The sequence below is a fragment of the Carassius auratus genome, chromosome 38, assembly GCF_003368295.1.
Source record: "Carassius auratus strain Wakin chromosome 38, ASM336829v1, whole genome shotgun sequence".
In the NCBI taxonomy this organism is placed as follows: domain Eukaryota; kingdom Metazoa; phylum Chordata; class Actinopteri; order Cypriniformes; family Cyprinidae; genus Carassius; species Carassius auratus.
The window spans coordinates 17,212,751-17,487,499 of NC_039280.1; the positions used below are offsets into that span (position 1 = coordinate 17,212,751).

A 274,749-nucleotide genomic window follows, 5' to 3' on the forward strand; every position below is an offset into this window, starting at 1 on the left:
TCACATCTAACTTTATATTAATAGCTGATCGACAATATAGTTACTATATATAAAACCTGATTTGCTTATGTATATATAACGTCACATTAGTGTACTGTATGTATGCAAATAAAGATATATATATATATACATTTGTGCAATAAATCCGTTTACGAACACCACCATTAGTTTCGGGGAACCTACAAAAGGCTTAATTATAAATAAACTAATTCACATTCAATTTAAAATATTAAGTTGGGTTAAATATCAAAAATTGTGAATATACTCTATATTACAATTCAATTCAGCATAGCGATCTGAATAAAAACATATCTGGAAAGTAAAACATTTAACTCCTGTAAAGGGTGTTTTACCTTGCGTAAAGTATTTTCCTGCCTGTATCATCCACTTCAACCGGTTTGCGTCTTAGCTCAACGTTGCTGAGATATACAAGCTGTGCTGTGGGGAGACTCGACTGAATCAAGAGCCTACTTGTGATCGGTTTATAAATACTTTTCATATTGTCATCCTGCTTTCACTAGCTGAAACTAATCTCCTCTATCTTTTGTTCCTTTCTTCCTTTCCTTGTTTCCCTCCCCCTTTTTTCTGTTCGTTTGTCTCTCTAACCCACTCAGCCACCACTGGCAACTAACCCCTGACCTTCTGACCTCTCCATCCAATGACGACCTGCCCATTACCTGCCTGCAGATCACACCTCTGCCCTAAAATGAATGAATGAATGACAAAAAGAGTATCTAAGAGCTCACAGGCAATGGATAAACAGCTTCCCTAAGCCTCACTCGTTGGACGCGGGCGGCAGATGCCCAGACATTCCTGCCGCTGTAGATCTGCACTCTTTGTAAGCAATAAGCAATAAAGATTTGCCCTGCACCCTCTAAATCAAAGCCAGACCTCCCAAGTTGCTGTGCGAAGGCCTCCAGCTCAACGGCGACACTGTTGAGGAAACCGACTGCCCTTCATCGCACCCCATCCTGTCACTAGAGGAAACCTGATGTTACGGTAATGAGTCTGAATGTAAAGCATGACGGTGTGGATGATGCACCTCTACCAGGTGAACTACGACCGCGGCTCGTCACGTGTCACGACGGGCCATTGGAGAAGCATTTCAGCTGAAAACACATTAAAAAGAAGAGTATTTCCCTTCTGGAACAATCCGACACTTTTCGGTGAACAAGCCTCTCTGGGGATGTATAAGCCATGCTTGCCTATCTGCTGTACAAATGTATGAAATTTGTAGATAAATGTCAAAAGAGTGATGAAAGAAAACATGTACAGGAGCAACATTTTTATTATCCTCCAGAGAACGTATATTTTTACAACTCGCTATTTTATGTTGAATATTGTGAAGAAAACTGAAAGAACAAAAAAAACAAACACAATACCGAACCCTTTATGAAGTAAAAACAATCCAGTTTTCTGTAATTGGATGTAGACGTGGATGACCAAAACAAACCCTTTCGTAGAACCGATGGGGTTGAGAGGGAAATATCGTTCAAGTGCCTTTGCCTTTTCATAGTTCTCACGTTCAATATGAATGTCATCATGAGTGGCGAATGAGCAGACCAGGACTACATTTCCCAAAAGCATCATAAGTCTGCGTAGATCTGCACAGGCTTACAGTGGATTTGGGAAATGTAGTCCAGGTCAGTACACACAGCTTCCCCTTTCAGGAACCACATAAGTGACGTATCACCAGCCTAAATCTGCCTTCCAACGCTCCATCCCAGTATTACACAGCCATCAAATCAAGGCTTTTCACACCACATGATCACTGTCAAACCGACACAGAGAGTCAAGGTCTATTTTTTGCCTTCAGTCTTGAGTCATCCTTCAGAATTGTGGGTATTTTGCTCATAGTACTTCAATTAATTTGCACTTTATGTTTATGTTGATGTTTAGCACATTGTAAAATCAGAATGGTGTTCCTGATGGTATATAGGATATGCAGTATTCAATGCTAAAAAAATCTGTATGTTTGTCTTGTTTTGCAGTAAAAAATATATAAATATCTTATATAATGTATGTACACACGCACACACAAATAAGAAGTTTGTGTATGATAAGGAGTTTTCGGAGAATATACACTTCAACTCAAACACAAGTTGGTCAAAAGTTTAAGATTGTCTTAATGTCTTTGAAAGAAATCTCTTCTGCTCACCAAGAAAAAAAATACAATAAAATAGTAATTTTACGAATTGGCCTGTCCATTCGGTTCTAATAGTTAAAGATGAACAATATGGGCTTGTTGTCCTCAACGGAGTTTGTCTGTTTTAATATATTTTAAAATGCAATATATGTCAATGTTGAAAACGTTGCGCTGCTTAATATTGTAAACGCTACCAATTCAAATGTTTTGGGCAAGATTTCTATTTCAAATAAATGCTGTTCTTTTTAAATTTCTATTCATCGCAGAATCTTAAAAAATATTTCCACATGAGTATGAAGCAGGACAGCTGTTTTCAACACTTGATAACAATGATAAATGTTTTCTTGAGCAGCAAATCAGCATATTAGGATGATTTCTGAAGGATCACGTGACCCTGAAAATTCAGCTTTGCGTCACAGAAATAAGTTACATTTTAAAATATATTTAAATTAAATTAACAGATATTTAAAAATGCTCATTTTTAAATCCTATTTATTATATAATGATATAATTATCTGGTTTTGAGAAAAACATATATATATCTTGAATTACGTTTATGTTTCTTGTTTTAAGCATGAAACACATAATAAAACATAATATAATTATATAAATAAAAAAATGCCAGTGGGATGAAATCAACACACTTTTAATCGAGATATTATCTGGCAAGACATTTATAACACATGATTTTACTTCTCAATTGAAATGTTTTTCAATTCCTGATTAAAAGTGGTGTTTGTGGATATGAATCAGAATGTAGGCGCTGATGGTGAATAAGCTGTGTGTACTGCCTGCGCTGGCCTGCACCGTATCATTGTAATATGCGTCCCCCTCCAAACTCTTTCTTTACTATGCAACAGAATGGCCTCTGACGTCTTGAGGGGAGTCTCTGTGACATCAAACATGTCTTCCTGTTGTGTCTGCGTTTGCTCTCGTTTCTACTTATGATTCTACAGTGCCATCAAAGTATAATATCAAAGAAGGTATATCAAGGCGTGATGTGTTTGAAAACGCTTTGGAATACGAAATGTGAATCATCTTAATATTAAAAGCAGATTATGATTAGTAAGAATACAGACATTTAAATAATAAATAAAAAAAAACTTAAATATGAGAGGTGAGTACAGTAACTGATAAAGCATGATGTCTCACACTCAATAGAAATTAAAAATATATTAGTCGGATTTGTCCTGGTTTTGCGATTGAGTTTTTAAGTTTAAAGGTGAAGTGTGTAATATCTGACACCAAAAAAGATCAGCGAAAGAGCATGTCTTCTAGACCATTTCCCCACCTGCCATTGGTCAGTCCAACAAGTCCCGCCTCCTGATTCGCACCATTGGTTAAAACAAATGACAACATATCGACCCGTGTTTTGAGAGAAGTCAGTAGTCATCTCTGTACATTAAACTGGGATTAAAAAGATTTGAACAAAAAAAATGAATTACACACTTCAGCTTTAAGAATCAAGTTTGATTGTGTGAATGTCCTTTATCATGTGGATATGTGTGTGTATGACATGCCGTCTTTCACCCCCAAATGTGTGTGTTCCCTGCCCAAGTATTGCCTATGAAAAGACATGTCTGTTTTAACAGCCATTGTTACAAGTTTATAATGTATTTTTCTATCTTATTTTATATGTATGTAATAAACAATATTAAAAGCCTTGTCTTTGTATTCTGAATAGATGAAAAGAGGTCTTTCCTGTCAGTTTCGTAAGAATAATTGCGAGTTTTGCTCATTAGAAGCCAATGGCACATCAGGGTGTTTTATCATAAGAAAGTAATATTGCATATCATTAAACAGCAGCGATTTATCATCGTAGTTATTTGCTGATGTTACTAAACAAGGTTCTTGGTGAAGTTTCTGTGGCTGGAGATTCGTGTGCTGTGCATCTGTGCCAAGAAAGCACTTTCACAATTGGTGGAGCTCTATTTCATATTGGCCTTAATAAGTCATGTGCTAGCTGCCTTTGTCATTAGCTTCAGAGCTACATAATGCAGGGGATATTTAATGCTCTTCCCTAATAGACGATCAATCAGTGAAGTGTACTCAGAAGAAGAGATGTTTCTCTTTGCTCATGACCTTGACCAGGAAAATCAATACAACATCAATAGCACCACAACAGAATACACTACCACATTATTGGGTTATACCATGGTCAGTATTGCCAAATGAGCACTTTTACTGATTAAATGAGCTGGAACTGCAACATATAGCTATAGAAATCACATTATGCTAATGCCTTTTAGTGCTTTTAATTCCATTTGTAAACTGTAATTAGATGAAATGCATAAAAAAGCAAGTCATTATAACAAAGTCCTCCACTGATGTGACCGACCAATCAGAATTTAGTGTTCCAGTAAGTGGAAGAATTGTTTGTTGTGATTATTGCTGAAAATAAATATAATAATTTTATGATTAGTGGTGTCTTTTATCATATTGTTGTGGTAAACATTTTCTAATAAGGCCGTAAAGGCTGTCATTGTCAGGTATTGGTAAGGGAGGAACTCAGGTGCAGACAGGGATTCTCAAACAAAGGGTTTATTACAAAAAGGGGAAACAAAAACCCACGAGGGGGAAAACACGGAGCAAGGTAAAGACTAAATAACTAAAACAGGACTGGACTAACAAGATAAACAAGGACTCTAAATACTAACTATAAACAAACACTCACGGTAATACAAACACTTCTTTAAGGAACAATCACAGAGTGGAACAATCACAATCACAGGTACAAATCTCAATGACAATGAACCGACGCAAGACAGAGCACACTAGGAGATCTAAATAGGGGTACTACTCAAGACACGACAGGTGTTACAGATAGGACAATCACGACACGACTAGGATAACAAGGGGGCGGGGCAAGGGAACGAGACAACACAAGCATATGGCCCAAAGACAAGGCCATGCGCTTGTACACAAAACATGGGTCTGTCATGATCCTGCCTCAAGACTAGGAAAAATCAAGGACACGAGGGCAGAATCATGACAGTCATGTTGTACCGAGCAGGGTTTTTAAATGAAAGCCCCATCAAATCTAATGATCTCCTGGTTAAAATTCCTAAAGGCAGCTGTATATGTTTATGCAAAAAAAAAAAAAAAAACATTTATACCGTGTGAGAATTACATAATAAGTCTATATTGTCATAGTGCTAAAGCAAAATGGTAAAATATAATCTGGAAAAGAATCTATCTATCTATCTATCTATCTATCTATCTATCTATCTATCTATCTATCTATCTATCTATCTATCTATCTATCTATCTATCTGTCTTTCTATCTATCTATCTATCTATCTATCTATCTATCTATCTGTCTGTCCATCTATTTTTTTACCTTTATTTATATAGCGCTTTAAACAAAATACATTGCGTCAAAGCAACTGAACAACATTCATTAGGAAAACAGTGTCTCAATAATGCAAAATGATAGTTAAAGGCAGTTCATCATTGAATTCAGTGATGTCATCTCTGTTCAGTTAAATAGTGTCTGTGCATTTATTTGCAATCAAGTCAACGATAACGCTGTAGATGAAGTGACCCCAACTAAGCAAGCCAGAGGCGACAGCGCCAAGTAACCGAAACTCCATCAGTGACAGATTGGAGAGAAAAACCTTGGGAGAAACCAGACTCAGTTGGGGGGCCAGTTCTCCTCTGACCAGACGAAACCAGTAGTTCAATTCCAGGCTGCAGCAAAGTCAGATTGTGCAGAAGAATCATCTGTTTCCTGTGGTCTTGTCCTGGTGGTCCTCTGAGACAAGGTCTTTACAGGGGATCTGTATCTGGGGCTTTAGTTGTCCTGGTCTCCGCTGTCTTTCAGGGCAGTAGATGTCCTTTCTAGGTGATGATCCACCATCATGTCTGGATATGTACTGGATCCGGGTGACTGCAGTGACCCTCTGATCTAGATACAGACTGGATCTGGTGGCTACGGTGACCTCGGAATAAGAGAGAAACAGACTAATATTAGCATAGATGCCATTCTTCTAATGATGTAGCAAGTACATCGGGTGTTATGGGAAGTGTTCCCGGTTCCGGTTTAACTAATCAATGCAGCCTAAAAATCATTTAACGGATTTGGATATTAAAAGCATATTAGTATGTTATATGTAAGCCAGGTTAAAGAGATGGGTCTTTAATCTAGATTTAAACTGCAAGAGTGTGTCTGCCTCCCGAACAATGTTAGGTAGGTTATTCCAGAGTTTAGGCGCCAAATAGGAAAAGGATCTGCCGCCCGCAGTTGATTTTGATATTCTAGGTATTATCAAATTGCCTGAGTTTTGAGAACGTAGCAGACGTAGAGGATTATAATGTAAAAGGAGCTCATTCAAATACTGATGTGCTAAACCATTCAGGGCTTTATAAGTAATAAGCAATATTTTAAAATCAATACGATGTTTGATAGGGAGCCAGTGCAGTGTTGACAGGACTGTGCTAATATGGTCATACTTCCTGGATCTAGTAAGAACTATTGCTGCTGCATTTTGGACTAGCTGTAGTTTGTTTACTAAGCGTGCAGAACAACCACCCAATAAAGCTTTATAATAATCTAACCTTGAGGTCATAAATGCATGAATTAACATTTCTGCATTTGACATTGAGAGCATAGGCCGTAATTTAGATATTTTTTGAGATGGAAAAATGCAGTTTTACAAATGCTAGTAACGTGGCTTTCTAAGGAAAGATTGCTATCAAATAGCACACTTAGGTTCCTAACTGATTACAAAGAATTGAGAGAGCAACCATCAAGTCTTAGACAATGTTCTAGATTATTACAAGCATAGTTTTTAGGTCCTTTAATTAACACCTGAGTTTTTTTCAGAATTTAGCAGTAAGAAATTACTCGTCATCCAGTTTTTTATATCGACTATGCATTCCATTAGCTTTTCAAATTGGTGTGTTTCACCAGGCCACGAAGAAATATAGAGCTGAGTATCATCAGCATAACAATGAAAGCTAACACCATGTTTCCTGATGATATCTCCCAAGGGTAACATATAAAGCGTGAAGAGTAGCGGCCCTAGTACTGAGCCTTGAGGTACTCCATACTGCACTTGTGATCGATATGATACATCTTCATTCACTGCTACGAACTGATGGCGGTCATATAAGTACGATTTAAATCATACTAGTGCACTTCCATTACAGTTTTTCTCAGTCGCTTTGGTACATTTCTCGAATCAAACTCACAATTTGCAAAACATAAAGTGCATTTCTCAAAACAACTCGTACAAATAGCAAATCACCATGAATTACCTGCAAAAGCCAGTCTCCTGCTCAAAATCCTTAGTTCATCTCTCAAAAATAAATATCTGTGTCAATGAACATATCAGTGCCATCAGAATGACAAGTCCTTGTGTCATAGTTTACGGATAAGACAGTCAAATTGCTTAGTCATGTTGTCAATATAACAGTTTACTCTGGACGGATGATCTGATGTAAACTACTGTATTGAACAATATGCCATATGCTTATGTATGCCATATATCCATTTCAAACGTACATATTTACACATTACTGTATGTGGGATATTGATTGAAAGAGACTGGATAGAATTCCCAGTTACACTTTTACAAAGTCTGACCAAAAAAAAAACCTTTACAATGTCATTGTGATATAGAAAAGGAAAAACAAATATGGACACAAATATGAAAATAAGTCCATTTTCAGAATGTGTAACTCTTGTGTTGTCCTCTGTCTATACAGTATAAGCTTTTCAACTGAAGATTCATGAGATGAACCTTTGAGCTATTTCAGAGAAAGGGTTTATCATTGGTTTATCATCTACATTCTCTTCATAAGTCAAGATTCACTTGGACAATTCATGCCAAATGTACAAAAAGTCTAATAATAATGTGTAAAAATAAATATAAAAAGTGTGCTAGGCAGTTTTTGACAACTAGATTAACCATTTTGCATTTAATGACTTATACGATGAACTAAAGACTATATGTTTTGAGTGGTAAGACTGTTGCACAGAAAACTATGCAATACGTTTTGAGCAACATGACATGAGCAACTGATAATGTAGGAAACTGCCGATAAACATGCATAATCAATTGCATGAATGTACAAAAGCAATCGCAACTTGTTCAAAAGAATGAGAAACTGGTTTTATGATGTGTATAAATGACTAGATGATGTGGAGGTTGTACAAGTAGTTTTGAGAATTTCATTTCTGTTTTGAAAAATGCACCAAAGTGACTGAGAAAAACTGTAATGCCAACAAAGTGTTCAAGTCTATGCAAAAGAATTTTGTGGTCAATTGTGTCAAACGTAGCACTAAGATCCAATAAAACGAATAGAGAGATACACCCACGATCAGATGATAAGAGCAGGTCATATGTAACTCTAAGGAGAGCAGTCTCAGTACTATGATACGGTCTAAATCCTGACTGAAAATCCTCACATATGCCATTTTTCTCTAAGAAGGAATATAATTGTGAGGATACCACCTTTTCTAGTATCTTGGACAGAGAAGGAAGATTTGAGTTTGGTCTATAAATAACTATTTCTTTGGGGTCAAGTTGTGTTTTTTTCTGAGAGGCTTAATAACAGCCAGTTTGAAGGTTTGGGGACATATCCTAATGACAATGAGGAATTAATAATAGTCAGAAGATGATCTATGACTTCTGGAAGCACCTCTTTTAGGGGCTTAGATGGTATAGGGTCTAACATACATGTTGTTGGTTTAGATGATTCTTCCTCTCCTATAGTAGAGAATGAGTGGAACTGTTCCTCAGGGGGTCTACAGTGCACTGTCTGATGTGATCCTGTAGCTGACGGCTGAATGGTTGCAATTTTATCCCCTAATAGTATTGATTTTAAAAGTAAAGTAGTTCATAAAGTCATTACTGCTGTGGTGTTGGGAAATGTCAACACTTGTTGGGGCTTTATTTTTCGTTAATTTAGCCACTGTATTGAATAAATACCTGGAGTTATGTTTGTTTTCTTCTAAAAGAGAAGAAAAGTAATCGGATCTAGCAGTTTTTAATGCTTTTCTATAGGATATGTTACTTTCCCGCCAAGCAATACGAAATACCTCTAGTTTTGTTTTCCTGTGACAGATCTGTCTATCTTTCTGTCTGTGTCTCTATCTATCTATCTGTCTGTCTGTCTGTCTGTCTGTCTGTCTGTCTATCTATCTTTCTATCTATCTATCTATCTATCTATATGTGTAATATATATCATTCTGAAGAGTTACAGTTTTTCTCAGTCGCTTTGGTACATTTCTCGAATCAAACTCACAATTTGCAAAACAGTAAGTGCATTTCTCAAAACAATTTGTACAAATAGCAAAACACCATGGATAACCTGCAAAAAGCCACTCTCTTACTCAAAATCCTTAGTTCATCTCTCAAAAGTAAATATCCGTGTCAATGAACATGTCAGTGCCATCGAATGACAAGTCCTTGTGTCATAGTTTATGGATAAGACAGTCAAATTGTTTAGTCATGTTGTCAATATAACAGTGTACTCTGGAGGGATGTTCTGATGTAAACTATGGCAACATTTTGGATGAAAGTTATGGGATTGAACAGTATGCCATATGCTTATGTATGCCATACATCCATTTCAAAAGTACAAATTTGCACATTACTGTATGTGAGATATTGATTGAAAGAGACTGGATAGAATTCCCAGTTACACCTTTACTAGTGGTCTTACCCAAGGAATAAAAAAATAAAATAAAAAACTTTACAATGCCATTGTGATATAGAAAAGGAAAAAGAAATATGGGCACAAAGATGGAAATAAGTCAATTTTCAGAATTTGTAACTCTTGTGTTGTCCTCTGTCTTTACAGTATAAGCTTTTCAACTGAAGATTCATGAGATGAACCTTTGAGCTATTTCAGAGAAATGGTTTATCATTGGTTTATCATCTACATTCTCTTCATTAGTAAATATTCACTTGCACAATTCATGCCAAATTGACAAAAAGTCTAATAATAATTTGTAAAAAATAAAAATAAAAAGTGTGCTTGGCAGTTTGTGACAACTAGATTAACCATTTTGCATTTAATGACTTATACGATGAACTAAAGACGATGTTTTGAGGGGTAAGACTATTGCACAGAAAACTGAATAATACATTTTGAGCAACATGACATGAGCAACTGATAATGTAGGAAACCGCAGATAAATGTGCATAATCAATTGCATGAATGTACAAAAGCAATCGCAACTTGATCCAAAGAATGAGAAACTGGTTTTATGATGTGTATAAATGACTAGATGATGTGAGAATTGAACAGGTAGTTTTGAGAATTTCAATTCTGATCTGAGAAATGTACCAAAGTGATGAAAACACTCCTCATCTTGATGGTTTCATATTTCAGAAGAGAAAGCTGCACATTTGGTTAATGTAAAAACTTTGACATTACAAAAAAATCATTTAAATTTTAACTTAAATCTGAAATAAAATAAAATATAAATATTAGATTTAAAAAATCTTCTCTTCCTTTTTTGGAAGCCGCTTTGGATAAAAGTAAATAAAAATGTAAACCACTTTGCAACTAACTGAAATAAAAAGTCACAAAAATCACTTAAACTAAAATTAAAATTAAAATTTCAGGAGAAAAAAAATAATAAAGGAAATTCAAAGGAGTAATAAGTGCTAAAATAATACATAATATTAAAATAACACTGGTTTAAAGCACTCCTCTTCCTAGCAACTCCCATTAACCATGGTAAAATCACAGTAACACACGGTCTAGTGACTTTATCTGGATCTCTCTTTCATAACTCTTAAAGCAGACTTCAGAAATCAGCTCCTCAAAAACACTGCTGCACAACAACACACAAAGTTTCCTTTTCATTATAAATTTCTGTCTTTACTTAAAACACGTAAGGTTACTAGTAAACACTCGCCCTCTCGCTCCTCTCCTTCCCTCTTCATTCTCTTCCTCCCCATCTTCTCACAGCAATCCAGGCCCGTGTCTATCAAGGACTCAAATTGCCTGGGCCTCTGCGGCCCTCTGCTCTGAGCTGATAAGACACGCCAGGGGCCCCGCCGGCTGTTTGCTCGTAGAAATCGCATCTTGAGTCGCCGTCGGGTTTTGAACCATGAAAGTGTTTGTTTGTGCGAGGAGAGAAAGAGGCTCTGCTCGCGGATCTCATGATTGGGCTGCGGGACACTCCAGCTTTCCCCACTTTTTTCTGTGCTCTTTTTCCCTCTCTCTGGTTTCTCTCTCAGCTTGAAGGCAGAGGGGGTGTCAATTATCATGTGGTTGAAGGAAAGGAAATTCAGCGAAGACGGCACTGCATCCCACAGAGCTGAGATGGGAGGATGAGGAGTAGAATGAGCTACTTCATCTGGTAATTAAACCAGCCACGCTGCACTGAAGGAAGCTGGTGGAGGAGGCCGATTTTTCATCTCCACGCCGCGGTGTGCAACATAAACCCACCAACTTGTAATTAAAACAGTGCTTACTCTCATTATTAGTTTACAAAAGAAGCTGATCTAATTTTAAGACCATAAAAACAGTTGTTTGTGAGACATGATAAAACTTTCCTCAACTTTTTTAAATAACAGCAATTCCATTATGATGCATATTTACCAGAGATAATCACTTCAGATAAAAAAAAGGCCATCAAATATTAAAGAAAACATTTGGGAAATAAGGTCGCTCCTCATCTTGATGGTCCTTTTTCATAGTTCAGAAGAGATTTCCATACTGTTATACTTTAATGTTCACCAAGGTATTTATTAATTTAAAAAATACAGTAAAAGCTATTAATTATTGTATTTTAATATCTTTTAAAATGTAATTTATTCCTGTGTAAAAATCTGTTTGAAAATCATCCCCTCCTATCCTCCCTTTACCATCCACTAAATAAAAAACTAAACTAAACTAAAATAAAATAAAATAAAAAATTGGCCCAGATTTACAATTACGATGTGAACGTATTATGTGCACTACTTGCTATTACATTTTTATGTTTTAATAATATATATTACAGTCATATTAATAACTCTAAATTACGTATGTGGGTTAAAATCATTACTTTTTCCAAATATGTACTGCTGTCTATATGTAATTATCACATTGTTCAGAATTATATTTAGTACAAAAGCAAACAGCAAGCTATCATTTTGCAGTTGCTTTTATTCGTAGCAATCTATAGTATAATAACAGTGAGAGTCCCACTGGAGCAACCGGAGGTTAAGTACATACATAATTTCAATGATTATTAACACTGGTTTTCATTGACAAAACAAGTCTAAACAATACGCATTGTATATCTGTATATCCATGACTTCTAGTGGTGGGCCGTGAATTGTAGGATTAATATTCTAACTTACAACTTTCATTTTACTTTTAGTGATTTTAGTTTTAGTCTTAGTAGTTTTCTTTTTCTTTTAGCACTTCAACACAAACTTAGTTTATTCCAGTTGGTTTCCAAAAATACCTGAAAAAAGTGTACAAAAACAAATTATAAACATTATAGCAATAGAATAAAAATGCAGACACAATGTATACATTTTTTTAAAATCTGCATAAGACAACAAGCATAATTACAATGCTTAAATGTTGACTACACAAGACTGCAAATTATACACTGAATTCAAGTGAATTAGAGCGAGAGATGGAGAGAGTAAGAAAGAGCGGATCCCTTTGCTTCCTGCATTAGCATGTGAGGGTGCTATCACATTCCCACTGAATCGGCAAAGCTCATTCCCTACACTTAGGTCCCAGGTCGCCCCCCTAATGTGGAGTGTAACACAACGCAGTGAGCTCAGGAGAAGGTGATGCGGTTGGTGGGGGGTAATGAGGCACTAATTGTGCCAGTGGTAGCTGAAAGAGCGTTGTGATAGGCCAGAGGAGGGAAAGCTGAGCTGTCCTGGGTGAGAGAAAGAGCCCTGAGGGGGTGTTTAACAGGAGCAGGAAGGATCGTCTTAGCTGAGCCAAGAGCACCGCCGACCTTCAGCTTTCTGGTGACAGCAAGACGTGCTTCACTGCAGGTCAGGTCCTGCTGACTCCAGCCGGTCGAAATACTACTCACAAGAAACGTATCCAAAGTGAGGATGCAGAGGGACAGCAGCAGTGAAGAGTCTCCTTGTGTATGCCATCGCATTATATATCAGAATGAGAGTGGCATTTACATTAAAGAAACACAACAAGACACTTCAAGCACAACATCTGGCAGAAAGATTTAAATAACTACAGATGTCAGGCGTTACTGGATAATGTTCATATTATTCATGTGATCCTCTACACCTGTAATTACTGTTCTAGGACGACTGTATGCACTTGCAAAAAAATAATAAAATAATAAAAAAAAATCAATAAAACACAAGCTGATTAAAGGTAATTTAAAAAATATTAAATGTTTGTAAATCTGTGTATATCCAATTTTAAAACTGTGTCACCACTACAATCCCATAGGAAAAAGAAGTAGATTTCAGCATGTTTTTATGATGTTTTCAGGCACTTAATTGCATTTTAATTACACTGAATTGCAATTGCTCTTTGCAATTAAATGAAAATGTATTAGAATTTCAATTTATACTTAATGAAATTAGCTGAACTTTAGAGTGCTTTAGTTTTACTTAAGAAGTCTTATATGTCATTTCATACTTTTATTGTCCTTGAAATACGATTAATATGTGAGGACACACACTTATCATCACCTTAAATATACTTTAATATCATTTCTCTTCAAATGTAAATATTCAATAGGCTATTTTTATTTACACATTGGATATGATGAAGTTTGTACAAGTAAAACATTAACTTGTAATAACAAAGACACACTTCAGTTAAAAGTACAATTGAGTGCTTTACATGTGCTTTAGTAGCCAACACAACAAAACCTATTTAAAACAACAAAAGATGATTAAAAAAGTGATTTTATTAATAATGTTATCTGAAAGTACATGTAAATAAATATATATGAAGTATATAAATGCACATTCAATGTTATTAAGTGCACATCAAGATAAATGACAAGAACATTACAGCCGAAATACTGCATAAGATTTAACTTAAGTGATTATGCAGTTATAAAATGTGCAAATCAATTTTGTTAGCCTGTATGCAACATACCAAAGATACCAAAAACAAACACTTCTACAAAATAACCAAGAGTCTATGTGAATGCAAGTGATTTGATAAATCTATGCAAAAAAAAAAAAAAAAATGATGGGTTCAAAAGCATACCAAAATTCTCTCAAGTATAAGCTTCACATTTCTGCTTTTAAAACCTCAAAAATAATTGTCCCCATTCATTTCAAGAAGTGTTTTTTGTTCATAAAGCACAAATTGAAGTGTATTTGTCAGCATTTTGACACAAATGCTGTCTTCTGAGATTAACTTGCACTGAACCCAGAAAGTCACAAAAAAACCTCCAACCACCCGAGTTCATTCATACTTTTTTCTTTCTTTCTTTCTTTCTTTTTCTTTCTTTCTTTCTTTAAAAAAACAATCAGTTAAATTCCCAGTCGATGAAAATCAAGCTCCATTCCACATTTTTCCCTCAATGAATATCTTAAGTTGTTTCACTTGTATTTATGCCCAATTAGCCTTCTGAAAAAAGAAATAAAAAAACAAATGTTTTAAAACTGACAATAAGCCCTCGTTTTTTGGTTATATTTTACAAAAATTAATAATAATAATAACTATATAGTTTCGGTAATATTCTCTATTGCCCTCAGAGGCGCATCTCATTGTTTTCATGATGTTCCTGTAATGGATATTTTGTATAATGAGCAGAGTTATCATCAAACATTGGTGGTGTACAGGAAAGTTTCACCGCAGTCTATTTGTTGGCATTTCTTGTTTCAGTTAGTGGTCCTGAGGCGAGTTTTGTGCATTATAAACATCACCAAATGAACAGCAGCTCCACGCTATTGTAAGAGTGGAGTAATTAGCTTCTGCTTATCTTCTTATTCTGCCCTTTGGCACTAGTTGAATTTCACCCCCATTAAACCGCAGCCTTATCAGCTGCTGCATAATACCCATTTCTGACGAGTTTTGAAACATCGGTGTAATGTTTCTGCACCCTCCCCAATCGACAAGACCCCATGATGTGGAGAGGCCAGAAGGAGAGATTAGAGAAGAGAAGAAAATAAAATAAATAAATAAAAATCAACAAATAAAAGAAGCTTTCGTTTTCCATAAAGGCGTGATGAATCCACAGACGATTGTTATTGAATGGCACGCCGTAGATTTCATTCTAGATGTGATAATAATTCTCTGAGAGCTGTTCACACTCGCTTTTGGTTTTCAGAAGATAACATAGAGGCTTTCTGATTCGCATGTAATCGGGAATCGTCGAGTCGGAGCACGTCCTCATTCAGATCCGATTTATGCAAACAGCTCCCACTACAAACCACTTCCACTGAATGCTGCAGAGACACGGCTGAATCCCTCCGTGGGTGCAGGATTGCAGCAGGGACCTCAAATGAAGACATTTATTCCCTCGCTCGTTTCCCGGGAATGTTTCCGAGTGTGTTTGTTTCATATGCTAATTCTGCCTGTGAGAACACAGTGGACGAGTCGGCTCCTAAATGCTTATTTTCACCATTTAGCGTTTAGGCAGAAAAGCCCCATGGTGACACGGAGAGTTAGCCTGAAGTGACCCAGGCAGGTAGCCAAACGAGCGAGAGAAGAGTCTTTACAAAGCATCGTGAGAACTTCTCAGAGCTCACAATAGTTTTTACCTCCTCAAAGACTTGAGCACGTTTCCTCTCATTGGAGACCAGTTTGTTCCAAAGAAAGAGATTTTAGCTAAACTGCTTCACTACAGTCCCTGCTAATGGCCGAATCTCACCAAAACATGTCTGGGTCACATTTCACCAAAATCCTTAAGATTGTATTTTGCATAAATACAATCATTATAAAGCATTATGACATTATTTTCATGACTATTAGGCACCGCCCCACATGCACTTTTGACTTATCAAAGCTACATACAATAACTGCATTTTGCATTACTTTTTTTATATATATTTTTTTCTTTCCTAAATGTCATCAACAGTTATACTTTGCACAGTTCATCTACAGCGATATCATTGACTTGATTGCAAATAAATGCACAGACACTATTTAAACTGAACAGAGATGACGTCACTGAATTCAAACTTTAACTATCATTTTGCATTATTGACACACTGTTTTACAAATGAATGTTGTTCAGTGCTTTGACGCAATGTATTTTGTTTAAAGCACTATATAAATAAATAAAGGTGACTATCAATAACATTATTAAAAAAAAAATTGATAACTATATAAGCCTTAAAAAGATGAACATAACCTAAATAAATAAAGAGGTACAACATAAAAGTGAATGTTTGTGTTTATTTGTATTACAACAGAAGAACCTGTTGTTAATAATAGCCTAGATAGAAGATGGACAAACATAAAAAGGTTATGAATTTTTAATCAATATCTGCATGCATGTAAAAATGTTCTGTTCTCAAAAGTCAAGTGTTTTTAGGTTTAGCATCCTTCTTGAATGGTATTGTGGGACTCCGTATGATGTATGGCTTGTCTTTTCACCAAGTCACCTTGAAAAGCGTACGCTACGTGAATCTAGATTGTATTAAAAACACTCTGTACTTTCGCTACTTGTCAAAGTCAGCTTTATTGTCATTTTTCACATTGTTGAGTGAAGAAGGAAAATAAACCTGATGTACAAAAAGAAAAAAAGATGTAATCTGCTTCTGACAATTTTTGGGGGTTGTTTTTCATGTTTATTTGAAGAAACATCTTTGAAACTGTAAAGGTGAAGGAGATTCATATACACATTGAAAGACTTATTTTAAGATTACAACAACAAACACCATGTTTATCCTGTCTGTCTGTCTGTGTCAGCCTTTTACCATAGTTTTTATAACAATTCATTTAAAACCATCTCATCACATATTATTCTAGAACATACTGTTAATGTTTTGAACAATGCTATCTAACGGCCAATTCATACGAATTTGTACAATTTGGTTTAGGGGTGGGGTTAGGTGTAAGTCATTCGTAAAAATTCATACGAATTGTGTAACTCATAAAATACTTACGATTTGGCAAAAATCGTATTAATTTGTACGAGTGTGGTCGTACGAAATCGTACGAATAAGCCACCTCGTAAAACATTGTATGAATTGCCGTGAGATTGGGTTGTTTTGAATTATTTATTTTTATATTTTCAGATTTTGTTTTAATTTATTATGTGATTTTGTAATTATTCATTCTTATTCGTTATTGTTTTTATAATTTCTGTTTAGATTAAATATTTGTTTTGTTTTGTTTGTTTGCTTGTTTTGCTTGTTAATTTAATTTGCTAAGATTTTTGTTTTTATTTTGTTTTGTTTGTTTGCTTGTTTGTTTGTTTTTTTATTTTTGTTTTGTTTGGTTTTCTGTTTGTTTTGTTTTCATTGTTTTGTTTTGTTTTAGTCCTTCTTGAGCTTTATTTCCAATACTTAAAACAGTTTTTATTGTTGTTGTTTTTTTGTTGTTGTTGTTTTGTTTTGTTTTTGTTACCAGTAACACAGTGTTTTATATTTCACCAATATAAATTATAAAAGAGTAAAGATTGTCTATAAAATATGTCAGAAAGCATCAGTTTAATTTAAGTAACTTTTTAAGTCAGTGCTTAGCAAAGGGTTAATTCTCATTACTGTAATCTGTCTGGATGGTTTACTTTTGTTTTGTTTTGTTTTGTTACATTTTCTTTTTGCAAAACACACTTATTTTCTTTAGATTTTGAACTGAAATACCCTACAGATTTCACTGAGATCCATAGTATAGACATAAAACTAGTATAAATAAAGAAATGACTCATGAATGACGACTTCTCTACTCTTTTTCACTTTGACTTCATTCAGCTGATGCATTTTAAAGTTGAGTCAATGCGGTCTGGGGATCCTGGACGCAGGACACTGTGAGATCCCAAAACTCAATTGAACGCTCAGACTCTTTGTGTGGGGAACGGCTGGAGCATGAAGAATTGCAGATTTGTTTGAGGTGTTGTAATACTTGCGGGTCTCTCTCTCTCTCTCTCTTCCTCTGTGCTGTCACTCCCTCTCACACTGACTGATTTCAAAGAGGAACACCTCCTCCCCTCCCATTCGCTGTTCTGTTTCCACGTTTCCATAGCAGCCGAGCTTCGTACTGTTTTCGCCCCTTTTTAGTCCAGCACGGGGAGGCATCTCATAATGGGGGTCTAAAGGGAACAGGAAGGGAACACTAGCGGATAAGGGGGAGGCTGCGGGTCGAAGCTGTGAAAAAGCAACAAAAACAGTTCGAAATGCATTGATAATGACATCACCAGCATTTCCCACAGTGGCCAGTGTCTTAATGGGAGCTGGAGCTTCCATTCATCGGCCCGGGGTTGGCTTTCCAAGAGCCCGGGGAGGCCAGAGCTCCCTTCATCTCAATGGGCTTTTTGTTGTTGGGGAACAGAGGAGCTGTTTCTAGGCTTGCAGAAAAGCTCAGCTAATTCACTTTAGGGTTACCAGGAAGCCTGAGCCCCGAAGGTTGGCAACAATGGCAAACTTGATTGCCTCACTTCGATGGCCCAAGAACTCCCCGTTGGAGCAGCAGAATTCAAATGGGAACTTGTTTTCTCTTTTCTGTATGTTTCTTTCTCTCGCCGCCCCGCCTCCGTGTCCACACGCATTTATTTCTTCATCTCTTCATCTCTTCATCTGATGGGATCCCATGGCTGCCTGGCCGACCCTGGGACATATTTCAGAGAGGGACAGAGAGGAGACGCTCTCATTGTGCACAGGTTCTGGTGTTAGAGCGCCACCAATAGGTTTTTGAGTGCAAGGTCTGAGAAAAATGCAGTCGTGTTTACACCTACACTGTACAATATATATATATATATATATATATATTATTGAGTATGTTATACAAGATGTTTTTTAGTCTTCCTACTTCAAAATTTCATGTTTAATTTAATGTGTTGCTTGCCGTTTCTTGTCAATTAATCTAATTGTGTTACATGTGTAAAAAAAAAAAAACATATTAAAAATAAAAAAAGTTATATTATTAACATTAACTGCATGTTTTTTGCAAGTAATAGTAATGTATTTTTTTTTGCCAGTAATAATAAAAATACAGTATTAGAAATATATTCATTATTATTATCAACAATCATAATTATATAAATATATATTTATTTATTTAAAAATGAGAGCTACTGCAATTTTACATCAGTACAGGGTTGCCATATGGCAACACTCAATTTTTTTCAATCAATGCAGAATATTATTGAAAATGAATCTGTAAACCACCTCTCACTAATCAAAGAAATATAACTTATGTTTTTTTTTTATTTTATTGTAGTTATATTAGCATACTCTTAATTGAAATGCTAAAAACACAATCAAATTGGGATTATTTTAAATCTTTAAATTTGGACTTTGACAAAGTTGTGGTCAAAAAAGTTGAGAAGCTCTGCTCTACATGTAACGTTTACAGCAGCTTAACTTAAAGTTAAAAGAAAAACAACAACATCTAAGTGAGCAAAGCACAAAACATCAAATGTATTCAAGGTGTGTTTAAAAGTGTTTAGTACAGGGGTGTTATTCAAACCTGTTTCTGCAGAGCCAGTGTCCTGCAGAGTTTAGCTAACACCAAGTTTCTGAACGAGTCTGAAGAGCTGGATGAGCTGCTTCAGGAGTGTTTCATTATGGATGGAGCTAGACTCTGCTGGACACTGGCTCTCCCGGAGCAGGTTTGGACAGCCTGGTTTACCACAGTTTGAGCAATTATATGTTTCTTCTTGTGTGGACGGCATATGGCATAACTTTGTTGGTCTTTGGAAATGTAGGTCTTTGACAATGTTTACCATGAAACAGTCACACATGGACACTTACATGTTTCTGCCACCTCATCAAGAGCTCGTTCACTGACCTGAGCTGAGGCCGCTGACAGGGGCAATATCCTATTGGAGAAAGATGCTTTGTCCTGATAGTGTCTCAGTACACAATATACGATATGCTGTTATTGCTGAATCTATTTTAATAACACATTCAATCTAATAACTCTTTGGTCTTTCTCTTTAGACATTTCATGTGGAAGTCAGACGTGTGTAGTCACAAAGTTCAATTTCAAGTTATTGGGGATAAAAAAAACATATTGTAAGTATTTTGACTTTTTTGTTCATAAAACTCAGTTTTGTGGAATTGATCAAAATTAATCTTTTGATCAGTTCGGTTCAAAGAATAATTTTGCGAACCTGATCACGAAGCTATGGAAAGCCGTTTTTAACGTTTAATCTATAAGCCGTTCTAGTATCTAGTATTTTCATGCCACTAGTACTTATTTTTTTATATACTAGTATCTTTTCCATTAAGTACTAGTACTTATTCATTAGCTATAGTGCTTATTCTTTAGGTATTAGTACTTTTTTTAAAGATACTTGTACATATTCATTAGATATTATAGTCCTCGTTCATTAGTGCCTATTAAATAGTCACTAGTACTTATTTATTAGATACTGTAACTTTTTAGACACTAGTACTTATTCAGTAGATACTAGTACTTGTAATTGATTAAATACTAGTACTTATTTCAATGGTGACTATTAAATATTCTGTTGTTACAAGTACCAAATGTAACATTTTTGCCATTGACTTCTATGAATATCTGTCATTGAGATCAGCTATTCAGTTTTGACTAGTATGTATTCCATTTGTGATTGTTTTTATGTACTAGTAGTTATTCATTAGGTAATAGTACTTATTTTTAGATACTAGTACTATATATTAGATACTCTTACCAATTATTATTAGATACTAGTTCTTATTATGATAAACTAATACTTATTAATTAGGTACTCAAACCTATTAAATAGATACTTGTACTTATTTGTTATATACTAGTAATTATTGATTAGCTACTAGTATTGATTCATAGATACTGCTCACAAAACCACAAAACACACACACACTGCATGCTAAAGCAAAAACGTATTGAAAACTATTTTAACTCTTCTAAAACTAAAAGTACTGTACATGCATATGCACATATTTATGCAGTATGACTGATGAATTTGGCACAGTTAGCTGACAGAATGTGAATCTGATTTAATGAGAAGCTGCTGTGTTACAATATAAAGCACTTTAGAAATAAAGTTGACTTTCTGACTTGGCTTGTATGCATGTTCAGAACGATTTTGTAATTGATTTAGCCATATCACAGAAATGCTACGTGCTAACTCTAGAATCACAGGCCTGTTTTACAATCTCTTTAATGACCATGGTAATTTTAGTTAGTTGAAGTTATTGTGGTGGGCAGCAGGATAAACAACAGCATTTGATATATCTCCGTTTCCAAAAATAAACTAACCTAACGTTACACCTTACACTTTACATTATCAAGTACCGTGGTTTATGGTGTTTTATATTTATCATGGCTACCATGCTACTGTATATCTCTGTACTACCATCTGATCCAATCACCATTGTTCTGTCACAGTTCGTTTTGAGGAGTATTCAACAAATTCTCCCTTCATTATCTAGTTGTAGCTTATAAATAGCATATATATATCTTTGTTTTTTGCTTTTGTTTGCTGCCAAAGATCAGTAATTAGCTAGATATCACAGAATCAACATTGGCCAATGAGAAATAAAATGCTACAGATTATAATTTATTTTTGATTCCTTATAAGTAAAAAAAAAATTGCATGCAAAATTCTGATAAAATATTAAGTTTAAAAACATATATAATAATTGGGTTATTATTTTTATTTTTTTGAGCAGTTTTGTGTTGTACTGTGGGAACCTGTTTTCATACAGTCTTGTGGTAGGAACACAATACAAAGCCTTACGATGTTTGCTGATGTGTTTGCGTTACCGCTCCATAAGTTGTCTTTTGCTGACATCTTCTGGCCGATGACAAAACTGCAGGCGAGAGGTATTTTCAGCAAGGACTTCTTTTACAGGTAGGGCCTGGAGTCAGTTAATATAATATGCAATTAAATTATTATTAGTTATCTATCTCTCAGTAAATGAAAAGTGTGAATTGATTATCTTTCAAAACTGGACTGGTCTCTTATATCTGGGCTTTTTCATTTAAACGGCTGTGATAGAAATGACTGAACCGTACTAATACTATAAAGCTTAAGCAAATAGACTCAGACCACTGATTCATGAACCAATTGTTTATTACAAAAATGCAAGACAGAACTCTTAAACTGTTATCTAATGGCAAACACAATACAAAAACATACATCTTTTTATAAGATGTAGGTCTGCTGCATTGAGAGATGAGATAGCTACAGCAATCGAAAAAGAAAAATGGAGAGCGATAAACCTTATATTATTTGAAAGGATTCAAAACAATGGCAATTAAAGATCCATAAGGCCGTGGGATATGACTTATGCTTTAAGAACAATGGCAATATTTAAAAACAAATAGGAACTCAAAAAATTACAGAGTACAAAGAGCTTTTTTCTTTTTTAATAACATCATTCTGGGTGTTACAGTGTGTCCTGTGCTTCATACGAGCATCTCAACACCCCCCAACATCTCATCTTCAAACATCATTAATAGGTTAGTAATTGCAATTCAATTTCCATTCAGATAGCAAATAGTGAGCAGAGGTCCACACGCGTATGACCATCGAACATGAGGCTGAATAAACACCTCTGATGAGCAGGTCTTCCGTGCTGCATTGAAGAGCACTGGTCTCACACAAAGGCGCTGAGGGCACTCATTAGTTTGAGGTTTTGACCGGGAGATCAAAAAATCGCGTTCCAATTTCCTAAATATGTAGTGCTTCTGTCTATAAATACAATAGTGCAATGTTTGTTCAAATTTGAAATCCCTTGGCTATTCCTTAACTTATGCAGATACAGAAAAATAAATCAGATAGAACTTCTTTTTGCAACTGCAACTTTTTACACATATACAGCAGAAGTAAAAAGCACACATTTTGCAGGTTTATTCTTTTCTCATATTCATTCAAGTTCACACACACACACAAATTTATATGAACAATATTTTAAGTGCAGCTATACATGTCCATGTCCAATAAGCATCTTCTTTTTTTATTATTATTTTTTATATATATATATATATATATATATATATATAAATACCCTCCATGGACACAATGGATTTCATAACATCAAAATGGAAATAAGTACCAAAGACAACATGTTGAGGAAACTAGTCGAATCCAGAACAATCAAAACACTTGTTAGTCCGGAGTACAGCTCCTCCATTTGCACATTTCCAGCGGTTTACACTGGAACTGTATACACTTTTTTTTTATATATCCCATAAAACCAAACAGCAAACAGTCTCCAGACTTCAGGTGAGAAATGCCTTCAACTAGTTGGTCTAAGAAATAACGTCACTAAATATAATTACATGAGAAATAACTGATTCAAACCGCACACTCAATGGAACAACGTTCAAGTAAATTGTATTTAAATGTACTTCTTGCACACAAAACTCAAGTACTAACAAACTTGAATGTTATATTAACTTTCCCCGTCACCCCTTCTACTCCAAAAAGTACTTTATTACTTTATTTTAAAAATGTAAATAAATAACACCTGCATTGCCAATGCCATCCGCTTTCCTCCTTTTAAATTAAACAATTTGGCTTGCAAATAAACCGAATTAACAAAACAAAACGGAATGTCAACCAAAAAAAAACAAAAACACTTTTTACATCAACAAAGGAGGCTACTGTATCCCCAAAAGGTGGCTGAAAAGGGTTATAATAATTACAATAATATTCAATCGGAACCACATGGCCAGTGATGCCACACCCAAAATACAATTTCGCAAAATAAGAATGAGGGGTAAACAAAAACAAACCAAAAAAATAATAAAAGCCTCGACAGAGTCTCGGTCTTTCTCACTCGGACTCATATTCCAGCGAGGCCACCTCATCGATGACCAGTTCCTCTTCGCACATAACGTCTTCCTGTTTCACAGACAGGCTCATCGCCGCGTGGACCTTCTTATGGCGCGAGAAGCTGGAGGAGTGGACGAAAGTTTTCCCGCACTGTGGGCACTTGTAGAGTTTTCCCGTAGCGTGTGTTTGCTGGTGCTGCTTGAGGTTGGAGAGCCGCATGAAGGTTTTCTTGCAGACGTTGCAGGCGTAGCACTTGATGCTGGCGTGTGTGTGCTCGTGCCGCGTGAGGCTGGCCGTGTGGCTGAAGCGTTTGCTGCAAATCCGGCAGGGGTACGGCCGCTCCTCGTTGGGCAGCCACAACCTCTTCTTGCCCCCTTTACCGTGCTTGTTCTTCTTGCACAGGGTGTAGTAGTTGGGCTTGTCGCGGGAGCAGAGCTTCAAGCGGATCTTGAGGTCCGAGGACTCTTCGAGGGAGTCTTTGTCGTGTGTGTACGAGTTGAGCAGCTGTCTCACGTGCGCCACCTGGTGCTTGGAGAGTCCCGCCGAGTGGCTGAAGACCCTGTCGCATTGCGCGCACTGGTACTGCTTCTCGGCCGTCCTTTTACTCGTGCCGTGGCCGGATGGGAACCTGTGCTGGGTTACGAAGGGAGCTGGGGTTGGAGTCGGGTATAACGCTCTGACGTTCTTATCCAGGCCTTTTTTATGGATCAACCGATGCCGCGACAGACTCGAGCTGTGATTGAACGATTTTCCGCATGTGTTGCACGTGTGCAGTCTCTTGGTTTTGTGGCATTTCTTGTGTATCGCCAGAAGCCGCTTGCCGTTGCACCGCACCCCGCAGAGATTGCACTGGAGAGACTTCTTGCTGTCGCATGACTTGCCGAAACCTTTAGAGGACGAGAGGGACGATCCGTCCGAGTGTACGTGCAGATGCCGAGCGAGACTGGAGGAGTGGCTGTAGCTCTTGCCACAGAAGCGGCAGTTATACGCTCGAGCAGGAGACACTTCCTTCTCCCAGCAGATATCCGAAACGTCCACTTCTTCGCACAGTTGGCTATTCCCCGCTTCTGTGTTGTCGTTGAAGTCTGACTCGCTGCCCACCTCCTCCTCATGCGTCGCAATCCAATCTGGATCTGCATCATCACATTCTGGGTACACCGCTTCGTAAGGGACAATGAAAGTCTCGTCCGGTTCCACTTTGACCATCTGATCGGAGGGGAAGCAGGCAGCCTCATCCAAATCCTTTTTTACACAGGTTAAAGTGAATTTCGAGCCCACCTCGGCCCACTTGACCACATATTCGATGGGCTGGGTGTCAAGTTCCACCGTGATGAAGTCTGCTCCTAAAGCGTCCTGCTCGGAGCAGGTCAGCTCTGTTTCTGTCTCTTCCATCAGGGCTGATCTTCACGGCCCTTCTGGTGTTTTCTCACTGGGGAGCTGCGACTATTCCAGGCTTGATTTACACCTCAGCAAATCCTAGTAGGAAACAAACAAAAAAATATTGAGTTTGATTAAGGTTTTTTTTTTAAGGTTATTGTATGATAATTAGTCTAGTTGACAAAGTCTATCCAATCCTAGTGTCAATTCGAACAAGACCTTTTTCTATTAATAAAAGTAGTTGTATTAATCTCAGGCCATTGAAAAAAAAAAGCTTTGCTGGAGACTCATGATCTATGATGCAAGATAGTTTACTTCCTCTTGCATGGATTTCTTCTTTTTTTCTTTTTTAGGTTTTTAGGCTTATATGGCTCATCTGCACCATCAAACAACCATCAAGCAGACTTTCCCACGATTTACATTTATGAGATCCAAACAAGAACGTTCTGCAGAATCAGTCTTGCAATCAGAGAAGGTCCTACACTGACATTTCTGCCATTTAGATAAAGCATATTCTGAAGAATCACTCTGACATTTAAAAGCGTTTAAAGGAATCATTCTGACATTTAAAGAACGTTCTGAAGAATAATTCCGACATTCGGAGGCCGTTCAGAAGAATCGCTCTGTATAGAGAACGTCCTGTAGAATCGTTCTGCAGTTCGTCCGAAATCTGTCAGTATGTCGAAGTGTGACGTGAAAGCGGACGCGCGCGCACGGTATTTCCTCATCAGCGGGACTCCGCGAAGTCTCGCAGATCTCGCAGTTTCGCGTGTTTACATTAGGCTCGTTTATTTATAAACTCGCCTTCTCTGATCAATCGCGGCAAAAGAAATCCAAAGCAATCTACTTGATACCTCGACAATAAAGATACAAAAGCCAAACAAAAGCGTCACAACGGTAAACAGGAAACACAACTGTGCAGGCACGGTGCATTATGGGAAAGGATTAAATGGGGCTGCAAACGATTGTGACCAACTGTATATTGCCCTTTACAAAACGTTTAGTTTATCGCGTGGTCAATATATCCACGTCAAGAACGTTTTAAGGTCTCAATACTAAATGTAGAATCACTCTGAGCTTGTAATGGCACGCGCTCGCTAGAGCCTCACTGTAACTTACACACATTATAATGTCCAGGATTCAATATATCCGCCATAAACCTACAAATATATTGAACACGATGATGAACGATCTGAGCGAATCTCCTGCAGCGAGGCCCAGATACACACAAACTGAAACTGAACACGATGCGTAGAGTCTGTACTTTCTGTACCAGCGCCAGCTTCTGCTGAAATAACGCGCACTTGCTCGAAAAGTATAGCTGCTGACCATTTAAATGCATCTATGACAGAAGACAGACAATCCGCGAGATCATTCACTCAATACAATCCCTTATAACGGATAATACGCGGATACACAACAACAATAAAATGCACTTGTGAAAGAGCGTTAACATGATTCTGATCTCCTGAGAGAGTGACTGCATGATCTCAGATGGATTTAAATTCCTCAATACAAGACCCCCTGTGATGTCCCCGTCCCCTCACTGCACGTCATCTGCTCATTAACCAAACGCGTGCACTGATTCATCAGTATGCACGCTTCCATGTCGGTTCAAATGATATTGAATGTAATTACCGAGCATTTAATGTGCTGTCTGGTCGTAAATCGGCTGTGTTCTGCCGCACCTCTGTCAGATCATCATCACCATCATCGATGTCACCTCGGATGTGTTTCTCACGCACAGCCTCGGCGCGTCACCGCTGACGTGGGTACCATATGGATGGACTTCCGCATTCCATTATTATTACGCCTTTTTACACTACAGACAATAATATCTGTATAAACAGAATCAACACTGTTCATAACAATAACTAAACATGAGTTTAAGAAAATGTGACACTCAAAATAATGATAAAGTACTGTAATTTGCGTTTCAGCGCTGATTAATATATTTCCCTTGTCCAATAATAAAAAAACAGATTAACGCACGTTTTCCCTTTTTAGATAAAAAGCTCTTTTAACCACGACTAGTTGAATTTATATTGATATATGTATTTTGATTAGATGTATATCGTTTTAAGAGATGCAAAAAGAGCAACAGTATGTTGGCCATATGAAATCACACATTTAAAAATAATAATAATATAAGAAGTAATAGTAATACATGGTAGACTAAATAAAAAAGAGGGCCTGGAGTTTATGTATATTCTTCTACCTGAGTAATTAATAATTCTCATTTTTGCATTTGATCATCTTCCTTGTAAAATGAAAACAATTCCAACGCTACATTTATACAAAGCGGAATCAAACGCGTTTTCATTAATAACTAATTAAAAGTAGTCTATTAGTAATCTATGTTAAATTCAATTTAAAGGTTTCAGTATATGTTCCATATCCCCCTTTAAATTACACAGTTATATATATATATATATATATATATATATATATATATATATATATATATATATATATATATATACACACATTTCATCCTTTATTTTATACGAAACCTTTTCATTATGGTTATTAATAAACAATTTATCAGCTGCTCTGCATCTGCAAATCTCCGAATGAATTCGCTTTAGTTTAACTTTCCCTGTATGTTTATCTGGCCAGAAATAGTTACTGTCGCAACTGTCGTGTATCTGTTTCAGGAAAACTTTACATTTAGTATATTCACAGTTTGTCCACATCACCACACGGGTTATTTTTTTTCTCAGATTATATTAAAGTATAAATGCTAAGCCTGTGGGGTTTGAGTGATGAGAGCTGTTCGTGATGGGTTGTTAAATGAACGTCGACCGACAGCTTACTTTACGGCAAACAAAAGGAACTCCGGGTTCAACATTCGCCACGCAGCGACACGCGAGGGAAAATACTGAATAATTAAACCATCTGATTGTGGTTTTGAAAAAGAAATAGACTAATTATCAGGCAGCCAGAGTCCTTATTTGACCTTATTACCACTGAGCTGCTAAATTAAAGCTCATCAAGGAACAGATTACAGGTGTTTATCCGGGGTTTGTCGGCTAACACTTGTGCGCAAAGCTATTCCTATGAATTAGACATACCTTTTAAAGTTTAACTGAGTAAAAAGGTGCACGAACTTCGAGACATGGATAAGGAGTCATCAGGCTCATCTAACCCAGACTCAAGAAGAGCAGGAGGCCTCGGGCTGTTTGGATCATCAGCTGGCCCTCAGTACTCAAAGACTGAGCTGGCTGGAGTGCCACGTGAGTCCACACTGCTGTCTCAATCTACACATGATTTAGTCCACGATACTGTCTCAATCTACACATGATTCAGTCCACGCTACTGTCTTAATCTACACATGATTCAGTCCACGCTACTGTCTCAATCTACACATGATTCAGTCCACGCTACTGTTTTAATCTACACATGATTCAGTCCACGCTACTGTTTCAATCTACACGTGATTCAGTCCACGCTACTGTCTTAATCTACACATGGTTCAGTCCACGCTACTGTCTCAATCTACACGTGATTCAGTCCTTTCTACTGTCTTAATCTTAATCTACACATGATTCAGTCCACGCAACCGTCTTAATCTACTCATGATTCAGTTCTCTCTACTGTCTCAATCTACACATGATTCAGTCCACGCTACTGTCTCAATCTACACGTGATTCAGTCCACGCTACTGTCTCAATTTACACATGATTCAGTCCACGCTACTGTCTCAATCTACACATGATTCAGTCCACGCTACTGTCTCAATCTACACATGATTCAGTCCACGCTACTGTCTCAATCTACACATGATTCAGTCCACGCTACTGTCTTAATCTACACATGATTCAGTCCACGCTACTGTCTCAATCTACACGTGATTCAGTCCACGCTACTGTCTCAATCTACACGTGATTCAGTCCACGCTACTGTCTCAATCTACACGTGATTCAGTCCACGCTACTGTCTTAATCTACACGTGATTCAGTCCACGCTACTGTCTCAATCTACACGTGATTCCGTCCACGCTACTGTCTTAATCTAGACCTGATTCAGTCCACGCTACTGTCTTAATCTACACATGATTCAGTCGCTTACTAAAGCTGTTTTTCTGAACAGTGACAGGCATGAGTCCCCTCTCTCCGTACCTTAATGTGGACCCCAGGTATCTCATACAGGTGAGATCTGAGGTCTGTGGTTTTAGATGAGCTTTGTTTGTAATATATGAGATTTAATGGATGTCTGTCGTGATCATGTGCTCACAGGACACAGATGAGTTCATTTTACCCACTGGAGCAAACAAAACGAGAGGACGCTTTGAACTGGCCTTCTTTACTATTGGTGGATGCTGTATCACAGGTATCCTCTCTCTTCTTCCTCACACATGCGTCATAGAGTCTCAGTGTTTGCTTTTCACATTTTCTAAAATATTACAACTGCACAGGTGCGGTATCTGGGGCTGTAAATGGACTTAGAATGGGCTTGTCTGAAACCAGAAACATGGCTTGGTCCAAACCTCGCAATGTACAGTGAGTACTGTAACTGTAGTTCTTAAAGTTTACTATTATAAACTATCTGTTTATGGACTGGCACATAAATGCTTTATCATGCTTTAGTCAATAATATTTATTTGTGTCATGTTTCATAATTATGATGATAAAGTCACAATTTCAACCTTTTATGGTTATGACTTATTGTCTCCTAATGTTGACTTTTTAAGATATTATAATAATATGAGAAAATGTAATTTTTTTAAATCATTTTAACAAGGAGAAAACCTCACTAAACAGGAAATGCCCACCATTACAGGATTGCCCTGAAAGTATGAGATAAAATGTCGAATTTCTGAGATGAAGTCGTTACAACGTAAAAAGTACAATTTAGTTACTTTTAATTCCTCACAAGTTCAGCTTTTTGTCATAAATTGATTTCTTAATTTTTTTTCTTATCTTATAATATTTTTTTTTTTTTTACTTTTTCTTAGTTTAGTATCTCAAAACCCCAACATCTGTCATTCTGCCTGTAATAATTATGATTTACTAAAGCATTTTTTTTTCATCTCTTCTGGAAATGGGCTTCTTTTCCACTAGAGATCTCTTTAATGATGTTTCGTTTTCCAATGCACTGTTGGATTGTATGACTTCTTGCACACTTGCTTGCGCTCATTAGCAGCAGAGGGCAGTGTTCACCACAGTGTGTACCATAGCTTTCACAGGAACAGAAACAGCAGAAGTGAAGTGAAACCCATACAATAATGTTATTCCGTGATGTCAGTGGAGCATGAGTCGTGAATAGGCAGATAAACCAAAACTGAGCGTTACTGGGACTCATGTTTCCTTTGGTAACTTTGTGGTGATGCACCACATTCCACCAAAACCAGAGTCAAGTGCATTTTTCTTTTGAATTTAAATTGAGATGCGGACAGTTGAGTGGTTTCATACTGGTTGTGACGTCACAATTGGAGAAAAAGATATTGTTTCAATTAATGCCAAATGCCACATTTGAAACCTCAAACCCTTAATCTGCCAGTACACTGTATATATATATATATATGTGAAATGGAAAGAATCTGAAAACAAAAAATTATAAGAAGTCAGTCCTGTTGGGGAAAAGATGTACGTACCCTTTTAAATCCAGACATGGCCAGATTGTTAATAAAGTGTTGTATAGGCCAAAAATCAATATTGTAGTACAAACCCGATTCCAAAAAATTTTTGGACACTATACAAAATGTGAATAAAAACGGAATGCAATGATGTGGAAGTTTAAAATTTCAATATTTTATTCAGAATACAACATATCATATCAAATGTTTAAACTGAGGACATGTATAATTTTAAGGTGAAAATAAGGTGATTTTAAATTTCATGTCATCAACACATCTCAAAAAAGTTGGGACAAGGCCATGTTTACCACTGTGTGGCATCCCCTCTTCTTTTTTTAAGTTTTAAGGGGAAGTCATGGCCTAATGGTTAGAGCGTCGGACTCCCAATCGAAGGGTTGTGAGTTTGAGTCTCGGGACACTTTTTTTTGGAATGTATAGCTCTCATGAAATCCAAAATAAGCCAATATTTGGCAGGACATTTTAAAATGTCTCCCTTTCAACATTTGATATGTTATCTATATTCTATTGTGAATAAAATATAAGTTTATGAGATTTGTAAATTATTCCATTCCTTTTTTACTCACAATTTGTACTGTGTCCCAACTTTTTTTGGAATCGGGTTTGACCTAACATATCTAAAACAATTGTCTGGACTGTTTTTATTGTCACGAGACCATGATTGAATGGGCCGACTGATTCAAGCTGATAGAAGAGGAATGCAGCAAAGCGTTTGTGAAGCCAAAACACGCACAACCTTGAGGTGGATGGGCTACAACAGCAGAAGACCCCACCGGGTACCACTCATCTCCACTACAAATAGGAAAAAGAGGCTACAATTTGCACAAGCTCACTAGAATTGGACAATTGAAGACTGGAAAAATGTTGCCTGGTCTGATGAGTCTGGATTTCTGTTGAGACATTCAGATGGAGTCAGAATTTGGCATAAACAGAATGAGAACATGTATCCATCATGCCTTGTTACCACTGTGCAGGCTGCTGGTGGTGGTGTAATGTTTGGGGGGATGTTTTTTTGGCACACTTTAGGCCCTTATTACCAATTGGGCATCAGCCTACCTGAGCATTGTTTCTGACCACGTCCATCCCTTTATGATCACCATGTACCCATCCTCCGATGGCTACTTCCAGCAGGATAATGCACCATGTCACAAACCTCAAATCATTTCAAATTGGTTTCTTGAACATGACAATGAGTTCACTGTACTAAAATGGCCCCCACAGTCACCAGATCTCAACCCAATAGAGCATCTTTGGGATGTGGTGGAACGGGAGCTTCGTGCCCTGGATGTGCATCCCACAAATCTCCATCAACTGCAAGATGCTATCCGATCAATATGGGTCATAACATTTCTAAAGAATGCTTTCAGCACCTTGTTGAATCAATGCCACGTAGAATTAAGGCAGTTCTGAAGGCGAAACGGGGTCAAACACAGTATTAGTATGGTGTTCCTAATTATCCTTTAGGTGAGTGAGTGTGTGAATGTGTGTGTTTGTGTATATATATATATATATATAGAGAGAGAGAGAGAACATATAATTTATTTTATTCTTTTATCAAAAGTGAAGCTGATATTGCAATATATTGTGTGTGTGTGTGTGTGCGCGCACAATTTCTTTTTACAGTTTAAATATAGTGTGGCCACTAAGCATAATATTCTTCAGTTTAAAAAACAAACAAACCTCAAGCTGATTTCAAAACTTGTGATTAGGACACAAATTTGATCCTGATGTTACAACACTTGGTTCCTCTTCTGACAATGCTTGTGTTTTTGCAGCCGTTACAGACCTGAAGAAATGATTTGGGCAACAACATTCAAGATTGTTTGATTTCTTTAATATTACACAATTTTTAGTTATCAATAAAGATTGTTGTGACAGCTGTTTTGAATCAATAGGCCAAATACATCTGTGTGTACACACCTGTGTGTCCCAAAGCATCCTGTGGTCAAGGCTGTTCACATGCACTTCTTTACGAGTTCTACAAGTACAGTGGGTCAAAGTCTGCCGCTCTACTGCTGTTTCGACAACCGTGCCGATTTATACGATGTTTGGGTGATAAAGTGTTATGATCACCCTGTCAAAAAAATGCATTTCCTTAAAGAGTGGCACAGGTCAAGGAAGTTGATATTGAACGAGTCCGCTTGAAAGTCCAGGTGCTGATTCATGTGTAATGAAGCAGAAATATGCATGTTTATCGGTTTAAAGAAAGAATTTATGGAGCCGTTTTAATTGTGTTGTTCTCAATTTCTGTATTTCATAGCTTGATGATATAGCTTTGATTATATCAAACTCTTAATCTCTTTTTCGTTCCCATTCAGGATCCTGAATATGGTGACCCGCCAAGGTGCCACATGGGCAAATACATTGGGTTCATTAGGTGAGGGGCCCAAACTCAGACTCCTTCCCCCGTCAAAATGAATCTCATCCACCTTAGTAGTCATTTGAAACCGGAGGGTATTTTTATTTTGTTGGATCTTCATTATTTTTCATCTAGAAGTCATATGATAATGATTGATTTCTAACGGTATGTGTTCAGCTCTGCTGTACAGTGCGTTTGGGGTGATCATCGAGAAAGCCAGAGGGGCAGAGGACGACCTCAACACCATCGCTGCAGGAACCCTGACTGGCGTCCTCTACAAATCTCCAGGTAGATCATATGTTTATCACATTTGGTCAGCAGACTTGAGGGGAAGATCCAGCAATGTTATGTACTTCCTTTTCTGTAGAAGACTTGTTAGAGGAGAAAAGGGGAATTGTTCAAACTGATGATGACAAAAAAAAAAGCCAAAACATTGACGTTGCAAAATGATTCAGCACATTGCCTACTCTGCTGAAAAGTCTTTGGCAGGGTTAAGTGTCAGATAAGAGTTTTGCCATCAATGCAGTTTGTGTTCGGTGATCACAAGATCAAACTTCAGTCGCCTCACGTTGCATAGTCATGTGTCACACAGGCTAGCGGATATACAAACATCTTTACAAGCTCACAGGAAATGTGCATTGATCATAATAGTGCTGTAAAAACAATTACAGCATTTACTGCCATTTTTCTGTTGTTTTGTTCTGCACATTTGGCCAGTTTCTGTTTAATATTAACAGAAAACAGATATGTAGCAGCATGTGTGCAAGGAAGAGTCTGGTTCCAGGGTTTAGAGAGACCATGCATTATTATTAATATTTAGATTCTCATTCCCGTGGACTCTGTGCGATGGGTGGGCTCTCATCGCCTCACATTCACTCGTTCATATCAAGCCTGAACTCATGGTGGGTGTGGAGTCCTCTCACTTCTCAAAGCTCTATCTCTCTTCTCCATGTTCGGCTCCTCTCTATCTGGTTTACGCCTCTGACATCTGTGAGACTGTCACTGACCAGATCTGATGGGTTCTGAACCAGAAACATTATGAGAATTACGCCTTGTGTCTTGTGAATATAAACAACAGCTTGTACTAGATCGCTTGAGGAAGGTTCTGTTTCTGGCATTGATGCTTCCATGAAGAACCTCGAACATCCATGGAACTTTCATTGCAAAAAAGGTTCTTTAGAGGGAAATACTTTTCTTTTAGGTTTTTAAAATGTTCTTCAGACTAAGAAAAAAAGGTTATTTTAGGAACTGATTACTAAAAGGTTCTACAAAAAAATCTTATTTGGATCCTTTCTTTTTAAGAGTTTAGTACTGTAAGGTTTGGATTCTCATAGTTGAGACTTTCATTGATCTTACACAATTTGGTGAGAGTGGTGAGTGCAACTTAAGGAAGAGAAGTTCATCTAGAGAAATTTAAAGGAACTGCCGATTCTTGTTTTCACTTGTTTTCCTAAAGTTCTGTTGTTTTGTTGTTGAAGGAGGTTTGCGGGGCGCAGCGCGGGGCGGGTTGGTTGGGCTGACGCTTTCTGGACTCTATGCTCTCTACAGTAACTGGCACCATCTGAAGGGAAGCTCTTCTACCCGCTACTAAAGCTTCTGTCAAGACACTCAACTAATGAATCCACACATTTTCTAAATACCAAACATGACTGTTCATATCTTTAACACAAAACCACACATTCGAGGCTTCAAATGAATGACAATCTCCTAAAAACATATCGTTTGATATTTAATATGAGCTATGTTTGAAACTATATAAAAGTTTAACATGACTATGTGATAACGCCCATTAATGTAACTGATAGATTATCAGATATGTATATATAATCTATAACTGCTTTAGTACTAAAGTCGTTGCTTGTTTTCAGTGTATGTAATACATTCAGCAGGCATGCAAAACTGCAGTCTGTAATTGAGTTTAAAATGTGTTTGAACGAAACAAAACATTATGAGTGTTTACTCAAATTCATTGCTTTATCACTTGGTAATTATGAACGAATGAAATGATGCTTGGGCACATTGCCAGCACTGTTAAAGGACACTAGAAATGTTTATCAGTTCCGTTAAAAGGTCAATAAATCTGTGCTATAAAAATGTTTCTTTCTACATTTGTGTGTTCTGCTGAGATGTTGAAATGAGGTTTATATGACCTCGAATGATTCCGTGGCATTTTATTTTTTCTGTTTAGATTCCTCTTTCTGTGAGAATAAATTGGCATTTTGTGTGTTAGGGAACAGAAACTTGAAATCAGTGCCTTTATGTACTTTTATTTATTCAGTTGACAAGGTTCAAAGCATTAGAGAGATCACTGTAAGCGATATTTTTGCGATTAATCCACATGTGTACGCGTGCAGTCCAACACTGGCAGTGCACACATTTCTGCACAGTTTATCTTTATGTACCAACATTGGTCCAATGCTAAGTGAAGGATTGGTACATGAGATGACGTTATGATGAAATTGAATTTTCAGTTACATTTTTCAACCAGTTTCACCATTTGCTCTATCTTTGTTAACAGCAGAGGCATAAGCAGTACCAGTGGTTACTATAAGAGCAATTCAATTGAAAAAGAACTATTGTGATTCTATGCTAAACATTTACCAACACTCTTGAGCCTAACACAAAGACCACACAACGAACATCCGCTGCTGTAGCCCATGACACAGCAGAGATGGTGAACTTTGGTGGATTGATTTCACACATACAGGAGATGGACTGACAGCAAGCATTGCTACACATTCGGTATCAGGCATGAGTTATCAGATTTCATGAGCTTCCAATGACACAAGTAATGCTCTAATTAGCTGGTGTTTTATATGCCACTAAAGTTTATAATATAATCACTGAAATAATAAAGTAAAATAAACGGCAAATTCCATACTAGAGTAAAATTCTATATATACACTCAGAATTGATGATGGAGGAAATCATTCTCTGCTTTAGAGCATGTTTTCCTCCATATCTGCGGGACTGAGTTTTGGAAGATTAATTAAAAAAAGCTGTAACTGTGCGTGATTAAAAGTAATATAGATTTATGGTTTTATTTCAGTTCATCCCAACCCTCACCCACTCCCACTATGCCTCCATAAGGAAAAAAAGAAAATTGTATTTGTTTTGTATGCAGCAATCTGGTCACATTACTGAAAATTAACTGCGTTAAGCCCAAAAAAAAAAGGGGGCAATAAGACAGTAATTCACATGACATGGATTCAAGTGATGGTGTTCCAAATGCCTTGCCTCCTGGACGGGACCTTTACTCCAAATCACCCTTTCAATCAAGAAGATTACTGCGAGAATGAATCTCTAAAGAGCACTGAAGAAACAAATATTGTGCAACAATCAGCGATATAATAACGCTAGAGTCAAATCTCCAAGAGCCAATGGATGTTGCATTTATATCTGTAAGAAAAGAGAAAATTGTTTTACTTCCTCTGAGGCGAAAAACGTGACTATTAAAAAAAAAAAAAAAAAAAAAGTTTATATATATATATAATTATTTTTTTTGTTTCTCACCTGTGTAACTGCTTGATGGAGCCACTTCTCTTTGTCCCCACTGAGCTTCATACAGGAAAACAGGTCACAAACTGTGGGTAGGCCTAGTCTTTCCTGGACAAACCAGAGGAAAACGTGTTATGAAGTGTATGCATATAATGTATGTGAATATGAATAATGTGTATATGTTCCTTAAAGGGACAGTTCAATCAAAAACAAAAATCCTGTCATCAATTCATGTCGTTCTATACCCCCTAATACCTTCATTTATTATTGAAATACAAAAGAAGATGATATTTTTAATGAAACTTGAGGTTTCTGTTCCTTCATTGAAAGCTCAAGAAACCAAAACAACTATCTTAAAGACTTTGTAAAAGTAATCCAATCATGAGTTTGTGTTTACCATATTTGATGTGCCCTATATGTGTTCTGATCAATGTTTATACATGAATAAAGTCTGTTTATCATCTAAATAGATTGTGTCTCTTTGGAATCTTTATGAACGTTTTGGCGCCAAAGTTTGATGGAGGGACAGAAATCTCTCAATTGTTTTTATTTGCATTTAGAAAGTCATATTGGTTTGGGCAATTGATGACAATTTTTGGTTAAACTATGCCATTAATGTGTTAATGTTGTGCTGGGCCTCACCTGTGCACTGGCCCGTTTGCGTAGAAGCCATTTGTCCTCTTCGATATCTTTGCTGTCTTGCTCCTTAGTGTTCTCGCTCTTTGGCGTCTCAGTGGTTGTGCTTATGTGCTTCATCGCTGGCAAAAGCCAGTTCTGCAAAGGCTCCTGGGTGGAGCTCTCAGAGTCTGAGGTTTTGAGGTACGGGGTCACCCAGGCAGAGAGGGACGACAGGGCAGGGGACTTGGGACTGTTGCTCGGGTGCAGCCATGCCTCTAGGATGGCTTGGACCTTCTGCTGCTGCTCCTGCTGCTGGCTGGAGGCTTTGTTTGGGGCGTTCTTATTGACAGGAACGCCATTCTTATCTCGACCCTCTTTCTTGAGGAGCCAGGCACTGAGGGCCTCTTTTCCACAGTTGTCGTCACAGACACATTGAGCGTAGCTGGCACAGGTCTCGTTGGCTTTGCAGGTGGTCTCAATAGGGATGGTCTTGTGAAGCCACATCTCGATGGCTTCTGGACTGGTGACTGGAGTGCTGGCAGCGGATGAGGGTGGAGTCTTTAGGCACTTGAGCTTTCCGAGGTTTTCGATTTCCACGGCAGTGCTGCGTGTGGCACAGCAAGAGCTGCAGTCGGACTTGGTTAGCCAATCGCTGGAGGAGAAGCTCTCGTAAAAGGGGTTGATGATCAGCTTGAAGCGGTCAGCATCTGACACCGGGCTGGTTTTATCTTGCTTGACCGGGCTTGGGCTGAACAGCCACTTGCTGAGTTCTTCTTCCTCAACAGCGTCATCCCATTTTTCCGGCTGGTCTTCCGCCTCATCAAGATTTAGGTCACTTTCCTCGATCATCTCAATCGAAAAGGTCGAGCTTCCGCTGCAGGTTCGCTCACGAACTGGCACTTTCTCTTTCAGAAGCCACGACTCCAGGTCTTGAAGCTGACCCCAAGCTTTTTGGAAGTCAAAGGCAGGTAACTCTCGCTCTTCCTATAAAGTGAAAATAAAAACCATAACTCAGTGTGCCATTTTCTAAAGACATGCATTTAAGAGAAGTAGCACTTTAGCAACAGTCAAGTGAATAATTCAACGGTTTTTAATAATAGGGTCATACATCTGCTCTTATAGCAGAATATAATCACATGATGAAAAATAAAATAAGTTTACCTGAGATTCCTTGGAAACAAGTAGCCAGTCCTGAGGGTTTGTGCTGAGGTGGTGTCCTACAGGAGCGCTGCTTACTGAACGGTTTCCCAGAAGCCACTCCGCCAGAGGCGTGTCCCATTCAGGATCGAGTTTCTATTTAAACAAGATGGGTATTTTACTTTGATTGCAAATTAACGAGCAGGAAGCCACACAAGCCATGTGTAACCTCAAAAACAAACCTGTTTCTTGCAAGAAACTGGACAGTCCTGGAGAAGCCATGGTCTCTCAGAAGAGTTTGAGGTCTCCATGTGCTGCAGCAGAGAGCAGTTATGAATTCATGTGCTTTGTGTAAGGATGCACAGGTCTATTTATTGCAATGGTATGAGCACAATACACTGTACTCTTCCCAGCTACACTGTCAAAAGTCAACTAGTCAATTTCAATTAGTCTACATCAGGCACAACAGCACTGAACAAAAGTGCAGAAAGGTCAGGATCAATTTGAACTGTTGTCAGAAGTAGTGTAATTGATGCCGCACATCAGAAATAGAACAGCATTGTTTCAGATCCAGTTTAGATAGTATTGCTGATTATACTGGGCTCTGTTTGTGTCGTACCACTGATGTCAGGTGTAGACAGTGTCAGTGTATTCAAAGAATTCAAATTTTCTAACTGTTTTAAAATTTTCATCTAATGTAAACAGTTTTGAAAACATGCTTTGATTATTTTTTTCTGTATTATAATTATAATTTTATACTACTTGATCTTGATGGAGGTTTTGGTGTAGTCAAAAGTGAATTTAAGCCATTTCAAATTCAATATATTGAGGTATGTATTGATGAAAGGATGAAAATATTGCGATTTACTGGAGTTTAAGTCCTTGCCATAGTAAAACAAAAATAAAAAAATAAAAATGCCAATTCCACAAACCTGGGTAGAAATGGTCCCAAAGGATGTGATAGCCTGGCGCAAGCTGCGTGCATCGGCTTGGAAACTCATCTCTGGGCTTTCGTCAGGAGTCAGATTGAGAGAAGAAAACCTGGGATGACAAAAGACGAGTTTTAAATCCATTATTATCCAATACACTTTCAGCATCTACACAGATATTTTTGTGGTTGAAACTTATTGTAGATTGTTTGGAGATTCACAGGGACATGTAAACAGTCATTTAACACACTGGAGCAGATGCACCAAACAAAACCATTCTAGAAAAGTCCATCAGGCTCTTACTTTTCCAGGCAGCTGGTGAGCTGAGTGGCCAGATTGTTACTGCTGGAATACTCCAGCTGATGAATGAGGATGTCAAAGCTGCCTTTGAGCTGTAAGAAACCACGAGATAACAATCATTTTAGCTTTACAGTAACTCAAGCAGAACAGTTTCAATATTCAGAGTCAATATTTAGATCACATTTCTCAGAATTAGTAAAAGTATCTGAACGGACCATTTTATTTTAGTCTTGACTGTAAGCAACGATACCAGTAAAGCTCAATTTTCCTGACTGTGTGGACAAATGATGCCAGGTACTTCTTCAAACCGAAAATGTCAAAATGCTCACCAAATGCAGCTGCTGTAGCTGCTGGTGTAAAGTTTCTCCTTTGAGCTGCTCCACCAGATCGATCTGCTCCAGCAGCCAGACTTCACGAGAGCGAAGGATCTCCAGATGTCTACTGATACAGCTGTGCAGCTGAGACTTCACCTGAGAGCAAGCAAAGGACATACGTGTGAGTCCAGACGCATCTGCCTTCGATATGAAAGAGCTCCGATGCCGAGCAGCTTTTAAAACTCCTGCTGAGGTGAATAAGACGCCCCTCCTCCTAAAACCGCTGAAGGACAGCCTGTAATGATCTGAGCTCTACAATAATAGGGTCCTCATTCTTTTAAAACAGAGAAACATTATTATACTCTGATCCTGTTTCGAGAGAATATGGGCAAAGCCAATGAGGTTTCTCAATAAAGCTTAAGTGAATGAGTGTAAATCCTTTATCCTCGCCTACAAACTATTTTCGTGACCATTTCTCAATGGTTAATACATCTGAGCTTGTTTAGCTGTGGTCTAGTAAGCCCTACTCCTTTTAGACGACCTGCATCTAAATAGTAATTATTACCTGTGCTTGTGAGCTGGGACAAATTATGTCATATCCATGGATGTTTTCTTATGTTTAGAACACAAACAAGAAAATGACATTTCATTGTGCACTAAATGAGCTTAAGCACATTACGAAGCATGTCAGTGTTCACACCCACTAGAAAAGATAAATTATGTTTATAACAAAGTCACACTAAACCGTTAATAACACAAGCATGATTTAAGAGTTAAGTATAGAAATAAAAGATTAAAAATAGGCCAGTACTTCATATCTTTGCCTTATGCCACAGAGAACATGCAGGGGCTGTATCTCACCTCTCTGGAGTTGCTCCTGAGCTGAACTTCGGCTCTGATGACCCCAGCGATGGCCTCCTCCAGCTGGGACCGGGCCTGAACGCACTGCCTGAGGGCAGCCTTCTCTCTCTGCCCCACGGACGACATGCTGCACAGACAAAAGTCAATCACTTCAATCTCTATTCTCAAGCATTGTTCTCCCGGACAGGAGCAAGATTGGAAAAGTTACCAACCAAACAGTTTTGGGATACCACTGATGTTCCAAATAATAACAACAACAACAAATATCATAACATGATTTTAAGGTTTAAGAAATAAGGTTTGTAATGACATGAGGGTATGTAAATTATTATTACTACATTTAGAAATTGTTTATGGTGGCAATATTTGTGACAGTTTCTAGCAACAAAATAAAAGAATTATAGTCTGAGAAACTGTGATAATTGGTCACATAGTTAATAACCTGCCAGCCAATTATCATTATGGAATTTTAGTAAATAGTGTGAAAACATTTCTTTAAATGTAATGTCCATTATTAAGTTTTAATTTCTATAATTAAATTCTGTTTTATAAAGCACCAATCAAAAGTTCAGATACACTTGACTGATTTTTTTTTCACACAGTCTTAAACATCTTTTGATCCAAAGGATCATGCATAACTACTGAAATATTTTTGCAGACAAATATAAATTTTGAATTAATTTCTTTAAATAAATAGCATTCTGATTCAACATTTTTTGTTGTTGTTGTTGTTTTTTTACTTAGGCATGGAAAGAAAAATGTTCTGCTTCCAGCATTTATGTGAACTCGACACAGTTCAAAATATAGTATAAAACATAACATGCATTCATTCAAACATTGTTTTTCCATTACTTTAGTGACAGTTACTATAAACTGGCATTGAAAATACTCATTAGAAATGAGTTTGACAGTGCAAAGTTTTACTGGTAGTAGAAAACCCGTATCTGTCTACTTTCCTGTGAACTCAAAGCCTCTCTGACTCAGTGTGTCAGTAATGATATGTGCCTGCCAAACCGAGAGCTACACGTGAGCTATCACACAACATACAGCTGACAGCGTCTTAAGGGCAACATTCCTAGAATCATGGAAAAAACCTGCAAAACAAAAATAACAATGTCTGGAGAAAAAAAAAAACCCAAAGTGTAACGTTACAGACCTGAGAACAGGAAGAGCTGTTTAGTGCAGCTCTCAAGCTGCATCTTACATCGGACAGTTATTATTTTAATCTTAAAAAACCTAATAACCACCAAAGGTGCGACAATATAAAAATGTTATGTGATGACAGAATTCGGACACATCTTAGAGGAGCACAAAGCCAGCCACATCTGCAGTGGACAGAACAAAAGCCCAGTCTCTCCACAGATCTAGAGCTTTCCATCCTGACCGCATGCATGGATTTCAATTACAACAACTTAAACTAACAATACACTCTTACAAATATCAAATCTCTCTGAGATTTAATAAAATGCAATATAATGCACAATAACTATGGCACTACCAAAATACAATGGTAGCATTAGATAGCAATATCAGAATACTGTAATAACATGGTAATTAAGAAAAAAATATGGTACTACCATAATGCATGTCAAAAAGAGCAGTACTTTTAATTTAGTGCACGTAATAGCCACGCATAACGTTACTACTATTTACTAAGAATGCACTGTTTGTAATCATACAACAATATAGATCCAAAAAGCCATTTCGAAATTCGGTTCCCACCTCGTCTTGTCAAGCATTGGCTATTTAACAGTCGTCGATGTAATGCAAGTGTGCCGCTTAGATCGATTGTTGTGTGTTAGATGAAAGTCTGATTGTTCTCACGGTTTTTATCCCCCTCGTCCTATAGTGACGTCACTGCAGTCGTCAGCAGTAGGCCCGGCCTCGATCTGCCTCCACTCTAGCAGACCGATTCTGCACGTACACGGGGGCCCACTCACGGGGGCGCGCGACTGACGACATGATCATGACACAACGCACTTGATGACTTTCAGAAGCGCACCCAAAACACCCCAATCTTAAATACACTGCACCCCCTGCTTGATGGCATCTTCTGCTTTACAAGGAATCAAAAAGATGAACTGAAACTTCAGTTAAATGCTTAGGTTTCTTTAAATAGTCTTAAAAATAACTGCAAAAATGCTGGTTTCAGACCTAAAAAATTAACTTATTTCAAAAGTTCACAAATTTACAAAGGCATAAGCCCCATTAGTATCAGAGTTATGTATGTAAAAATATCAAAACTAACATTAAAAGGAACATTTAATCACTGTATCTTATTTTATGGGCTTATTTAATGTTATTTCTCTAGACATAATGAATGTTATAGAGAAAATAATAACTAGTATAAACCTTACAGCATGAATGTCAGATAAACACTCCAGCAATGATGTGCATGTCAACAAATAAAAACTTATTTGAGAATGAAGCAATGTTTAGATGTTGATGCAAGTCTTCAAACTACCTCTTTGTGTTTTTATAACTTGATGACATGGTTTTTATGATTAACGTACTGTTATCTGCAATCCACTGACATCATTGAACTTGAACTACTTGCAATGACAGCAATCTAAATAATACTTGACTGATAATGTTATGCAATTTTAGAAGACATGCAAAGCAAACACTATTAAGATACGTAAAAAAAAATCGCATAAAAAGTTACGTAAAACAAAGACTAAATATCTAAAGCGGACACTGAAAAGATATCCTACAGATCGCCCGTCTGTAGCCCCCTTTATGTGTCACATCGCCGAGGACACACTGAACTGATATCAACTCATAATTTAAAAACTTGTCATTAAAACGATTCTCAGATTAAGTATACATATGTCAAGACCGTGACAATACAGAAGAAGGCGTGTTTTTTTGAAAATATAGTGAGCTCGTGCACTCTTAGCATTCCTGTCAGACATGCCAGATTAGCATTCCGACGCCGCATTAGCTAAAAGTGAAATTAATTATCTAAACAAATGTGTCATTGTAGAGACTCGATGTATACATACCTTGACTAGCTGGTAACCTTGTATGGAAACGAAGGTGATGTTAGTATGATAGGCTTCTGCGAGAAAGCAGTGCCGCGACCCCTCACGCGCTACGCTACCAGCGAGGTATTCGGCAAATCACGCGAGACCATGATCTGATCTCGCGATACTATCACGGGCTCAGATATAGTGCTTCCATCTTTGCTTCCATCTAGTGGCCTGTAAAAACCACGTATTTAGTAAGATTTTCAAAAAAATTAATCTAAATACAAAGATTTCAGAAATTTGAATATAGCTTTGCAAACATGGGGTACCTGTCTGGAGCAAGAAGAGTTTAATATGCATGTGTGGATGAACGTAATTTTGTTAATCAGTTGTTAATTAAAAAATATGCAATCTTCTACCCACTCCATTTTATTTTATTAATGACAGAAAGATAAGCAAATAAGAAATAATTGATTTCACAATATTAAATAAAATGACGGGAAGGGGGAAATAATATCACAAAATACCACGCATGAGCACACGTCACACGACTTTTATTATGACATAATAGTGCTCGACGTTGTCACTTTAAAACAACACAGTTTTGTAGGTAATTAATATATGTGGTTAATATGAAAATACTGGAAGAAAATAGGACTTGTATTCCAAGTCTGGCCGAACGTGGAAGTTTTGTTTTGCGCTTTTATTTGCGTTTAGCGGAAGTAGCGTCAGACATTTCCTCGTCATTACGTCAAAATTTTACCCCAGTGCTTTACAGCTGGAAAAACAATCCGCATAAACCTTTGTATTGCTAAACAACGATGAGCACCAGAATCAAATTATAGACAGTAGCATCTGTAAATTCTTTTAGCGAATCTCTCTGATTGTATTCTTGTACCTGTTAACGTTAAACAATGTCCGCGTCACAAGGAAGCACAAACACGAACACGGAACCGTGGGGCAGTTTTGATGACAACATCATCATCCAGGTAATTATCATTACTGTAACAGAAACATTTCTTTACTGTTAATAACGCTTAGTGAGCTTTTCTCAGCCTGACTTCGAATGCATGACATTGGCGTAGTTGTTATACTATGTATCTATACTTTAGTGAAAAGTAATATATTTAAAATAAATAGTATAGTATAGTTCAAATATATTAACATATTTACTGACAGATAGCTTGAGACTTACTGATTTATAATTAAACATCACTACATTACTTGTGCACAATGCACTTTTCTTAATATTAAGTCTAAAATATGTTGAAATGCAAAATATTTAACGTGTTCCTGAAGTATACTTGCAAAATGTTTACTTTAGCGCACTAAAATGTACTAAGTATATTTTTAATTGTACTTCTGCACATTTAAGTACAAAAGTAGTTTTAGACTTTTAAGTATATAAGGGTTCCGGTAGTAAATGCACAATTGCAGGACATTTTATTAAGTACATACATGTAAAATGTATCTGTGGTATACTCGGCATGAAATAAATGTATTTGAACTACATTTTAAATATATTTATTTTTCACTGGGGTATGTTTATGCAGAATTTGCATAGTACTCTAGGTATGGTGAAATATAATAAGTTGTGGTAAACAACATTATTTAGTTCAGAATTCAACATATATCATAGTTTTTAGTAAACATATATTTGCACAAAATTAAAATGTCATGCATGCTACTAATAACATTCTCTACCATATTTCAAATGTGCAACTAGCTTCATATAAAAAAAAAAAAAAAAAAAAACTAATAATAAAGACATTTTAACACAGTGTTTGTTCTTCACGTGACTGACCACAGGGCAGCGGCTCGGCGGTGATCGACATGGAGAACATGGACGACACGTCTGGCTCCAGCTTTGAGGATATGGGCGAGATCCATCAGCGTTTGAAGGAGGAGGAGGAGGTGACGGCCGAGGCAGCAGCGACGGAGGAGGACAACGGAGAGGACGGAGAGTTCCTGGGGATGAAGGGCTTGAAGGGACAGCTGGGGAGACAGGTGGCCGATGAGGTGAGCTAGAAACTTTGTTTGACACATGATTCACACAAACATGTCTGACTGTCCTTTGAGTAGTTCTGTTTATCTTTGTGTAGATGAGAGTACTAATAGATCTTGTATCCACACAGGTATGGCAGGCAGGAAAAAGACAGGCCTCAAAAGCATTTAACCTCTACGCCAACATTGACATTCTCCGGCCGTACTTTGACGTGGAGCCGAATCAAGTCAGAAACAGGTCAGATGCACGTCAGGCTTTCTAACAGCGGTTTCTCAGTGTCTGCTGACTCAGTTAAGAACTGCTTGATCCACAGGTTGGTCGAATCCTTGATCCCAGTCCGGATGATCAACTTTCCACAGGTAAGACACGTCATCATTTGAGCTGTAAGCAATAAGCAAGAGAAGCGAGTTTAATAGTATTGGTAAGAGCAGGGGTCTGGCGTCTTTGAGCGAGAGAGATGAATACTATTATTCTTCTAAAAGACCACTGTATTGTATTTGAAACACATTTCTAAGGCCTCTAAATGATCCACTTAATCAAAACTTTGCTGAAGAACTTATTTTCGTGTTGTGGTACACGTCTTATTGCTGTAAAATTGTTACTGATTTTTCAAATAAGCGTAGACATAACTTTTACATTATTAGTATTATTATTTCAAGTTGAACACCTACTGGACTGAAGCAACTTTTTACTTGATTATCCATAGATCATTTGATCACTTTTTAATCACTGTATCATCATTATATCACGTTGTATTATGTTTCGATCCCCACATTTTAAAACTAAAGGGCTTTGGTCATAAAACTAAGCATTTACATAGTTTTATCATCTTATTAATTATTAAGAGAGTTAGTGTGTAAACAAATTCATTTATTTATTTTGCATTGCAAGCGTTATAGGGTTAATCAGATTTAATCGGTTAACTTGTATTTTGTCTCACAGCACGTTTTAGTTTTAAGCTTTTTGAAAAGCCAAAAATGGGACACAACTGTGTTCCTCGACCCACTGGACGGTGCAGATTTATAACAATATATTTTCCCTCATCTTTTAAACCCAGAAAGTTGCTGGCGAGCTGTACGGACCAATGATGCTGGTGTTCACGATGGTGGCTATTCTGCTCCATGGCATGAAGACATCAGGAACTGTTATTGTAAGCGTGTTTGTCTGCGTCAGTGAGAAGTGTCATCCAAAGCTGTGATGATGATTGACTCTTATTGTTTGTTTGTTGAAACAGAGAGAGGGCACACTGATGGGAACTGCCATAGGAACCTGCTTCGGATACTGGCTGGGAGTGTCCTCCTTCATTTATTTCCTTGCTTACCTGTGCAACGCTCAGATTACCATGCTGCAGATGTTGTCTTTGCTAGTACGTACCTCGCATTACTCCTGAAGAGAGTCGATGACATGCTCACTTCATGCTAGGGCTGGTTAGTTTACGCTGTGTCTCAAATCATCTTTGTTTTCAGGGTTACGGTCTCTTTGGCCACTGCATGGTCCTTTTCATCACTTACAATGTCCACTTCCACTCGCTCTTCTACATTCTCTGGCTGGTGATCGGAGGACTGTCTACTCTACGCATGGTAAAGGAAGAATGAACGAGGGCTAAGATCATGCATGTATGTGCAGTCACTATATCCAGCTTTCTCCCAGGTGGCTGTGCTGATCTCCCGAACGGTTGGTCAGACTCCTCGCCTCATCTTGTGTGGGACCCTGGCTGCTCTTCACATGCTCTTTCTGCTCTACCTGCACTTTGCGTACCATAAGATGGTGGAAGGTAAGACAAGAGACCGAGAGCTGGGTGATACAGCAAAACAAAATTGACCTTTTAATTCCATGAAGAACAAAATCGCTATTCAAATTGAGTAAATATAAATCACAAAAAAATCCATGCTTTTTAACTGTTAAATGAAGACAAGGACACATATATTATGTTTGTGCATTATTATTCACGCATATGCACTAAAATAACAATACATAGAAATAAACGACTATATTTGCATACACATATTTTCATGCAAAACATTTGAACACGTGCATGCAGAGACATGCGTGAGTATTTTTTGAAAGTAAGTCTTATCATGAGTTAATTAGTTGGAAATTTTATGTCCAAATAAAATTGCATTAATAATTGCAGTATTAATACTTTATATCTGCAGCACACTCTTTGTAATATATAGTAAATATGAAATATATCATTCTCGTGGAATTCAGTCCAGAATAATAACTTAAGGAGAGTAACAACAGGATTGTTCAAATACTTCAGTGGAGCACTGCTTACTGAAGGTCTATACATGATTAAAACAAATTAATACAATTAATAAGTTAATAAAGTGTTCCATCCATTTAGAGCAACAGTGTACTGAAAGAGATTGTCTTCAAGACATTATTGTGATTGAAATTCCCTCTTAAATCTAATTTTAGAGACGGTATGTGTTATTGGTCCTGTTTATTTTTAGCCCGTCAGAATGAGGCCAGCTGGAAATCTCTCATTTGTCTGACTGTAATTCTTCTCTGTGGTTGAGCAGATTGACCACAGTCTTATGTCTTCATTACTCTACATATATTTGTCGCCTTCTATGTAAATAAAAATAAAGCAATCCTGTCCACTGATAAGAGCACAAAAATAACCACTGTGTTTACAACATTTGTCACAATTGCAATAGTATTAGTACCAAGTTCCCCTCAAAAACTGTGAAACGCCTAAAAGTCAATGAGGGACGATGTTATCGGGCTACTGTACTTCCAGTCAGGATTGTGCTGTGTGTTTACTGTGTGCAGGTATCCTGGACACCTTGGAAGGACCCAACATCCCACCCATCCAGAGAGTGGCCAGAGATGTGCCTGTTGTTGCAAATGCTGTTGTTAACGCCACCATCAAGTCAATATCTGCAGTTTTACAGTCTCAGTGATTATGTATTTGTCTGGGACTGGTCACACAGTCCAGTGAGGCTGGTGTATACATATGTAGGGTCAGGGCCAAACAAAATCATGGGGCAGTCTCTGTTGAGCTCAGTTTGTATCTCATCTGTTGTTCCTGAAGCTGTCGTACAGAACTAAAAGGATGTTCTTCGGTCTAGACAGCTTCACTTAATTTTGGCTCATGTTATTATGAGACACACACTATCCTATTCACTCTACACTTGTCTTACTCATTTTTTGCTAAGGGTTACAGTCTATATGATCTGCTAATATTAGAATGGTTCGTTCAGAATATGTATGGATCCCTTAAGGATGCTGATACTAATAATTATTCTTCCAAAACCCTGTTGACATTAAATGCAGCTGGATGTTTGCGCTCTGTGAGAGTGCACTGATTTGCCTCATAAACGGTCTCCGTTACTGAGTGACATCACACAACACTTCTGTTTTTTATCTAGTTGCATTTTTTATTTGCATTTTTTTGATATTTCCACAGTTGCGAAGGAAGTCTTTTATCGAGAGTCGATAGAGAAATCTTGATGGGAAGGCAAAGTGCATTAAAATACAGAAATGCAATGATGTCTTATTTGAAGATGAGAAAGATTGTTATGTTGCATGCAATATTTTTTTTTTTTCCTTATCCATATTTAACCAGCCATTGTGGTGCAGTCTGATTCATGCTATTTAAAGCTATGGTTGGGATTGAGGGTTTCCTGCTATCTCATTATGTTGTCTTCTACATGTGAGCTTCTTATTTAAAGGGTTCTTGTAAAGAGAAAATAAAGAAACACTGTTGTCCTAATTTGTGTTGTTTAAAACTTGAAATATACTCCAATTAAAGCGATTAAACAATGCCTACAGTATTTTGTATTGATCGTGCACATATCAGTAGCTGATGCTCTGAACAGTAACATGTTGCTAAACCTAAACATGGTCAATACTCCAAATGATTTAATGCAACTTACTGAAAGCTGCTCTGAGATGAACTTACTGGAAATAGTTTCCTAGAAGTCAGTGAACTGTAGGAATATTCATGGTTCACATACACGCTCCGTCGAAACATTGATTAGCTGGTTCAGGTGTGTTTGATTAGGGTCTGAGCTAAACTGTGGCCTTCCAGGAATTGGGTTTGAGACCAGTGCTTTACAGGCAAGAGTATGAAAAAGAGCTCAAAATGCTTTGTTGATGCCAGAGCTGTGAAATGCGGATGGTAGGGTCATAATTTGGCCTGAACAACATGAAATCATGGATCCAGTCTGCCTTGTATCAATGGTTCAGGCTGCTGGTGGTGTAATGGTGTGGGGGTACTTTCTTGGCACACTTGGGGCTCTTTAGTACCAACTGAGCGAACTCCACAGCCTTCCTGAGTACAGTTGCTAACCACGTCTTTCCTTTTAACGGCTACTTCCAGCAGGGTAATGTCACAAAGCTCAACATTTCTCAAGCTGGTTTCTTGAACATGGCAATGAGTTGACTATAGAAAGGGCTTTCAGTCACTAGATCTCAGTTCAATAGAGCACCTTTGTAATAAATAAATACAATAACATAAACTCTTTAAATAAATGCTTTCAAAGAATAAAAGAGTGCTTTCAAACAGTCCCAGAAGAGAAACCTTTGAAGTGAAATGGCAAAGGCCTATCATTGTGCTCCCCGAAATAAAAGTGTCTCAAATTTGCATCTAAAAGGTTGCTAAGTAGGTTAAACTACTAAACTACTTTAAGTGCTCTGTAGAGCCTGTCTAAAATTACCTACAACACAACCCTACATTACATTTGACTAGAGCCCGTGGCAGAAATAATATTAAGAAAATGGAGGTGGATGATGAAGTAGATGGACAGACAGATAGATTTATTTTCTTGGATTATTGGAAAGATTCATGTCAGTCTTAAAACATAAAGGAATACTGCTGCAGCAAAATATTTTAGTGACAATAAGACGGCATTGGTGTGCAGGATGAAAAATGTGTAGGGCCTAGAAGAGCAGCAGATCTGAAGAATACAAATTTTGCACAATGATAAACCATTTAATATGCAATTTGAGTTTTTGATTTAGTTTTTCAGTCCATTTTTAAAACTTTACATTTACTCGGAACATGCAACTCACCTGTTGCATTTAAATGTTTGGACGCAGCAGACTTTCTTTTTGTTGTTCGATGGCGCTCTGGTTGACTGCACTGATCAGGGTAAGTTAAGGTGAGTCCATACACCGGGCTGCATTAGGAATTAATTGTGTGTGTTTCATTCAGGGCTCACGTTTCCCTGCTCACACAGATGGGGCCATGCAACCAGACACGCTCTGGGTACAACTGGTTATACCATCCACCCTCACATCCTCCGACTGTTGCTGAGAGAAGAAACAAGTGACATTCATGTGGATCCATTCAATATATTATTCACAAGACCCACTTGTGCCACAGAGCTGCGCCTGGATGACTATTATTTGTGCATGTTGCCTATATATACAACGACTAACAACAAAGTTTTGATATATGTTTCTAGTAGATGTTGGGTAACAAGTGAATACATTAACACTGACACACATTCAAACTAGAATCAGTTAGATAAGGTATATTATAAAATCAATTGTAGCTATCTTATTTGATACACAGATTTATAAGGCTTCTAAATTATCTGACTTTTATAAAGTATGATTGATTGCAACTTGATTATACATCATTTCTGGAACAATCATGCTAGGAGTATCAAATATGACACGTCAGGCTTTTTAGAAACATTGTATACAATCATAATCGTGTTGCATTGCATTATGTTTTGCAAGATATAGAGTGACAACTGATATTTATATGCATTTTAAGTCTGCTATTATTCTGAAATATTGATTTACATTACATGCAATCAGAATTTGATATTACAACTGCATCAAATTGCATATTTTTGTCCAGTTTGGGCCTCTGAATAAACCTTTTTTTTGTTTTGTTTTTCTCCTCGAGTATGTGCTCCATGTTCTCCTATGTCATATATAATATGAGTCATAAAAGCATGAAATATCAAATATTCAAACAAATGCACATATATGCAAAATAATCTCTCTTTCTTTAAGTGCATTTTTTTTTTTTTTGATTTTATCTAAAGGGTTCAATAAGTTGAATTAAAATTAAAAATAAATTGATCTGCCGATTTTCAAGTGTCAGATATTACAGGATTAAATTGTCAGAACAAAATACATTTTTCAAAAATGTCAGGTCGGGGGAATTGTCACGTTTTATATGATTTTATAAAAAAATTACAGGTAATTTATTTTTTGTGTAGTAAGTTCATTTGCTCCAAATAAGTGTTATAAGTTATTTTGTGTTGTTTCAAAGTACATTGTTGCAAAACATAGTCATTTTCCAACTGTGAAAATCTAGGGTACCCACAACAGTTAAATTAGGCTAACTGTAAATATTGAGAAAAACTGGATATGTACAGAAATTAACTTTGTGAAAATGAACCTATGCTGACAAACATCAATAGGGTGAAGTGTGTGACAACTTGCCCCGGTGTTCTACTGCATGCAATAGATACAACCTACTTCCAAGACCCTAGTAATCATCCAAACAGCCTACAGTCGTTGCCCTGCGCCCATTTCTCTGCTTGTGGCCAATCCCAGCATCAGCTGTCTGGCGGATTACCTCAAGCCTGGAGTCGCCTCAAACCCGTTTCGCTGGTGAGATGGGAACAGTTTACCGTGAGCGACGTTATATATAGTCACCGACAGCACCAGCATCATCATCATCATCATTATCTTGGGTTGTCGGGAGGCAAACGCAACAAAACGCTGAAGTAGACAGCACCAGCAGCGACACCACACCTTCCCTCCGCGATATCCCGAGGTCGCCTGCCGCACCGGATTAGACGCCGCGGATCCGACCTCCAGGATCCATAATGCCCGTTAATCGAGCCTGACACCGCCGAGATGCTGCCGGGCTCTATTCAGATCACGGGAGAGGCGCTGTCCGGCGCGGAGATCAAAGACATATGCGACAGTCTGAAGGAGAACAGCGTGCGGCTGCTGTCGGTGCGCGGCTGCCAGCTGTCGGACCGGGACTTCGGCCGCGTGTGTCGCGGTGTGGCGGAGTCGGTCTCCCTCGCGCAGCTCAACCTCAACCTCGGCGTGGTGTCCACCATCGGCCGGACCAAGCAGCTGGCGGATGCTCTGAAGGCCAACAGATCCCTCCAGACGCTCTTGTGAGTGCCTCTTTAGTCACTATTATTATCATCATCGCGCATATTTATAGCGATAGGCTGTTATTGAGGAGAAGTTTCCTGTCAGACAGACTTAAACCGAAGAACGGAATCGAAACATTTCGACAACACAACATCACTGGTGGGCTTTTTTGAATTTGACACATGCAACCCCCAAAAACACATCCAGTAACCCTTAGAGGCTACTAATGCTGAAACGTCAAAATCTGCATTGTGTATATTATTGGCTCTAATGATACATTGATTGCGATGTTCCTCATTTGTGCGTCCGCTAAATGAGTTAATATAATATGTACATTGTACAACAAAATATGTAGGCTAGTATAGCTACAATGTAACCCCAGCAATGCGCTAAAATAATTTCTATAAAATAAATAACTAATTTTTTTTCAGATTTAGTTCATAATTTATCCGTTTTTTTTATTATAATTATAATAATTTATATATATATATATGTCGTGTTTATAAATGTAAAGTCAGAACTTCCACTGACACACTGTTAGAATGTTCGCTCAGTTCCAAGGGATTTCGATTACGTCACTGTAATATTAGAGGCTGGTAGTGTTTCTCAGATCGTTTGCATACTGAATTGTGATTGGTCTTTTTACAAACTCAGTTTTGTGTGTGTCAAATGTATTATGTATATGCATTTGCTATGTTGGAAAGTGATATAACCTTCAGTCATTTTGGGTTTATATATATATATATATATATATAATGTATTATATATAATGTATATGCCAACAGATCCCCCTTTTTTTTTTTTTTTTTGCAATGCAGAACCGACAGTTGAAACACTTCTACTGTCTTGAAAGCATTGCCATTTTTCTCCAGGGAATGCAAATGTAGCACATGAAATAATGTCTGTCTCTGTCCGCTTTCCCCGTGCCTTTACAGTCTCCACGGGAGTCCACTTTTAGATGCAGGACTGGTCAACCTGAATGGAGCCCTGTCCACTCACCCCTCGCTGGTGTCCTTGGATTTGGGGGACTGCATGCTGGGAGATGAGGCAGTGCGTCTCATCTGTGGCATGCTTCCTCCAGATGGAGCCAAATCGGGTAAAAGATCACAGCTTCACCAGGAAACAGTGTTTACTAAAGACAGTTTCCAAACAAAAAAAACCTTTGAGATACATGAAGCTTAAATAAGCGGTTAGTCACATTAAACATCATATTAAGAGTTTTTAGTGATGATGATAATAATGCATGAGCCAGATGGTGTATTCCTAATGAAAATTAATGGATATAATTGCTCATTTTTGTCGTCATAGCACAAAATGAAATATTATTCAAAGAAAGGTGTTATGGCCCCCAACATGAAGCAAGAAGCAAGTTTTTACTTTCACAAAATGTATTAAATGATTTTTGATATTCTACATAATATAATGTCACAGATCACTATTTTACAATGCTGCAAAATTAAATTAACCTAAAAACTTTTTTGAATGCTATTTGGACTGTAAAACATTGATGAAGACTGTGTGTAAGGATTTCATTTATTTTGAGAATGGTTTTTCAGTGTGTAATTTGGGAATATTTGTACAATTCTATGAATAATGTATATCCAAATGAAAAATAGTGCAGTAGGAGTTTTAAATCCAGCAGCAGGCTTGGCTCTGTGGTGAATTAACAATGCTCTTTTATGCGATCGATAATACTGCACAGGGCTTAAAGAGCTTACGCTGAGTGCTAACCCAGCCGTCAGCACACAGGGCTGGGCTCGACTGGCCATCGCCGTGGCTCATAGCTCACAGTTACGAGTCCTCAACCTCGACTACAACCCCTTAGGTGAGCGATTTCTGCAGTTTTGAGGTATGCATGCATGCTGGACATGATATATAGATATCGTTAACACTTTTAATCAGTATTAATAAGCTCAAGAGTTTGCTTTAAATGTTTAAGTGAATTGCGTGTCATGGTTTGACACAAATCTATTTAACAATTAATTCAAGGAGGCAAGTCTTTGCCTGAAGTATAGTGGTCGATGAAGATGTTATATATTGAGACATTTATTTGCTGACTGTTGCTCCCCGGTGAATGAAACTGCCACCCAAGCATGCAAATGTTACTGGCGGAGAAATGCAGGGTTTGCACTTTGAAAAGCACTTGGTTTGCACCTTGCACTCGAGTCTCTGTCTCAGCTTTTCCCGATGCGTGTGGTCTCCAGGGGATCACATCGCTGGGATGCTGGCTGTCGCTGTTGCATCCAGTCGAACTCTTGAAGTCCTGGACCTGGAGGGAACCGGCCTCACCAATCAGTCAGCACAGGTATATTCCAGACTCAGAACCACAGCATGAAACATGCTGACTTTTGAATATTTCTATTCAAATTAATTATAATATATATGTATTTTTTAAGCCTAACAATTGTCTGTTTCACACACACACACACACACACACACACACACACACACACACACAAATATACACAGTATACATATTATGTAAACAAAAACATTTATTTTGAATTAGGGCTGCTCCGATCACGATCGGCCAATCGTTATGCGCATCTCGTCAGTAAAGCCGGTTCTCTAATTCCATCAGGTGCGTGATTTCACATCGAGCAGCTGTTACTACACAGAGCCGTTGTTAACTGAGAAGATGCGCAAATAAACGCTGAAAATGAACGTGGATTTGCGCATCTTCTCAGTTAACAACGGCTCTGTGTAGTAACAGTTGCTCTATGTGAAATCATGCACCTGATGGAATTAACCGCTGATTAGAGAACCGGCTTTACTGACGAGATGCGCATAACGATCGGCCGATCGTGATCGGAGCAGCCCTATTTTGAATGCGAACATTGGATGCGATTCATCATTTTACAGCACACTTATATATATATATGCAGGCTGATAAAGGAATAATTCACCAAAACATGAAAAAAAAAAAAAAAAATTCATAATTTAATCTCCATCTTCCAGCTTTGGTGTTTGGTGTCAGTGAGTTTTTTGTTCTTGTAAGTAATTTTTTTGGTGTCAGTTTTGTTAAAGGAAATAATATTTCAGCAACTACTGTTGGATGCATTAAATTGTTCAAAAGCAACAGTAAAGCCATTTTATAATGTTACAAAAGATTTCTGTTTCAAATAAATGCACTTTGTATTCATCAAAAAAATATATATTTTACAGTTTCCACAAAAATATTGAGGAGCCACAACTGTTTTCAGTGTTGATAATAACAGGACATGTTTTTGAGCTGTAGATATATATATATATATATATATATATATATATATATATATATATATATATATATATATATATATATATATATATATATATATATATATATAGATATATATATAGATAGATATAGATATAGATATAGATATTAGAATGATTTCTGAAGACTCTGACACTGAAGACTGGAGGAATGATGCTGAAAATTGCAGAAATAAATTACATTTTAAAATACATTCTCATAGAAAACAATCATTTTAAATTGTAATGAAATCTTTACTGTATTCAGAGCATCAGTGTCTGAGAAACATTACAAATCTTACAGGCCCCAAACTTTCAAACAGTAACGTAAATCTATAAAGAATATCATGAGGAATGTTGTCATTCTTCAAAATAACACAGAAGAAATCAATTATGAGAATTTCATTTTTAGGTTAATTGTTCTCTTAAGGAAGAAAAGAGTTTGATCTCTGGTTGCACTCCAAAACTAGATATCAATGCCTTTAATATTAGCCATTCGATATTAATTAACTCATATTAATGCCTATTTGAATCAATTTTTTTATTTTCCCACCCAATTTCTCTACCAATACTCCTGCATTTCTAAAATAACCCATAACGTTCACCTTCATTTCTGAAAAAGGTAAACACTATTCATATCAGTGATGAATTACGTGTAAGTGCTCTCTGCAGTGGCTTCATTCAGTTGGCCCTTGCTTTCTCCTGTGGAACACAAAATGAGATGTTAAATCTGTGTTTCAAGAAACAAGGTCTAGACAACATGACATCACTAAACAGATGAAGTACTCCTTTAAAAGCTCAGTTTTCAATGAGACTGTTTTTCATAACTCTCCACTAGATGGCAAAGCTGTGCAAGGACTTTCTTCATGCTCTCAGTGTTCATACTTATAGTTGGCATGACTCTGCTTGGTGTCTGGATGGTAAAATATGCACTGGTTGCAATCTAAGAAGGGTCATCCAAATATTAGTGCCAACTTTTCCTAGTAAAAAAGGGATATATTTAAGATATTTACTGACATAGCAAGACTTCTCGTCTCTCTGTGATCAGGTCTTCCTAGACATGGTGGAGAACTACCCCACCAGCCTGCGTGTGCTGGTCCTGGCTGAGAACGACATCAGTCCTGAGCTGCAGCAGCAGATCTCCGATCTCCTCTCTGAAGGTGAGGAGGAGGAGGATAAGGACGGAGAGGCGCGCGGACGCTCGGGGCCCCCCAGGGAGAAACCGGCCTGGGTTCCCCACAGCAGTAAGGGCTGACCAGCCTCACTCTCTCTCTCTCTCTCTCTCAGCCTGTTCTCTTTGCTTCAAGACCGTTTCATTTAGATCTCTCTTCCGCTTTCTCTTTCCCTCTTTGTGTGTGGATGACTTTCCTGGAGTAACTGCTTCTAAGAGGCTGGGGCAAAAGGGAAGTACAGAAACTGACATTACTCGTGCATTATTTAGGAGAGATCATTTCTACTTATGAAATAGAAATATGAATTTCTTATAAGGGCCAAGTTGTGAGTTCTGTGTCCTGTATATGCTGAAGTCATTAGACTTAGAGGTTATTATTAGCGAGGTTCAATCTGAAAGGAATAGTTCGGCTCAAAATGATCATTCTCACGTCGCTCCAAACCGACCTGACTTGATTTTTCGGTTTTTGACTTGAGTTTTAGGAAGCAAATCCTGACCATATCTTTTCCATATGATGAAAGTGAAAGGGGACTTGTTGGAGGTAATAAAAAAATCACCTTAAAAGTTTAGTTTCACTAAAACCAATGACATCAATAGTCTCAATGGCCCATTTTTACAGAAAGACTGTTAGACTCACTGATTTTGTGAAAAATAGCCTACATTTTTTAAATACGTTAATGATTTTTGGTACATTCTACAGAAGTCAAAAGGATTACTTTTTCTTTAATTAATTTTTTTTTGTCATTTTGGAGCCTGAGAGACCCAGTCCCCTCTCATTTTCATTACTGTACCTCCCCTGTTCAAAGGTTTGTGGGTTAACAAAAACACAAACAGTAACAGATTTTAAGACTGTTAAATACATTCAGTTCTAACTGAACATTTATTCATCAAGGAATCATGAAAAAAGGCTTGCACAAAAACTATTAAGCAGCACAACTGTTCTTAACATTGAAAATAATGAGCAGCAAAACAGCATATTAAAATGATTTCTGAAAATGCTGAAAATTCAGCTTTGATGACGGGAATTAAGTATATAGTAAAATATATAAAAATAACAAACTGTTATTTTAAATTATAATGGCATTCCACAATATAAAGTAAAAGCAGCCTTGGTGAGCAGTAAAGTGTACATGAAGAAGAGCGGCCAGGATATTCCCCAAAAATACAGCGGGTAAAAGAGAGTCAGAGCCGGTTTGAGGGTGAATAAAAGATGAGAGAATGAGAACTATCCCTAGACAGAAGAATCTGTAGCCGTTCAGAACCGGAGAAGCCGAATTCCTGTCCTCTTCACACATTGTCTCTGACCCTTCCAGACTCTTCCAGCTCCCAGATGGTCCTGATGACATCAGGACTGGGTGAGAGCTTTTTGGCAGAGACAGAGATGTGATACTGGAGCTGCCCGTGTTGTGTGCTTGCGCTGTAGGACTGCTGCGAGACCACCAGCTAGTGCGCAACCCCTCACGCCGCATGACCTGTAGCACTTAGCCCAAGACAGTTCAAACCTTAAACACCAAGTGACTTATAATACGCAATAGTGAACTATTTATTTTACAGATGTACAGTCTATTTATAAATCTACTGTATTTAACCAATAACAGTATACTCTGTTAGACGAGCTGTAAAGGGTTAATGGTATGGCCTGATGCCTGAATAAATCAGTTTACAACTTTTTAAATGCTTTTGCTCTGCTTTTTTATTTTTTACTTGTGTCTGCAAACAGGGAATAACTGCTAAGATAAACCAGCCAAGTGTGTGTGTGTGTATATGTGTGTCAAACAAAAATGTATTCTTACACCTTTAACATTTCTCACATTATAACAGTTTAATGAAATATGACAAGAAAGGTCTGTAATGAATTAGGTTGAATAGCTACACATAGTGGTCAGTTACCAAGCCAAGCTTCGTTTTGTTCAGTCTGTGGTGTAAAAAGGTCACATTAGCAAATTTAAGAAACACACTTCAAGCAGAACATGGTCAGGTCAAAGTGTCTGAGTAATTTTTGATCCCACATTTTTACTGGTAATCCACTGTATGAAGAATTTGTGGGTATAAAATGTCACAGTTTATTTTATTTTTCCATCCTGACTTACATGAATGAACTACAGTGTCCTGCACTCACTAGTAAAAATGATATCTGGTGTCTGAATAATTGGTTTAAAGGTGCTGTAGGGAACTTTTGTAAAATATATTTTTTTACATATTTATTAAACCTGTCATTATGTCCTGACAGTAGAATATGAGATAGATAATCTGTGAAAAAATCAAGCTCCTCTGGCTCCTCCCAGTGGTCCTATTGCCATTTGCAGTTACAGACCGCTCCCGGTAAGAAACAACCAATCAGAGCTGCCGTCCGTAACTTTGTTTGTGTTCAAAATGTAGAAAAATGCATATAATAAGCGAGTACACCATGAATCCATTTTCCAAACCGTGTTTTTGGCTTGTCCTGAATCACTAGGGTGCACCTATAATAAGTGTTTATATTCGGACTATTTTAGATTGCTTCGGGGATACCGCGGCGTAGTAACCCAGTACCTTTGTGATTCTTCATTGACATAAACAGAGAGAAGTAGTTCCGGCTACGATGTTCTTCCGCAAGACGCTAGCAGTTCTGTTTATTAACCGCTAGAGCGTCAAAAGTTCCCTACCGCAGCTTTAATGTATATAAGAGCAGTGTCTGTTCAATTACACAGGCTTCAGTGTGGTGTCTGATGTCTGTTCGTCACTGTGTCTGTTCACAGTCTCCTTCATATGGATTCGGTCAGTTGTGCAGTGTAAATATGATCCTCCTACTGTGAACACATCGGAGCATTAAAAGTGCCGTCGCGCAGTGAAAACAGGCAGACTTTCCCATTCAAGTCACATGGGCATCATGTTTTAATGCTTCTGTACTGTTACAGCAGCTCCTGTGCAAAGCTGATCATGCTGTTTATAACATTTAGAACAACTGCGATCAACATTCAAGTCTTCCCAGACCTCTGTGCTTCATGCATTTATAACCTGCTCTTTTCAGTGATGTGGTTGAAAGCTTGCTGTTTTTGGAGAGCAGTTTTTCTTGAAATCATGAAATCAGCTGTAGAGACTCCGTTTGTTTTTTAAGCACTTGATAATTAGGGTATAAAAAGCATTTGTGCAGAATGGATAATTCAATCCCCCATAGAGTGTGGTTCACAAGCTTTGTGCAGCATCCAGCCAAAACCTATTTACAGAAATGATAGAACCCTCTTTTATGATGAGGAGAACGGCCAGAGAATATCATGTTGCAACACTACATAGCATACATTACTGTATATGCATTACATTATATAAAGTTAATTATGTACATACAGCACATTTAACGACAGGTTATTCATCATCTCTATGTATTTGCTCTAAAATAGCTTTTAAAAATCCCCAATTGAACAACTTAAATCAACTAATCAAGGCTTGCAGAATTAGACAGATATTTTGTTCATTTTGCCAGGCTTATGTTTATTAAGAATGATATGGTGTGAAGACTGTTTGTCTGAATACTGACATGAACACTCGTTTATGTGATATAACTTAACCTGTTAATTTCTGAGCCTGCACATTTATTTTGCTGCACATTTTATTTTTTTAGGTATTATATCTACTGCTCCCTTCCATGACTTTGAAGAAGCAGCTCTCTATTTCCGGTCAGGGATCGAGTTAGGAAATGGACACCAACACCAACCTAATGTCTATCTCCTCTCTCATTCAGCAGCTGCCAGGAAAGGCAAATAAAAGGAAGGAGATCATTGTCTATAATTAATGAAAGCCTCCAATCAATCTACCAAGCTGCTAAAGAACTGAGACAAATGGAAGGCCAATTTTCCAGTGGGTAATGCTGTAATGAATCCTCTTCACTGACAGGAGAATGCTAAAGGATTCAGCGTGATGAAATGCTCATTAGTCTGATCTGGAAGGGACTGAAATGAGATCGCAGTCAGGGCACGGGGTGCACAAAAATGCTGACCGAGTCTGCAATCATCTTGAGAGTCTTCCTGCAGGTTATACGTTCATATCTTTAGTTAGTCACTGAATCAACATGGCTGTCGAAAGTGCTCAAACATTCAGGAATCAAACACATCACTTTGTGCATTTCGAAGACGTGACGACTGATCCTGCTATTGCGTCTACGTCGCCTAAACAAAGCAGCAAGAAACTGGCAATATTAATATCTAAAATGTATGTTTTTCAAAATTAATTTATTATTTTACTGTTGAGTAAAATAATGATACAAAAAAACTGAATTACATACATGAAATACATAACATGAAATAATAAGCCTAATTAAGAAGAGTAATTTCAAAGCAAAGGCATGAAATAACATTTGACAAGGTACAAAGTTTGTAAATGCAGAAAAAATTAGATTTAGTGCGCGTTAAAAGAACACTTCACTTTTTTTTTAACGTTTTTTAAAGATTTTGAAGTTGGAGAAAATGAGATGGGAGTTTTTAGACCTACCCTAACTGTCTTGAAAAGTAAAAACACGTTTATTCAGGTAGACAAGACAAGCATTTGGTTAAAAGTATTTAATTTGTAATTAGTTTTTTTAGAATGTAACCGATCGTTTCGCTAGATAAGACCCTTCTTCCTCAGCTGGGATCGTTTACAGACCTTCGAAGCGGAGTTTAAACTGCATTTTGGAAGTTCAAACTCGGGGCACCATAGAAGTCCATTATATGGAGGGAAATCCTGAATGATTAGCTCAAAAACACAATTTCTTTACAAATGAAGAAAGAAAGAAAAGAACATCTTTGATGTAATATCATCTGTAAATTTTGCTCTGGAAGTGAACCCTCCTTTAAAAACACCAGTGCCCTTAAAGCAACTTTTTACGAAAATAGGCTCATTTTCCAACTCCCACAGAGTGAAATACTTGAGTTTTACCATTTTTGAATCCATCCAGCTAATCAGTGGGTCTGGCAGTGGCACATTTAGCTTAGCTTAGCATGGATCATTGAATCTGATTAGACCGTTAGCATCTTGCTCAAAAATGACCAAAGAGTTATATTTTTCCAATTTAAAACTTGACTCTTCTGTAGTTACAGACGCAACTATTTTCATAGTGAGCCCAAATCATAATAATCAAACTAAACATAATTGCAGTAACAGTATAGTGAACAACTAGAAACACTAAATTGTTCCAATGTTCTTTAGATAACAAATTAGATTTTAGTTCGAATTAGACCACTGAAATAGGAGGCGTTCCCCGTTTCCATTTCAGAAACCTGGTCACCTTATTTTCATTCGTTTAGTAATATTATCTGTACAAAAATAATCCTTAAGGCTGGTTAATACTGCAAACTGGCATTTGATGTCATATTAGTTCAAGCCAGTGGTTCTCAAACTTTTTCTGCCGGACCCCCTTTTGTAGAGAATAATCTTTTGATCCGGACCCTGAACAGGTTCTGTTGCCAGTGTAACATGCAAAGAGGGCAAAAGCCTGTATACATGTAAGAATGAAAAGATAATGATAAATAACACTCCTGCACAAACCAGTCTTGAGGTGTTAATTTATGCAATGATCCTGGAAACTGCCAGACAAAACAGCAATTAGGCCTAGTTCTCGTCAGCTCTGCTGATATGCTTTACTGACCCTAATTAGTTCCTGTTATTGTTTTGACAATTACAACCAAGGACTGTTGGCACACTGTTGCTAGGTGCTTGTATCCACCCAGTGACGAGCACCGGACCCTTATGGCCAGCAGTGGGCACTCCTGCATCGTCACTGCTGCTGCACTGCTACAATGACGTCATGTGAGAGAATGAACACACACACCAGTGAATCACAGAAGTGCACGGAGGGGACACTGCAAGTGTAGTTCAAAACAACGGTTTAAAATAGTTTTATTTCTTTTAAAATATACATCAGTTTACAAATTGTGAAAATAAAATCAGTCCAGTCATAAAAAGGTTTTTTGTTTTTTTTAAGGGTAAAAAGCTGTGCATGAAACATCTACACAAACATAAAAGCTTTTCCTGATAAAAGTAAAAGTCAAAATAAATTTCTTTTGAACTGTGGTGAAAATTACACTGCACAGGGAGGGGATCAAAACGACGGTACGTCAAGGAAAAAAGCACCATGTTGCTACAGTTGCACATGAGACAAGGAATGCACCAGAAATCTGTCTGAGGAATTATGGACAAATTCAGAAGACAAACTGTAAAATTGTACACATCTGAAACGGGATTGTGCGAGCCAACATCAACATGAAACTGGTTTTTGCACCCTTAGAAAATCCCCTCATAATCACTGAAATCCCACCACAATGTTAAAGCATCAAGACAATAATATCTTGAGACTCACAGAATTGAAACTCCAATCATTTAAAACTTAAACTTCATAAACGGGTTTAATAAATGAAGTAAACAAAATACAACTATTAAAGAATTGCAAGGACTCTACAAAACATGAAGCCCAACCAATTTTACTTCCAAGGCAGTTTCAAGTGAAACAGGATGTTCAACAACAAAATTAAGGGCAGAACTTGATTTTGTTAATCAGAAATCGATTGGGTCGAGAATAATAATTTCATAGTAAAATGAATCCTGAATCTGAGTTTGTTGAATTAATGCTTAAACTAGGGCTTAACAATGGCTCTCAGTTAACATTAAAAAAAAGGAGTCATTGTTAAGGGGGAGCGAGCGAATTACACTTTGATGAAAGATTACCATGATAGCAAAACCAGGAATATGTATTAAAGTAAGCAGGGTCAATTTTCACTTGAATACAAGGGCATTAGTCAATAACAAAAGCTAATTTCAGACTTAATTTGACTTGACATTTTGTTGATGGCTACATGAAAGTTGGCCTACTGATGAATAAAAACATTCATAGATCAAAGGAAAAAGGAGCGCAGACTAAGCACCGTCTTGAAGGTTAAAGAGAAGATAACATGAATTGAATATGTTTTTCCATCACAGAGACGTCAGCTTTGGCCAGAAGGTGGATTGGAGTGTTGCTTGGAGGATAACCTTGACATTTTTTTTCATTTCTTAGATTTCTCAGCAAAGCTTTTGAATGACTTGCACACAGCACACCGGAGGGTCACCTTGGATTAAAGAATATGTGCACGTCTCTTATGCGTGCAATTACATTTGAGTTATTAAAGTGGAGAAAGTCCTATATGCACTCGGTGTATTTCACATTCTGACCATTGTCGTGTCTTCTTTGTATTTATTTGCATGTCCTGGTGTAACATCTGACGAGACTGAAATATTTAAGAGATTCATTCGTCATGCAAGACTCTGACAGGCTTTACTCTGTCTCTTTAAAGCATCACAGAACTATTTTAGAACATAATAAAATATTAATCATTCAGCATGGTGGGTAGTTACGCTTCAATTAATCATGGGCTATTAATGGTACTCCCATATATTGCAAGTCTGATAACTACATACGAAGACCAAAGTGTAAGACAAAGAGTAAGTGTGGACTCGGGAGCCCTTCACTGAGGAACATATAGCTGAATTATTCAGGGCAAGGAGTGCTGTGGCAGACTAGCTATGTGGTGAATATATACAGCAAACGTTTTACAAAGACTGATGTCCTTCCAGGAATACTGTTTAAAGTGTAATACATGCTGCTGTACCTTCTGATTTACTGATACGTTCATAAATAAAAGACAAATCCTAAAAATCGTACGTATACAGCATACTTTTATGCATGAGGAATACTTCTGCGTGTCACCTGTAGGGTATGTCTCAAATCAGTAAGTGTGGAGGGTATGCTATGTCTAGTTTCTACACACATTTTTTTTTTTTTTTTTTTAAGTACAATACTGCATGAAATCATTGACCCTGTATGGGACATCTGGAGAACGACTGGTCAACTTACTGCAAATAAAAAGCACAAAGCAAGCACTTAAAAAGGCAACACAGAGTTTAATTGTCTCTATATTTATCAAAACAAAAGAATGAGGATGCTTGTAGTCATTGCATCTGAAACGTATTGTTTGAGAAAAAATTATGAATGTTAAAATGCTATTTGAACAAGGATTGAAATGAAACGATTCGGACACTCAAAGAAAATAAAAAATAAAAACTTGTAGAAGACAGATCGATCATCCATAATCATGAGAAATCAGATTTACACACAAAATACACACAGAAAAATACACCCAATGATGGGATGCACAGTCCCCTTAAAATACATTAAGCATTCGCTTCGGCTAAAGAATAATGAGGAACCAATGAAAACGGATGCTACATAAAGATGATTACATTCATTAAGATCAAAGCATGGCTTTTCTTGAAATCAGGGATTAAAAAGAACAAACAAACAAAAATCATCTAAATAATGCATTCTGGTCATGTTTCTGGTTTAAATTTCAGCTTTTTACATCATCGTTTTTTCATTTAGAAGTCCGCAATGTCATCATAACAGAGAGAAAGCTTTGCTAGGTTTTGGTGTTTTTACACAGTACTAAATGCATAGTTTTAAAATATTAATATGCCCTCTGAAAGGCAATTTGTGCCATCAGCAGCAAAGGGTCAGATTAATATATCTCTGAATTGGAGGACATGAAATACCAATGACACATTGTAACGTTTTAGCCTTACTTGTAGAGTTTGTTTTTTTACTCTTAAATACTGACCTTTGAAAAAAAAAGAAAAGAAACAGACTAAATATTTAAAATGTGTTAAAGGGATTGCATACCTTCTCATTTCATGACAGGATTTAGTGACCTATGCATTTATACACACTTCTGCAAGTGCTTAACTGCTTTGAGGGAAGTAATGGGACACTTCAGACCAGCATAAGACAAATAAATACACAAACTCTACATATTTACTTAAAATCATAATTGGTTTTAAATAACATTAGTCAAACGAAATAGATGAGAATGAAAATCAGGAAGTATACTTGATCATTAAAACACATACTGAATACATCAAATTCAAATGATCAAAGTACAAAAGCTGTCTTTAGATTGGGTGTTGAAATACAGTGGTAGATCAATGAAGAGAGGTAACCGAAAATCGGAGGTGAAGGATCATCTCAGTTTATGATGACTAAAAGCAGGCTAAAGGAACAAGACGTTATTTTAAAGGGTGATGGAGAGCCCCCTCTGTCAGAGCAAGGGTTAGGCACTGAAAATTGACAAGAGAGTCCCCATAGATTACATTTAATCTGCTTCAGCCAGCAGAACGCCTGACACAGTGGTATCTGTGAAGCTGTGGCCATTTGGTGCCATCCCAATCTCCCGTAACAAAGGACTTGCACTGGGATACTAGGTAGATATCATTATCTGGGTAGAAAACTCTCACTCGAGGACAAAAGCAAATGTCAAAACACCCATTATGTGAGATGATCCATGTCCGTACAGTGCCACAGGGATCATTCCCAATCCTGCTCAATCTTGAACTCTTTCTCTTACAAAAGAGTAACTGTATAGCTATGTCCTTCTGTTGCCCACTTAATCATGTCTCATCAAACAGAATCAAGTCTCGGACCTGGAATGTCTTCTATGACATTCTTGTACGATCCCTGAAGCACCGGCCACGCAAAGCCAGACTGGCTGAAGTACTTCACCGCGGATGCCATCAATACCACTGGTTCCACAGATAAAAGAGCTCCAAGCCTCAGAGAGAGGACAGAAGAGTTACAACGATGCCTCTGCAACAGCAGCATGATCAGGGATAAGTACAGCAGTGTTGATCCAATCCCTTCCACTTGTCGTATGCTGCAATGCCTAGAGATTGCTAGTAAGACGAAGAGCACTCAAGGTCAAAAAAAGAAGAGAAGAATAAGCCTGGAAGCCTCAGTCCAGCAAGTTTCCATGCTCTTGAGCTCGTGTAAGGCTGTCTTTGCGGAGCAAGTGATGAACCCCCATTCTCTTGGGGCTCTTCAGGGGTCGTGAGGAGCCAGTCTGAGGGGGCTTATCTGCAAAATCCTCAAGGCCAGCTAGGGCTCTTGAACCGATGACAGGAAAGTCCTGGGGTAGGATATCTCGCTCCTCAGATGAACTTCCTGCAGAGCCAGCATCTTCAGCAAACTCTTCACACTTAGCAGAGGCTGGACTGCTCTCAATTGTGACCATGGTGTCACCACTAGCACCATCATTGTCAACTGGATCAAGGGCCATCAGTAGGTGTTCACCCTCTTCCTGGGAAAAGTCGCCACCGTATTGAGTCTTTTTTGCCCGGAGGTCTGCCATGCTGCTGGTGTCTGTATCCAAACTGGACTCTCTACTTGCCGTCCAGCTCTGGGCCGAGGATCCCTCCTCGCCATCAGAGTAAGCACCTCTCAGAGCCCCTACTCTTGATTTTCCATTGTGACGACTTTGGAGATCTTTTACCGTCTCACTGCTGAAGGAAGTGCGGTTGACAAGAGAGCCTTCGGTGGATGGTGCCATTCTTTCTACAAACATGCGCTGCCAGTTGGCCATGAGGTCCTCCTCTGAGCTACCAGAGCTTGCAAAGGCGCTCGGAGGCTGAGGGGGGCTGCTAAAGGGACTTGAATGACTTGAGAGGGTGTCCATGGCATCCATCTGTGGAGGTGTGCGCTGGTGAGAAGCATGCCCTCCACCAGAAGATGAGGAGGTCCCAGACCGCCAACCCCCATCAGACACAGCAGGGCTATTGGGCACGGTCCGCTGGCGCTCGGCTGTCTCCTCTTCGTTCTGAACAAGACTAAGAGAAATGGCCTGACGAGTAGCATAGGTGCAATTGGGCAGTGGACTGTTCTTGGGAATCTTGACTTTGTCATCGGAGGAGAACTCGATTACTTTGCGACCAGGGTACAGCGGGTTTGGTGGTGGAGGTGCTGGGTAAGGATTCAACTTCTCAAAAGAAGGGGCTGCCCCATCTTCTCCTGTTTGACCATCCAGGCTGCCCTGGCTCCGACACATGCCGTTTACATGCTGCTGATCAGAACCAGCTCCCACAGGAGGCCTGGCATGTACAGGACCCCCATTTTCACGCCCTCCACTCTCGTCTTGGGGTCCTGTCATGTCCACGTGTACAAACACATCTTCAGCCACGGGCCGACCAGCACTGCTGCTAGACTGGGCTGAGTTGAGCACCAGGGGCTCTGGCTTCTCAAGAACACGAGCGATCACTGAAGTGGGCACTACGTCTGCAGGAGTCAGGCTTAGAGTGTCAGGGTCCTGGGCTTGAGCTCCCTGACAGCCCTGAGTCTTGTTAGGCAAGCTACTCTTCATGTGCTTGTTCACCATGTCCTGTAGCTCATATGGCAACTGCAAAACATTATAGAAAAAATTAACACCAGTGATGGGAATAACGGCGTTATAAATAACGGCGTTACTAACGGCATTACTTTTTCCAGTAACGAGTAATCTAATTGATTACTCTTCTCATCTTAATAACGCCGTTACCGTTACTGCCAAAAAATGCGATGCGTTAACTGATGATGAAGCTTTTTTTTTTTTTTTTTCATCAGACCAACTAGATCTCTGAGCGAGAGGCAAATACTTTTTTTTACTGTTCTTCCTTGGTTAGTGGGCAGAGCACGAGACAAGCGCATAAATGCTGACGATTGGCTGAGGTAGAGTAACATTTCATTGTAAGCCAATCAGAGGTAGAGTTGGGCGGGTTTTCGAAAGCACGCATAGTAGTGATGGGAATTCGGCTCTTTTGACTCAGCTCACTGAAAAGAGCCGGCTCTTTGGCTCACAAACGGCTCTTTAAATGACTTTGACTATAATATTTCAATTTTTATTACATAATTATTTAATTTCTATAGGCTAAATTTGAAAAAAATTGAGTTGGCTCTTCAGATATGCGAGCCAGCTCCCGAAGTTCAACTAAAAAAGCCGGCTCTTAGAGTCGGCTCATTCGCGAATCGCGAACGACTCATCAAAAGCTCATTCGCGAACGAGTCGATCCATCATCACTAACGCTCATTCGCGAACGACCCATCATCGGACAGGACAGGACACACAACGAACAACACAAGCCAGTCAGTCAACGAGAGACAGGTATGGCGACGAGCCCAAATAATCCAAAAGTAGCCTTCTCTAAATAGAAGTATATACATTACTTTTTCCTTCAAGAAATTAAAGAAACAATAAAAGGAAATATCAAAAGTTCCCAAAAATCTATCGTGTTATTTGCATTGATCCACTATATAAACATAATATCTACATACATGCCATTTGATTGGAGGCTAGTCTCACTTTGTCCCACAGCAACTTTTTTTTTTAGATGTGTGTACAATGTTTCATGTTTCTGTTAATAATGTATTGTATTAAGTGTCCATTTCATTATAATATTCAGATTTATCATAAATAATTGAACATGCACATGTATTTTAAGTTCCTTTAAAGAGGGGTAGAGGTGGGGTCACGTTTGAGCATTTAAAATTTAATTTTACTTGAAAGTAACGCAATAGTTACTTTCTTAAGTAACTAGTTACTTTAAAAATTTGTAACTGAGTTACTAATTTAGTTACTTTTTGGAAGAAGTAACTAGTAACTGTAACTAATTACTTTTTAAAAGTAACTTGCCCAACACTGATTAACACACAAACAAATGCGACAAACTTTTACTTTTCCCACAGTAGAGCTCATTTTAGAAATTGGTTTTCGAAGTTTAAATGACAAGTTATCCATCAACCTGAAAAAAATCGGAGGAAATTCAGTTTCTAGGGTAAGTCTTTTTAAGGACCGGCCTTGCATGCGTAATTCTTGCATGGAACACAAAACTGGGAAAAACACTAATGTTTACACAGTCTTTCTTGTGCAGCAAGATTAGGGGGAATCAACCTCCAAAAAGAACAAGACTGTACTTTATAAAATAGTCTATACAATTTTCTTCTGTGTTTCAAGCTAAATAAGCAATCTCAATCTTTTTCTTTTACCTTTCCTTGTTCTTGCCCATTTTGTGGATGGATCCTTTCTTAAAAGTCATCTTAAAAGATGCAATTTCACTAACATGCACAGGGATATGAATAGGATGTTTGATGAAGCCTATCTACCATACAGTCCCAATGAAGGGTTATCTCAGTCATGATCATGAAAAGCAGAAAACAGGGTCTTTTCATTTAACACCATCCAATATCTGGCCAGCCTAGAAGAATAAAGAGTAAGCAGCTCACCTCAAATTAGATTATTACTGAAGAGGGGTGAGACAGACAGAGAGAGAGAGAGAGACTAAAAGAAAAAAGGCAGGTGATGAGGCCTTTATTTCATTCTGTAGTGTGGCACGATTTAACAAAGCCAGGCCAAGTCATTGATTTGTGGAAAAAAGGCAGGAAAAATCAGTGATCACACACAGTCCTGCTCAGCTTTATGTTGTAACGATCCTTTGGGGCAGCAATTACCCACAAAGCCCTTACTTCCTCTGAGCATGGGGCATGGGAGAATTGATCTGTCCAGACCACACTTCCAAGCATGACCCCTTCATGGCCTTCTAGCTCAGAAATCTACATGACGCTGCCTAAATTAATTGTCCCAGAGGGCATTAGTATCCCATGAGCACTGCAGCATCACATGCTAGTGTGGGAAGTCAGATGTTACACACAAATGCTACAATAGTCCAATCACTACAATGCGCAAAATAATACTTCTTTCTCCCACAAGACAATGAGGACAGCTCCGATATCTTTACAGACTATTCAACGACTATCTGATGCATAAATGCACTAGCACATAAACAATACTATACATCTTGTTCACCTGTTTTGTGCTTTCACTGTTATATCCAATTTCATTCTTACTTGCCCCTGATCATTACATAAAATAAATGGAATTGCGGCTGGTTTTGATGCAAACTTTTAGCTTATACATACAGCCAAAAACATAAGCATTCAAAGTAGACTTCATGTGTACACAACCACCTGACAAATGCCCACTAAAAAAGTTAAATCTTTGTCCAGTGTAAGCTATTTCCATCTGGATGCTACGACTGAAAAAATGTCTTAAATCTTGACTTGCAAATCTCTCTTAACCAACTCGCACAAGGTCTCTGCTAGTTTTCTCTTCTATTTCTTTTTTAGATTGTGAAACAAAGACCTGGGTTAGTGTTTTGCAACCTAGTGGGCCAAATAATCAAAGTGTGCATGTGTGACCGCTGTTAAAAAATTGGGTTGCACATTGTACAATGCTGATGATGAAATTTACATCACATATGTAAGTTAGCATATATCTTTGCACACACATGAAAACTGAAGTATACTTTAGGTTTCAATCTGATACACGGCTCTTGGCCAGAACAATCTTCAGTATGGACTGAACTTTACACTGTAAGTCAAAAGTCTGGCTACAAGCTCAGTCTCTTAAATGGCACCAAACACATACAAAAAAATTGCAATAGCACTTGCATAACCATTTAGTGGTCCCATCATCATCTTTACGTAGTGGCATGCTAGTTGTCATCTTTCTAGGCTACCCTTACAAAGACAAGTTACAATTCTACTCATTTTTGCAGTGACCTACACTTAACCGTCAAATACTGCATGCCAATTACGGTCCATAATTTCCATCTTTAGCTAAATATAGAGAATTGGCTCTACATGAGAGCCACTATAACAACTCTCAGATTTCCAGCATTGGACTGAAGCATTATGGCTCTCAAGTTCTCAAAGCACTTCTAAAGCTGTGATAGAATTCACAAATGGCCTGTTTGATGCATATGCACTTCCAGTGCAGATCGGTTTGACATTCATTTGGAGAATGATGCCTCACAAGTGGATGCTTTACAACAGTGGCTTTATGTTAGCAGTAAGAGGATGAAAACAGATAATGGCATTGGCTGGGTCAAGCCTTAAAATAACCCAAGAAACAGTCTGTGTTCCCTGCTTACACAGTAATGAATTACAGAGTTCACAAGAGCAGGGCATGAGGATAATCTGGACAGTGAATCAAATATCTTCTAAAAATAAGGTTCCAGTGAACTCACTCCATCACTATAGTTCTCCTAGAGAGATCATAATTCTAGAGATTAGTCACGGCTGTCAACTCAATAAATTAAAAAAGGATGAAGTAAGATCCTTTGCGAATTAATTGCTGCCAAGGAGGAAGATCCTGCACCCACACTCTCTCACTCAGCCAATATGGCAAGTAGATATAATGCCATCTTTCTCTGCATAACCTACAAGTTTGGACAAACGTAACTGAATTTTTCACGATCTTCAAAACATGGGTTCCTGCTAAAATATTTGAATTGGTTTAGAAATTGTGCCTATAAATTAATGTCTTTACAAAACTAAAATTGTTATATAGCAATGTTAATTTTAAAAGCTTGAATTGGATCAGTAAAGGAAAAGCAGGCAACAAGTGTCACAACTTCAGCATCCTTGGGCATGGCTGAGAGAATGATCATTTCAATTTAATACCAATCTCTACACAAAAATAACTTAATATAAAAAAGGTGCTTCGAATGAATGCATTTAAAACAAGACAAGCGGTTCAAATAGAAAATATGCTAAAAGTGTTGCCCTCGCTTTGGCCAGGACTAAATGCAGTCTGCAGAATAAAACAACAAGGGCAGACAGAGTGATAGATGGGTTTAATGTAGAGTGCAGGCCACAGGTGATAATGTCCTGATGTGTTCAATACCCATATGTCCATGGGGTCAAGCTGTCTCATCATACGTCTCTGTACTTGTAAACACAGAGCTGTCCATCAGCCTGAAATCTGTCCTATTTTCCCCCACGGACAGACACAAAGGCCAAACAGACGGATGTGTCTGGAGTTTGGCACCTTGTCAATACTCTGCCTTTTCTCTTCCGGCGAGACCGTCCGTAACCAAAGAGCAGCCATGTCTCGCAGCACAACTGTCCTAACAGACACTCTCAATGCTAAACACTGCCATAAAGCACATCCTGCGGACATGGCGGATTATTATTATTATTTTTTATATATATAAATCCTCGCCGTCTCTCTATTCTCTTGGTCTCTTTCTCTTCATCTCTCTCTCTCTGACTATTCCTCTCTGATCCCAGTCCATAAAATCAGAGGTCCATGTCCATAACAATAAAGTCTCTGGGCAATCGTGCACTCTCTCTCTCTCTCAGCACCGTCCACGGGTGTCACTGCGAATCGCAAAACACATTCAGACTCCAACAAGTCCTGTGCTGCAGGGATAGTTCAGACAAAAATGAAAATTATGATATTATTTACTCACCCTTATGTCATTCCAAACTGGATTTATTTTCTGAAGAATGTGCAAGCTGTTCTTTTACATACAATGAAAGTGTATGGCAAGCTTCACTGCCAAGCTTTTATCAAATATGCATATTTAAACTTAAGGAGATCATGACTTTGGGTTTGGTCTGTTCTAGCTATAGAAAGGCTTCAGAAGACTTGAAATATAGGGTACAGAATAGATGGACAGCAAGACAACAACATTTATCAGCCTTTGCTATATAGAAAAGTGATGCTCACACTTTGTGCTTAACAACATAAAAGTCAGAGGGGATCGAAACAAACATGAGGGTGAGTAAATAACAGAATTTGAAGTTTAAAACTGAGAAACGGTTACTACTACTTACATCAGCAAACTTATGATTCCTGAAATGCGATTTGTTGCACTTCAACAGCTGCACAGCCAAATTGCAATCCTGCCGATACCGTTCCTGCACGAGGAAAGAAAAAATGGATATAAGAACAAGTGTCAGGGAAACAGATATGAGAACACATCAAATAAAGAAGAGAGTCATCAACATCAACTTTTTCGGAATGACACTTTACTTAAATCGAACTGAAATTGGCATTTATGAAAGAACAAAAGCAAATACACACACAGTATGAGTCAAAGGTTTGGACACATGTATGTTTCACAGTCTGCTGAGTTAAAGGCTTGAAATTTGAAATAAGTTTTATAAATTAATATAAACTGTGCTTACGAATGATTTTTTTTTAATGTGAACTCATAACTTATTTTAGTTTCCAATTTTTGTCAGCATAAAAAAATGGTGTGCATAAAAAAAGGTGTGCATAATATTTAAACAGGTTATCTTTTACAGGTAAAATTGCATAAAAAGCCGCAACACAAGTATACATTTTCTACATGTATTTACGCTTGGATTTGAAAGAAAACAGCGCAGCCTTGTGTCGCGGCTGACACAGAAGAGCATAAGCTGCCTGCGTTCAGCTCATAATCTCCAAAATGGCACTACGGTGATGTGGAGAGACACAAAGCAGACAAATTGTTGAATAAAGTCATTATTTTTGTTTTCTTTGCATACAAAAAGTATTCTTGTTACTTCATAACTTTACGGTTGAACCACTGATGGCAGATGGACTATTCTGATGGTACTTTTCATACTTTTCTGGACCTTGACAGTGTAATTTACTTGGCAGTGAATGGTTTTCATCCAAATTATCTTAAATTGTATTCCAAAGACGAACAAATATTTTACGGGTTTGAAACTACATGGGCTAAGTGATTAATGACAACATTTTCATTTTGGAGTTGGAGTATCCCTTTAAATGTCCCTGAGAAATATTAAAAACTAATGCAATACGTAAATTGCAAGTGAATTATATATAAAATCCCTAGTGGGCTCTGGACCCCTGGTTGAGAACTACTGCTCTAATACAGTACAGACCGAAAGTTTGGACACACCTTCTCTTTCAAAGAGTTTTCTTTATTTTCATGACTATGTAAATTGTAGAGTCACACTGAAGGCATCAAGGGTTATTTGAGCAAGAAGGAGAGTGATGGGGAGCTGCTCCAGATGACCTGGCCTCCACAGTCACCGGACCTGAACCCAATCCAGATGGTTTAGGGGTGAGCTGGACCGCAGACAGAAGGCAAAAGGGCCAACAAGTGCTAAGCATCTCTCGGGGAACTCCTTCAAGCCTGTTGAAGACCATTTCAGGTGACTACCTCTTGAAGCTCATCAAGAGAAAGCCAAGAGTGTGCAAAGCAGTAATCAAAGCAAAAGATGGCTACTTTGAAGAACCTAGAATATGACATATTTTCAGTTGTTTCACACTTTTTTGTTATTTATATAATTCCATATATAATTCCATATGTATTAATTCATAGTTTTGATGTGACTCTTTCAGTGTCACACCTTCAGTGTGAATCTACAATTTTCATAGTCATGAAAATAAAGAAAACTCTTTGAATGAGAAGGTGTGTCCAAACTTTTGGTCTGTACTGTATGTAGAAAAATACAAAGTATTAACAATCTTAAAGTTCGAGTAGTTCTGTGTCCAAACCTTTGACTGACACTTTATAAGTAAAACAAGAAAATGGCACCCAGGGGAGCAGTCTTCAGGATTCATAACTAAAAAGCCCATAAAGGGAAAAAAAATGATCCTAACATCAACCTCCGAGGAAGGAGCTATGATTGATGTGTCTAAGGAGATGAAGCGCTCTGTTTAAACACTGTGAACAGACGGCTATCAGTTTCTCCAGTGCTATAATTAGTTCCCCGTGGCACTGTTTCATACATGTGATGTAATAAAGGCACATTTTCAGAACAATCTGCATTCTGGTGCTTTGCTATTCCTTGTGGGGTTACTGTTAGTGTTATCTGTCGGTTAATTTAGTCTCGTGTGCAAAAAGAAATTTGAAGAGAAGAATAGTGTTTATATAATTTGAATCAAATCTCTCGATATAAATGAAGGGCTTCCTCATGAAACCAGATCATTTAAAAACAGGCCTTTTTTTTATCTAAAAATGCTAGCCTTCTGGGAAGTGCGTGTAGTGTATGTGCAGTTGATTCATCTTTAAATCTTAAAATGAGAACGAAACGAGTTAGGAGACGTTCCCGTGTTCCCAGTAAATCTCCAAAAGCCAGACATCATTTCTGGAATCTGACAGTAGACTTCTGTGAAATCTCAGCACTGATCCTCTTCATGCAACTTTCAATTTTCAGCTCCAGTAGTTATCAATCCCAGTAACACTGCAGCTCTGACAACCCGAGTCCAAAAACAACGTGCCTCAAACACAAACACACACAAAGCTCTGATATCGCACGTACATTCAGTTCCTCCAGCTTGTCGATAGTGTTTTTGGCATCCACGAGTTTATTCGTGAGCTCCACTATCTCTTGATCCATGGTTTTCTTGTCTCTTTCCACTTTACGTAGCTGTAAGGAGAAAAAGGACATTCATTTAAACTGTAACGTAAAAGGTCCCAGATGTGGTTCAACCTCTCTCTCTTAATACACAGAACACCAGTAGCCATTTTATGATTTAAGGGGGGAAAAACACACGAAAACATGTTTTCATTCAGTCCTAATTTCATTGCTGACATTGCACCAGCTGCAAAGAAAAAGTAATTCAAAGAGCCTGGAAATGTGGCTGAGGCACAGTCCATGGGGAAAACAAATAAAGGAGGTAAGGAAACATATTGACTGAATCTCATTGAAAATAAGCATCACTTTCTCTTGATGTGTCTCATTCTCTGTATCTCAACCATTTCTGTCCAATTAGCGCTGTCTTTGATAAACCAACTTTACTTACCCTTTTGTGTTTTCAAACTTGCATTTTTCATTCAACAATAGCACAAACTGATCATATCTGTTAAGCACCAGAAAGAAACAAGAAGTCCATATACACTAACACTCAAGCGTTTGGGGCTGGTAAAGAGTTTCATTGTGTATTGTTACAATATTAAATTACTTTTTTGAATCTACTTTAAAATGTAATTTATTCCTGTAATGCAAAAGAAAAATGCTTATACAGCAACATCATATTCCTTCAGAGGACCTGAAACAATGCACACATAATATACAATATTTTTATGCTACTTAAGTTTTTTTTGTTATCAGCCATGGTCAGTATAAGCTGTTGTTGAAGGGTCTCCGAAAAATTGTCCTTTGTGTTTCATGCAAAGAATAAAAGCATCAGACAGCCAGTGATTGGGGGCTGTCTGACTTAAGATGAGACTACAGACAATTACCACTCCAGCTGTGTCTATACGCATAAAATGTCTTCTGACTTCAGTGTTTTTCTAATTCAGGAGTGAAAGTGCTGTCTGAAGACACGCCACTCATACTGTGATGGCAAAGTCCGAAATATCTTTGTACTAAAATGTTTGAACAAAAGCTCTTGAAAGATCTTAAAAGAGAACATACTTAACAGAAGCGCTGCTACTTAAGACACACTTCAGCCCTGCCGGCTCTTGGTTTAAGTGGAGACAGAGATACAAAGAGAGACATTGAGAAAAACTAGACCGAAACTGTGATGCTTAATCTGGAGCTTGGCATGTCAATAACAAAGCAATTATCTTTATAGTCACTGTTTGACTGAAGTGGACAATGTGGACCAATAAAAGAGTGTTAAGGAGGGGGCAGCCTTTCAACACAATGCAGAGTCCACGTTATAACAGCAATGCAACAGCCAGTATAATGCACAGCACATCTGACGGAAACAGGGATAGAAAGGAGGGAGCCAAAGTGTTTTTATCACTTTAACAGCTGCATTCACATCATCCAAAGTTGTAGTCAAGTGGTCAAAATGCCAACAGTGCCTGCGCTTTAGTGCTACTCTAAAAGGTTTCATAATTGACTAAGAACACATAATTTATTTAGGAAGTATATGTCCGTAAAATATAATGTGTCTGATTAACTGCAAAAGATGCAAGATTACCATTTGTAGCTATTGAAATATTGTTATACTGAATATTGTTAACTGACAAGAACAAAGGTTTCCACTGACAGATGATTTGTGTGAGCAAAACAGAGCCAAGTAAATATTAGGTCTCCAGAAGTAAAAGTCTCATTTATTTTTTTCATAAAGAAAAACAAGAAATCGGCAGTAAATGTTTAAAGAAATTCCTAAAATGAAAAATATAAAAAATCATGTGTAATTACACAGTTCCGCATGAAGTACTACACTACCCATAATCCTAAAGAGAAATCAACCAATCGTGGCTAAGCAATACATTCACTGTACACTCCCATAAAGATCGAACAATCAAACCTCTCTACACTCTCAAGTATTTTGTAATAAACGTTGTTTTTATATATTGTTTTAAACAATGTTTAAACTGTTTCTAAACTTGATCAGTAGTTTTATAATTCATCATTGCTGAAACTGAAGGTCAACCTATCAAAATAAAAACTTCAATTTAAAGAAACTGTGAAAGAAATGCAGTATTTTTCTATTGAACAGCAGAATGCACTTCTTGATGTAATAATATATAATAATAATATTAATAATAATAATAATAATATAAATAATGATAATATTTAAAAGTAAATCAAAATGTTCTTCTTTTTTTAGTTTGAACAGCAATAGCCTTTTGTTTGGCAAAAAAGAAAAAAGAAAAAAAGAGAATGGTTAAATTTAAATTTGATTACATTTTAAAAGATTAAATTGTTAATGTTTTATGGCTTCATTTGATTATCACCATTTTTTAATAATACATTTTGCATTGAATTGTGAATCCTGAAGAATGTAAACAGACAACGAAACATTTATTAAAAAATAAAACAGTTTTCAGGGCTCTTTTGTAAAAATAATATTAATAATAATAACAACAACATACATTTTTTTTAAATAAATGAATTTCATTGATCAGAAACTTCTGATTACTGAAATTGAAACCATTAATTCAGAGCCCAGACAAATTAACATAAAACATTGAATTTGGGAGAAACTAAAACAGATTTCATAGAGCCGGATGGTTTGGGTTGGTAAATGGAAGTGGGTGGTCTGACTGTTGAGCTTTGCCTTGAATGGTTGATCTCTCTTCAAGATTAGGAGTAGTGTAGTGCATGGCCACTGTTACTGAACACTTCACTAATGGACTTAGAAAAGTAATTTTATATCTCACTTTCACACAGAATGGCCCAACAAATAATTTTTCTATCCTAAAATGGACTTAAATACTGTAAAATATCATTTGTAATTCATTCATACTCATTAATATTTTATTTTCTTACAGTGTTTGCTGTGCATTTTAACCACTGTGTTAAACATTTGGACTGCATTCTATGGTGTGACATCTATCCCAGAATCCACCTGTCCACATGCACAGACACGGGCATGACCACAGCTATATCCAGCCATCTACTGCAAGAAGAGAGGAGAGGAGACAGGAAGGAGATGCAATGATTCATGGGAATGATATCCACAATGATACTTATTGGGAGAGCAGAGACAGACAGAAGGAAATGGATAAATAGAAAATGAGAACGCAACTGCGTAGACCCAAGTTTGACTGATGGCAGCCTGATGATGACGAAGATGATGATGAAGAAAATGGTGAAATACCCAAAGTCACAAGGCAGCATGAGGGGAGAGGAAAGGGAGAAGAAAGGAAGAGAAATATATAATTTTGTGCTTATTCTTATATTTCCATTATCCTGTATGCCTGCAAGAAATAAATGAGAGAAAGACAAGTAGAGACAAGAAAGAAAAAGGACAGAAAGATAGAAACTAGTCATGAGAAAGACACAAAATATTTACAGACTTCTGGATCACCACATTATCATAAGTAAGAAATCATTAGAGCCTGACTGATTTATATCTTTTGCCGATATTATCAGCCGATATGACCCTGTCGCCGATAAATCGGTATCTGCAGATATGCCGCCGATAGGACTTTTTTTTTTATTATTATTTTTTTTTACAGAAAATATAAGGCAGACTAAATGCTTGGTGTAATTAAGTTTATCCAGCAGAATGCGCTCCATTGTTTGCTATGGTGACTCAGTCAGTGTAGTGTAGAGATGCGCAGATGAGCTCAAACTTCACCTGAGTCCACTGCTTCAAATTATCCATCCGCATCCTTATTTGATCGTCATATTACAATGATTCTAATTCTTAGTTTTGCATGATGATATGATGAATAGATGGTTAAATTTAACAGCAGATTCAGTGACGTTAGAGCTGATCTGTGCATCACTGCACATGTCTGCAGCGCATTGCAAGCTCCACGGTCACCGGAGCTTATTGTGGCCCACAACTCATGCTTATCATTATCGATCACATCACATTTCCTAACTGGGTGTTTACACCGGATGCGAGTGGCACGACAAAATACAATATATATCTCTTATAATCAGTAGTTGTGTTTCCACTGTCGGGTCAAAATCGGCCGTGCTAGTGCATGCCAGGGCCAGTCACGTTTCCACTGTCACTTTCAGTGCTTGATAGTGCCTTGTCGGTGCTTCCTAGGGGGGCCAGCGGCCAGGGTTTTTTTTTTGGACAGATGAAAACCTTGGGCCAAAGTAGGTCAGCTGGGGCTAGAGGAGTGGTTATGAAAAAAGGTGGAGTCTCTCCACGTCTGGAGATCGTCAGCTCTTCATTTCATAAAGCTAACAGCTATAACACCAGAATTAAACCCTTTTTAAAATAAGTTCAGCTCAAAACTCACTTTCAGTCAGCAGCGAATGTTTGAAATAACTTGATCCGATGTAGATTTTAATCACCATACAAGGCAGAATTATCTATAAGCGATGCAAAAGACTTTGAACACTAGGCATTAACATTACAATAATAAACATGGCAAATGCAACAACTTGAAGAAATCAGACGTCAGCTTCTTATTCTCTGTCACAATCATATATTTATTTAGTAACATTTTATCTGTCATAAGTCTCATCTCGAGAGTTTAGCTCCGCGTAGCCTATGTCATAAAAATATAATAATAGAAATATAGAAATAATAATTCTTTCTAAATGTGATGTTTACAGACTACTGTGACTACAAATAAACAAAAACTTTGGCATTTTGGATTTAAATATTTAACAAAGCATGCAAACAAACGGACGCTTTTATCATGTTCATTTTGTGATTGCGGTAGTTCCAGTGACTTATTTCTTATTAGTTTTCTGATAACTTCTTTTTGTTGGTGAAATGATGGAGTTGCATGACATTGTTCCTGAGAGGCGTGTAAAGGGCGGGTTTTAGTGAAGCGCAGCGGAGCTTCTGACCCGACGATGGAAACGCTGTACTATTTTGGCCTCCGTATATTCTACTGTATTCTATATACAGTACTATTCAAAAGGGGAAGTGTGTCCAAACTTTTGCCTTTACTGTACAATAATATAGAGTACACAAAGAATATCGGCCGATATATCGATATCTTTTTTTATTCCCTAATATCGATATCTGCCCCCAAAAAACCCATATTGGTCGGGCTCTAGAAATGATTATCCTGTAAAACTTATCAACTACAATTAAACCTACTAAAAACAGTGTTTGGTAAGTGTATTTGAGCTGAAATAAAGCTAAACAGAAACATTTATCAAGACAAACTTTGATGTTGGCTTGAGAAAGACTGACCAGTAGTTGAGAATAGATATTTTATAGTTTTGATTTTGAAGAGAGAAAGAAAGATGAATTCTGCACTCAATTAAAAAAAAATTAAACTCTTCTCTCTATACTTTCTATTTGCTAAACCAGTACTTTGAGTGAGCTCATGTCCCGAAAGCACATACGATAAGACATGATGGGTCCTTCACGAGGTGGAACAGGTCGGCCGGGATAATCCCCATGTCCACGACGAGAGATTATGAAGCAGAATGCCACCTGTTTCACCTGTGATTGGCAAAGCTTTAAGCAGGTCATGGATATGAGATCTCACCATGCAGAACTAAGACACTGCTGGGATTTAATTGAAAATGAACATAAATCATCAAGAGCTAATGCTATCCTTATACACGCATGGAGTCTTCAGACGTGATTAAGGGTGAGCGGCTTGTTCTCAAGTTTTCCAGTCATGCTAAATTACTCTAGAGATAATTTTATAGACCACCTAAGAGTGATAAAAGATTCCTAAAATAACTTATTATAGATGCATGTTTGATTAAATTTTCATTTGATCAAAACCGGAAAAAGGCAGAGTCGGGGGAAAATTTAGATTCATATTGGCTTTAATAAAACATGGAATACTTTAACAATTTATTACAACTACCAACAGCAGTTTCCAAAGATATTTTAATAAATGCATCACACTGAACACAGGATGCCCAGTTTCTGTGATGCACAATCACATTCAAATAATCTTTAAATTGCATTCATCCCAATTGAATAACACTGTCGAGGGACGAATGCAGTCTATGACAGTTATTATGATGTATTAGAACATCCAGTGGGATTTGTTTTATACTCCGTGAAGAAAAAGAGGCTTAGGGACAAATTTGTACATTCAATCTTTAGCTTCTGATGTTGTTCAATTTTATTATTTATTTATTTTTTGGCTCTCAATTGTTCTCAGACAATTACTTTGGCTTTGTTTGAGCACTAAAGCACAGAAAATGTTCATCCAAACAAAGCTTTTATATATATAAAAAAACATGCTGAGTTCTGTCTTCTACCAAATCGCCTGACTGATCCACAACTGAGACAACTATGACCACAATCAGAGTGGTCATTCAGGTCCCTCTGCATTTCTTCTTTTCTTTTTTTTTCCCCTTCTTTTTTGGAAGCAAAAAATCATCAATGGCAATCAATCATTTTAAAAGGGAGCGAAATCTGCTTTGATTTCTTGTGACCGAATTTTAAACAGTACTGAAATGGTAAATGAATGACAGCATGACAACACTGAAGTATCATGGGTCTTTTCCGGTAGAAATGTTTTATAATTAAAAAATAAATACATTTAACATTAATGCTTGAAAGTCTTTGATGCACTTAAAGGGACAGTTCATCCAAAAATGTACATTCTCATCATTGTTTCACTCTCAGGTCATTCTAAACCTGCATGACTTTCTTTTCCGTGCAATGTAAAAGGTGAATTTTTTGATGAAAATTTGATGGTCACTCGGGATGTCAATCTCCGAAATCCCAAAAGAGTGGTACAAATGCCTCTTTTGAAGCTATTCGATAGCTTTTTCAGTCCTTTTCGGAGCTTGCCAGTTCTTACTCAAATTATACCTCAAGTCTAACATATTGAAAAGATAAATACATTATTCAAAGTTAGTGGTTGACAGATATATCACCAAGGCTGATGTTATCAGCCAATATTTAGTAAAAATATTTGGCATATTTGGTAAAAGCTGGGATGTTTATTTTCACAGCACCAATTAAAGATTACAAGGGCACGTGAATAAAGGAAAAAAATAATGTGCATGTATACATTTTTTGGAACTGCAATATTCTATAGAAAAAATTAGAACTGTCCATTTTGATTTTAATGTTACTTTAAATTGTGTTATGTCATCTATATCAGCTGACCTATTCATAATTTACCTTCGTCGTCCACAGCAGTCAGATTTGGAACGATAAGAGGGTTAAGTAAACAATGATTTCTAGTTCAATTTTTGGTGAACTAACCCTTTGAGAAAAAAGCAGAACTGGAAAAACATGGATTCCGTCTGATGTCTGTAAAGTGCATTATTTGTTAAACCACTCGTCCATACATTTTCTTGTAAAAGTTCTCAGTAGAGTAGTGTGTCACCAACAACTGGCAACAGCTGAAATTTTTAAGAAAATCATGATAACAGGACTGTGCTCGCACAGTTTTATGCAGATGCAGTGAGATGAGAGCAGTGGAAAGTGACTGTGATCATCTATGGCATGATTATTTGCCCATCACAGCTCATCTATGAAGGCAGGGTCCAAGATGAACATCCAGAAAGAGTTGAAGGTGAGTCAGATTTGGCTTTACACTTGGCAAGTAAACAAAACTCACAGCTGGTTTGTGGCAGAACTGCAACTACTTAAAACACAATGCAAGAATAATGGCGTTTTTATCTCAAGTGCGAATCAAAGCAACACAATCACTGTTGCTTGTCTTCCAACACCAATTTTCCCAGTGGAAAATCTACTTCCAGCATGCATGAATGGCATGAGGAACACTGTTACTTGTTTGTTAGTCCCTGGAGAATGAAGCAAAGCAAAAGGTTCCTCAATTAGAGTTCATAATACTTGTGACGAACTGACAGAGTGGCGTCGTTAGGGCACATGGAACAATTAAACGGCAATTAAAGACATCAGTGTTTAAGATAAAGGACTTTAGAAAGGGAAAGTGAAGTGGAGTGTAAAGGTTACCAGGGCGTGAAGTTTCTCCTCCAGGTCTTGATTAGCTCTCTGAGACGCTGTGTAGCTGTTCTGCAGTCTGCGGGGGGGAAACAAAGCAAATGTATGTCACTGTCAGAGTATAAAGCTACATCCAGATGTTATACGATATGTGCTGGTGCAGTGTGGCACTAAGTTGGGCATATGGCATCAAACAACGCAGGAAACAACAGGATTTCGCTGCTGTGCTGAGAAATACTACTGCATCCTGTCAGCTCTCTGAAGCGCACTAGAGCTCGCCACAGCTGAAGGCAGAGGTACGGCAGCTGAAGAAATATTCACTAGTTATTGCAATAAAAAGACCTTATATTTCAAGTTGTAAGAGAATGTGTCTGATGTTAAAGTCATCATTCAAATCCTCAAGCGGTCACAACGCCAACGCAGATTACAGAATAAGCCAGAAGAGGAAAAGGAGAGGCACTTAAAGACATTTTCATCACAAAAAGCCATTAAGCTTATCCTAAGTCTTTTGAACAAAAAAACTGGCAGATTTTGTTTTGCAAGAAAAATGTCGCAAATAAAAAAACAAGGCATTCATCATCAATGTTGAAAATAGTTTTGCTGCCTAAAATGTTTCTGGAAATGGTGATAATTTGTATTTTTTTCAAATGCAAGATATGTCTTATTGCGAATAATTCATCCACGTAAGTTTAATTTTTTACATTTTGTTTGGACATACATATTTCTTTTTCTTTTATTTTTTTTATAATCTGTAACACTTATACGTCTTAATGAGGAAGAAAAGATCTGTTGCTACTAGGGCTGGCCCCTAATAGCTGACTAACCATTAGTCAACCAGAAGAGGCTTAGTTGGCCAAAATTCATTAGTCGCTTAAATCGCAGAAAAAAAAAAATCGGTTAAACTTTGATAATAAGCAGCAAATAAGGAATTTATTGAGGGGAAAAAGTCATATTTAATAGTGAATAAGTGTTCCCTTTTCTAAAGTCACTAGTTCCTGGGTAAAGTTCCAGCAGTGGAAACACTGCTTTATATGCTACTTTTGTCATTTTGCAGATTGATAGATCCAACGTTTCTCATTGTATGTTTAACAGCAGCCAGGATATCCTCCATAAACTTTCCTTTTGTGCTTCGGGGAAAAGGGAACAATTCCTTTAATACTTTAGACAGTAATTATTTAATATTAATAATTTACACCGCACGTTTTCAGAGGTTAAGGAGGTTTCAAGACCAAACATCTAAGAAATAAGGCCTGCTGATGCTGATACCTTTTGATTTTATATATTCATTGAATCAACCCTGAATTCACAAAATTAGATTTAGCACAAGGCGCCAAGGCTTCCGTTTATAAAACCTTTAGAAGGAAACATTGATTCAAACACACAGTTTTGCTTACAAAGACCACCTGGCCTACATGCTACATTATCTCCAACTTCTCCTTTTCCGGTTTACAGCCCAAACCTCAATCTCAATCACTCTTTCCCTCTCGCAGATCAATACTGTTCAGCTGCCTGGCAGATCACAAGGGACTTCCACTGTCTGGCTTCATAACAATTAGAATTTAATCAATTAATTTTAGCAAGCGAAGGTGATTTGCGCAGTCATAAACTCTAGCAGCAGTTCATATCGGCAGACGGCTGGTGCTGATGGAATGCAATAATTACTGTTGCTTGATGACCGCTCTGAATCACAGAGGAGGGGAAGGTCCAACTGAACAGCCTCAGAAGTGAAATAAACTCCATAAAAAAGCACCACATAAACAGGTAATTAAGTAAACAAACATCTATAACAATACCTCTCATTCAAGGGTTCCCAGAGCCCAGAGCACCTGGTGCAAATCACCACAGTGCATGTGACAATGTTATGGCGTTAGATCAGAGATGGCATTCAAACGCCTACGCTGCAGAATCACTAACCAATTACAATCCAATTAGGCTATTAACTGCGGAGAGCTGGCATGCAGGTTTAGGATGCGGCAGGCGGGGAAATGGAGCAGCAAATGTGAGCACTGCACTTTTTTGATGGAAGGAATGCTGGGTAATTCAATCTCTCTGCCATCTGAAAGCATATAAACCGGAGATGCATCCTGATTGGAGATAAAGTGGCATGATTGCAGCCAAATTACACACCGACTCAATCACAAAGTGCTGCACTCAGACCATCAGGGGCATATCAGCCCGATATGAGTCCGCGATTAAATCATCAGAATCTGCACTTGGATCTGCTGATCTAAAGCTGAACTTATAACATTGTTTCAGAAAAAAGTGTGAAGTAACGTTTACAGTGACAAGTAATTTTTTATCCAACTTGAAAGCCAAAATCCTGCATGAAAGCGACAATCACTGCCTAGCTATCTGAGGTTTAATATACAGCACACATATGTAATGGAATTTAGGACCAATGAGATGTCATTAGGGGCGGAGCCACTCAGCGTATTGTGACAAAATGTACATCTCTCTGCATTGCATACAGCACTAAACAGCCGGTAGATGCAACATAACAGAGCAAGTGAACCAGTGTTTATCCGTACATATGGGAAGCCAAATGTGCTGAAAGTGGGACGAAACAGTGCGTTGTTACAGAACTTGCACCATGCCGACCTCTCATCGGCGTGGATCGATTGACCGAACTGCTTGACCACGCTCCAGAACGAATCTCATGCTACGAACGACGTGAACTAATCTCACAAGCGAGGCGATGATCAGTTAACAAATTCTTAATGTACGCACACAAATACAGTTAAAAAGATAAGCACTATGATGACAGAAGTCTGGAGTGACGCCCGTATTTAGGTACATTTTGAGGTGCAGTACTTTGAAAAATCGAATTAACCCACAGCATCCTCAGCAGCTCAGATGTTAGGAGAAAATGAAGACTCTTGTCAGTCTTACATCCAAACAGATCCTCAGGACTGGTTGTGAGACATTGGTAACTTTACAGCTGCTCAAGTGCGTTGTCCTAGTCAGTGAGATTTTGCTACCTCCCATTAAAACAGTGGATAGTACAATTCAACAACGAAAAATGCTACTGTAAAGTTATGGTTTATGAACATCTACCCTTACAGCAATGCAAATACAGTATTGTGTTATTTTCGCGGTTGTGGCTAAAAGGAATACAGCTACAGCAAACAACAATAAATATTTTTTTCTACCTATTAGATTATGCTTTTATTAAAGTCTACACCTACCCCAACCCTAAACCTACCCTTACAGTAATGCAGATTCATTAAATGTTGTTCAGCATAAGAAAAAGGATGCAATATTGATGTGCGCATGTGCAGTAAACCCTGGTAGGAAAATCTGAAGGTCAGGATAAAATGTCAGGACACCGACCCAATGCAATGTGACGTCACACTGCATGAGAATCAAAACAGCAGGCTTAGTGAGACTGACTTGGTTTAATGGGAATTTAAAAATGAGGAAGGGAAGGATTTTGATCATTGTAGGGTTGTGGTGTTCACACACTGCCAACACACATTTATGTCCAAACACCATGTAAAAGTGGATTTTGCAAAATAGGTGCCCTTTTGCAAAGGGTTTAATTTTGCCCTTTAAACAGGCAAAAATGCCTGTTTATACCAATAAGAATGTCTGATTAAACGTGATAAACATTTTAATTCGGATGAACACACATTTGAATGCTATTAATGCAGTTTTAATTAATTATTTTACATATGCATATAGGTTTTTTATTTTATTTATTTTACAGAGAGGCGTTCTAACTTTTTTTCCCAATCATAAAATGAAAAAAACTTGACCAATTAGAAAAGCTCTTTTGATTACATATTTGGAGCTGTTGCAGTCTTGGTGCCACTCATGAACAGACCTGGCTCTCTCAATGGATTGCATTTTTTGCTGTTTTAATCATCTTAGTGAATTAAAATGAAATAAAGTGAAAGGCTGTTTGAAAACATGTAAATGTTGTTTGTCTTTCTTTCTTCTCCACGACAAACTGGTGCCAGAAATGGAAAGTTGCACATTGCATTTGTGTGGGGTCAGTGCTCTTATCACACACATAGTTGAATTTGATTCGACTAATATTTGTGTGCACAATATGCACACACATATTAGTCGAATCAAATCCAGAGTATTTGTCTTTTTCACACTTGTCTGAACATTCAAAATTGCATTCATATATTGGACCTAATTTTTGTTCCATAAAGATTAAATGTTCCTGGTCTTATTGTGCATTATCAGTGCACAATATTCCTTAGGAAAAAGTTTGCTTACACAATCTTTCATCAAAATGTATGCCTATTATTGACATGCAGTGGCCTTCGCCTTTGTTCACAGAAAAAACAACCTGCCTGCATGTCAGAGGCAAGTTACACATAGGAACTGGCCATTACCGTGCCACTAAACCCTTACATAAATAGCACAGCTCATGCTCATTAAAATCAGCCACAATCTCACGCTGCTGTTCTCCTCCCTTACCTGTAATGAAAGTAACACATTACAGTCACTTAAGGCTCTCAAATGCAGTTCTTAATTAGCCTAAAAAAAATCCTTTTGTCAAACAATAGAGCTGCTTGATTGCCTGTTAAACATTTTTTATTTATTTCCTGAAGACTAGGCTGTCAGGCACTTTTTTTTTTTTAACGGCACAACAGAACTACATTTGTCGAGTCAATTGAATAAACATTGAAGTAGTAATTCAAACTAAAATCTTGACTGACCATTTAAATTATATTAAATTAATCAAATATGATTAGTGGTTAGATTCAGGCGTAAAAAGAGTTGTACATTCAGAACTGGTTCCATTTCTATAAAATTCGGTACGAGTTGCATTAATGATTCTGCAGATGTTTGCTGATGGACCACCGTACTAAAATACTGTTTCCTGTGCCGCCACTGAAAGTCATTATGTTTAATGCGAGTTGTGAACTTGCAGTCTGAATTGAGTGTGATGAGAGAGAAAAAGTACTAAAAGAATCGTTAAGGGAATCGTTAAGTGGAACTGGAACCATAAACCGAGAACTGCTTTGCCCTTCGAAATCTCGCACCACAACACATGTATTAAATACTGAAGAGAAGAAGGTCTTCCAGATGTTTTCTATGTGGTTATTATCTAGGCAAGTCTGCAGTCCTCTCGTCTTCCTCTGGACTGTGTCAGCCGGACCAGCATGCTTTGCACTGTCGATCCCGCTGTGCTTTGTAGAGCGATTAAAGTGAAGGCTGCCAGCTTCATATAACTACAAAGAGCTCATTAGTTTGGCTGCTTTGATCATAATCATTAAAAATGGATTGCAGGGGTATGTCTCATCTCCCTCCCTCATCTACGCCTGCAACGTCAGTAAGAAAGATGCTGTATCCACCTCTTTCCTCAACACGCAAGACTTATGCTGGAAGACTCTTGTCACTTTGCAGTCAGAGGTTTGTGGACAAATGTTAGGGCTCCATGATTTCCACAATGCAGAAAATGCAAATGGAATTATCGAATCCATGTTACAAAAACGGAATTTACAGTAAAACACGGAATGTCATGGAATTTGTCAAAGTTTGGATTAGGGCTGGGACAACGCGTCGAGGTCATCGATAACGTTGACGCAAAAAATACGTCGACACAAAATAAGCGCATCGATTCGTCGACCTGTTTTTATTTCTCTAAAAAACGTTTGCAAAATGTTTACCTTATGTGCGCTGAATATACGCGATGGCCGGATCAACATTCTGTCCAACGTTATATAACCAATTCAGGGGTTTTTCTGCATTGATCTTTTTTTTGGCGGCTGTCAAAGCCTTATTTGATCGCTGTGCCTGACAGGGCGCGTACGAGAGAGAGCCCCGGCTGCGCGCGCACTCACAGTCTTCAAACAACACGAGCGCTTCTTGCTCTTTCTCTCCCTCGTGCATATTAACCAAAATCATTAGAAACGATAGAAAAAGTGCGGAACGCCAAAGTTTCACGTGGAGCATTCAAAGATTTTTTTTTCTCCATGACCGGCTGCTGGCTCCAACTGTTTTTTTTTTTTTGGAAAAGCACTCTCTGTATTAGCTTAAAGCCCTCAAGTTTACATTGGTTACTGTATTCTTTCAATTGCTCTAAACAAGTATTTTGGGTGACCTTTTTATTGAATGCTAGACATCAAGTTGTTGTTATTTTCATCTGAAAGAAGAACTTTTTTTTCAGTAAGCTAGGCCCTATGTGTTCAGTAAGCTTTTTTCAGTAAGCTATGTGTTTTCAAGGCTTCAAGGTTTTATTGAATGCTATCTCTATACAAGTGCAAAGTAATGCATTCTTAGTCAGTCTTTTTTATTGTAATTTTAAGAGCAATAAACATATATTGCAATGTTAAGGAATTCACGTTTTTTTTTTTTCATTCAGATATGTAAATCAACATGTATAAATTGTTAGTAGTCAATTAATGGGGAGATAATCGAATCGGTCTGGAAAAATTAATCGTTAGATTAATCGATGCATCGAAAAAATAATCGCTAGATTAATCATTTAAAAAATAATCGTTTATCCCAGCCCTAGTTTGGATACAATAAAAACAATAAAAACCCCTGATATTTAATTATTGTCCAGGTTTTTTAGGTCTTTGGGACTTTATTATTTTTGTGCTGCTTCATTATTTTTTTTAAAGTATTTTAAGGATTCCTATAAAGTTCAAAAGAACTGTCTTTGCAAAAGACAATTTTTTGTAACACTATAAGTCTTTAATTTCCCTTTTGATCAATTCATTGCATCCATAATGAATAAAAGTAGCTTACCTTCTGAATTTGTCTCTCATTTTCTCCAGGTCGTCTCTGGTTCGACCCAGCTCTGCTTGCATGTAATGTCGACTGGTTTCGAACTCCGTCTCCATCGCCTCCATCTTATGAGTGGTCTGGGAGAGCCGGCGGCGGAGGTCTTCATTTTGCTGCTGCAGGATCCTTCAAAACAAGTGAGAGCAATGAAAGATTTTAAAAATGCATTGCTGACATGAGAAACAGTTTAACAAATTGAGTTCACACCACTGCAGAGGTAAAAGGCAACAATCTACAGCATTCTCATGTATTTTGTTTAATTTAATGAATTTGATTTAATTTTCATTCTACTACACTAGCATAAAAGACCCTTTAATATGAAACCTGAAGACATGCCATGCCTGGGAAAGCAATTGTGCATATATTGTTGGTGTGCATCTGTGCAAGCTCACATTTCCTCTCAACACATATAGTATTCTGTTAATAGATCTCTTTGACATGTTTGGTATCATTTTACAGCTCATATTCTAAACCGAAATGTAATGAAGAAATAGTTCTGATACAGCTGTTCCTTTTCATATGCATCAAAGAAAAGACGGTTATGGTGTAAAATTGTTTTCTGTTGGAAAACATGTTATATATTAACAGCAACTTTAATGGAGTAAGATTCATGTATATGAGCCAGATAAATAATAAAGGGTTTTTATTCAAACCATCAGCTGTAAGTTTTCTAGTCAAACATTAAATATAACCTACAATGCTTTTTATATATATATATTTTTTACATTCTTTAATTTTAAAATAATTTTGGCTTTAAATTACCTTATTCTAAAATAATGTACCATCCAAAGTTTGGGGTCAGCAAAATGTTTTTCAAATATTAATACAATATAAACATTTATATCAAGTAATTTAACATACGGCATATATGTTTTTACATTTTGCTGTATCTAAAACATACCGAACCGTACCGTGACATCAGTGTATCGTATCGAACCATGAATTTTGTGAACCGTTACACCCCTAATATATATATATATATATATATATATATATATATATATATATATAATAGGAAGTTAATAACATTTTTACATGTTAATGAACCTATTAGGAATGCACCAATACAAATGTATCCTAAATGCCAGTACTGGAGTTGATACGATGCCTGATTTTATAAGGTATTCTATTATAGATGCTATTATTTCAGTACAAATAGATTTTTGCACATTTTATATATGCACCTATGATGTATTCATATTATTTCGTAAATAACAATGTGGCTACATGCATATGGAAAATTCCTCACATTAAGCCATCAAAAAAAAATACTATATTAGAAAAAGAGGAGGATGCGTTATATATTTTATATACATTTTAAAAATATAATTAAAATAATGCAAAATACAATTTCATGGCCCATACAACATATTTATGTCTGATAAATGTTCTCCACTCTCAGACCAAAAGTTAACTGGGACTACTGTATACATTCTGTAATTTCGTAATCTTTACAATCATACCAATAAAGCACTGTGGACTAAGAAAAAACAACAATGCAAAACTAAGAAGCTGGCTGGTAAACAAAACACCCTATAGACTCTATGATAGGACTGGAGGTGCACCTTCACAGCCTACATCCAAGACATCGGGAGAAGGTGTCAAACACATAATGATGCCTCAGCCTGCACCCCGGCCAAGACTCCTGAAAGCTGCCAATTACTCCAAAGAAAACCACATCCACAATACTTTACAGCAACCTAAATGTAATGAAATAGGACTAGGGAGGCTGAAGCACGGTTTCCAAACCTGATGCGCAAACAGTTACATGTGTGCAAAACACTGAACGATTCTGAGCCCCATGATTAAAAGGCTCTCTGCAGTACAACATTAGGCTAAATGTTGTGCCTACTGAGAGCGAGTTAAGTGTTAGTCATGCAGATGTGTGAATGTGTGATCAGGAGCAGCGTGTCTCTGTGTGTGTGTGTGTGTGTGTGTGAGGAGAGCAGCTGGCTCTGTGGTGAGCTGAATGGGCAGCTGCAGTGACGCTGAACACATCTGCTTGGTACCAGCAGCAGTCACAAAATCTTATCCCTATACACACACAAACTCCACGTTTATGCTTTTCATTGAGTGTGGTTATCGGGGAGAAACTGTGTGTGTCTTTTTTTGAATTTCTTAGTTTTAAACATTACTTGAAGATATTTATGTCAAGCATTAATCTTTTGGATAAAAAGATTTGAATGGCAAAGGAAGACTATACAGTGCTGACTGTCTTGTTTCCCCTCACAGGATCAATAATTGACTAATTTAGAGTAATATTTAAACTAATCTGTACAATTGGAGACTCACATTTTCTGAGCTGATATTATTCTACTGGTGTTATCAAATGATTCATCACAATTAATCACATACAAAATAAAAGTTTTTGTTTGCGTAATATGTGTGTGTTCTGTGTATATTTATTTTGTAGGTATAAATATGAACATATACGGCATATATTTTAAATACGTATACATTTAAATTCATATAATTTATATTATACTTTAATATATTTAATATATAAGCATAACATTTTTCTGAAATATACATGCATGTGTGTGTATTTATATATAAATAATAAATATAAACAGCACACATACATATATTGTGTAAACAAAAACTTTAATCGTTTGACAGAACTAAATTCTACATATTGTCCCATTATGTTATCAGTCATCAATAAACTTACATTATACATACTTTTTAATGATATACAGTATAATAAACATAAAAGGAGGCAGAGCCTATGTCAAAATTCAATGTAGAACTACATACAAAATTTAAAGAGTTCATTCAAACAGTTTTCTGCAGTCTGTAAAAATTTGATTTCATTTAAGCTTACTGACATTGTGTCATTAGACTAGATTCACATTTGACTTAAAAGTATGAGTGTAGATTTACAGTAAACTACAGTCATAAAAACTGTGGGCCAAATACAGTTCTGTCAACTGGAATCCATGCTATCTGGAATTTTGCCACACATATTTCACATCGGATTCAGGTTTATTAAATAAACTTTGAACATGTGAATATGGCATGTTGACTGATATAAAGCTGCTTAGTTTGGAAGTGACCTCTGAGAAAGTGGTACTTCGTTACACTACTTGACCTTCTTAATCTCCTAAATGTGTCCTTAATTTGGCTAATATAATAAGTTCAATTAATTTCTTTCAGTCAGTCCCATGTATCCATTTCAGTGAACTAATTTAAATCTCTGATTCATTTGTGTCATCACTATGTCCCAGTATGTCATTTTAAAGGGTTCATCCGATACCCATTTTCCACAAGTTTAATGAAAAGTCTATAATTTCCCAATGGATGTGTAAAACAACACCCTTTTAAACTGTCAAAAACAGCTCTGTTCACAGCAAGCCATTTTGGTGCATTTCCCTTTAAATGCTAATGAGCTCTGCTCCCCCCGCCACCTTTTCTGTTGGTCGGCACGTGTTTCTCTGCGAGTGCAATTCTCTAGCTAGCACATTATTAGGAAAGGTGATTTTCAAAATTCGTTGAAAAAAAAAGAAAGAAAAAATACTTCTTCTGGAGGTGAGCATACTTCTTCTGGAAGTGAAGCTGCATCACGAATATTTTGCGCAAACATAGACGCATTTAGACAGAATGCATTCTCTTCAAAAACAAAAGCTAATCCACTGCATCTTCAGCAGCTCATTATTACATACAAAAAGAGAACACCTTAATCACTTAGGAGACATTTTTGTATACATCTGCTCTGGCAGTGAACCAATGGAGAACTGATAACAGCTCACTCAGGGCCGGTCTAAGGGTGTACTCACAATAGACATTTTGAACCATTCCCGAGCGCATTTAACCTCCAAAGCCTGGTTCGTTTTGACTAGTGTGATTACTCTGTATCATGTCCGTATCCGTAATGAAAGAAAGAAAAGTGACGTGACATGACAAGTATGGAGACCCATAACCAGAATTCGTGCTCTGGATTTAATCCATCCAAAGTGCACACACACAACAGTGAACACGCACACCGTGAACACACACACCCGGAGCAGTAGGCAGCCATTTATGCTGCGGTGCCCGGGGAGCAGTTGGAGGTTCGGTGCCTTGCTCAAGAGCACCCCCATCGAGGTATTGAGGGTGGAGAGAGAACTGGAGCGCTGTACAATTCCTGCCGGCCCAAGACTCAAACTCGCAACCTTTGGATTACAAGTCTAAATCTCTAACCATTAAGCCATGACTTCCCCAGAGGTGGGCCAGAGCGCTGTTCAGTTTAGTAAACCTTTCAACATTGGATAATCACGCTGGGGCTCAGTTCAATGCATCCGTGCCTAGTGTGAGTACATCCTAAAGGTAAAACTCCAGTGTCGATCAACAATCGTGGGAGGGGCCTTGGCTTGTGTGACATTACACAGCCAAGAATTTGAGAACAGCTTGATTTTGGAAAAGGGGATTGGATTTATCAAGATTTTAAAACAAAAACCCTGAGTGTTTTTATTTTTTATTGTTTATCATTATAGGTTGGTTGTATACACACACTTATTTCCCATATCTGAGTTACGAGACTTTCATATTTAAATAGCAATACTAATAACCGTATTTGCTTGTTCTCTCTCTCTGCATTATGCATGTTACCTGCCAAAACTTTTTGTAATTGAATTTCTGACGTCTACACGAAAGCTGTCAATCAATGTGAGGGGCGGGACTATACTATGGGGTGTTTGTATTGGGAGATGACGTCACTCACAGATGACCGTGCCGAAAGCTTCGATCATTGGAGTTCATCAGTAAAGGCTCTAAGTGGCATGCCTTATTATAATTTTTTTCTTTCGTTTTCTCATTATCACTACTTAATTTTCTCGTGGTCTTGACATAACAAAAGTAGTTCTTTGAACAATGAACAAGCTTGACAGACATTCTAAAACGCTGATCCTGGCTTGAGAGCGTATAACTCTGTATGCAATATAAAGCGAAAATGCAAACGGTAATGCAAGATTTGCAATAACATTTGGATTATGTCACAATTTATATCACCACATATGGAAAACACAAAAATACAACTATGCAATATAAACATGCCTTGATTAAAGGGTTGGTTGATTGCAATATCACTTTTCTAGCTTAAGTTAGTGTCTAATGTTGTTTGAACATAAGCAATATCTGCAAAGTTACGAAGCATTGAAAGTTCAATGCAAACTGACATTTAGTCTCTTAAAATTATGGCAGTTTAATGCCTACAAAAATGTCTCATAGAGACTACAACAAGTTAATTCCCAGGTTTGTGACGTCACAAACCTAGAAATGTACATAAACCCCCAGGAACATGCAACAAATGGAGCGAGGCCATGTTACCTTGAATTTTTAGAGAAGAGGAGGAGTTAAAGCCATGCCGTCAAAACTAGGGGTGCACAAAAATATATATTCATACATGAATCATGATTCTGTCTTCTAATGATTCTAATCGATTCACAAGTTCTAAATCAATGTTCTAAAGCAGCGGTTTTTAATCCTGTTTCTCGTGTCCCCTGCTTTGCACACTGTGTTCCAATTATACAATTTATGTGTATAGACATACAGATATTTGTTCACATGGCTATGAGAAGCATTAAACATGGATGTGCATGCAGTTGCCGTTCTGTATTAAAGAAGCTAACAGAAGTGGTAACATTAACAAATAACAGCGTATCTAAAGATATGAGACAACAACAACAATAAAATAACATACCATTAAGAGCCAGGCTTGCATAGTGATCCTCTTCACTAATATTCTCTGTGTCTAATTTGGGCTCAAATTGATAAGCAATATTGACGGCATCACTGCTTACAATATAAGTGGAGCACATGCCGCTGAGGTGAGAGGCGGGACGTTTCTTGACAGCACTAGGCAGTTTAGCGAATCACAACAACAGGGCTAGCTAACCAATGTGAGCCCATTGCATAATTCTGAGGGAGGGGCTTTGTAAAACCAGGAACTCATCAGAATGTTCAAAGGGGAAGGGACAGAGAGGTCTAGAATAAAAGGTAAATTAAAAAAAAATAAAAAATAATGCGTTTTTTAAAAAAACGAAGCATTACCACATGTTAGACTGCACCCCATAAACACAATCAAGCCTAGAAAAAAAACAATCAACCACCACTTTAATATTTTATTCAGATTTTGTATGTCATGTTTTACTTTGACATTAACCTACTAGATGTATTATGTCCTTATATAAAAATATCTAAGACATGAAATAATGTCAAATGGATGAAAGAAATACTGAACTATTCATGCTAGCTCTTGTTTAAAGTAATCTGCCAGCATCTTCTATCAAGTTAATTTGCTTAATTGCACAAAGAAAAAACAAAACTTGATAGCAGTAATTTTTTGGAAACATTGGGTCAATAAACTACGTAGCTAATCACAACTTCAAGTCTTACAATTAAACCTGTTCTTCTAACAATTCTATCAAGAGCTTAAAACAAAATGAAGAATCTTATCAGGACCAGTGAAAGCCTGAGCAGCAGGGCGTTTATAATTCCTGATGCCTAAAAGCACAAGAGTAATTAAACTATGGTTTAAGAATGAGAGTTTAGACAAGCTAGAACATTCAGGGCAGTTTGCCAAAGTCTGCACTAATATATATATATATTAGTACAGTACGGACAAAAAGTTTGGAAACATTACTATTTTTAATGTTTTTGAAAGAAGTTTCTTCTGCTCATCAAACCTGCATTTATTTGATCAAAAATACAGAAAAAAAGTGTAATATTGTGATATATTATTACAATTTAAAATAATTGTTTTTACATTTATTATACTTTAAATTATCATTTATTTCTGTGATTCAAAGCTGAATTTTTAGGATCATTATCACATGATCCTTTAGAAAACATTATAATATGATGATTCCTTATCAAAGTTGGAAACAGTTCTGCTGCTTAATATTTTTTCAGAACATGTGATACTTTTTAACATGTGATTACTACTCTTACCGATACTGCTTAACGGTCCAGTACTTTAACGGTATTCTTATCGGTACTTTGTGTTGTATGTGTGTGTTTTTTTTTAAGAACAATTTGAGAACAGAATTAACATTTCTTAATTTTTTATGTAAAATTAATAATGGGCTTGTTTTGGACGAGAGGTGTTAGGAGGAGTTGGTTGGTTCATTGTAGCTGCAGCTTAAAAAAATATAATATATATATATATATATATATATATATATATATATATATATATATATATATATATATATATATATATATATAATAAAAAGGTTGCAAAATGTGGCAATTGGCTATTTTGTAAACTAACTTGAGGTGCTGTGCATTTAAATTAGCCAAATAAATGTTTACATTTACATACTGATTTTTACTTATTTGGAATTTTAAAAACAAGTAGAAAATATGTTGATTTCATTTTCATTTTTCCCAAAAGAAATCAACAGAATTTCTACGTAAGGTTAGCAAACCAGGGAGATTTTACATTTATTTTAAATGACGTGAACAAAGTTGATTCAACATGATTTTAGCATACATACCTGACGTAGATGGGGCAACAACCAGAGACGAGCTAGCTAGGCAGTCGATACACATAATGCACTTTTGAAAGATGCTTTGACAGATTGCTTGTGTTTCCTCCCTTACATGTAAATATTGTTTTGCACTTATGACAACGAGGGTTGTCAGCATTAACTCCAGTGATGTATAACCACACTTTGGAACGATTTGCTCTCTCCGCCATCGTCACTCTTTGTAAGGAGTTTTCGTACTGTTATACGTGTACCACGCTCGTTCTTGTTGTGTGAGTGTGTGTGACTGACAGACAGCCTCCGCGGCGCGCATGCGAGTTCTTGCAGATCTCACAGACAAACATCTTAATAATATTGCAAATTTGAAATGTTTGGTAAGATAAAATGTGCACGATAACATTAAGCAAATCTCTTCACCATCGTCACTCTTTATTATTAAGCAGGAGTTAATGCAGTTAGTGTACAGTTAATGCATGTGCGTGCGCTCGTTGTGGTGTGTGTGTGTGACTGACAGACAGCCTCCGTGGCGTGCATGAGAGTTCATGTGGATCTCACAGACAAACGTCTTAATATGGTCGCACATTAGAAATGTTTGGCGAGAATAAATGTGCACGACAACATTATTAAGCAAAAATACATAGTACATTATTTTTTTTCCTCCTGTACCGAAAGCAGAACCGATACCGTCAGATCTTACTGATACTACGGTCTTCCGTAATTTAGCCCCGGGGCCAGTTTAATACCGGGTTTCGGTACTCATCCCTACATGTGACACTCAAGGCTGGAGTAAAGATGCTGAATATTCAGCTTTATATCACAGGAATAAATTATGTTTTTAAAGTATATTCACATAGAAAACTATTTTTTTAAGTCGTAATAATATTTCACAATATTACTGTTTTTCTGTATTTTTGATCAAATAAATGCAGGCCTGATGAGCAAAAACATTAAAAATAGTAATGTTTTCAAACTTTTGGTCTGTACTGTATATATATCACAAAATATTCACAAAAAATAATCAAGTTCAGTTGGTGGAGGACGGTAACTCGGGAAGAACTGCTTAATAAATTATGCCATTACGGTTTTCTTGTTACATAAAAAGTACTCTCCTAGCTTTGTAAAATTACGTTTGGATGTTACACGGATTATTCTACCAATCTCCTTGCTACATTTCTGGATGCTGATCGTGGTAATATCCTTCCTGTCGATCACAAGTCAAAAAGCCCTCAGATTCCATCAAAAATATCTTAATTTGTGTTATGAAGATGTACCAAAGTCTTACGGTTTGGAACGGCATAATTAATGACAGGATTTTCATTTTTGGGTGAAGTATCCATTTAATTTCTTAATTTCCTGTGTTTCATTTGGGTTACTACAAGATATTATTCTTTAATGTTGAGTCTTTCATTTTCATGCGAAAAGAAATAAAGGCATTTGTAATGCAAATAGTGACAGCGGATGAAATGGTTAAATGTATCTGAAGTGAAAAGAGGAAACACAACAAGTGGTGGCAAAAAAAGATGCCCCCTGTTGCAAGTCTCTGTCACTGTGTCATCAGACAGGGAGTGATAACAGACAAGACTACTGGGAATCAAATTCCACACAGCAGCTCAAGTGCTGCATAACACATGAATGACGGATTGTAACATCCAACAGCTCAAAGACATCAAATCTTTCATTTACAGGCTCCTGAGATTCCTAAGAATATGCAACACCTTTCCCTTTTCTGTGCTTTTCCAGTTTCTTTCACAGTTCAGAGTGAAGGAAGCACAGAAAGCGGCACTCAAAACACTCTCATACACCTGCCAATGTAACACAGCTGAAAGCAACAGCAAAGAAGTGAAACAGGTACATCAATGATTCATGCTATAGACCTAGAAGGGGGCAGGGGTTTTAAGCTATAAATACACCAATGTAACTCTTTTTAGTGGCAAATTGCCTGTTCGCAGTCACATGTTTAGAGCACAAATGGAGCAAAAGAACAAAGCACTGTAAAAAGCAAAGAAAAAGTGCCACAGACTCCCCAAAGCACTTCTGAAGCATATAAAAAAACTGAATTATCCAGCCTACTATAACTGGCTTCATTTATTCATCTGCCATAAAGAATGCTAAATGAAATGTGTGAGGCACGCTCACGCACACATTGTGGGTTTTTGTGTGCAAACCCTAACATCGGTTTAGAAAATCCCCCACTTCATTTAACTTGAGAATCATCACATGCCGTTTTCAGTGAGAAAAAGGTTTCCGCAATTGTCTGTCACACGTTCCTGAATGTGTATAAGTTGCTTTCAGGCAATGTAGAAAAGCAGCTTTATCTCTTAAGGTTAGATTCGCAACCTCGAGCCAAGAAGTTAGTGGGGAAAAGAGCAAACAGTTAAACAGATTGTGAAAAGGGAAATTAGTAAGGATGTGCAATATATTGTAAGTATAGACCTAGACAGATCACTTCAAGGCTAATATTTTCAGTATAATGAAAATACTGCATAAGGTCTTCAACCAATAGTATTAACTCGGCATACATTGATTCATTGAAATTGAATCTTTTTTCATCAAAGAATAGAAAAATTTCTCCAAAGAGAAATGGATAGTCAGAACACACCGAGTGTTCTGTATCAAATAGTCTTGGATCCCATGACACAGTTGCAACAGCTCAATCTACATAAACTGTCTCTTAGTGAAGAAGCCAAATTGAATTATGTAAATATGAAAACAGAATGAAACTGGAGAGTGTTTATATGGAGTGTTCACATACAAATCACATACAAATCCAGGTATCTATCTATCTATCTGATCAACGATCACATAAATATAAATGCATTTATATCAGTGCATCCCTAGAAATTATACATGCACATGGAAAATACAACCATTTCAAGGACCAGGAAAAGCCTTTTCAATCACATGCAGACTGGGCTTAACGCTAGTTAGATTTGGACTGGAAGTGCCTCTTGTTTTACATCCCCAAGGTGGCAAATACTTTATCACTGAATCAGGAAAATTATGCCTCACTGTTCTATGCAAGCTAAAAAGCTGACAGAAATATTTTGACCAGTTCTAAAATCTAGTGAGCTACATCCATAGGAAGCAACATCCAATGTGAATCCTTTTCCAAAAGGAAGAATTTATTTTTATTGGCCAAATATCACGCGTATATATCCATTGTGAAAAGCCCAGTGTAAAAACATATAGAAGGTCTCTGGTCTCTCAGAGCGGTTAAATTCAATTAAATTAAATTCAAGTTCATTTGTATTGCACTTTTCATGAAATAAATTGATGCAAAGCTGCAGAAAATTAAGTTTCTACAGAGTCAGAGTTGCTTTATCATAATTTCAGCTCTATCCAGCTTATACACAGTCAAACGAAACGGCGTTTCTCCAGGACCATGGTGCTACACAAGACAAAATTAACTACAAAACTCACATTGTACTGTTCAAAACACTACACATAATTAAATTATTTTAAATAATCTAATATAATACTAATACTGGAAATAAGAAAGTAAAAGTTAAACAAAAAGTACAGACTACATAAATAAGTGCACTATTGAGGCAGATTTTATGCAAATGTACAGACGTGCAAAGTATGCAGTTGGGTTTCAAGTGTTTTTAATTCAGGTATTTATAGTAGGGGTATGTTGAGCAGAGAGTGATTGGTATGTGATTTCCTAAAGTCAACAACCATCTCTTTAGTTTTGTCCACACTGAGGGACAGGTTGTTGCCTTAACACCAATCCGCTATCCAATGCACCTCCTCTCTGTAAGCTGATTCGTCATCTTTGCTTATAAGACCCACCACGGTCGTGTCATCAGCAAACTTGTCAGCAAAGTGAACAGAATTGGACTAAGCACACAGCCTTGGGGAGCTCCAGTGCTCAGTTTGGTGGTGCTGGAGAAGCTGTTTCCGATCTGGACTGAGGTCTCTCTGACAGGAAGTCCAGGATCCAGTTACAGAGGGAGTGGTTCAGTCAGGGTCTGAGGAATGACTGTACTGAATGCTGAGCTGAAGTCTATGAACAGCATTCTGACATATGTGTCTTTTTTATCCAGATGAGTGAGGGCTAGATGTAGAGAGATTGTGATGGCATCATCTGTTGAGTGTTTTGTGCTGTACGCAAACTGTAGTGGGTCCAGTGTGGGAGATAGCAAGTTCTTGATGTGCTTCATGAGAAGCCTCTCAAAGCACTTCATGATGATGGGAGTTAGTGCAACGGGTCGGTAGTCATTGAGGCTGGACACTCTGGACTTCTTCGGCACAGGGACGATGGGGGTAGCCTTGAGACACACCAAGACGATGGTGCTGTGCATGGTTCTGTTAAAGATGTCAATGAAGACATAAGCACTTTGCTCAGAGTGTTGTCTGGGCCCGCAGCTTTTCCTGGGTTAACTCTGCTCAGAGTCTTCCTCACATCATCTCTGGAGAAACACAGTATCCAATCATCAGAAGGGGGGATGAACTTCCTCGTAATTGTGTCATTCTGTGCCTCGAAACGTGCATAGAAGTGATTTAATGCACCTGGGAGGGAGGCATCACTGTTACAGGCAGGGGGTGATGGCCTGTAGTTGGTGATGGTTTGGATGCCTTGCCACATACGCAGAGTGTCGCTGCTGTCCCTGAACTGGTTGTGGATTCACTGGGAGTGTTGCGTGTTGTGCTTCTCTTATTGCCCGAGAAAGTTTGGCCCTTGCTTCTCTTAGTGATGCCTCATCGCACATCCTGAAGGCAGAGTCACAGAACTTAAGCAGTGCAGACACATGCGCAGTCATCCATGCCTTCTGGTTGGTGTGTGTAGTGATTGTCTTGGAGTCTGTAACATCAACGCATTTACTGATGTAGCTGGTCATCGATGCCGTATATTCCTCCAAGTTGATGGAGTTTCAAGTTGTTGCACCCTCTCTGAATATGCACCATTCAGTCTGCTCAAAGCAGTCCTGGACAGCAGAAATGGCTCCTGCCTGCCAGGTTCTAATCTGCCTCAGAAACGGCCTGTCGCGTCTGACGAGCGGTCTGTACGCTGGAATCAGCATAACAGAGATGTAGTCTGATTAGCCGAGGTGGGGGCGGGGCTCCGCATGGTACACACCAGGAATGTTTGTGTAAACAAGATCCAGCATGTTTGTCCCTCTCGTTGCAAAGTCCACATAGTGATGGAATTTAGGGAGAGCTGTTTTGAGCTTTATGTGATTGAAATCTCCTGCGACAATAAACAGTCTGTCAGGGTGTGTTTTGTAGTTCACCGATAGCCCCATACAATTCACAGAGTGCATTGTTAGCTTTAGCACTAGCACTAGGAAGAATGTACACTCCGACTACAAACACTGTGGTGAATTCCTGTGGTAAATAAAAAGGTCTCTATTTAACAGCCACAAACTCCACTAGTGATGAGCATTATCTAAAGACCAGTACAGAGCTTGTGCACCATTTTGTGTTGATGTAAACACACAAGCTACTGCCGCGAGCCTTACCACACAGATCTTTGTCTCGGTCGGTACGAAACACAGCGAGCCCGTCTAGACGGCTTCCGGAATTCTGTTACTGAGCCTTGTCTCTGTGAAATCAAAAGAAGCAACAGTGTCTGAACTCCCTCTGTGTAGCTAGTTGAAGCTGAATGTAGTCAAATTTATTGTCCAGGGAGCGAACATTGGAGAGCATGAGAGAGACGGCCGGCTAGGGTTTGTTTTTAGCCTAGCAAGGACTCCCGCTCTCTCAGTTTTAGGATTATTTTTGTACAATATATTTAGTAGTAGCTTGTCAAATAGATGCAGAAATTTACAGTAAAATTCAGTTAATGACGAAATCAAACAGACGATTAACACTAATAAAACGCATATGTTATATAGTTGATTGTCATCAGCAAAACAATGGAAACTAATAATGTATTTTCTAATAATATTATCAAGGGGTAACATGTATATTGAAAATAGAACCTAGGACAGATCCTTGTGACACTCCATACTTAACTGGTGATTAAGTAAACAAATCCACAGTCAAAGAGTACATTATATCAGACTCACAGTGCTTTTTGTTTTGTGATTTACACAAAGCTTCAACAATTCATTCCAGATTTCCACCCTGAGGGAGTTGGAAACGCATGATGGAGAAACCCATCTTCAGACTACATCCACCGTCCAGCTCTCTCCACCCATCAAACAGACAACTAGGCCAATCAATACCACCGCCTGCCCGACCGCGTCCTGCACTTCCGCCTGGCGTCACATGAGCGGTGAGAGATGGTGAAGGGAACAACGAGTCAGACTCAGCTCTGTTAGGCTCCTGTCAATCCTACACTAGAGTAATCTGGGATGGATTGCAATGGTTTAACTGAACTTTGTTTATATTTTTTTTATTACTGTGCCTTAACTGTTAGACAGTTCACAGTTGTGAACATTTTAATACACATGACTGCATCAGGTTAAAAATGTCTTGTGCTGTCTGCTTTCTGCTTTACTCTGCCCATCCAATATAGGTCAGCTGAAGGGATAGTTAACCTTCAGCTGCTGGTCCCCATTGACCTCCACAGTATGAAAAAAAAAACACCAAGCAATTCAATGGGGACCAACTGAAGGTGAACTATCCTTTCAAACATTAAACCAAATTTAACAAGACTTTCATCCAATTAGTTAAAAATGTATTTTGTTTTGAGCCAAAAGCCTTGAAGTTGAAGTTGCAACTGGGGCGACCCAAGTGTGTGATACTTGTGATACTTTTTTATCCCTTCTCACTCTCTAATATATTTTTTCTACTCACCCATCCAGCAATGCCAATAATGACAGAAAAAAAGGTAGCCAGCTATTCGTTTTTTTGACCAAATTGTGTTTAGTATTCTCACAAGCACCACCTTTGTATTGATGTTGAAGAGTGGCAACTTGAAGAACAGCTTAAAAAATGAGAATAACTTTTAAGCTACACCAGATCTAAAGTGCTGACTTTAAAGCATTGGTTTCAATCGAGAAAAGCAGCAACAAATGGAACACAGGCCAGGAAAAGAACATAAAAGCTAATGCAGTACATGAAAAGAATGGAGCAGAGGTATTGGGATGCCTTGGGTTGAAAGCAGAACCTCATCACTAGGTATGTGCACCTGCTGGTTGGTGTTGGAGCCTAAAAGCCTTAGAATCCTTGTAAGCCTGGAAAGGCGGCGAGATGTCTCTGATCAAAGTGAATTTGACCTAGTACCCCTGTAAGCACCTGAGGTGTAGTGGGTAAATGAGAGGATGTGTGGAGTCATTAAAAGGTGGGCACTTTTTTCTAATCACAAGACTTCACGCCCAGCTTCTCACTGATCATAAGCCTGAGACTCACCCTATCCTACTGGAGTTTCTGGGTTAATCAGCTAGTGATGTCATACATGCATCTCCTCTCCTAATTGGCTCTTGGCCAACCATGCTATACAGCAGCAAGAGCCAATGAATAAACAGCTTTAGGGTCAGATTAGATGGCTAATGCCTCCTAACACTTTAACACTTCAGTGCATGTCATAAATAATACAAGGCTTCTAGAACAAATGAGTACTGAAAAATAATGACACACTGCCAATCCATGTCAGCAACATTTGTGAAGACTAAAAATTTAAACATAACAATGATGGGAATAAAATCAGCTTACTTGATCCTGTCGGCATCTGATAAGGAGTCCTGTAAGAAAGAACATGTATTAAGTATGTGTAAACTGAATATCATCTTAAACATAAATATTGAGTATTAGAGGAATCAGAGTTGCATATTCCAATAAATATTTCACATATCCGTAATACCCATAACTGCTGTATAATTTTTTTCTTTTATACCAAGAGGGCAAACATAACATTTCTTCAAGACTTGAATCTGAGCTGATCTTAAGTGTGGCTGAAAATGTATTTCTAAATGTCAGAGCAACCTAAAACAGTGTTCTAACCAGTTATAAAGCAGTTTCATATTATTGCAAACATTGGAAATAGTTGTTCTGATGGATAGTCTTTTGTGACTTCTAAATGTTACGTAGACATTCAATCAATAAACTATTATGGCATGCATCAATGAAATATTTCAGATTTATAAATGACCTTTTTTTGTGTGGGTTAATTAATTTAATAATTACAATAAAACAGCAAGGGACACAGTGGAAACATTATACTCTGTGTTTCTGCAAAACAGGTCAATATGCACATGCTTAGTGAAGCTATGAAATGGTCTGACAGCCTGTTTTTTAATGCCACCTAAATAGCCGCCATATCCCACAGAGCAGAAAATGGCTACAGTTTTTTTTTTTTTTTTTTTTTTTTTACAGAGAAAACTGTAAACAACTGTTTGTTTAAACATTATGTATTTGCTTGTTGATGGATAAAAATCTGTTATCCAAATAAAACCAGATGAAGGTCATGACACAGTTACAGAAGTGACAACTGGTTATCAGTAAACTTCAGTAAAAACTCATGTTTAGAGCAAAATATCCTCAGCAAACATTGGAACAGTGTGATGAGGATAACATGGCATGGCGTTGACATAATATAGGAAAAGTTTACCCCAAAATTCCTGATCATAGTGTACTATTTAATAATTCCAAACCTACAAGACTTTCCACTGTGGATTACAAAATAAGATATTCTGAAGACTCTTCTGAACTGCTCTTCCATACGATTAAACACAGTGACTAGAGACTGCCAAGCTTCAAAATGGGCAAAAAAACAACATAAAATCAATCTATACCATTTATCCACTATTTCATGTGCTTTGAAACCATACTCTTACTCATTCTCCATAGTTCTCAAATCTCATTTGCTTCAGAACTTGCTATTCAAACTTTCCACACTGAAATGTCACATGAGGTATGACATGATGGCAAATGTCATTCATTCTTATGCATATCCCAGCAAGAACTTTTTATTCAATGGCAAATAACATTTGAGAAATACATAAATTACTGTATGACTTCAAAACATTTAAAATCCAGTGCACAGGTCATATGGACTACTAGATCTTGACAGCCCATAGTCATTGTCCACTTTTGTTGTATCGAACTAGCAGTGTCAACATTCTTCAAAATGCATCTGAGAATTAAGTCTGTGGATAAACATAAGGATGAGAAAATATACGTTTTAAATAAGTAAACTATTCCTACAATATTTAGTTAATCTCTGAAAGAATATTGCAAGAGTATTCAGGCACAATTGTTTTCAAGGCATGAAATTTGGTATAGTTTCTTCAATGCAAGAGTGGATTGTATATGAGGAAGGGGTAAAGTATAAAAAATGTTGTCAATGACATACCTTGATCTGTGATAATATAGAAAAGGGAGTCACTTGTGATAAAGGTGTTTTCTCACCCTCCACTCGAATGATGGGAATCTCAGCTTTTGGCAGCACTGATTTATATGTATTGTCCTTTTGCACAGCTTTACTTTCTATATGGGGTAACTGGTGGGGATGAGGCTGGTGTTGAACCCCCCGTAGAGTGCTATTATCGCTTTCGGATCCATCACTGCCCCCCACCTGGCTATAAATTGGGACTTCAGTTTTGGGACGGGTCCCTTCACGATGAGGATCTACGTGTTGCTTTTCTGACGCTCCCTCTGGACTGTCCTCTGAGATGTGCCACGTCTTGGGTCTTGCCTCCCTTGATTTCCTGTTAGCTCTGCTTTGCTGGGTGGCCCACTCGTTCCAAAGTCTGCTCCTCTCTTGCTTTTTGTCATGACGGTCCTTGGATCCATATTGTTGGGGATTGTTGCGCTGCTTGATTTGGCACCCTTTTGAAAACACTTCTGGCTCTGGAGGGTTTCCACGCAGCATCTTTAGACTAGCCGGACTTAGGACCCGGTAGGTGATTTCGTCCAGAAATTGGGAAAATTTAATCTTTTCTTCAAGAAGCTGTATCTTCCACTCTGGTGGCAAAGAGCTAGGAGATGTAGACGATGTGGAAGTAGCACGTCCCATGGGAGAGGCTCGTACGCCCTTCTCCCTATCCAAGGACATACTTTTGGGCTTCCTGGTGTGTCCACGACTTCCTCGACGTCTTGCCTGGGCTAGCATCTCTGCCGACTTAGACTTGCGCACACTGTCAGAGGAGTAGACTCCCAACTGAGGAGACTGCTTAAGGATGCCCTTGGGTGGATGGGCATGGTGCTGAGAAGGTGCTGCATGGGGTGGATGCTTCTCTCCTTTGGGTGCAAGTATCTCTGCTTTCTCTTTGAAGGCCAAGAAGCGCTCCACACTCCTGGTGGAGTGTGATGGGGAACTGCCTGGGATGCAATGTTGGGAGCTTTCTGAGGAAGCAAGATCTTCATCAGCAGAGAGCGCCAGTAGATCATCGCTATGACTTATAAAGCGGTTAATTCTTTGATGTCGGTGATGCTTGGGAGGAATTCTCACGCCAAAAGAACCCTGACTGAAGATCCGTGGTGGGGGGAGGACATTGAGCTCCAAGCTAGACAGGCTCGAGACATCAAGCTCGCTGTCGGACGCTGGTCTCTCAGGTAATTGTGGGTAAGTGCCTGTAAACCGGGTGTGCTGCAAAATAGGTGCATGATTTCGGGGAAAAATTACCTGGCAGGAGTCAGGCTGGGCTGACAGCGCAAGGCTGGCGGATGGCAAGGCACTCCCGCTAACATCCTCTCGAAATACTGGCACAGTATGGCGCGTCTCGCGGTGCTGCGGAGGTGCCTTTCGGTACGGTTTCCGGGCAGGAGCAGCACTCGTCATTCTGGGAGATCCGTGTGCTTCCATACACCATCCGTTAGTCCTGCCGAAAGAGAAGCATGATAATCCAATGTAGCAGTCGCTTTCAACCCTATCCTGTGCAAAAGGGCAGTCTCTTTCCTCTGTTTCTCTCTCCCTGTGCCATCCTGCCTCTTCCTCCCTAAACAGCACGACAAAAAAGCTGTTTGAATCAATAACAATTGATGAGAGCTACACCACTGGGCGGTTAAAAATGCAACAACCAATAAAAAACAGCTGTGTCTGTAATAGACAGCTGGGGCTAATAGAGCGACAATGAGTGGCAAAAAAAGCCTCCTTAACCTCCAAACATCTGCCTATGCTTCTACTGTGATGTGCGGTGCTACTTAGGAAAGATGAGAATGAGTGAGGAAAGGCAAAGAGAGATATGTGGTTTGACAGACATAAAATATAGAGACATGAGATAGGAAAAAGTGGAATCGCTCTAAAGCAGGTGATTGATTACATGCTGGAGTGGGTTTCCAACAGACAAACTGTTAAACCACTGCCTGCATGAATCTTATTGATCAGAGGAAGCTATGTTTGGAATGGGAAAAGTGGGTGTGCTGTTGGGATCCAATCACTTAGAGACCCACAGTATTTTCGTTGTCAATCGAAATATACTCAAAGGTTCAATTCAAACAGTTTTCTCTGTGAATAAATTGGTTGAACAAACGGTTAAATCCCATTCAACAGCCTGTTTAAGCATCTACTTACTAGGTTAACAAAAATCCTTTCCCTATTGATAAAACATTCATATATTTGACCATTTGATATAATCTTGACATGTGATTTAAGGTAGTATTCACTAAACTTTTTGGCAAAGTAAGTTTGAGTAGGTGAAACGTTTTAGATCATTCCTTTTTGCTTTATCGCTGCAGCCAGCATTACGACAATGGGCTCCCTGTGGTCAGAACGCTTTCGATAACGTTTATAACATGCAATAGCAGGCCATGGTTAGCACTCAGATTCTCTCCACTTCTTCCTGGGTCACACCTTTCCCTGCAGGAGAGCAGCTTTCTGCAATGCTGTGGCTATTTTTATAGCTCCAAACTGGTAAAATGGGAAAAATGAAGGGAGAATAGGCTGGTGTGTCACAGTGTGGTGCCAATAAGAAATCAATGGTGCTCCCTGCTCATGCTGCTAATGTGCTGCAGGGCACAGGCTGGGACACACATACATGTACGCACACGTGAGGGGGTCACTGCAAAAATGTGCCACTTATTGACAGGCTGATTTCCCTCTTGACGTCATCCACTACCCACAGTGCACAAACACACCAGGCCTACGCCATGATACACAGCAAGCAGAAATAAACGTGTTTGTAAAAGATGACTCAAAAGCATGTACATTTAAGCAGCAACACTAGAATTAGAATTCCAAATTGTTAAACATACATTAAATAAGACATCACTTAAATAGGGTTAAATAGACTAAAATAGTGTATTAATTTATCTAGCGAAATAACGAAATAAAATGGGTGACTTCCCTGACGTAAATGTAATGCTATGCAACATTGTTTACAGCGATCTGTCATACCACATCAAAAAACTGTGTTGGGGTAATGCATTAATAATTAAATATTTTAAATAACACAAAAATCCTTTATGTATTTAATCCCATTTTTATTAATGTCTTTGCTATTTACCTTTGATGATCCACTTCAACCATACTAACAAGTAGGGCTGTCACTTTTAGTTCGAAAATCGATTGCACAATCGAACGGACCAACCAAAAAAAGTTTCGAAAATGAAAATAGGGAATACATTTTAACCACATATGAACACTATTAATTTTAAAAGAATTAAACAATAAAAATATAGATGTAACAAAACTCACAGACAAGCAGAAAAAGAAAATAAAGAATTCCGAAATGTGCAGAAGGCTATGCGTTGCCAAAGCTAGACAGAAAACAACCAGCAATTTTACGCGCCTATAAAACTGGGCTAAAGCGACCTCTTATGCTGTGTTCACACCAAACGCGAATAGAGCGTCTGGCGCGTATGATTTCAATATAAAATCAATGTAAAGACGCGTTCACGCGCGTCTGGAGGTCTTGCGGCGCGAATGAGCCATTTAGCGCGGCGCGGTATACTCGAATTCGCCTCATTCGCGCATCTAGTTACAGGAGATTCTGAGTTATGAAAAGGAGCCACCATTGCAAGCTGACAGCGAAAGGATTTGTGGTGGAAAATTGGCAGTAATACCCCCACCTTGCGCAACTGTACCTGAGTGTCCCTGGGACATCAGTGCGGTCAGAGCGTGTCTTCTCAACAGCTGGACATATAGTGAATAAAAAATGCTCTGCACCCCGAAAATGTTGATCGACATGTTTTCCTGTCTAATCATTTCTTTGAAGCCTGCAGTGATGTTTTTCTTTTATGGCAGCCATCCCCCCTCTGCACATTTTTAACAAGCAAAAATGACTTCAGATAAACATAACCTTTGTTTCCATTGCTAAAAGTACTTAACTCTCTTCTCCTGCATCATATTCCTCATATGATCCATAGTTTGAGATGCAGCCTCTACTGTAAAGACATGAAATTAAATTTCCTTTTGGCTGAGGCTTATTTATTATTTATATGGGAGCCATGCTATATACACTGTCTAGTTAAGCTTTATTCATGCATCAACTGAAACAGCACAGACAAAAAAAAAGAAGATTTTGTGATCTAAATATTGATTAGTTAAATGACGGTACATAAACATGCAGTGGTTAAAATAGCCCTGTGTTACTACGGTACAAATATGCATACCATTATACCCCTAATAACTACCTAACTGCCTATGAATATTCTGCCATTGAAAGTGACCTTACAAACTTTACAGAATATCAACAATTCAGCGAGAAAAAGACTTCGTTCCAAGAGAAGACTGTGTAACTGTGTTTTGGGAGAATTCATCAGCTTGTCCTTTTTAAAACAGAAGAAGGTTTTCTTGCACCTTCTAAATTTTACAACGTCTAGGGCAAAAGGCCTAAAGCTTTCATTGCTAGTCACGCTAGGGTTGAAAAGCAAAGGAGCCTAAAAGTGTAAATTTCTGAGATGCAAACAGCTTACTACAGCTCAGAAGATTTAGCAAGAATTGCTTCTTGATATTTAAACCAACCTTCATCATCATCATGCGAAAGCTGTTGATGACAGGCCAACACTTACTGTGAAAGACTGACAAGAACTAGACTGCAACCATCACATGTGATGCTTACACAAGTACACAACCGCGGATCAATGAAAAACACTGTTCTAACATGCTATGGCTTCAAATCTGTGCTGAATTTCTCGTACTCAAGCGGTTTCTTGTGCTTTAGAAGGTGTCTGCTGTTGTCTAAGAGTGATTCCTGCTCTTTCAGAATCTAATTAATGCTGAAATTCTGACACTTTTACAAACTGCATGTTCTAAAAGCATTCCAGCTAAGCCTTATATTTGTCATTCAGGACTAATGATTGTGGGTGAGGGTTACAGCTCTATGAGAACAGAAGGGATGAAATTACAGTACATACTGACCTTCACACCATCACATGCCTACACAGATGCTGCATAGCTTCATTTCAGAGGAATCTCACTTTGTACATGCAGATTGTACACCAAATTTAACTGCTTTAATTAAACCTTACTGTGCTCCACAGATAAATTAGGCCTCCAAGTTTGATGTACTCCAACATAGGGCTGTCACTTTTAGTTCGAAATTCGATTGCACAATCGATCGGACCAACCAAAACAAGTTTCAAAAATGAAAATAGGGAATCGATTTCAAACAAATATATACACTATTAATTTTAAAAGAATTAAACAATTACAAAATATAGATTTAACAAAACTCACAAACAAGCAGAAAAAGAAAATAAAGAATTCCGAAAGTGCAGTATGCCTTGCGAAAGCTATTTGGTGCCTTTTGACACCTTTTTTTTAGACATGGAAAATCGATTTTACAATCGATTCAATGAACACTTACAGTATTGTTCAAAATAATAGCAGTACAATGTGACTAACAAGAATAATCAAGGTTTTTCGTATATTTTTTTATTGCTACGTGGCAAACAAGTTACCAGTAGGTTCAGTAGATTCTCAGAAAACAAATGAGACCCAGCATTCATGATATGCACGCTCTTAAGGCTGTGCAATTGGGCAATTAGTTGAATTAGTTGAAAGGGATGTGTTCAAAAAAATAGCAGTGTGGCATTCAATCACTGAGGTCATCAATTTTGTGAAGAAACAGGTGTGAATCAGGTGGCCCCTATTTAAGGATGAAGCCAACACTTGTTGAACATGCATTTGAAAGCTGAGGAAAATGGGTCGTTCAAGACATTTTTCAGAAGAACAGCGTACTTTGATTAAAAAGTTGATTAGAGAGGGGAAAACCTATAAAGAGGTGCAAAAAATGATAGGTTGTTCAGCTAAAATGATCTCCAATGCCTTAAAATGGAGAGCATAACCAGAGAGACGTGGAAGAAAACGGAAGACAACCATCAAAATGGATAGAAGAATAACCAGAATGGCAAAGGCTCAGCCAATGATCACCTCCAGGATGATCAAAGACAGTCTGGAGTTACCTGTAAGTACTGTGACAGTTAGAAGACGTCTGTGTGAAGCTAATCTATTTTCAAGAATCCCCCGCAAAGTCCCTCTGTTAAAAAAAAAGGCATGTGCAGAAGAGGTTACAATTTGCCAAAGAACACATCAACTGGCCTAAAGAGAAATGGAGGAACATTTTGTGGACTGATGAGAGTAAAATTGTTCTTTTTGGGTCCAAGGGCCACAGGCAGTTTGTGAGACGACCCCCAAACTCTGAATTCAAGCCACAGTACACAGTGAAGACAGTGAAGCATGGAGGTGCAAGCATCATGATATGGGCATGTTTCTCCTACTATGGTGTTGGGCCTATTTATCGCATACCAGGGATCATGGATCAGTTTGCATATGTTAAAATACTTGAAGAGGTCATGTTGCCCTATGCTGAAGAGGACATGCCCTTGAAATGGTTGTTTCAACAAGACAATGACCCAAAACACACTAGTAAACGGGCAAAGTCTTGGTTCCAAACTAACAAAATTAATGTTATGGAGTGGCCAGCCCAATCTCCAGACCTTAATCCAATTGAGAACTTGTGGGGTGATATCAAAAATGCTGTTTCTGAAGCAAAACCAAGAAATGTGAATGAATTGTGGAATGTTGTTAAAGAATCATGTAGTGGAAAAACAGCTGAGAGGTGCCACAAGTTGGTTGACTCCATGCCACACAGATGTCAAGCAGTTTTAAAAAAATGTGGTCATACAACTAAATATTAGTTTACTGATTCACAGGATTGCTAAATCCCAGAAAAAAAAATGTTTTTACAAAATAGTTTTGAGTTTGTACAGTCAAAGGTAGACACTGCTATTTTTTTGAACACACCCCTTTCAACTAATTGCCCAATTGCACAGCCTTAAGAGCGTGCATATCATGAATGCTGGGTCTTGTTTGTTTTCTGACAATCTACTGAACCTACTGGTAACTTGTTTGCCACGTAGCAATAAAAAATATACTAAAAACCTTGATTATTCTGGTTAGTCACATTGTACTGCTATTATTTTGAACAATACTGTATGTCTTAAAAATCAGAAATTATTTTTTCACAAAAGTGACAGCCCAACTCCAACAGCAATATAAATTCTGATATGATTTATAAAAAAAATTATAATAACAAGATAGACTAAACAGCAGTCAGAAGAGACAGCTATGCCAAATTTTCTGTCACTCCCATAGATACTGTTTTAGAAACACCCTCCCATTAAACGTTAACTACTTTTTAGTAATCTGATTCAAAAAGTGATATAAGTACAGGGTTGTGAACGTGCATGCATATATATATATGTTATTCCATTGTAAGGACAATTCATTCAATACATTAAAACTGCTACTTTATGACCATCTCTGAACTTTCTTCCTGTATCTCTTGATTGACAGATGTTTTGTCTGTCTTGTTTTCTGATTTGTTATTTAGTTTTTTAGATTTGCATTTGTAATTAGTTATTTTGTTTTCAGAATTGTGATTTGTTTGGCACTTCTCGGCCAACCACAGAATTGGAAGTATTAAAGGGATATTTCACCCAAAAATGAACCCTTTGTCATCATTAGCTCACCCTCAAGTGGTTCCAAACCTGTATGAGTTTCTGTCTTCTGCTGGGCACAAAAGATGATATTTTGAAGAAAGTATGTAACCAAACAGTTTCTGGTCTATACTGACTTTCACAGTATTTATTTATTTATTTTATTTAATTATTGGCTGTCTGTTACCAACATCATTCAAAACCTCTCAAGAGTTCTTACATGATAGCAATTGAATTTTTTGGGTGAACTAACCCTTTAAAAGACAGAATACCTGTAACATCACTAATAGAACTGGGCAGTATAATGAATAACAATAATATGTGTTTGGCAATGAGGTAAAATTAGCCTCCATTTTAAATCAATTTCAAAATGGATTGTAATGGATACCAAAAAGCAGAAAATGTTGCCTTTGTTGTTTTTAAGCATGAATGATAATGTCTAAATATGTTGGATATTTCCCAGAAACTGTAAACGTTTCTGTACTCAGTAAGACAACAGGACATTCAGTGACGCCCCATTCCTGGCACCCCACGCACTTCCTCTCACTGCTTCAGACAGAGATCATTCTCAATTCCCTTCTGACCTGCATATCTGATGATACAAGTCTAGAAAAACAGCCTGGGTAAATCTAGCTTTTGTAGTCAGGACAAGCAGAATGTGTCACCCTGTGCTTGTTGTCTGGTTGCTTTTAATTTTGTTGCAAGAAGACTAACACATCAACAATCTAAAACTAGTACAGGATACATTAAAAATTAAACATGAACTATAGTATCTTAACAGCACTACTGAAAAATCAAAACCAAAGGTTTCATTTAATAAGCTGTGCACTAAGACCACGCATATGTATTTAAAGAAATGTAATAAGACCATAATGTAAAATAGTACATTTCTGACTGGGACTTTAAACAAAGTAACAGGCAGCAAGATGTGAAAGACCGTCAGACAGAGGTCATGAGAAAAAGGGAAAACATCAGCTTTGCTAAGAAAAAAACGCTTCCTTTCTAGAACAGCCAAATCTCTTTGATCATGCCTGCTCTGAAGATCACTGTGAGAACATCATGAGACACAACTGTGTATAACAAGAGAGCTCTGTAGAGACATGCCATTTTCCAATTAGAGCTATTTCTGGAGGCCGACTGTCAGCTTTGCAAGACAAGGACGCACAAACACAACAAATTATTTAGATAGCGTGTTTTCATACCTGAAACTGGAGTTGGTTTCAGTGGTGTCCTCATTCACAGGTCCTCAGGCCCTGAGCGCTCTGAAAAACACATTTGCTTGGGTTACTGAAATGTGATTTGTCAGAGTGTTGCAACACGATCTATGAAGTGAAAGAGGTTTAAAATAAATATCAGCAGCAAAACCTTCCAGGACAAGAAGTGAATCTAATCCAGGTCATCTGGTAAGAAAATCCTGACATGCATGTCAATAATAGAGCAAAAATTATTTATACCCTAGGGGGTTATACAGAAAAAAAATGCAATATGCAAGGAATAACTGACAACTGACTGTTGAAATATTAATGCAAAATGCAAATGAGTAGAATGGCTGTTACAAATATTCAGTGTACTAGTACTGGGTGACATCTCCGAAGAATTATATTTTTAAGAATTTTATCAATAGCTAATACTGATCGCTCTAAAATGATTAAATTATATATTTAGTCAGGTGAACTATATTTCAACCAAACAGACCATCCAGCCAATTAGACTAAAAACATTTCCTGCAAAAAGTAAAATATATTTTTTTTTAAAAATAGTTTTCCATTTTTTCATTCAAAAACAATGAAGAATGGCATTTCATTTGTTACACTAATTAAATGATATATCATATTATTTACTTATTAAAATTCACTTTGTAAAATATATTGATTTAGACATCAAAAGTGGACGAGGACTTCACACTTGAATTTTTGTGACAAGAAAATTAATTAGTGATTAAATCACAGTTTTACATTGTTTCATTGAAACACAAATGAACAGAAATGAATCTCTAATGACATCATTTGGTACCAAGGTTTATATCGGAAACACTATTTAAAAGATTTGCATGCTCATAATCCTGAAACATAATGAAGATTCCAACACAAGAGGGAAAAATAACACATCGGGATGGTATAATGAAAAAAATCCCATTAGCATCTAGTTTATGAATTCACAAACTTTGTCTGTAAACTCCAAGTGAACTCCTGTTTTTATGTCTACTGTGAGACACACATCACAAGTTACATTAATATTAATAATATCAGTCACCACATTCACACACGGCCTTCTCGGAAATCACCTTCATTCAGTCACAACTCAAAGCAATTGTTCTTCCTTTGCCTAATTAACACAGAGGCTGCTCATTACCGTCGTATCCGACAGGCCTCCTCCCTCACAGTTACCACAGCAGAATAATGAACTCCTGCACTGCAGACACACACTGTGACATTACACTCATTACAGTCAATGACTGTATGGAGTGTCAGAGCACTGAAAAAGGGATGTTTTGGTTATATATTACAGAAGGTAAAGCTCACTGTAGTTTGAATGATATCTGGTACGTGTTCAGGGTAAAAAGCAGCAAGATAAGATTAGATAAAAGGACACTGCACCATAGTACAGAATAAAAATGAAAAAAGTTTTAAATGTTATCAAATGTTACAGTGAATGAAAGCACAATGTGATTTATGCAATGTGCACTTAACTTTGCTTAGGGTGTGTAAAAGAAAAATGGTCAAACAACACTGGGCTCTCTATTTGCCCAACACTGAGGAAACTTCTCACTAAGGTAAACATGAATTCACAAGTGACCCGATTCAGTTTCGTAACTAATGACTATTTCTACTGTGGAAAACAATGTAATTTTGGAGGAATATATTGAATGTGTTCACTTGAGGAGAAGGCTGTCAATAAATAATAAATTTGTTCTTTCGCACAGACTTTTTTATTTTATGTATGTATTTTAATGCTTTCAAATGATTTATCGCGATTAATCACATCCAAAATAAAAGTGTTTGTGTACATAATATCGGAGTGTGAAATGTGTTTATTTATTATGTATATATAAATAAACATCCATGTATATTATGTACATTATGTTATGTTTATATTTTCATTATATTTATATAATATAAAAAATAATAATATAAATGTATATACATATAAATATTTTTAAATATATACTTTATTTGTGTGTGTGTGTGTTTGTGTGTGTGTGTATACATGCATAAAAAATAAACAGTACACATTATTTTGGATGCGATTAATCACAATTAATCGTTTGACAGCACTAAAGTATTTATTGGTTTAGGAGTAGACTTTACTAGAAAATACTATTTCATTCTGCATTTGTTGTGTTACTGGTTTTCTTTGTAACAATTTGTAAAATTTACCAGAAATTTCCAAATGAAAGAAAATTCTATACACTAAATGTATTACCGTGTATGCAAGACCAAAACTGGTTTAAAATAAAGTAACATATAAATAAAGGAAAGTTAACATTATGAGGGTTGGACCATTTACCCCTGGCTTGACTAATCTTGAAATGTGCAATTCAGCTGAATATGATTAGTTTAATATCATTTTTGCAGTTTTGGTCTTCCATATTTGCAGCTTGCTTCACTGCATATTTATTATAGAGAGCAACATTTACGTTATAGGAAAGCTTATCTACTGATCCCGTCTTGAATCTTTACAATCTCAAGGTTTAACCCTCTGAGGTCTTTTTGGGGCCTGGAGAAGTTTTGTCATGTCCTGACATTTGTGCTTTTTTCAGTTGCTTATAAACATCTAAATGGCTAAAGTCTAATCTCACTGTAATCAGCACAAACTGGGCTATAATAATAATAATCATAATAATATGTGAGCAACATGTATGTACATGATTGTGTTTTTGAAAAAACAAATTTATGCGTGGTTAGTGAAAAACGAAAAATTTTAAATCACTTGAATAAGGCCATAAAACATACAGAACAATGGTTCCCGGGACTTTTGAGAACTGTAGCTTGGAATTTTTCTTTCTAAATGATGTGAAAATTATCTTGTTTACGCACAGAAAACAATATATTGATTTAAATTTTTATAAGACACTTTTGTTTGTAAAAGTCATATGCGAGTAGGTGTCAACTATCATGAATATCATTGTGATTTACACCTGAGAAGACAAAGGCCTGCATAATGAGCCGCATAATGAGCCTTTCAGTCAGGTTTGTGACTGAGAGGGAAGAGTTACAAGAAAGAATGTGAAGACAAAATAAATCTATATAATTTTATGTTTGTAGTTTATTTAGAATATATTTAATTATCCCACACAATAATGTAATATTCACTTGCAAGTGCAGTAAAAAAGGAACAATCGAAGCTGACTTTCAAACTGAATTTTTAGCATCATTGCTCCAGTCACAGTCACTGATTTTCTACAACAAAAAAACATTTATTGTTATTATTATTATTATTAATGTGGAAAAGAGCTGAGAATATTTTTTCAGGTTTTTTTATATAAATTGAAAGAACAGCATTGTTTGTTACATTTATATTATTTACATCAAGCTTTTTAATATATATATTTTTTATTGAAACTTCATAATGTTTGACTTGATTATACATTTAGTCAGTAATTATAGTTTGGAAAAAGTATAACTAGTAAAATGCTTACACGTTATGTGAAAACTAGTACAAGTATTTAAATAAATAAAAAGAGACTTTCTCATGTTTATGATCTCTGCTGAATAAAGTGCTTAATTCTTTTTTCCTGAGGAAATCCAAATCTCAAAACCACAGCGCATCTTTTTGGAGTGAATTATGTCTTAATCCTCTTACCGCAAAGCAAACAGTGAACTAAAAAGAACTTGAAGAACAGTCTCACTGCATTGTCTTCTGTTGTGTATACGTATTCAAGCCGCGGACTTCAGTGAAACATTAGAATCTGAATAGAGCGATCTGCGCGGGGGCGTGGTCACATTATGAAGGGAGACATGAAAAACAGACATTGCGTTGTTTTCATATGGATTGCTTTATCACAGAATATTTGTTTTCGGCAGCACTTGTTTAGTTTAAAAGTAGACGTGAAGCTTTCTATAGATATCTCTCTCATGTTACAGTTCATTTTAATGACGTGTTTGTAAATGAAGATCAGCACAGACAAAGGCTGCAGACAGCACCCCTTGTTTGTTATCTATTTTATAAATGCACAAAAGAATTTTTGTTATAATGTCTGTATACAAATAAAAGTAAACCCTTAACAGATTTGATTGATGTATTGCTCTTATCTGTACGATCAAAACTGAAAGTGTTATTTAAGTTCTTTTCAGGGTTATCAGGAGAAAATGCCTCATCATGCGTATACGCGTGAATCGACTCCAGAGGGTTAAATAGTCACATCTGTTCCTAAAATTAGCAATTTATGGCTTTGTAACATAAATTTCTGCTTTTGGCACTTTCACTCAGTATGTGAGCTCACGACCTTGGCACAGTGCCATGCCCTACTCATAAAACACTGTTGCAATGGCAAAACATTCTCAATGTAATTACATTTTCATCAAGGAGACTGTAAATTACCCCTGGAGATGTTTTTAACTGTCAGTTAGAGTTTTTTTCTGGTAAAAACATTTGCTCTCCCTGACCTGAAAGCATGCATTATTAAAATGCTGTTATAGATGTCTTTTTTTCTGCAGTATTCAGAGGCGTCTGCTGTGGATGAGAAAGCTTTGCCACAAGATACGGCAGAGAATAACAAACTAGAGGCCCATGGCAGTTAGCCATCCATGACAGTCAGCTGCTGCTCTGATACTGAGACCCATTCACCTCCACTTCCCTCAAACACCACGCTTCATCTTCTCCTACTAAGAGACTGAAAAAAGCCACAACCACTGAACAAAAACAGCTTGTGTGTCATCATGGCTATGACCATTACTTGTTTTTATTAATAAATGATCCTGGTCTGATTGTGTAAGTTCACTGTATTCTACAGAATACATTTGTTTTCATAACCTCTCATTAAAAATTTAATAACTTTCCCTTTTTCTGCTCACGTAACCTAGGCTGTGGAGGCAGGGAGGTAAAATATTAAAGGGGTCATATGATGTTGCTAAAAATAACTATATTTGTTGTAAATGGGTTAAAACCCATTATAAATTAGGCATTTGTTGAATTCAGTAGGGACATACAGGTGCATCTCAAAAAAGATTTTATATCATAAAAAAGGTATTTATTTTTTGTAATTAATTTTTCTTTTTAAGCAAACGTTCTTACATTTTAGATTCATTGCACACACACTGAAATATTTCAATAGTTATTATTTCTTTTTTTTTAAATTCGGATAGTTACGATTTACAGCTTTAGAAATAAAAAATGCAGTATCTCAGAAAATGTGAATATTCAATTTTGAGCTTGATTAGTTTGATTAATTTTGCATATAAATACTGGGTACTTCTTGGGCTAGTTTAGAAAATGCAACCACAATTATGGGAAACACTACTTTGAGTTGACAGTAGTCCAGAAGACAATCATCAACACCCTTTACAAAGAGGGTAAGCCACAGAAGGGCATTACTGAAAGGGTTGGCTGTTCACAGAGTGCTGTATCAAAATATATTCATAGAAAGTTGACTGGAGGGAAAAAGTGTGGTAGGAAAAGGTGCACAAGCAACAGGGATAACTACAGCCATGGAAAGATTGTCAGGAAAAGCCGATTCATGAACTTGAGAGAGCTTCACAAGGAGTGGACCGAAGCTGGAGTCAGCGCATCAAGAGTCACCACACGTCCTCAGGAAAAGGGCTACAGCTGTCACATTCCTAGAACCAAGCCACTACTGAACCAGAAAAAAACATCAGAAGAATTTCTCAAGGGGTAAGGAGGAAAAGTACTGAAGTCAGTGATGATTTGGGGTGCTGTTACGCCTGCTAGTGTTGGTCCATTGTGTTTTATCAAATCCAAAGTCAATGCAGCCATCTCCTAGGATATTTTGGGGCACTTCCATCTGCTGACAAGCTTTATGGAGATGCTGATTTCATTTTGCAGCAGAACTTTAGCACCTGCCCAGAGTGCCAAAACCACTTTCAAATGGTTTGATGACGATATTACTGTGGATGATTGGACAGCCAGAACCTCACAGAGAATCTATAGGGTATTGTGAAGAGGAAGATAGTAACATCTGACAAACAATACAAAGGAGCTGAAGGTCGCTAACAAAAAGCAACCTGGGCTTCAATAATGCCTCAGCAGTGCAACAGGCTGATCGCACTTATGTATTATGTACGATATATAAACCCACTTACAGACTGTGAGTCAGAACAGCTGGCATTGTAGTATTCTCTCCCAGGATCAGGAAACAGTCCTCCATTAAATGTTCTGCACACATCTGAATATGTGGGTCAAACTGTTAGAAGGCCAAACAAAGTATTTTTGCTTTCATAAACGAACTAGCGTGCATCAGCTAAAGACGGTCTACACTTGACATGGCAAAATGACTGTTGTAAATAATTTGAAATGTGTGTCAACACGTCATAAATAGAATGCGGCAGCAGTTTAGTGTCAGGGATTTGTGGTATCATGCCGCCCCACATCCAGTGTAGAAAGCATCACTGATTATACTGAGTTCTATTGACTGATCTATATATAATAAATTTCTATTATAGATCAGTGGTTCTATAGTATTTTGTCGCATCGCACCATGTTAGGAAGTGTTAGGAATCATTAGTTGTTTTCCCGTATAAGGATTCATGCTTTGGGTGCAAATCAGTGTATTGGAAGGTTTTCTGAAGGATCATGTGTCACTGAAGTCTGGAGTTATGATGCTAAAAATTCAGCTTTAACACTGGAATAAATTATATTAATATATATTCAAATATAATTTTTCAGAAAAACAGTGTAATAGGCCTAATCTTAGCGATCCTTAACTTTTAAACAACAACAACAATTTCTGCACGAATGCAAATCAGAATGAACAGTATCAGGTTTTGACAACAGAATATTTGTACATCAGACCAGCCAAACAGACAGCACAAGCTTGCCAATCCTTGTTGGCAGGATAACCCTCAACACATGAGTCAAGGATTCAGCAATGTCCTCACTATCACTGTGCAGACAGCAGATCAAATGATTCAGGGATCGTTTATCAGACCAGCAGATCTGATGATTCACTTTGGTTTGCAAGACCTGTATTCTTTCTTTGCAAACATGTGTTCAACGACTGCGGCAATCCTCAGTACTAAATGACACCGAGTGATTTGTAGAAGGGAAAAATGGCAATTTGCCTTGCATCCCAAATTTTAAGGATGCAGCTATACAGTATTAAACAGGAAAATTGTGTGCTGTCCTCCTCTGGCTAGACAAAACCAGCAGTTTAATTCTAGGCTGCAACAAAGTATGATTGTGCAGAGGACTCACCTCACCTAAAGCATTACAATTATTTCACCCAAGCTGGACAAAGACTTGAGATTGGTTTTATGAAATCTGCCTTTTTAGGGACTGCCGATCAATCATCCCAAAGTGATTATCGTCCGATTGTGATTGATAGCCGATCGATAGTAAAATTGTACCAATCTACTGTAAATTTTAACTTTATAAACCCATGTGATATTTCCATGTTACATTTTAGGTTAGTGTCATCTATTTAGAATTTTTTTTTTTTTTATAATAATAATAATAACAATTGCAAAAAAAAAAAAACCTTTATACAGTTAATATATTTTTTTTGTTTCTGTTATTCTTGCCTACTGTATTGATCAATACTGAAAAACCAAAGCACCAGGATATTATGTCATCCCAATAACAGCAGTCTGTCATTTAAAAAAAAAAAAAAAAAAATTCACAGCCTTTACATATTTAACGTGCGAAAGCGGATTCAAAATCTGGCACCTTCTGCCCACTTTCCAGATGACTGGTGCAAACGATGCAGGTGTTCAATATTCAGAATGACCCATCTCCTAATGTCTGCACAGTCTTATCTTTCACAGCATGGATCATTTTTCTTGGAATGTGGATTGCAGACAACAGATGTTGTTCTTTGGACTGGGCTTCTTGGCTTGGTGCCTCCTGTTGCGTGAGAAGCAAAGATGATGAATCAATCAGGTCTAGGCCAGCAAAATATTCTAACATGATCTCCTCTACCTGTTCATTCAATACACCAGCCTCATTAAATCTCTCAAGCGAGCGATCTCGGCGTCAGCGCGGAAAGTGAGGCCATCCTTAAAAATATTTTGGTTTGCAGTAACAGTATTTTTTTTTTTAAATAAGGGTCGGTAGGTCGGACCATATTTTTTTTTTCAAGTTTCAATGTAATGTTTTGTGATGGTGATGACGTCGGTATGAATTTAAACAAATTAGCATATTGTGATGTCACTGACTGGGTCTTCAACCCCCACCTTCTGGCTCATCATTGCAAACCTCATTTTGATGCAGGCTATATAGACCAAACATTTTTTTAAATGTTTGTCAAAAACATGTTTATTGCACGAATTTCAGATGAGAAGAAAAAAATGACGTACTGTTATACTGTTTTACTTGCATCCACCGCTACGTATCAATGCACCTACGAATGAGAGACAGTTTACTTTGCTTTCTTGGGTTGTCACTTTTGTGAAAAAAATCCTGTTTGATTTGAGTGACAAGTGTTCACTGAATCGATTGTAAAATTGATTTTGCATGTCTAAAGTTTTATACGGCAAATAACACCAAATACAGGTAAATCCACGGACAACAGGCAGGACGAATGTACAGACCTATTGGCGTGAAGTTACGTGCACAATGACAAATAGGAGCGCAACATTTTTGAAAAACAATAAGCAGAGTGGACTGCCACAATGCAAAACTTTTACTGCAGGCTTCAACATGGCTGTGTTTACGATAAGAAATGCCAACAACAACAACAACAAAAAAATCGCATAGACGATTTTCTTGGCCTGTCAAAAAAATATTTTTTCGAATATTCGTTGAATTTAAAATAAAAATCCACATTCGAATGCGCATTCAAATTTTAGGTGTGCATTAAGGAAGCTGCCTTATGAGCCCCGGTACGTCTTCCATTCCATCTCGCCACGCGCACAGCTTGTCTACACAACTTTCAAAGGCGGACGAGCTTGACACGCAGTATCTGCTTTCTCATCTTTCACCTCGTGTACGCGCACCGTCCGAGGTGTTTCAGTGGCGCACGAGATGCGATGACGATGTATGTGGCATTGCATTATAAGGTTATGTTAGCCTATCCAGTTGAAGCCACTTAAAAAAAAAAAAAAAATGTGGAGAAGATCTTGTTTATATCAAAACGGAAACCAAGACGTTCACACAGAACGCATATTTCGCGCATTTTCTAGAGGGACACCGTTGGACTCGTGTCTCGCACAAGAGAGCCGTATGTTTAGAAAGACATGTAAAATGAATGTATTAATTTAATTTTCTAGTTTTTGTTCCTCATCCCACTGCATCTCATGTTTTTAAATGAAAAAATGTATCCTGTGTGACTGGTTTTTCGCCCTTTTTATTTATTTAACAATGCATGCATACATGATGCTGTTTTGTTTATAGTTCTTTAAGCAACTTAATTGATATTAATTGGTTCATAAACATTATTTTAAATATTTCACAGTCATGTATTCTAATGCTTTGAATAAACATGCAGTAATATTTTGCTCAGTGCGCTGTTTTGAGGCCTCAGAGGAGAAGCAAAGAGCTTTTCTTCAACCTAACTGAAATTATGCATTTTAATCATATTTATGTAAAGAATTTGAATTTCGTTTTTCAGCTATTTTGACAGCCTCAGGCGATTCAAGCCCTAAACTGTATGAGACTGAATAACGGCAGAATTCACATTTCTGTTGTAAAAAGAGAAACATTGTCCAGAAGTATTATTTTCTGTTATGCAGGTGTGTCCGAAGCTGCAGTTGCTGTGTGACGCCTGTTCAAAAAAAAAAAAAAAAAAAAACCTGGACGAAGGTAGAAGGTAGTTAAAATCAATTTCCTATTTTCGTTTTCGAAACTTGTGTTGGTTGATTCGTGCTAGATTCGTTCAATAGATCGACACGGTCACGGTTTTAGACTAGACGGGAGAAGGGATGGGAAAAGATCTGGGCACAGTTTTTCCAGAACTTCGTGCCAAGTTAAAGCGGTGTCGAGCTGTTTTAATGCATTTTTTTAGATGTATTATGGTGCCCGAACCCGTATGACTTTGAACAGTGGCCGCGAACATTTAGTTTACTGCAGCCACAGCCATCATTACCAAGCGCGAACCGTTGACCCTGACAGTGAATGAGAGTATGAGACAAAGCGAACGCACAGGCCACGGTGTGACATCCGTGTAAACATAGATGACATCACAGGGTTTTTTTTTTTTTATTAAAGAAGATAGCCTTCGTTTGTATTTAGGCCTAGGCAATTTATATATTTACAATACTTACTTAAATATAATTAATAGTATTTTATTGCTTTGTATTAGTTGTTTGAAGAGTTTAAAAAAATGTGGTCGGTCTAAACGCAAATTTACAATCGGCAAGTCGGTCGGACTAAAAGCAAAAAAAAATAATAATAATTGAGTCTGTCCTAAATTGACAGGGTCGGTCGGGTTATGGCAAACAAGAATATTTTTAAGGATGGCCTCAGGAACTAACTGATCTCTGCTTCATTATAGTTTGCACAGATTTTTTCGGCGCGACCGTTGATCTTCCTTCAAAACAGCCGGTACACTTCACTTCGACACGCATTAGATATGGCTTTTGGTCACACAGCGCACGTCCCGGGTTGAACCTGGCAATGTTTCTAGGTCCCCGACCCAGGTTCAATACCAGAATCAATCCCAGGACGTGGTTGCTTTCACACAGAAGGCGACCCGGCAATGTTCCGGCAATATGCCAGGTCCGACGTGCAGTGTGAAAGGGGCTTAACAAATGTCTATAAACACTTGAGGCAACTGTACTGGGTAGTGATGGGAATAATTCAGCCTCTAACACTTCTGGAATCGGATTCCAAACCTGCTTCAATGTATAAAATGGCTCGTTGTTCAATTCTGGGTGTAGATTAATAGAAGCCACACAAATATGTCTGCTCTGATGTGTCAACAGAAAAAAAAGTATGCAAACATGGTATCAGAGGAGGCAATGGTACTTTAGTTCAGAAGATGTTGAGTCTTGTTTTCTTGGCCGTGCACAAATGTTCAGTTGTATCCAACAATTTAGTGAGTCACAGTACAATGAATCATTTTTCTCCCCCGACCCCGGTATGGGCCCAATTTTGTTACAGGCGACAGTCCCAAATGGGTCATCAAATTCTAGGAAGACTTATAAAATCTACCAACCAGGGGTGTCAAACTATCAGCCTGCTTTTCATATGGCCTCTCAAATGTTAAGAGTTTATCCTTAAACCTAGTCCATAAAAACATGTTGACTTTATGCATTATCATTTAGTCTTTAATGCAATCTTGCAGTTTTGTTCTTACAAAGCAGCCAAATGTGTGTAAAATTACCAGCTTAGAGAAAAAACAAAACAAATGTAAGAGCACCAAACAGAAAAGGACTCCAGCTGAACAGTCCATGAATGGAAGTAGAAGAGTGTCACTAATGATATGGAGAGACATAAACTGGGGAAATTATACTATTCATAATTTGTATCATATTCAGTAGTTAGTATTTCATGTCATCTTCTGTTGCTATAAATATGGCGGTTTATTTGTGCTGTCTTTTGTCTGAAACTGAGCTGCAATTGAACACTGTGGGCCCTATTTAAACGATCTGAAACGCAAGTGTCAAAGCGCGAAGCGCAAGTAAGTTTGTGGGCGGGTCTCGGCGCTGTTGCTATTTTCCCGGCGGGATAAATGGCTCTTGCGCCCGGCGCAAATCTAAAATGGGTGGGTCTGAAGTAGCTTCATTATTCATAGGTGTGGTTTGGGCGTAACGTGAAATAAACCAATCAGAGCGTCGTCCAACATTCCCTTTAAAAGCAGGTGCGCAAGTTCCATTATGGATTGCTATTATTATGGCGTATTTACCAGGCGCACGCCCGGAGCGGTTCACAGCCGAGGAGACTGATGTTCTTGTAAAAGCAATGAAAGACAGAGAAATTGTGTTGTATGGGGATGGGAGAAACCCACCCAAAATAGCGTCGGTTAAACAGGCGTGGGAGGAAATAGCCACAACTGTTTCATCGATTTTTTTTCCTGGTTCTTGACGGACAAACCAATTTGTCAGATGTCCTTATATACATATATGTCTTGCCACTATTGGGCAAACAGGTCTGATCATTAATTACTACAATTAGCCTGAATAATTTGTAAGCATTAAGATTTATGCCTATTTTTTCACATCTTCGTGGCACACCACAATGATTTCCGTCATCTCATGTGTTAATATTTTTTTAGTGTAACAATTTATGAATCTTAATAAAAATCTGTGTAGATTATATGAGCAAAGTGTATGCGCGTTGTGCACGCTATATACATTAAGGTCAAGCATGCGCCCTTAAAATAGCATAATGAACAGCGCGCAACGCGCCACTGACTTTAGACTAGGTTTTTTCTGGTCAGTGGCGCAATTGCTTAATGGAACAGCAAAATAGCACCAGGGATTGTTTGCGCCGGAACACGCCTCTTTTTTTGCGCTGATCCGCCCAGGGAGCGCAAGTTCATTCACTAGTTTAGCGACGTGCTTCTGTGGAGGGAAAAGCGCGCTTTGCGCGGGTGCAAAATAGGAATGACACATGCGTCGGTGTACAAAGTCAATTGCGCTGGGTGCAAGATAGGGCCCTCTGACTTTGAGCTATTAATAAACAATTTAGTTCAAATATTCCCCGAATCAGCAATGCTATTGCTTTTAATCTATTTAAGAGCATATATGAACCTGCAAGCTGTGCTTACTGCAGAATATTTTAAGTGATAAAAACATTTTCTAAACTAAAGCACATTTTAATTAGCAATGCACAAGAAAATGTCTTCAACTTTGTTTTCTACTAAATAATGAAAATAAACATTTACATACTGTACAATTTAAGGTAAATTTGAGGAAATGACATGCTATAATAGTAAAATATTGGTTATGTCGCCCTGGAATTAGTCCATTTGTGTTTATAGTAGTGCTGTCAAACAATTGATCATGATTAATCACATCCAAAATAAAGGGTTTTGTTTACACAATGTGTGTATATTGTGTATTTTTATTATGTATAAATACACACGCATGCATGCAAACATTTAAGAAAAGTATGTTGTTTATGTATTTACACAAAATAACATAACTGTATAAATGTATCTACATGTAAATATTTCCAAAATATATATTTTTGTGTGTGTGTGTGTGTGTGTGTGTGTGTATTATGCATAATAAATAAAAAACAGTCCACATATGTTATGTAAACAAAAACTTTTATCTTGGATGCAATTAATCATGACAAATCGTTTGACAGCACTAGCTTACATGTAATTCATATCCTTTGATTCTTAAAAGTGGAATTTTAAAAGACATTCCATTCTGAATGACGCACAACTCGATGTAATATCCACATGTTTGGGAGACTGAACTCGCTAGACAATTAACATGGACATATAAGAGGCAACGTAGAAGTGATCCACTTAGTAACCTCGAAGTTCGTATACTGACCCTGAGAAAGGCGGAGGAGTGATTCGGTTTACCTGTCGATGTCATTCAGAAACTAAAGCATTGTGTGACAGACAAAACAAAAAAAACATCTTGAAGGCTTGAAGATAAGCACTTCATTATCAGCGTTACTAAGTAACGCGTTACAGTAACGTAACTACTTTTTCGGGTGAAAAGTAGTGTAACACGCTACTACTGAAAATTTGGTAACAAAACGTAGTTCATTTTTCAATTCGGCGCAACGATACTTTTCCCATGGTTAGATTTGACAGCGACACTGCCATTTGCGCGCTTGCGCAATAGTTACAAGCTCCACACGGTATGTGACAGAGGCTGGTAGCAGTCTGCAAAGCAATCATGGCAAGTGAGAAGCAGCTGACGCTAACTTTTGAGGGATGGAGGTATTCCCACTACTTCAAACTCGTTAAAAAACTAAGGTGAGGAATGTGAGTGTAAGGTGTACACTGTGTCCTGGTGAGAAACTTTTGTTCACTGCCGTTAACTCAACTGCCAACCTCACCAAGCATTTGAAAGGAAAACATGCTAACATGAAGCTTGTCGCTCAAGATCCCCGGTGGGGAAATGATGGTATGTCGAGTCCAACGGCAAATAAGCAGCTGAAACTTCATTTTCACCACCAGGAGGTAACTAAACAAGAGTTGGACAAACTAGTCGCTTCGTTCATCGTCGATGAAATGTTGCCCATCAATACTGTTGAATCTCCCACTTTCAGAAAGATACTTAGCAAAATACCTACAACAGGAGACAGGCGCCCATGGTCAGATCGTAGAACTTTCACGGGCTATCTGGATGAATGTTATCTAAAAATGGAGATTGAATTAAAGAGAGTTTGCAGTATGTTTCAACCACTGCGGATATATAGAGTAGCCTTAACCGAAGCTTTCTGGGAATCACTGTGCACTGGATCAATCCGCGCAACTTGAATCGCGAGAAAGCTGGCATCGCATGCAAAAGCATAAAGGGCAGGCATACATATGATGTCATAGGCTTTGAAATGGAACAGATTCACTCAGCGTTTGGCCTTTCACATAGGATCACCGCCACCGTTACAGACAACGGGTCGGATTTGGTTAAAGCTTTTAAGATGTATGCACCACCTGAGCCTGACGAAGAGGAGGATGAAGAGCAAGATGAGCAAGGTGTAGTTTTCACAGATGTGGAAGAGTTGCTTGGAACCACAGAAGGACAGTTTTCTCTTCCCCCGCATTTTAGGTGTGCTTCGCATACGCTCAATTTGATCTCGTGCAATGACATCGACAAATGGAACATCTATTCCTAAAGGAATACTGCAGTGTTTTGAAACCGATGGCAGTAGCACTGGATATCTTGCAAGGCGAAGAGAACTGCTACTATGGTAGTCTTCTACCAACCCTGGAAACCCTGATGTCAAGGACGTTCGCACTCCAAAATGGACTTTCAAGGATGACAGCTGACCTACCGGGTGTAATTGTACAGGTAAGCCAATTCTTAATAGCCTATCTGAAAGTTAGCTACAGGCCTACCTGTTGTATCCTATTCATTAAAGATTTAGTTTCATATTTATGTGTAAATAAAATAAATAAATGTATTTCATGTATGTTGATTATATGAAAAGTGTAAAGCATGAGTAAGATCATAATTTTGCGCAATATATCGGGAGACAAATGGAGTGGGCAGACATGATTTTGACCACTTTATTAAGTTTGTTTTTGTAGAAAGCCTTTCTTTAAAATGAATTTCATTTTGTATTAATTGTATCTTAATTTTAATCTATGTTTTATCAACCAATTACCTGAATATAATAAATAAGAAAGTAAATATAGCATGCAATATAATCATCATGTGGATATCAAGTTCGGTGGATAGGGGGAGCGGAGCGGAGAGAAGCGGTGCGTGCATTAACATAGCCTTTTTAATTCTGAGGCTAGTCATGCTATAAGTTGTGCTTGATTTTATTTTGGCTAAAATGTCTTTGCCTCTAAACATTATTGTGCCATTTTATTTTATTTACACAAGCCATCGACATCAAGACATTTTTAAGTTATTATTTTTTCTGTTGGATTTAGATGAGGCATGTTTTATTTTGAGAAATAAGATCACTTTTGAGGTTACCATGTTGTTCCTAAGGAGCTTATTGATACAATTTTTTTTTATAATAAAGAGCACGAAAGAAATACCTGTTATGTCCTCCATAGTATAACTTTATGTAGGCCTACACATTAAGGAACAGATATTGGGTTCTGCCCAAAGTCAAGCAACATAAAAGTAACGTAAAAGTAACGAGTAACATAAAAAGTTACTTTCCAAAGGGGGTAACTAACTAAAGTAACGGATTACTTTTTTAAAAAGTAACGAGTAACGAGCGAACACTAATTTTTAAAAGTAACTTCCCCAACACTGTTCATTATTAACAAGCATCTGAGCTGGACAGCGTTCAGTTCTACTGGCCCATGCTCACTTTTGTGCAGGGCTGGAGTGAATAATTTAACACACAGCAAAGGTTCATATATCTCTGTTTCTGCAAATAAAAAAAAAGCCATTTATTTTGCAGGAACTATGAATATAATAACTCTGCTCTTTATAGCAGGTCTCTATAGCACTTGTCAAGTCAGATTAGCTCAAGCTTTAAACTCACTCACACTCTTTACAGAGAGTAATACAAACGATCAGTGCTGTCAAACGATTAATCGCATCCAAAACAAAAGTTTTTGTTTACTCAACATATGTGTGTGTACTGTGTATATTTTTGATATAAAAAGGCACACATATACAGTATATATTTTGAAAACTTTTTTATATATTGATATAATTTACATTAAAAATATTAACATTACAGATTTTTCTTAAATATATACATGCATGTTTGTATACATAAAACAGTAGACGCAAATATATTATGTGAACAAAAACTGTTATTTTGAATGCGAATTAATCCATTGACAGCACTAAAAATTATAAATAAATAAAAAACAGAAAAGTCTGCCTTTTGACAGATCACGTTTAAAACCTGACCATATGTCAGCTAAGGATCATAAATAAAAAAGAAAAAGAAGTAAAAAAAAAAAAAAGGAATTGGCTGTGGATGAACTCCTATCTTAATTCATATCTTTCTGCGATGTATTATCAGTTATGTCTAAAGCGACTGTAAACATTTAATTGTTTTAATGGCCACACATTAAGGTCCAATTCTTACTATTTACTAACCATTAACTATGACTTTTGCATCAATAAACTCCTAATTTGTTGCTTATTAATGGTTAATATGGTAGTTGTTTAGTTTAGGTATTGGGTAAGATTATGAAATATTTAACATTTGGAATAACGACACCCCTAGGTTTCAATAGAATCCAAAGGAAACCAGCCAACCACTAAAAACTGTTGAAGGCAAATTAGTAAAGAACACCCTTATTACAGTCAGAGCAAATGGCCAATTCATAATGCAAAAGATCCAGTTGTAAAACACTACCAACTAGATTATATAAATCAATAACAGACAAGAACATAAAGCTGACCACTTATCAGTAAGAGCTGGAGATAAAGTACAAATGATTTATTTCCAGCAAATGATTTGACTTAATTTACACCTGTTCGGCAAGATCTGACACAGAAAACATAGCCACAGTGAGCATCACAAGAGACACAGAAAGTTACAGAACAGCGTCAAAATACCGCAAGGCATCGCCCCTCACCTCAAGTGTGCATGTTGCATTCTCCAGAGTCATCGCCCCAAGTGGGTCCCTCCGGTCACCAAGGAAACTCAATCTAGCTCACGTCTCACTCCTCCTCCCCCGTTCAGCATGTGAACCTCAGGGCTATCAATGACCTGAAACAAAAGCAGGTGGATGGAAAAACCTGAGCGTCACTGGCACCGGAGCAGCTCACTGCCAATCATTCAGGCCCAGGATTAAGTGTCAGCGAAGACGCGGCGGGGCCCATGGGACAGCTGGAGCAAGTCTCAAATGAACGTCTGCCTGACTGATCTGCATTAACACTTACTGATTCGCTCACTATAACGCCAATTCCTCGCACTCCCCGCGGCCCGGGGCAGAGACACAGGCATAAAGCAGTTAGATGCTAATTAAGGTGTGATCCATCAGGAGAAAGTGGCTTGATTAATGGATGTGAGGGACAGCTCTGCGGAAAGCTGGATATTCCCCTGACACTGCACACCAAACAAACTGCCTGGCACATGACGAGACTCAGTGATGCTTGGAGGGAAAAACAGCAAGAACAAGCAGAGAGCGAAAGCTCAAATGTACGTGATGGTGACTCAAGACCAATTTGAAAGTGTTTCTTTGCCAGCCAGTTCTTGTCTAAGCAGATCTATCTCGAAGATTAACCTGCAGAGTTTGAGACAGGACGAGTTCCCTATCAAGATTGAATAAAAAAAGTGAGATAAATAAATATCATTACTTTCTCACACTCATGCTTTTCCAAACTTTTATCTTATTTGTTTTTCCAAAGAACACAAAAAAGCTATAAAAAGGAAAAAAGCTTTCATTTTTGAGTTAAGTATACCTTAGTTCAGCCCAAAAATAAAAAAAAGGCAACAGTTACTCAGCCATATGTAGTTCCAAATCTACAAGTATTATTTATGGTAAAGGGAAGCTCAAAAGCGCTTGCTTGATGCACCAATGAGGTTTGTTTTAACACATCAAGCAAATATGGCTCAGCTTCTGTTTAGCATACAGTAACTAATGTGCCCAATGTATGTGTATTTATCAAAGATTATATGTGAATGAAAGCCTAAATTAAATACCTTCATCACATTAAAGGGGTCATATGATGCGATTTAAATTTTTTCTTTCTCTTTGGAGTGTTACAAGCTCTTGGTGCATAAAGAAGATCTCTGAAGTTGCAAAGACTGAAGTCCCAAATCCAAAGAGATATTCTTTATCAAAGTTGAGAGTCAACCACGCATACCGAAAACAAAATAATGTTATTTTAAGCAACATTATATGACCCCTTTAAATGAAGTTCATCCAAAATGTAAAATTATCCTGTAATTTACTCACCCTCAAACCATCCTAGATGCCATATATGCCATTCTTCATATGGCATTCATTAAAGGACTAGAGTCGTATGGATTACTTTTATGATGAATGGATGGACTTTTTGGAACTTCAAAAACTCAAGCATCCTTCACTGCCATTACAAAGCTGGGAAGAGCCAGGATATTATTAAATATAACAGATTATTTTCGTCTGAATGAAGAAAGGCATATACATCTAGGTTGTCTTGAGGGTGAGTTATGGGATAATTTATTTTTTTTTTTTTCCATTTTTCATTAGGGTTGGGAACTGAAAACCGGTTCTTATTCAGAACCAAATAACAGAAACGCCGCCCTGCCTCCCCCCCTTTTTAATTACGAAGCACATTGTTTCCAATGCACTCTACAGATGTGTTGCATCTTTAACTGCTAAACACATTGTTTTCCACGACTGTATGTACTCGAGCCTTTGATAACTGTGTAAGCCGTTTTGTCTGACTGTACATGTACCGGCAGCGCACACCACCTGCCTCCACTAAATTACATTATATTTGTCCAATATTGTTATTAATATACATACTGACTTCAGCTTGGACCAGTAAATGAATAGACTGCTATTGTTATGCAAGTATGAGGGTTAGATTATTTAGTGTACAGGTGGAAAAATGTGGAAACCACTCATTGCATCACACCATCTCCTGACTGCATTATTATTTGTAAATTAGAGGCTTTATTGAGTGCTTGTATACATGGTTAAGTATAACAATTTATATTTCATTAATTTAGGGAAATGAACAAGTGTCTTAGCCCTCAAGGGACTATTTAGCCAACCACCTGATTCCTGCTTGAAAACCAAAATGTTTTTGATAGTGTAAAAAACATCAACTTTGAAGCATATGCCGATTGATGGACTAGCATTAGTCAACATTACTTACTACCTTCCAGCAACACTATATTCAATTAAGGTTAAATGGTAAAAAACAAAACAAAAAAAACATTAGTTAATTTAACTGGAACCAGAATCGGAACTGGAAAATGTACACTAACTATATCCAACCCTACTTATGAAGATCCGTATACTGTAATATATGTTGAATTTCAGGGTTCAGAAGACTTTAACTGCCTAATTCATTTGCCAAGAAGCTGCACTGGAAACACAAGGTACTAGAATTGGTGAATGAGCTGAAATCGAACTCTAGTCTCCTGCATGAGCACCAAAGCTTTACACACTGCTACAGCTCAATTGACATTAACAAGTTTTAACAGGTTAAAAGTTTTAAATATGCATGAAATTACAATAATAAACAGTGAATGTAATTTAATCCACTTATTCTACTTAGAGCGGAGAAGCCGGCTGGCCACATCATACAAAATACTGCAAGTGCAATAAAAACCCAATTAAATCAATTACATGACTGTTTTAGTAAAGCTAGACGGCTGTTCTGTATTCCCTGATTGTTCCATCAGAAAACAAGATAAGGAGAAACAATAAGCAGACGTTGAAGCAAGTGAAAGTCTCAAAAGACAACAGCTGGTTTCCCAGGCTCATCAGTATGTTGATGTGAATGAAGACACACAATGCTTCTAGAGGTGCAACGCTCTAATGTATGAAACAAATATGACTTTGCACTGGCCAAAGAAATCTCATCACTCTACGCTGGGCAAAAGCAGATGGATTGCAACTGGAGTTCTGGTGCCACTACGGATGATCAGATGAAGTGCGACTGCACCCCGGGAGAAGCGTGTCATGTAACAGACTACATAGACACTATGTTTAAACAGCGTTACCGAGAACAAATGATCAAACTGATGCATGCGGTCATAGAGAATCCAAATCATGATTGTACCGGGGATACCAAGTGTATAAAAAATCTTAAGAATGAAATGAATGTTGTAAGAAGCCTGAAAAATAACCCATGGCCTGATTTAACTAGTATGTTTATTACCAGTAAAGAATCAGTCTGTGTAACGACTAGAAAAATTCTGGATGTGATGTCTGAATGTGACGATGAGATGGACATTAACGAGGTTCTCTGTCTGTGTATATGTGTAACAGATTTATGTACATTGTTGGTTTCAAAAAATTATGGTTCCATGACATGTGAAATTGTTCAAGCTTACGTCAACTACATACTAGAACAAAACATGCTGGCCTGTAGAGATTTTCTTTTCTGGCTAGACCACCTGTAATGTCATTATTACTTGTTTGTTAGTAATGCCAATTTGACCATTTTCTTCACTATTTCAATGTATGAATGTATATTCAAAAATCTATTGTTGAAATAAAAAGTTGAATCACATTTTAATCTTTTGTGGTTTATAAAACAATGGGTCTGAGCTCATGAAAAATGTGTTAATGTTATATTTAAAAGAAGCAGTCTCGGTTCAGAGTGTTAGATGGATATTTCAAGAAAAAATATTTGTAAAGATCCTCTATATTCACACACACATTACCCAAAACTGGGTTAAATACTTAATTTAATCGAGCAAATTTAAAGAATTCTGACGTATATAAACACGGTTAAGCAGAGAACACAAAGAGCTCGCTAACATTACACCAGTTCTGTTTGCAAAAAAAAAAAAAAAAGAAAGACTGACACACACAAAACTCTTTACAATCATACAGGACAATACAATACGATTGTGATGTTAAAAATGAAACCGTGGTTCAGAACAACACGCACAAATCATGGAATGATAAAAAGAAAACATTTTAATTCTGCCACAACTAAGGCTCAAGCTCATTTTTGTTTGGTCTGGTTTCAGAGTTGGACTACTACAGTGAAAAACTTTTTGTACAGTACATATCTTCACAATGGAGTAATGTGGTGTTAAACATTTGGAGCAGTAACAAACACTATTCAACATAAACTAGAACCCAAAACTGTAATGTAACTGTGAGCTAGTTTCACATCATGTAGATTATCTTGGTAATGAAATATCGGCCCACTTGCATTTTCTGGCTAACAACTGAAATGTGGACTAAACCCGTTTTTCAGGCGTCAAGGTTTGGTGAAACATACGTTATAAAATTTAAAAGATGATAAACTATATCAGATGTTCTTAAAAATGTAAACGTCGGACACGACAACTTTGTAAACACGTAATAACTAATATTTTAAGATAGATAAATGTTTAGATATTTTGTGAAAACAAAGATATACTACAACATTTCAGGGGCCCATGCTGTCGAAGACCATAATTTCACACTGTGTTGTTTTAAAAGTAAAAGTAGATCAATTATAAAGACATGACAACACTCAGTTCCAGTCGTGTGTGTTTCCCGAATCAAACCTGTTAGTCTGATGAATACCTAAAACATCTAAAACATGTGTTGGTGCAGACCATCTACAATGGACTAAAACATGCCCCTTTCAATGAATTCTTTCTACATGTGATCTCTGGTTTATTTAGTGTGATGTTTAGAGAAACAGAGAAAGGAAATAGTTCCTGTGGCATCCATGACTTTTAATGTCTAACTTTAAGTGTAATAGACGGGTTTGTATTAAGTGTAACAGTCAGAACAGAAAATGGCAGGACTCATTTTCAAGTTGATTGAAAATTTTGTGTCTTTGTGACACTGGTAGACCAGAAAAAGCTCTAAAGTGCATCACAATCTCAGTTTAAACACTCTCTTGACAATCATTTAATCATCTTTTACTACATTTTGTTCATGTTTTTGCCTGTTTACCAAACTCTGAGAATAGTCTTTATCTAAAAAACAATGAAAAAGATACACGGCTGGTGGGCCGGATCGACATTAAAGGTTTTCACAATAGTTTAGAAGAGAGGATTTCATAATTTCAAATTAGGTATTTGTTATTCTGATACATATTTCTGTTGTGGAAACATATTTCCTGTATAAAAGAATATGTCTATAACCTATTCAAGGGGGTTTAGTGCAATCATATGGATCTTAAACATAATCACATTACAACAAGGTCACATAGTCCCTCTAGTAAATCCACCAAAAGTGGAGAAAACAGAAAATTCTTAGCACACAGTAGATGCTAATGCTTCTGACATAAAGGGAGTACACATAGGCCTACTCTTTAATTTCCAGTAGAAATGTTGAAACTAACGAGTACGACAAATAAAAATGTGAACATCATCATCAGCTATATGAACAAGAGCTCTAGATGTAGGGGCGATATTTTTATGCTGTAGTTATGCTGTAAGAACAGGCACTGTATGTTTGACCACAGTCAGAGAAAACTCTTCATCAGAAAACGGCAAAACAACATGTAAACAGATCAGTCGACTATCTCTGGTAAAAATAAATAAATAAAATAAAATAATATATATTTACAAGTCACACATTGACAATTTTTGTCTTATGTGCTCATTACAGCTAAAATCCTGTTTTGCCAAATGCCGTACACACTTTTGCATTTTTTAATTCAGTGATTTTTTTAGTCAGTTTTGCTCCGTATGCAAAAGTTATGTTTGAATTTTTCTATAACCATTACAAAAGTGAGAACATCATAGTTCTCAAATGTGTCTGTATTACAACAAAAGCCCATCTAACAAATCTGGCAGAAGTGGAGAAACAGATGTTTAGCACATACACACATTGTAGATGCTTACGTACACCAGAGATGTTGCTTCATTTGAGTCAAAGAAGATGGCCATAGGAACGGATAACATTCTTTAATGTTGTTGTGTTTTGTCAAAATAATAAAAAAGTTTGGTCAAATATTCAATACTTTTTCTTACATGAATATGATGTGCACACCCTGCTCTCTTTCCCACGCGAGAGACAGCATGAACTTACAGGAGTCTTCAAACAAAAACGGCCAAACAAACAAAATGTGAATGGTTTCATCTGCTATCTGAACAAGATGACTTAATCTAGTGGATTAATAAAAATACCATTTACAAATCAGCATAATTTTTTTTAACAATTGTATTCTGAATTTTATATGCATTGTAAACATTTGCTTTCTTGCTATACTCTCTTTCTTAGTGATTTGGTCACGTGAATACACAAAAGGTTATGGATAAAATTTATCTCTACACAGGAGTGTGGAAACTTTAACATGCTCAAACTTAAACGAGTGGGCATCTTTCAGTGGAACCGTTTCATTTGTTTAGGTTGTAATAGTTTTAAGTGTAAAACAGCTAGACTTAATTTTTTGTTGTGTCGATGCTTCATGTGATCACACTTTTTGGACAGACACAAAGTTGCACTAAAAGAAATATCTCGGAGAGAAAAACTGTAACTAAATTTCTTAATTTTCATTTATTCCTATTATGATGACACCCACAAAGATCACCTAAAAACATACAGTCCAACAAACAAATTGTGAACGGCCGTCCAAAATCTTGATATGGCTAAATCTTGAGGTGTAAGAAAAATGTAATTTACAAAACATTGTGATTCTTAGATGTGAAACACCCTTGACATAATCTGCTGGCATGCAAAAATAGTCATAAATGTTTTAGCACAGCTATCTACACAAATAGTATGAGAACTGTATATCGTGTCACTTGCATAGAAAATTCATTACCAGTTTATCAGAGTCAAAAGGAAATGATGATAATAGTTGAAACATCCTTAGCTTGTACATTTCTTTCATTTTGAAAATCACAGCTGCTGGTGCTAAATTTTTTTTTGTAAACCATTTAACATTACATGATGCGTACAAAATAGTCAAATAGTCAAAGTGTATGTTTTTTGTTCTAGGTAAGAACATTTACACCACGTGTTATAGGCCGGGTAAATAATTAGAAAATAGTATTTCTGTCGAATGAGAAAAGTTCAGTCATGCATTTAAGATGTAGAAATGATGTTTTTGCCAAACACATCCAAAGAGTTTTCTACTCGTGCGAAAAAAGCACTTGTGTGCATAAATGATCTAAAGAAACAATGCTGGTCATCAGGTTATTTAAACATTTTTTAAGACAATAGACAGTCTGCCTTGCTTTAGTGACACACAATGTGTAATCTTTTAAACATGTTTAAAATGGTAGGTGTAATTATTATACTGAGTTTAAGCTAAATGTATATTTGTTCATTTACAGTACACATACTACAGGTTAGATTATTAAATTAAAACATTTCTTACATAACACAAAGTAAAAACAACAAATACGAATTTGCTCATAAATAAAATTTAGTTTACTCAGTTTTACTGTGTGTGTGTGTTTGTGTGGTTCAGGTATACCCCATGTTATGGGGAACAATGATGGCAATATCCAAAATCCTTGGGGATTGTTTTTGTCCCCGTGAGGAAACATGTTTATAAATCATTCAGAATGAAGTGTTTTTGAAAATCTTAAAATTAACGAAATTTTCTGTAAGGGGTAGGTTTAAGTGTAAGGTTGGTGTATGGTGATGCAAAATACAATTTGTACAGTCTAAAAAAGCATTACGTCTACGGGATGTCTCATAGAACATGGAAAACCAATGTGTGTGTGTGTGTGTGTGTGTGTGTGTGTGTGTGTGTGTGTGTGTGTGTGTGTGTTTAGAGTTGGTTTTAAAATTAGCGTGAGATTTCAACTCCTTTTACACATCACATATTATGGATAGTATTTTCTTAACATTAAGGAATGCCCGTTTGATTTTATTAATTCCAGATAACATTCAATTATTTATCTCTTCTGCGGCTTGGTTAGTTGATGATTTAGATAATTGTCTCTCTCACTCTTTGAAATTCTCACCTGGAAAGAAACCAGACATCATCCTCCTTTTCAAATGTGTTTGTAGACGGGGAGCATGTGGCCTGTTGGTGCCTAGCTATCAACACCATAAAGATTAAACAAACATTGATCCTTCCAAGACGTCAAAACCCTCACTTTTGCACCGCCATTTTTTTTCCCCCAGGAAGAACCCAAACACCTCCCCACTGTCTTTAGGTGTGAACAACAAGCCAGAAAGGAACTTCACAGAACCCCCCACAGCTCTGGTTACAGATACAACCATCATAAGAAATCCCCCACTGCTCTGGTAACAGATACAACCATCATATATCCAGTAATAAACACAACACAAGTCAAGAGTGTTGATCTCTTCGATCTTTTGATTTACACACCTCTGCCATGTCAATCAAGGGTCACAGGACCCAGTGGCATGGCAACCGCTTTGACTGACAGGCCTTATAGTCATAAATCAATCCAACTGACCATGCACACTTCTGACTACCTGTCAATCTACACGGACTGTACGGCCATAAATCAGGCCATAAATCAGGGTAATAAATCATCAAGACTTGAGATAAAGTGTATGATAGGACTACTCACACACACAGCCAATTCTGAGAGAAATAAAAACACACAGGCATTATTTAAATGCAAAACCGAAAAGCCATAATTCATAAGCACATATTGAAGCGTGGATGTCGTACCGAATGCTTCGATATTACCGTATTTTCCGGACTATAAGTTGCAATTTTTTTCATAGTTTGGCTGGTCCTGTGACTCATAGTCAGGTACGACTTATTTCTCAAAATTAATTTGACATGAACCAAGAGAAATGAACCAATAGAAAATATTACCGTCTACAGCCGCGAGAGGGCGCTCTGTGCTGCTCAGTGCTCATGTAGCCTACACTGAAAACATAGAGCGCCCTCCTGCGGCTATAGATGGTAATGTTTTCTCTTGGTTCTTGGTTCTAAATAAATGCGAATTTTAGTCCAGTGCGACTTATATATGTTTTTTTTCCTCATGACGTATTTTTGGACTGATGCGACTTATACTCAGGTGTAGAGCTGTAGTCAAGTCCGGCTTTGTCGAGTCCAAGTCAAGTCCAAGTCCAGGACTAGTCGAGACCGAGTCAAGACCGAGTCCAAAGAAGTTCGAGTCCAAGTCAAGTCCAAGTCCAAAAGTTTCGAGTCCAAGTCCAAGACCGAGTCCAAATGAAAGAAAAAAGGGTCCTCTTCAAGACCACATACTTAACTACTGATAATGTTTGTGATGCGAGAGACAGCATATCTCCTACTCTAAGAAAATCATTTTACATTATTATTTGTAATGATCAAAAAGCATGTGCAAAGTAACAACTCTGTAGGACAGGGGTCTCCAAACTACATCCTGGATGGCCAATGTCCTGAAAAGTTTAGCTCCAACTGGCCTTAAAACACCTGGAAGATTAGTGTGTCTAGTAAGAGCTTGATTAGGTTCAAGTGTGTATAATTAGGGTTAAAGCTAACAGGGGCGTTAAACAAGATCCTGGGCCCTATGCATAGGCAGTCCTGATGGGCCCCCATGGCCCCCACCCATGAAAATATCCAGGTAAAAAATATATATTTCAGATTCATACTTTTCAAGGGCCCTCTCTTCCTTTGGGGCCTTGCTAATGAGTACTGGTTTTACCCCCAGTCCGACCCTGGGAGCTAAACTTGGATAAACAAATAAAGTTTGGAACTGTAAGGTCAAATAATTTTTATGTACTTTATTTTTTGTTGACATTATATCTGTGGCCAAAAATGTATATGACTATGCCTAATTGGCACAGTGCACAGACACACGCAAAGCTCGGGATATGACAAATGCGCGCAGCAAGGCTAGAATGGATACGTTTGGCTCTACTGGACATGCGCACATAAATACAGCGAACTTTTTTGTCATACTGTGCTTGTGCTTGCATAGACTAGTCGAGCTCTGTCGGAAACAATCGACTACTCCAGCATGCATTAACCATAATGCATGTTTTTGCAAGTGTTTGCAAGTACGACGTGAATTTTAGAATTACAATATTGCGTGGAGCTGTTACTATATGACCTTATCTATGTTGCATGTAAAAAAAAAATATGTAATGTAATAATTAGGGTTGTGCCTGAAGCCGAATACCTTATTCGGGATGGCAAGGATAATGGCTTAAAAAACGAATAACGTTCAAGGAATAATTCTGCCTGAATACTCGGCTAAAGCTGACAGAGTCTGGTGTTTGCTAGATAACAGGTGAGCCAGGGAATCAGCGCCAGAAGTGAATGAATGTAAACTTTGAGTGAAAAGATCGCAAATCAAACACTGCATTGTTGTCGCCTCTCTGTGCATCTCTCAGAAATCAGAGCGTTGCAAGAGTAATTTTACCTATAATAATACATCATAGCTACACGTTATATTATTTGTATATACAGTATTGTTCAAAATAATAGCAGTACAATGTGAATAACCAGAATAATCAAGGTTTTTCGTATATTTTTTTATTGCTACGTGGCAAACAAGTTACCAGTAGGTTCAGTAGATTCTCAGAAAACAAATGAGACCCAGCATTCATGATATGCACGCTCTTAAGGCTGTGCAATTGGGCAATTAGTTGAATTAGTTGAAAGGGGTGTGTTCAAAAAAATAGCAGTGTGGCATTCAATCACTGAGGTCATCAATTTTGTGAAGAAACAGGTGTGAATCAGGTGGCCCCTATTTAAGGATGAAGCCAACACTTGTTGAACATGCATTTGAAAGCTGAGGAAAATGGGTCGTTCAAGACATTGTTCAGAAGAACAGCGTACTTTGATTAAAAAGTTGATTAGAGAGGGGAAAACCTATAAAGAGGTTCAAAAAATGATAGGCTGTTCAGCTAAAATGATCTCCAATGCCTTAAAATGGAGAGCAAAACCAGAGAGACGTGGAAGAAAACGGAAGACAACCATCAAAATGGATAGAAGAATAACCAGAATGGCAAAGGCTCAGCCAATGATCACCTCCAGGATGATCAAAGACAGTCTGGAGTTACCTGTAAGTACTGTGACAGTTAGAAGACGTCTGTGTGAAGCTAATCTATTTTCAAGAATCCCCCGCAAAGTCCCTCTGTTAAAAAAAGGCATGTGCAGAAGAGGTTACAATTTGCCAAAGAACACATCAACTGGCCTAAAGAGAAATGGAGGAACATTTTGTGGACTGATGAGAGTAAAATTGTTATTTTTGGGTCCAAGGGCCACAGGCAGTTTGTGAGACGACCCCCAAACTCTGAATTCAAGCCACAGTACACAGTGAAGACAGTGAAGCATGGAGGTGCAAGCATCATGATATGGGCATGTTTCTCCTACTATGGTGTTGGGCCTATTTATCGCATACCAGGGATCATGGATCAGTTTGCATATGTTAAAATACTTGAAGAGGTCATGTTGCCCTATGCTGAAGAGGACATGCCCTTGAAATGGTTGTTTCAACAAGACAATGACCCAAAACACACTAGTAAACGGGCAAAGTCTTGGTTCCAAACCAACAAAATTAATGTTATGGAGTGGCCAGCCCAATCTCCAGACCTTAATCCAATTGAGAACTTGTGGGGTGATATCAAAAATGCTGTTTCTGAAGCAAAACCAAGAAATGTGAATGAATTGTGGAATGTTGTTAAAGAATCATGGAGTGGAATAACAGCTGAGAGGTGCCACAAGTTGGTTGACTCCATGCCACACAGATGTCAAGCAGTTTTAAAAAACTGTGGTCATACAACTAAATATTAGTTTAGTGATTCACAGGATTGCTAAATCCCAGAAAAAAAAAATGTTTGTACAAAATAGTTTTGAGTTTGTACAGTCAAAGGTAGACACTGCTATTTTTTTGAACACACCCCTTTCAACTAATTGCCCAATTGCACAGCCTTAAGAGCGTGCATATCATGAATGCTGGGTCTTGTTTGTTTTCTGACAATCTACTGAACCTACTGGTAACTTGTTTGCCACGTAGCAATAAAAAATATACTAAAAACCTTGATTATTCTGGTTAGTCACATTGTACTGCTATTATTTTGAACAATACTGTATTTAAAAGGCAAATATTGAAAGCTTAGGCTACCATGATACGAATGAATGGAATAAGCACAGCGTGCTCACTAATCAAACAGCTGCATTGCGCGTCTCAGTCTCTCAAAAACCAAATCAGTTCTCTCTCAAGAGTAGGCTAATAATCAGCTTAGATACGGATACATTGTCTACTTGTCCTACATGTTTGCATATTTACCTTTTGCTGGTTTGCGCGGAACACACACATCTGTTTAGTGAAGTTCATTAACATTAAGACTCGCTTAAAGTGTTCTGCGTAATGAGAATGTGTGCATTGAATGGATTCAGTCGTGTTCAAATGATCACTAAACGTTTGTCATGACATCTCTCTGCTTGCATGATAAATATTATTTTATAAATTAATAATTATTTCAGTTTAACACGACATACTTGTTCAGTGATAACTACGAAAAAATATATAAAAAGTCATAACAGTCTTAACAAGTAACTGTACGATGTTGTATCCGAATGCAGATAGGAAAAATTTTGTGATTGTTACAGATACAAATACTGGCTGTTACATGAAAATGTAAATATGTAATGTCATATATAAAGTTTACATATGTAATTGTTGCATAAGGCTATACATTAATACGCGTTTATTGATTAAAAAAAAAGGCTATCTAGGTGTAGACGTAAATAAAACACAATCTAACAGGTAGAAAATTAAATTAGAAACATCTAAACTTTTCAGGTCGCAGTAAGTGCACCGCTGGTCATGCACATCCTTTCCCGGAACAATACTGAAAGCTAAGGCAAGATGGAGAAACAGATGATCATAGTTGTACAAGGATAGCCATTTTTTAAATGAATCTATTAGCAGAGCTACTGAAAGGGATGTTTAGTGCTGGAATTCCATTTATTCTTTGCTGAAACTTCTGCGTCATCATGGAGAGCGGGTCATGGTTGCCCAGCAACAGCAGACGCCACTGGAGCGCAAGCGCAAGCTACAGAGTGCTTTGGAAATAAGGAGAGCGGCGCGCCTAGCGTTTTCCACACGTTTTCAGTCGCGACATCATGCAAATGTGGTTTTGTTTTGAAGGAGAAATGTTTTATTTTTATTTTTTTTGCTGGACTCGGTCGAGACCAACTAGAAGACTTGGCGAGTCCAATGGGCAAGTCCGAGACAAGTCCGAGTGCAAATTCAACGAGTCCGAGACAAGTCCGAGACGACAGAAAAATGTCTTGAGTCCGGACTCGAGTCCAAGACCGGACTAGAGTACTACAGCCCTACTCAGGTGCGACTTATAGTCCGAAAAATACGGTATATTGAGATTTGTAACATTCCTAGTAACAACTATTAATAATATGATTTATGAACACTTACTGGACCAAAGCAACTTAGGTTTACTTGATCATCCGTACTTAATCTTTTAGGGAAAAAAAATATATATTTTTTTTAAATGTGTCAATTATGGTCATCAGGCTTTTGAGGAATGATTATTTGTTCATCTCTCAGTTGTTATTGTGTTTGTATTGCATTATATGTTTTGCCCCACAATATACTAGAAAGATTGGATCATGAAACTAAGCATTTTAATATCATCTAACTATAAACTATTATTTGGATATATAGAGTGAAAACTCATATGTATATGGATTTTATCCAAGTGGTCTGCTATACGTTTATAAAGAGCTCATATAACTACAACCTATATGAATTTCACCTTAATTTTAAGCCAAACAAATATCAGCGTCTGCACTAAATTTTTGGGCCTCTGAATAAAATTAGTTTATTTTTTTTCCTTCTCTATATCATACTACTGCATATTAGCCATGAATATTAAATAATAATAATAATAATATTAAAAAGAAAACACAAACAAATTAAAGATGCAATAAATTGTTTCATTTAAAAAATTATAATAATAAATCTGACATTTATTTAATAATTCAGGCTTTGCAGGGTTAAAAAAAAACACCATCTAAAATTTGTACCAGAAATTTTACACTGTTTTACCCTGTTTACTTGGTACTACAGAATTAGCAAGACTTCTTGGAAAGCACTGCTGTTGAACTGTGTTTTTGTGTAAATGGCCAAAGTCACAAAGCGAAACCTAACTAAAACAGAAACCATTACTGATATTTTCAAACACATATCTAGTGTTTGCCATGTTGAAATTAAAAATCTAGTCCAAAAGGCACAAACATATATTGGTGCAATCTATCAAGAAGTGATAACCATGGAAACTGTTACCACAGTCACAGGTGTGTTTAATTATTTCTGATTAATTTTGTTTGTGGAGGAAATTAAAGTTAAATGAAGCTTTAAAGCAGTTTGCAGTTCACAAAGGTATTTTGAGAAGCGTGCCATGCATTTACTTTCCAATGCAATTATTTTCTTTGTGTTGTTCATCTGATTGAGCTCCAGTCTCATAATTGCACAAGATGACAATAGTTTAATTGTTTTATGAATGATTTGGAGCAGCAAAACAACTCAAATAACACATTTCTTGCTATTGCACGTGCAAGTTTTCGCATTCCAAGTCAAAACTGTCAATCCCAGCGAGTGTCAAATGGATTCCTTTCATGATATATTCTCACTTCCTATTTACTTGTTTAGAATGCCAGGAAAATCAGAAATTGCAGAAAATATTATCGTAATTAAAAAAAAATCTAAATTCTAAACTTCTAAAATTGTTTATACATTATTATGGGCTTTGTTTTTAGGTGGTATGCATGGATGAATTAAATCAAAAATCAGTAATCAATATGCAAAGATATGTTTCATCTACATACAAAAACATTACCTGCATCAATGCCCCAATCTTTTTCAAGCACTTCCAATGATAGCAAAGCAGCTCTAAGCTATATATTATTTTTTTTACTAGTCTCTAAAACCTTCTGATACCAAACCAAAAACCGGACAGTATGTAGCTACTGTGTTGCTTCTAGTTAGGTCATGGTGCAAGACGCTTTAAATGAAAGCATCTGCTAAATGACTCCATCTGACTTTTATCTATTCACTACATAGAGATTTAAACATCAGTGAGGAGCAGTGACAATTATGGCTGACTATATTAAAGTCGAACGAAAATGCATTCAGAGAGCAGCTTCTCACCTTTATTTAAATCATGTGTCATCCAGTACCAGTGGAGCACAGAACTCTCACACATTAGCAGCACTTGACCTTGGCATTATCATTTATTCTAATAATAAATCAAACCCTGAATAAGGAAAGTCTGCATAATTCACGATTTTCCTTTTAAAGGTCAATGAAAGTCTGACAACCAAACCCTTTGTCATCACCAACTTAATTTCAGAGATGTTTTTCTCCACTCTCTCTTTATTGAGCTAGGCTATATGCATGCAAATGTAAGTGAATAGTCTGACGTTTGACTGAACAAAACACTGAGGCTTGTTTGTTGGGTTTTAGGGGTGCTCATTTTAACTGATTAATGCGTATAAGTTGATTTTATTATTTCATTCAGAAATAGGCCTAATGCTGAAGCTTAATGTTTACAAACATTATAATAAACAATGTAAACATAGCTAGGCTATTTTAGTCCCATTCACTCAACAAATACTTTCAATAAAAAGGTACAATTTGTAAGATATTTGCAGTAAGATATCCAAAAACCTAGGCTAGTATTAAATATTTTGAAGGCGGTAACAAAAGGTAACTAACATCATTGACAGGTGACTGCACTGCCCCATGTCACAGTTTAGAATGGGAATTTTCTCATGATTTACAAGTAGTTGAAAACAAGATATTGTTAGTAATCAGCTGGACAAAATATATAACACTAGCCTAGTGGTTTTTGGATATTTTACTGCAAATATACAGGCCTATTTATTAATTTAACCATTCATTTAAGACCATGTGAATCCCTCATGTTCTGTTGTTTGCTGCTTTTTGCACATGCAAAATTAATCCCCGGAAAACAAATGTTAGTAATTTTAATGGGTCACAGACACTTATCCTTTCTAATTTAATTAAATTCTAATTTAAAATAATCTTGCTGGTTAACAATTAATAAGCTGATTTTTAATAACAGAAATGAACATCTCTATTGGATATCTCTTTTTTTTTTTTGTAAATATTCTTCATTTACGGATGAAGAATATAACTGTGCCATGTCTGCTTTGCACTGGGGAAAAAGCAATGACTCAAATGCATTAAACAACACAAATTTATTCGCTGTTAGCCATGGTGGATTGATTTGATCCATGATTGAAATTAAGGGCTGCTTAAGAATAAGCGTGCACATCAAATTATCTCGACTCACTGAACCTGGATCAAGTTAGTGAGATTGCATGAACTTAAATTGTTGTTTATGAAACTGCTTTAGCCCTGATTTTTTTGTTAGGTGATTTTATTTAAATTTTTGGACTTCTAATCCCTGCTTTTCTTAGCGTATTTTATGAAACAGCCCCCAGGTGTATCAATTATCTTAATATAAAAAGCTACAAAAAAACATTTCAGCAACATTACATGGCCAAACCCCATATTAGAGTGCAATGGGAAGTTAATGGTGGTTTAAAGTGAGTTTTGAGTAAAAGCGCAGTATAAATGTAATAAATTGTCTTATTGAGCATGAATCTGTGTTTACGGTTGTGTAGTGTGGACTGAGATTTTTGCTGAAACACAGTGGTAAAGCCAATATGGACAAGGATCGTTTTCATTTTAAAATGTGGTTTTAAGATGAAAAGGCACTAGCGTAAACATAGCTGTGTCTCTATGAAAGTGTGTCTGTGTGTGGCGGCTCTAAGGTCCGAGTCAGCTAATGAAACTAAAGGGGTCTAATTAAATGAGTTACACATTCTATTAATTTTGATCTTGCTCTTCACACTCACCTGAACAATACAAAAGCACATTAACAAAGCTCTCATCCCCTCTGCCAAGTGCTCTCACAACGCTTTAGCAGAGCAAGAACACTTCACCAAAACAATACATTCAATGACACATGTCCCCATACCAACCCAAAAGCACAAATGACATGAAAAAAGAAGAAAAAAAACAATGTTTAGAGGAAAAAAAAGCTAACAACTGTTTAGGAAAAAATAGAGAAGAAATTAGGGAAAATTATATTATACAACATTGAACAGGCTCAACAATAAAAGGCCAGTTCACGTCATCATTTACTCAACTTATTTTTTTTCCTAAATTTGTATGGGATTCCTTCTTCTGCTGAACACAAAAGAAGTTTCATTCATACTGCAAGTCAGAGGCCACCATCGACAATCATTGTCAACGAATATCATTATTGATTAGTCGCGTCTGCTCACTGTGCACAGAAAACTTCCAGCAGTCACATCAAATTATACCACTGAATAATGCCTTTCTAGGGATGAAATTCATCTAATATTGGAAGAAGCAGAGTGAAAAGTGTTCTGCTTTGGGAAAAGTGTGTGACCCAAGATGCCCAAAACATGTGAATGCTTCATTTTAAACTTTAAGCTAATCAGAGGTGTAAAATACTTGAGTAATTTTAGTTGATTACTGTACTTGAATATTATTTTGGGGGATTTGTACTTAACTACAATTTAAACTGACTACTTGTACTTTTAATTGATTAAATTTCTGGGGAAAAAAAACAGTACTTTTTACTCCTTACAATTTTATTTCACCTTGAATAGTACATTCGATTTTTAGTTTATCTTATGCACATTAAATACGGTAAACAGAAGCTCAAATGTGTGTGTTTACTTCAATTATGACTTTCATCAGGTAAATGTCTGGCTTCGAAATTTAACCATCAAATATGAGGAAGCATATTGAGGTAGCAAAGTTGTGTGCATTGGTATTTGTATTTTTCTAACATATGCCTATCGTTTCACTTAAGAAGACATTGATTCATTAAAGGTACAATTTGTAAGAACTAGAAAGAGATGCAGATCTCGCTTGTTTTACTCGACAGGTGAGTTGTTTTGATTTGTATCTTTACAGAAAACCTATGCTATTGTAATGATCAACAAGATTAGTATTATGGGGCATACACGGCAATCGCGGTGCATCGCATCTCTAGACCCACGCGAGAATGCGTCTGATCCGTAATCTGATCGGGTCTTTGCATTGACTTTGTATGTAATCTACTTGTGCAAATCGTTGGAACTTGCATTAAATCCATGATTTATCTTTCCGTCTGTTTGATGGTCATCAGTGGTTGGGTAGAAGACAACAAATCCCATCATTCCACGCTCCTTCTTAGCGTCATCAAACCACGCGATTTTTATTGTTTGGGTATTGCACGATGGCTTTCTTCTTTTGGTGGGAGGTTTTGGTGCCACAGCAGTTTTGTTTCCAGGCACAATGTTAAAGAACGCGACACACACGCCAACCAGAAATCCTGTATAATTCAATCAATCCGATGACGACTTCGACACTTCTGAAATGTTTCCACTTTTGTGTCCTATATGCATCAGTCATTTAGCCAACGGTCCATGGGCGTGATGTCTGAGGCTAATACTAACATTATAATGACATGGATACGTAGAAATGCTGTCCCTTTAAGACGGAAGCCATGCAATACTGACACATGTTCAGTTTTCACCGACCTGTTCACGTTCAGTTAATACATGACTGACTGTATTTATGTGATACTATAAGGTCTACACCAGTCTACACCTAATAAAACACACCTGCCTTTAATTTTTAAGTGAGCCTGAAGACCTTAATTAGTTGCTTCAGGTGTGTTTGATTAGGGTTGGAGCCAAACTTTGCAGGACAGTCGATCGCCAGGAGCAGTGTTGGGCACCCCAGGTCTAAACGATAGACATGTGGACTGCTGTGTGTGTATTTGAGTGCTGAGAACTGATCACGTGCTATAAATGAAAACTGAAGTGGAGCGTGCATGAGTGAGAGCACTTCTAACGTCATGATTCCGCCTATCCCACCTTTACTAACTGTAAGCTAATCGACAAAGAATTGTGACTCCCGGGAAAAACGGGTTGTCTGGTCACAACATCCCTACCATTTCAGGTGCTAAGAGCATGTCGCTAGTTCACGTTTTGGTAGTCTATCCATCCACTGTGGCTGCCATACTAAGACAAGATATGGAGATTTACTTGTAAATATTCATATGCATTTGCCCTAACTGATTTTAAAATATAATTTTGGCAGCTCCTGAAATGGGTTGTATTGCCAGTATCTAAGCGGTTGAAGAATACGTTACAGCGCTCATTCAAACTTTTTTATACTGTTTACTATAACGGATTATAAATTTTTGGTTTTGGCTATTTAGTGTTTTTTATGCCATTTAAAAAAAGAAAACTACAGTACACCAATTAAAACTCCAGTACACGTCTGTATAGGGCTGGGCAATATGAGCAAAAATTCACATCTCTGTATTTTTTGGGCTGAATTGCTGTCTATATTCCTATATGAATTCCTATATATCTTGGTATTTAGCCTATATATCTTGGTATTTTGTATTTGGATTAAACAAAGTGAATGTAAGCATGTAGGCATTTATTATGGGCAAAAAAGGGTTAAAAATCACATTACATTGTAACATTGCAATCTAAAAACAAAACAAAAAATTAAAGCAGAGGTTAAAGTTACTAAACTTAAAATGAAAATAACAAAAATCACAGACTAATTGAGTAAAAATGCTATTTTGATTAACCCATTACACTTTAGAGTTAGTGCTATCATACAAATACACAAGTATGTTTAAAATTCTACATGTGTCACATTTATTATCCAACTACAAATATTTCAGCAAAATGTATACTTTAGTCAGAGTTATTGCGCTTCTATTTTATTGAGCTCTGTCTGTTTGGCGCACATGCGCAAGGTGGCGCTCGTTCTTAATGAAGTCTGTGGAGATTAGTGGCTAATTGCTAAAGCAGAGACTCATGCACTTCTGACAGCAAAAGGGAAATATTTCCTTTTTTTTTTACATTTACAGATGGAGAATATACCTTTGCAATGAAAGTTTTGCATTAAGGAAAACAGCACATCTCAAACACATTAAATGTTTTTCTTTTTTGGGTGAACTATCCCTTTAAAACCACCTTCCTAATATCATGAAGGCCCCCTTCGTGCTGCCAAAACAGCTCTGATGCATTGAGGCATGAACACCACAAGATCACTGAACATGCCCTGTGGTTTCTGGCACAAAACATTAGCAACAGATCCATTAGGTCCTTTATGGGTCAAATGTGTTTGTCTAGCACATCCCATAGATGCTCAATCATTTACATTACATTTACATTTATTCATTTAGCTGACGCTTTTATCCAAAGCGACTTACAATTGCTATATACGTCAGAGGTCGCACACCTCTGGAGCAACTAGGGGTTAAGTGTCTTGTTCAGGGACACACTGGTGTCTCACAGTGGATTCGAACCCGGGTTTCTCACACCAAAGGCATGTGTCTTATCCACTGCGCAAACACCACCAACAATCAGATCGATATCTGGGGAATTTGGAGTCCAAGGCAAAACTTTGAACTCTTTGTCATGTTCCTCAAACCCAATGTGGCCACAGCTATCAAGGAAAACCACTGCCATGAAGGGGTGTAGGTGGGCTTCAACAATCTGAAGATTAGGTAGGGTGAACATATTAAAGTTACATCCAAGTGAATGACAGGACCCAAGGATTCCAAGCAGAACATAGCACAGCCTCCACCAGCTGGCCTGCTTCCCATAGTGCATCTCATCCTAAAGTAAACGACACCCATTCACCTGGCCATATACCTGATCTAAAAGAAAATTTCATCAGACATGGCAAACTTCTCCCATTGGTCCATGGTCCAGTTGACAATCACGTGCCCATCATAGGTGTGTTTGTAGGCAATGTAATTCTCTTCGCCATGGGGTCTCAAAGTCTATAAAAGCACCAGACCTCCATCACAATCCTGTCTTTAACCATTCATCTGCTTTCACAGACTCCTATCAAAGGCTGTTTGCAGTGCACCTCTGACAATTCTCTCCTATTTGACCCAGCAGGGCTCATGAGTGGGCTGTGCAATTACACAGCAGGGAAAGACATCATAAATAGCTGAAAGACATAGAGCCAATAAGAAAAGGGTGGGGGAGATCCTATTTTCATTTCAGTCAGCTCCAGACCAAATTGCTGTTGCATGCATTGTCTTTATCCTTGCCTCAGGAAACAAAGCACAGTCTGGGAACCACCGGCAACAGTGAGATGGATTCAGATCCAGTGACTGGAAAAACACACTGGTGAGGAGAGAGAAGAAACCAGCAAGGGAAAGTGAAATATACCAAATCAGTGAGCTGATACAGGCTTGTCTCTTAAAGACATAAGAAAAACTGTGCCCGTTTGTGTGTGACGCCTTCAAACTGATGTTTGAGGCACTAACACTGACTCCACGAGCCTCAAGTGACATTTCAAGTCAAGTGTTGAGACTTCATAAACGCTGAAACTAAAACACTGTTCAGTTCATCAAATCCTGCTCTTTAACTCACACTGACATTCCATATCTAAAAGTGAGCTTTTCGTTATCCAGATTTCTTTTTTATTCTAAGGGGAGCGGAGAAAACGGTGGTAGAAGATAGAGAAGAGAAAAAAAAAGAAAAGGAATGGGATGGAGAAATGCTCCGGGCCCCTGTTAAACTCACACCTGCATGTAGACCACAACTCTAGTCTTCCTGTAGCTCAAGTGGTAGAGCATTGCGTTAGCAAGCAAGCAACCCCAATGTTGGGGGTTCGATTCCCCGGGAACACATGATAGGTAAAAATTGGTAGCCTGAATGCACTGTAAGTCGCTTTGGACAAAAGAGTCTACTAAATGCATACATTTTATTTAATTTTTATTTAACTCAAGAACAAGTCGTCAGTTGCAGCCGGACAACTTAAAAGTATTTAAAATCATTAAATCACTACTACACTTTACTAATCTATTAATAATTATTATAATAATCATCCACTCAATAATTCATATTTTTATTGAAGAACATCTAGAACATCCTGAAACTTCTGGAACCACAAAATATGGCACAGTTCATTAATCAATACTAACAGTTTCTGTTAATAAAACCAAGCAGCTTATTTGAAAATAACAGCTTTGTTAAAGGCTAATTAGAGCAGAAATACTGAAAAAGAATTTGCTTACATGTGGACTTTAAATGTTGAGTCAAAAGGTTGAAAACAACTGCTTTAAATCCATATTTACATTTTTTATGGCAATACTTTACAATAGTTTTATTCATTAATATTAGTTAATGCCTAATGTACCATGAACTAATCATGAACAACACCACTTACAGCATTTATTAATCTTAGTCAATGTTAATTTCTGCATATACAGTATTGTTCAAAATAATAGCAGTACAATGTGACTAACCAGAATAATCAAGGTTTTTAGTATATTTTTTATTGCTACGTGGTAAACAAGTTACCAGTAGGTTCAGTAGATTGTCAGAAAACAAACAAGACCCAGCATTCATGATATGCATGCTCTTAAGGCTGTGCAATTGGGCAATTAGTTGAAAGGGGTGTGTTCAAAAAAATAGCAGTGTCTACCTTTGACTGTACAAACTCAAAACTATTTTGTACAAACATTTTTTTTTTTTGGGATTTAGCAATCCTGTGAATCACTAAACTAATATTTAGTTGTATGACCACAGTTTTTTAAAACTGCTTGACATCTGTGTGGCATGGAGTCAACCAACTTGTGGCACCTCTCAGCTGTTATTCCACTCCATTATTCTTTAACAACATTCCACAATTCATTCACATTTCTTGGTTTTGCTTCAGAAACAGCATTTTTGATATCACCCCACAAGTTCTCAAATGGATTAAGGTCTGGAGATTGGGCTGGCCACTCCATAACATTAATTTTGTTGGTTTGGAACCAAGACTTTGCCCGTTTACTAGTGTGTTTTGGGTCATTGTCTTGTTGAAACAACCATTTCAAGGGCATGTCCTCTTCAGCATAGGGCAACATGACCTCTTCAAGTATTTTAACATATGCAAACTGATCCATGATCCCTGGTATGCGATAAATAGGCCCAACACCATAGTAGGAGAAACATGCCCATATCATGATGCTTGCACCTCCATGCTTCACTGTCTTCACTGTGTACTGTGGCTTGAATTCAGAGTTTGGGGGTCGTCTAAACAAACTGCCTGTGGCCCTTGGACCCAAAAAGAACAATTTTACTCTCATCAGTCCACAAAATGTTCCTCCATTTCTCTTTAGGCCAGTTGATGTGTTCTTTGGCAAATTGTAACCTCTTCTGCACATGCCTTTTTTTTAACAGAGGGACTTTGCGGGGGATTCTTGAAAATAGATTAGCTTCACACAGACGTCTTCTAACTGTCACAGTTAGGGATGTCAACGATTAATCGATGATCGATTAATTGTCGATAAGAGATGCAATCGATTAAGGCTATCGATGGTCGGTTAACCGATTCAATGTTGGGCTGCGTGCGGCTTATGCGCACTCAACACGTGCGAGCGGCTGTGAGTGACGGTGACGATATATAAAAGCATCATCATTCATTCACAATGTACAAATTAAGCTTTTAATGTGATTTAAACTTTAAAGTACATTAAAATAGAAACAACATAAAAGTTCTTCAACATTAAATGCAATAGAAATGTAGTTACTAATCATTTCATCAGATAACTGTTTTATATCGTGCGCTTTGCAGGGCTGCGGGACACAGTGACAGGACAGGTAGTCTATTCATTCCTACAACTTGTTCGTTCATTCCTACGAATTATTAATGTGGCAATTGTCCATGTTTCATTAATTTTGTTCCCTAAATAACCCATGATTTAAGTGAAATAAGGGAACAAATTAATAAATCGAACGAATTCTTAATTCATGAAATTTTTAATTTCCCTTCCCATGTTTACCACAGTAAGAGATGCGAAAACAGTTATTAAAAGCGAAAGATAATAAAATAAACCTGGGAAATTAGAGGGTTAGACTATGAAGATTTAGGAAAAGAAACAATGCCTAAATATACTGAATTTGTGGAAATTCGTGACCAACCGGCAAACCAGAACAAAGCCGCGTAAATGAAGACTATGGGGTCCAAAAGCATGGTCGCGATCTAACATTTTCCAGTTAACCTATTAATCCTCTAATAAACAAAGCTTTTATACCACACTTGTCATAATCAGATCTTATCATTTCTAAATAAATAATTGCTGGATTCAAAACAGCGATTAATAGGCGCTGTGACCGACACATTCCTGGAGCATTCACTGCTGTCACTAAACGGTGACGCCGAGCATCGTTCACAAGTTTCTGCATGGACCTGACTAGGGCACAGGTTCTAAGCCCTGGGACAAAATGGGATGCTTTAAGGAAAATTTATAGCCTACTAAGTAATAGGCCCAACATAAAAATAACAATTTGTTTTCATGTTTTTTTTTTTTTTTTAAATAGGCTATGCGAAATATATCCGACTTAAATAGGCTAATTAAGATTAACGGATTTAAAACAGAAGTGTGGGCGCTCCATAAGTTCACAAAAAAAAAAAAAAAAAAAAAAGGATGACAACGCATTCTGTTTGTTTGCTTTATTTTACAAGAGCACAAATCTTCTGTTTTTATTGTGAGTGTGCACAAATGAAAGTAAACACTTTTGCGGAAAATATATATATATTTTTAATGTCTCAGCTGTTTCGATCGCACCGGAGCCTGCTGCACACGTATATTCTAGCGATTCAAACTTATATCGCAGTCTGTTCATTATCAAAATAAAATGTCAACTAAACATTAAAAGGTTACACTGGTCAGTTTAAATAGACCGTAGTATACCGGTCCACTCTGCTGTTATGCCAAGGACGTTTTTGCTCATATGAAGAGGATCATCTTTTCCGTCTATATGCGAATGCGTGTTAAGTACAAGCCTAGTTTACATTATAAATAATAGTTTAACATTCAAATACATTGCGAATATGGAAACATTTCGATTTGTGCCTAATGAGACATGAGCAATAACCTCCAAATAAGACATTTTCTAGGACAGAATCCAGCAGGATCAAAATAATGTGAGCAACTGTGTTTTGGTGCAGCAGCGCCGATGTAGTTCACTTAATGTGCAGCGCAGTCACACGCGCTCCACATTTCGGATAATTTTATACAATAATGTCAGTTGAAAACATTGCAATTGTGCTTTAAAATACAACAACGAGCACCACAAAACCATTTAAAGAGGTGCGTTCAGCGTTCTCCGTGCGGGATTGGAAACTGTCAACAAAGTAAAATGACCCCAAAAGTATGGCGCGCTCTCTTCATTTTATCAAATGATCATAATCGCATCTATTCATTTTATAATCCTGCTAGTAGCATTTTATTCAGACTAAAACCTCTTTAATTCAAGTGAGAAAGCGTTTTGTGTGTGTGTGTGGCTTTTGCACATCCTGTCATACTGCTCACTGCGTGCCTGCAATAGACGCATTTTGCAGTATTATGGTTAACGATTAATCGATTAATTGATCGTTAATTTAAACGACGATCGATCATGGAAATAATCGAAATTTGACATCCCTAGTCACAGTACTTACAGGTAATTCCAGACTGTCTTTGATCATCCTGGAGGTGATCATTGGCTGAGCCTTTGCCATTCTGGTTATTCTTCTATCCATTTTGATGGTTGTCTTCCGTTTTCTTCCACGTCTCTCTGGTTTTGCTCTCCATTTTAAGGCATTGGAGATCATTTTAGCTGAACAGCCTATCATTTTTTGCACCTCTTTATAGGTTTTCTTTATAGGTTTTCCTTTTTAATCAAAGTACGCTGTTCTTCTGAACAATGTCTTGAACGACCCATTTTCCTCAGCTTTCAAATGCATGTTCAACAAGTGTTGGCTTCATCCTTAAATAGGGGCCACCTGATTCACACCTGTTTCTTCACAAAATTGATGACCTCAGTGATTGAATGCCACACTGCTATTTTTTTGAACACACCCCTTTCAACTAATTCAACTAATTGCCCAATTGCACAGCCTTAAGAGCGTGCATATCATGAATGCTGGGTCTCATTTGTTATCTGAGAATCTACTGAACCTACTGGTAACTTGTTTGCCACGTAGCAATAAAAAAATATACGAAAAACCTTGATTATTCTGGTTAGTCACATTGTACTGCTATTATTTTGAACAATACTGTATTAATTTTAAAAAAATTAACATTTCATGCTGTATAAATTAACAATATTGTATTATGGATGAATATTAACATTAACAATGAATAAAAGGATTTTTAGAACCTAGATTAATTGATTAGTCATTCTTAGTTCGTATGTTAATGAATTCCCCATTGAAAAAAAGTTACCACTTTTCATGTTAGGGCTTGCTTGACAAGTCATTTTTAATTGCTGACTAATCAGCAGGTCAATGTAAATGATTCAGGGTAAGTCAATTAATGCAGACTCAACAAACAGACTAGCTGTCCTTGAATGAATCAATGTAAAACAAAAAAGGAAATGTGGCATCTGTTCTGTTTGAAAAGAACTGTATGAGTAATCCATCATGAAGTCAACTCACTCTGCAGTTACCACAGAAACAATATGGAGCTCTTAAATGTCAGAACTTTGCCTAATTGACATAACCCGCCTGAAATTATATGAGTGACTTTCAGCTCTGCTGAATGTTGAAGCTGATTTGGAATTAAAATATGTGGATGTCAGAGACATTTGTCTATACAACAACAGCTGACATTCTACATCCCAGCTATGCCTGGTTAACCTGTCTGCATGTGACCACAACCATTTTTCCATTTGATCATTGCATCATTGTATAGTGTTGTCAAAAGTAACGACCGTGATACCAGTCGGTATTGAAATTTTAAATACGTCCATTTCCTAATAAACTAATAAAAAACAAACAGAAAAAACACACTTAAATCAGCTGATAATTGATATTGCACCAAGATATCTTGTATCTCTAGGCAATCCAATTTCTAATGTCAAAGGAATAAAGAGTAATATAATACCAAGTGTGAACAGCAGGAAACATGGAATAAGATAACCCAGGATTAAGTTAACTCCAATTTAAAAATGGCCATGTATAAAAAATTTAGCATGTTTAAAGTCTATAAATCTGTGGTTCATAGTCTGTTTTAGCCAGAAAGAGTGTGCTATGCCGCATACGTTTTGTCCAGGGCAATTACAGGGAGTACAGAGCATTGGGAACGTGTGCCGAGATCCAGCCGGGAAAAATGCATGAGAGGATACCAACCATACTGCCTTGCAAGAGTAGAACAGTGAAGTTGATACATCTGCGTGAAGCGTAGAGACAAGCCAAGACCGACGACAGACGGAGACTCCCATGCAAGTGAAAAGTCACATCTCTCTTATATTAGCTTGCCTAACTTACAAACCTCAGCGCATTCCCTCTTCATCTGCCTCTCTGCACCACTGGGCTCTTCCGAGGAGAAACGATGAGGCACAAACTTTCAGATTCCAGAAGCTATTCAACAGATGTTCCCACAGTCTGCATCTCAAAGACAGAGGCAACACAGGACGAGCCACACACGGTATTAGCCTACTCGTTTAATTAGAAAGAGCTCTCGCTGAGCTCCAAGCAAGACATGGGCATATTGAGAATTATGACTACACTGAAGAAAAAAAAAAATAAGTAGAAAATCAAGAGCATGAAGGAAAGGAAGGGATGTGAAAATGTGGAAAAAACAGAAAGCAAATAAACTGTTTTCTGAGTTTACGCACCGGCAAGCAGGAACAAGACAGCTGCAGTATATGGTTTGTTGAGAGAGTTTAAGGAAAAGTCGACCATGAGACCACAGAAGCTAGAGCCACTGAGGTATGTGAAGCAAAGAGACAAGCTCCACTGAAGGGTCAGCTCTAGCTCATCAATTCTGCTCACTATCAGATTTTTCCACAATTTTTTAACCATTGACTAATTTATTTAAACACCCAAATAATAAATGTAGGGCTGTAGCTATCGAGTATTTTAGTACCGTATTTTCCGGACTATAAGTAGCACTTTTTTTCATAGTTTGGCTGGTCCTGTGACTTATAGTCAGGTGCGACTTATTTATCAAAATTAATTTGACATGAACTAGAGAAATGAAATGAACTAAGAGAAATGAACCAAGAGAAAACATTACCGTAGGCTCTTGTAGCCTACCACTGAGCAGCATAGAGCGCCCTCTCGCGGCTGTAGACGGTAATGTTTTATCTTGGTACTTGACTCTAAATAAATGCGACTTATAGTCCAGTGCGACTTATATATGTTTTTTTTCCTCATCAAGACGTATTTTTGGACTGATGCGACTTATACCCAGGTGTGACTTATAGTCCGATTCCATCAGTTAATCGAGTAATTGGATAAAATGTGTTTTTGCTTAATTAAAGTGCAATATTAATTATGCAAGAGAAAATAAGACTCCTAGGTCTCTTAAAATGAACAACTAAGTTTCCTTTTTTAGAAAAAAAAATATATTTTTAAATGCATAGAATGCAATGCATTGATCAAAAATAAACATTAAATTATTACCCATTGTTTCTCTGTCAGATGAATTAAGTGCATTTAAGTGCCATTCAGTTGGGGTTGTAAATAAAGCATTTTCTGAGATGCACATTAAACATTAAACACATAAAACATTAATTTAATTTATCTTTTAATTATTGAAAATTAACTTAACTTTTTGGTAAACAAAGGGGATTTACTATAAAAATAGAACATGTAAGAAATGTTGTTTGATTAAACCTTAAAAAAAAGGTTGATTTTTTTTTTTTGTAGTAGTTAGTACAAAAGTTTTACTCAAATCAAATGGTCAAATGCTCATGAAGTGACTGACAGAGCAGTTCTGGAGATGTTGTTCATGTGTTCACATCCTTATTTAGTGAGTCAGCAGATGCTGAAATCACCACAAGCGTCACGCGCTTCAGTGTGTGTGATAAAGGAAGTCGCGCTTCTGCTCCATTCATTAACAGGGACACGCAGAACATGAAGGATTCATATTTAAATAGACTGTTCCGGCTTAATATTTACAGATATTAGTCCATATCGTGATTTGATGTAAGTGCAATGACCTATTTTTGATTAATTCATAAAAAATTTGGCAAATTCCGTGCCATTCCGCGTTAAACTGTAAATTCCGTTTTTATGACTGGACTCCGCGATTCCCTCCACGTTTTCTGCATCGTGGAAATCATAGGGCCCTAGTTGTGGTATGCCAGCTCTATCTTGCAATGGAAACACGTTTTTTTCGCAATTCATTGCGAAAGAACCTGACGTGAGATTTAAAATTAATTAAAAGAGGCTTTGAGGCAGAGGAATTTGCCTCGATCATTTTTTGTAATCGAGTTACTCGAGGAATCATTTCAGCCCTAAATAAATGGGAACATTAAAAACATGAAGGTGAATATTCACAGGTCAGTCTATTATTTTTGTACATTAACAGGTACAATGTTAAAATGCATTCTTCGCAAATAACATTTCATGTCATCATCTTTATTTTTTAGGTGAAAAACTGTGTAATTAGTTACACAACTATACATTGTGCATTAAAGTGATAGTCCACCCCAAAATATTTTTAATTTTTTTTCATAAATCACTTACCCTTATGTCGTTCCAAACCCGTAATAGCTTTTATCATCTTTGGAGCACACATTAAGATATTTTTGGATGAACATCGGTAGGCTTGTGATTGTCCCATTAACTGCCAAGTAAAATACTCCAATTTTCCAATACTCCAATACTCCAAATATCCAAAAAAGTATGAAAAGCATCGTCAAAATAGTCCATCTGCCATCGGTGGTTTAACCGTAACGTTATGAAGCAACGATAATACTTTTTGTACACGAAGAAAACAAAAATAACTTTATTAAACAATTTGTCTCCTCTGTGTCTCTCTGCATCACCATAGTGTCTTTATGGAGAACATCCGCTGAACACAAGTAGCTTATGCTCTTCTGTGTCAGCTGTGCTGCACAGATGCTTTGTTTTCATTCAAAGCAAAGCGTAAATACACATAGAAAATGTAATCCTTGTGTCCTGGCTGTGTTCTTTCCTTGTGTTCTCCTAAATGGCACTACGGTGACGTGGAGACACACAGAGGAGACGAATTGTTGAATAAAGTCATTATTTTTGTTTTCTTTGTGTACAAAAAGTGTTCTCGTCACTTCATAACGTTACAGTTGAACCACCGATGGACTATTCTGATGATGTCTTTCATACTTTTCTGGACCTTGACAGTGTATTTTACTGGGCAGTGAATAGGACCGTCACAAGCATCCCGGTTTTCTTATAAAATATTATCATTTGGTTTCTGAAGATGAACAAAGTTTTTACGGGTTTGGAACGACATGGGGGTAATGACAAAATTTTCATTTTGGGGTGGAGTATCCCTTTAAATGTCCATCTGGTCTGAACATAGTCTAGCATCAAAGACGGTTGCTTGGAACTTTTTTGTCTTTGCAGAAGCTTTGCATTTAAAGAGCTAATAAAAAAAACTTAAACTCAAATTAATGTTTTGTGGAAAAATATTAATTACTCATATGGCAAGTAGCCAAATAATTAGTTTAATATTGTATATTCAGCCAGTTGTTATTGCAGAATAAACCCTTTCAGGGTGATGCAAGGCAGCAATGTGCATTCCTACAATACCATAAACACCAGTTTTTACAACAAACTTACTTATTTTTTTATTTTCTTTTTTACAAAGTAAAAGATTAAGATGATTATTCATGAAATGAATGAAAATCCCAGCAATCCTCTGCGGTTTTCAGACAGTTCTCCTCTCTGCTTAAAATTGTTTTGGCAAATAAGGTGTTGCAATATGTGACAGGTAATCAGTAAGCAATTAGTGTTCAAACTAAATTAATCCAAAATGTTTATTTGCAAACATGATTAAAAATTATTTTTATTAGGCTCATTAAACGATGAGCTGTTATCCCACAAAAGCAGTTTATAGCATTTTGAAACCTCTCCTACATGACATCCATTCAAAAAAGTCTCATTAATGAGCATAAAACAAAGCACACAAATATTAGGGAATAGTCTATTTTAATTACATATTCAATCTTGGATTGATTGAGCACGTCAAATTGAATTCTGGGATAGATTTCTCCACCAATTACAGTTTCAATGCTGAGAATTTGGTTACCTGAGAAGTAAGCTTCCTTACTGAATGGACAATACGTCTGCATTTCCCAGAAGGTTTATTGATTTATATACACGTCTATTTATACAAAGCCTCTAAGAACGTGTGATCGCTACAGAGGATATGCTTCATGGATGATGGAAAGTGCTTTGCGATGAAAAACGTTTCATGACAGACATTGATCTCTCTGCTAGATTAGAGTGGTTGAACTCGGTTGGCCTTTATTATGAACTTCCTGACTGTGGGAGTAGTCAGAGCTAAAGGCAAGGCCGGAGGCATCGCTAGTCGCCTCCATTTCCCCTCCTGCAAATGCCTTAGGTTCCAGCAGTGACAAATGAATGCCTATTCATTGATATCCAAAACATTTTCTCATGGAAGGTAGCCGGTAAAGTGTGTAATTTATGTGCCACTCACAGAAACAAGCGGAAATGCAATCTGTTTGTTTAAGGGAACCAATTGTCCTGGATGTAATAACATTAGCAAACCACATTAAGCATTAACGCTAAAGATTACTATAAAAAGTCGATTATGAAAATGCAGTTTTCACACGCCAGCTTCCGAAAATCTATTCAAACATACTTTCTCTTTCTACACTATTGTACATGATGTTTTTTCATCAATCATTGCCAGTACTGTGATTCTTCATGATGGAAAACTGCAGAGGAAGAGGGACAATGGCAAATCTGGACAGTCTCAGTCCATGTCATATCAGAGCTGAATGCCAAAAAGTCCAAGAAGAGCTGCATGCATGAATGCTGATGGAGCTTGGGGGCAAGTGTGAGTGGTTTCCGGTGTGTGACTCAAGCTTCTTCTGAAGTGAGAGGGAAATTCAGTCTTAAAGCAACTCTCTCACACTCTGAGAGGCTCAGTGGGCTTCTGTGCTAAGGCATGTAAATACAAATCCCATGCCAGGAACTGCAGTCCTGACTATACTGAGCCTCTTTCATCAGTACTACAATATCGCCAGCTGAACCCACAAATCATGGGGGAAATTTAGCATCGATTCATATAGGAATCACCTCTGAAAAATACCTGAGAGACTACAGAGAATATTGGAAATGGACACTTCTAATCCAGAATGGCGCTCTTTCATATATTGCTTTTAGATGGTTTCGTTTATTTCCATACCTGCAGGTCGAAGTCAGCATATAACCCTCTTCAATATTTAGTCTCGAATTCAATGGGATTTCAAATGCTCAAAGCATAGAGAAAATGGAAGGAAAACACACTTATATATTTTATTGATGCAGATGCAGACTCCATGTGAGAAATCCAGTTTTAAGAGGGAGGAAGGTTTCATCCTCTTCTATGCGCACAGGACTTGCACAAAACTGTGAGCTCCTGCAAAGTTTTTGAACTAAAAGTTTTATTGAAACCTTTATCTGACAACACTGGGCAAACCGAAAACTTGCTAAAAAGCGTTTCACTCAGCACCGGAAAGAAACCAACAAAACACATAAACAAGAACAGTTCTGCTATTGAGAATAGCAGCCAGTGCGGCTAACCTCAAATGGTGAGATGTAATGGACAAGCTGATGGTCTGCTGTTTAGAATATAAATGAAGACTATGCAAACAGAGCTGCTATATGCTGAGGAAGTTTCCTACAAATGGTTGAATAGAGGACATTCATTCCAAAAGGCCAGAAGCAAATCAAGTAAATGTGAGAACGTACAAGTCTGCGTCTGTCTCACCACCAAAATGCCATACTAAAGAGAAACCAGAGTTCAAGTCTCTAGGTCTTGCTTGGATCCATCCATTAATGATCAATCAGCTGATAACTAGCGAATAAAAAAACAGAGTACAGTATGAAAATGCAAGCTCATTTTGAAATTTGATAAATATTACATACTGGATAACGTGTATGATGATGATATCTTGTAAAGCGGTGGGGGGGACAATGGCTGATATTATTTTATTTTATTTAATATTTAAGGAAATTTTTTATCATTTGAAAATGGATAAAAAAAATAAAAGTGTAAAACAAGATGTTGATTAGTCATTCAATGATTTCTTTAAATTATATAAACGCATATTTGCTGAATGCTGACAGCAAACAAAAAAAGTATTATAATGTTTGCCTTTCTATTACTAACAATATAAAAGCAATCATTAAAATACTTTTTTGTTTACATTTTAATTCCTTAGTTTAACAGTTCTATTTGATTATTAGTCAGACTTCTATCTGTATTCAACAGAACTATTAAACAGTTCAAGTTTTTATTTTTATTGTAGTGTTTGCTTCGCGATGAGAGCAATAAGACATAATTCACCCCAAAAAGATGTGAAGTGGATTTCCTCAGGATTTGAGATTTGGATTTCCTCAGAAAAAAAGAATGAAGCACTTTATTCAGCAGAGATCATAAACATGAGTAAGTCTCTTTTTATTTATTTATATACTTGTACTAGTTTTCACATAACGGGCCCTATCATACACCTGGTGCAATGCGACGCAAGGCGCAGCAGAAGTGTGTTTTGCTAGTTTCAGTCCGGCGCCGTTGCATTTGCGCACATTTTTTCACCCATGGGCGTGCTGGTCTAAAAAATAGGTGTGTGCTGGCGCCATGCTATTTTAAGGAGCTGAACAGTGACTGAAAGGCTCATTATGCAGCTCATTATGCAGCTCATTATGCAGCTCATTATGCAGGCCAGTGCAGTGCAGATACAGATATTCTAACAATCTATCGATAAAAACATCTTGTGTCCTCTGTTTCTGTTTGAGTCCGCTCGCTACTAGAAACTACATTTCTCAGTAGCTTGGTCGTAGCTTCGCTACTTTCTGAATCAAATAGCTTTTCAGTAGCAAAGCTCTTTTTTTTTACCAAGTAGTGTGGTAGCTTCCACACAAGCTACATTTTCGCAAGCATTTCTGAAGCTCAAACTCAAATCGGGAAATACAACTGCTAAGATCGCTGATCCTGGATCAGTAGTGACGCGACGGCGCTACTTCATCTTGTTCGTGTTTACGATGGATAGCAACCAACCATCTTTATGATGCATTACCGCCACCTTCTGCTCCGGATGGTACCAGTCCTTGGCCAGTTACGCAAAAAATTATGATGAAATGATGGCATAGGATGAGGTCGGAGAACAGTTAATCCCGAAAAGTGAGTCGCCGTGGCCGTACCTTGACAAGTACATGACACTGACCGAGATAACAGAGAGAAAATATGTTTTCAGATGCTGCTTGTAAAAATGATCAGGGTCCCCCTTACGAAAGGAAAATATATTTACCAATATATTTCTTAAACTATATTGTGATATATTGTAGTATATTATTTTCCTTTTTATTTCTAATATTTTATATATTTGAATACATTTAATAATATATTGATGACACATATATAATATATTGCAAAATATACAAATGATTGCCGCTTTCAATATATTGCAATATATTGGAAAAAATAAATATATATACGAATATATGCCTAATATATTACATTATATTTTCCAATATACTGCAATATATTTTTGTTTCATAAGGGCCAGCCTGGCCATTTTTTTGTACTGTTTGGAGGTCTTGCATTTTGTTCTGTAAAGTCCTACAGTATATTAAGCAAGCCCATGCAACAGGTGCATACAATTCCTTGTGCGCACATTGTTAATTACATGTATTTTGATTGTTTTTGTTGCCAAATTGATAAGGAACACAAAAAACTATTAAACTAAACAATTGCACCTGCCTATCTGTTTGACTGACAGTTTTAAGCACTGAGATAGCATTGACTTGTAATAAAACGCGTTCAACATAGGGCTGGGCGATATGGAGCAAAAAATATATCTCGATATATTTTGCTGTATCTCGATATACGATATATATCTCAATATCTTTACAACCCCCCAAAAACTACTGCTAAAACAAATATGCCAAATATTACGTTTAGGGGCCCTATTTTTTTCTTCACAATATGTTTTATTGTTACCTAATTGTGTTTTTGCATGTGTAATTATTTAAATGCATAAAAACAACTTAATTAGTTCAAATAAATTCTTAAAATAGCCTTATGTGAAATGTTTTTTCCCTTCAGAAATTCTGTGTATTTACATTTATCTGGTTATAAAATGAAGGCATAAAACATTCATTTTATTTATCTTTTAATTATTTAAAATTAAGCAAACTTTATTATTTGGTTAACTAGGGGGATTTACTATTAAAAATAAAACATGGAAGAAATGTTGTGTGATTATTCCTTAAAAAATTATGTTCGTTTCATTTTAATAGTAGTAGTAACTGCTGAACAATAGTAATAGATTTCTGGCAAATACTTTTATTTTGACGGGTTTTCCTTTACAGTTCTGTGTATCTGATACTACAGTCTACAATGTGATATATGACGCTAGTTTTACTCAAATCATAATGTCAAATGCTCATAAAGTGCAGATCTTGAGATGTTCTTCATTTGTTTACGTCCTCATTTAGTGAGAGGAAAGACGCTAAAATCACGCGCTCTTCCCTGTGTGTAAGATGAAGACGTGCTTCTGCGCCATTCATTAACACAGACACACAGAACGTGCAGGATTCATATTCATATAGACTTTTCCGGCTTAATATTTGCAGATATTAGTCCATATCGCGTTTTGATGCAAGCGCAATGACCTACTTTTGATTAATTCATTCAAAATTTGACAATTTCCGTGACATACCACATTAAACTGTAAATTCCATTTTTATGACTGGAATCCGCGATTCCGTACGCGTTTTCTGCATCGCAGAAATCATAGGGCCCTACAGTAGACATCCGCCTGCTGTTCACGCGATGCCTTAAAACCGAAGTATCTCCATATAATGGAGCCAGTTGTCCTTTTTTGAGACTTTTTTTTTTTAGTTCTGTACACGCGAGGGGAGGGGGCACAAAATCAAGGAGGTGAATGGGCGGGGGCGAGCACAGCACAGAGAAGGCAAACAAGCAAAGTTGCGGAATCAGAATGAAATATAAACAATATATCGATATATACGATATGTCAAAATCCATATCGTGTTTAAAAAATATCTCGATATATTTTAAATATCGAGATATCGCCCACCCCTAGTTCAACATAAACATTTAATTTTAAAAGTAGCTTAGATGTAGCAAGCTACTGTTGATGTAGCTTAGCTTGCTACATTTCCTAGGGGGGTAACTTCAGTGTAGTTAAGCTTAATTTACTGTAGAGTAACTGTAGCTTAGCTCACTACATTTTCCAAGTAGCTTGCCCAACACTGCCGGTTCCATAGGTTACAATTAAATATACAAAATTGTTCAACAGTATCTAATATTGGCCGACATGGTACCAGTGTAATATGCATCCATACAATACCTTAAAGCACAAATACAAATACGCTTCTTCTTGATATGCAGAATAATAGGAAAAGGAAAAGTTACATGCTGTTAATGTAGGATTCAAGGATTTTTCTTTGTTTAATCTTTTAAAAGGGCTTGTTTGTCTTAAAAACCATCAGTAATTCAGTTGCAATGGGACCTCCGGCAGTGAGCACTGGGTTTGTCGGAGGTCAGATTATAGCTGAGGTTGCTCTTTCAGTTCCTCTGAGTGATTACATTTATACTGCTATGGGATGGGGGTGTGTCCACACAAGAATAATATCCAATCAGCACAACTGCCAGGAACCACTCAAGCCTGAATCAACCTTGAAAATGCTCCTAACATCTCGAGGCAACAGGCAAATCTAATATAAACGTCATTTACTCACCCTTGTGTAGTTCTGATGTTGTCCATTCAATGTAATTTTTAATACTGCCAAGCACTAAAAGGACCATATTTCTGCCATGTTTTATTATGCAGATTTAGTTCTTCGGATCTTGGCAGCAAACTAATCTGCATTCACTTTTAATAGATAAAAAACATGGCTTGAACAATATTCAAAACATCTAATTTTGCGGCCACAAAAAGGAGAACAGTCATGCTGGTTTGGAAAGGATTGAGGATGAGCACATGATGACAATGTTCATGTTTTGTGAACCCTTACTTTAAAGAGCAGTGTTTAGACACAAGTCTGAACTCTATCCACTGCCACAACTCCAAAATTAGATTGTATTTAGTGTAAGTGTCAGCTTCACACGTTTCTTCATAAGGAGACAGAATGGAAGACTGTCATGCTAATTGAAATGTCAATACTGTGTCAACTGGATAACTAAAGACATCTGCTGCACCTGTAATATAAGCTCCGGGGCAACACCGACAGAAATAGGCCATTCGGTCCATGTGAACTAAACATGATCTCATACAAAGGTATCCAAACCGCTATGACCTTTCAGTGAAAGACAGGGCTTAAAACCCAACTCCTAAGGGGTCATTTGTAATGCTCAGAGATAATAATTATAGCTCCACATTAATGTCTATTGGGGACAAAAATAGTAGTAGTGCTGACGTCAGGAGGAAAAACTGAGTGAGATATTGAAGAAGGGACAAGAAGAGAAAGGCATGGATACGAGTCAATGAACATCCTGCTGTGAGCTGGCAGTAAATAGAGGTGACGTTCTGGAATGAGACAAAAGTAACCAGCACACGTCACACTTTGGGTTCTTTACATACGACAGATGAAATTGTGCTTTATTTTCTGTTAAAGTAACACTTCCCCAATAAATGAAAAATCTGTTAGCATTTACTCACTTCCTCTTATACACTCTGTTGTATCAGTGGAAGACTGGGGTTTTCAAGCTCAAATAAATAAATGTCAATTTACATTTAATCATTTAGCAGATGCTTTTATCTAAAGTGACTTACAAATGAGAACAACGGACGCAATCAAAACCAACAAAAGCACAAAAATATATAGTACTGAGACAAGTCCCACTCGGTCTGATGCAGCACACTTTTTTTTAATAATAATAAATAAAAGGAAAACAAGTAGATAGAATAGAAAAAGAATAGAGAACGCTAGTGTCAGAGGGTTCTTTTTTAAGAATAATCAGAAATCAGAATTCTTATTTGAATTCTTATCAGACCCGAGCCCATCTGATTTTTGCTTTATCCGCATACAAAAAGTATTCTCGTCACTTCATAACGTTACGGTTGAACCACCGATGGCAGATGGACTATTGGACTATTTTCTGGACCTTGACTGTATTTTACTGGGCAGTGAATGGGACTGTCACAAGCCTCCCAGTTTTCATTCGAAATATCTTAAATTGTGTTCCAAAGACGAAGAAAGCTTTTACGGGTTTGAAACGACATGGGGGTAAGTGATTAATGACAACATTTTCTTTTGAAGGTGGAGTATCCTTTTTAACCATTTTCATTTTGATCATCCAATATCCATTCTGAAATCCCAAGAATCCATCCTTTAATCTGTTCTGTTTTAGCTTACGTGTGAACAAAAATGTACTAAACAATTGTATTTGTTTGTTATTTGTAGAGTGGCTGCCATCTAATAATCTCAATGAGCTTTGTTACTTTTTATATGAAACAAAACTGACAGAATTTGGAAGTTGAGATTTAATCACAAAATCATACAATAAATACCATTTTTAAGCTCTTCAATGTGGCAGATTGCTGTAGCGCGGAGCTCACGTGAACTGATCATATTTCTATCATCTTTCCCACTTTACTACTAGTAATATCACACACAAAAAAACATGAATGAACACGAAGGTATTTTAAAACAACAGTAGGCTACAACTTACTGAAATGTAACATGTCTCATGTAATCAGTGTTTTAACCTCATTGTCAAAAAGGAAAACCATTCAATGTCCACAGCTTGACAGTTACCATCACACAGAATTCCCCATATATTTTACAGAATTAGTTAAAAGATTACTTATCCAAATGAATCAATATGGAATCAATGAGAATCGATTCGTGAAATTGCGTGACTAGGCAGCCCTAGTGAAAGATGACAGATTTTTCATTTGTCTGGTGAACTGTGCCTTTAACAATGCATCGAGCTGGACAACATGTAATGCAGTAACACAAGCAAATAGAGCTGCTGAAATATGGAGCGTTATGAAATGTCCTGGATAACCAGCAGAACTCTTCAGATGAAATGACAGGATGTTCCAAAGCAAGTGCAGGAAAGGACAATTACAATAAGTAGATCAGATCAGACCTGATGTTGTCTACTGAAGGTCTGAGGGACTCTTCGTGGCCCTAGTGGAGAAGCACTGGGCTGCAGCCAGCTGCCAATGTGAGATGTGGAGCGCTAAGCTCTTTCTAGCTGCTCCTGTGTGTGGAGCCAGGCCTAATGTGCACTGAGGTTTACCGCTCTCCCGCTTTCTCTCAACACCGCGGGCAAAAACAACTGCAGGTAAGAGAGGAAACAAGCGAGGAAGAATAGAATGGAAATGGCTCCCTGGAAAGCCAGTTGTGCTCATAAAGAACAGTCAGACTTCCATGTGGCTTCTGAGTGCTGCAGGACTGAAAGACGATGCAGCTGCATGCCACAGAAACATATGTATTTCCTCATATGAAAATACAGTTCTGTTTAGAACCAGTAATGTCCCTATTCACTTAATAATCACTGTTATTATTTTCTAATAACTTGAAAAAATATTTCAAATATTATAATGTGCATTACCATATCTAAAATTGTTTTTAATATATTATAGATACAAGTAAAAGTGTAAAATCTAAAAATTATATGTTGGATCATGAAGTAATACTTCATATTAATTCTGTAATATCAATTAAATTCTGTATTTAATGTTTCTTAAATTCAGATCTAAATTTACACTACTAGTAATTTATGCTCACTTTGACATCAAAAACTATACGTTTAATATTTTAAGTGTATAATATTAATAGTATATAAAAATATAAATATATTTATATATTTTATTAAAACACTGACAGTGCAAATATATATAAAAATATAAGAATTATATTTTGGATAAAAAATAGTATTATTATTACTGTAATTTATATCAACTGATCTATGTAATCAGTGTATTTTCATTATCATATGCTTTTTACACCCCTACAAAAAATGTATTTTGTTTTTGACAACGTAAACTCCCAAACTGAAGCAAAAAACATCTTGAAAGGTTTAGTAGGCACAGAAAAAGCAAAGTTAAAGCAGAGGAATTTAATATCAGGGTGAATTTCGGAAATGAACAAATGCACACGCACGTTCTCCTTTCTCTGAAGCACTGACCTTTACGAGACATTTCAGCTGCTTATTTGCTCATTATAGGCAAATGGGTGATTTCATTACCTTTAAGCGACAATATCCAAACACTGCTGGAAAACTGATGAAGATAGAGAACAGAAAGTGCTATGAAAGAGACAGATGGAGGAAAGAAACAGTAACCTGTGTCTGAAGCACTGAAAGGTGCAGGCTATGTTGCAGGTCATGGATAATTGGATTCAAGCAACAAACATAAAAACAGAGTTGACAGGCTGACAATGGGAGCAAGCAAGCGGAGGGTAAATTTGCACAAGAACTGAATGTGGTTAGTGAGGAGCGTTTCTCCAGCATGGGAGCTCGGCCAAGCAAAGGAATGTGTCCACACAACTCTCGCTCCCTCCCGCTCAAAAACAGATCGGAGCGAGTTCCAGAGGAGCTTCCAAAACACTGCAACATGCAGGTCATGCCAAAAGGTCCTTGCTGTCTATTCACTACTAGCAAAATGTTAGCTTTAAAATATTGCAAATATTTTGAAGAAAAGCATGCTTTCAAGGGCGCTGGAGCATCACACCTTGTCCCAACCGAAAAGATTTTTGTTTGTGAAAAAACATTTTTAAAAATCAATCAGCCAGGTCTGAATGTGATTACCGTGAAAAAAAAAAAAAACACATTTTGCAAAAATGGTGCGGTCTAAAAATGTCGAGTAGATGCGCAGAAGCCTTGGCATTTCTGAGGAAAATCACAGGTGCATCTTTCCAGCACAATCCTTTATAGTCAAACAACTGCTGGGTAGATCTTAATAAAAGCATTCAAATGGCTGCTTTAAAAAAAAAAAAAAAAAAAAAAAAGAGTGTCTGACAGCTTTTCTGAAAGGCCATGCAGTGTGTGGGCAAGCGCTGATGAATAGAGTGTATCTGAAATTCTAAACCTATTTCGAATGCCAAGGTCATCTTCAACAGCCCTTCTTTGTGCTGTGTATAAAGCAAAAAAAGTAGATGATTCCTGCGCTGAATTGAGTATGCATGATAAAGGTGACAATCTGGAACAGGACTGCATGATATAAAAATAAAATAAAATATAAAGGCTAAATTTTGAGACAATTATTGGTGATTTGAACCACAATATGAGAATTATTTCACTACTCTTTAGATATGAGGGCAAAATAATAAATATTAATAAATAAATAATCAATAAATACATATATAAAAATAAAAATAAAAATCACATAAAGAGAGATATTTCCTTGAACTCTGCTTTAATTGACAGCCATTTTTGGAACTAAGCCTTGAACTGAATATTAAAATTAAATTGTCATAATCATAAAAATAATAATATTCCTTACTATTGTTAACATGATATATTAATAACATAATATAATACACTTCAGCCTTTTATTATACACTAACAACATATTTCCCTAATATATGCTTTTGTAGCAATATAATGCAATTAAAGTTGTGCACAGTTCAGGGGAAAACCTAAAAATGAACAAATACTCAAGTACAGACTTTCTGTGCATGTTTAAAACTTTATTTTAATTATCTATATATTAATTAATTATTATTATTATTATTAAAATAAAAAATGGTGTATTAAGAAAATTGCATTACAACTGTAAAATTACAATGCTAATATTTATACCAATTTTTTTTTCTAATTTCTTGTTGAATGTTAATTCATCACACTTTCATTTAGAGTTCATTTCCTGCCCTTAAAGCTTCTCTTTTGCTTCTTAATTTGCATACTGCATTCTTAAAGTGACCCAAACTCTGAGCAGATGAGAAGTAGTTCATGCTGAGCAGCATTTACTGTGAACCAAGGAGCTTATAAATATTTATTTAATTAAACTACAGCCTTTGCAATATTGTAATTTAGTTTTTTCCATTAAATATGCAGCCCTGTCTGTAATCATCTGTATAAGTACGCACACATGCATGTCTCCTAAACATAGTTGCTTCTGGCTTAGGTGAAGGTAAACGAATGGAGAAAGAAAACAAATGTGTAACAGTAAACTGGTTTTCAGCAGTTTAATGTTCCTGAGGGGTTTCTGTGTAATGAATGTTAAAATCAAACAACTAGGGGCTGAAAAAAAAAAAAAAAAAAAAAACGAATCGTTCGGTTCACCACACACAGTACGGCACGTGCTGGAACCACTGTTCAACTTAAAAAAGCATCTGTACTATGTTTTGCTATTTAAATAACATGTAAAACAAAATGTGTTCAGTTAATATAGGTTTCTGTTGATGGATGCGCATTCTGGCTTCCCAGACATTAAAATAACAGCGATGAGAGAAAAAGAAACCTTGGACAAACCATTCACTTTTACGCTAATGCCGTATGCTGGATTATGAGCAGTCATTTATTCCGTCATCACCCGGGTGCTGATAGCACACTCACAGATGAGATCTGAACAGCACACGTTAATATCTGCGTTTAAAATAAACTCATTTAAACATTTAAGACCCAGAGGAGGCGAGCTCGCGCACGCAGTGAGAAGATTTTGCTTTGCGCTCATCTGAAGAACAAACCCGCGCCTCAGAACACGTGCAAATATTAAACTCTCTATGAAATATTGGGTTTAAATGGACAAATTCAGACAAAAATTATATCAAAATGCAGATATACAGCAGACATAGCCAGATGAACGTAGGCCTGCTGTATCAGTGCATTCTCTTAAAGTGACAGTCTTTATATTTATCGAACAGCAACAACAAAGAAATCACTCATTGCTCTTGATTAAAAAGCTTTTGTAACTTTAATAAAGAACAATCTTTAATTTATTAAGTCAAAAATGCAATGCTGTTTTACATATGATTACTTTATTCAATATCTGTACCTAAAAACTAATGCTAGACCTCCCTAAACAAAGAACTGAAAATCACTGTTTTTTGTTTCTTTACTCTATTGTATTTATTTTTGCTGTTGCTCGTAGTTGGATAGAATATTCTTTATTATTATTATTATTATTAGAAAGTATAGTTTTTCCATAAACAGCACATATGGAACTGTACCGAAACCGTGACTCTAAAACTGTGAAAGAAACCGAACCGTGCCACCCCACAAACAACATAACAGAAAAATCTCTTTTGTAGCTTTAACACAGATTTATGAGATTTAATTTTAACAGTGAAGACTATGCAGCTTTACTTTACATTTGATTATTCAATTTCTGTACCTGAATACTGTTAGACTGACTTGAAAAATATAAAGCATTTATTTCATTTATTTCTGTTCTATTATATTTATCTGTTTCTAATCAGCCTAGTTTACTTTCTGTAATGATTTACTCACCTACAAAATAACCCCAATCATTGATTGTTTTTTCCAAACAGAGAAAAACAAAATATCGCAATGTGAGTTTTTTTCCAATATCGTGCAGCCCTAATCAAAGCTGTATAACTAATTACGATGTTCACTAACTTTACACTACATTTTTTTCGCCCAAACATTACAAACAAAACCTCACTCAAACACCAGAAAGCCTCAGATTACACCTTACTTAATGGAAGAAGACTTAACAGCATCAGTCGCCCAACAATTATCCAACTCTCAATCACCTTTTCCCAATTAAGCACACCAGGCTGGACACAAGCCCTATCTCTTTAGCTAAGCTGAGCTACACACAGCGGCACTTGACAAAGTAATCTTTCAACAAATCCCTCCCGAAACATTTTCACATTGGCTGTTTCCTAATTGATAAACCTCCACGGGGGGCTGCGCTATCATAAGACACCACCTAGCACAAATCCACCAGTCACCGGCAGCCTTAGACAGTCAATACACAGCAGCACTATGTGTGTAAGATGCTAACGGAGCACACACATTCAGTTTTTGGATCCACAAGAGAGAGAATGCCGAATGCTGCTAAGACCCAGAGGATAATTTTAATACATGAACCAATAATACATGTGGGAGGAGAGGTCACTGACCTTTCACCCCTGTATTTACTGCATCAGCACAGTTAAGTTTATGGAATAGCCCATCATAGTGAGACATCAGTAAGCACCTGCTATTCAACATTAGCTGCTGTAGTAAATCAAACCCAAAATTAAAAATATTTGCCCGAGACTGCAAAAATAAAATAAATTCAATAATTATTCGGCAGAAATAGAAAGAAACTTACTTCTAAGGCTGCATGATCAATCAAATCCGATCGTCATGCATATCTTTCAGTGAAGCACTATGATCGTTTCAAATATTCATCGAATTTAAAATAAAAATCCAAATCCAAACCCACTAGATGCTGCACTGCTATATTGTTCATTTAAAATTTTGCAGAAAAAGAGAACATATTGTTTACGGCGAAACTGAAATCAAGCCATTCGCACAGAACGCATAGGCCGTTTATCACATTTTCTAGAGGGACATCTATCACCATTCAACTCGCATTTCGCACAAGAGAGCCACATGTTTAGAAAGCCACGTAAAAAAAAACGTGTTTCAAGACTTAATGTTATTTTTTTCCCAACCCACTGCATCTTAGGTTTTTAAATCAAGAAAGCACTCTTTGTAAAAAAAAAAAAAAAAAAAAAATCAAGAAAGTACTCTCTTTAAAAAAAAAAAAAAAAGTAATAGATCTTAATTATTATTAAAAGATAATACTACAACTAATTCTACTACCATACTAATAATATACAATGCACTACGGATTGACGAGTTGCTGGGTTCATGAATATTAATCACATTGTCTGTGTTTGGTTGAACTTATTTGCTGAAATCAAAACAGGGACGGTAATAGATCATTATCTTCTGCTTGTTCTAAAAAGCTAAATAATTGTAAATGAACTCCATTATTTTGACAGGAAAATACAACAAAGAATATAGTTTACATGTAGCGTGTCAATTCAGCGTGGTAAGACTCTCGCTCTCTCATTCCTTGAGTGAGAAACAGCGCTATCAGCAAAGCGACGGTGAGTTGTGCACCTTCACACAGAGTTTACAGTTCGGCAAATATCATAGACAGTAAAAGAGGCAAATACAGGTGTACTGTGCGTCCATTGAGATGAATTGAAAAGTACAGATCGCTTGATGGAGAGTGAAACTCTGAAGCGCTCAGTCAGTGTTCAGCAAATGAAAATGTGCTAATCTTATAATAGCCTCGAACACACACACTGGCGAGTAAAATCTCAGAATTTCTTAGCCAATGGCTAAAGATAGACATCATTTAGTGGCATAGAGTAAAATTTAGTCACATATTGCGCGTGATTTACTTGAAATGTAGAGGGTCACAATTTTTGACCAGTACTGTACTCCTGTTAGGGATGTGCAACAGTGATCGAGTACTCGACCGCGACAGCGATGATCGATCATGTAAACGATGATTGAAATTATAATTATTATTTTTTTGATTGGTAATGGCAGCACGTTGGGCGGCGCCCTGATCTCTGATTGGTTAGCTTCCCTCTTGATGCCTCAAAAGACGTAAGAAGACAGATAATCATGGCCTCAAAGTCACATAGTGATGGCTGGCTTCCCTTTGAGAAGAACGATGAAAATACAGTTCAGAGTAAGCTGTGCAGAGCCAAGGCTGTCACACAAATCTACAACAAATACAATGCGCTATCATCTAAAATGTGTACATAAAATATCTGGTGATAACAGAGCGGCAACTCATACGAGCATTGAATCACTTGCCGTAAGACCTAAATGCAACGCAGGCAGAACCGAGAAGACGACAGAGCTATTCGCTGAAATGGTGGTGAAAGATTTGCTGCCCATTAGTTTCAGGGACAGAGAAGTTTTACTTGTCCAGTGGTACCTGGCTGTTCCTGCAACATCTGTTCCAGCAGAGCGAATTTATTCCACTAAATGTGAAAAGGCTGCGCACTCGGCTCTCATCTGAGCACGTAGACCGACTTATCTTTTTGAATAGACATTTTGAATGTTTCACCGGTCGTGATAAATATAATATCCATTTTTTTAAATATTATTATTATTTCAGTTTTGAGCTTTAGCCATAGTTAAAATATCTAGGCTATTTGGTCTCTGTTTTATACCTTATAATAGTTGTTTGGTTAAACTTGGTGAACTTTTTTCTTTATCTTTTAAAAACTATGTTTCACCGCTGGATCAAAATATTCTGCTAAAATTGTACTGGAAGACAATGTTTTGTTAAAAAATGCAGTTGAATAAAGTAGCAAAAAAAAAAGAAAAAGTATCTTTGTGGGTTAATTTTTAAATCACAGACAAATAATGAAATGGTCTTTATAAAATAAAAATGCACTGGATATATTTGTAGCCCAATTACATTAAACATTCATAGAGATGACGAAATCAAAATTATTTGTTTGTCATAGTTTTTATCTATATTTTAAATCTTATTCAATTATTTAGCAACAATCAGTGATTTCCATGCTGTTAAATAATATTTTGGTTGATCAGAATGTGTAAATTGAATACAAAATATTAATTAAATATTAGAATACATAAAAAAATAACGATAGTGACACTAATCTTAATTTATTGTACTTTCGTGTTTGTAAAGCGCAATCCGTGTTACACTTTCGATCAAGTTCACATCTGCATCAGCAAATTTTTTTCAGATAAAAGTTGCAAGAGTTATTCTACATCTGATTAATTAACATGAACAATTATGCTGAAATTCGTTTCATGCTCACATAAGCAATGCCCGATAATGATATTGCTCTTAAATGTTTTATTTTTATATTATTATTGTTATTATTGATGTTATAATAATGCAGCCAAGCTTTTTTTCCGGTCATATTTGTGGGCATAATGCAATTCATATGGCTTCGAAAACGCGCAGGTGGTTCATGGAAAATAAAACTTAACTTAAAAATAAAACGTAATTACACCTGTTACACTTAATAACGTAGATGAAAATATAGCACAAATCTGCCATACATTTATAATGAGAACTTTATAGGAATCTATAGTAAAATCAGTCTTTGCCCATCTTTCAGTGCGCTGTCATGAAAACGCATCAGCGGGAGCTCGCGCGCGCTCTCTCTCTCTCTCTCTCTCTCTCTCTCTCTCTCTCTCTCTCTCTCTCTCTCTCTCTCTCTCTCTCTCTCTCTCTCTCTCTCTCTCTCTCTCTCTCTCTCAGTCTTACGCATAACTTATCATCCTTTTGTGCAGATACAAGTTGTAATGTTACGTCTGATATGTATCTCAGTTATCTGATTTATTGAGCTATTGTATAAACACTTTTAATCCGATAGGTCAAATATATTTAGAATATCAAAGCTTAGATTTAGTCTTTGGCTCAAATGCAGCAAGTGTGGCTTCAGAGCAAATGGAGGGGAATCCCCAGGTGACTAGAGAGGACTGTGGGTCATTTGTAGACTACTTGTTTTTACAATGGTATAAGCCCTATTCGGACGGGACTAGTTTTAAAGGGGGTCGTTAGAGAAATCTGCGTTTCACAGACGTACTTGGTGATTTTATTCCCATCCGAATCTGCCACGTCTGTGTTTTTCTCACACAACCTCTGTGATAATTCCAAAGCAAATTACCTACTGTTTTTAGCAAACTCAGTGATCCTCTGAGAAAACTAATCATCATATGATTGCCGGTGATATTTTATTTCACAACGCGTCTCCTTGTGTATTTTGGCCAACGTGAATTACCGTAGATGCTCTTACCACGTGCATGTTTGATATATTTGCTTAACGGCAAATAAATAAAAATAAAAAAATAATACAAATAATAAAACCAAGAGCAAGATCACGTAAACTGTAAATACCGGCTATTGTAGTATCAGCATCTGGTAAAATTACTCACGTTCATTTATGCACTCAGTTACATAATGTTTGAATTACATATGTACCTTTATGAAAATTAAACATACGGAAGGTTTAGCCTACTACACTCAAAAAAAAAGGAAAACAATTTAAACTAAAGGAACCACACATTAACATGGTTTTGTTATACTAGCCGTTTAGTATTTATTGTTTAATAATACTAATGGCAATCATTCTGAATGAATGCAATGCACGCATACAGAGTGCGTGATCTCTGTGACGCCCAGATGCACAAAACAGACCCTCCCACCTCTGTAATAAACACGGAGATGTTAGTCCCGTCCGAATTGGTACATGAAAATCACAGACCTCAGGTGGTAAGAATCGAAACTCAAACGTAGTTTAGAAAACTAGTCCCGTCCGAATAGGGCTGTAGCCTAATTTAGTTGCACAGTATATTACACGCACAGCACAAGGAAGCTTTAAACAGTCCTGCAATTTTGCTAATTTTCAGTTTATTCCCAATAATTCCCATATATTCCTGTTAATTCCCTAGTTACAAGTCCAACTCTCTGCCGCCAATAATGCCTTCCATTCTCGCTCGGTCAAGACTAGAAAAACGGAACACGCTGATGACGGGTACAGTTAGACCACTTAACTTATTGATTACTATTGGGATATGAAAAGACTTTCAACCAGCATGACAAAAAAATGTTTTGAACAAAATTCACTTACCTTGCCATTAAATTGGTAAATTACACAAATCTATTTAGTGAAACTTTTTTTTTTTCAGTTGTCGGCTAAATTAAACCTTCATTAATAAAGGCTCATTCACACCAAGCACGATTACTATAAAGATAAGTAGAACTTTATTATTATCGTCCACACCAACATACAATAACGTTTTGTTTAATCTAAGTGCATGCAAAGTTCTCGTCTACTGCTTTAAATGCTCAAAATCTCGAAAGATGGGTAGATTCTGACTGGTTGACAATATTTTTATTGATTCCTGTATCATTATCGGTATAGTTTATTTTTAAAACTTGCTTGCTGAAATTGGCAATAAAATTAATCTATTTGCATAAATTGAATCACTCATTTATACTTAAAGCAAATCGTAACTATATTTTCACTTTCTATAAAAAAAATATTTTGGTGCATTATACGCTGTAACATCTACATTTCCCTCCTGAAATCAATATTTTAGAATCCTTTGAAACGCCAATAATCAATAACTCTGTACTGACTAGCTGAAATTTGCAATAATATTAATCTTTTGGCATGAACTGAATTATTTGCATTGAATCAGGTAGTCGTACAATCCCATAAAGACCAAACACTTAGTCCTAATCAGCAATGTGTTCAGCTCTTCTTTAACTGCAATTTACTAATTGTTTATCGACATTACCCATCTGTAAGTAATGGCTGAGACATGCATGACTTATCAACTCACTTTAAGTGCACTCAATAAAAAGGGAGGAGGAATGGGAGCAGCTAGCCTGTCATATCAAGCAAGCATTACGCAATGAAACACTGCGGTTTATTTCACCTCCCTTGAGAGACACTGAACACAGTCTTCGTCTCAAACTAGTGAGCTGCCTGCATTAACAAAAGAGGACCAAAAAGTACCATAGTATTCTCTGAAGTACTTTAAAGCAAGTGTCTTGCCCGTTCACTCTGGGCAAGCAATGCACAATCATTACTTACCGAAGTACAACCCTATGATGCCCAAAAATGCTGTCTAGGTAGGCAGCACACATGGTTTTAAAACAGAGCCAGAGAAGTCAATGACATCAGGATGTTGATCTACTTTACACAGAGCTGAATTAGTGATGCTGCGTTCTTATATCAACACTACAGATACTGAAATAGGGCTGTGCTTTGTAAGCTGCCAGTGATTTAAGGTGGAAACTAAACATTATAATACAGGCATACAGGTGACCTCTAAAGACTCTTCTTTTCTCTGTTGTGAGTTATTGCTTATTAAACTTCACATAAGAAAGGATGCTTATACAACTCTACCATTTACCTTTTTTGTTACTTTGTCACTACTTTTAAAAATGTAATTCAAACTTCAGTTTGATTGGTAAAATTGAACTTTTTTTTTTACTTTTAACAGCTGTATTATTTAAAAATACACTGAATAAAAATCAACAGTTTTACATTAATTTTGCCATTGGGTTTTTAAGGTTTTTTTGATAACGATTTGTGATTTAGCGCAATTACTTAGGACTCCATTCAGTTCACTTAATATACTGTCATTTGTATGAATTGTGTTTGCATGTAAATATGTCGTTAGGTACATCTGCCATGTCAACATAAAATACTATCGCGTCCGTTTCGCTGTCTCTGATCGTTTCTGAAGGCGTGCGCACATTTTGCGTCGTTTCGCGTCGCATAAAAACGCCCTGGTTTCACTTTATCTGACGTTTGAGTAATGCGAGATATTTTTGGCCACTGTAGGTCAGATTACCTGGAAAGTCAAAGTGAGGAATACGAGGTATAAAATAGAAATAGGCTTAAATTACATAATGAAATACAATATTTCTTTGAATTAGACGTTGACGCATAGCAGAATTATGTGATATAAATAACTTACATGTTTTGTTTACAACACCTTTAATGAAGTCAGAGTGCATAGTTGTGAGTCCAGTCCACGTTCAATATGAATAAACGACTTCTTCCTAAACACATATTAAGCTTACATTGCGAGTGGCACATAAAACAGACAAGCATATCTCATTCTGTATGACAATTAACCGTCAAGCAACATTTCCCGACCGTGATTCATAACCGCGGGTTTCTCGAGCGTTCCTCACCTGTTCTGTGTCCATGATGGACTCCACGAGTTATTTCACCACAAACTGAGAGTGTAGCGTCGAAATATCACATCGTTTTTTCCTCCCAGTAGCATTCCGCGAAGTTACACTATTTCATGTAAGGCTACGTGAATAAAATGTGAATCCCCATCGCTTTAGGACATCATCATCATAATCATAATCGTCAACCCGCTAAACAGTCTAGTATTAAGACCGTGTAACGTTAACGGGATCGGTTGCACAACCGGATCTAGTTGGTAAGCATTAATATGAGTATATCTCTGACCAGGAGAACAAAAAGACATTAAAGAATTCAATATACAAGTATTTTAAATCACGAACAGTGAATGGAGAAATCACATTACACAGATTACACCGCCGAAGGGTTTGTTTTCGCTGAGCATAGCCATGGCTGACTCCAACGAATAAATGCGCGTAAAACACCTGACAACGACACCTTTACGATCAGAAACCCTCTCTAATCTGTTATCTGATTTGTGTCTGGAGGATATGATGATCAAGATCCAGGTCTGATTGTCACTGCTGGGTGTGTTTATCAATTCATCTGAACGGTGACTGGCCGCATATATCAACAAGATTTGAAAATAGATTTGATAGTAACGTTACGCTACTAGAATGGACTAATGTTTCAAAGAAATGTATTTATGAACTTCTTACCTGGGCTAGTGAATATTCCGCAGTTAAACCCAGAGTTTGGTATAGATCAGATTGGACTCCTGCTCTGACTGAATAAACTTTGCCCGCTTCTTCTTCTTCTTCTTATTCTCGCTGGCTAACACACACTTGCTAACGGCCGTTAAAATCTCTCTGCTCGCGCCGTCAAAAGCGATCGCGGCTCCCGCGTCCTGTCGCCGGTGTGTCTCCGTGAGGAGTTGAAGTGTTACCACGGATCGCAGGCGTAGATAACAGCTGTTAACGATTTCAGATAAAGTTTATCTCCATCCCCTCCCGTCCAACGCCATCTTTCCCGCGGGGCACGCCGGGTAATCCTCAGGAATCCCGACGCGACGCGACGCGTTCGCAGCTCGTCATGGAGTGCTGGAATGATGCGATGAGAAACACAGCGCGAAGAGCGCGATGAAACTTATTTCTACCACCAGAGAACATACATATACCTCGGGTCTATATGATGATCCAGCTTTCAGAAGCTGATAATAGCAAAATGATGCCTACGTAAAACTATTATGGGGTACAGTAAGTGATGCTATCAGATGACAATACCTAGGCTACTTTCTTAATAGGAAGTTATTACTATTTATATACTACTACTAGTAACTTGGAAATATAAGAACTTAATAATTATACTTACTGAATATTCTTTAAATAGTGGTGTAAAATATTCGCTACATGCATTTTGTGAGCGCTTTTGAAAAGTCCAGTTTGTTTGCAAGTCGGTATAACATCTGTTTGTCAAATGAGGATTGAACAGTAATGAAATATTACAATTTAAAAGAGCAGTTTTGTTGTTGTTGTTGTTGTTTAGTACCCTATATTTTAAATAGTAATTAATTTCTGTCTTCAGTGTCACGTGATTCTTTGCTGATTTGCTGCTAAAGAAACATTTCTGAATATTGCGTTATATTTTTGAGGGAAACCGTGACACACTATGATTTAAAAAGAAAGGAGAAAGAAATGAATACTCTTATTCAGCAAAAATGCATTTGAGTAAAGTGACAGAAAAGACATTTATAATGTTACAAACGCTTTCATATAAATGCAGCAAATCAGTTTGATTTCTGAAGGATCATGTGACACCAAAGACTGGATTATTGGAAGCTTAGCATCAGTCAAATAGAAAACAGGTATTACATTGTAATAATATTTCACAATATTACTGTTTTTTCTGTATTAAATAAAACAGAGTTGGTAGTGTTATCCAACTGGAAAGGGAAAACATTGAAACCGGGCCTCAACACAATATGTCATGGAGAGGAAACTCAGCACCAGATGGCAGTCATGGGTGCAAGCTATGCCTCGTTGCCAAGGGGGCTTCTTCATGCCGAATGTTTGTGTAAGTTAATTGTGTCATCAATGAGAGTGTACTGAGACCTGGCCAGAAGTCACTGAGAAATACTGACTCATTGGTTCCTTTGTGCACATTATGATGACAGTTAATAAACAGAAAATGAAGCATTTAATTTTCCTATCTTGCTCCCCCACCCATGCTTTCCCATCTGTAATCAGACCATGTCACCTCGATCTTCTTTCTCTCACCTTAGAGGAGTGGTGAACTGAGCAGATAAATAAAAATAAAAAAAACTTTTTTCCCACACTATTTGGGTCTAACAGAGCATTTAAAGGAAAAATCGATTCACTGAGGATACGCATCCGCTCACGAGGTGCAGTTGTCTTAGCTGTCTTCCCCAGATGTGAGCCCTTCATCTGACAGGTAGCATCAGTGTTGGGTGAATACTAATGTTGAACCACTCTGTCACCGAGGCAGACAGCTGACCTCAGAACAGCCGGCACAAAGCATGTGCTTTTAAAGGGGTCGTGCTCCGCTTGCCCCAGACCTCCTGCTGACTTGTATCGAAAAGATGAAGAAGCAAACATTTGCATTTCAAGCAAAGAGGAGAGATTTCACTGGCTTCATACCACCAGCCCTGCATGATTCATTTCTAGAACACCTGCGGACTTGTGTGGTCATGAAGCTGTCAGAGAGAGCCTACACAAATCCCCCCAAATCCACACGAATAGAGAACTAGCGTGCCTGTGTTTGGACAAAGAAAGGTGACTGAAAGATGTATCTAATTTCAGTGATGCTTCCAGCAGGATTTGATATAAAAGCAGGCCGAATCTGAGAAGGCAAATGATTTTAAGTAGATTGCAAGGATTACAAGTAGGAAATAAATTTCCCTGGTGGTGGGAGTGTAGTGATTAAGTAATATGAACATCTCAGGTTTGATCATGAAAATGAAGAGAACTTGCCAGGTAGAAAATTTATTTACATGTATTTTATTTTTTATTTTTTTTTGTGCTCTTGTTTTTGTGACATATCAGGACACAACTTTGTATAATGACATGGGTATGACACAGGTATTACAAGGAGAGGGTGACTAATGAGGACATTACCAATGTGCCCATTTTTCAAAACGCTTATAAACCATACAGAATTAGTTTTATTTAGAAAGTTAAAATGCACAAAGTTTCCTGTGAGGGTTAGGGTTAGGTGTAGGGTTGGTGTAGGGTCATAGAATATACAGTTTGTACAGTAGAAAAACCATTACGCCTATGGGATGCACTTTTCACAAAAAGAAACGTGTGTGTGTGTGTTTTATGTATCACAGTTTCCACAAAATATTAAGCAGCACAAACTTAACAATAAAAAAAATCAGCATATTCAAATGATTTCTGAAGGATCATGTGACACTGAAGACTGGAGTAATTACGCTAGCAATAAATTACTTTTTTTCCATTTTAAACTGTAATAACATCAAAATGCTGTTGTTTTAATCAAATAAACATATACATTTTTTGCTGGGTGATTGCACTGAGATGATACTAACTGATATTAAATATGAATCCGCTAAATCTCGCTGACCCACTGCGGCATAAACAAACCATTTAACCAGCAGCAGTCAAAAGGATACTTTGAGAGTCTGGTTTGTTTTGAGTTAAAAGTGCATACTCGGATAAATAGTGGCTGATCTCACCCTGTTTGTTTCTAGTGTAACCAGTTGTGTTTGGCAAAACACGCAACAATGCTGGCGATTATAAATGATGTCAACAGTTATTCTGACAGTACAGAATGAACATGTCAGAAGTCACACTGAAGATGTAATTATACATTCAGACTGTCTGATGTTTTATTATACAAGAATAACCATGAGGTTTCACAGAGGCCCAGTGATTTAAACACGCAGCTTCATCTCTTCGTCTTTGGGAGCCTTTGGCTGTTTGCTTTCCACAGTTGGATTGAGTTCTGGGCTGTTGGAAAACCTATTTGTAGCACAGCGGGAAAACCTGCCACTCCTTCTAATGCATGGAGAAGCACAGTCAAGCTCTCAAGCACTAGTGTGAATCAGGAAGGATGATGCAGTCCGATTTAATCTGCAAGAGACTGTCATATAACTTTCTTGCTTACTGGCAAGCTCTCTAACACAGAGCAGATACTGTATTTTACCTACTTAATTTGAGAACTTGCATCTCTTTGACTGTGAGAGATCTGGGATTTCTGGGGTTTAAATAATGCTTTCAATTGAGCTAAGTTTTTATTGGTTTCTCATTACCAAGGTGTCACACAAAAAACATTTCATTATGGGTAAAAGCATGGAGCTTTCTCAAGACTTTCGCATCCTTAATGTTGCAAAACATACTGATGGCATTGAATATAGAAGGATTTCTATATTTCTGAATGTTCCAGTGAGCACTGTTGGGGCCATAATCTGGAAGTGGAAATAACATTATTTTACCGTAAAGTGGCCACGACCAGGTGCTCCTCGCAAGATTTCTGACAGAGTAGTGAAAATAATTATCAGAAGAGCTGTCCAAGAGCCAAGCACCCATTACTTGACCAAAACATTTAGACAAGCCTGTGAAAGACTGGGGGGATATAGTCTGGTCAGATGAGAACAAGATTGAACACTTTGGATGCCAAAATATACACCCTTTTTGGAGGTCAAGTGACACCCAACATCACACCAAAATCATTATACCAACAGTGAAGTCTGGAGATGGGGAACTGTTTTTCAGCATATTGCACTGGCAAACTTCATATAATTGAAATTCTTGATAAAAATCTGCAGACATCTACAAGGGTGGACATCCAGCTAGACTAATCTCAAACACAGCCAAGGAAACTCTCAGCTGGTTTCAGAGAAAGAAAGTAAAACTGCTAGATTGACCAGGCAATCATCTGACTTGAGTTCAGTAGAAAGTAAGAACTAAAGATCATATTTAATAGAAGAGGCCCATGTAACCTTCAAGATTTGAAGACTGTGTGGAAGAATGGGCCAAAATCACACCGGAGCACTGCATGCGACTAGTTTCTCCATACAGGAGAGAACTTAGCAGAACTTAATTTCTGAAGTTATTTGTTTTGTTTTCAATGTATGTATGTATGGGCTACTTGGGTTGTTACTGACATCTGGTGAAAATCTCATGTCAGCAGTACCTTCAGAAATATATATACTGAGAAAAATGGTGACGTGTTCAATTCTTATTTTACCCACTGTATATTTGCACACAGGCACTATTTTATTTCATTTTAGCAGCTGACCAAAACATATTTAAGTTACAGTTATATAATGCATATCATCTTAAAGTACACATGCTGAGCTTTAATTTTAGGGTATTCTCATCAAAAAGCTATATGTACATATGACAGAATATGTACTTCCCCACTTTTTCAAGGGATCTTAAGTAATTGGACAATTGACTCAAAAGCTGTTTCGTGAACAGGTGTGAACTATTCCTTCATTATTTCTACATCAGTTAAGCAGGTAAAAGTTCTGGGACCTCATGTATCAATGCTGCGTACACACAAAACTTTGCGTACGCCAGCTTTCACGTTCACGGTCAGATGTACTAACCGTGATATTAACATAAGAAAGTGAGGTCCTCCACGACAACTTCATGTCTGGTTGGCGATTCATAGAAGCAATGAAGAGAAGTTGCAAACATTAAACTACGAATTGTTCTACAAGTCTATCACACCACCACCTGTGAGAAACATTGCTATCAATTTGTAATTAAAAAACTAATTGACATACTATTGTCAGACGAGAACAAGTGATTTTCTGGCCCACAATGATGACTGGCTTATCAGCCATTTCAGATTCCCGACGGCTATCCTTCTGGAGGTCTGTGATGATTTGGGTCCGAATTTGGAAAGAGAGACAGCGAGGAGCCACACATTACCCATTCCCTTACAGGTGCTGACAACACTTGGTTTCCCGTAGTTTCCTGGCAATTGATTCTTTCCAAAGGGAACTGGCAGACTGCTCAGGAATAAGCCAGTTGTCTTTGAGCCGTGCATTGCCAGCTGTATGGGACAGGATCATCCGCATGTCTATCAGGTATATAAGGTTCCCATACGATGCAGTTGACCAGACACACATTAAAGTGCTATTTGCAGGGATAGACGGTTTTCCTAATGTAATCAGAGCAATCGAATGCATAAAGGCACCATCTCAAGAAGAATTTGCATATCTGAATAGGAAACATTTCCATCAATAAATGTGCAGATAATATGTGATGCACAAATGCCACAAACAAATATTGTGGCAAGATGGCCATGGGTACTTCCTTACAAACAGCACGGTTGGAACGAGGCTCCAAGGTGGCTAACCTCTAACTCTAATCAGAGACAAAGTTCATTTTTTGACTTATTCCTTTAATAAGTAGCTTATGTCTCTTGCATGATGTCCATGAGTTCCAGACTTAAAGCAGTCATTGCCTGAAAAGGAACAAAATATTAAAAATAAACATTTTATTAGGATTATATATGTTTGTCCAATTATATTTGAGCCACTGAAAATGGGAGGACTATGTATAAAAACTGTAATTCCTAAGCATTTCAAGGTGTTTTCTTTTTTCATGTCACTTTTTTTTATATTTTTGTTCAACCCCTTGAATTAAAGCTTAAAGTCTGCACTACAAATTTCATCTTGATTGTTTTATTTTTAATTCTGTTCTGGTGGCATACAGAGCTGAAATTATGAAAACTGTGTCAGTGTCCAGATACAGTATATGTTATATATTCAAATCATGCATTTGATCTTTATATTTGTTGCTGTCCCAACTTTGCCTGATTATATGATTTGTTACATGTTAATATTTCCATTTATTTAGAAATGGTTTTCTCTCCTGTCCATAACTCTGTCATAACAGACCTATAATTGATTTCTGGGTTTGTGTCCACCAGTTGTAAATCACTGTTCAGAAGTCAGCATGGTTGTAAAAGTACATTTCTACCATAGTTTGACAGTACCAAGAGCAGCCACAAGGGGAGGATGTGTGCCACTGATTTAGAACAGCACAACACTCAAACAGTATTGATCCACTCTCATTATTCATGTAGTTTCTGTAAAAATAAACTGACGGGGAAAAGTGCTTGTATTAAATATAGCACAGGCATGGTTTAAATGCACTATGTACAGTGATTAAGCATTGGAAACTCTCACTGGAGGAGCCTCTCTTGGACCACCATCACATACAAAATAAAAAAAGGAGCATTATACAGCAAGAGGGTGACCCTGGTTCTACAAAATGACCCCATCCAATCCTATATAACTCCCACCACATACTCTGCAGAAACTACCCACACTGTAATGGATTCCCTGCAGTTAGTTACTGTGTGCTGCAGGCATCAGTGCAAGCACAGCTAAAGGTTATTGTCATGCTTTAGCCTTGAATACAGGCCGTTTCCAAATGGCAGCAGTGTCATAAATTCCAGCTTGGTGCAGCTCATATCTTACTGTCTTTTGTGAAACAGGGCAGAGATGTGCTGATTGTGTCCCTGAGGTATCCCTGTCAGTGAGCTTCAACTAACAACCACTGTTTCTATTTGCAGAGGCAGTTTGTCCATATTAAGCATATGCTGTTATTAAATGGCTAGCATTTAGAATAGAAAATAGATATGTAAAAAATGCACACTGTGAGGTATAAGGCAGGGGTTTTCAATTCAAAGTCCACGTTAGAGTTTAGCTCTAACCCTAATCAAACACACTGAACAAGCTAATCAAGGTCTCAATCAAGGATAAAGTCACAGACATGTGAATTTGATGAAGGATGGAGCCAAATACGGCAAGAAAGTGTACCTCAAGGATCAAAGTTGAGAACTTTTGTTATAGGGGATGATTTCACACAGATTTATTCTTTTGTTAAAAGCTCATTTAGTAATATAAATTTAATATAAAGTATCTTCATAAAGTTAACGCTACAAACATACAGCAAGATTAACAATTCACATGATGTCAACCATGCTACCTTGCAAATAAAAACTATTATACATAGGCTAGCCAATATTTAAGCAAACTCTTGTTGTATGTATTAGGTCACACTGTGAGGAAGGCACACGTTTTTACCTCTTCCGAGCGGGTAAGCCCTTCCTTATTATTCCAAACATATTTAACTTGAAGGAAGAACAAAGATTTCCTAATGGTTTGGCCCTTGAGCTTGATAATACCTTGAGCACTATGAGTAGTTCACTTCAAAGACTCCGTCCGCTGTGGAAGATCAACACTTACAGCTAAACTTTGAGCCCCACAGGAGGTCACGGATACCAGCTCTTTCACAATATAATGCTAATGGAATCACAAGCAAGTCCATTTATCTTTTTTTTTTTTACTCCTGTATGTTTCTGGTATACATCACATAGTTTGACATTAATTCAACTTGATCAGATGGTTATACCAAATTAATATTCCAAAAGTCTCAAGATTATACCATGTCAAAAGTCAGATTATAACATTTTGTTCCCTTTAAATAGTGCTGCAGTCTTCAGATGCTTAATTTCTCTTGACTAATTCCTCATTAGTATCTTATTATCTCTGTTTCCAAATAATCAGTGCAGTGCCTTTTTGTAGTCCTTGCGGGTCCATTGATTAGGCTAAAAGATGGCAGACGCTCATTAACACTCATTACGCAAAGCTGCCTGTTATCAGACAGCAGCCATCAGTAAATCAGGGAGCTGCTCTATTTTGTTCCTCCTTGTCCTGGTTGATTGTCGCCCTGCAGTTGTGTAGGCAGCTGCTTTCTGAAGAATGATGCGGTTATTTTTACAAGCAACAATGACAGACAGGTCGATCTCGACAGGGACCTTCGAGAGCATCAGCGTTCTCACATGCCGACGGCTTGTAGCACAAGTGCAGCTTAACTCGTCGTAGGGAAAGACAATACCCACATGAACCATTTTGTTTAGAACAATGCACTGAAGAAGGTCAATGGCCAGCATGCCCATCACTTTCAGGGGACTCCGGAGCCTTGCAGCTGCCATTCTTGCTCTGACCCTGGTCCCTCTGTTACACCCATGGGTGTTATTTTAAAAGGCCTGAGATATTGGTCTGTCCAAAGGTTTCAACTTTAATGGAAAACTCTGTTCGATTGTGCAGGTCAGCAGGACTGAGAGATAGGCTGCTCATCTTTCAATATATGGTTGTTGACAGATGACAGCATCAGTATAAAAGTAATCTTCTTGTACTTTAGACTTCAAAGGCCAAGAGCTTCATGTCTAACTTGAAATAGCACCTCATTTCACCACCTTCACTGCCAGTGAGCAGCACACAAAGACTAGTTGCATTATGGGAACTCCTAAGGGAACATAGCAGGTGCTCAGGTGCAGCTTTAGTAAAAAATATATTTGCTTATATTGTTTGGTGTAAATGCTGGATTTTACAGAAATGTTTGTTGGCTAGATCCTACCGTACAACAGCACAAATGCTGAAGTACCTTTTTCCACTCTAATAATCAGGAAATCTTGAAGACCTTGATGGGTTATCATTTGTTTAATTTAGGTATTATTTTTATTAAAGTTGTCGATTTACATGAACTCTGATGGCTTTTAAAAAATGGTGCCTTTCAAACAGCGGTCTGTAGTGGAAACTCATAGGCTCCCTTGATCGAGACCAGCAAGGTTTCTGGGCTGGTTCAGAACCAGAATGTGGGCACCGACCCAAGATTTTTTGAGTGGAAAAGCACAGCCCAATCTATGTCTGAACTTTTTTTTTTTTTTTTATCAAAGCTTCAAAACCTTTTGAACACTTCCCAGGTTTCGTTAAAATATCTTCAGTGCTGTCATGACAACTCTCTGAGAGTTCAGCATGGTAGTAGAAATTAGTGATGCGCGGGTCGTCTCATAACCCGCAGGCCCACTTTATTGCGGGGCGGGTCACAAAAAACTAAATTTTTAAAAATCCATTAATGTTTCATGGAATTTAGTGGTGGAAATTTTTATTCTTCCAAGAGATTCGTTGACTTTCAGGTCGTTCCCCAAAATGATTCATTCACTGATCGGTTCAATGACCATTTCTTCATATTACACAAATACCCCACCAGTTGGCGAAAAAGAGTGTCTTATGTGTTATGTCTTAAGTCAACGAACGTATTTACTTTTGACAAAAACTGATTTGGCTTTATTAGTGTGTGCATGATCGCATTAAATAAATAGTCTAAATAAATTAACAAAGCACGAGGTTTTATCGGGGATTAAACATGGAGTTATGTTCTGTATTCCAAATATTTAACAAAGGTATGTGCACCAACAACTGCGCTTTGTATCTGCTGATTGCTGATCGAGATTTACATGCTTGGCCGACTGACCCTGCATACTCTCATTCATTTCATTCACGAACGAGATGTATCAGTTCATTAAACTCTTTCACCTACGAGAAGATCGTATTCGTTCACTACATTCAACAAGTCACATGCCCCTTCACATCTTGAGTAACTCTTTTTGACGATCTGCGCATGCGCTGCCAATAGCTTCATTGAACGAGAAATTAGTCTTTTACTGTCTATGGTCAGTGGATTACGTAAACAAGAACGATTCGTTCACCTAAAAGATTTGGTCACGAATCAACCATCATAGTGCAATATAGGCTATAGCCGATATTGATAAGGTTACGATACAAAGGTCTAAGTAGCAACGTAACTTCCGTGATGTCCCCGATGCGCGGAAATGTTACTTTATTTGCGGGCCGGGCAAAAATTATTTCATAAAAGCGGGACCCGTGGGTTGGAAAAAAACCCCGACCCGACTATTCTATGAGCTCCCAGTTGAAGTGCTAGTTTAAAAGATTGCCACTAAATTGAAAATGTCACACTAATTAGCTACAACAGTTGCTGTGGGCTGTTTCTGAGAAGTTATTGGATTAACAAGGAGGCAGCTTGATTGTGTGATATGGCTCATATACAACAATTCAATAAAACAAAGTTAATATTAACTAATTTACATGTTAGACACAACATTGCCAGTTAATTTTTTTTTATTTTTTTTGCGTTTTCTGAAGGAAAAAAAAAAACTTGTTAAATGAATAAAATTATTTGGGCTAAGAACATTTGAATCAGTACTTTACTGGTGTTAGTATATTCTATACTATGAAAGGGCATAGTATGAATATAACCTTGATATACTGCTTTCATCATGTTGTCATATCATGTCACCTAAAGATTGCATTATTCTTTGGCATTCTTGCTTTAATCTATAATGCATAAGGTTATTATTTAATGGCTGTTTTGCATATTTCCTGCTCTGTTCACATTCCATTTATATTCACTACATTATGATAATGTCACAGCTAGAGTGAATGAAATGCATGAAGAAGACGATTAACAATGCAAATACCTGTAGTCTTTAATAAACCACAATAGGGCAAACACAGGAAGGACAGGCAGGATCACATGTAGTTGACATACTGTAGTAGACTAGACAAACACAGACTACATGGACTAGAGCTTAAATACCTGAGATGATGAGGACAATTAACAAAACAAACCTGAACCAATCGACACAATCAAACATGAGGGAAAACTAGATCGCACATGGGGGAAGAAAGCACAACGAAACGGGTCCATGAGGTGTGACAGATAGCTGTTGTATTACGGTAGTGAGTACTGTTTACTATAGTTTATCCATCTGTTTTTTTTAGATTTTTTTGTCTATCAGATTTCTTTTCTATATTTTGTAATCTTTGTGAGGAAATCTATACATGAGTGAGTTCTTTTGTTTTCACACTTTCTAAGTAGCATTTGTCTTGACACGGTATTCTCCCTCCTTTCACCCTGCCCTTGGCTGTCACCTTTTCTGTCTGTATGATTGATTCACAATGTCTTACGAGGCATCTTCACCCCCACCTTCAGCAGTCAGGGATCAGGTGTCCAGTTATTATAAGTGTCTAATGGTGACGCAGACTGCTTTGGGCGTCACGGGAGAAACACACATGTAAGACTTTCCTCCAAATCTTGCAATTTTCCAAAATAGCTTGTGGGTGAGGGGCACATCAGAGGCCTGGACGGGTGAACTGGCTGACAACTGCATCTCTGTGAAAAATGGTCTGAGACTGGGGTATGAGGTAATAGTCGGTGCTTGTAAAGGATGGTGGTGCTCAATATCTTGTCCTCTACTTGCTGAAGACTCCTTTTCAGAATCAGACTACAAATGATTTAAAGCAGACAGATGGTGTGTGCATAGATTATCTCTACTTATATCAACAGTTTCATTTGACACTCTAACACTAAATCAATTTGATCTGTCCTTATTCACTGCCAAAATCAGAAAATAACTGTGGGAAACTACCGGTGGGGAGGCTCAAACAGACCCAAATGAAAGTTGCAAGAATGGCAAATAGCATGATGAAAAATAAAACAAGAAAACATTCTTTTTTATTTTATTTTTCACGGCTTGCAAACAAATTGCCCTCAGTCTAAACTGAAAAATGTAAAAAGTTAACTTGAACGTGGAATTATATGAACTAGTTACATATTTTAAAGTAGACTCACTGAAGAGATCAACTTATTGTTTTTATTCAATTATTTAAATTGAGTTCGAAAATAAAAAATAAAAAAATAGTTCTATCAAAATAATATTGTTAGGTGAACTTTGACTTGTGAAATCCAGTCAATTTTTAAAGTTAACTCCATGAAGTCTGGAAGAAAATGTGGTCGAGATGAGCCGGCAATGCAGACTGATGGATTTAAACAACAGAAAAGCTGTTTGGTATGAAAGTGACTTTTGTGCGAGCTGTGCTTTCAACATCAATGCACTATTAACTATAGATAATGACAATCTTTGCAAAATTTTTACGTACATTTTGCTAATGTGACTGCACTTTTATATGAAGAGAAATGGCTTGAATTGAACTGCTTCCAAGATCACCAGAGAAGAAATAATCCTTTTGTGGTTTGACACAAAATATAAACCCAAACTAAAAAAAACAACTAAAACTAAAAGAATGGTTATAACAGCTACAAATTGTAATAAGTAGCTGCACATGCCAAATGTATCTAAAGAACATAAGCTATGATTCCACAACATGACATTTCTATTAATTATATATCACTAGATTAATTACTATGTTATTAAAACAGTTTAATTAATGGCTGCTTTATGGTTTGCATTGTAATGGTGACTTGGTAATAGTTTTAGATCATAAAACAGGAGCTTTGACAGACGTCATCTGTCAGATGAGCAAACTGGATTCAAACAACTCAAACCCTCTGATCATTTACATCAGCCTTGTATGTAAAATACTGTAGACTGGTGAGATTGCTTGGTTTTATTACGCCCTGATTTCATTAACAGATGTATCTCAGATCTACAGCTCCCTTTCATTCACAGTGGCTGTCACTTAATATTGTGTGAAATCAGAGATCGGATAGCCTATATCTCCTTACACTTCCCCTTATGCGATGATAAAATGTCTAAATTGCGACTGTGCTCAGTGTGTCTACAACTAATATTGTTCAGCTTTAAAAACTTCATCATGCATTCTAAGATCTATTAATGTTTAGTTGGCCTTTATGTACCTCACACACTGGCAAAGTCACATCTGCATTATCATTTAATATCAGTGTGACGTTTGGAAGAGGATCGCCCAACAGACAGGTGGTTCTGAGCATACAGTTGCACTCGAGGGCTGAGGGAATATGAGTGATATATTGCAGTGGGCAATAAACAGCCTCGGAGTTTGTATTGCTGTCTTAGAAGATTGTGATGGTGGTCTGAAGGAAAAATAAGAAAAAAGGGGATTATTTGGGACTGTCAGTTTAAGGTTTCCCTCATTTTACACTTGAGTGCAGGTAAATGTTTTCGCTTTTTGAGCTTGTGGCATTTAAACATAACTGAACACTTTGAAGCAAGAGTAGACAAGCGTGCTAGAGGGAAAGCAAAACTGTTTGGCATATAATGAGAAGAAATCAAAGGCTTTCTTCATCATGCAATTTCAAAAATGGTTTCACCAGATATTTTCATCTTGATCAAAAGCTGTTACTACTCGTTTGATTCATTGACATTAAATTATCTTTAATAAACTAGAAAACATTAGATCCAGGGAAATAATATGAACATGTGCTTAAGTATTACAACTCCCTTAACTAGTTCTGCATATCCAAACCTTTGAGAGTCAGTAAAGTGAGGTCCAATTTGAGAAACTAATCCATGTGACTTAGAAAAACATGGGTTTATCTGGAACAGTTGATGGAAGGGGTCAGACTTGTTCAGACCAAGCCCTGGCTGGTTTACTGCATTATACCCTAATGAGGGCATAAGCATCTTTCCTTTTTACTTACTTCTTGAGGCTGACCTGTATGTGTCAGACAAGCAACTGCCATTGAGTAAAAGGAAATGCTAATGGTTAGCTGTGACCATGTGACTTAAGACAGCCCTTTAGCAAACCAGGTTTGCTGGATTTAGCTCAAGCTTTTTGACATTTCTTGGCTAAATAGAGTGTGCATTTTATTCATAAACACATTTTCTTGCATTTCCAGTGGTGTCACATTATTTAATTAAAGCTGTAATGGCAGCTCCCCTGGTTGGATGAGGTATTTTGAGATGAGAAAGCATACATGCAAAATTAAAATTAGCTAAATCTTATAAGATTTTTCTGATGCAGAATGTAGAAACTCTATATGTTCCTGCTGTACAAGACTGAATAATGTAGTTCATCACCTCTCAGCACTGTGGTGGTAAAAATCAGATGTCAAATAGATGTAGGCTGTCTTACTGTATACAGTATGTGCTACTTAGTCAACATGTTACGTGCCTTCCAGACACGCAGCATTCATTAATATTTGATAGTGACTTAAGACAGCCTTTCTTATTCACTCTTCAGTATCGTTTAGCCTAAGAAGGGAAGAAGACATCGGTCAATACTCTTAAATGTTCACATGGTGAGGGAGGACTGGTCAACATCTCCTCATTGACTTGCTTCTAAAAGGATGCTATTGATCTTCTGAAAAGTACTCTTGATGATTATATAAAAACTGATATGCAGGCTTTAGGCACACGCCACTATCTTGGGAAAATGAGCTTTGAGGGTACTCGTATAAAATTGAAAACCCCCAAAATCTATAAAGCTGCATCTTTTTCTTTATACAGTTTTATTTAATGCTCAACTGATGAAATTACATTAATCTCTTATGAACTGTCTAAGATTAGTGCAGGCAGTCTGATACAAAATGGTGCTAGAATTGTAGCACTGAAGTTTGTTAGTTCAACTGCCAGAGTTCATGCACTGCATCATGCAACTGTTTGTCCTCTGAGACTCTAAGAGCTGGTTGGGGTGGAAAGGTCAAGTACATAGTCATCATAAATCAAAAGCACTGTTGTATCCAAGGAAAGAGTGTTCAAATTACAGAGTAGGCTGCTTTGCTTGTAACTCAACTATATCCAAATGCACATCATAAAACAAACCAATATTGAGCAAATTAAGTATATATTTATATTTAAAAAAATGATTTTGTTTTCATAAATTCAAGAGAAATTAGTTTTTAAAGTAGAATTTGCAAAGTAAACAACTAACTAATCATTTTCTGAGTGTTAATATTTTTACATTTGCAATCAGTCACATACTGTATATGTGTAGAAATTTGCAAGAAGTCCTTTTAATCATCTGTACACTTGTATGTGCACAACATACAACATACAACATAACATTTTTCAAGCCCTAAGTATTATTATTTTTGTGTGTACACTACGGTATGCATACAGCACACATGGAAAATTTTCCTTAGCAGCATAATATATATGTGTACTGTACACATGCCACCAGATTTTTCTTTGTATGTTCAGCTCACATATGCACCATGAATTGTTTTTGCACTAATTAGTTAGGCCATAAGGTGGCAACACTGGCTGGGACCATTTCAGAGTCAAAAAAGAAAGTAGGAACAACAACAAACAAACATAAACATGTTAACAAGGGGTGAGGAGTTCCACACAACTTTAGCGTTAATGCTCATAACTTTTGGAGAACATCTGGACTAGTGCACGCGACAAGCATCTGTTCACGCAAAATATCAAATGGAGTTTACTTTAAAGTAGTGTTTTCTTTCCTAGGCTTGTGTAACAATGTAAAAACTTCAAAATCATGTGAAGGAGGAAGCGGACATTCAAATCAAGACTTTAAAAATAAAACTTACACAAAACAGCCCCTCGCGGACGACTGCCACGCACAAAAAAAAAACCAAACACAAAATAAAGTCCAGGCCTGGTCCTATCTTGTCCTTTACTGTCATCGCTCCTCTTTTGTATCCTTCCGATCTCCTCCGTGGGACTCGAGACCAGTCAGTGGCGCAGGTGTCGCTCATTTCCAAATCACTCCACCGGCCACGGTCCGTTCCTACGGCTCTTAGCCCCAACCCACTCGTCACATACCCCCATCACCCGCTCACAGTGCCTGCGGGAACCTGGGGGTATGGACAGACAGATGAGGCGAGAGAAAAGGAGAAGGAAGGATGAGGAGCAACAGAGACGAGAGAGGGGAGAGAGGAGAGCAGGCAGCCGGCAGGAGTCTCCCATTCCCTGCTCCTCCCCATCATGGTGGACGGCAGCAGGCTCCAGCCTCCTGGAGAGTGGCGCGACTCCTCCGCTCCCTCACGGACAGCAGCCGCCCCTCCGCATGGCGGGCTGCCTGTTCAGCGTGTTCGTCCATCCCCGGCAATTCACTCCAGCCCACTGCCTCCAGTGTCCATGGCGCCAGACTGATTCACCCTGCTCGATGGCACCTCGGATTCACTACAGCGGTGAGGGATCTTCGGCAGCGCTTCCCTCCTTCCTCCCTCGAGTTTTGGCACCAGTGTAACAATATACAAGTCCTTCTCAAAAAATTTGCATATTGTGATAAAAGTTCATTATTTTCCATAATGTAATGATAAAAATGTAACTTTCATATATTTTAGATTCATTTCGCACCAACTGAAATATTTCAGGTCTTTTATTTTTTTAAACTGATGATTTTGGCATACAGCTCATGAAAACCCAAAAATCCTATCTAAAAAAATTAGCATATTTCATCCGACCAATGAAAGAAAAGTGGTTTTTAATACAAAAAAGTCAACCTTCAAATAATTATGTTCAGTTATGCACTCAATACTTGGTTTGGGAATCCTTTTGCAGAAATGACTGCTTCAATGCGGTGTGGCATGGAGGCAATCAGCCTGTGGCACTGCTGAGGTGTTATGGAGGCCCAGGATGCTTCGATAGCGGCCTTAAGCTCATCCAGAGTGTTGGGTCTTGCGTCTCTCAACTTTCTCTTCACAATATCCTGCAGATTCTCTAAGGGGTTCAGGTCAGGAGAGTTGGCAGGCCAATTGAGCACAGTAATACCATGGTCAGTAAACCATTTACCAGTGGTTTTGGCACTGTGAGCAGGTGCCAGGTCGTGCTGAAAAATTAAATCTTCATCTCCATAAAGCTTTTCAGCAGATGTAAGCATGAAGTGCTCCAAAATCTCCTGATAGCTAGCTGCATTGACCCTGCCCTTGATAAAACACAGTGGACCAACACCAGCAGCTGGAATGGCACCCCAGACCATCACTGACTGTGACACTGGACTTCAGGCATTATGACATTTCCTTCTCCCCAGTCTTCCTCCAGACTCTGGCACCATGATTTCTGAATGACATGCAAAATTTGCTTTCATCCGAAAAAAGTACTTTGGACCACTGAGCAACAGTCCAGTGCTGCTTCTCTGTAGCCCATTTCCTGCACACGCCTGTGCACGGTGGCTCTGGACGTTTCTACTCCAGACTCAGTCCACTGCTTCTGCAGGTCCCCCAAGGTCTGGAATCGGTCCTTCTCCACAATCTTCCTCAGGGTCCGGTCACCTCTTCTCGTTGTGAAGCACTTTTTCCTTCCCACGGACTTCCCACTGAGGTGCCTTGATACAGCACTCTGGGAACAGCCTATTCGTTCAGAAATGTCTTTCTGTGTCTTAGCCTCTCACTTGAGGGTGTCAATGATGGCCTTCTGGACAGCAGTCAGGTCGGCAGTCTTACCCATGATTGCGGTTTTGAGTAATGAACCAGGCTGGGAGTTTTTAAAAGCCTCAGGAATCTTTTGCAGGTGTTTAGAGTTAATTAGTTGATTCTGATGATTAGGTTAATAGCTCGTTAAGAGAACCTTTTCATGATATGCTAATTTTTTGAGAGGAATTTGGGGTTTTCATAAGCTGTATGCCAAAATCATCAGTATTAAAACAATAAAAGATCTGAAATATTTCAGTTGGTGTGCAATGACTCTAAAATATATGAAAGTTAAATTATTGTCATTATATTATGAAAAATAATGAACTTTTATCACAATATGCACATTTTTTGAGAAGGACCTGTAAAAACTTCACAATCCCGGGAACGCAGCAGGAACCGGCGGACCTTTAAATGAAACTTTAATAACCAAATAAAAACAAAACAGCGCAACAGCCCCTCTCGTCCTTCACTGTCGTCACTCCTCTTCTGTAACCTTCCGATCCCGATGTGTATATGACTTTCTTCTTTCAGACGAATTCAGTTGGAGTTATATTAAAAATAGTTGTTTGATCTTTCAAACTGTTTAATGCCACTCAGTGGGTGTTACATGCATCAGTCCAAAAGAAGTTAAATAAAGGCCTCTTGTAGTGAATTGATGCATTTTTGTAACAAAAATATCCCTATTTAAAATGTAATAATCGTTTTAATCGAGCTTGCGCCAACAGTTGTACACAGAAGCAGTTCCAGGAGGAAGACAAACGAAGGTCATAGTTGCACATCCGCCGATGAGTCTCGTGAAAACCAACATTTGTTAACAGGAGCAAAGGAAGTAAAAGTTTTCTTACTTTAGCAAAGGAAAACCAGTCTCCTTTTGGCTTATATCGAAATCCTCCTACATTTTTCTTCATAAATACTCATTATGTACTTCCAATTTGTGCCCGTTGTTTTCTTTTGATCTCTCTGCTGCATTTCCGTTGATATCACTTATGAGCATTTTTGAATATGGACATTTTTCTTATAAAAACGCATCAATTCACTACAGGAGGCCCTTGTTCACCTCCCGAAGAAGTGTGAGACACTTTTGTTTTATGGATGGGCGCTTTTTATTTAACTTCTTTTGGACTGATGCATGCGGTCGCCGTGATTTTGCCAAGTAAGACATGTAACTGGATCAACATTTTCTGATGATCCTGGATCAACATTATTGTCCAAAAATATAGACTTAACCCACTACCTACCCCTACTAATAATTTATTTTACATAAATTAGTGGGAAATTATAGCTGATTACCAAGGCTGTAGAAGCACCTAACTCAGGTGTTCTGATTGGTTGATTGGAATGTTGTTCCAGGATAAACAAAGATGTTGATCCAGGACCATGTTTTACTTGGTGTAAACATGCTCGCAGATGTATGCAACACCCGCTTAGTGGAATTTAACAGTTTAAAAAATCAAAGACAATTTTTAATATTAACTCCGACTGGATTCGTCTGAAAGAAGAAAGTCATATATACCTAGGATGACTTGAGGGTGACTTGAGTAATTTATGGGTTAATTTTAAATTTTGGGTGAACTAACCCTTTTTTTACACAAAATTTACCTTTATTCTACACCTGTCTGTTCCTTCTCCTATGAACGATGATTTCCTGGTTTTATGAAGCCCCTCCCTCAGAAATACGCAATGAGCTCAGATTGGTTAGCTGGCCCAATGTGTTGTGATTCACTAAACCGCCTACTGCAGGTCTAAATGTCACGGCCCTCTCCTCAGAATGTGCTCCGCCTGTATTGTTAACAATGGTGTCGACATGGAGCTGATGATCTTGCTTGTTGTAGTCCCTACAAGCCGTAACTGTAGGAATTAAACTGACATAATGCAATAAGACAATTTCTCAGTTTGCACTGAACTTTCAGCATTTTAACTTTGCAGATATGGTTTATGCTCAAACAGTAACATTACACCCTAACTAAAGAAAGAAAATTTAAATTACAATCAACCACCCCTTAAATTTTTTTTACTTATGAGGGGAGGATCTCAACAAAATTCTAAAAAAAGTAGTCACGATCGAAACACATGTTAATTGAAGGTAGAAAAAGTACTGTGTTTTGGCTGGCCACTTAAGATCAGTCACTGAAAATGCACCTTAATACCAGATGGAAACATGACCTAAAACATTTTGAAATTGGATGACTGAAACCACATATGGAGGTCGTCAAAAATGAGAATGACCACATGATGTGTACTGTAATCACTCATGCATCCTGAATGCGTTCCAGTGAAGCACCTGCTACTTGCTGCTCACTCACCTAAAACTTAACCATTCTGTGATGCATTGCTAGAAAGCCCACAAAAACAGGCATATCAAACTTTGTTGCACTGTATCAAAACACAAGGATTATGAACAAATTGTTGCTGCCTCCCTCTATTCTTCTCATTCGCATACGTTTATTTAATAGTATTCACACATCACACTTGATGCTCCTATGAAAGTAATGTACAGAGTAAAAAAATAAAGAGGGGAGAGTCTCAATGAAATCTATATTCAAGTAGTCACAGAAGACATATTTGAAATGCATGGTGGAAATGCATGGTGCTTCTAAGCTGACCACTTGTGATCCGATCACTAAAATGCATCTTAATACCAAGTGTAAACAGGTTAAATAGAAAGAACAACAAAGAGCATCACATGCTAAACTACAATGCTTTGCATGTTTGGAGGCCATCTGAATTCAGGACAAGCAGCATGAAAGGGCTGGCCACATATATAACAGGCCCCACAAAAGTGTGTGTGTATTCTTGTCATCTATGGACTTCAAGGTTTCAAATGCCCATTGGCCTTTGTTTTCTTATCTAGCCTCAGCTGCTCTGGGGTCAAGGCTGCCGCTGGTGTGGAATGCATGCTGTTCTTTGTGCAGGCCGTTCATCTCCACTCTCATCCCAGCATAAACAGGCATGCATTTAGTGCCAGGTGGCTAGAGAAGCACCTCAGTACCATTTCTGAGAGTCATTCAATACTAAAGCCATCAAGGTCTTAGCCTCCTGATGGATCACTCTCAACCGTGCATTGTACACAGATTACTAACAGTTAGAGACAAAGGCATCCCACAGCTGCACTGTACATCTAAATGTGCAACCTCTCAACCGCAAGCTATTTCAGAGTCACCACCCATACTGGTCAAAATTAGCCCAAGCCACCATCTTTCCAGACCACACAATCTCCCAGCTTGCCTCTCAAGTTAATGTACTGTAACAATGAGCTCCAAGATTAGCTTACAACAATGGGGCCATGTCCCTTGGGCCATGGTCCTATCACAATGCAGACATGAGAAGAAGTTGCCTGACCATGGCACAAGAAGTGCACCAATCCCTATCCAGAAATGGATGACAGGAGCGGAGAATTCCAACTATGGAACGTTAATTCTCACCGCAAACATGTTGCACAGTGGAGGAAGGGTGCTAATGATCTGTGCAGGATCTTCTTACATAACAAATATCTTTAATGTGCGAAGGAACACTTTAAACCTTTTTTTTTTACTTCAGTACAGGGGCATTCAATCCTGCTCTTGGCGGACTACTTTCCTACTTTTCCGACACCTGCCTGGAAGTTTCTAGTCATCCTAATGACCTTAATTAGACTGGTTCAGGTGTGTTTGAATAGAGCTCGAGCTAAATTCTGCTGGATAGTGGACATCCTGGAACAGAATTGGACACCTCTGTTTTTAGTAGCTCTAACTTCAGAGATCCAGGACACTTTATGTCCGAGGTCTTAAACCCAGTTTCTGGAGGTCACTGTCCTACAGAGATTAGCTCCAGCCCTTATCAAACACACCTGAACCAGCCTGACCTGAAAAGGTCTTCTACAACTCTTTCTCTCCCAGATAATGTTGGTATGATGTACCCTGCTCAATATCTCACCATGTGTGTTCGCTTTAGCAAAAAAATAACTGGTCTTCTAACTGAGTCTGGTTTATCCCAAGATTTTTTTTCTCTATTCCTAATGGAGTTTGATTTCCTTGTCACTATTGCAGTCTGATTTGCTTAGTTGGGGGTTGAAATATACTTTCAGAAGTTTAACGATATGACTGAACTGATGGTCATCATCATATGAGAACAAAAGTTGAACTGAATTAAGCTGGATGATGGAAATATCATGTTCTGTAGAGCTGCTTAACAGCTGAATCACATCTTGCTAAATCAATACTGGACTAATGAGTAATGAACTACTTTGAACTGAATAACTACGTTGTCACCTTTCGTAGAAATGTTATAGCTGATTTGACATTGTTTCAAAGTGATAACTTCACGTTTTTATTGATTGTGTCCATAGATGGATTTCTATAATTTATTGTTATTTTCATATCTCAGTGAAACTGCTTTGATGCAATCTGTGTTGTATAAAGCACTGTGGAAATATAGGCTTCAGAATTGCTTGAAAACAACAGACTGGTGTGATGAAGCAAATTAGAAATAAACTTTACAGGACAGTCGGTCTCAAGGAGGGTGAAGACATTCAAGCTTCTTTGAGCCTTTGGTTGCACTTTGTTTTACAATATGTGCACTTACAGTGTACTTCACCAAGACATCACTGAGTAAAAACATGGACTCAACATAGATTACAATTAGGTTTAGGGTTAGTACCTAGTTTTACGGAATTACTATAGTTAAATTCATATGTACATGCAAAACTCGACTGCAAAATGATGTGCTACTACTTTCTTTTGACACTACTTCTGTACCTGGGTGTTGTGGGTCAGCTGCTCTAACAGTTTGTGTCAGGTTTCGCCCAATCTAGCTTTAGTGCTTCCACTTATCAAATAGAGCTCACAAAAGGACTGGGGCTCAGCACACTGTCAGATGTCAAGCGGATTAGGAGGGCTCTAAGACCTTGTGTCTTCATAATAAAAAAGGATCCTGGATGTCAAGACCAGAGAACCTCTCACTGTGGACTGCCCTTGCCTCAAAAGGAAGCCTTGGAAAATGAAATGAATTGTCAAGCTCGCTCCTATTTCATAAATTGAGTCTTTGAACACTTTGCCTTGAAGCCGGTGCTTGAATTACTTTGCAGCACCAAAGGACTCTAAAAGATTAAACTGGACTCTGGATGGTGTAAGACAACTACAGCACCTCTAGAGAGGAAAATACATTTTTCAGCTTATAGACTTCAGGAAACAATCAAGATAGATTGAATTGGTCCTCTGTAGGACGACAAGTAAGAATGTTCCAGAAGGGGAAAAAAGTTCTCTACGTCTACAATAGGGATTAGAGACCTTATCTTTCAAATTCTCGTGTAACTCTCAGAGCAGAAATAGCCCTCTAGGTTGCTTAAATGGAGCAGAGGCTATCTTATCAAGGGTTTCATTTAACACCGCTTCAATCCGACGACGGGACAACGTGCTTGGTGACAGAATATGAACGTGTGCCTTAAGTGAAGTCCTCAGGGGTGTGAGCAGAGCATGAGTCAGAGCTGCAGGGTAGGGTGAGAGGCTGTGAAGAGCGTGGACGCGTGCACCTCCTTGTTCTCCATCCGAGAGGGAGGTTTAGGGTGAAGGGAAGGTCAAGAAGCCCCTTCTTCATGCTGTCTGCAACTTAGACACATGCTGAAATAACTTCAAAGACAGACGCCCAGCACACACTAGTTGAGGACAGGGGACACGTCTCATAGGCAGAAAACAACTCCACAGTAAGATCAACACAGAGAGCCTGCCGCTCAGTGGATCTTGACTTAACCTGATATTCACACTGGAAGGAACACCAAGAGAGGGTAGGTGAAAAATGTTCATGTGGGAATGTGTTTCTAAATGTTGTGGTGTTTTTCTTTTTTTATTATTACACTTAAGCCCTGAAGTTGTTATATAAGAGTTACTGAGGTTTATTTAAAGCCTTACAAGGGAACTTTTTCTAATGCTTCATTGAAACTCTTACTTTTTTTGCGTAATGAGGTTACTTATTCCTGGTAAATTTCTAAATTAATTAGTTGCGCTTACCAGAAGAAGTGCCCAATGTCTGTCTCAATGAAAATTTTGGTTTATTGGTTTCAATGTATTTTTCACATGGAGCTTTATAACATCCCACTGTAGGGCTCACATTTGCAGGCGGATGTATTTTACTGGTCCGTGTGGTGTGGGAAACATCACTGGGTTGTAAATGGAGTTCATAAATACCATCACTTCCTAATAAAACACAGACTCCATAATCTACTTTCTCTGGCATGCACTGAACTGTCTAATATGAGAGCAGAGCCTGTTAAAAACACATGGACAGAGTAGCAAGAGCAAGTCTGAGGGATAGATAGATAGATAGATAGATAGATAGATAGATAGATAGATAGATAGATAGATAGATAGATAGATAGATAGATAGATAGATAGATAGATAGATAGATAGATAGATAGATAGATAGATAGATCTTACTCTACTGTCTACATACAGAAGGCATCTTCTCTCAGTTCAGTTGCTATAGTAACACTGGCCACAGGATTATACTGTGATATTCATCCTCTTCGCTTGAAATGCGAGTGGTCTGTGATAGATGCTGTGTTAGAGGGATGAGTTGTATTTAAAGCCCAGCTAACACGGTCCTTTGAAGATGCTTTTATCCTCCACTTCATGCTAGTATATTAAAGTGGATCCGATCTTCATACGAGCACAGATATCAAAGGTGCAGCATTAACATTGGCTGAGTGTGTGAGTCCATTTTCTCGGAAGGACAAATATACATATAATTCAAGCTGCCCTGCTTTAAGCTCTGACGGTTAAACACCCACTTTGCTTCTATTCATGCCTTCGTAGCGTACGAGTCAGAGGACAGGTTCCAGTACAGTTGTTTGGTGGCACAAACATGGTAAAACACTGTTTTTCTACGACACATTGTCATAGTTCCCAAAAACAGATGTTTTGTGTAATGATGCCATCATAATGGTTTGAATCGTGACATATTACTGTTATATGGCAAATTAATTCCCTAGAAATTGCTGATATCAGTGCTGTAGGTTTATATATTCTCAGTTCTTTTGCAAAACAAAAACCATGACTATCAGTTCCCATCTAACTCTTGGTGGGATTTCTATGGAAAAACTGGGAAAAGAACAGTTTGGATTTCTGAAGTGTTTTATGTTTGGGGATGGAGGAGGAAGTGGTGGTGTGTTTAATGCTTGTAAATGGAAGTTTTACAGTAAGATGATAACATGAAATATGATGACAATTCAGAACAACAACGAGGAGGGAGAGTTGGGCAAATATTCTGGGAAATAACTGGCACAAAGAGTCCTGAAATCTTGAACTGTGATTCTGTTCTGAATGCTGTTACTTTCTGAATACATATTTACAAAATAACATAGTGAAAGCAAAACAAATAAATAGAGAGAAAAAAAGGTTATCTACTCAAGAAAGATAAAAAAATATATATATATTACGACACTGTAAGTGAAACCCCTTGAAACTTTGGATTTGTTCACAAAAGCACTGAAATATATATTTTCCTTTATAAAAGTTTTTAGAGGAAACACTCAAACACTAAAAATAATTGTTCCAAAAGGGGATTTTCTGGTCATGTCATAGAAGAACCATTTTGGTTCTTCAAACATCCTTTCATTAAATTTCATAAACCTTCAGTATTTTTTATTTACTAGTAAGAACATTTTACTAATCTGAAGAACCCATTCTAAAGAACCTTTTGTGCAAAGAAAATGCTCCATGGATGTTGAAGGTTCTTTATGGAACCACTGATGCCAATAAATAACCTTTATTTTTAAAGTGCCCCTATAATGGGTAGTAAAAGGTTCATATTTTGGTTTTGGAAGTACCCAACAACAGGTTGACATGCATGCAAGGTCAAAAAACACTTATAGTATGCATTTATTTTTCATTCAAATTTTTCCAAGCCCCTTCTTTGCGATGTAAATCTGCGGTGGTTGATCCGATTGGTCTCATTTTCATTTAATCTTGCCTGTAATGGCTGATAAAGCAGCGTTTGTGCCACAGTGCTGCTTTGTGTACAGCGTTATCGGGGAAACCACAATTTTTACTGCTCCAAAAGCGCACCTAGTGGCAAAGAATGAATTTGCATTTTCATTAAGACAAACTTGAAAAGTTTGTTGACGTCAACATGAAACGACTTAGGATTAGTTTTAAAATCAACTAATTTCAATGATTCAGAGTCTTTCTTTTGAGAGACAATATTGGGGAAAACTCCTGTTTTACTCTGTACTGAAGCCTGATTTATTCACATTTGTGTAGCTACACAAACCAATGGTGCTTTAGCCTGTCAGAAAGGGCGGAGCCTACCACTATATAAGTCAGTTTGGAGCGCTATTACTTGGGTCATTCCACTGAAGCGGCAGTAATCGATTTGCACTCAGCTCAGCACTAGCACGGCAAGTGACGCAGTGCTCATTCCCTTATTTCAATGAACTGAGGTTACGTTAGTAGCCCTTATAGCGGCCTCCAAAGCAAACACAAAGCTGCTCTGACTGTCTGAACAGGCTAAAGAGCTCCAGATATACTCTCAGAGACCTTACTGGACAGAGCAGGTTCTGGCCCTGCTCACCATCAGTAGCGGGGAACGCCAACAGAGAATCACCTCTGAACGGAGTCGAGAGCATCTTAGGAACATATCCATGTCTTGGTTTCAGGATGACTTTACAGTCGTTAGGCCCAAATTCAAGAGGCGCTGATTGACAGTGCTTGCAAGTCACCCACTCGCTTAAGAGAGGTTTTGAGAAATCGCAGACAAATGCCTGAAATTACAGGCAAATCGGTGCTTGTTCACGCGAGTGACAATCATGCAGTGTGATTGAGCAAAGACGCTATCTGAGAGAATCGCCGACGAGTCACAGATGCCGGTGAGATATTTGGCATGCTAAACATCTGGACCTGTCGGCGATTCAAAATAACGCTGTCTGAAAAGTGTTCTGACTGAAAATTACATCGACGATGACCGACAGCCAGTGAGAGAGCAACGAGAGTTATAAACCACAATATCAGCAAGCATGGCTTCATTTCAGAAAAAGGCTTTCTTCTCGGTCTATTTGAACCCATGAAATGGAAGATAAATTAGTATACATTTAGCAGGAGCACCCGTGTCTGTTTGCCTTTCATCTGAGCTATCCCAGTCTCACGTGAAAACTCCGGTCTTGCACGTGTGATATCGCATTGTTTCCTTGTCACATCACGCGGGTGTTTGGTTGTGAAACATAGTTTGCATGCCAGACAGAGTTGCTGGTGATTCTTCCTATTGTAAAGTCATGCAGTGTGAAACCTTCTGTCGCTGATGCATCGTGCAGTGTGAACACAGCAGTGACTGAATGCTGGCTAAGATAGTCACGCAGTGTGAAAAGAACAGTGACCCGACTACTTTGAAAATCGTGCAGTCTGAACTCGGCTTTAACCAATGCTAATGAAAACTGTTTTAAGTGCTAGGGAACACAAATCTGCCAAACTGAGTGGCTCGAAGGGGGGTCCTCATAGGGCCTGTAGGACTACAGACAATTCCCAAGATGGCACAGTCTGAGGGTGTGGAGGGTTTAGCCTCCATGCACCCTTCAGGAAATAAATGACTAGGTTGTTCTCTTGATCGATTGGCCAGCTTTGAGAGAATGACCGTGATAACTGCCACATAGACTTTGAGCTGGAAGGGCCCCTTATCCTGCAGTCCTTGTAAAGGTTAACACGTGGGACACGTCACATGATACTTGGTCCAAACTCCATCCGGAACACCAGTTAAAGAAGACCAACCATTTTGGGCTGTAAAGGCTACTTGTAGATGGCACTCTTGCCTCCAAAATTGTATTCTTTTACTCTTACTGGTTAGCTAGTTAGCTAGCTAGTTTTGCCTGAGAGGACGTCCCTCCTCAGCAGAATGGGCCACTGGGCTGTTCCTGAGAGCTGCACTAGCTCCGGGAACCTGAGTTGGAAGCATCTGTTGTGACTATCTTCCTCTTGGAGGTCAGCCTTAACCTCATTCCTGTTTGAAACAGGTTAGGGGATGTCCAGGGGGCCATAAACTTGATACAGCGTTGGTCTACCCTGTCAGGAAGCCCTCCCAAGTGCCAGACAAAACTGGAGGGGCCCCATGTGAAGCAGGCCCAATGGCGCTCTAAGGCGATCCAAGTGGCTGAGTAACAGCTCTTTGTGAGCAGTCAACTCCCAACCATTCTGATCTGGCTAGAGCCAGCCAATTGTCAAGGTAGTTCAAAATGTGGAATCCCAAATGCCTCAGAGGGGAAAGATAGGAATTTATGCACTTCATAAAAGTGTGCGGAACCAGAGACAGTCCAAACGGAAGAACTGCATATTGATAGGCCACTCCCTTGAACACGAATATCAAAAACAGTCTTTGATGGCGGACTATGTAGATGTGTAAGTATGCGTGTCTTAGATCCACTGTCAAAAACCAGTCCTTGGAGTGTGCAAGAATCAGTTTGATTGTTGATATCCTGAACGGCCGATGCTAGACATCTGAACAAATGATCCAAGATGGGTCTGAGCCTGCCATCTCTCTTTGTAATGAGGAAGAAGCAGCTGAAAAAGCCTGACTCACTGTTCACTGGGTGCACTATTTCCACAGTGCCTTTTGCAAGCAATGCCTGTAGTTCTTGTCTAAGAACAAGAGGTTTGGCGAGTGGCCGAAGTGTTCTTGCAGGGCTTAGAATGATGCGCTGCATGGGCCTTCAATCCCACGGCAGATGTCGGGCAGAGTTGGGCTGTGACCGCCTCCTTGAGAAGAGGAAGTTTGCTGTATCCCCTGTCAGTGCCATCAACTGACTGACATCTGTGCTGTAGATGGATTAATCCAGGCCGAATAGGGGGTATTCCACGTCTAGGTGCGATCTTCATGAACTGCAGGAAAGAATGACACAAGGCTTTGGGGAGAGGATTGCTGATATCTTACTGGCAGGTACCACTCATCCAACAGGCCAAGGCGGGCTCTACTGGAACCGACCACTTGAAGCACAGATCCTCTAACACCTTTGACAGGACAAGGATCCAGCCTCAGCCTCGTAGGTTGAGAAGCTTAGGGTTTTCCACTGGAACCTCTGCACTTTTCCACATCAGACATTGCCAAGTAAATGGAGCCATTGGCGATAGCGTCCTCAATTATGACATCCTTCTCAGACATGCCAAATGAGACCAAGAGGGGTGCAGGATTTCTTTTGTGAAGCCGCAGGGAATCCTCACTGCAAGGCTTCTTGAGCGGTGGTGGTGAGCAGAGCTGAGCTTTTTCCATGGCTTCTTCCAGAGTCAGCCATAGTTGATGCTCGTCCCTAAAGTAGAACGATCTGAGTAATGGTGCTCCAAGCTGACTTATATAGTGGTAGGCTCTGCCCTTTCAGGCGGGCTAAAGCGCCATTGGTTTATGCAACTACACAAACGTGAATAAATCAGACTTCAGTACGGAGTAAAACAATAGTTTTACCCAATGCATTATACACAACCGGATAGACTGTTCGAAAGGGAACCTTTTTCAACTTTATAGAACCTTTTGTACAATAGAAAGTTTCTATGGCTGTAGAAAGTATCAATGCCAATAAAACAACTTTATTTTGTTAAGTATAAAACATTTCCAGAGCAAAAACATTTATTTATAGCAGTAAAAAGTTATTTAGGTCAGTGGTTCCCAACCTCGTTCCCGGAGGCCCCCCAACACTGCACATTTTGCATCTCTCCTTTGTCTGACACCCATTTTAGGTCTTGGAGTCTATACTAATGAGCTGAAGAGCTGAATCAGGTGTGTTTGATTAAGGAGACATGGAAAACCTGCAGTGCAGTGCCTCCAGGAACATGGTTAGGAACCACTGCTTTAGGTTATTAAAATGTTCTTCACACTAAGAAAAAAATATATTTAACTGTAAATATTTATTTATTTATTTATTTTTTATTTTTATTTTTTTATTTTTATTTTTTTTAAAGAGGGGTGGTGTTGGCGCAGTGGATAAGGCACATGCCTTTGCTATGAGAGACCAGGGTTCGAATCCACTGTGAGACACCAATGTGTCCCTGAGCAAGACACAGCCCCTAGTTGCTCCAGAGGCTTGCGACCTCTGACATATATATAGCAATTGTAAGTCGTTTTGGATAAAAGTGTCAGCTAAATGAATAAATGTAAATATATATAACTGTTTACTGAAAGCTTATTCTGTAGCATCACAAAAAAACATTTTGGAACTTTTGAGCATAAGATGAACACATTAAAACAGATACTGCATGTGATACTCAAATGAAAGTAAATTTTCACATTTGCCGTAATTGTTGCGACTGCAGTAGATAAAGATGTAAAGCTAGATCAGAAAGAACTCATGACAGAGCAGCAGATTTGAACACCCTAATTACTGTACTGCCATTTTCAGCACAAATATCATAATCAGGCCACAGCAGGACAGACATACAAATGTGTGCTTAAAATCGAGAAGCTGAATGGCTGCAATAATTGGCATGTCATTATATCAATATAAACATGAGGCGAGCGACCAAAACAAATCAGCTTTGAGTGCCTTCCTATTCATCTGTTCCTCACAGACTATCAGCATAAGCCCTCAGAAGTCCAATAAAAGTGTCTACCCTTTTTTGCTTTCGATAGTAGTAGTGATTCAGCTTTCTAAAGAGAAAGCACCAGTGGTTGCTACATGTCTGTCTTTACATACGCCCTCATTTATAGTAAAATATTTGTACGGCAGCGAGCAAGTGTGTGCATACTGTATATGTGCGAGTGCGGTCTCCCATCACCGTGGTGTGGACATGTAGATGCCTGTTTTCAAATGCTCCACAGGCCTGATATTGTTGAGATAATCTGCTGAAAACTGATCCTCTCCCCACTATCGCCTGCAGAGGAACGTGTGGGCACATCAGCCCCCAACATCAGGAGCCTTGTCTGTCGCTACAGCAACAGCAAAAAGCCTTCCATTACTGCTACAGCATTCGCAAGGGTTTCTGTCAGACAGCGCTTCTCTGATAACAAGACGGCAACATGTAAACAATGCACTCTCAATCAGATGTGTCCATCTGTGAAAACGGTCTGAAACAACAAGACTTGTCATGCTTCGGTGAACTACCAAAAAAGTGGCTGAGGGTTTGAGAAAAACAAACAAACATGTGATGTCTGTACTGTATCTTGTACTCACTCTACCATGATGGATTGTTCTTTGAGCTGTGTGAGATGGTGGTATTAAGCGAAGCCTGTCTCTTTAAGAGCCAGTCCTTGGGCAGGTTGGCTTGTAGAGTGGGGAGGTGGAACCTTGTCTGCTTCTACAAACAAGCATTTCTATCAACAAAACGTGTCTTACTAGCAGGCTGATCTTGAGGGTGTGCATACACACGAGACTGAATATTGAAGTCGTGCTTTATTTTCTTTTACGATACTTCCTAACGCTGTATGTGTGATATGTGAGTCCCGTTACATCAGCACCTGAGGTTTGCAACACTCTGCTGGAGGGACCACCAACAGCTCAGGTGTGTCACATCTATTTGTCAGTAAGTGTGTTTATCTGTTTAATAGAGTTAAATTGTTATGTGGCATTTCATATACTGCCACTTGAAAGAGCTGGGTTGTGCAGTAGATTTTGAACTCTGTAACTTTTTCAAAATGATCATCCTTGTGTTGCAATTTCTGTACAAGGCAGAAATATGCACGGGTAAAGCTCAAGCACTTAAACTTGTGAATTATAAGTATGTCTATTCACTCAGTAGCAGGAAAGTTTTTGTGTTCACACATCTTTTGAGATGGAAAGGGCGTAGGAATACAGATTCACTGTTATTCTGTGGTAGATGCTGGTTAAAAGGAACCATGTGCCAGCTGAGTTTCCATGGAAGCTTCTTTGTAAAATAATGAGTTTTTAAGGACACATGCCAAGATTTTTGATTAGCTTTTTGCATGTATTTTGAATACAGGTGTATTTTGTCCTTCAGTGTACATCCGAGTTCAGAAGTCTGTCACTAATTCTTTATTGCTTAAAGACTTTTCAAAGAAGTGTTTCATACAGTATAGTCACAAAATCTGGAAGGATGTAGATTACACCTTTCTAAAATGTGACCCTGGACCACAAAACCTTAAGTGTCTTAAGTGTCCATTTTTTTAAATTGAGATTTATACATCATCTGAAAGCTAAATATATAAGCTTTTCCATTGGTTTGTTAGGATAGGACCATATGAGCTACAACTATTTGAAAATCTGGAATCTGAGGGTGCACAAATATAAATAAGGAGAAAATCGCCTTTAAAGTTGTTCAAATTAGGTTCTTAGTAATACATATTAATAAAAGTTTTGATATATTTATGGTAGGAAATGTACAAAATATCATGATCTTTACTTAATGTCCTAATGATTTTTGGCAACTTAATACTGTTTTTGTGCTCCAGGGTCACAAATGTGCTTTTTAATGTGCAGCATTTAAGAGGTAAAAATGTATGTGTTCCTAGACTGGTAAAATTGATAGTTTTGATGAGCCATGATATTAAAATCCTGTTAAACCTACATTCTATGTAAAATAAGGTACTATGTTATTACGTCCATGAAACACTTAAGGAGAAATTCTGAAGAATCCTTATGCAGCTTCTGTTCACTAAACAACTATTTATCGTGTCATTGTCCAGAATGAGACCATAAAACATCAGATCATGTGCTTCACTGCAGCTCTCAAGTGTTATTCTCCAAATATTCCCAACAGCATTTGAACAGCTCTCTGTTGTTCAGTTACAACACACACAAGAACAATGTTTTGTTTTTTTTTTGTTTGTTTTTTTTTGGGGGGGGGGCAATGATGTTGAATCATTGTGACTATTGTAACATACAATTATAAACTTTTCTGTACAAAGCTTTAACCGAAGTCATTGTAAAAGCACTCCATTAATCAGTCATTTCGAATCTAGCCAGTTCCTCACAAGTCTGCCAAAAATCCTTCCATGGAAAGTGAAAAAGTCATGAAGGTGAATAAATAATGACAGAATTGTATTTTTTGCCACATTTTTGTTGCTACCATTTTATGTCACTGTGACGCACCGCTTTATGTGGCGTATTGCTTTAACATCAATTAGAAAGTGACAAATTCTTATTAGAGGAACACGGCTATCACACCTCAGTTGTTGTCAGACACCTTTGTGTATTGAGTAGATGCTATTTCAGTAGATATGTGTCAATAGTTAATAGCAGCTCACCCCCCCAATAAAAGGATAAGGTTCTGCAGGTCTACACAGAAACCAAATGATAAAGATGCTGTGAAGAAAACAAGACGCTGTGAGAAGATGACTACTGGTTGATGTCTTGCTCTGGAGGCATGTCTGTGCCCGGGTGATGTTATCTCGCACCTCGCTCGATTAAATAAATGCTTTGTTTTTAGTGAAGAGGACGTTTTAAGCTATGAAACATGCAGGATCTTTTTAAAGGAACAAAGACTTGTTGTTCGTCTTGCTTTTAAGCTTCATGTGCACTGTGAAAGGGCCTTCAGTTGTAGGACTGTAGGCTACATTTAAATCTATATCTGTTATAATGAATCGCTGTGGATGATTCATCGAAGTTTGATGATTTGTGAAAGATGGACCATAGAAGAAATGATGACAATTTCCCTGGAAAATTGCCAATGTGTCAAATGGCGTAAAAGGCCCCTGACTGTACTTTTCACATCTGATGTGACACATATTAATTAAACACGGCTGGAAATAGCACCTTCGACAATCACAGAGTGTTCAAATATAGCCTGCGCGCTTGCTTTCACTGGCAGGTGTCTGCACATGAGACCGGCCAGAAAGCATAAGTGATAATTGACATGGCATCCCAGTATCAAGGACCGTAGATGAAGCCTTCCTAATGTGTGACATGCTAGAGAGCCTCCTCCATGGACCTCTTCTCCGCTTTCCCTTTTAAAGCTTTTCCCCAAATTCATCCTCATTAATGGTTGCAAGAGCACTCCATTGATCTACAATGGGAAACAACTAATTCTCCAACAGATGGAGAAAACAGAGAAGAATCCAAAATCATCTTGCTATTTCGTCATCTATGAGTTTGAGAGATTGACGTCACGGAGATCATTTGCAAATCATACATTAGAAAATATCTCAATAATCCCTTGCTTGCTATGATTTTTTTAAATCTTTCTTTTAGTGTAAAATACTACTGTTTGCATGCAAATTATCTAAATATATATATATATATATATATATATATATATATATATATATATATATATATATATGTGTGTGTGTGTGTGTGTGTGTGTGTGTGTGTGTGTGTGTGTGTGTGTTAAATCCATGGCAAAAGAAGTTCATCTCTCTACAAGAAAACACCACAACAACTCCTCGTTATTTATATTTAAATTCAAATTCAATTCAAAGTTTTATTGTCTATCCTCAGTGGGGTAGAAAATTGTGTTTAGACAAAAGGCTCAACACACAAACAATACAAATAATCACTAACACAAATAAACATTGCATACATCACTTTAAAAACACAGCTGTAATAATACATAGAAATTAATTTCAAGATCAGCTTATGGTATTAGTGGTCGACCAATCACAACAGACTAGGCCATTTGACCAATCAGAGTAGCTATGCAACGGTTATACCCGTTTGACGATAAACCACAATAAAAAGTCCCCACAGTAATGTATTGGGTGAAAACATGACAAAAAAGCACAGTGCAGAGAGAAATATGTAGTAATATATGAATTAATGAATAAGATGGTTGCATATGGCTGAAGCAACTGGCTTCTCCTTGGCATTTGCTTCTCATCTTCTCTTCGTGTATCGCCTGCTGATGCAGTGTTTACAGAATGTTATGAGGGAAATGATTCTGTTTCTGCTGTTCCAGAAGCGCCACCTGCTGTCAGACAGTGGGTTTACAGTCTCATTCAGTCTGCCTGCCATTTCTGTTCAAACTAAATGTTTGATGTAAATCTTAACCAGGAGATGGAAAGCAAGCTTACGCTTTCTTGAATCCTCAACACTTTAAATAAGATAGCTTCCACTTGTTTACAAAGCAGATAAATGCCTATAATCTGTCATTTTGACTCATTCATTTCCTAAACATTATCATTTTAAATAAGTTCAAAATATGGCCATCATTTAAATGTTGTTATTTTAAAGTTTATGCGAACAATATGTGCTAATTTTAATTGTTGTTTTTTGTGTTTTAACAATTTGTTAGCAATGCTGTGATAATACTGATCTTTTCCCTATAATCATAAAACATTTTCATACTGTTTTATCTCTATTAAAGAGACAAGAACTAAACCAGTGTGTTTCAAGCAGAGGGTGAAAAGAGGTGCTGCTGCAATGTACAGCATGTGGTGTTTAGTTGTTGTTTCTTTTACTCGAAATAATGTAAATGTATTCTCAGAACCCAAAAATATAAGTTATGGTCTTATAAATGAGCATAAAATGGGAATATTAAACCGTATTGCTTAAGCAGGTGTGGAACAGAGACCAGGTTAGGCACAAGAGAAACAAACAGACACAGCGTAACACTTATTCTGTCAGCACTCGGTGATGCGGTTTCGTAAATGTCCACCATGAAAGATTCACATAGTGCTTTTAATTATTAAGTTTTACGTTGAATTATTTAAGCGTGTCTGTTGGCTGGTCGATGGTCAGGTGTTGCTCTGTTAGATGTTTTGAAGAGTGAAAGCGCTCCGAGATCTTCATCTTGAGGTTTTGTGACTCATGTTGGAGGCTATGCAAGCATGCCTTGTTTTTAGTGCATCATTTCCTGCTTTATACTTATATTCAGTCGGTATATTCATAATATATGCCAGCCAATAGCAAACTGTTCAAAAATTTGTGATGAAATGAATGATAATTTCACAAATGTCTCATTGTTTCAGATCGCCCTGCACCATGAGACTCACAGTAGTTCTGCTGCTCTGTGGCTGCTGTATGCTACTTCAACACAACTGTGAAGCCCAAGGTAAAGAGACTTCATACGCTGTTCATTTCTATTTCTATTTTTACTATATATTCTTGAGAAGTGGTTGCTTTTTTACATTAATTCAATATACATATAATAACTTTAAGTTAAGTTGATTAATTCTGAATAACTTTTCTACACATCCCAAATGCATACATTATTAAGGGGCACTGATATCAGAAATATCACTTATATCATTTTTATATTTCTGTTTAAAATCTTTTGAGTAAATGTGAAATATGACTTTTTAACATTTTAATTTCCACAATATTCCTCACAACTAATTTGCAGTCATTTAACTATATTATGCTTACTACATAAAGATATTGACATCAGCCATTTAAAAAATTCATGTCACTAAACCACTATCATAGGAAGTCACATGTGCTGCTTGTTTGTTTGTCAAGTCAAGCCGAATTGATTCTTATAGCGCTTTCACAATACAATCATGATGCGAATGTTTAGAATTTCTTAATATTTATCTTATTAGGCAACTAAATGGGTTAAGGTTAAGGTTAGGGGTAGGTTCAGGGGTAATACCAAATTTTTGTAATCACAATAATATGTTCATAGTATGTGCATGCAGAACAGGACTATAAAATAAAGTGGAACCGGACTCTGATTGAACTATCTGTAAAATAATTATAAAATAATAGCAATAGTCTACAGTAGTTATATTGATAATAATGCCATAAAATATCTGTTTAGCATTGAACGCAGTGAAACTAGATGTATGACAAGGAAAAGCTAAGCACATAGAGTATTCACAAAATATATCGTTGGAGGAGGTTCATTATAAGAATTGGCCACACAGGCTGTTAATTTCCTCAAACAGTTTCTGCCAACTGTGCTGCAACAGGATCCTGGCGAGCAGATTACATAAAACTCAGCGTCAGAGGCCTTTGATGGTTCCGTTGCGGCAGATCCGTCTCTGAGTATTCAGCTGTGAAATTCCTGTCTGCTTAGAGAATGTGACAAATCTGCGTCTCAGTTGTTGGGCGCAAGAGTCTTACACGCGTGCTGGGGGCAAAGGTCAATGCCCAAAGTCCGTACTCTGTGCGTCCAAGCAAGCCAGAAGAAATGTCAGTTGTGTCAGTTGAAGATGGGGGGAGAACCTGATCAGTGCATGTCTGTAGAGATGGATTATAGTGCAGGTCAGTGGGGCCAGTATCTCCTGGAAGGGGCTTCCAGCTGAGAGACTCAAACCTGGAAACAAGCCACTGCAATGCAAAACTGATCCAGACGGACGGACAGCACTCGAGTCTGTGCCAGTGACTATTGCCACAACGTGAAATAAGAAATCAGAAATCATATCAGCTGCTGGCTGTTCCTCAACACTATCAGTGGCTGCTGAACATAAAACTGCTTTGATGTTTTATATTAGTCATGGTACATTGAATAGTTCTATAGATGTTATAAAAATAAGTCAGGAAAAAAAATGTTATTAAATATTACAATTATAAGTGTTGTTTTAGCAACTTAGTCAAGTTAAAGAACTAACTTGCTGGGAATCAATAAAAGCTAAAAATGAAATTAAAAAAATAAACCTTTAAGGAAAATAACTAATAAAAATGACTAAATCTTACTAGAAATTAAACAACAAAGAAAATATAAAAAGAAAAGATAATAAAAAATATTAATGTAAACTTATATATATACAAAATATTTTCTTTTGTGCTCCACAAAACCAAAGACAGAAAGCCATACAAAGTTGGAAAGACATGAGCATGAGTAAATGATGTCAACATTTAGAAAATTCAATGAATTGTGCACAGCATTTATTATTTCATTGAAATTAGGTAGTTCAATGTGTTTACTGGAAATTACAGTGTGGAAATCTCCCAAGTGACAAAAACTTTCCTATGGCAGCTATGTGCACAAAGCAATGCAATTTTGCAGACACTTTCAAAGTGACATGTCCAGTAAATGGCGTTAACAGATTATTTAATTTTGTCGGAAACATGTGAATGTGAATCTGACATTTTGAGTTAGTTGTATATATCGCATGTACAGTTAAAAAAGGCAGACAATAATGTACAGTACACGAAACCCAACCTGGATAGTGTTAACAAAAGCTAAAGTGAGATAGCAATGCATTCTGTGCATGTAATGCTGTACCAGGTAAGCTACTGAGCAAGTTTACTATGTGAGAAAACCAATACATATGGATCCGATTACACAATGATGACAAAAACATCAAAATGTGTTAGTTAACTTATCATGCACAATAGTCATACTGTTTCGAGATCATAATATTAATTGGTAATTTGCCCTGTAAACAAAATGTGTGTGAAAAGCAATAAAAGTTGGTGTTTTACTGCCGCTACTGTTTATTTTACCTGGGTACTACATACTGAATTGTATGTACAGTAAATATATATTGTATGTTTTTCCAATGAGCCTATGCTGCAGCCAACACTAGTGCTCTGGAGCCTCACTGGATCATAATCCGTCCTCGCTTGTCTGTCCTGGCAAAATGTTTTTCTAGCAGTGCAAACGGCTAAGTGGATACTGAGGCTGAATGATCCTTTGCTTCGCATGGATCTAGTTACTTCTTCCTCAGCTCCTTTAGACGCTGTCCAGCCGGCCTTCCATTACACTCCACCTGCTCCCCAGTGGGATCTTAGACACACATGCATAAGCTCGGGGTGTGCATGTGGCCCGTCTAGGGTTAAAACCGAAGGGAAACCCACACCTGCATGTTTCACTGGCACCATGGCGCTGAGCTTGTCCACGGGGGTTCTGGGGAGAGAGGGGATATAGGGTTTCATGGTAGGAATAAATTTAGATCACTCTGGTTTTCCCATGCAGTGAGCCCACGCACTGCGGTGTCTGGTTGAGGACCCCATGAGGTGAACCACAACGACTGGAGGATGGAGACAGTCACACCTGTTGCACTGCCATCATCAACTGAACCCCAGGAAACACAGCTACTGTTAACAATTGAAATGTTCACTATGACAGATCACACAGCATAAATCAGTGCCTATTAAATCAGAACATGACAGATCAAATCAGCAGGTGTCCCAGTGAATCTCACGAAACCTTTTAGGAACATGTAAAGGGCTGCGTTTCCCAAAAGCATTGTAAGCCTAAGCTGATCATAGATCTGCCATTACAAGAATAGCAAAACAAAGAAACTTTATGATTCCTCTCATCTTAATTACTACAATATGTCCCAATCATGCATATATATCATTTGCAAAATACAATTCTTAACATGATGTCAATGGTAAAAATCCCACAGATCTGCGCATCTAAAAAGTTATTTTGAAGAAGCAGCATGGCTTCTTTTAATTGAAAATACTGTCAGTTTTTTGTTAGGCTATTTTATACTATATGTGTGTGTGTGTGTGTGTGTGTATGTTTGACAAATTTGAATCACACAAAAACAACTTGAACTGACTCATGGCCCATTTTCAGATTTCTTGCTGTATCATATTATTTCGAAACCATTGTGAGCGCAAAATATTTACACGCACTACAGGATTAAGCCTGGAGGCTTTTCTAGAATAGACTCCTCCAGTTTGAACAAGAAGAGGTTATTTGCACCACGTCTATCAGCACTCTGAGATCATCGGACTCCTGTTTGCCGTCACACCCGGACTCATTTTCTCTTTAAAACTCTAGTGTTTACTACGTATGAAGTATTCACTGTCTCCAGCCTGGATTTAAACAACTCCCAGTCTTCGTCATCTAAAAGCATGCTTTGAACCTGCCGTAAATGCAGAGAGCAATTGGACAACAGCAAGGAAAAAAAAAAGAAAATTGCTTTGTATATTGCGTGTAAGCATGTGTATTGAATTATGCAAATGTTCTCTACATATTCCATATGTTGCTTTTCTAAGATTACCATTCTTCACTTGCTCCCTCGCTCACGAGTTGGAGAAATCCCAGTCCATAGAAAAAATGGGCAATTACAGATCCACTAAAAAGTTAATTCAGTGTGTTTTTGGCCACAAGATACACTATATGGACAAAAGTATTGTGATTAACTATTAAATTCATGTGTTTTAGTTAGCCACAAAGAGGAAGACCACAGAAAGTGAGTCAGAATCTGTTGATTACATCGCTGAAGAGCTCCAAACTTCCTCTGCCGTTCATCTTATTTCATTTTTTTAGTGTTATGTAAACACCTAAAAAGGTACTGATAAGCCCAGTGTCTTGCAAAAATAAATTAACTTGTAATTTCACTGTGCGCTAGGCAAAATAACGCAAATCCAATCTTCACTGCTGGTAAATCCTATTTTAAATATCAGACATTTCATACTATTTATCTGTCATATATAATATTATGGCAATTTTTATTCAGAAATAAGAGTCAAAGCATTTCAAATAATTCTCAGAAATTCAGCTGAGGTTCTAGAAATGTTCTCTCAAAGTTAACAAACATTAATGTTAATTATGTTATGAATGTTGAGAATGTTCATTTAAAGTCATCTGGGCCTGAATGTTCTCAGGACATTAGCGCAAAAATATTTATAATCATTCATGGTACGCTTTTCTTTTATTGGAAACTTTTTAGTTGGATGTTCATCTAACGTTTTTAAAAATTTTACTACTTTTTTCAGCGTGTAGAAAGAACGTTTAAAAGTAACATTCATATAACAATTTTAAACATTTTTAAACATAAAGAAAAAAAACATTCAGAAATAATATTTTCATTACTTAGAACATATTTTCGTTGGCTTTAAAAATGGTTTAGTGACCTAGAAATATTTCAACAGGTTAAATTAATAATAAATAAATACTAGCTTTTGGACCCCACAGTGTATGTAAAGTACCTTTGAGCAAGAGGGAGAATATTTTTCCAGTCATGTCTTATTGAGCTGTACAGCAAGAATCATTACGAGAACAGATTCTCTTGGTTTGAAATGTTAAACTAATCCTTCAGCTGTCTGTGTTTAAGAGATTACGCTTCATGTTGTTGTTTGGGCTGCTCTCTGTTATCAGTTTGTACTTTTCAGCTGTTGCACTGATAGCGCAGGAAAGCCAGGCTTGCATTGTTCGAAGCTCTGTGTTTCCAGGAATACAGGTCTTACACTTGGCCAGATTACATGGAAAATGCTTCCCATTCCAGCACCACTGAATGAATACGAGCTTACCCACGCATTGTGTCTCACATACCAGCCTTTATCTGGAATAGGCACACCATTAAGTGAGCATGTCAGATGGGGGTAAACAACCTGCTCGTAAGGGTACATGTGATTTGCACATTGATAATTATTCGCAACTTCCTGGCTATAAAGAATAATTTAGTCCATTTAGTGGAAACGCAGACGAGACGTGTGATGTAAGAGGCTGGCTGTGAGCGCCGGGTTGTAAGGCATGCAGGGGTTGGGCCCTGGGCGATGGTGAATTCTTGTGATGTTCGGGCAAAGCTCATACGGGCGGAGACATGAGCACATTCCTCTCCTCCCACCGCACACGCTCCCCTCGTGCCCATCACCACAGACACACGCGCTTCCTGGCCGTCCCCCAACACACACATATACACACCCTGCACTAACATCCACTGTAGCGCAAAACCCAATACTGGATAAGCACGGCCAAGAATGCTAAATCACTCAGTCGAGATGGTGATGATGGAGATCGGGGTGAATCATTTCCTGTAACACTTCATAAAACTTTTCATATTAAAGTACATGTAGATTATTAGGGATTGAAAAAGAATACGGATAAACTTTCCACTCTCCCGGTCAGAGGTCAGACTTTGATGAAAACCTGCTATGGTTTCTCTCTAAAATAAATAACATTTTGCATGTTTAGTCATTTTAATATATATTTTATTTATAATATTTTTCAATATTTTATTACACACACACACACACACACACACACACACACACACACACACACACACACACACACACACATATATATATATATATATATATATATATATATATATATATATATATTGGTCATACTTATGCACATATATACACATTTTTTTTTATTCTGCCAGTTTTCATAACACCTTTTCCCTTCAGCATCTGTCCTCATTACTCTCAATCAAGAATGCAATTAGGAGAATGTTTTATGTATTACTGTTAAAATTACTTCATATATTAATCTGCAATAATGCACCGCACGTTTTCACCATCAGACTGACCAAGATGGAGTACTGATGGTATAACAAGTGAAAATGAAAGCCACAGTTCACCGAAGAATTTAAACTTTGCCGTCATTTACTCACCCTCATGTTTTTCCAATCCTGTAGGAGTTTCTTTCTTCTGCAGAGCACAAAACGATCATTTGAAGAATCTTAGTACCAAACAGTTTCTTTTACCCACTGGCTCCCATAGTAAGTCAATGGCTCCCTGAAACATTTATACAACAAATTATCTTCTTTTGTGTTAAACAGACGAAAGAAATACAGGGTTGAAACAACATGAGGGTGAGTAAATGATGACAAATGGTTCATTTTTGGGTGACCTATCCCTTTAAGATAACTACTTAAATAACACAGTCTTGTCTTGCCCTGATTGTCTCTCACTGAAAGTGTCACAATAAATTAGCTTTCCTTCAGGCAAGATCGACGTGCATGTGCATCTTAGTATGGTATTGTTTACCACACTTGACATGCTACATAAGCTGTTGAAAAGTGACACTGACCGCACATGCCTTCTACAAGTGACAAACTCTCACAGACAAGCTTGAGCGTGTTATGTGATCTGAAGGACTTGTTTAATTTGAAGAGGAATTATCATTGAGGATTGCTGTTATGCAGTAACTCAACTGTATAATGGTCAAAGCAAAAAAGAACAAAACAACCTATTAAATGTACTCTTCTATTCACAGTTTTATTTTCCTCAGTAGAAACATCTCCAACACCGTCGGCCAGTAACTGCACGTGTGAGCTCGGCCATGGAAAGTGTGCTGAAACCGGTGACTGCAGGTGAGTGGGTTCATGAGAGTGAAATATGGGCTCGTGTGGCTCTCAGGCGTTATGTTGTTGAAGTATATCTGACCTGTGCAAGCCTGTTCCCGCTCACTACTATTGCAGAAGAACACTGTAAACAGGTTAACAATACAATGGTATGCAGGGCTAACTCTTGCCTCCGTGTGGCAGGTGTGATCCGGGATGGGGTGGACCACGGTGTGAAGACTGTGTGCGAATGCCAGGATGTGTCCATGGCACCTGCTATCAGCCCTGGCAATGCACATGTATGGACGGGTGGACGGGACGATTCTGTGATAAAGGTGATTCATCTTTGTAGATTAACCTGACAGCGCTGATTATTCTGTTACAGAAATGCAATATGATTTCCATGTATTTAAACATATACCCAAGAAATAAATGAAAGGGCATGAAAAAGGCTAGTCACAACCAAGGCTCTTTGGGAATACGCAACATTTCTGCAAAATCTGAAATATGTTTTTTCTGGGTACATTTTGCTGCACTTGTCAATTGGCACGTCCACAAAAGACCATAAACTATATAAACTTTTCTCCATTTTAGATGTGGGTTAACAAAAGCAAATGTAAGATACAGTAAAAATGCATTTGCTTAAGCAACTTATACAAGACTTGAAGCTCTTTTGTGGAGTGTTGTGATTAATTTTTCACAGAACTTGCACCGATGTGCTGTACTAGGTGAGCTATCGAGCAAGTTTACTATGTCAGAAAACCATACTTATGGAGCTGATTATGTGACACAAACATTAAAATGTATTTGCTTACACAACACGCTGGGAAAAGTGTGTTAAGGTAATCACAAATTATTATTTTATTCATTGATAAATTCCCCTGTAATCATTTGTGTGAAAAGGAATAAAAGTTGTTGGTGTTTTATTGCCACTAGTGTTCATTTAACCTGGAAACTGCAGAGAAATTTCGAACCCATTTTTCAGATATGTAGCCGGAGTCACTCATTTACATTGAGCATGGGTTGGTTATTTTTGTATTATTTAGTTTTAGTAATTTTGCTTTATATTAGTTTTCATATTTCTGTTTTTAATTTAAATTGAAATATATAAATACAATTTAACCATATTTTTTCATTTCAGTTGTAATTGGTTCTTAAACATTTTATTTTCAGGTTTTATTGTTTTAAGTTTCAGATTCTGCAACAGAGGTGATTTATTATTCATGACCTTAAGTAGCAAACGCTTTAATAGATCGAAATAACAGCGCTGACTTGTTTCTGCAGATATTTACGTGTGCTCCAGAGAGCAGCCGTGTCAGAATGGGGCTACTTGCGTCTTGAATGACTCTGGGGATTACAGCTGTTTATGTCCTGAAGGCTTTCATGGGCGGGACTGTGAACTGAAAACTGGACCATGCCAAAAGACCAAGTAAGTGTTTTCCCCCCTTTTCCATTTGTAATGTAAATGCATGTGTTGTGTGTTCAAAAACTCACCTGCCAATCATCACAATGCTGTGGAAGAACAGAGCGAGCCATTTTTAGCAGGACTTTCTGATTATACCATTACAATGAACGGTTTTGTGTAAGATCAGTGAGTAGTGTTTTGTTCATGATTTGACCTCCAAGTAAACATTTTGTTAAGCTGTGATCCTTAGTCTATTAGCACACAAGCCCAGACACACACAGGCAGCACAAAAGCCTGGTCAATTTGCAGCCTCCAGAGTGCAATCATGTAATTCAATGGGCTCATTACTGGCCCTGTAAGAGACTGCTAATACTGAAACGCTGCAGCTCGGCCCCCGCTGTTCTACCCATGAAGACCAAAACAAACTGACCGAGAGGTTTCCAGGGAAACCATGCTGCAGGACTGGACCAGTTGCTGCACAGTTTTAGAGAAGACAAATTATTACTTGAAATATTACAGTATATGGTTTAGCCTGTAAACACACATTTTATAACAATAATAATAATAATAATAGCAAACTTTATTTTATATAATGCCCTTAAAAGTAGCATCTCAAAGCGCTTGACATGCATATAAAAAATATGAAGTTAAAATATACACACAATAATACAAGCCAATATAATAAAAAAACAAAGGAATCACATAAAAGCTACCCTTAAAAAGTAAATTTTAAGGGAAGATTTAAAAAACACTAAGGGATTCTGCATTTCAAATCTCAGAGGGAAGGAAATTCCTGCCTAAGGAGCCAAAAAAAGAGAAAGCCCGGTCACCCATAGTTTGTTTGAACAGTTAAAAGACCAGCTTCAGAAGAGCATAGAACATGTGCACGGGTGTAGGGGGTTAAAAGTTCACACCGATATTAAGGAGCCAAATTATTCAATGGCTAATAAGTGAGAATAAGAATTTTAAAATCAATGCGAAGACTAACAGGAACCCAGTGCAATTTTTCCAAGATGGGTGTGATGTGCTCCCTTGCACTCGTCCTTGTTCTAGAATTCCAGAGTTTTGTACTAACTGTAACTGTGTCTAACTGTGGAAACTCCAGCCAGCCAAGCATTACAATAATCGATACGCGTAACAATTAGTGTTGATTAACTTTTCAGCCAAAGAGAAATTCAACATGGGAGGTAATTGGGCAGTTAGTTTAATATTAAAGCAGATTCATCCACACAGTTACGGACTCTGCTTTGCGCAACTGGTGAGGTAAACCAATAAGCATCACTTCAGTCTTGTCACCGTTTAGACAGAAAATTTTCAGACAGCCATTTTTTTATCTCAGTAAAACATTGAGAAAGAAAAGACATAGGCATATTGACATCAGGTTTTAAATGTATGTAGATATGAGTGTCATTGGCATAAAAGTGAAAGTTAGGACCAAGTGTTCTTAAAAGTTGGCCAAAAGGAAAAATGTAAATATTAAAAGGTAAAGGGCCCCAAAACTGATCCTTGGGGAACACCCAGAGAGCAGCACACCGCCCTCAGACTTGCAATCACCCATCACAACAAACTGCTTGTGATCAGCAGGGTAGGACTTATGACTTGTGATGTGGATGTGGATGTTTTTCACGTCAAAGGTTTTAAATGCAGATACAACTAAGTAAAAAAGCCATTCACAGGACTGGTTCACCTCTAAAGTGTAAATCTTGTGACTCTTTGGAAGAACAGTTTGCTTGAGAGTTTTGACCTGCTCAACATGGCTTTACCTTAGGGCGAACTCGAACTGAGTGTCCGACCAATGTCAATATAACAGGAAATCATAAGGATTTTAACCATTGTGATTCCAGTACTGAGTCCTTAATAGTTTCATTAAGATTTTTAGTTTTTTTTTGTACTTTTGAGGAAGAAATATTTAGAGAAAATAATCAGATTTTACATCACTCAGCAGTCTATACATTTAAAATACATGTAATACAGTTCTTTCAGATGGTGTTTATATAGGCATATTGACAATAATTTTTAGCTCAGTGAGTCTTTTTAATTTAGTAACCACTCTTATTGATTCAGTGCTTTTCATTTACTAAAAATTCCACATAATTTATAATTGTATTATGTACTTGGCAGCAGGGACTTAAAAGGATACTCCACCCCAAAATGAAAATTTTGTCATTTAATCCTGTAAAAGCTTAGTTTGTCTTCAGAACAGAATTTAAGATATTTTGGATGAAAACTGGGAGGCTTGTGACTGTCCCATAGACTGCCAAGTGAATAACACTGTAAAGGTCCAGAAAAGTATGAAAAACATTGTCAGAATAGTCCATCTGCCATCAGACTTTCAATCATTACTTTATGAAGCGACCAGAACACTTTTTGTAAGCAAACAAAACAAAAATAACAACTTTATTCAGCAATTCCTTTGTCAAAAGTTTCCTCTGTCTCTCCATATCACCATATGCTGCGTATGATCTTCTGTATCATCAGTGCCACAAGGATGCGCTGTTTTCTTTCAAATCAAAGCAAAAATACACGTAGAAAATGCGCATCCTTGTGGCCCGAGTATCCCTTTAAGTCCAAAAATACTTCCTGATGTATATGCATATCTGAAGGCAAAGCATTTGAAAGTATACTCCTTCGTGACCAAACTCAGGCGGTTGCAATATAAACACTACAAACTTTAATCTCTATACTAGTTTTGGTACCCTTTTAGTTGCGGGCAAGTGTTAATCTAGTCACAAAAAAAAAAAAAATAAATAAAACCAGTATTTTGTCGTCACAGCCTCCAAAAGTTTGATGTTGTTCCATCTCTTCAATTCAAGTTTATTTGTATATCGCTTTTTAAGATACAAATCATTGCAAAGAAACTTTACAGAAAATTAAGTTTCTACAATATTTATTAGTAGTTTGTCAGAGGTGACTGTCAGTTTATGTGCATATGACAGAAATTTTCAGAAAATGTATACAAGACTTAGTCATCCAGATGATGAACACTATTAACAGCAATGATTAAATTATGCAATCACACTTGTAGCAATATTTGGTCTTTAGCCAATTAGTGGAAAACAATCAAGGTGCATGTGCATGCAAGGTGCATGACTTATATGCGTAAGTGTATACTATGCTGATGATGTAATTTGTGTCATAATCACTGCATGCACACCTGTGTACATATAAAAACCTAAGTATACTTTGGCCTTTATGTTGCATTCAAAATATACAATCCATCAATTTATGAATTTTTCCATTCTAAAGAAGGGGGTGTCCCAATACAATTCATTGGTGTTTGGTGATGGGTTTTTGCTCAAGATCTTCATTTAAAGTCACACCAGAGGTGTTCAGCTGGGATTAGGACTTAGCTTTCTGCAGACTAGTCAAGTTCTTCCACACTAACTGAATCAAATCAAATTTTAACCTTGCCTTATACACAGAGGCACTGTCATGTTAGAATAGCAAAGGGTCCTGTCCAGACTATTGCTATGCGATTGTATTGTTTAAACATTAAGGTTTGTACTCATGGCAATTACTAAAGTAGCCAAACCTGTTAATTAGAATGCGATGTTCCAATCTGTTTGGCAAAACAGTGTATTTTCAATTTTTATGTTTACTGCGTCAGGTCCCCCTGCAAAAATGGTGGTCTCTGTGAGGATCTGGGTGGTTATGCTCCAAAACTGTCTTGTCGATGCCTGGCTGGCTTCACGGGGCCCCGCTGTGAGACCAACATGGATGACTGCCTGATGCGCCCCTGTGCCAACGGCGCCACCTGTTTGGATGGCGTGAACCGTTTTTCCTGTCTGTGCCCTGCGGGTTTCACCGGCCGTTTCTGCACCATAAACCTGGACGACTGCGCCAGCCAGCCCTGCCTCAACGGAGGACGCTGTATAGACCGAGTCTCCACCTTCCAGTGCTTCTGCTCTCCAGGGTTCACTGGAAGAACTTGCGAGATTCCCGTGTGGGAGTCAGGATCTCAAGCAGTGTCTCCATTCAGGGGCGAAGGAGATATAGTTATGCTGAGCAAACCTGCCCCAGTCAATCGGTCCCATGGGACCACTCCTAGTGAGCATGAAAGACGCCAGTTAAAAATCTCAGTGGTGACTCAGCATGGGGCAGAAGGGCTGTCAGAGCTGCAGCTCATCATCTTGCTGGTTTTGGGGGGCATGACTTTGGCCATGGTGGCACTAACAGCTGGTCTGGTGCTGCGCGGACATTGCCAGGACCGATCGGCTCGCTGTCAGTGCAGACCGGCCCCCGCTCATCATCGCCCATTCCACCGATGCCGAACAAACTCTGTGCCTGCACAACAGGAATGCAAGATCAGCTTCCTCCAGTCTCCGGCTCCAGCTGAGCTTGAGAAGAAGAGGCTGAACACAGACATCATTTAGCCACAGAAATCATGCAGCTGCTCTTGTTGAAGTAAAAGACCACTTCTGACCTCTCAAAAGATAAAGACGGTACTCATTAATCTGAGAGTTGGTCGCTAAGAAGCAGGTGGTCATATCCAAAGGATAACACCGAAATAAAGAACCAATTAGTTAATGTTATTTTATTAAAGATGCCACAAGTGAGGCATGAACTGCTGAGGGAACATTAGGTCAGTGAGAGTCAACATGAAATCAATAATACCCGTACCTGGTTTTGGAAAAATTTTCTAAAGATAAAAGAGATGCTTGTCTTTGTAATATTTCATCAAAAATGTACTTACTCTGCATCTGAAAAAAAAAAAACTTTCACCAAGCATTACTTTTGCTGGAAAACCTGAACCACGGAGAGTCAGAATCTATTTCCTCACCCAATTTTTAGGGGTTTATTTTTTTATATGAAATGAAAACTTTTTTTTTTCCTGGTATTTTATTTTGGTCTTTAACCTTTTTTCCTCAAAGGCACCATAACAGAAAAATGCTTTCTAGCTAACAGTAATCATGTAACTTTGGTCACCAGGTGCTAACATTTTTAACACTGAAAAAAAAAGTTAACATTACAGTAAGGTTGCTTACAGACTAACGGGGAAAATTTTTCTGAACATTTTTTTTAAAGGGATAGATTCTTAACTCAAAGCGTTGCAGTCTATCAGTTTTATAATGGCAGTCAATGGGCTGCATGGCTTTGAGAATAAAAAATAAATAAAAATACCAAACCATACCAAATGAAACCCTGCGCTCTTAAGTCACAAAACAACAGGTATTTATATCATTTTTTGATGCACCGCAATGTCCAACTGTCCTGAGCGCATTCACAACATCTGGTGCGTGACGTCAAATAAATTTGATAACTCCACGTTGTCTGATGATGTATCAAAATCTTCTTCCATTGTGATGATCTGTACTTCTTTAGATATATAATAATTTACAATATATAAAATATATTCAGATCATTGCAGTGCCAGTGAACACGTCCGCAATCCTCTGCACTGTGTAAGTATATGCGCGACAGATCGCTTCTGCACATGCGCCTACTATCATAGATATGTATAGAGGCCCTTTTCGACCACCCAGATATGTTGACGCATCCGCCATTTTGGACCGTATCGTGGCCCATAGACACAGTCACTAATGAGGCACCTACTTATATCCGTCTACTATGCCAGAGCACGTACACGCGTCACATGCCAGATGTTGTGAACGCACTCAAGATAGTGGGACATTGCGGTGCATCAACGGTAAAAAACGATATAAATACTGTTCAGTTTCTAGCACAGACTGATCGGTTCATGTCTTAAGACCTCGACGTATCGTCACGAGCCGCTGTGTTTAATTCGGTTTTGTCTGTGAATATTTTTTTACTCTCAAGTCCATGCAGCCTAATTATAAGACTGATAGATTTCTGCAACAGTTGAAGTTAAAAATCTTCGTTTGTGTTCTACTGAAGAAGCAGTCACCTACATCTTGGCTGTGAACAGATAAACATCAGATTTTCATTTTTGGGTGAACCATCCCTTTAATGTTCATTTCAACATTAGTAATTAAATTCAAAATATCTGTTAATATTATTTAATATGCCTAAGCTAACCTGAACTATATTTTAACAACAACTAAGATTAATAAATAAATGTAAAAAATATCTAATTGATAGTAACTTTAAGTAAATGCATTAGGTATTGTCAACTAATGGGGTCTTTAGTGTAAGGTTTTACAAAATATAAATAAAATTATAAAAATAAACAAATCAAGAGAATTATTATAGAGGAAACAGACTTTCTCGGGGCTTCAGGGCTTTCTTGATTTCCATTTGGAGAGCACTTTCCAATACTCAGTTGGTTGAAAATTGATCAACTTTAATCACACGTTACTCTTTCTCATTTTAATATATTGTATCAGCAGGGAATACAGTATGACCCATTATGAAGGTAAGGTGGGTTGCAGATGCTGTATCATATTGACTTCAAGGTACACACAGCCGGAGAGCTTCTGTATTTGTTGATATGACGTCTGTACTCAGAGTAAACAGTAGCACTAATGGACTGCATGTCAAATAAAGGGAAGCACTGAACCACTCAAATATATCAAACTTCCATCGTGTGTTACTTTAGTACTGTATGTATACAATTAAGCCATATTACTAAAAGAGCTTTTAATTTCAGGTTTGTGTGTAGCCATTTTCGCCAAGTGTTCAAACTGTAAAATATTTCAATGTGAGTATATGCTAAGTAAGTTTTATTCTTTGAGTACTTGCTTTATGATTTTTTTTTTTAAATGAAAATGCAATGTTTAACATATTTAACATTACAGTGATGCTTTTTTAAGCAGTATAGTGAGATGAATTTCATGCGATGATTTTTGTGATAGATAATTATACAATAACAACAGTATCCTTACGTGTAAATATAATTTATGTAATTTATTGTTGAAATGTATATTTGTTTTTTATTGTAATGTGTATTTTTATACAGATCCTTGTGTATTAAAGTTTTTAACTGTGTAATAGCTGAACACCATGTCTAAAACAATGCCATGATTAAATTTACTTTATGCAACACACTACATCCCTTTTAGCCCTGAATCACATAATGAAGACATAAACAGTGCCATAATGCATACTGACAGTTTTGAGCCCCGAAAAAAGAAAGAAAACGTTTGGCTTTGTCTTGTGACATTCTGAACTTGTGAATTTAATTAACCTACTTTATCTGTGCACTCTGAATACTGTAGTAAAAAGACATCAAGTGACCCCTGGTGGACAATTCAAAACAATGACAGTATGTGGATCTCAACCTTTTTTCTGGATACTCCCAACAGTGTGATATTTATGCACCATCATTGATTAACAGTATATAACCCAGTGTAACACCGGTGTTTAGCTGAAAAACATTTATTCACAAGTAAGTAGCAATACACCACTTAATTTCCAAGTCCTACTGACTTTCTAAAATGAGAGGAGAAGCATACAGAAGTTGTGCTTATCTGTTATGATTTGCTGAAATATGCTCTTCAATTCTTGGCGATAGAATCAAAATATTTCTCCAAGATCCTCTCGACTTCATCCTCTGTGTAGTCCTGGACTTGGAAGAGAGAGTTTGTGGACGCTCCTCTGATCATGGCAGACAGCACTGGAGGGAGGGAGGGAGGGAGGGAGGGAGATGAATAATACTGTATCTAGGTGGATATCTGTCTAAACACCTGCCGTGAATCTCATGAAACCTGTCAAAACCAGTGTCACGTGTGAAAGTCTTCATACCTTTTCCAGAAGAAGGTCTGAAGAGACAGAAAACCCTTTTGTTGAGTGCCACAGCTCGGCCGAGCTCATACCCCACTCCTAAAGACGGCTGTGTCACCTCCGCTACGATCACTGAGACGAGACCGAAAACAACACTGATACAACAGAACCAAGACAGTCAAGAGCAACTAAGGACCAGGTTAATGCTAAAAGGTTTCAAGTAAAAGACCTTCTATTGTAATTGTAAATCCTTCTTTAAGTTTTGGAATGTTTATTTTTTATGTAAATGTAAGAATACATAATTGCATTAGATGTTTTGAACATTCATAGTTTATCTTGTTAAGACACATTACCTGGAGATATAGAGAGAGACAACTCATATTTATATGCAAGTAGTTTGTCATAAAGACCTCACTGATTCTCAATGAAACAGAAATTCATATGACTTTTTGGCCATATACATATCAGCTCAGATGGGGCCTCTAAATTAAAAGTTATTTACTTGTTTTAGTTGTATTTATTTTTATTTATTTACTTATTTTAGTGTACTTATGAACATTATATATATATATATATTTTTTTTTTTTTCTTTCTTAATTTGTTTTATGCATAAGTGTTTTGTATCATATTTGATACATAGGGATTTTATGGTCAATATAGTATGGAATGAAATACATTTGGACTATTTCATGGCAGGGTAAATTATCAACATCAATGCACTTTGCCTCTTTAAATTACAGTATATAAAATATGAATCTCACAATGGTGGTTTTAATATGCTACAGTGACCCATGAAGTACTTATACCAGGAGGGCCACGGCTCTACACCTTCTTTGTTAGTTTCTATTGATCCTGAAGACCTTGATCAGCTGGATCAGGTGTGTTTAAACTGTGCAGAGCTGTGGCCCTCCAGGAACTGAGAAAACTGACACTGTAAATCACAATTAAAAATGAATATTACTACAGCGGATAACAAAATATAAAAGTTTCCATGAGGTTTTGGTGACTTTAGTGGAAGTATCTGCTCAAGTTCACACAGGTGTCCAGCAGAGAACCACATTCACTTCACTTGAAACCTTTACAAACAAAATGTATAAATGCCACTTGATTGAAAACGGTTGACTATATTATTAGTTCCAGAGGAACAACACGTTTAAATGCAATGTCAAAATTATGAACGTGTCATATGATCTCTCACCATCAGACTTCATCAGCCACTCCACATCTCGATCATGAATGGCTTTATCTCCATCCAAAGCCGCATCTTCACCTGGACAAGCAAAGTGTTCAGTGCTGACCTGCGATCATCTTTATAAAACACATAGTTCCTGTCCTTGATTCTGATTGGCTGAGCCGCATTCGCAGCTGTTGTAAATTACTCTACAAACAAACAGTGTGGCTCGAAAGTTTGGGCACCCCTTACAGAATCTTTGAAAATGTGAATAATCTTAAAAAAATAAGAGAGATCATACTAAATGCATGTTATTTTTTTATTTAGTACTGTCCTGAGTAAGATATTGTACATAAAAATTGTTTACATTTAGTACACAACACAAAAAAAAAAAAAAAACGCATTAAGAGCTGGGGGGTGAAAACTTTTAAACGCCAAATTTTTCTTATTTTGTTTAAATATAATTTTTTTCCATTTAGTTCTGCCCTTCGTAAGCAACAGAAGATAATTGTATGTTTTCCGGAACACAAATTAAGTACATTTACCAATTTACAATTTAATTTTACAATCATCCCCCAGCTCTAAATACATCTTGTTTCCTGGATATCTGAACCTTTTTTAATACCGGTAGTTGTGTTCGAGTGCCTCAATTGTCCTTAGTGTGAAAGGATAGATCTCAAAATCATAGTCACTGCTGAAAAGGGTTTACATATGTAGAAACTGCAGGACCTGAAGGATTTTTCTGAATAACATTTCTCAGTATAAGTTTGTTCAGAACAAACAAAGGACTCATGCACAACCATCACAAAATAGAAAGACAGTCGTGGATCATCAGGTAACAGCACACAGTATTAAGAACCAAGGCTTCCCAAACTTTCGAGCCCCACTGTACACTGTTTACTTCTGTGTGTTGCTCGGCAAGCATAACCGTTTCTGTGGAACTACAATATTGTTTGGCGGAAGAATAATGTTTTTAATACCATCACACTTCATTTGCTAGGTTTTATTTTTTGAAACCTTACTACGTAACGTTAACTGTTATGTGGAATAACCGTTTTATAGAAGCGTTTGAAGTTATTCACACACCAAACAATGCTACATGGATAGTTATTTAATAGGAATATTCTGAGAGCAGAAGTGAATCACCCTTTTCAGACAGACTACCAGAGCTCACGTGCTCCGTCAAAACCGTGCCATACTGCTGCAACTTCTTCACTATTCTCTGGTAAATATTCACGTCTTGTCTTCCTCCGCGGATGCTTCCGCAAAAATATATGTTCATACTTAGCTAATTTCTCGTTCTATTTGATAATAATACAAGAGTGGTTTTCTTCAACAGGAGCTCGCAGCTTTCACCGGAAAAAGCAAGGCGATCTGCAGCAGGTCATTTCCCGCTCAAACACACGTGACGTGGAAAAACGCCACCGTGACGTGTGTGTATGTGTGGCGACGTTCACACACGTCATAACTCATTATTGTAAAACATGTTTTCATTGATTATTAAAATTAACTCAAAATTATTTAATTATTAGACCTCGTAGATTAATTTCTTTACTTGTTTATTTATGAAATAATAAGAAACATGTAGAACAAGAGCAACATATCAAATGACAAACTATAATTTGCTAAATAAATAAAAAAAATACATTGTTTATGTTTAAGATGTATAACTCTTTAGTTTGTCATTTTAAAAATTGCTTTAATATACATTAAATGTAACCAAATCATTAGGTTCAAAATGAAAATCATACAAACGATTTACAAATCCGAATGACTGACTACATCTCTGCAGTTAGTTGCATTTATTTATTTATTTATTGATAAACAAGCACATAAAACAAACAGCACTCAACAATAATTACACAGACAGAGAACGAGAGATTAAAAGACAAGAAAACAACAAATCCATTAACTCATTAACTGATGGTTTTTTAATTAAAAGATTTTATATATTTTGTATTTTACTTATATATATATAGCATATATATACAGTTTATCAGAGGCAGGACAAAGCAGAATAAAAGCATGGATTCACGAACACAAATAGAAGAGAAGCTGATATTAAGGTTAAAATACATTTTTTAAAAATCAGAGATTACCAACAAAACAAAACTCGCTTATTTTTTAACATTCAGTCGCTTAGCACGTGACGCAATCAATGCGCAGTTGTGTTTCTGCGCAGTACCGGAAGCAAATGATAGCTCCCAGCTAAAGATACAGCTACTAAATATATTTGGATAAAAGAACTCCACAGAAGAAACGGGTAAGAGAAAATCATCTGAGATTATTTACAACAGGTTTCTTTGTGTGGTAAACAGTCGTATTCGTTAGTCAATATCCTGGAACAGGATTTTAATCGCAAGATTACTTTGTGACAGGTGGATGTTGACTCTGTACAACGCAAATTACTTATAGACATGTATAAAACACATATGTTGTAACACGTCAAGAGGCGGGCAGGGGTTTAACAGAACTGAAGGTCTCGCTGTGTCTGTTAGCTGCTGGTGAATGGAAGTGGCGAGGGCCGGAGAGATGGGTCCCGAGAGAATCTTACCGAAGCCCGAGGAGGAGCTGCAGGAGCGGGCCTCAGAGCCCTCGGAGCCCGCAGAGCCGGAGGACTGGAGCGGGGAGGACCTGGAGGAGGAGGGGGAGGAGGAGGACACTACTGGATACTACTACCAGCCTCTGAATCAAGACCCGGACGGGATAAACGGCTCACACACAGAGCCCGCGGACGAGGGGACCGCCGCAGAGCAGCTGCAGGACGTCCAGGACAGAATAGAGGTACAGGGAGGCTTTCTTTTTAACCAGGGTGGTTTACTCGCTGATTACTTTCATAAATGAACTGCTTGTCAACATCACGATCTTTTTTGCAGGCCATGGGTCTGTTCCTGCCACAGGCGCCTCCTCCTGACAGCGATGAAGAGGAGGATCCTGAAGGAGCTGCTGCCCAAAGAAGTCACGCGTCCATTCCTATGGATCCAGGTGAGGACAAGAGCAGACTTCACACTGGGGTCTCACACACACACACACACTGAGGCATGAGTTCTGTCAGTGAGGGACCAAAATATAGAACAAATCAGCTATTAAAAAGAAGAAAAAGCTTTTTGTTTAAAGTATCATGTAAATCATGTCATAACCGATCTTTAATATGCTATAATCCACGAAGATTTTAAAATATTGTAACATGATTTTCTTTTAAGCTGTTGTGAAAAATGATATACTTGTAAATCTGACTCTACTTGGTTGACTAATATTTTAAATGGCCATTATAAAGAATACAACTTAATGCTAGTAAAGTACACTAAATTGTTGAATTTAATTTAAGTAATACTAGCACTGTTTATAAAAAACTAATGCACAACCAAACTTGTTGAATTTAACAGAGTAATATTAGTTTTTTGTTAGTTTTTTTAAAATGCGCAATTGGAATAAACAAGGTGAAATGATGAAAGAACAAAAAACAGTAATATTTAATACAGAAAATGTGCTGTTTGAAATAACCGGTTGAATAATTAAACACCCAGTAAAGATTTAGTTTATAAGTTGACAAACAGATGATCCATGTTGTGGCCTTTCACTGTGTAGTATTAAAAATCTGTACCGTTTTCCTTAAATGTAAAATAAAACCCTAAAGTCAGTCCTGATAAAAGTTTAAGTAAGGCATCACATTATTCTGTATTTTGTTTTCTCTACCATAGATTATATTAAGTGTTTTTAAAGATATAAAATGATCAGTAGATGACAGCAAAGGTAAACTAAAGACAAAATAAGCATGCACAATAAAATACCCATTAACTTATACCAACAAAGATACATTTAAAATAATAATAAAGCTCTAATATCTACCAACATTTACTAGTTGATATTAGCATTATAAAATGTGTTAACAATTAGTGCTGTCGAACAATTAATCGCATTCAAAATAAAAGTTTTTGTTTACATGTTTGTGCACCATTTATATTTATTAAGTATACATAAACACACACATATAGCATCTATTTAGAAAATATTTACATGTATATATTTATATTCATACAAATTATATCACATATAAATATATTCAATATAAAAATGTAAAATATTTTTCTTAAATGCATGTATGTGTATTTATATACACAGTACACAAACAGATATTATGTAAACATTTTTTTTTTTTTTTTTAAGCGATTGTTTAACAACTTATTAGGTAGGTACCAGTATATGTTAGATATTTAATAGTTTCTCTTTCACAGATCACGTTGAGCTGGTGAAAAGGACCATGGCGGCAATAAATTTGCCGACTCTGGGAATCCCTGCCTGGGCCCAGGAGATCTCTGATGACCAGTGGAAGGACATGGTCCAGCAGACGCTTCAGTCCAGACAGAGCTCTGCAGGCCTGAGACTGGAACGCAAGTGAAACCCTTTCAAGAGCCTCATCTCACCTACTGCACAAACATGAAACGGAGCTTCTGACATCGCACACAAATCAAAGGGCATTCATCACTTTAGTTGTGGTTTATTCAAACCGTGGACTGAAATTGAATTGCTTGCTTTTAATTGCTTTGAACCGATGCACAGCCAGTGTCCAGTTGATGCAGAACTGTCCTAAAAACATCCCAAATGCTTTTCAACCCAGTTGTATTAATGATGCAGAGTGTTCTTTTGCTTTCTTTTTATTTTGTAAAGTGAAGAATTTAGCTAAACTTAGTGGTTGCTTTTGTATGACTGTATACACATGTAATGGTGCATCTCTGTAATACTCACATCTCCATTAATCTGACTGTTGTTGATACCTGTGCAATGAGTGACTGATCCTTTATATTTCTCACACGGCCGGAGCAACACAAACGGCCGTCACATCTTTTGTGTTTCTTTATTTTTGTTCTGTACATACATGAACATCTGTACAAAATATGACTTTCATACTATGTAATGCTCAACCTAATTAAAGTACAACATATGTACATATGACCTGGAAAGCAGCTTGAGATTAGTGTCAGACTTGGGAAGGAGGGAAAGGGACGGATGAGTGTGGAGAGACCCATACGTTCTTAGTTTCTTGCTGCTGCCGGACAAGCTGAACACGGCCCCATCCGCCTGTCAAGCTGCACTGAGAAAGGAAGCATGATGCGTTCAAGAGTGAAGTTGCCTCTGATTGTTTCTGGAATGTTTTGGTCGATTATTTAGAGGCAACAAAGTTGGCAATTCATGCTCTTGATTGCACGGATAGGTCATACGCTGATAGGCGGAGATAAAACACTTCAAACAGCTAATGATTTAGAGACTTCACCTCTTCACTCCATACTAATAGGCTGTAAAAGCACAAGTTTGGAGCGATAGAAGAAGTGTAGCAGCGTGAATGCACAGCAAGTGGACATCTGGGTGAATTACAGCGAGACCTTTGAGCTAAAAATGCGAAGCCGTTTTGCATTGTCCAGCAGCCAGTGCGAGGAGTTAGTGTTCCCTCACTATTGGAATGATCAAAGTGACAACAGAGAGGGGACATCATGCATCAGAATGAAGTCGATCAAGCAAACAGAATGAAAGAAAAGATGAACTTAGGGCAGGAAGAGGGTATGGGGTGGGCAAGGAAGCAATCATAAGCAGTATACATGACAATATACAGTACACAAGTATTTGCGACAGCAACTGCAGACTGTCGGTTTTCCATATATAAAGCCTGGACAGGTAAGCGAGTTTCTTTTCTCTGCAAGTATATAGTCCTACCAGGAGGATTGTATAGCGCTTGATCGTACACTAGACCAGTGCAAGTCCTCCATTCTGTTCTAACTCCTGGAAAAAAAATATTGCTTAGGCTAAAGTGAAGAAAAAAAAAAAAAACATGATTTTTGTCATGACAGTAGTTCCCGAGCCTTTTTAAAGACTCGACGGGAGTTTGTTTTTCATTCTTGTCTAGTTTTCATACATCACAGAAACCTATGAAGACAAACCAAGACACCTTGCTGACGCTAGGCGGTGAAAAATAAAGGACGTTTCGTGCTGATGGGTATCGGTTAAAGAAATAAAAACACAGATTGGTGCATGCGTTTAAAGCACATTCTTGTCTTTTCCGCTACTAACGTTACTTTTACAGCATTTTCATCAAGCGCTCTGCTGGTGGTGTGTATAGAGATGATTGCTTAAATCTCCCTTTTTCTTGTTTCTGACAATCATTAACTCAATCACTGGGAAAACAGCAAACGGATGACGTTGAACTCTTCAGCCTCTGCCTCTTTAATATGTGGCCGTGAACTCAAAAATGACTTCTTCAGATGACTACCTGAAGCTTTTACAGCACAGGCCACTACCGAGAAACTATTTCAGGTGTATATCTAGGAAAGCATCTGAAATTGATGGGCATATCTCCAATTTGCATTTATTTCATAAAGCTTCTTAGTAAGGAACAAGTTGCTCCATGTAGTTTTTTGTTTGAATGTCAAGAATAGCCCCCACACGGGTCACAGTCTTGTTACTCCGTCTTAAGTAACATGATTCACTTAGTTAAGTGTGGCTCCTTCATTGCAAACAGATTCACAGCAGCAGTGAACTGGAGTACAGGAGAAGCTCTCAAGCAGGGGTAAGAACGGGACGGAAGCATGCGGACAAATGGAGACGGCATAAATTGGGCAAAATGAAGTGGAGTGTGGAGAAAAAACAAAGCAGGAGAAGAGCATACTTTGATTATTTGTAACCCACACTGCTTTCTAACAGATTCAGCTGGATGTGAGGATCAGCAGCCATGGGTTTGTGAAGACTTTGGAAAGCGTTTGTGCGCACATAGGGGGTGGGACAGAGTTCAGGGGGGCTCTCTACTGCTCTGCGGGCTGGATTTTTACAGACGGGGCTCTCCAACAGTGAGGGAGGAAGAGTATAGATAGAGGCAGAGGAATAGAGAGGTGGGTCACAGCAGGCGATGATTTTGGACCAAGATGAGAGGGGCGCGGTGGAGGGTGGCGGTGCTCCCCGGTCAGAGGGCTTCCTGGTTGGCCGTCAGATACTCTTCCGCTCGCTTGTGAGCTTCCAGGGCTTTTATAGTATACACGTCCTGCGGCAGCTCAGACTTTCGCCTCATCAAAACTTTATCTTTCTTGATTTCTTTTACCCCCTGGAAAGAGAACGGTTAAATTACTGAGACAGTGCACCTCGCAGCTAGACTAGAGACCAAAGTATACTTCAGTTTTGACATTCAGCAGAACACATCGTTTTTAAGCCTTTCCCTTTAACACTGATTTGATGCTGCTGGACTGAAAAGCAAACATTAAATTAAAATTAGCTGTAGTTTATTTTACACAACGTTAGTTATTAAAGCAGCAAGTTGATTTTTTTACTTTATTAGGTCCAGAAAAGCATGTGTTGCACTAGGTAGTAGGGCTGCACGATGTGTCGTTTAAGCATCGATATCACGATGTACAAATCCACGATAAGTCACATCGCATCAAATCGTCGTAGTTGATCCGTTATTCATTAACTGTACGGGCCAGCTGCTCCCCGGCCCATGACGAATGTGATTCGCAGATTAATTGCACAGCTTAGCCTTCATAGAGTGAAAGTTTATCATTTGCATGTGTTTTTAAGTCCTGTCGGTTTAACACATAGACAGTAAAAGAAATGGACACAGCGACACCATTGGATTCAATGGAGAAAAATGAAGTAAATTAGAAGCAAGCACTTCCTGGGGGTCGGGCGTACTGCGCAGACTCAAACTGAGCTTGATGACGTAAATGTCACGTGAGCAACCTGTAAGTCTCTTAACCGCTGTGCCAAGAGAAATCTGAATCACCCACCAAATCTTCCACCGAAGGCGAGCGTGAACAGGAGCACATTTTGGTAAGTACTCTGATTAATCATCTCCCTTGACTTTATGCCTCCACGTCCCCCCGATAGCCTCATAGATAGTAAAAGATTGCCTGCGAGCTTCTCCTCATGTCCATACAGTAATTTCTCTACTGTTCGACAGAGAGTCGCTGGTTAAGACGCAATCGTTAGCCTATTTTTTACAAAAACTGCTTCTATGGTAACATAACATAAGATACAAGGTAATGGAGCCTTTTATACATTTTTGTGTTTCTTCAGAAATAATTAATGGACAAATGGAGTCTTTAAATACCTCAAATGTAAAGTTATTCGCTGTCAAAGTGAAGCCAAAATGAATGGGAGTCAATGGAATGCTAACAGCAGGTGGGGGTCCGCTAGCCAATGGCGGCACCCAGGGGTGCTTCAAAAAATATGAAACCCTGCCCCCCTGGTTTAACAGGGCAGAGAGAGAGAGAGAGAGAGAGAGAGAGAGAGAGAGAGGGCCCCGGCCGCACGCGCGCGCTCACCTTCACCGTCTTCAAACAACACGAGCGATGTTAAAATATTTCAATGTCATTTTTTCCCAATATCGTGCAGCCCTAATAGGTAGCCTACACCAAACGTTAAGAAATGAGTTCGGCACCGACGCTGTGCAACAAACGTTCATGTTGACACACATTAGTCCAGGGTTACGTGTTTGATTGTACCTGTGTGGCTTCTGTTTCCACAGTCTTCTTCAGCAGCTGGATGTCCTCGACTGTTGGGGTCTCTGTCTCCATTGAGTACAGGGGCATCCCTCCTTCATTATACATCATATACTGCACACACACAAACATGTCCTCAGTTCACACCTGAACATACATCTGTACCCAATATTTTGTTTGTAACTGCACTGATACAGAATTGTGTTTTATGAAGGCCTTGGATATGGATCATCCAAAAATAAATTAGCGTTACTGTTTCGAGTCATTTTACATAATGTTTTATGTAGATTATTCATTATTAATATTCTTTTTGTTTGCATCCATAACATCACAAATATATGTATATATTGAAAAAAAAAAAAAAAGATCAGATGAGGTAAAGCACCTTTCAAAGTATCTAATTTACTGAATTTTGCCAAAACAGACATAACTGTATGGTTATTAAAATTTAAACCATTTATGCTGAGTTTCCCAGTAAAACTGTGATACTGAATTACTGAATTACAGCCTACACCTAAACCCAGCTTGGTAGAAAAGATGAAAGTAACAAAGAGTAAGATGAATGCATAACTATTATGTTTAGATAGATGACTCACCTCCTCTTGAGCCAGACCGGGCCGCAGCTGAATCTTTGTACTCTGTGAAAATCCAAAACGTATAGCTGACAAACACACATTGACAGGATCCCTCATCACATCTGATTTAACTCTGGGCTCTTTTAGTGTTTACCCTCAAGAGCACACTGGTGACTCGAGAGAGAGATGAGCTGTGGTAATTACACTCTTCAGGAGTAGTTTGCAGTTAATGCAGTCTAATTACGTGAAGCAAAAAGAGAGAAAGAGAAAACAAGTTCCCCCTTATACTTATCAGTAATTAAGGGAAACCTGGCTGTTTTAGCTAGACACAATGCTTTGGGAATAAAGTTAATATCTAAACCACTAGCAATATTTAAGCTTGTGCATCTGATAACATTAATTTCTTTAATGTTTTTAATAAATATATCCATACACGTATGACTTCAGTGAGTCCGTGTCCGTGTCCTATTTGTTTGTCTTTATATGTACACGACTGTTTAAAAGTTTGCAGTTGTAAAGATTTAAAAAAAAAATTTTTTATTCGAATATATATTTTAAAAAGGAATTTATTCTCGTGATGCATCACTCCAGTTTTCAGTATCACATGATCCTTCAGAAATTATTATGATATGCTAAAGTAACATCATCAATGCAGAAAACAATAAATTTTTGTGAAAACGGTGATAGTTATTCATTTGATGAAGCAGTGAAACTCTGTAACATTACAAAGTCTTTACTCTCACTTTGATTTATTCAACTGAATAAAAGTATCATAAAAAATAAACTAAACTTATAACTTTTGATAGCTAGCTGTGTTTACCTGTGGGTTCTGCTTTGCTAGCGCCTCAATTTTATGCCACATTTCTTCCCGCTCCTTTAGCTTGTACTTCTCTCTGAGAATAACAGTAAAACAACAAAGAGTTTAGGAAACGTCTGAGAAAACCACTATGTACTTGCTTAGAAAATGTTTACAGAAATTTGAGCAAAACAAAGACAACTGCTTATTTAGACATTATTACTATGAGAAATAAATGATAACTGCTGACAAGTATCATGGGAGAGCAACACAAACTCCCTCCCCTCGTTCACTTACTTCTGCTTCTCAGCCTTGTACTGCTGAGTGCAGTCATCAAACAGCTTCTGGTTCATCTCCATAAAGAGCTTCAGAGCATTGTAGATGAGCCCATGGATTGTCCTGCAGGACCAAACACAGCTCTGTTAGTCCAGACATTTGAACAGAATGCTCCTCTCTTCTGGTGTTTTGAATATGATCTGTCTTAATGTAAAATCAGGCTGTGATGGTTCCAGAAGGGAAGTTAGTGTCTGTACTTGTTCCAGTGGCTCTTGGAGTTCTTGTAGAGAGCGGGAAACATGATGGGGAGGATCTTGGCGGCATTGTCACTGATCAGGCTCATGATGTACTCATTGTTCCAGTAATACAATGCTCTTTCAGCAACCTACAGCACACATGACCATTACATTCAGTTGAAGTCAAAAGTTAGCATCGTGTCATATCATATAGTCCAGATATTCAGGCAAAATAAGAAAAATTTACACATTTTCATTCTGTTTGAATGGTTTTTTGTTGTTGTTTTTTTGTCCTCTGTGTGAAAAGATGGATCTAAGAATCACACAGTCATTGTTGGAAAGGGATCAAATACACAAGACATTTGTGGGACCTGAAGGATTTTTCTGAAGAACAGCAGGAAGTTTAACTGTTCAAGACAAACAAGGGACTCGTGAACATCTATCACTAAACAAAACTATCACTGTGGATCAAGTAACAACACAGTATTAAAGGGATACTCCACCCCAAAATGAAAATTTTCTCACTTACCCCCACGTCATTTCAAAACTCGTAAAATCTAAGTTCGTCTTTGGAAAACAATTCAAGATATTTTGGATGAAAATCGTGTCCTCTGTGTCTCTTCATAACCGTAGCATCATTTTTGAGAACATGAGCCGAACACAGGCAGCTTACGCTCTTCTGTGTCAGACACGTCACAAGGATGCACTGTTTTCTTTCAAATCAAAGCATAAATACACGCAGAAAACGTATCCTTGTGTCACGACTGACACAGAAGAGCATAAGCTGCCTGTTTTTAGCTCATGTTCTCCAAAATTGTGCTTTGGCGATGAAGAGACACAGAGGAACTGAATTGTTGAATAAAGTTGTTATTTTGGTTTTCTTTGCAAACAGAAAGTATTCTTTTTGCTTCATAACGTTACGGTTGAACCACTGATGTCTGTCATACTTTTCTGGACCTTGACAGTGTAAGTTACTTGGCAGTGAATGGGACAGTCACAAACCTCCCGGTTTTGATCCAAAATATCTCAAATTGTGTTTAAGTGTTAAGCTTTTAAGGGTTTGGAACGACATGAGGGTAAGTATCCCTTTAAGAATCCAGGGGATGTAAACTTTTGAACGGGGTCATTTTTATAATTTAAATTATTAATCTTTCCATCTATCTTTCATGTGAAATATCTTATTCAGGTCAGTACTAAATAAACAATAACATGCATTTCGTACGATCCCTCTTATTTTAGGCAAAATAACTAACATTTTGCAGATTCTGCAAGATGTATGTAAACTTTTGACTTCATTGTTACGAATGCATATGCTAGTATTAAAAAGCTTGTCTTTTCATCTGTCAATGGTAAGATAACAGGTCTCTCAATGTTCAAGGAGTTTGAAAAGTACTATTGTGCTGTAATACCTGGAAGTGCGGACTTGATACACACTTGGCCAGCTGTCTGAAGAGAGGCTCCATGACTTTAACAAATTCTGAGGGCTCAATGACATCCAAGATTTCCTCCAGCTCATTCAGAAACATCACCTCTTTGGGACTGTGGGTCTTAGGCCAGAACTTCAGCAGGCCCATAATCACCTGATGCAGAAGGCGAAATAAATCTGTGAGAAAGCCATCTTTGCTCTCTCAAGTTTACTATGGAAAGAGAATTCAAACACAAAAGCCTGGAAGAAAATGTTATTAATAGAGACAGGAAACAGCAAGGCTGTAAATCTTACGGGTTCAGTGAGGCTGCTGTCCTTTTCCAAAAACTGCACCACACAGTAAGCCAGCTGAAAGCACAGGAAATTACTTTTTTTTATATACTATTAATCCATTTTGCATATTGTCATAACCTATAAGCCTTAATCATACAGTACAGACCATGGATACAGAGGAGGGGGTGATATGCCAGCTAAAATGTACATTTTCTAATGCAGTTATGCAAACTTCATGGGTGTTTTGACCACATTGCAATATCACGATCAATGAGAAAATGTGAAAGAGTTTGTTAGAAAAAAGGTGCATCTTCATGGTCTGAAACGGAGCTATATAACTAGTTACCATTGCTAGAAAATAAAATTGTACTTTTATCACGATCTCTTCAGCTGCAGTCATGCTCATATTCAGCATAATTGTGAGTTTGTATATAAACAAAACAGTCCCAAAAGATGCTAAATAGACAAGCGATAAACGATAATAACAGTGAAACGTCCCAGTGGTGTTGTACTCAATGATAAGCTCTTTTGAAACACCACTCAACCAATTACATTTCAGAACTAACTGTGGTTTAATGCAATTACTGAGCATTCTGAGGATACTGTGGTTTCCACAGCTCATAATCACAAACCCCTCCAAAAAGCAATCATTTCTCCATTAGAGTCCTCAACAAAAGAGTGTTCTCCTTAAGCGTACCTGTGGGTGATAGACGCTGAGAGACTTGACTTTGTGTAAAGGTAGTAGCACTCTGATGAGGAACATTTTGTGTTCCTCTTTCAGTGGCAGGGCAAAGCCATTAATAATGCTGTGGGAAGAACAAGAGACCAGTCAGCAACAAGAGAAAGGCCTCCTCTCAGGTTTGTCATGGTAGCACTGATAGTGGTCACACTCACCTTCCTAAGATTTCTAAAAGCTCTGCAATCCCATTGTGATGCTCCGTCTCGTATATAAACCTACAGTGCGAGATCAAGGACATCGACTCAATGGATCAATTCTGGAGGAGATATCCATCTCACCTTTTTCCTCACAAATGCCAACTTTTCTCAACTTGCTTCTAAGAGCTCACAGTTTCTGTCTACCATTACAGAGTTTATGAATGAGAACATTTTTAGAGCAAAAAGCAGAGGTGGGTTATTTGCCTGTAGAAAATATTGTTGATCTGCCGGCGAATGTAGGCTCTCAGCCCGAGGAACTTTCCGTAGATGCGATGCAGGATGGTTTTCAGGAAGTCCCGCTCTCGGGGATCTTCACTGTCGAAAAGCTCCAGAAGCTGAAAAGGTATAAGATGTCCTGAAGTTATTAGCATAATATATGTTTACATACATCCAAATTATGTGTTACTAATCTGATAGATGGCTCAATCGAAAACTATTATCTCAAAAATACCTTGCCCACATGAACAATGCCAAGATGCACATTTTTTTATGCAAGTTTTACGTCATTAAGAGCATGTGTATGTTGACTGGATGTCTTATGAACTTTTAGTAGATGGACTAAGTATTTGCTAAAAACCTCTTCTGACAAATGTCAGCTGTCTTTTTAGAGCCTGGTCACTTTTTTCTTTTTTCTGATCAGACATCTTTCCAATCATGAAAAGACCAAGTGTTAATGGCCTCTTTTTCAGAGGGTATTCATTTTGCTCATTTCTTTTGTGGTCTTTGATCTTTCACTTAGCTGAAGATAAAATGCAGCTCATTTCTTTTGCTTGAATTGATGTGAACTCAGCTCAATTTGTATACAGTGATAGAATCAAAGATCAGATTTACACTTGTTTTGGAGGAGACACATGTATGTTGCCGAATGTAAATGGAAGCATTTTAACACATCAGATACCTTTCCGATCAGTAAAAACACATTCATTGACCAGGTGTAAACAGGCCCTTCGATGTTGCAAAAACAGTAAGTGTACTCAAGTGAACTCCGGTTAAATTATCAAAGTGGCCTTCTCCGGTTCTGAATGCAGTGACTGGTTAGAGATTTCAGAACACATTTAATTGCATTGCAATGTTAAGGACTCATATAAACTGAATTGGATTCATTCTAAAACTAATTGCATGTAAACATACCTAATGAGCTGTACTCTTAGTTCACATATCGCGCTTAAAAACGCGTGGAAAACGCTAGGCGAGCCACTTTCTCCTTCTTACTAAAAATCGCTTGCAGTTGGAAATAACGGACTTGCGCTCAAAAGACGCGAATATGTGAACGGCCCCTTAGAATGCTTCTAGGTCCTGCTCTCTAGATATCATTGTCACCATCAGTCCATGGGGGTAAAAGACTGATCCATAATTCAAAGTGATGCTGGCATGGTGATTATACCTTTGCTTTAACCTCGACTTACAGTATTCTACACAGGCAAGTGCTGATCTCTGCACTGCTACACGCTTGTAAAACCTGTAAGAGCAGCTGGCATCTCTGACACTCACAGCAGGGAGTGTGTATCAAGCTCTGACAGTGTGCCGGTGAAGACCAACTGTGATGCAGCTATAGGTCAGAAGAATGAACACTCACCGACATTACAAACTTTTGGTCGATGTATTTTTTGGCAATGTTTGGCTGGAAGTCAGGTGACTCCAGGAATCTTAAGAAGAATTCATACACCAGCTGAGGAAAGAAGAAAGAGGAGGTGAGAAAGTAATAACACTCAATACTAATACATAATTAATGTAACTGTCTGGTCCTATTTGCCACCAAAATAAATGCTGTCAGTTCCTGAACAAATGGGATTTGTAAGCATTTGAGGCAGACACTTTGTTCTGAAATCTAGTGAAGTGCTTTGCTGCAACCTCACTATCAAGGAGCCTCAGAAGTGACTGGACTGCCATGATATACACAAGCAGCAAAACTGTGACCTACACAAAAAGTGCTTTATTTTTTACTATGACTTTAGAAGTGCTAATGCATGCAACAATTCAATCTCAATTTGATTGAACTATTTTTGCTCTCCAAAATACAGTATTAAAAGATATTTGTATGATGAATATATGGGATTTATTTCCCCTGAGCTCAGTGCAATTCATGTGATTCACCACAAAGGATATATATGATGCTACCTTGCATTTGGCCAAATTCAAAGTTTTACAACCTGTGCTGATGGAGGTTGTAGAACAAAGTCATAGTCATATAGTCATATGAAGCCTTGAATTTTCACAGCATAATACAAACAGGCATATGAAAGGGAAAATCCCAAGAACGACCAGCAACATTCACTGAGGGTATACACTGAAGATTTTGCTAAATATGCTATGGTTCTGTTGATCATATGAAGCTGCACACACCTGCAGATGAGGCCAAGCTGCCTCTAGAGTGGGTTCGTCCTCTTCAGGGTCAAACTCTGCTCCCGTGGGGTTAGAAGAGGGCGGCAGAGTCCTGAACAAGTTTACAGAAAACTGGAAAGAAATACACATTATCTGTCATTATGTGAACAGAGAAACTACCTATTCTAAGAATATATTAAAAGTACTGTAATATTTCTATCTGGTATATCATAAAGAAATATGCATTAGACCTTAGAGAAAATAACAAAATTACAGGTATAAAAACTAAGTCAGTCGAGTTCTCACAATATTGTACAGTCACACTGAAGGCATCAAGGGTTATTTGAGCAAGAAGGAGAGTGATGGGGTGCTGCGCCAGATGACCTGGCCTCCACAGTCACCGGACCTGAACCCAATCCAGATGGTTTAGGGGTGAGCTGGACCGCAGACAGAAGGCAAAAGGGCCAACAAGTGCTAAGCATCTCTCGGGGAACTCCTTCAAGACTGTTGAAGACCATTTCAGGTGACTACCTCTTGAAGCTCATCAAGAGAAAGCCAAGAGTGTGCAAAGCAGTAATCAAAGCAAAAGGTGGCTACTTTGAAGAACCTACAATATGACATATTTTCAGTTGTTTCACACTTTTTTGTTATGTATATAATTCCATATATAATTCCACATGTGTTAATTCATAGTTTTGATGCCTTCAGTGTGACTCTACAATTGTCATAGTCATGAAAATAAAGAAAACTCTTTGAATAAGAAGGTGTGTCTAAACTTTTGGTTTGCACCGTATATATAAATATATATTTATGGCACGCCCACCGCTCAGCAGTGTTAAAGGGTTAGTTTACTGAAAAATGAAAATTATGTCATTAATAACTTACCCTCATGTTGTTCCAAACCTGCAAGACCTCCGTTCATATTAAGAACACAGTTTAAGATATTTTAGATTTAGTCCGAGAGCATCGGTGGTTCAACCGGAACATTATGAAGTGACAAGAATAATTTTTGGATGCAAAGAAAACTAACAAATGTTTTTTTTTGGAGAATTTCCCCTGAATGTAAACTGCGAATGCTGTTCTGTGTCAGCTGTGCCACAAAGATACGTTTTCTATGTGTATTAACACTTTGATTTGAACGAAAACAGCGCATCAGTGCAGCGCATCTGACACAGAAACACAATTGTTTTTTTGTTTTTTTTGCGTACAATACGTATTCTCGTCTCTTTATAACGTTACTGTTGAACCACTGGTAGCAGATGGTCTATTCTGACGATGCTTTTCATATATTTCTGGACTTTGACAGTGTGACATGGGGGTAAGTGATTAATGATGACATTTGTGGGTCCTCTTATTGGACAACATGTTTAATACATTGTAGTAGTAGTAGTAGTAGTAAAAACTATACATTTAATAAGAATGTATTTGTTATTTTTAACCACTCAAAATCCACTTTTCTCAAGATATAATTTTTTGTTTAGTAATTTGAATGTTGTATTCGAAAGGAGATGCAAAGAAATTACACCATGCTGGGTGTTAGATTTTTTAGAGTCACTTATTTGCTTTAAAAAGTCTTTTAAAATGTCAATGACGTCATACACATTCACATTCATTAGCAGAATTGCCGGAACATTGCCGGGTCGCCTTCTGTGTGAAAGCAAACACGTCCCCGGATTGATTCCGGCATTGAACCCGGGTCGGGGACCTAGGAACATTGCCGGGTTCAATCCCGGGACGAGCGCTGTGTGAACAAAAGCCAGATCTAATGCCGTGTCGAAGTGTATCGTGCAACTCTTTTACCGGCTGTTTGAAGGAAGATCAACGTTCGCGACGAAAAAATATGTGCAAACTGTAGTGAAGCAGAGATCAGTTTGTTCCTCACTTTCCGCGCTGACGCCGAGATCTGTCGCCAGCTACAGTGAAAGTATAACGTTCCTTAACATTTTCGATTCGTACATTACACATCACGCCCTGACGTCACGTGTCGTTACAGGATCTTTACGGGTTGTGTGTGAAAGCACGCACATATCCCGGGTAATCACTGGCAGTGTGAAAGTGCAAAATCTAGCGACCCAGGAACAATTGCCGGAACACTTTACGCCTGTATTTGCCGGAATCGCAGTCTGAAAGGGGCTATGGACATTTTGCACTCATGGCGATCTCCCCCAGTGGAACTCTGGTGGTACTGCAACCAAAATTCGGGACAATAGGACTTAATAGGGAGTGGGAAGGCTCTCCGTAGACAGGCTCTGATACATATCTGGAAATATCTGTGCCCTTTATTTTAATGTTTACAAACTGAAATTCTGCTCTAAAAACCTCACTTCACGCAGCTATGAACAAACTCCATGGAAATACAACACTGAAATACCATCCTTCTTTAGCTCTCATTATGAATCCAAAGCTTTAAATATGTATGACCTAAAACATCAACTCCCTCTGAAGTGACAAGTGGTAAGATACAGTTTATTAAGATACAGTGTCCCAAAATGGCTGAGAGGAAGGACAGGAGTGTTACTACTACTGCTCTCTCTGTCAAGATGACGCAATGTTTCGACCCCAGCCTCAGACTAGATTCGACTCAGACCTCCAGACAGGAGAGGGAGGGCAAGACATTCTCTCTCACATCTCACACTGAGACGGGAGAGCGGGACATGAGAGTCTAATGCATGAGAATGGGGACAGAGTATCTGAAAGGAAGATAATTGTGATTGCAATTGTCCTGCAATACAGTTGCAAGATTTATCTATCTATCACACCACATTAAAGAGCGCCAAACCGGTATTCATTGCTTGAATTTCCTAATAAAATGGACAGAATTAGAAATCTGAAACACTGTCATATCAAAATATCATCCCATTCCGATTGATTGGTTGGGAGGCAAACTATATAACCTTTTGTTCATTCATCAACTGAAAACATAATTCATTGGGATTTAAGAATCAATATTGGCTAATAAAAAAGAGAATCTATTAAAAACCGGCCCTAGCTTGTTCTGTGAAAAAGTGACGCACAGTCTCTGTTCATATGTTCTCATCATAAATAAATAAATGAATAAGACTATATGCTTGCCCTGTAGGTTCATTATTAAAAATGAAAATGTGAACAAAAATTAATTAAAATATACAAATTAAAATTTGTATTCTATTTTAATTTGGTTCATAATAGATTATGACAGAATTTTAGCGACCTTGTCTGTCAAAATGTCGGACAATGTCTAATGCAGTCTAAATATATATATTTATATACTCCATTATTTGCACTTCTGGTTAGATGCTAACTGCATTTCATTGGCTCTGTACAGTGACAGTTGAATCTAATCGTATACACACACACACACCCTATTTGGGACCCAGCAGAGCTCTTCTTTGACTTATTAATGGCTGAAAGGAAACGCAGGTGTCTAGTTCTTGATTTATGAAGGCTAATTACCCATAATTCCCTGGTGTACATGTACACTTGAGCAGATTTTATCCTGGGTCTGGCTAGTAATCACCACTGGATCGGTCAGGCAAAAGCTATTAGCGTAAATTGGTCGCAGAGGATGAGTTATGATAAGCAGGGGTGTGTACTCGCCACACGGGGAAGTCGTGGCCTAATGGTTAGAGGGTTGGACTCCCAATCGAAGGGTTGTGGGTTCTAGTCTCGGGCCGGACGGAATTGTGGGTGGGGGTATTGCATGTACAGTTCTCTCTCCACCTTCAATACCACGACTTAGGTGCCCTTGAGCAAGGCATCGAACCCCCAACTGCTCCCCGGGCGCCGCAGCATAAATGGCTGCCCACTGCTCCGGGTGTGTGTTCACAGTGTGTGTGTGTGTGTTCACTGCTCTGTGTGTGTGCATTTCGGATGGGTTAAAATTCTGAGTATGGGTCACCATACTTGGCTGAATGTCACTTCATGTCACTTCACATGTTTTGTCCTAATAACAATTAACCAACTTGGGTCAAATGGAAAGAAACTGTAGAAGCTAATGTTTGACCTAAAACTGCTCAAAAGATGTGTGCAAATGAACTCTGTCAGGCACTCAAACAGACAAAAATACTTCTTGTGATTAAATCGGCAGGTGTCAAATGAAGAATTATGAAATGTTTTTTATAGGTTGCAGTATCCCGTGAGTTCTTATGACTCAGGCATACCCTAGTGTGTTCACAACTGAGGGATCTCAAGATGGTACGAGAGGATTAATGTTACCATGGAAACTGAATTTAAGGGGCAATTTTCCATAAAAAAAAAGAAAAAGAAATTATTATCACATTTGTGAAACCTGGCAAGTTATTTCTGAAATGCTGTATTTTATATAGAATCAGGGTTGACCACTGAAGAGTGATAGGGTGGTGTGAACTAAGCCACACACTGCTTATATGTAGAGGTCAACCAATTGATTTTTGCCATTTTTTAATTAATCTGCATCGGGCAATTGTGCTGCAAATTCGGCCGATTTATAGGCAGGCACACACGGGCAGCTAAGCTTTGTTGCGGAGCTCCCTCTGAGTAGTGATGGGAAGTTTGGATCATTTTACTGACTCAGACCTTTGAGTCTCGTTCAGCAAAATTAACAAATCTTTTTTCGAGTCATTTTGTTCCTTTTTATCAAAATATAATTAAAAATGTAACGTGTTACTTCCCTAACATGTCTACTAGTACTTACGCAAATGTTGATTACACCACAAACAGTACAGAACTATAACGCTATAAGAAATAGAAAAGATTAATTTGTTGTTTACCTGGGTCTTCAGTATGTGATTAGCTCACCTCTTATCTGACAAGTCTTTGGGTTTGAATCGTTCCTTCACCACGTGACAGACCCATAAGCTTTAACCATAGACTGTTTGTTTTAACAAAGAGTAATAAAGAGTTGGTTATTAAGTCTCTTTTCGACTCAGACTGCATAAGTTAAAGCTTATGGGTCTGACACGTGATGAAGGAATGACTTGAAAAACCCAAAGACTCATGAGATGAACTAATCAGTTCTCTTTCTGGCTCAGACTGCATTGACTGAAACAGGTGAACTAGACTAATTCCAGAACAGAACCTGTAGAAGCCTGCGCATGCACGACTCGTTCTTCCCGAGACACATTCAAGATTCGTTCAAAATGAACAAATTTCACAGCAGTGGCTTGTTCACACACAGCTTCAGCCAATGGCAGAGCAACACAGCCAAAATTACATTTTACCCTACTGGAATTGATGCTGAAAAGTTATATTCATAAGTGCAACAAGTCATTTGCATGTGAAGGTAGAAACACATTCAATTCAGAATAATGCTTAAAACTGACCGCTACAAACAGATTTTCCAAAAGACTTCGCTGAATAAAATGAGCGCTTCATGTTTCGAATTTAAAATGCAGCGTGGATGTTTTTATATGAATGTATCTTTGAAAAGAACCGACAGCCTTAATGCCTGGTAAAGTAGCGTTTACCAGGGAAACCGCTATATCTCTGCTCCACCAGCGCCTCCTGCAGGCGGATAATTAGTTTGCAGTCTGTGGGAAACACTTGTGTCTGTCAGTAAACGTAAGGAAAAAAGCATGCTTTAGAACAGATTTGAGAAGGTGCTTAGGTTTTGAGCCATGTATTCCTCTAAATTTGGCTACTACTACTATTACTATCTTGTACCCTGCAATAATAATTTGCTCAAAATCACTTTTATGAGATGAATGAGAAAACAAAAATCGACCGAACATTTTGGCCCAAAAAAAATCGTCATTATATATCGGCCATCGGCTGCCCTGATTTCTACATACCGGAACTGGCCAGTGAAAAACCCATATCGGTCGACCTCTGCTTACATGCACGAGCACCATGTATGAAAAGCAATGAGGATGTGTCCATGTTTGTGTTCCCTCACCATGATGACAGCTTCAGGGTAGATGGACTCTGTGACCACGTCACGGTTGTGTGTGATGTACTCCACCATTTCATTGAGGCCAGCTCGCTTCACCTCTTTGTACTTGAGATCACTTAGTGGATCAGTCACAAAGTCGAAAAGCACACAGCACTGCCGTAGTTTCTGGACAAACAGTTCTTCTCGATCCATGGGTGGAGCATCTGGAATGAGAGACACATTAGATAAAACAGCCTGAGTGACACCTGTCAGAGAGACGATGGGCGGCAGGCAAATCAAACCAACCTGCAAACCTCCCAGGAAAGACTTCCAGAGCGCTTACTGTACTATTTCACACCAATGCATCATTTAAACAGAGCTCCTGTTTAGGAGGCTCTTTGGTCCAGCACAGTTTCATTAACACCTTCCTCTCACCTTGACCGTGAAACTCATGTGTCTGTCTGTGTGCTGTGAACTCTGTATCCCTGCATGAGCTTGTGGAAAATAACACTGTTCTGCCAAGCCAACACACTGCTGCAATTATAAACAGGCCATATTGGCTGGACTGGGATAAGGTGGCCAAGTATTGGAGAAGGGCAATATAGCCTACTGAATATCATATCATATTTTGCTGACTATATACGCTCCCAAATAAAACAGTTTTGGATTGGTGCTTTTTTAAGTTTCTGAAAAATAAATCTAATGCTCATCTGCATTAACTTGAATAAACAGTTATAATTGTAATTTTGTGAAATGTTACAATTTAAAACAACATTTATATTTTAATATAACAGCAAAGCTGAATTTTTAGCATCATTACTCCAGTTTTCAGTGTCACACGATCCTTCAGACATCACTCAAATATGCTGATTTGATGCTCAAGGAACTTTATCATCAGTTAAAAGAGTTGTGCTGCTCACTTTTTTGTGAAAACAAAACTGTTTTTCTTACTGTTACTTTTGATGCATTTAATGTGTCCTAGCTGAAAAGTATTAATTACAGGAACTTTGTGAAAAAAAAAAATGAATTAGGCAGTTTTCATTTCTATGCAACGATAATTTAAACTGATGATGACTTAAAATTGTATGCGGGTATGTATGGAAATATTTGTTTTATGTTAGTTTGCTATGTATTATTATTTTGGTCCACATAAATAGAGATTACATTTAACTGTGTTCACTAAGGGGAAAAATACTGTCTTGCTTTAAGGCTGTTATTTTATTTAGCATTTTGTTGATTGCTACTGTGTTTTTTTTTAAGCCATTACATAGAAAATATACAAATTGAAGACTGAAAAACAGAGATATAACCGTTTCACTTCTATTGCAAAGTCATACTAAGTTCTAAATGCATGTTTTATTATTAGAGTATAATAAATGTTATACAACTTGCACATGCATCAGGCTAACTCATAAACTCCAACAAGTCGTCCTGAAATATTGGAATCAGTAAACTAGCTGTGATTTCTCATTTTAAAATCATTCAGAAGAGGTATCAAGTCTGACAGCGGTTTCTGTTAAACAGAGCCTGTCTATCGAGATGGACAGCACAGGGGAACGAGGAAAGGATGGGGGATTGACCCACTTTTGAGCAGCGCAGGACTAGAAACTGGGGCACAGACAACAGCTTCAATGAATCTATATTAAACAGGATCCACAGAGAGCTGCACTGCAGCAGCTCCATCAGAAGAACACTTCCCTTTCACATGCCACCAAACACAAAGAGCACAATGACTCCAATCACAACACAAACGCAGCAGCCACCTCAAACAAAATAAAACTTCTATCACCAGATGTTTTCATTATCAGTTTCTTTGAGAGATAGTGTCCTGTGTGCAAGTATGAAGCAGGCGTCATTTTTTTTTAACCCTGCTGACTCAACTGAATTCTTTCCACAATGCTTTAAGCTGGCGGAGGATTGCAGGATTTCCAGAATAGCTGCAGGCCATGAACCTCAACATCCTGCAGTCTGACGTAGGAGTGTGTGATTCAGAGATCTTATGCAATGCCAGAGAAGAAGCTCTGAGAGTGATGAGAGGAGGAGGAGGACAGTAATGGAGGTAGAGGATGGCCTGAAGCCTGCAGGTTTTCTGCTGATGAATGCACTGGATGGCTTTCATATTGATCTAATCAAATCAAATATGCACTCGTTTATACAGCTAAAAGCATGAAACAAAATAATCAGAGTCAGAAGACAATCATAAATGGTGGGGATGCACCTATCAGGAAATCTGAGGCAGATACCAATAGTTCATATTTTATTTGACCACTTTTATGTATTTGGGGTTGGCAATATAGAAGTCAAAACTAAAGAGATGGCCGATACAGTGATATAAATGTCAACTCTTAGAAATCCATTGAAATATATAATAAATTAGCTTAAAAAAAAAACATCTGTTACTTTAATTTGTGATAAAATTTACCTTTTTTAATTCTGTATTTTTGACCAAATAAATGTAACCCTGGTGAGCATACTACAGTAGACTTCTTTTAAAATCTCACGGTCTCCACCAGCAGCACCAAACCAGCTCCAGGACTCACTGGGATCTAAGATGACTCTCTTCAGGGTTGTGTTTAGGTTAAGTAATGCAAATCACTAATAACTAAGCATCTGCAGGGAGACATCTCGGTGCCATTAAGATAATTGCAAGATAAACTGTTATTACTGTTATCAGAGGGAACACGCATCTCTGGTGAGCTCTTAAATTGGATTTGTGACAGATCTTTGCTGTGACGAGTGACACCTGTGAGACTGAGCGTGTGCTTGTGTACACAAACCATTTCTACTGATGCATGAGACGACTGCCAGCACTCACCTTACGTCGAAATAAAAAACAAATATATAAGTTTATGAATCAAAAATGGTTGAGGAATCAAAATAATAGAATTCAAATAGAAATTCCACACAATGTAACTCGTTCTCTATTAACCGGAACACTCTGAATGTGTGCATTCTTGCATGCAGAAATGTAATATATCTGCCCTGATTTAGACCTAAAGCATGATCGGCCAATCAAATGTAATCCGTAGGGCCCTATGATTTCCTCGATACTGAAAACATGAATGGAATCGTGGAATCCAGTCATAAAAACATAATTTACTGTAAATGCAGAATGTCACAGAATCTTAAATTAAATCATGATATGGACTAGTATCTGTAAATATTAAGCCTCAAAAGATGATTTAAATATGAATTTTGCATGTTCTGCATGTCTCTGTATGAACGGGCGGTTTTGTTTACTACTCGAGCTGAAACACGAGCGGTGCTCACGGTGATTTCAGCAACATAAATACATGATTATAAGGACATAAACTACTAAATCACACAACATTTCTTCCATGCGTTCATTTTAATAACAGATCCTCTTTGTTAGCCAAAAAATAAAGGTTAATTTTAGTTAGTTTAGTCTATTGTCCTGTCGTAAATTCTCTTTGCATCTGTGGCAAATCTTCATTGATCAACAACAATAATTAACAGACACAATTTTCAATAATTAAAAGAATTTAAGAGGGGCAAAAATTCACAAGGCTATTTTAAGCATAAATTTAATAAATGAAGGGTTTTTTATACATTCAAATAATTAAGAGTTGCTAAAACAGAATTTGGTAACAAAACTTTCAAAGGGCACTAAACGTAATTTTTGCTAAACTTTCAATTAATTTATGTGAAATTGTGTACGTTTCATTATTTTAATCAATTAGACATGTTTTTTGATCAATGTAAACATTAAAAAGTAGTCGAGAAATATTTAAACTGTAAAAAAAAAATGCATTTGAAAAATATAATGGAATTTGTGAAAAAATAAAACATTTTATAGGCCCCTACATCTGATAATGATGGGTGGACAATCAATTATTAAAGCTAAATGGATGGTATAAAACAGAGCAAGATAAAGGGACTGGGAAAAGGGCCTGCCTCAACCCACACAGTGCAGACTCTTTAGCAGCACAGGGTCAAATGTCTCACAGAGGACCTACTCGATTCTCTCAAAGTTGTCACAACTCTAGCAAATCAAATCAGTATGTGACTGTAACCCTGGAGCTGTCTCTTGTACACGTACAAACACAAATGGCACAGAACACAGCTTCGGCTTGTCGTTTAGTCCACAGTGATTACTGCTTAATGAGCCTTGCGTTTCCTTGAGCCCTACAGATGGAGAGCAGGGCTGAGCACTGGGAGGGAAGCCCTTATGAACGTATGATTGACTTCCTGTCTGTTGTTCGGCCTCCGCCAGAAACAAAAGCTGCCTACTGCTAGAAGCACAGAAAAATCTGTTTTTTATTTGCTTTAATGTGTTTTATTAGGGCTACATGGGGAAGGTCAGTAAGTATTTGTTGTTTAACACATGTAAAAAAACTAAAACCAACACTAAACACACTAGTCTACAGTATATACAAGGCACAGCTAAATGTGACATGTAATGAGTTTACGTAACACTGTTTTAAGTGCACTTAAATTAAGATACATTTTTTAATGCTCTGTAATTGTTCAGTAATTGTTTTTAAATAAATAAAGAAACTGATAATTTGCAGTTTATGTCTGGTTTTAAATGATTTTGTAGTGTCTAATGACTATATTCATTCCATCCCCAGACAATGGAGGGAAAATTCATCCAGTACTTAGTAAAAAGAGGTCATTAAACAAACCTTTTAAAACTATTTGGAGATTTAATGTGAAAAGTAAAACATGATTACAAACTGTAATGCTCCAGGTGATTATCCATGATTAAATACAAAAACCTAAATGATTAATTAATAATTTAACAGGTCTAGAATTTTGCAGTTTGTTTATAATTGTATGTATTTTCTGTTTCTTTTAAAGCGCATCTGGCTAATGGCTTCACAGTTTCACACGATCCCTGTCCACATGCTTGAGCTGTGTTGCATTGCTCTTGCATAATCTGACGAATCCCTGAATTGGTTTGGTTCGTTTTAATGAACCAGTGGTGAATCGAATCACTGCAGTCATGACTCTGTCATTTAAAAAGAGAGGAAACAATCTGCAACTTTTTACACTTAAACCTTCTGAAATAATAATGATTGTCGGAGAATCAATGTGAAAATAAATTTGATTACAAACTTTACTATTAGGTGTGATTAATTGAAATGAATAACAGAACGCTGAGTGACTAATTAGTTTGTTTTTAGCAATCAACAGCATTAATATTTTGTTTGGTTTTTTTGCAATTTTGTAATATTAACACTTAAGAGACCTCAACATGACCAAATATAACGTTAACATAGTTCATTAGCTAACATAGAACAGATGAACAAGGTCAACAAGTACAAACAACAAATTCTTTCAGCAAACGTCTCCAGAGGCATCTTTATAGCAAGATAATAATGTGACTATTGTAGGCCAATTCAAAGAACACACCCAGTGCTTTTGAAGAGCACATGCAATAACCCCAGGGCTCCCAGACAGATGACAAGACAACGGGAGGCGCAGTTGTGCATGCTTCTTAGGGCAAGTGGATTAAAATAGCCTTTTTAAAATGATAAGTAGTCACATAGTTGTGTGCTGTGATGCACATATACTCTCACAAAACCCCACACAACCAATGTGATCCATGTCCTCTCACATAACACAACACTCCAACAAGACACTGAGCTGCGTTCAGTCCAACAGCTCGGGTGTTTAGGGTCATACGAGATTGTTTTCTTGAGCTAAACATAACCCAGACTAATCATCCAAATTACGACCCAATGACCTGTGTGTGCTGGCGAACCAAACAGGACAGACTGTACTTTCTTTAGTCAGGGCATGTTGTGAAGCTCCTGTTGCACATATGATATTGTGAAAAGATTTTATCAGGAATGTCAACCATATATGTAGGTATAAGCCCAACCTCAGTGGAAAAATCATTGCTTCAGTGGTTACCTTGCCCTTCAGCAGCACAGCACAAACATGCAGTCATAAGACCTCCACGGGCAAATCAGCAACCACAGAGCACGACAACTTTATTTCATCTCTATTCCAATAGGACACCATTTCTTGTTCAGAATGCACACACACACACAAAAAAGAAAGATTCTGACTCTCTCTTGATGAGCTGAAGTCAAATCCATAGTAAAATTATTTTGAGCCTCAACTCAAATGAATGGATGCCGTCAGAATGAGAGTCCAAACAGCTTATAAAAACCTAACCATAATCCACAGGTAATCCACACCACTCCAATCTAACATCTTGTGAAATGAAATACTGCGTGTGTAACAGAAAAATCCATTATTTAGGCATCTTAACATTTATACCTTAACAGCAACCAAAATAAGAGTCAATAATCCATAACAAAAGAAATAGGTATTAAAAAAAAAAAACAATACTGACGGCTGATTGAAATGTATATAGTTTTAACAAATAGTTCATATGTAACTCATATGTATTAAAATAAACAAATAAAAAGATATAAAATTTAAAGAACATGAAGCTGACATTAAGGATTTATAATGCAGTTTGACCACTGTACACCAAAACTATGAAAAAAACAAACATTCGACAAACACTGTATTATATACTTTCCTAAGCAAAAGCGGAGTAAAACAAGCTCATGTTATCCTAGGTTTGAATGTCCTCAGCAGAACGTCTTCAGCAGTCAGAGTGATGGTTCAGTGACAGTCTTTCTACTGCATGAACGTCTGTATGCTGTACTGAGATCAGCCAACCACCACGTGAGACACAATCTTCTTTACAAAACTGTGAAAAAATAAGCATGCACACATTCGAAAGCCTGTTGAAATATGTTATCTCGAAACTTACGTAATCCACTTATGTTGGAAAACAGAGCAGAGCTCACAGAGAATTGATCAACTCACACACACGGCCAAAATGCATGCATAAATAAATGATGCACGCTGTCGTCTGCATTCTGTCTCTACCTGGATCAACTTTTAGTCCACTGATGTATTTCTATCATTAGGTCTTCATTCATAATAAATATTACTTCTCCCAGCATGCCCATTTAAACACACTAGTAACATTAAAAGTACGAGTAACTTCAGATCCAAACTCGATACTGATTCAAAAATTAAAAAAAGTAATAATATCTGACTAATTCAAAAATTTATATTAATATGCTTGTTTTTTAAAAAAAGTCTAGTTTAAAAAAAAATGAAGAAAAAAACACTTTAAATGTCCCTGGTACACACATTTGCAATCCAAACTGGCATCATGGCAGATACTGAAGTAAACGCACTCGCTTCAATGGATTTCCTAGACAAAAACACTGAGCTGGTTTGCTTAGTTCTCACACAAAGACAGGAAAAGGGAGATCTCCATGCTTCCTCTGTTTGTTTGCCATGTGAACATCCAGAGACAGTGCCAGGTCACTAGAAACAGTGTTGCCTGGGCCAGAAACAAACACACGGAGACATTGTTCTATTGCATACATCTGTTTGGCACCCCGCATTGAAGGGGGAATATGTGTAATGGTCAAGGCTTCTCAAGAACGCTCATGACGCATTATGCAACTTGGTATTTTAAGACACCGCGTGGTTAATCGAGACCATTGATGTAGCATGTCGATGCACAGCATCAGAACTAAAACACATTACTTCTACCGCAACCAACGAACTGCTGTTTCACATTGTAGTAATAATAGAAACAGTACACTGAAGCTCTTTCAAGAGGAGCTCTTCTCGAAAAGCGAGCATCATGCCTCTAGTTGTGAAACCCCGGGGACTGACAGTTAACTGCCTTCCTCAGGGTACTACTACTTGGCAAGAGCGGAGTTTAGGTGCAGCTCGAGGGGTCCCATTATGACACAATCGGTCCGAATGTGCTGATCATGTGTGGAAAAATGACTGGTTCAGCTCTAGGGCCAAAACCACTGATGTTCATCATTCACAAATAGCCTGTGCTTCACTTGGTCTGTGGAAAAACAGCTTTTAAGGCCTGAAAATACATCACCTTCATGTGACCACAACACACTGTAGTGTACATACTAAAGCAACTTGATGTGCCCCAAACAACACTGAAGAACTACCTATATCACCTTTACAGTGAAAGCCTTTCACTGCATTTGTGACTAAAAACAGTTGGTGCAAACTAAAATACATTTAGGAGCAAATGTGCAAAAGTCCCAGTGTGTCCTTAAAAATTAACAGTATCTTAAATGGTAGAACAAACATTACATTTGAGAATGGGAATCCTGATACAAGCCTGATAGATCAACTTTAAAAGGCTATGATTTCATTAAAACAAATAAATTTTTCATATTCAAAAACGTATAGTTTAAAATTTTTAAATTTTTATTGTGCTCCTAAAATGTTTTAACATCCGCCTAGGTTTTTTTAACTTAGGTGCACATGTACTCTTTGGGAGAAAAAAAAAGTAAGCATCAAGCCCTGTCAATCAAAGGTTGTACTACAAGGGGAGCTTTCAGCTCTACTTTTTTTAAAGCGTTGGCTACGAAACATCAAGTAACGCAATACATGTATGCATTCACAAAACATAGAGGGTCTCGAATCACAAATGGTCAACCAAGAGTTTAAAATGTGTCTCAAATGCTTCCTTTGACCTCTTAAAATCAAGAAGACCCTCTTCTTGATCACAAGAGGTCAAAGGAAACATTTGAGACCATTGGTTGATCATTTTGTGATGGATATTAATTTCAGGTCCAAACAGGAGCTGATAAGATGAAAACAGCTCAATGCTGATAATGCAGCGCTGAATATATTAATCAAACTCTATGCTTTCTAGGAACAATCCTCCTCAGATTCTAAGAAATGAACAGGCTTGATTAGATTGGAGATTAAACTGTAACTCTCTAAATTGCGAGCCGTGGCAAGGTTTCACTGTCCTACTTAGTGCAGACACTTGCACTGCTGATCCAATTACCGTCTATGAGTTGTCATGTGCTCAAAGTCCCTGCGTGGCCAGACAGGAAGGACTCTCCCTGACTGAGACGATGTCGGAGCACCACGATCACAAGCACAGGAGAGATAGATTAAGAAAGAACATCCATGAAAGCTCTCAATATCGATTCCAAATTTACAATAATTAATAGACCTATAAATAATTCCATGTAATTAAATAGATTTAAAGACCTAGTGTATCTGTTCCAAATTTAATAGCCAATTTGTTGGAATAAAATACTGCCACAGTAACAGGCTAAACACGGCTAATTCACGGCTCCTGTGAGGCTGCCCTCCAACAGTTAACACAATTAGCACCATTCACTGTGATGTGTACACAACAACAGATCACTTGATCATTCCAAGAAATCATCCACAAAGAAAGAAAAACAATGACTATGTCCTGTCTGGAGTCGTTTCTACCTTTGATGGCGGGAAGCTTCTGCAGTTCCCGGTTCCTGGTGAGGTTGAATCGTGACGAACTCTGTCGACGCTCCTTCTTTACAATCTGAGTCCCACCTGAGTACTTAATTTTGTTGAGCTGAGTGGGAGGTGGAGTGCTGTTGCTCGGACGCTTGCTGGCTGTCTGCTGGGCCTGGAGAAGAAAAAAAAAAAGTTATGTTCTGAATCAAAATGGGCACAGTATGCCGTTCTATGCCATGGCACCACTTTTGGTGACAGAAGGTCAGACTCCAGTGTCTTCCTGCTGATGCCAAACACAATAGAAGAGACTAAATACAGCGACCAAAGAGGAAAAGGGCAATCCTGCTGATCAGATAAAGGGGACATAGTCTTTCTGGAAAGCATTTTATTGGTGAAATATTTGGATGCGCCCATCCGTGCTAGATGAGTCATCAATATTTTTGCTCTACTTTCTCGGAAGAGAAAGACTATTTTAAATGTGTGCATCTACTAAAAGCAAATGGTCAACTTTAGGGGTCTACAAAACATAAATGACCTTAAAATAATACAGTATATTTTTAATATTGGCTCTTTATAACGACTGACTTCATTGTCAATAAAAACCCCAATGTATCCATCTCTCTGAGTATATCTCTAGATTATATATCTTCTTTATATGCTTTTAATATCAGTCAATCGGTTTCGTTTGCACTTTTATATACATTTTAAAACTTGTTCTTACACATCTGCATTATACATCATAACTGGCTTTACAATGCTATTAGAAAGCACTACAAACAACAATATACATTTAAATCAGATGGCTACATTATTCATCACTTGGAAGCAGCTGACTGCAATGAAACATTGAGATCCAGCTGAATATTTACAGGAAACATTAAGAAAAACAGCTTCATGTGAGATGTGGGATAATCTTTATGTCTTGAGCACTATTCCCCCCCCAGTGAAAAGAGTGAGGCATCTAAAGAAGGGCAAAATATGAGAAAATAAGGGCGAGCAGAAAGATGGTCATAAATAATTAAGACTTTGCATTAATCTTTTTTCTCACATTGGACACATTACTTAGGAAAGAGCTTAGGATAAGACGGTCATATTTTCAATAAATGATATTCTGGCATCTACAGTGAGCCTCTGTTGACGTAAATATTACAACGTTCACTCTCAATTGTCAAGTCTAGCATAAACGGCTCATATTGTACAAAAAGTTTACGTTTTATCCAATGGCAAAACATTGGATAAAACCCATGCAAACATGGAGAACAGCTGTAACAAAGCCACGCACCACATCAGTCAACAATCTGCAAGCAAACTGCCTCCTGATCCCATGCGAGTACTCACCTAACCTACATGCCTCCTCAGAGTCAGCCCACATTAAACATTCACGAGTAGCCTGCGCTACACTATCAAATAAATATGCATCTTCCTTATAAAACCAGCGTCACAGAATCCGTTTTGACCATACCGCTGTGGGACGGTCCCCAAAATTAAATCAAACAAAACTTCTGTTCTTTTGTCAAATTGTACGAGCCAGATCACGCAACAACCACCACCATTTTTTTTTTTACTGTGTGATATACATCACAGCTAATACAATATTTCTGACACTGTCTGAGCTTCGTGTGAGGCTAAGATTAATTGCAAAGGCAATTAATCGGCCGCCAGTGAGAATGTCACACTAAGCTATCCAAGACTGCCAATTTTGCCCTACGACAAAATAAATATTTCACGATCCCTGAAATTAGTCTGAGGCAGCATAATTGAGGGGAAAAAAAATAATCACACAGTGTGCACCCGGCGTCAGAAGCACATTGATTAAGAAATAAAGCTGATCTCTGGTTTATAGGAACACAGAATCAATGCTGAACCACAATGCATTACTAACACCATGCCTGAAGCCACTCAAAGAGCAACATGTAATCATGTGACATTTCCAAAACAACCGAGCACCCTCATGATAAAATACGCTTTAATGTATTGAAGGTTTTTAATGAAGAAGAAGAAGCGACACAGTCCAAGCAACAAATGGTGTGTGTGTGTGTGTGTGTGAACAGACTGGCTCTGTGAAATACATGTTGAGGCCTGCCCACAGCATTGCAAAGCTGGCCTCAGTCACAGGGGTTGCATGACTGAGTCTGACTTAAAATAGACCAAATCAATAAACTTCCCCCGCTTCAGCGTCACACTCTCTGCCCGCTGATTCCCGCCGTCTGTATCACTTTGATGAACACAGAGATATTTCAGTCCCAACAGGGTTATGCTATTACGTCAGTACAACTTCACACTTAGAGGGACACAAGTACGTATGTAAACGCATACGAATTTCATTATCTCACAAATGACGCAAGACGACTGCGACAAAAATGTAGTACATATTTCCCTTATCGCACGAATACTTCTTTACTAAAAACAAGTCTGACTGGATGTGGATGCCAAAGAAACCATTAAAAACACAACAACCAAGTCGAAATATTAGTGCAGACAACATATTTATATAATTTGTTAAATAAAAATTATCGACACCTTTTCCCACCTCTCCAAAATTAAAATTAAGGATAACAATATTGTATTTGGGGCAACTGTGATGCAATATTTGCATGCAATACAATTGATACAATTGATCCATACCCTGTCACAAAATTAAGCGTGACTTGGAGACGTCAAAGGAAAGCGAGAGAAATATGTTTTAAGCTGCTTCTATTAGATTTAATAACTCAGATACAGACCTACAGTCCAGGCTCAGTTTGAGAGGGGATTTGCATTGCTTCATGCAGGAGAATAAAGAACAGCTTTAAGAGCCACCTCAATCTTGGTTATTTAATAAAGCAGAAATTGAAATGAGGGTTTGTCTGGAAGCAAGATAGATATCAAGGGCTTTAACCCATCCTCAACATGATACACTTCAGACTTATGTGTTTGATGAGCTAAGCGTGCGACTGTATGTGGTTGCAAAAACACATGCAGAATCTACAGGAAGTGCAGTGATTATTATGCATAATGAACGCTGTCTCGCAAAGAGCTTGACTTTTATCCTTCGCGTGCCCTGAGGAATGAAAAAGCCCAGCTACAACATTTAGAAAGCAACCCAGTATGAGATATGTTTATGTCATCTTTACCTCTTCTGAATTTTCAGTCCCAGCATCCTTTGCGCCACCGGCATTACTGTTTTTCGTGCTGCTTTTTGCAGATTTGGTTGGTTCCTGTAATGACAACAAAATAAACAAATAAATGACCATCTGATTCATAAAGGAGGCTCCTATTATTTTGATCACTCCTTTTATCTTGGGGATGGTCTGAATACAAGCCAAATCACGGGCAGGGCATGCTGCAGGGCTGGTCTATGACAGGTGATGGCCAACAGAAACTAGATTTTGATTCAGACAATGACATTCACAAAAAATTGACTGCTTTCTGGGAATGAGATATGATTTGAGTTCACACCGTCCAGCATCATATACACCGGGACAAACTTGTCCACTAATATATCGAGCGTTTATATAACGATGCCCACAGCTTGTCCACTGAATCATCGACTCATGCAGGGACAGAGAACATGTTTGAGTGTTCAGCTTATACTAAAACCTGTCAACTAATAACGTTACGCCTCCATTCACATACTAACGGTCGATCATAATCTTACTGTAGAAAACTGATCTGTAACGCAAACACCGGGTAAAACAGCTATCGAACAGCACTCTTTCAAACATACATGACTCCTATTTTAAATCCCCGTCACGTTGAGCTAAAGAAACCGCTTTTTTGTTATTTAAAATACAAATTTTGAAAACGTAACTGTCAGTATTTTGACTTGAGACATAACGTTACAGGCACAAATGCGCCCTTAGAGGACTAGCGCGGCCTTCGCTTACAATAAACAACCTCAGTAAATACTGCAGGATAATTGTTTTACAAACTGAATTCTCTTATTCATTAATTAGACGCGTTATGAATGTAATCTGTACTTTACCTTCTCTTTTTTTGTTTTATTCGGCATTTTGCAAATGTTGTCTTTAGCCGTGCCTCCGCGATAAGGCTCCCCTCTCACTCACTCAGGTTCTCGCGCACACTGTTACCTCGCCCTCCCTTCCCTAGCAACAATCTGATTGGTCAGCAAGGCTGGAGACTAGATAGCAACAGCACAGCGGAATTTTTCTATTGGCTGCTTTTCGAACCAGACGGTCTTGAGTTTTCCAAACGGGGTCCTGGCTGCGACGAGGAAGGGGCTACAGCTGTTGTTGACGGCTTATCTGTCTCTCGTGGAGGTGCAGATTGTCTCAAGAGGAATTGATTGTGGGAGGGAGACATTGACTGTCAACATGTCAGGATAGAGGCATCCGGAGGTTTTGGTTTGTATCTAACGCAAAAGAGCGGGAGCCTTTACATAGATTTAATTGTGAATATTGATGCATTTGAGGTCCAGCTTTAAAATAATTTTGTCATCAAAGCGATTGTACCATATTCATTCAGGCTATTATTGTTTAGGATAGTCATTAAAATCCCTTGCATAGCTTCATAGAGGACTGTTCCACTGTGGCTTTCTTACAACATGGTTAAAATTCATCAAATGTGTCTTTTTACACTCTTTGGCTCAGAACTAGTTACACACACGATCCTTGTTATCTTTTATTTTCTTAACCACGTATCTCATCTGTTCATATTTAAACACAATATTCGTAATACATATATAAAATCTATATTGTATATTTGGTATATTATCTAGATTTCATCATAAAAAACGTCCCTACAGAAGCATCTACTGCCATCTATTGGTACATTTTTCTCAAAATAATTTCAAATTTCATTTTGATTTGAATTCAAACGACCAAAAAAAAAAAAAAAAGAGAGAGACCAGAAACATGATTGCATTCACAAGCATTTATTTGAAGAACAAAAGATTTAGATTTTATTATTTGTATTTACCTGTTAATAACTTTCGATTTCATATATTACTATTTTAAATTAACAAATTCACTAGAGAATAAATATGATGCTAAAGTATAGTTCACGACCAAAATGAAAATTAAATAACATTAATGTTGTCTTTTCAAATCTGTATGACTGTAAATTCTTCTAAACACAAAATAAGACATAATGTCCATTGACTTTAATTGTACGAAGAAAAAGGGAGACATTTTTCAAAATATCTTATTTTGTATCCCACATAAGAAAGTTAGTGATTGGATATTGCACATGATGGTGTGTAAAATAACTTTCATGTTGGGATCAACTATGCCTAGTATGAGTCCTTCCATTGTACATGAATTATATTGATTAATTCAAAATAAATGATCAAAACCATTCAAGGCAGAAACACTTACCCTTTGTGGTAAGCAGCAGCTTCATTTTGGCTGATGTTTTTTAGTTCCTCACTGGATGCGGATGTCAGCTGTAACATTACCATCATTAAAACAGTATAAACCAATCAACAATATCTCCAGCAAATGCCTAAACTGCAGAATTTCTTAATACATTAGTCTTATGGTTTAGTCTCTTATCAGGATTCATGCATACCACTTTTTTGTGAAAGTTTGTGAACACATTGCAGAATCCGTGAAAATGTGAGAGATCATACAAAATGCATGTTATTTCTTTTTATTTAGTACAGTCCTGAGTAAGATATTTTACATAAAAGATGCTTACATTTAGTGCACAAGACAAAAAAAAAAAAAAATCTACAATTATTCACATAACCCCATTCAAAAGTTCTTCAGAAAAATCCTCCATGTCCTGCGGATTCTTCAGTTTTATCGCATCTTCTGCATATTTGAACACTTTCCAGCAGTGAATGTATGATTTTGAGATCCCTCTTTTCACACTCAGGGCAACTGAGGGACTCAAACACAACTATTAAAAAAAGGTTCAAACATCACTGATGCTCCAGAAGGAAACATGATGCAAGGGGTCATATGATGTGATTTTTCCTTTCTCTTTAGAGGTCTACAAGCTCTTGGTGCATAAAGAAGATCTGTAAAGTTGCAAAGACTAAAAAGTCGTCTCAAATTCAAAGAGATATTCTTTATAAAAGTTAAGTGTCAACCACAGTCTCCTAAAACGGCTCGTTGTAACATTGCCCCCACATCTCTACGGAATATTTGCATAACGCTGCCAAAGTGTTTATGCAAAGAAAGAAGACGTGACTTTGATTCATGCTGTAGTATTGTTGTTGTCGCTATGACGTGGAGACGCTGTGGGTTTCGTTGTGAAAGCGAAACTAATTTGTTTGGTCTTCCAAAAGAGGACAAAACTAGAAATCAGTGGTTAAGTTGTATTTACAACATTGTTCCAGAACAGTTCAACCCAAATATTCAGATGTGAATATTTCTCATACTTCTCACTCACAGCCTGTAAGTACATTTACATATATAAAGGATTAGCCACTGATAATTCATGCGCAAGTTTTGAGCAGTGTAGAGCTTGTTGTTTTGTCATTTCTCTGATCACAAATACAGATGTGATTTTGTTTACGCAGCGCGATACACAACGCAATGCGTAAAAAGACAGTATAAATCATTATAATCAGTAATTATGTCCCCAATGATTGCAGCAAATGTCTTGTTTATAATCGGTTTTACTGGTTTACTGGGGACACGTCATCATAGTATGGTAAGGGGTGTAACATTTCTGTCACATGTTTGAGGTACTCAGCCAATCACAACGCACTGAATAGTTGGCCAATCAGAGTACATCTCTGTTTTCAGAATGAGTTTTCAGCAAGGTGGGGCATAAACCGCATAAACACAATGTTCTTTTTAGCAACATCATATGACCCCTTTAAGAGCCGGGGGTGAAAACTTTCGAACAGGATGAAGATGAAGAATATAACTTTTTTCCATTTAGTGCTGCAACAGAAGATAACGTACTTGCATGTTTCCTGGAAAACAAATTAAGTAAAATTTACCTTGATCTTCAAATTCAAAAAGTTTTCACCCCCTGGCTCTTAATGCATCGGATTTCCTTTATGAGGATCAGAGAATGTTTGAACCTTTTTTAATAGTTGTGTTTGAGTCCCTCAATTGTCCTCAGTGTGAAAAGATGGATCTCAAAAATCATAAAGTCACTGCTAGAAAGGGTTAAAATATACAAAAGATGGAAAACTGAAGATTCCTGCAGGACAGTGCTCAGTTTAACCGTTCAGAACGGATCATCCAGGTAACCACACAGTATGAAGTATTATTTTTAATGGGGTTATTTTAATAATTTTTAGTCTTATGGACTAAATTTAAACTTAAGTAAAATATTTTGCTCAGGACAGTACTTAAAAAACATAACATGCATTTTGTATGATCTTTCTTATTTTGTTAAAATTAC

General features: G+C 37.7%; 10 protein-coding genes across 26 annotated transcripts; 5 read left to right on the top strand and 5 right to left on the bottom strand.

The window, feature by feature from the left end:
- Positions 1-22,244: 22,244 nt before the first annotated feature.
- Positions 22,245-27,108, bottom strand: LOC113057249 (zinc finger protein 135). 4 transcript variants are annotated; one of them, XM_026224496.1, is made up of 2 exons: positions 26,985-27,108; positions 22,245-25,445 (listed from the first exon to the last, which is right to left on the bottom strand). In XM_026224496.1, the coding sequence occupies exon 2, from the start codon at positions 25,359-25,361 to the stop codon at positions 23,970-23,972; it is 1,392 nt and encodes a 463-aa protein (XP_026080281.1). In that variant the 5' UTR covers positions 25,362-25,445; positions 26,985-27,108; the 3' UTR covers positions 22,245-23,969. The 4 variants fall into 4 exon arrangements, with proteins under 4 accessions (XP_026080281.1, XP_026080284.1, XP_026080282.1 ...); XM_026224499.1 differs by lacking the exon at positions 26,985-27,108 and adding an exon at positions 26,466-26,926; XM_026224497.1 differs by lacking the exon at positions 26,985-27,108 and adding an exon at positions 25,911-26,450.
- Positions 27,109-28,025: 917 nt separating this feature from the next.
- Positions 28,026-35,399, top strand: timm23b (translocase of inner mitochondrial membrane 23 homolog b (yeast)). Its single transcript, XM_026224502.1, has 7 exons — positions 28,026-28,582; positions 29,439-29,497; positions 29,585-29,678; positions 29,764-29,848; positions 33,261-33,319; positions 33,479-33,589; positions 34,780-35,399. The coding sequence occupies exons 1-7, from the start codon at positions 28,465-28,467 to the stop codon at positions 34,890-34,892; spliced, it is 639 nt and encodes a 212-aa protein (XP_026080287.1). The 5' UTR covers positions 28,026-28,464; the 3' UTR covers positions 34,893-35,399.
- A 150-nt stretch (positions 35,400-35,549) lies between these two features.
- LOC113057250 (nuclear receptor coactivator 4) lies at positions 35,550-44,107 on the bottom strand. 2 transcript variants are annotated; one of them, XM_026224501.1, is made up of 10 exons: positions 43,964-44,107; positions 40,959-41,085; positions 40,113-40,253; positions 39,787-39,875; positions 39,487-39,595; positions 38,797-38,868; positions 38,579-38,710; positions 37,442-38,401; positions 36,815-36,907; positions 35,550-36,700 (listed from the first exon to the last, which is right to left on the bottom strand). In XM_026224501.1, exons 2-10 carry the CDS (start codon positions 41,082-41,084, stop codon positions 36,695-36,697), a joined length of 1,728 nt encoding a protein of 575 aa, XP_026080286.1. In that variant the 5' UTR covers position 41,085; positions 43,964-44,107; the 3' UTR covers positions 35,550-36,694. The 2 variants fall into 2 exon arrangements, with proteins under 2 accessions (XP_026080286.1, XP_026080285.1); XM_026224500.1 differs by lacking the exon at positions 43,964-44,107 and adding an exon at positions 42,681-42,837.
- Positions 44,108-44,651: 544 nt separating this feature from the next.
- Positions 44,652-49,705, top strand: yipf3 (Yip1 domain family, member 3). The gene is made up of 9 exons (XM_026224503.1): positions 44,652-44,916; positions 45,737-45,946; positions 46,063-46,169; positions 46,246-46,291; positions 46,990-47,082; positions 47,167-47,298; positions 47,399-47,512; positions 47,583-47,706; positions 48,711-49,705. The coding sequence occupies exons 1-9, from the start codon at positions 44,842-44,844 to the stop codon at positions 48,839-48,841; spliced, it is 1,032 nt and encodes a 343-aa protein (XP_026080288.1). The 5' UTR covers positions 44,652-44,841; the 3' UTR covers positions 48,842-49,705.
- Positions 49,706-52,377: 2,672 nt separating this feature from the next.
- On the top strand, positions 52,378-59,096 carry lrrc73 (leucine rich repeat containing 73). 2 transcript variants are annotated; one of them, XM_026224504.1, is made up of 6 exons: positions 52,378-53,038; positions 53,954-54,114; positions 54,721-54,843; positions 55,223-55,323; positions 57,304-57,499; positions 57,630-59,096. In XM_026224504.1, the coding sequence occupies exons 1-6, from the start codon at positions 52,767-52,769 to the stop codon at positions 57,716-57,718; spliced, it is 942 nt and encodes a 313-aa protein (XP_026080289.1). In that variant the 5' UTR covers positions 52,378-52,766; the 3' UTR covers positions 57,719-59,096. The 2 variants fall into 2 exon arrangements, with proteins under 2 accessions (XP_026080289.1, XP_026080290.1); XM_026224505.1 differs by having other exon boundaries at positions 52,383-53,038; positions 58,740-59,096.
- Positions 59,097-64,259: 5,163 nt separating this feature from the next.
- Positions 64,260-185,244, bottom strand: tjap1 (tight junction associated protein 1 (peripheral)). Of its 4 annotated transcripts, none has more exons than XM_026224508.1 (10): positions 184,801-185,243; positions 133,515-133,648; positions 116,470-116,529; positions 109,011-109,206; positions 106,100-106,128; positions 90,996-91,157; positions 84,297-84,363; positions 76,331-76,438; positions 73,886-73,969; positions 64,260-68,630 (listed from the first exon to the last, which is right to left on the bottom strand). In XM_026224508.1, exons 4-10 carry the CDS (start codon positions 109,188-109,190, stop codon positions 67,194-67,196), a joined length of 2,067 nt encoding a protein of 688 aa, XP_026080293.1. In that variant the 5' UTR covers positions 109,191-109,206; positions 116,470-116,529; positions 133,515-133,648; positions 184,801-185,243; the 3' UTR covers positions 64,260-67,193. The 4 variants fall into 4 exon arrangements, with proteins under 4 accessions (XP_026080293.1, XP_026080294.1, XP_026080295.1 ...); XM_026224509.1 differs by lacking the exon at positions 184,801-185,243 and adding an exon at positions 184,123-184,779; XM_026224510.1 differs by lacking the exon at positions 133,515-133,648 and having other exon boundaries at positions 184,801-185,244.
- Positions 185,245-207,259: 22,015 nt separating this feature from the next.
- On the top strand, positions 207,260-232,924 carry LOC113057266 (protein delta homolog 2-like). 8 transcript variants are annotated; one of them, XM_026224534.1, is made up of 6 exons: positions 207,260-207,805; positions 219,851-219,933; positions 226,753-226,834; positions 227,009-227,139; positions 228,089-228,233; positions 231,817-232,924. In XM_026224534.1, the coding sequence occupies exons 2-6, from the start codon at positions 219,864-219,866 to the stop codon at positions 232,580-232,582; spliced, it is 1,194 nt and encodes a 397-aa protein (XP_026080319.1). In that variant the 5' UTR covers positions 207,260-207,805; positions 219,851-219,863; the 3' UTR covers positions 232,583-232,924. The 8 variants fall into 8 exon arrangements, with proteins under 8 accessions (XP_026080319.1, XP_026080316.1, XP_026080317.1 ...); XM_026224531.1 differs by having other exon boundaries at positions 207,261-207,805; positions 226,738-226,834; XM_026224532.1 differs by lacking the exon at positions 207,260-207,805 and adding an exon at positions 215,177-215,508.
- A 1,554-nt stretch (positions 232,925-234,478) lies between these two features.
- Positions 234,479-238,436, bottom strand: dnph1 (2'-deoxynucleoside 5'-phosphate N-hydrolase 1). The gene is made up of 4 exons (XM_026224541.1): positions 238,168-238,436; positions 237,049-237,120; positions 235,872-235,982; positions 234,479-235,743 (listed from the first exon to the last, which is right to left on the bottom strand). The coding sequence occupies exons 1-4, from the start codon at positions 238,301-238,303 to the stop codon at positions 235,625-235,627; spliced, it is 438 nt and encodes a 145-aa protein (XP_026080326.1). The 5' UTR covers positions 238,304-238,436; the 3' UTR covers positions 234,479-235,624.
- A 707-nt stretch (positions 238,437-239,143) lies between these two features.
- Positions 239,144-241,972, top strand: mea1 (male-enhanced antigen 1). The gene is made up of 4 exons (XM_026224539.1): positions 239,144-239,284; positions 239,520-239,805; positions 239,898-240,006; positions 241,257-241,972. The coding sequence occupies exons 2-4, from the start codon at positions 239,530-239,532 to the stop codon at positions 241,418-241,420; spliced, it is 549 nt and encodes a 182-aa protein (XP_026080324.1). The 5' UTR covers positions 239,144-239,284; positions 239,520-239,529; the 3' UTR covers positions 241,421-241,972.
- Positions 241,863-271,539, bottom strand: ppp2r5d (protein phosphatase 2, regulatory subunit B', delta). 2 transcript variants are annotated; one of them, XM_026224523.1, is made up of 17 exons: positions 271,409-271,539; positions 270,558-270,641; positions 267,445-267,616; positions 258,193-258,392; positions 252,363-252,473; positions 251,596-251,688; positions 250,224-250,354; positions 249,978-250,037; positions 249,781-249,889; positions 249,105-249,158; positions 248,794-248,964; positions 247,406-247,533; positions 247,170-247,271; positions 246,897-246,969; positions 246,098-246,139; positions 245,505-245,615; positions 241,863-244,108 (listed from the first exon to the last, which is right to left on the bottom strand). In XM_026224523.1, the coding sequence occupies exons 1-17, from the start codon at positions 271,433-271,435 to the stop codon at positions 243,971-243,973; spliced, it is 1,806 nt and encodes a 601-aa protein (XP_026080308.1). In that variant the 5' UTR covers positions 271,436-271,539; the 3' UTR covers positions 241,863-243,970. The 2 variants fall into 2 exon arrangements, with proteins under 2 accessions (XP_026080308.1, XP_026080309.1); XM_026224524.1 differs by lacking the exons at positions 267,445-267,616; positions 270,558-270,641; positions 271,409-271,539 and adding an exon at positions 265,304-265,450 and having other exon boundaries at positions 243,913-244,108.
- Positions 271,540-274,749: the final 3,210 nt, after the last annotated feature.

Coding starts and splice junctions, on each gene's coding strand:
- LOC113057249 (XM_026224496.1), bottom strand. CDS start 25,361: ATGGAAGAGACAGAAACAGAGCTGACCTGCTCCGAGCAGGACGCTTTA.
- timm23b (XM_026224502.1), top strand. CDS start 28,465: ATGGATAAGGAGTCATCAGGCTCATCTAACCCAGACTCAAGAAGAGCA. Junction 29,849..33,260: donor TCCAAACCTCGCAATGTACA/GTGAGTACTGTA, acceptor GTTCCCATTCAG/GATCCTGAATATGGTGACCC. Junction 33,320..33,478: donor AAATACATTGGGTTCATTAG/GTGAGGGGCCCA, acceptor GTATGTGTTCAG/CTCTGCTGTACAGTGCGTTT.
- LOC113057250 (XM_026224500.1), bottom strand. Junction 38,402..38,578: donor TTGTTTCCAAGGAATCTCAG/GTAAACTTATTT, acceptor TTCACTTTATAG/GAAGAGCGAGAGTTACCTGC. Junction 36,908..37,441: donor GCAAACGGGCCAGTGCACAG/GTGAGGCCCAGC, acceptor TGGTTTGTCCAG/GAAAGACTAGGCCTACCCAC.
- yipf3 (XM_026224503.1), top strand. CDS start 44,842: ATGTCCGCGTCACAAGGAAGCACAAACACGAACACGGAACCGTGGGGC. Junction 46,292..46,989: donor GGATGATCAACTTTCCACAG/GTAAGACACGTC, acceptor TTTTAAACCCAG/AAAGTTGCTGGCGAGCTGTA. Junction 47,513..47,582: donor GACTGTCTACTCTACGCATG/GTAAAGGAAGAA, acceptor GCTTTCTCCCAG/GTGGCTGTGCTGATCTCCCG.
- lrrc73 (XM_026224504.1), top strand. CDS start 52,767: ATGCTGCCGGGCTCTATTCAGATCACGGGAGAGGCGCTGTCCGGCGCG. Junction 54,115..54,720: donor TCCAGATGGAGCCAAATCGG/GTAAAAGATCAC, acceptor AATACTGCACAG/GGCTTAAAGAGCTTACGCTG. Junction 57,500..57,629: donor GGCCTGGGTTCCCCACAGCA/GTAAGGGCTGAC, acceptor ACTTTCCTGGAG/TAACTGCTTCTAAGAGGCTG.
- tjap1 (XM_026224510.1), bottom strand. CDS start 109,190: ATGGAAGCACACGGATCTCCCAGAATGACGAGTGCTGCTCCTGCCCGG. Junction 76,439..84,296: donor AGGAGAAACTTCACGCCCTG/GTAACCTTTACA, acceptor TTCTCCTTACAG/CTACGTAAAGTGGAAAGAGA. Junction 68,631..73,885: donor GGAATCATAAGTTTGCTGAT/GTAAGTAGTAGT, acceptor AATGTTTTGCAG/TTGCCATATGAGCTACAGGA.
- LOC113057266 (XM_026224531.1), top strand. CDS start 219,864: ATGAGACTCACAGTAGTTCTGCTGCTCTGTGGCTGCTGTATGCTACTT. Junction 219,934..226,737: donor ACACAACTGTGAAGCCCAAG/GTAAAGAGACTT, acceptor TTCTATTCACAG/TTTTATTTTCCTCAGTAGAA. Junction 226,835..227,008: donor GCTGAAACCGGTGACTGCAG/GTGAGTGGGTTC, acceptor TCCGTGTGGCAG/GTGTGATCCGGGATGGGGTG.
- dnph1 (XM_026224541.1), bottom strand. CDS start 238,303: ATGAACATATATTTTTGCGGAAGCATCCGCGGAGGAAGACAAGACGTG. Junction 235,983..237,048: donor GTGGCTGATGAAGTCTGATG/GTGAGAGATCAT, acceptor GTCTCGTCTCAG/TGATCGTAGCGGAGGTGACA. Junction 235,744..235,871: donor CAGACCTTCTTCTGGAAAAG/GTATGAAGACTT, acceptor CCCTCCCTCCAG/TGCTGTCTGCCATGATCAGA.
- mea1 (XM_026224539.1), top strand. CDS start 239,530: ATGGAAGTGGCGAGGGCCGGAGAGATGGGTCCCGAGAGAATCTTACCG. Junction 239,806..239,897: donor ACGTCCAGGACAGAATAGAG/GTACAGGGAGGC, acceptor TCTTTTTTGCAG/GCCATGGGTCTGTTCCTGCC. Junction 240,007..241,256: donor GTCCATTCCTATGGATCCAG/GTGAGGACAAGA, acceptor TCTCTTTCACAG/ATCACGTTGAGCTGGTGAAA.
- ppp2r5d (XM_026224523.1), bottom strand. CDS start 271,435: ATGCCGAATAAAACAAAAAAAGAGAAG. Junction 250,038..250,223: donor ATCAACAATATTTTCTACAG/GCAAATAACCCA, acceptor CTCGCACTGTAG/GTTTATATACGAGACGGAGC. Junction 249,159..249,780: donor TCAGCGTCTATCACCCACAG/GTACGCTTAAGG, acceptor CTGTGCTTTCAG/CTGGCTTACTGTGTGGTGCA.